Source organism: Amblyomma americanum, chromosome 7 (assembly GCF_052857255.1).
Source record: "Amblyomma americanum isolate KBUSLIRL-KWMA chromosome 7, ASM5285725v1, whole genome shotgun sequence".
Lineage (NCBI taxonomy): Eukaryota > Metazoa > Arthropoda > Arachnida > Ixodida > Ixodidae > Amblyomma > Amblyomma americanum.
Window position 1 is genome coordinate 32,321,850 of NC_135503.1, and position 230,904 is coordinate 32,552,753.

The 230,904-nt window shown below is 47.4% G+C and overlaps 4 protein-coding genes and 1 pseudogene across 18 annotated transcripts in view; 2 read left to right on the forward strand and 3 right to left on the reverse strand.

Moving 5' to 3' along the window:
• LOC144098811 (uncharacterized) overlaps positions 1 to 8,052 on the forward strand; it is a 114,782-nt gene extending 106,730 nt beyond the window's left edge. For 8 of the 11 annotated variants that reach the window (XR_013307249.1, XR_013307250.1, XM_077631691.1 and 5 more), the window contains one exon: positions 7,616 to 8,052. Coding sequence is in view for 9 of the 11 variants with exons in the window: in XM_077631691.1 (XP_077487817.1) it covers positions 7,616 to 7,841 (226 nt within the window). In the remaining 2 variants the exon portion in view is untranslated. The remainder of the gene's footprint in view (positions 1 to 7,615) is intronic. The other 3 variants (XM_077631698.1, XM_077631690.1, XM_077631689.1) reach the window with 1 other exon arrangement.
• Positions 8,053 to 64,499: 56,447 nt separating this feature from the next.
• LOC144098813 (uncharacterized) lies at positions 64,500 to 95,615 on the reverse strand. 3 transcript variants are annotated; one of them, XM_077631700.1, is made up of 7 exons: positions 95,459 to 95,606; positions 93,649 to 93,815; positions 82,675 to 85,236; positions 74,692 to 74,787; positions 70,475 to 70,579; positions 66,278 to 66,412; positions 64,500 to 65,082 (listed from the first exon to the last, which is right to left on the reverse strand). In XM_077631700.1, exons 3-7 carry the CDS (start codon positions 85,134 to 85,136, stop codon positions 65,079 to 65,081), a joined length of 2,802 nt encoding a protein of 933 aa, XP_077487826.1. In that variant the 5' UTR covers positions 85,137 to 85,236; positions 93,649 to 93,815; positions 95,459 to 95,606; the 3' UTR covers positions 64,500 to 65,078. The 3 variants fall into 3 exon arrangements, with proteins under 3 accessions (XP_077487826.1, XP_077487825.1, XP_077487827.1); XM_077631699.1 differs by lacking the exon at positions 93,649 to 93,815 and having other exon boundaries at positions 95,459 to 95,615; XM_077631701.1 differs by lacking the exons at positions 82,675 to 85,236; positions 93,649 to 93,815 and having other exon boundaries at positions 95,459 to 95,600.
• A 2,329-nt stretch (positions 95,616 to 97,944) lies between these two features.
• Positions 97,945 to 128,235, reverse strand: LOC144098815 (transketolase). Of its 2 annotated transcripts, none has more exons than XM_077631703.1 (11): positions 128,080 to 128,235; positions 116,918 to 117,035; positions 116,040 to 116,251; positions 114,691 to 114,882; positions 109,147 to 109,274; positions 107,885 to 108,084; positions 105,222 to 105,386; positions 104,221 to 104,377; positions 103,612 to 103,826; positions 99,571 to 99,787; positions 97,945 to 98,287 (listed from the first exon to the last, which is right to left on the reverse strand). In XM_077631703.1, exons 1-11 carry the CDS (start codon positions 128,184 to 128,186, stop codon positions 98,115 to 98,117), a joined length of 1,884 nt encoding a protein of 627 aa, XP_077487829.1. In that variant the 5' UTR covers positions 128,187 to 128,235; the 3' UTR covers positions 97,945 to 98,114. The 2 variants fall into 2 exon arrangements, with proteins under 2 accessions (XP_077487829.1, XP_077487828.1); XM_077631702.1 differs by lacking the exon at positions 128,080 to 128,235 and adding an exon at positions 118,059 to 118,512.
• Positions 128,236 to 137,218: 8,983 nt separating this feature from the next.
• On the forward strand, positions 137,219 to 182,824 carry LOC144097041 (uncharacterized). Its single transcript, XM_077629829.1, has 2 exons — positions 137,219 to 138,045; positions 182,656 to 182,824. The coding sequence occupies exons 1-2, from the start codon at positions 137,770 to 137,772 to the stop codon at positions 182,725 to 182,727; spliced, it is 348 nt and encodes a 115-aa protein (XP_077485955.1). The 5' UTR covers positions 137,219 to 137,769; the 3' UTR covers positions 182,728 to 182,824.
• A 37,804-nt stretch (positions 182,825 to 220,628) lies between these two features.
• LOC144097636 (transketolase-like) overlaps positions 220,629 to 230,904 on the reverse strand; it is a 28,169-nt pseudogene continuing 17,893 nt past the window's right edge. The window contains exons 5-6 of the transcript XR_013307089.1: positions 225,310 to 225,325; positions 220,629 to 220,769 (exon numbers count right to left, since the gene is read on the reverse strand). The product of XR_013307089.1 is annotated as a transketolase-like (transcript). The remainder of the gene's footprint in view (positions 220,770 to 225,309; positions 225,326 to 230,904) is intronic.

Sequence of the window (230,904 nt, forward strand, 5' to 3'; positions counted from 1 at the left end):
CTCGGCATTAGCGATCGCGGGCTGGCATCCACAGACGTCTCTTCGGGGCCCAGTCACGGTCGCCCTTGGGAGAGGATTATTGTCGCGACCAAATTTGTCATTGCTGCTGCAGCCGCAAAAAGCAAATCAGATGCAGCTCCTCGCGGCCGAAGGCAAGAGAGAGAGGGGCAGGGAGACGAAAAAAAATCAATTGCTTTCTTCGCAAGGGCGCTTCGCCTGTTACGATGAATGTTCGTTTTAGTTATAAGCTCTTATCACTGCGCTGTCGTAATACCCAAGCAGTGGTCATTTGATGTCATGTGTTATGACTGTGATGAAAGAGAGTCCTATCGCTTTCCCCAGGACAAGAAAGTAATACTGATAGCTACACTGCCCCCCCCCCCCCCCCCTATGACCATTAGAGCGCCTACTCATTTATGACCCTTGCTGAGTTCCTGGTTATCGTTACCACATCTTGAACGATGCAGCTTTCAGTTACCACACTTGGGAACGACAATGCCATTTACTCGGATAATGTGCAAGTTATCCTGGAAAAGACGACGCTGCCACTCGTACGAGCAAGATGGAATGCTGCATTTTTCTGCTTTCACAACTTATCGCTTATCCGAAATCATCGCTCAGTTACTTTATTTAACAGCAAATTAGACACCTCAATATTTCCTCGTGCTTTTTGCTTTTTTCGAACATTGTTGGCTTATGTCAGCCCTGTGAATTTAGCACCAGAGCACCAGGAAGTTTTTATGACTCTCACTAGCGTTTTTTTTTTTTTTAGCCTGAGAGCGGAAAACCAACCCAAGTCCACGCCTGAGACCGAATTAATAGAGCACTTCGCGTAGTACGCGGTCTTGTAATCTGCACGACATTCGGGGCATGGCTACGATTACGTAAAATGCCTCGGAGAGAAGCAACTCTTTCACTTTTACCAGGGCTGTGGAGGCCTTGGAGGCAGTGAAATAATCCCGCAGCGCGTGGCTTCGCAACGTTCGGTTGTTCGGTGCTTACATTACAGCAAGGCCTGTAGATCTGCGCTGTACATATATTTGAATCGCTCCTCACCACTACAAACAAGCATTACGTAAATGAACACCCTTGGCCGAAAGGAACGGCAAAGAAGGGACAGGCCACAACTGGCGGCACTACTTGTGTTTTTTTCCTCTCCTTTGCCATGCTTTCTTGAAACCAATCCAAACCTGCTCACCAGCGACAAAGCCATATCCCTCCGGATTACTCACGGTGGAAACGGTGATAACGACTGCGAGCATTATGCAATGACAATAATGGTGACGTTGATGAAGATGACACGGTGGCTTTCCCCATCTCTTGAACGCCAATTGTCTCGGTCGAATCATCTTGCTGCAACTTTATTCTGCGCTAGCGGCGGTGGAACTTGTTTATTTTTCTTTCACCTGGATGGTTAGTAATCCTGGCAGGTAGCCCACATAAAGTAGACAGCCGCTCGCTCCTGACTAAAAACTAACTCCAAATGATGCACCCTTAGCTTCCCCGTGCCGTACATCGACTTCCTCGATGTCTGTTTCATGGAAGCATCACCGGTACACATACGCAGCTTTCACTTAACTCTGGCCTTTGGAAAGAGTGGCGTTTAAACGGCTACCTGAGTTTGTATCGGCACAAATTACTGACTACCGGCTAGGCGGAAAAAAAAGAAAAAAATCTTTGCAGGCGATTTCTTTCTGCTGAACCACACGCAAGACTGACGATTGGGGAAGGTCTGCCATTCTCGCGATTGGCGTTTTCGTGAACCTGAGCGCTGCGATTGGGGATTATTTGGCACCACTGATTGACCACTAATGTTTTTACTCCTGACTGTACAACTGGACAACTTCAGCAAACACCTCGGCTGGTGTGTGTGTATTGAATAAATGAGTAATCTTCTATCATAAATAAAGCACTATCGGGTTAATAGAAATGCAAACGCAAAATTAAGAATTTGGTTGAAGTATACGTTCAATTATAGCGCCGTATTTTTTCCTTCTTGTTTGGTGACAATATAGCCGTCGCAGCCAGGAATCGAACCCACAACCTTGTGCTCAGTATCAGAACGCCATAGCCTTTCAGCCAGTGCGGCAGATGTGTTCTCATTTGCGCTGTCATGTCTGTGTTCCGGCTGCTCGCAATAGCATGCTGCTTACAGCCAAAATGTTCGTTAGCCGCATTTTAGTCGCATTTATTCGCAAGGAAAAAATATATAACGAAAACGCTGAAGCTGATTTCGCATGTGACGTGAGTTGCAGAACACGAAGTTTAAGGCAGAATAACAACATTCGTCTGTGCTGCGGCGTTCGCATGATTATAAGCTCTGAAATACAGAAAAGTCTCACTGACGCTGTAGACGCTAGAGTAACTGTTTGTGTCACGTAATACCTTGTGTGATTTACCGCTCCATAAATAACCAATCAGATGTTGCCGTCCTACAGAACGACCTCGTTAAAGTGCAAGAGTGGTGCGATACCTGGCTCATGAAACTAAATGTCAATAAAACCTTTTTAGTCTCTTTTCACCGCCGACGTAGCTACTCACCTCCCAACTACCTCCTTTACGGTTGTCCCATAACTCAAACCGACAATATTAAGTACCTAGGTGTCCATATCTCCAGTGACCTATCCTGGCACAGTCATGTTACTAATATAGCTAACTCAGCCAATCGCGTCCTTGGCTACTTACGGCGTAACTTTTCCTTAGCACCCCCTTCCGTCAAACTAATTGCCTATATATCACTTGTCCGACCTAAACTAGAGTACGCCAGTTCTGTATTCGATCCTCACCAAACCAACCTGTCGAATTTACTGGAATCTATTCAAAATCGCGCTTCGCGATTTATTCTTTCAGAGTACTCATATCGCGCTAGTGTAACTGGACTAAAATCTCGACTTGAACTTCGTACCCTAGCATCCCGTCGTCAACTAGCTCGCCTTTCTCTTTATCATACATTTTTCACAGCTTGCCACCGAACAACGCACTCATCCGCCCAGCCCATCGTTTATCCCGTCACAGCCATCTCAAAGCAGTCTACCTCCAGCGCGCCCATACCACAACGTTCCAAAAATCATTTTTCCTCCGTACTGCTCTGGACTGGAACGACCTTCCCGGCCATATCGCTTCCCTTGAAGATCTTCAACAATTCAAGACTGCCATCGAAAATCATTTTTTTTGTCATAACTGCCGTACTCCCCGCCCACCCCTCATGTAATACCCCTTAAATGGGGCCTTTGAGGACTTAATAAATGAATAAATGAATGAATGAACGGTATGTAATCACCTTGGCTCGAGTATGCCGACATAACAGCCAACGCATGAAAAAAATGTGGCAGCCTGTGGACTTTTCTCTGCGAAACTCAAACAGGTCTCATCGACCATGTTTAGACAGTTTATAGATTTAGGGCTGTAAACATTGGGGCAATTTCAAATGAGATCATGCAATGAGTGGTTGCGCGACGTCTCGGATTTACCTAATAGTTTTATAAGTGATTGTCTGGTGACTGAAAAGAAGGGATTTGCGATTATTTTTCTCCAGAAAAAATCTAAGCACAAAGATTATCGGTCACGAAGAGATAGACTCCAACGCTTGCGCTCACTGCTGTTTCTGCCAACTTTGGTTACGAGTAAATAGAAATTTATAGCCGGGACATGCCTGAAAATTTATAAATGATGAGTATATAGTACGCTCATTTACATTCATGAATTTAGTTATAACTGTTACTAGTTATAGTTAGTTTGTTTCTTTTCTTAGATAAAGACTTCCGAAGTTCGCAAAAAAAAAAAAGCTTCGTGTGCACCAAATTATCGAAATTTAAGAAAAGAATTTTAGAACTAGGCTTACCATCTTAACACATGAATCAGCTAAAGATGTTGTAGCTTTGGCTTAGCCTACAGCCTTGCATTTTACCGTGGAACAACCCTCAGGTTGCGCATTTTTCCGCTCTTGTCAAAACCACGTATCTTCCCTCTCCCTCCACCTGCCCACGGCGGCAGGTAGCCGTCGCCTGCCAGAGTTGGGTTGGCAGACGAGAAATTCAGTTCACTCGAAAGGCGGCACTCAAATGGAGCCTAGTTGAACTAAAGAATGTATATTAAAACAAACTGCATTATTTAAATTAGTTCACTAAGTAAATAAGGACTTCAGGCTGACGCTGTAGATTCCACGGCTAAACCAAAGCTATAACGATTTTCTCTCTAAAATAATAAAGTTGACAAAATCACAAGAATAACTGGATGCTCTCTACTCCTCTGAAGAAATGTCCGCAAAAAAGTTTCAGGCATTTCTTTGCAACTGAATTCATATTCCTATTTAAAGTTGGTAAACAGCGCAATGTAAGTAAAAATGGTCTCTTCAGTGGTGCTGTATCTACAGCACGACTAATATTATGCAACATGTCTTTGATGATTATGAATATTCATATAGTGCACAGTATTTGGATTGAGAATAAAAATTATCGGGAATTTTTTTTATCATTAATCGCCATCCAAAAGTTCTTGATCTTCGATTTTTTGAAGTTCGCGCATTATTATTTTCTTATCAGCGAACGATGTGTCAGTAAATGTTATATTACTTTGTAGGTAAGTTTGTGTAGTATGCTGCAAAAATATCTCATACGTCATTTTTACTAAACTTGAGAGAAAAAGAAACTAGAAATGGCCCATCATTACTGGGCGCCAGCTGTAGCAGTTATAGACAACTTGCAAAAATTTAAGGGGTCTTCTCGTAACTTATTTACAGTTATTTGTAATCATATTTCGAAAAACAGCAGTGCACGTAAGCTCACCGCATGTCATTAACAATCACCACGCAATGACATTAAAAATAATAAATAGATCTAAGACGTCGATCAGCTACCTATTGCATGATGGATCTGAAATCGCGCAGTAAGATTTTTTCAATGGCGTACTTGAAGCAACCCCCATATATAAACGGTCCTTACAAAAAATTCAGTTGCCTTCTATTGCGAATCTGTTGGACTGAACCAGTATAACAACTATTGCACAGCTATTATGCTTTTTATTGATACTCAAAATAATGTTTAGCAAAAACATATTGAGGCTTTGTTGAACTCTATGAAATATTGTCAGTTGTGTTTTATGAACAGACTATTAAGTTCTCATTGCACTGCCGCTCTTTTGATTATCTATTGAAACACACAGAAAAACAATACATCCATGCGCATTCCACTTTGTGCTGCATCATTAGAAAAATATCAGTGCATGCCAGATACCAGTGTGTATGTTTTATTCCAAAAGTCATTCATATGTTAACACAGAAACGCGAAGGTAATACTTTCTTGAATGTTCACAGAACCAACAACCCATGCCCAACTAATGCTCGAGCGTTTTTAAGAAATACCTTATTAACAGTTTCCCAGAAATTCTGGCCGAGCGAATTTTTTCAACGGGAAGCTGATTACGGACACAATGATTTCGCATATAGTAAGATTGCACCATGACAATCTATATATCCGAAGGTCCGAAGTTTTCTGATGTTTATCCAGCATTCCATTGGTTTTCTGTGGCAGCAAAGGACAAACTTTAAAAGGAAGATTTTGCTGCGCGTAGGAAGACTAGAATGTTACCATCAGTATGTTCATAATCATAACAGATCTTAAGATATTCGACAGTTGCCTCAGTGTCCACGAAAGCTGGACTTGGCACAGCTATGATCTCTGTCAGCACTCTAGAAGGAGCAACTAACAACAGGTGTTGTTGAGGGCATTATAGCGCAAAAATAGTTGCATAAATCACCGTCCAAAGACAGTCTATAAAGTCACGTCCTTTACATCGTCAGCATCAGCACGTCTTTTACATCATCAGCAGCAAAATGTCGCCCATAGAAATTTTGTCAGCAATTTTATCGACAGTTTATGTACAGAGTGTAGAGTTTTGTGTATTGGCTGTATAAAGGCATGTCCGTCTGTAAACAGTCTTGTATACGCTATTTCTCGACCAGAAGGAAATTACAAGAAAACGGCGTAGCATAAATGCAGCTCCTGAAGACTGGGCTGGATAGTGGGCTCATAGTTGGGTATAATAATAATAATAATAATAATAATAATAATAATAATAATAATAATAATAATAATAATAATAATAATAATATAATAATAATAATAATAATAATAATAATAATAATAATTGGTTTTGGGGGGAAAGGAAATGACGCAGTATCTGTCTCATATATCGTTGGACACCTGAACCGCGCCGTAAGGGAAGGGATAGAGGAGGGAGTGAAAGAAGAAAGGAAGAAGAGGTGCCGTAGTGGAGAGCTCCGGAATAATTTCGACCACCTGGGGATCTTTAACGTGCACTGACATCGCACAGCACACGGGCGCCTTAGCGTTTTTCCTCCATAAAAACGCAGCCGCCGCGGTCGATAGTTGGGTATGCCGAGCGCTGTTTCGCGAAACGAATATATGGAACGTGCAGCAGAAACAACATGAAGTCGCTTTGCACCTACACACGTCCGATAAGCTGCATGTTTTTGCGAATTTCAAATCACGAACGCCGCGCTAACAAACTGCTGTAACCCTCGTTGGCAACTATATCTGGACCGGAATGCAAAGCACTACAGGCAACTTCAACAACCTCGTGCACGCCACGATTGAAGAGGAGCGGAGATGAAAATAGGTTTTCACACCGCACGTGATGTGGTCATCGGGCACGCCTTTGTCCCAGACTTTCCTCTTTCACGCAAATGCGCCTGCGTAAGAGCGAAGCCTGGCGACGTTAAGTGACACAATGTTGCCGCCTGCACTTTGCGTCCGCTTTCCCACACTATGCGCGCGAACTTTTGGCTTTCCTCCACGTACGGCGTTCTCACAGTCGTCATCATCCAACATGATCGTATTTATTTTTTCGCGTGCGGCGCGATTTGGCGTGCTGGCAACAGCTACTGGAAAGATCCGCTTACAGCGCAGTTTGCGCTAGGCTTACCACCCGTGTGCTCACCACGGAGACGAACACGTCACAGCAAACGCATTTTGAAAAAAATTACGGGCATAATAAAGTACTTCATACTCTCTACTTAGTCTTTATATAGTTACGGGCAATTTTTTACAGTGGCATAACGAGAATTCGAACCGTCTCGCCTATCAACGAATGCAGCTGGTGCTTCGTGTGTGTGTGTGTGTGGGGGGGGGGGGGGGGGGGGGGTGTAGGTGCATGTGCGTGTGTACTATAGGTCACATGTCGTCGCCATCAATGCTTGAGAAGGAGAATATCCATATATCCATAGTGTATGGCTTTCCATCGTGTTGCTTTCGCATAGAGCGTCGTACGTAACTTTCTATAAAGCGAACAAAAACAATAACACAGCCAGCGACTGTTTGTCACAAAAAAAATGCTTCAAGGTGGCAAGTCTTAATAATACTTGCAGTATGTGTGCTTAGCGAGAAATCTCGTTGCGTGCAGCGAGTCATCCCGCAAGCTTTATGTGTTCGTTGCGCGGGTTTACGTGTTAATTACGTATGCGCACGTATGCGCTACGCAGCTCTGTCAGCTAACCCGAAATGTAAAAGTGATTTTTATTACTCGATTTAGTACGTGTCAGCCGCTCCCTAATTACCGCTCCTGAACGGCACCGAGTGCCTCCTCCTCTTCATTACAGGATTAGACGGGGGAGACATTCCACAATGGTTTCCTGCGCCCAGGCCGGCCTGCAGCTCGGCAATAACCGGCGCCACTGTGACGGGCCGCAGGTTGACGTCAACGTGTCGGACCAGCGGAGGTGGTGCGAGGTGTTGCATGGCGACGACCCCGAATCCGTGGAAGCCTGGTGTCACGCGCAGCTCGCCAGTGAACGTGCAGTCGACCACGTGACTCGGCAACTTTAAGCCAGCTTGGTGGTACCATCAAGACAGTGCGTAGGATAGAGTGATTGGTGGCCAGCTCCAGGGGCGAGGGGGAAACACTGAATAGGAACATAATGCTCCGCCCCAGGGCGTGTACCTAGATGTTATTGGCGCGCACTGTTTGAATTCCTGTTTAATAAACTGTTTTGGGTAATGAAGAGAGGTTCGTCCAATAAAGGAAGTTGAATAACTGCTCACGGACTCCCAGTTTTTCTTCAAGGTGCCAGCAGGCACGTCCCAACGTACCACTGGTTCCTCTCATGAACACGGCATTTGAGGGCAAAGAACGTCGCCGAACTCGAGCGGCTCAGCAGACCGTCGCCCCACAAAGTCGAGCACGGCTGGTGAGAGCCGGGCAGCGACTATCGAAGTCGACTACTGTTGTGAAGCATTGTTTTACAGTGCCTCAAATCTAGCGCAGCAATACCCCCCGTTTCCATCATCTTTCAAAACTAGTAGCACTCCCCGTCGTCCTTGGAGCGATACCCGAAAATCATTCCAAAGAAACTATTTAAAAATGACGCTGCTTATGACGTCAGCGAAGCCCAATCGTCATCACACCACTCGTGCTGACGTAACCGTTTCGTGGTACACCAGCCTCGTAGGGGAGATAATAGACAAATGCCGTTGCGTCTATAAGCTGTCTAAATAGCCTAAGTAAAATCTACCCCACGCAATTCAGCTGCAAATGCCCGTGATGTGGAGAAAAACCCACGTTAATGCACATAACGTGGGTCTGTCAGAAAACAAGGATCTAGCTGCAATAAACAAAAACCCGAGTGCGGAACAGTGGGAGGGGATGCTCTCCAGCGAAGAACCGGCCATCCAGCGCGGATTGGTGCGGAGAGCCTACCTGACGGCATACCTCAGTGGAGCCCTGGACCAGGGGCCCCAACCCTGTTAAGACGGACTGAAGCAACTCATCGGAAGATGAAGAGGCCAGCCCAAGACCGCATCTTACTAAATATCAATAAAGTTTTTCCTCCTCCTCCTGTCGACAGAGAACCCTTCAAATGCGTTCTTATCATGTGTGCGTGCGTGTGTATTTGACTGAGTGAAAACATCTTTCCGATGCTTCTATGGTACAGCTGTGGCTTGAAAGGGTGAAGATGCGAGGCCTACGACATGCTTGCGTTCAGCGTAGAGTTCTGCGTTTCGTAGGCGGGGCAAAAGGAAGTCGCAATTACTTCGGACAGCGGCGCAAACATGTATCTCAGCGTCCCCCTATAAACGTCCGTTCCGCAGTGAAAATATAAATGGGGCAGAAAAGATGCGTTCGGACTTTGCTTGGGCCGCAGCTTTCACAAACAGCGATTAATCGCAAACCATGCACACGAGGTGTGTGGCTGCTGATCGCTAGTTCCCAAATTAAGCATCGCCTCACTTAGTAGAGAAAGCAGAAAAGGACCTATAGGGACCATTAGTGGGTGAGTTACGCACAAATCATGGACCTGGCGGCGTCCTTAACAATTACGGAGCGGTCTCTTTGATTCAGGGTCGTTCGGGACACAACACCAGCATCGAAGGTAATCAATGAGTGGCTGCACCTTCCGCCTGTCACAGAGGACAATCACCAAGGCCGCGCTCCCCGTCAGAAAAAAAAAAAACAACTTGGAACGTAACTCGTGAGATGGCGCTGGCCCAAAACTCGGCCCCGTAATTGCAGCCTCCTCATAATGCCTCAATGATCAATTGAGCTGCGCACAGAGACCGGCTCTCTCGGTAGAATTGATTCCTGTAATTGAGACGCACCCATGCTCCCACGAGAAACTGCCCAGTCACGCCACTGAGAGCAGGAAAGCAGCGAGAAGCGGTAGTAAAAGTCAAGTCTAGCATCTGTAAGCAGAATAACGGCGTGAACTTTAAGATATAAAGGAATAAGTGCAATAGGGTTAGTTCTTAGGGGCTTAAATGCGTTGCCACTACTATTAGTCCCTGAAAAGGTAACCATTAGTCCCTTAGAGACAACCTGTCACGTGCAGCCTTTCCACGGACAAACTGTTGGTCGCAAGGATCAATAAGTAGTTAATCTCGTAATTAGCGATTACTGTCTTGGACTGAAATTTGCTTCTTGAAAAAAATTTTAACTCCAAACAAAATGGTACGACACTATTATAGATTACAAACCTGCATGAAAATGTTCCAGCGTATGTCACTCCTTATCCCACCTGCTCCTCACTGCGAACCAATTATATAGGTATCTCATGCTGGGTAACACTCTTCCCAGATTATTGAGCTCATATCTCGCACAAGACACAAATGTTATTAGTCTTAAGCTTGCCGACTTTAAGAAACTCTTGAAATCTTGCGCCCAATTCACACATTTTCCTTTAATTCTGTTCCTTGTTATGTATTTTCTTCTGCGTGTACATGCAGATTGTTTTTTTTTTTGCATAGGTGCTTATAACATGCTGGTCGAAATCAAGAGGAAGAAATAGGCTTGGGCAGGGCATTTAATGCGAAGGCAAGATAACTGCTGGTCCTTAACGGTAACGGAGTGGATTCCAAGGGAAGGCAAGCGTAGCAGGGGACGGCAGAAAGTTATAGGTGAACGGATGAGATTAAGAAGTTTGCGAGGAATTGGTGGCCGCAGCTGGCAAAGGACAGGGTAAAATGGAGAGACATGGGAGAGGCCTTTTTCCTGCAGTGGGCGTAGTCAGGCTTATGAAGATCATGATAAATATGTATGTATGCTCTTCCTTGCTGTCTTTGTAATGTTGTTGAGGGCCTTCAAGCTGCTTGATGCAGCTTTTACCTCTGCTTCCACCGTTTTTCTAAATGTAACTAAAATAAAAACACAAATAGACTATACATTCAGGCGGGCTCGATCAGTTAACTGATGCGCATTGTAGAAAACAACGCTTAAAACGGCAAAAATGTGTTGTACCGCAGAAAAAAAAAGTTAACATTAACACATAGTTATTTTGTGCCGGCAAAATCAGGCGCTATTTCACAGCTACTGCGTTTTAAGTTATCGCTGCCGCACTATTACTATTTTACCGAGCCTGCAAGGAACTATGAACGCACGTGCTGCAAGTACGTGCCTAGCGCTAGACAGTAGCAGTATACGGTAAAGCTATAATAATATGCTCTCATTTAGCCTTACTATATATAGCGTCAAGCATGCACGGGACCCGCCGCGGTGGCTGAGAGGTTAGGGCGCTCGGCTACTGAACCAGAGTTACCGGATTCTAACCCGACCGCGGCGGCCGCGTTTCGATGGAGGCGAAACGCAAAGGCGCCCGTGTGCTGTGCAACGTCAGTGCACGTTAAAGCTCCCCAGGTGGTCGAAATTATTCCGGAGCCCTCCACTACGGCACCTCTTCCTTTCTTCTTTCACTCCCTCCTTTATCCCTTCCCTTACGGCGCGGTTCAGGTGTCCAACGATGTATGAGACAGATACTGCGCCGTTTCCCTTCCCCCAAACCAATTATTATTATCATTATTATTATTATTATTATTATTATTATTATTATTATTATTATTATTATTAATAATAATATTATTATTATTATTAATTTTTCATGCAGAGGTTGCGCGTTTTCTCAGTTTGCCAACGCTATATTCGAGGTGTTTCATATGGCTGTGCACTCGGTAATTGCGCGGTCAATGTGCTGTCTTCACGGCTGGAAAGGCATGCTTAGTCAGTTTGCATCCGCCGTGTATGTAGAGGCGCCGCTTCGACCGGACAGCCGCGAGAGCTTACTTAGCGCACGGTTGAAGCCGCACAAAACAAAATACAGGGTGGCTCTGTAACCGCATCGAGGCAGAGCTCTTCTTACACGTAGTTTTTTTTTTTTCGCGATGGGCGCGGACACGTCCAACGACACGTCGATGAAAGCTTGACTGCCTCATTACCGATGCAACATCACATAGGAGTAGCAGTATAGGGCTGGCTCGAGACGTCACGAGAGTTCGTAGACAAAACTGACAACGAAGGTTATCGGGCGAGAAGAACCTACCACAGAGGAACTTTCAGGCGCTGAAGGCTTTCAGACCTTGCATACGGCTCTTTCCGTCACGACTGGTTTCACATATTGCATCAGAACGTGTTTCTGTGTGGGAGCTCCCATTCTTAGACGTATAGTTTCGCTTGATCCGTTCCATCTGTTCAGTCATCGATCGAAACGAGAGCTGGGAGCATCGGAGTAATATTAGAGAGTTTTAGTTTCACGTACGTAGAGGCTTCACGTACGTAGAGCTCTTACGGGTGACCAGTGCGCATGCGCAGAACGCAAAGGGTATGCGCGAGTCTCACGTACGTACTAGAGATTCGGATTTTTACGTTGCGGTCTTTGCGTTGCATGCGTACGTAGCGTTGACAAACACGGTAGCGCCCTGCCCGCCGCTTCACAGCGATAACAGCTTCGTCGCTAAACCCTCGACACGATATCGTGTTCTAAACTATTGTATTCGCCTTCGATTTGCCCATTCTTGCCCTAGCTTAAGGTTTCAAGCGACAAATAGCTTCTGTTTTCCAGACAGAGGCGATATTTCAGCTGTTAAGCCTGACGAAGTAGCGTTGGTCGTCGTCATAACAACGGTCTCACGACATCTCGAACTGAGAGAGCCCCAAACCAGCCAAGCATAGCCAAACCGCCAAACACGAGGACAGACCGAATGGATTGGCTTAAAGGCTTGTCTCGGATGATTAAGGCTACAACCAGTCGCTGTGTTTCTTAGTAGATGGCGCTAGGAGTAACGCGTGGCGTGCGTCGCGTACGTGTAACTATAAGGGTTTCAAACGACCTGCGTACAGGCTACGTAGACTTCTCACGTTGCGTACGTGAACCCTCTACGTACGTGAAACTAAAACTCTGCATTCATGCTCTTCCGAACGTTAACGCTCACGTTGAAGGTTTCTTCCACATATTCAGCTCAAGGACGATTCATAACGGAATCATTTAGAATGCTATCGGGGCATGCCGACGACAGAGCCGTCTTTTTAATGCAGAAATACATCCCGGAGCTGGTACAAGCCACATTTTCTTACACTCACCCTTGAACCCGCATTGCAGAGCTCAGATGCATTGCGAACTATGTCCAGATTCATCTGGGTAGCAGTAAAGGCTCCCCATTTCTTCAAAAGCATCACTGCGTGCATGGCAAGTAAAAGGGTAGGTTATTCACGCTGTCCAGGTGAGCTTAGAAGAAGAGAAAGATGGAGAAGTTATAGAGCTGGAAAAAAGAAGACGGTAGCCTCGACAGAGGACACGCGCTTCTACGGGCAAAAGGTGCAAATGCTGTTCTGCAGAGCTGCGCCCAGCATTTGGCACATGCACCGGCAATTTGTTTTTCAAGCACCTTTGCTTGAGCCTTGCTAAGTTCTATCGGTCAGCAGCTAGCTCATTATCCACGGTGTCCGCCCTTCCGTGACGTCATCACGCGAGTGGCCACACCTCAAAAGCCCGCTGCCGCTTATCTGTCGCCCGAACCTCTTTCCACCTCAAATTCGCGGTGTATAGCGTACAGGTACGATTTGAAGGCCTCGCATTCCAGGGAACGGGTCCGCGAGCCATTGCCTCGCCCGACGAGTGAAGCACCCACGGTCAGTACAAAAAGACCGGTTTATTCCCGACTAGGGTGCCTCGATGCGCGCCCGCTCTCCGCTGAGGGTGGAGCCACTCTTTGAAGGGGTCGCCGCCGCCAAAACCGGTTCTCGGGAGGCGCCGCTGCCATTTTCTTGCATTCCGCTCCCGCGTCCCGTCGACTGCCCACGCTAGACACGGAAAGCGGCATTCTTCACAGTCTTTTTGCAGAATGCCTGGGTGCTGCGTTCCCCAGTGCACTAACAGCGCTAAAAATGGCTGGAGAATGTTTTCGTTTCCTAGAGACAAAAAACGACGTCTTCTATGGACTGTGAAAGTGAAGCGGGACAAGTGGCAGCCGACGAACTACTCTTGCATATGCAGCGTAAGTACCCGACTTCTCAGCAGTGCTAAATTTATTTCGAGGCTCGTGTCAGCTTGTCTTTGAGTCTGTTTCTGATGACCATATTTACGATTTCGTGTTCCTGTCGGAGGCGTCATGTCATGCTTTTGCAGGTTTCTGATATTTGATCGCTGCAAACGGTCGTAGTCTCTTAGAGCTTGGGGGGCGGTATGGAACCTCTGGCGCATTTACGTTTCCGTTCATTTCACGTGGCAATAAGGCTCAGCCTTCTAAAATTATTACGATCTTTGTCAGCCACGAATCTTGAGCAGCAGTGCATCACGCTTACTTCACAAAAAGCCCTCGCTGCCCGCTTAATTTTGGCAGGCGCATACCTGTATAGCAGTATGAAAAGGGAATCCCGGAGTGCAGAATAGCATGGGACGCGTTTTAGGCTTGTGTTTGTCCACATTGCATCAAATTCAGATCTTTTATACTTTTGTTCAGTGCGAAAATTGTTATTCATGACATTTATTCTAGCTTATATGTCATGGAAGTAGCGCATGGAAATAAAAAAAAACGGAGTAGTGTGAAGTACATCTCTATTTTGTAAATGTGTGCGGATGTGAGCCCATATGCGTGCCGGCGTGCGTTTGTTTGATTTTCTTGATTTATCGTAATTTAATCTTATTTTTCGGGGAATAAGGCATTTATATTAGCAAAAAAAAATTTTTCATGCAGGCTCACTTTGAAGAATCATGTTTTGAGCAAAACCGGGCAGATGGATGGAAAAAGCTGAAACCTAATGCTGTACCAACGGTTTTCTCATTCAGGGGTAGGTATTTCCCGTTTGATTCGCTGCCTGATTCTGTATAAGTGCATACATTCGTTACTAAAAAAAGTGGTGGCATTTGAGCCGCTTGCCCGGTATGGGTCACTTATTTCGCCTTTAACAGGTTATGTGTGCATGCATGCATGTCTTCTCGCACGCTCATCAAGAAGCCTCCCACTTATTCAATTCTACTGTCGATCGGCTCACGCAGCAGCCTTCATCTCAAACGCCCACTTAACCCATTCTTACTTGAAAAGGCAGAATCGGTCGCCTTCTCTAATTAATACAAATGGAATTAACCAAGACGGCATTGTAATTAATACAGGGAGCGGGGAACAAGTGAAGTACTTATGTGCACCTTTTGGCCCCTACCCTTAGAATTTTTTGTGCAAAACTAAAGACTGAAAAATAAAATGCCGAGACGCTGGTCATGCCTTGTTTTCGCTTTGCTCTTTATCTTGATTTTCCATATCCCGTGATTCCCGCATTTTTCCTTTACATAGTGCTCTGTTTGATCATTGGTTTGTACATCCTCCTGCTTCCAGTTGCTCCAAGGAACCGAAAGCCACCTAGAGACAGAACGCAGCTTGTGCCCATATCCGCCAATGAAGAGGTGAACAACCCCGCTGAAGGACTTCACATCGCATCAGAGGCAGATTTGCTCCCCGATTCAACCGAAATGGTGTCCCGAGATACGTCATCGGTCAATCTCCAAGTCGACAGCTTAGATGTAGAATCTTCGAACGTCGGAAGTCCAAGCTCGACAGATGAAACACCTACAGCTAGTGGGACACAAACGGATTGTGCTGAGTTGAGAAAGCAGTTGGTAGACATGGAAAGGAAATACGCCACGCTTCAAGAACATCACACAATTGCTAACAAGACAATCCAAAAGCTCAAAAAGCAAGTTCAAAAGCATGAAAGCATGGCTGATAATTTCGCAAAAAATACACGGTTCTTGAATGCAGACCAAATTTCCGCTATTTCTAAAAATAGCACTCAGGGTCACACGTGGTCTGCGGAGACGGTTAAGCAAGGGTTGCAAATTAAGTTTGCTTGCGGAACGACAGGATATGAGACATTGAGGAAGTTGGGTTACCCTCTTCCGTCCAGCAGGACGTTGGCACGGAGGATCCAGGGACTGAGGTTCCTTCCAGGCATTCTTCAAGAAGTTTTTGATGTCATGAAGTGCAAGACTGACACAATGGAAAACGTGGAAAAAGACTGTGTGCTGTTTCTAGACGAGATGGAAATTGCTACAGCATTTGAACTGGATCGAGGTGAAGACGTTCTCCTTGGAAGTATAACACTTCCTTCGAAGCCAGAGGAGCCCGCCAATCACGCTTTGGTGTTCATGCTGGGAGGAATCAATCAGCGGTGGAAGCAGGTCATCGGCTATGAATTCACTGGCCAACACGTGGAAGGTGCCGTGCTTAAAGACTATGTACTCGACATCATTCGGCGCTGTGGCCAGATTTCCCTCAGAGTCCGTGCTGTCACATGTGACATGGGATCAGCAAATCGAGCGATGTGGCGAGAATTAGGATTTTCAAGCCACAGAAATTCTACCACAGTGTGCTCAATACCGCATCCATGCTTGGACGGGAAAGAGCTTTTTTTCACTGCTGATGCAGCACATGTGTTGAAGAACCTACGAGGGCAACTTTTAAGCTCGAAAGTGTTTGCACTGAGCGATGCCACCGTGCTCGACAACAACCTCCCGTCACCAAACGTGAAACTGGAGCACGTCCAGGCAGTGGTGGACTACGACGCAGAGAGGGAACTTAAAGTAGCCCCTGCCCTATCGGAAGTTCATGTCAGCTCCGGCCACTTTACAAAAATGAAGGTAGGAGTAGCTCTTCAATTCTTCAGAGAGGCGGCACCGGCTATCCGATTTTTGGTGAAAGAAGGGCTGCTTGACCCATCTGCCGAAACGACAGCATGGTTCTTCGATCTGGTGTCAAAGTGGTATGCCCTGATGTCATCACGCCATCCCACTTTAGCTTTAAGCCACCGAAATATGGAGAAATATTACGCTGCTCTGAAAACCTTGCGCCTTGCAGCAGAAACTATACAAGGGATGAATATGGGCGCCACCTCTCAGTGGAAACCATCCCAAGCTGGGCTGCTTATTTCCACGACAGTTGTCCTTCGCCTCCAAGAAGTTTTTCTGGGCAATGAACGCTACGAGTTTTTCTTAACAAGCAGGCTACTTCAAGACTGCCTCGAAAATCTTTTTTCAGTAGTACGCCTAAGGAAGCCAGTGCCGACGGCATATGATTTAAAATGTGCTCTGAGGCTTGTTAGTGTGAGCCAATTTCTACACACGCCACGAACAACAAGCTATGAGCTTGATGATCGAGAGTACCTCGTCGATCTCCTTTCTCAAGCAAAGAAGCAGCACTCAGAAAATTTGCCTGAAGAAATAGATGACTCTGAGATTTTGTTCATCGAAGAACTGACGTCAACGGAATGTTCCATTTTGTACTACCTGGGAGGGTTCATCCTGAAAAGCGTCTTAAAGTCTGTGTCTTGCTCCCAGTGCAAAGATGCTCTCATCGGAACAGCTTGTAATGAATATGCCTCTTTGACAATTCTGAAGGAGTATGTGAGGGATGGAGGAAACTTGATTTATCCTAGCAGTGAAGTGATGCGCACTCTCAAGAACTACGAGGAGTACTTCACAGGCGCTGCCGCGTGGTGCACTAACAAAATACACACGATGAAGTCCCCGCTGAAATCGCTCACTGAATACTTTGCAAAGATAGACCGACCATGCCTGAACACATGTGCAGATCACAAGGAAGCAATAGGAAAAATGCTGATAGCCGCCTACACAAGACTGCGGCTACGTATACATCTACGTCAGTACCCAGCCACACGTGCTGGTGGTCACGGAAGTAAAACTTGTGCTGGTGTTTCTCTTCCTTGAAGACGCTGTAATAAGTGTGAACTTTTCGTGTGCATGCACATAAGCGTGAGAAAAATTAAAGCGTAAGACACACAAGTTGCATTACGCTTGCATTGAATCGTCTTTTGTAATCATTTTGTAGATATTGTACTTGTGCATTAAGGCATTAAATGATTGTTCTTGCGTGCGCCTAGGTTTTTATGTTTTGACTGCAAAATGTTTTTGCCACCATTGCATAATAGTGTAAGTTAACGTAAGTATGTCATGCGTTCGTACTTGAATATGCAGCTGTTCACTTGGCGCACTTCACCCTCTTTCCGCTATATCCACAAGTAAGCGCAATGATAGCAACTCCGTGGCGCCGGTATTCCAACGACGACGATCAGCTGCCCGCCGTGATCACCTATAGCAAAACAAAGAAAGATATCCGCTATACTTTCGCTAATCGTCTCGAAATAGCGAATGCATCACCGAATCTTTACTCTTACTTTTCATCTAAACTATAAAATGAATGATTTTCAAAAGTAAAGTCAAATTCAAGCTCCCAATGCAAGCGGGGCCACCTCTATCTAGGCGCGCCACGCAGCAAACGAGCGTCTCGCGACCAGCGGAAGCAAGAAAATGGCGGTCGCGCTAGCAGACGACGCGGTTGTCCTCACCCTAAGCGGAGAGTGGGCGCGCATCGAGGCACCCTATTCCCGACCAAAGCAACGCTTCAAAAGAAAGAAAACAGGCGCTAAACCTGGGCAGCGCAGAACAAATAAAAAGTGCCCAAAATGCCGAAAAAGCTACATGAAACCTGGATGCTTGCGTAGCAGGCACTCACGCCAAAGGGCTGTTCCATCCTTGCAGATGTCACTTCCATCTGCGCTCTTCATCTCGGTACGGTGCCGCACCGCCGCCCGCAGTTGATCTCGCTAAGCGAGGCCATTCAACCTCGAACATTCAACTACTACATCAAACATATATTAACAGACCGCTCGGCCTATATACCCATACAGGAAACCGAGTACGGCCCGTTTGAGATGGGAACGCGGGGCACACCACAAGGCGCTGTGTTGTCCCCGCTACTCTTTAATACTGCCATGGTGCACCTCTCGCCCCAGCTGGAAGGTGTCGGCGGTATTCAGCATGCACTGTACGCCGATGACATCACCATCTGGGTTGCAACGGGAAACATAGGAGAGATGGAGGAATGCCTGCAAGCAGCGGCGAGCATAATAGACCACTGTGCTACGCACTGCGGCCTTCAGTGCTCCCCGTCCAAGTCTGAATTTGTGCATATTCGACATTCTCCGAAATGCGAAATCTCCGTCCAGCTTTCTCTCGCCAGCGGCGCCATCCGTGAAGCGCAGGAGCTTCGAATACTCGGTCTCTTCATTAATCAGCATCGCAAGGCAGACACAACCCTTGCGAAACTCCGCAAAGTCGGTGACCAGGTGGGCCGAATGGTTCGCCGCGTTTCCAACAAGCGAGGATGGTTGCGAAGTAAGGATGCGGTGCGGCTCGCCCATGCCTTCGTAACTAGTCGAGTACTGTACTCGAGTCCTTAGCTCCGCTTACGGAAACATGACGAAGACTGCTTGGAGGTTGTACTCCGCAAAATTTTCAAGACAGCCCTCGACCTCCCGATCTCCACTTCCAACGCGCGACTACTCGCGTTGGGGATGGTGAACACCTATCGGGAAGTGTTCATTTTCGCTCTCAGCGCAACACGAACGGGAGACAAGGCGAAGGACTAGCACATACAGGCGCTAGTCCTTCGTCTTGTGTCCCGTTCGTGTTGCGCTGAGAGTGAAAATGAACACTTACCAACTCGCCGAAATTTCCGCCTTGCTGAACCTATCGGAACTTCGCGAAGCGCGTCTCGTTAACCAATACACGCGTCTCTCCCAGACCGTGTCCGGTCGCCGCCTCTTGGACCGGTCACATATCAAACATGACCACCATACGATGGAACGGGTTCAAGTGCCCTAACTGTGGAGGCGCGCCCTCTACGTTCGACCCCTTCCAACTAAGATGAACAAGGAGGAACATAATGGCCGGTGCTAGGCACGGGTGGATGCCCTGCACCGCCACTATGGCTCAAAGAAACACGTCTTCTACGTCGACTTTGCAGGCCCCTACCACTACAGGGGGGGAATGGTACACGGCTGCAGTCATACACGAGGGAAAACAGGTGGACGGCCTCTCGTTCACAGCGCCGACCTCAACTCATGCGGAGGAGGTAGCGATCGCCATCGCAGCCTCCCACCCCGACTCTAAATTCATCCTCACAGACTCTCGCGGAGCCTGTCGTAATTTTGAGTTCGGTTGGATCACTCCACTTGCTCACCAAATTCTTCACCACAGTACTCGAGACTGCGATCCAACTCCGCTCAATCATATGGGTCCCCAGACACCAAGGCATGCCAGGTAACGAAGCCGCCAATGAGGCAGCCCGGGCACTCACTCACCGGGCACCAGGCGAACTTTCCTTAGCCGCCGCAGTGGCTGAGTGGTTATGGCGCATGGCTGCTGACCCGAAAGACGCGGGGTCGATCCCGGCCGTGGCGGTCGAATTTCGATGGTGGCGAAATTCTTTGACCCGCCGCGGTGACTCAGTGGTTAGGGCGCTCGGCTACTGATCCAGAGTTTCCGGGTTCGAACCCGACCGCGGCGCCCGTGTGCTGTGCGATGTCAGTGCACGTTAAAGATCCCCAGGTGGTCGAAATTATTCCGGAGCCCTCCACTACGGCACCTAACTTCCTTTCTTCTTTCACTCCCTCCTTTCTCCCTTCCCTTACGGTTCAGGTGTCCAACAATATATGAGACAGATACTGCGCCATTTCCTTTCCCCAAAAACCAATTATTAATTATTAAATTCTAGAGGCCCGTGTACTGTGCGATGTCAGTGCACGTTAAAGAACCCCAGGTGGTCTACATTTCCGGAGCCCTTCACTACGGCGTCCTGCATAGCCTGAGTCGCTTTGGGACGTTAAACACCCATAAACCAAACCAAATCAAACCAAACTCTCCTTAGGCTCTTTCCAAACACCCTGCTGTGCCCGGCGGTTCTCAAGCACTCTGATTCTTCTTTTGACGGCCACTACTCATTCTGTGGGGAGGTGGCCTACACCTTTCACATGGTTTGGGCATGCAAGCAAAATCCTTCTCCCCCCCCCCCCCCCCCATCACCCCTTCCCCTCACGAGAGGACTGGGAGGCGGCTCTGCTCGGCTGCCAGGAACTATCGGCCCAACAGGCCCTGGTTCGATCGGCGGATCTTCACAGCGGTCAGGACCAACGGGATCCCGGATTGAGGGACTCCGCCTTGTATTGTAAGGGGCGAGACCCACTAGGGGCCTCTCCCTCCCCGAGCACCTCTCTTTATATATAGATAAATAAATGCTTTTCACCCCCACCACCGTCCGTGTGCATCTTGCTGGCTCGTGCTGACCGCCGAAACCGAGGCCACGCTCTCGCTCCCGCAGGAATCCCCTCGCACTCTGCTTCGCTGGCATTATCAAGGATTCCTCGCAGCGACCGCCACATCTGACTATCAAATGTTCAGTCATGCGCAGTTGCGTTGTCTGCGCGCGCATCTAGATGACTGGAAGGGAGCGCGCGCATTTCAAATGGCTAAGAAAGGAGCCGTACAGCCCTACAGTTTAAACCCGCTCGATTGGGCCTCTACTTGCACGCTAGGCCCGTGTCGTACGTAGCTCTCGTCACGCTCATTACGTCGCCTCGCGACGTTTATGACTGGGCAAAATTTTAGAGGAAACATTTCGGAGACGTCGAATCTGGAGGTGCTCGAGAAGCAGTGGCTTCTCTTTTAGTGCGAAAGCTCTGCTTCACGGGGTCAAACTCGGCCAATAATCTTGTGGCTTGCACGAACTTGAGGGTGCAGAAATAAAATAAATATTGCCGTGACTGAGCTTCGAACCCGAAGCGGCGCGAACAGATCAGCTTCGCTGGCCATTGCACGAGAGCACTATGCTATCAGCACAGCCGATTACGCCTCGTGTTAACCTGCAATACATTCTCACACTATGCATTGCTCATCGTTGTCTTCATCAACTTCCATCTGTGGCGCAAACAGACCAGATCAGCTTAACCTCCATCAGAGCTTAGCCTGAGTCTAATACCTAGGTTTTCTGTATATTTGCTCGATTTTCAGGTAATAAAGTCAGTTGAAGTTAGCGCTTGTCCTACGTCGTTCTTCTGCTGTGTGTGTGTTTTTCGGCGCTACTGTTTTCCTTTCTCGAGTACAGTCAACCATCTAGCCCAAATAGAAGTTCTTCTAAACCGTCGCCAGACGTTCCGATGACCCAGACGAGCAAAACCATGAGCCAACCAGGCTAAACGCATGCTTTCGCACAAATACTCGGCTTAACTACATTAAAACCCTACCACTTTTTCTTTTTTTTTCTTAGATGAAATTCTCCCCTGTACCCTGCTTTCTGTGCTGTTCCTGCCTGAGAGATGGGTTAAGCACAACGGCTTGTTAGCGTACATTTCCGATACCTGAAAATTTTCATGTCTTGTGTAGCCATGGTTTAAAACCTAAGTGTGCAGCTGCTGTTCAGATACTCCGCTGCGCTTCTTCAGTAGACCGTAACACGAAGCCCGAGCTCAGCGCGCGGATCATGCTCGCTTCATCAATCCGTAGCCTTCTACTGCGGGTCTCTAAGTTCATGTACCGCTTCGGGACGTCGAACCTTAGATGTCCTGCTGTCACGCCATATATCATGTCCTGTACCATTCATAAACGTATACCATACCACGCCACCGCGCCATACCATACCATACCATACCATACCATACCATACCATAATATGTCATACTATTCTTGACACAACGCTGGGCTCGTTCAAATCACAACTATAATTTCCTCGTTGCCTTTCAAAAACCCTGGCCTCTGCGGGGTGATTTATTGTATTTTCGAGTAAAAGGCCGGCAACTCGTAGGTAAAATCTCCACCGCTGGCGCGTTCCGCGCTTTCATGCTGTGCTGTGGTCCCTTCGTTTGGTTCTCCTAGTGGAGTCTGTATGTTCAAACACTTCCTCCTGGTGGGATCAAGAAAAGAAAAAGGACCTGCGGCTGCACAAGTCTCAGGAGTTTATCCCGCCCGAAAATAAATTATGTAAGTACACGTATGAGGCTTTCGCTTCAGGTCAGCCATGACAACAGGGAGTCGCGTTCCTGTAGCCACGGAGTAATAACGTCCCTCTTGAATACCTTTGGGAAAACTTCAAAAATGCTTCGGAAAGAACGAGGCTGAGGCTTTGCTGGAGCATGTACGATGCTAGTCTTGCTCAGTGTCCTTTTACAGCCGTCATAAGGCTGGAAATTCAAGGGTCGATGCACTCAAATACAAGACAACTCTGTGCAACGCAACTACAAGAAATATAAAATAGAGCGTCTTATCAGTGTGTGCTGCGGGGCACCGCCCAACCATCTCAACCGAGAATGCAGGAGACGGAAAAGGAACGGGGAAAAGGGATCGACCCATAAAACCCTGTGCTGTTGTTGTTGGCGGGTCTGATGGCCTCTATGGCCCATGTAGTAATCAGAGCCTCAATGATTCATCTTCTTAATCGTATTCTTCCAGTTCCACTTGTATAACGCTCCGTTCTACCGAGGTTACTTGTACAAGGGTGTCAGGAGAGCCTGTAAATACTGAGAATTAATGCTTTTTTCTCGTGTTGGATGCAGATGTAAAAAATAAACTTTATTGTTGAGTATTAAGTTTTCCTTTTGACATTGTTTGCGGCTGCGTGTCATCGCCTTCAGATCTTTGGTGTATACCGTCTCGGCGCTCCTTCTACAACTCTTAAGTAATTAACACTTCCACAACTCTTAAGTAATTAACAAACCTGCCCATTCCGTATTTGCTCAGTGTTGTCGCTTTATGCTTTCAAATTGTTCGGTACACACAGGTCGAAAGTGCAGAACAAACGACCGATCGTTCTGAGTGTCAAGCAGTAAATGCGTACTCCATATGCAGACTGGTCATAGACCAGTTAAAACGTGTAGTAGAGTTATAAACGCGGCCTTCGATGCGTAGTGCAGTTTCATGTCCTCTGCAACAGCCAGAGGCGACGCTTTCCGCTTCTCTGGCATACGGGTAATCGAACGGGGCGTCTAAAGCATTAAGTGCCGACCTTCATCAAACATGTCGAACCGACCGCAATAAGAGACGAATGCAGGTCAACAACTCCGCACAGCAGGAAGCCGTTTCGATTAGTTTCCTGGCAAAAATACACTTAGCGTAAAATTAGCGTACGATTACTAATATCTGAATGGCAAGCGTCCAATAAGCGTACGCCTCAAGCAAGAGCCGAAACAGCACGTTGTCCCCGGGCGATTCGCATATATGTAGTGTACGAGCACGTCGAATTACCTCGGTGCCTGGTGAATTTCCGAGCGCTACGCCCTCAATGACCGTTTCGTGAGGGAGGTCGAACGACTCTTGAAGAAAGCATAACTGTGGGCCGCGTATGTGTAAGGTTCACCGGCCCATTAGGGCATGTACTCTGGCCCCTTTTCACGGGCCCCATAAGAGTACACCGCTAACGCCCTCCTGTGCGAGACCTTGGACTAGACAAACAAGGCACCCAGCTCATTTGGAGCTGGGCGCTGGATGACCCCAACTAATTAGGGCTATCTGACAAAGGAGCGTGCATCCCGACCGATGGGCATCGCAGATGATTACACGGTGCAGTCCTGAGAATAAAAGCGGTTTTGACGTCACAGGTTTTAATGCTTATGTGTAGCGACGTAATTATCGCAGGCACACGTATAGCCAGCTCGGAAGGAGTGCCCCTGACGCACACAAAACGTGACCGACTAATGGGGACACGTGGTGGAGTCCTTAAGTGTGCGCAACTACTTTGATTCAGGTGTCCATTTGTCCCTTGTATACATTTACGTTATTTTTTCACGCGCGCCTGTATGGTGCGAGAATAGTTCCCGACTGTGCACGACAAGCGGTAACTGGAAAAATTAAGCAAACACATGTGACAGTGCTGTAGCGCCGATTAAAGATTTCAAGTCGTTTCACCTGCGATATTTTATTACACGCATTGCAGTTCTAATGGGAAAAAAAAAATCTCAATATCTGTTAATGCGACTGAGTACGTTTCCGCGACATTGCTTTACAATATTTTATTGTTACTGTTAGTAAAAAGTCCATAAAATAAAATACAAAAAGGAAGGACAAGATTTTTGCTGGCCGCGGCATTAGCTATCCTATCCTGAAGCACCTGAGCTGCGGCCAGCAGAAATTAAAGGGACAGGGAGGGGCAAATAAAGGGGGGGGGGGGGGGGGGGGGGGGGGGGGGGGGTAACAGCAAGAAAGGACAGGGGGTAACGTATAGTATAAAATCTGTAGAGCGGAGCACCACGCCCACCGCCATTGTCTGTTCCGAACAGAAGAACACAGCCGGCGGTCGTGCGCATTCTCACTGTTCCCGCGCGCCTGTCCACAATAGAGATTTCATAAGAGCTGAAATCGAGAGCACGGATGAACGTGACGTCTCACTTCAATGACTTCCAGCTCACAAACTGAAAGAGTTAATTCACTGATGTATATTTTCCCGTTGAGGTAAATGCCATTAGTTGAGGCTCATGACGTCAGCGACACAGAACTATAGGCATGGTACATTACTCAAGGTTCTTGTTTATCTATACGCTACACTCCGATAAACTATGGCGATGATGTCTTTGCGAGAATACACATGAAAACTATATATGCCCACATTAAGAAGGAACCACCGCTGCTACCGCGTGTGGTATACTCCCCTATCAAGGCTTTGCATCCACAAAGTCATAATTACTTCCCCTGACGCAACGTTTTATTATGTAATCCCTTTGGAGGGCTCAGTACAAGACATTTTCTGAGCACTAAACCCCACACATCAAGGCTTTTAACTTCATCCTTTGTATAAGCCTGTTCAAAATAGGAACACTCTTGGGTGGAGCGAACATTCGGCCAAGTCGTAGCAATCACATATGGGCGAGGCAGCGAGGAAGTTGTAAAACGAGAGAGAGAGAGAGAGAGAGAGAGAGAGAGAGAGAGAGAGAGATGAGAGAGCGGGAGAGATGTGATTTTGTTTTTCCGCGTGCGCCCGTCATGTCGCGGGACGCGATAAGATGGGAAACGTGATGAGAGGCAGATCTTTCCCCGGCAGATGGCATGGCAGAACCCGTCGACTCTTACACTGTCGGCGGAGGAGGCCGCGACCTACGTGGCCAGGTCGAGCGTGCGCTTGTAGGCAGTTGCGCAAGAAGGTTCTATTAGCCAGGCCGGTCTGTCACCGCTGGAGAGGGTTCCTCAAATAGGCCTACACCGCACCGAAGGATTCTTTTCCGACCAAAGTTCGGAATCACACGCACCGCTGGGCGTTTATCAGGAACTTCAGGAGGGCGTGCTGTAGGGATAGTTGGTGTCGCATAACCGGGAGAAATTAGCGCGAAAATAGAGACACAGGCCAATGGAGGAAATACTTACGACGATTAACAAGCGCTACTGCCAACTGTTTTATTGAGGTATAAAGCAGAGAATATAAAGGAAAATATGAGCATGCACAAAACAGCGGGTAGTACATGCATACACACATCACGCAACCGCAGCTTGAAACAGCAAAAAGCAATTGAGAAATGCACCGTTCAGCATCATAAATCTGCAAAAGAGTGTAGCTCGCTCAGCGATCAGATATCTTTTTGATATGGAAGGCTTCTAGAAGAAGCCGAGCATTTACATTGACGCTCCTGCCCAGAGTATTGGTGTTCTCAAACCGGGCCCTAAGCGCGAGTGACACTTATTTGCAGATTTAAGACTCTGAATATGCTTTTCTCAATTACTTTTTGCCGTATCAAACTGTCGTTGCGTGATGTGTGTGCCTGTACTACCCGCTGTTTTTTTGCATGTTCATATTTTTCTCTCATATTCTCTGCTTTATGCCACAATGAAAACAGTTGGTAGTATCGCGCTTGTTAATTGTCTTATGTGTCTCCTCTCTTGTCCTTTGCCTCTGTTTTTGCGCTAATTTCTTTACACTATTCAGAAACTTCAGTGGCGGTGCGAGTTTATTTCACGCGTAAGCAGAACGCGACGTCTACAACAGTATACAGTGGACGAAACCTTACTGCGATCCCGAGGCCAGAATTCATTAAAATGATGATTGTCATTTTTAAGGCGCCAAGGGCAGAATTGGCCAAAGACAGCCGTGGAACAAGATGACTTACACTGTTCAAGGTGGGATCAGAGACCGATTTCCCCAAGCATTTCATCCCCGAAAAACCCAGCAGCAGGCCAGGGGAAAGCATGCGAGGCGGATGCTCAGACCACTAGGTCATCGCAGCGGTTTCCTGCTGGCAGAATTGGGGACAAGCGTGGAATTAGGGAACAAACTCGAGTTTATGGTGTCTAGTTGAGCTTAAGGATGGACTTCGAGAGGTCGTGTACTGCGCTCAAGAAGGTTCAGGGTAGCAGACTGGACAACAAAGCAAATGCATGAAAACGTAGCTGTAAGCGGCATTGGAGCACAGGCAGCACTAATTGGGGATCAATGGGCGAAGTCTGTCTTGCACAAGGCTTAACCGCTGGTTGGTATTGCTGACGATGATGATAATGACGATGATGGTGATGTCGATGGTCGTGGTAGAAGAGGGAACCGAGCATCACATGTCTATAAATAGCCGCAAGCATCAGTACCGATTGGTAACGATCCATTTCATGGTCGACGTCGTCGCCCTCTAACCTTCCTCGCCACGATTACTCGAGAACTTTCTTTACATTTCGACAGACGATGCGGGCTCGACAGTATATGCCAGCGCAAGCAGATGCTTGTGCTGACAGGAACGTGGCCCAATATGAGAAGCGCTGGTTGTGGACTAGACAAAGCAAAAGTTCGCTCCTGGACTCGACGAAGGCATTTTCGGCTTCCGGCTTCATTACCTAATAACCGGAGACGGAACGTGTTACGGTGACACTTCGGAATACAGAGAGACGGCGAGGGGAATTTTGGCAAAACTCTTAAGAGAACTTGACTGAAGTTTTGCCTATAGGGAAGAGTTTGACAAAACGCGACACATATTCGCAAATCGTCGCCATTATTTCTATTCATAGGAGTCAAAAACAAATAGTGCCGAATTATTCCCTATCGTTCTGGCATCACACACACCAAACATGAAAAAGCCAGCTGAATAGGAGGAACACAGTAAAATTTTAGTCAACTTTGACCCACGCCATGGGGCAAATGAAACACTGCACTGGTAAAGATGCGACGCCCTTCAAAAATGACCATATTAATCACCATATTAACCATGTTACTCATGAATGCACACGAAGTTGACTCCATGGATATCTAACCAATCTTTGCGAGTTTATTCGAATGGCAGATACTACTGAGGCCAATCTCGGCACTGTGATTTTTTTTTTTTTCATGAGCCACTACAGTCTATGCAGTTCAACCGCAATGCTTCAAGTGCAGCCTGCACGCTATGCAATATTTTTGAATTTCCTGTTTTCATCGCAACTTTTTTTCTATTTTAGTGTCACATTTAATGTTCTCTGACTCGGCACTGTTGAATGGACGTACGATTTAGTGTGATTCCTTGAGCGTGAACGCGAGGTCTTTAATGGGATTGTAGGTCAGACCTAACTAGAGTTTGTTTCAGTGTCAGAATGCGTTGTACAAATAGCTTTCATCCTCTGCAGAAGCTGAGGTTTGAAAGACGTTTTATACAGTTTCTGTTTTTCGTATCCTCTCATTCTCTTACTATTCTTTTTCTGTACTGTTGAGCCGCGAATTTCGCTCAACAGGTGAATTAACGACACAGCCACCGGGAACCCACGAAGAGGAAACGTTAAGTATCGAAATTCGAGACCTATCAAATATTCGGAGGTTAGCTCTCACGCTTTTCGCAGTAATAAGACGAATGCAGCGGGGCTGCTCAAAACCAAAAAGAGAGGGAAACGTTGAGAAAGAGAAGTTCGAGCGGCCAATATCAAAATCATCTGAGCCCATATCACAGGAAACTGATCTCAAAAAGCTGCCTGTTACTATTTCTGAATATTTACTCACTAACTTCGACTTCAAGCCGCCGCCGTGGCCGGCTGGGCTGCTGGCCCGAAAGACGCGGGTTCGATCCCAGCCGCGGCGGTCGACTTTCGATGGAGGCGAAATTCTAGAGGCCCGTGTACTGTGCGATGTCAGTGCACGTTAAAGAACCCCAGGTGGTCGAAATTTCCGGAGCCCTTCACTACAGCGTCTCCCATAGCCTGAGTCGCTTTCGGACGTTAAACCCCCATATACCATAAACTAACTTCTATTTCGTAACTCCGGAAACAGGCCGCAGGCCCAGCGCGGATTTTAATGTGGAGATTCGGAACTGTTTAGATTAAAGAAACACTGGCAGACAGCCCGTCTACAGGAGCGGGAAGGTTTCTCCCCCCCCCCCCCCCCCCCCCCCCCCCCCCCCTGTTCGCGAGCAAAGTGATTGCGAATTCCACGCGACCGGAAATGGCGCCGACTCCCTGCTCCACATCGCGGACGCATCGGCGGCGGCGCGAGCGGGAGCACCAACGCGTGCCTGCGAAATGGAGCGACCTACCGTCGTCCGCGCCGAAAAAAAGCGAGCCGTTGTGGTTACGCAAGTCGGTGCGTTCGTGCGTACGTGTGTAAACGACGACCGTCGATAGCTGAGATGCAGCTATCTGCACGGCCTCCAGCTGCGGCCGCAGTAGGTGGCGATATCTGCCACCATGAACGTGATAGCCCTCTGCAGCACTGGGCTGGAAGCAGGCCGCTCCTTTGAAACCCGGAAAGGTCGACTCTCGGACGGCGCGGCCCCTGGCGATACTCCGGTCACCGATGAAGTGCGCGAGATCTCTGAGCTCCGTGCGCTGCTGCTGCTGCCGAGAATACTACTGCGCGCGGCCAGCCAAAGAGGCGTGCTTTGGTTACAAAGTTTGAGCTGTTGAGGTGTGTGCGCGCGCGCCTGTGTGTGTGTGTTTGTTTGTGTGTGTGTTTGTTTGTTTGTTCGTGTTGTGCGCGCGCTGCGCGTGTGTGTGTGTGTGTTTGTATGTATGAGTGTATGTTTGCTTTATGTGTTTGTGTGTATGTGTGTTTGTGTGTATATGTTTGTATGTATGCATGTGTGTGTTTGTATGTGCGTGCATAGGTGTGTGTGAGTGTTTGTGTGCGTGCGTGTGTTTGTGAGTGTGTGTGTGTTTGTGAGTGTGTGTGTGTGTGTGTGTGTGTGTGTGTGTGGGTTTGTATGTATGTATGTATGTATGCATATATATATATATATATATATATATATATATATATATATATATATATATATATATATATATATATATATATATATATATATATATATATATACACCTTTTATAACTCCTAGTGTATATCCCAGGCAATCATACCTCTCCTTACTTACACTATCCTGCCTCGTGCAGTATTGATAAGTTTTTGACGTTCTTTCCTTACATTTTCCGACAATCTGAAATCTTTGCACACAGCTAGCCCAGCCCTCCTCCCCTACAAACAAGTATTCCCGGCGAGGTCGGTTCAACGACCTACTCACGGAGAGGGGTGCACCGTTCAGTGAAACCCAGACCCCCGTGAGTAAGTGCTCGTTAACGTAGCCCACTCCTTCCTTAACGTTCTAGCCCTCGGCTCACCGGAAATTAGTGAGACCCCCAAAAGGCGCCTGGTTTGGCCTGTTCGTCACTGCCAGTGTCATTTGCGCAGCGGCTCCTCTTTGGCCACGCATCTGCAGCGGCGCCCTTTGTGTTTGTGCATTTTGTTTGTGTGTTTTGTTTCCGTGCTGCCCATGTCCCCGCACCGTCTTCCTCTCCCTTTCTCTCGTTTCGCCATCTCCTTTTGTACCCCACCCTTCCTTACTGTACTAGTTTTCCCCCCCTTTTTTTTCTTTTATTTCTATTTTTTTTGCTTCCTCCCCCAATATTGTCCCGGTCTGCTCCCCGCACCCCCATCTTTATTTTTTTATTTTTTTTTTCAATTTTTTGAACCGTTGTTGCTATTTGCGTGTTACACTCCTTTCTCCCTCCTCTTGAGCTCACAAACTTAAAACGTCCATCTGACGCGAGACCACTACAGTCCTGAAGAAGACCGCACCGCGGTCGAAACGTTGATAAATAAAAGTGTCTTTGTAGAAGTGCCCACTTCTCTTAAATATATATATATATATATATATATATATATATATATATATATATATATATATATATATATATATATATATATATATATATATATATATATATATATATATATATATATATATATATATATATATATATATATATATATATATATATATATATATCTGTGTGCGCGCGCGCGCGCGCGCGCGCGTGTGTGTGTGTGTGTGTGTGTGTGTGTGTGTGTGTGTGCGCAAAGATGCTCAACCTTTAGTGCTGGCGATCATGTACAGCGCAAGTATTAGTGTATTTCCCTTCTTTTTTTCCTTACATGCACACTAAAGGAGTGCTTGATGCCTGGCAGAGGAGCTGGCTGCCCCTTTTCACAAATTTAAAGCTACCTATGCTGACGATATACAGCTCGACAAAGAACTACTACAACACACACAACACACAACATGGAAAACACAGTACACGCGTCAGGAGAAACAACATTAGCAAGCAAGCATAATCACTGCAAATACAATACATAATAGGGGAGCATAACAGCAATAACAATAAGTAAGCACATAAGAGCGGTGCTTTAAGCAAGGGCAGAGAAATATAAAACTAGCAAAGATCGACAGACGGACGCAAGAATTACCGCCATTTTGCTAAAACTAATTGGATTAATTTTTCTTAAGTGTTTTACTCGTTTTAATACACAAACAGTTCCAATTCGTGGCTCAGAGAAAATCCAAAGCTATCGTGAATGGCGCTATTGCCACGCAGCTTTTTGGGGCAAGTGTTTTTCCCGCAATGAGGGAAGCGCGCGAAATTTGAACTGTCAGCTTGCGGAGGGAGTGACTTGAACGTGCCGCGCCTGCATACAGGAGCGCTGTCCAGCTGTACGTTGTCACGGCGCGCCCAGTGCAAGCATATTGTGCCGCAACCAGGACAAAGGCAGGAGACACAACACACACATGCACACTAACAATCATATATACGGTGTTCTTGTCTTGTCCTTGTCTAATTTACGCGTCGTAGTACCGAGCGAGGTCGCCACGTTCTCATCCACGGAGGAAGTGTCAAGTGAGCGCCACATTTAAAGAGCGCTCCTTAATAATGGCTGCCATTGTGAATCGCGCCGCTATTCTAAGCTCTGCCCTGCGACAGCAGGTAACCGCAGGCGTGGATGCGATTATGCCCGAGCCCAGCCCCCAGCTTGCTTTCTCTACGCTAGCGTCCTGAAGCGTCGTGCACGAAATGTTGAAGGGCGCACCGTGCATCAGTCCGCGTGTTTGTTTTTTTATTGCGCACGTGGAATAGGATAATTAAAAAGCGCTGGTGTTATTGTAGAGCGCTTTCTCAGAGATTATTCGTCGCCAGGGTCAATTGGGAGGCAGTTTCCAGCACATGCTATGCAAGGGCACAAATGCAGTCGTAGCTGAAAGTACCGTGTCCGCGCAAATTCAAGACGCTCGAGATTCCAACAGCCCCTTGCCTCTCGCGTACAGCACTACGCAGCATAGTACCATAGCCAAAGCACCAAGTGGCGTACTATGGTCAAAACACTTCCTGTCGTAGTACATAACCTGACGACTATAGCCAAAGAAACGCCTGGCGTCCTATGACCATAACACTGACTGGCATAATAGATAGCCTGGTGTACTTAGTGTTCCTATATATGCGGGAGCATATACAGGAACACTAAGTGTACTGCAGCCTAAGCGCCGCCTGGCGTACTATAGCCAAAGCACCGCCTGCCGTTCTACAGACACATCACTACCTGGCGCGCTGGAAAGCCTGGTCAAGGTCAGAACACCACCTGGCGCACTGTAGCCAAATAATTACCTAGCGCACTATAATGAGAGCACTACCTAGCGTACTATAGCCAAAACACTGCCTGACATTCTGTACCTAAAGCACTGCCTAGCGGACAGTAGCCAAAGCACTCCCTTGCGCAGTATGTATTTAAAGCAGCGGCCAACCGTGTCGTTCTAACACATTCAAGATTCAGTCCCTGCTTGGCAACGTCAGCTAAAGCCTCGAGTTCAGTGCCAGTAAATTGTATGTATGTATGTGTGCGTATATTCTCACCTTATTCTACCCCCCCCCCCCCCTCCCGACAGCACTTCCTACAAGGCTCGCATAGGCCAAGTCACTTTGGATCGCATACGAGTTCACAGGGTACGTACTAGAAAGCGTCCACTCGGTCGTATAACCTGTATAACATCTTTTTGATCACGGTATAATTACCCGTATAGCATTGTCAATTGACCTCAGGCGACCGCCGAAGTTTTTGATTGGGACAAACTACGCCGACAGAGAAGTTAAAAGCCGCGACGACCATTCCGCGTAACCTGTAAGGAGTCCGCTATACAATTATCCCTGTAAAAGAAAAGTAGAGAGTTAAACTCGCGGTGATGCGGTACCTCTTAAGGACACCTCTGTACGAGTATATATTACCAAGGTTTTCCTTTTGTTGCCGGTATGACAAGTTTCGCCTACTGGCGACGCCACACTTCCAAACACAGCGGGGTTCTATGTAGGAACGGGTACACGGGGTTGGTGAGAGGGGAGGTGTGTAGCCTTTCCGCAAACAGTCTTCCGTGTTTCTGTTGACTTCCTGGCTCGCATACACGAATGAGGGGCTGAACACGCTCAGAACGTGCGCGTGAAGGCTTTTCCCCGAAGCGCGCCACTCTTTTTCACACCTTGAGAAACGCGAGCTCCTGGTCACCAGCGCACAATACCGCTCGCGGAGGTATTCATTAGAGTGGAGGTCACTGAAGGGGCAAGGGAATCAGCATGCGGCCGTAAGCCGCTTCTTTTTATTTCTGGGTGCGGAGGCAAAGATACAGGAAAGAACGGCAGCACAAAGCAAAACACACAGAAAGCATTACCAAGATAGAATGAAACATGGCATCAGCTTTAAGGTGTGCCTGGGTGCGACGAGGTCGTTTAATTCTTAATGAACGCTGCAAAGGGAGAAAACAACACTCTCCTTTCGCCAAACGCCCAACATAAGAAGACAGGGAAAACCAGTTCGCTCAGGCGATTATGTTTCTGCGCTACTTCCTGTCCAACATACTCGGACAAAAAAAAAGTGAAAATTGGGAGACACAGCTATGGAAATAATGAAAGTAATGATCCATTCTTCTGATATGCAGCAAAATCTTTGTTTCTTTAGATGGCATCGAACATTTAAGACTGCAATAGAAATGCAATGGGGAACGCTGTTCACCATAGCAAAAACGTTAATAGAAAAAAATTACAAGACTGCCGTCGGGTTATCTGCGGATATAATGATTGTTATAGCGAAATCTTGCATTATATGAAAAAAATTTCGTTCATCAATGGTTTCCCGCTCAAAAATGCTTTTGTCCAGAACTGTTGAGTATATATATATATATATATTCTGTCGCAGGCTCAATACACGTGCACAGGATTTTCTAGTCGCATTTTTCGGACATTAATGCAAACAACCATCCTAACAATCATCAGTCAGCGCACAAGGAAGCAAGAAAGCCATGCAGCGGTGGTTAAGCCAGGAATACAACATTCTATCATTTGATTTCGCGAACAGCGCTCTACCAACAGAGCCGTCGGACATCTACTTCTTCTTACGTTGCCGAACAAGCAATAGAAACAACAAGAATTTCGCATAACGAACAGGATACTTGTGAGAAAAAAAAGTCTTCGTATACTAGGCAAAAGCACATCGGCTGTGATGACTGTAACTTCAACTAAACTGATTCATTCCCGAAAGTACGAGCTTGCAGGTCTTGAAGCTTCCCCTGCATGTCAAACAGCCATTCTAGATCGCCGGATGCTGAAGTCCAGTATGATCATATCTAGTGGCCCGCCATCATCATTTTCTACTAAAGAAAAAACTGATTCCATTAGTCTTTAGGAAGGTCTGTTTTTTTAAGTATTTGTTGAAAAATACCCCAAAAAGATTAAAGGTCATGCGCAGTGGTTTCTGGCTTCCGGCGAAGAAAACATTTCCTCCTGTCGTACGAAACAGCCCTTCTTATGAAGATGTGTCAGCACATATAATGTGTTGGTACGTACACAAATGAAAAACTTTGATCTCTTTTTACATCCTTGCTCTTGACTCCTTTCAATACGTTGTGCCCTAGCCCCTCACAGCATACAGATATGTACAACGCGACCGACAGAACATCGTGCAGGTTTCAATTTGTTTTTTTTTTTGTCTTTTTCTGAGATGGAATGCAACGACATTCGAGTGAGGAAAGCGCTTCAACAAAACGACCGGTGATGTACGGTGCCTTGAAGTACTCAGAACCACTGCGTGGTATGCAATGCCGAGGCAACAAAAGGGGGTAAATATTTGCTCAGCTTACATAAAAAGAACACTGACGATAACTCCGTACAATATTTATTTCAATAAAAATTGATTCTATGGTACTTTCCGCCGCTTCATTGGCGTTTTTCTAGACAGAAATACTGGACAAGCGCATTTTTTCAATGGCCAGTTGTTTTTGAACGCATTTTTTTTCGCATATCGTAAGTTTATATGATAACAATCAATATAAACGCAGATCTCTCGTCGAGACGCTTGTGGATTTCTGTTATATATCGTCAAAAACGCAACCAAATGGTTTTTCTTTGGCAGTCTTAACTGCTCGGTGCGAGCGCAAAACGAACTTTAAAAGCAATATTTTGACGCGCGTTCGATCCCGGCCGTCGCGGTCGAATTTCGATGGAGGCGAAATTCTAGAGGCCCATGTACTGTGTGATGTCAGTGCACGTTAAAGAACCCCAGGTGGTCGAAATTTCCGGAGCCCTTCACTACGGCGTCCCTAACCTGAGACACTTTGGGACGATAAACCCCCATAAAATCATAAAACCAAAAAACAAGCAATATTTTGCTACGCGTCAGAGGGTTAGACCATTCCCATCAATATTAGCAAGGCGACAACTGGGGCTAGTAGGTATTCCATAGCTGTAGTATAAATGCGCAGAGTTTTACAATCACAACAGGAGACACGCGCTTCGCATTAGCGCTTAGTCCAGTCGTGTCTCGTGTTGTGGTTGTAAAACTTAGCGCATTTATACTACACTCATCAATATGTTCATAACAGTATCTAACAATACTCTATAGTTGCACCGAAGCAGATAGATGACAATAAACAAAAGATAATAGGGAAAAAAGTAACGCAACAAAAATTTGTAACAATATTCGCTGTTCTTTCGCACGTACAGCTCGGTACTGTTTTATCCTTCTAAGCGCACTCCAGTCGCCCGTCCGAGTACGTATGGTAGCAAGCTTTTCTGCATTACAAGAACGCACTGCGGTGAAGAGAAACTCAAAACGGGCCTGTGCCGGTAGGTTACGGTAAGCGGTCAGGTGGCGCCACCGCACGGTTTCTGTTGACAGTGAAAGCCACTATTTAGCGAATTTGCAACGCTGTGACCGGCTTGGCAAGTCTGAAAGGCTTACAGAAGCCGGCATAGCCAGCTGTTCGGCGCTAGCGGGGACATAACTCTTACGTTAAAGATAGGCTACTGCTTTGCCATGTATATTCTGTTCTATTTGAATCACCTGACGCTAATTTCACGTCAAACTTGTTATTCTTGTTATTTTTTTTATTTTTTTAATGCTTACATGCCTTTGTGTGACCGTTTCACATCACTGTCTTCCCCCCCCCCCCCCCCCTTATGTAATGTCCCTGACGGGATCTTTAAGGGTTCAATAAATGATGATGATGATTAAACACTACTAGAATTTCAGAAATACTGAAAAATGGGCTAGCAAAGTTATGTTAGTTCCACTAGCGGTAGGTTGTGCACAACCTTCATCGAGAGCGCAAATCAGTGTACCTGGGACCATACAGGGTAGCATAGTCAGGTGAGGTCAGTTACCACAGTGCCGGTGGCGTCCTTTCTTTTACTATCTCCCTTAATTACCCGTTCTCCCGCATAGATTATATTGGGGCTAAAAAAAAGAAACAAGAAAAATGTGTCCCGGCCCGCACCACTAAGTATAGTGGAAATTCAATCCCAGTTAACCTCCGTCCCTTTCCTTTTTTTTCTTTCTTTCTTCCTCACGTTATACAACTGGTTATGAAAAAAATGAAAATTGGTTTTTGGGGAAAGGAAATGGCGCAGTATCTGTCTCACATATCGGCGGTTATGAAAGCCGCCGAATACTATTTTTTGGGCCGGCCGTCACATAGATTTTAGACCGTTTTTGCTGCAGCCGAGTAAATTGATTGATTGATTGATTGATTGATTGATTGATTGATTGATTGATTGATTGATTGATTGATTGATTGATTGATTGATTGATTGATTGATTGATTTTCCAGTTCAGAATGCTTTTTGTTCCCATCCTCGGCATACTCAGGCGAACATCTTTGGAAACTGCAGCGAACCTGAGGCTGAACAAGAGGCCAAGCGTGAAGTCGAACGTGAAGCCGAACCTGCAAACGAACATGAAGCCGAAGTTTTCTGAAACATTCCGAAATTTTCTGTCCAAATGGTACTCAGCAGAAAAAAAAATGTCCTTACCATACATTATTTCCAAACTGGATTCAAACTACAGAACAAACTTATTCACAATAATGTTTACACCTACCACTATCTATGAACCGCGCTAAAATGTGCTGCACTTTTACTAACATGCGCTTCATGCTTATATATCCGCTGTCTACGAAGCGGTAGATTGCTTTATTTTCTCTCAATAATGTTTAAGCCTGGCGTTTTATTCTCCATGTCAGGTATTTAACCAATCGGTGCGATTCATTCCTCCAGTTGCATAGAGAGTCAATACTTCAGCAAATCGGAAGTTTCCAGGGTTTGCCCTATAATTACTCCCAGCTTAACGTTCTGACAAGTTCTTATAGACATGCAATGAATAGCAACAAAGAGATTTCGTCTCAATGCGTGGCACCCTTTCTAATTCATTTTTCCTGCTGAAGCACTTTGATGGAATTTACCAAGTTTATCGCTAACTATCATGACAGACCATGAAGCGCGAACGGATGCAGACCAATGGCGACTGTAACCAGAGTCCTGACGAGCAGGTATATTTTGTGCAAGGTTTGAGCCGCTTACTGGCTGACGCCTGCCCTAGGCTCCACAGTTAATACCGAAATTTCCGGCACACAGTCCTCATCCGGTGTACAGTCTGCAGGCTAAAAATTTTGACTAATTTTTTTTGTGTGTGTGGATTTCCCGCACCCGGTGCATACGAGTATAACCGCGTTGGGCATTTCATGCTATATTTTGCTATATTGAAAAAGAAAATGCTACATATTCAGCACATGCTGATAGTCGACAAACCCGATATTTTAAGTTTTAAACATGTATAGCCCGCGGGCTGTACGCAATAATTTACGGTACTTGCCTGAGCCATTCAGGCGACTGCTTTCGCTCCACGCTCGGTCCAAGCTTACGGCGCTCAAAGAACGGACGTCCCAGAGCAGCTCAAAACGAACCCGACCGGTCCGCGCAATTGACCCGAACGGATGGATTCGAGTTGTCCGGCTATAAGGCTGCGTATGGCTCTCGACTGACCGGTGCGCGTATTGGGGGGAGGGGGGCGGGGGGGGGGGGGGGGGGCTTTCTTGAAGACAGCGCGCCAACCACACACTTGGTCGCGCACCATCGACGATCTCTGCGCGCCACAATGAACGAGAAATAGAGCGTAGCACGTGTTGCACCGCGCGATGCCATGCGCGGATTTGAGGTGCGGCCGTGACAAGGTCAAACAAGAAAGCAATCTATAGGCTCACTGTAATACGTTGCCTTCTACTTCTGGAAGCTTTTATCTCGTGTTCTGGGCGCATTTGCGAGTGCGCGGCCCCTCGCGCCTTCTTATCATGACCAGCATACTTGGACGAAAAAGTCGGATATTGGAATATTGTTATGTAAATATTGAAGACAGTGATCCATTCTTCCCATGAATAGCAAAATCTTTCTTTAAAAGTTTTTCTTTTTTCTAAGACTGCAATAGGACTGCAACAGTTAAGACTGCAATAGGAAGCCAACGGGGACTGTTTTGAACAATAACAAAAACATTAATAGCAACAAAATGGAAGCCAGCCGAAGGGACATGTGCGGATATTGTTGTTGTTTTTTGCCTCACAAAATGGCACATACTCACAAGGAGGTTTTTTCATAACCAGGCGGTGACTACTTGCATTGCAAATTGCATGCGCAAAACATAGTATGACCTAAAAAATCGGGCAATTAACTCAGTGAAATCTTCCAACATATGTAAAAACTGCGTTTATAAGCTATTTCCTTTCGAAAAATGCATTTATCCAGAGTTTCTGGGTATAGCACGGCCACAACTGGAGCGATCTACGGAGTTCATTTATGTATTTGTTATTTGTGCCGTGCTCACTGTATTTGATTTCTAGATAAATTAGCTTAAAACTATAAAACTTAGTGGTCTCGATAACTATGTGTATTCCCTCGTTATTTTTAACTATATTATATATGTTTCAATATAAGTAATTAATCACGTGAAGCTCGAAACAGTAGCTCGCTAGTATTTGACATGAAGTTAGAAGACGTCTCTGTCTACTTTTCCTGGAGCGTTTTTTTTTTTCTTTCGCGCGAAACACGAGGGGTATAACTCCAAGTACGTGATTCGCAACTCGAATACTTGTAGCTAGCGCGGGATACAGCACAATGCGGTCGGCGCCTGTATGTATTACACAACAAAGATGTAACAGGTGCAAGACAGGATCTTCGAGGCGGGTGTTCAACAATAGACGAATCCTGAAGATTTCTAGCCGACAAGGCTCGTGCGAAACCTGCCCGAGCCCCGTGGAACACGTGAAGCTTTTGTCTATTGCTTCCCCCCCCCCCCCCCCCCCGGTGATGTTTTGCTCTTATCTTCCCGGTCTTTCTTTTTTCGCGTTTGTGTCCGTGTCTATAATGCAAGCGTGCCATCCGCGTATCGGTGAAGCGTGCAGAGGCGGTGCTATTTTGTTTTTTGCTCTTCATCCAATAACGAAAGGTGACCGAACTTTCTTGAGGGCAGAATTCATCCAATAACGAAAGGTGACCGAGCTTTCTTGAGGGCAGAACAATGAGAGTTGTCTCCGAGAAGACGGCAACTCGGGACCACGCCTCACTACGTACTGTCCTTGACCGGAGACTGACCCCAGGTACGATGGCACCGATGACGTCAGCGTTAATTATAGATTTTGGGCCTCGCGAAACTCGACGCCGAGCTGCCTTAGCACACCCGTGAGCGCCACCAAATGCTCTCAGCAATTAGCGCAAATTTCGCTCAGATGACGTCGTCGAATTGGTGGGCATTTTGGCGCCGTATTGGAATTCTCTTCTCCCGCACAATCGCAGAGCACGGCTCTCTTTCAAGCATTTCAGACACAAAACACTTTACGCGCTCTATTATTGGCGGCCCCAACGTCACACCAAACTGTCAGTGAAGTAGGCAAGTGTCTTCTGTAGGAAGCAAGGAGGAACAGGAGGGCTCGCCGCAGGCGGTGGAGAGAAGGATGGTGCTCAATCATCCAACCCCTGCCAATACGACCTTGGCGACTGCACTCAAGGCAGCAGCAAAAAGCTGGGTCTCGTGACCTGAGAGAGTTCACGGTGGTGGTAGAGCATACGACCTAAGCTCTCAGAGACCGGTCCAAGTACAGGACGACCCCGCCTATGGGCTGGACGCATCAGTCCTCATTAATTGTGCAATGCCGAATTGTATCGCATAGACTAAACACGCACATCGGTATGAAATATATCTCCACGACGGTTGGAGAGGGTTTGTATTCACTCCTCGTCTCTTTTAGGTGTCACAAGCAGCGTAATATTTATTTCAGAAGCCGACTAGTCTCGCCGAAGAGAAACCCAGGATCTTCGGATGAACTAATTACTGCATCTTGTTTATGTTGGCAGTTTGACATATAGGCCACGTCAAATGGGTGGATATGGTGACAGTCACGGCTGCATCTATCGGTCGTGAAACGGGAGCCTCATTAAGTCCGGTTTAAAATTGAGATACCTTTCTGGATGAGAGCGATTTACGGAACTTTTTTACAATGATTGTTAATTCCTATTTCAGGCGTCTCGATCACTCCGCACACCTACTTCTCTCCGAGCTTGCACGTAAAGACAAAGACTTGGAGGACACTTATAATAGTGGACTGTGATGGCGTTAGAGATCCCTATTGTTGCTACTTTTGTTTTTCTGTGTGCGGTTTCCGGCTCTAACCGGATTTTCCCGCCATTTTTTTCCTGCTCCTCTTTCTGCTTTCTCTTTCTTGCTTCGCTTTCTTCCGTAGGCAGGTTGTGAAGACGTCACAGGGCCACGTGACCTCCCTCTACCAATCAGTGAATTTTGTGACACGTACGTGGCGCCATTTTTGCGGAATGTGGCCTTTAATGCCGTCGCATTAAAACCATCGGCTGTGCACTTCAGCCGCCGTCACTGGCTGTCAGGCTAGACTCACCGTCGGGTGAAGCCATGAAGCCAAGCACATATCCGACTCCTCAGACCATCCTCAGCATAAGAGGGTTCTTGCACAGCTGCTCCCCTCACCGTTCGATCCCACTGCACGTGACACTTGCGGCACTGCAGGAGGCTCTGCGTCCCCCGCTGGGGACTCGGGTGGCGCTGGTGAAAACTCTCAAGGTTATGTTACACGTACCACGAATACAGCCGAAACTAGAAGGTTGGACAGCCGCCGCCAAGCTCAGTTGGTAGAGAATACCGTACGCGACATACGGGGGTCGTGGGTTCGGATCCCACTGGTGGCGTGTGCTTCTTTATTCTTCTGTTTTATAATCAATTATCTTCGAGATAAGAAATGTACACACTAAAAATTTTACCGTTGATCAAAAGAACAAATTAAAACACACACGTACCCCTATGCATTCCCTAGGTTTCGGTGGCTGTTGGCTTACTTCAAAAGCATATCCCGCAGTAGGTTATTAGCAAAAAATTGCTGACATTTTTTCCGGTGAGTTTTTGTCTGGAATTTGTTTTGGACTCGTAATTTCGGTTAGACGAGCAAAAGCTGCAGCATAGCTTCCAGCGCAGAGAGAAAGACGCGGTTGACCCATCTAAGCAAAGAAAGTGCATCTTCTTTTGTGATTTCAGAAAGTGGCCGTTCTCGCTCGCACTTCTACAGCTGTACCTGTTAATATTGTCGTCGAGTGCACGATAGAACACTGTCTGGTCAAAGTGATGCATATTGTCACGAAGTAGTGACTGCAGACCGGAGAGCAGAAAGGCTGCGAAAATGGTGTCTAAACAAAACTCCTTATTTCGGCTGACTTGCGCCCACAATGGACTGAATCACTCAGCGGCAGCGTAGCAACAAGCGTGCTCGGCGGTCGTCGAACAGAATGCCCGCCGCAGTCGGCCGTGCTCAATTTAAAGCTGACAGCGAACTTTCGAGATAAAGCGTGCACAGTCACTAGAACATTTTGGTGCAACGTAGAATCAGCACTGCCTGGATGCGATCAATCGAGATAAATATGGTCGCGTCTTACATCGCAAACAAATGCATAGAGCGAGGTGCCGGCAACTTTGAAGAATGAGCAAACAAACACTGCAAAGGTTCGCGGCAATATCGTGAAAAATTCATGTAACGGTCACAGACTAAGTTAAAACAAAAAAATTGACGTTTCGGATTCCATACAGAACCCTTGTCATCAATAGAACATTCTGGGCAAAGGCGGCTTAAGCACCTTTGAGAATTTGTCGCAGTGACCTGGCGGAGATCTGGTTAGGATTTCCACTATTTCGATTCAGGGTGTGGGCCCCGCTGGATGATTATAACCCCGAAACGAAGGCGTGCTCATGCATTGAGCTCTGTTGTGAATATATTGATGCATTTTGCCTATCTATTAGTGAGGAAGCGCTCATACGATCGTCAGATCCGAGCAAAAATCTTGCTTGTGCATCACACGTTGCCGTAGCAACTGTGACGCCAAGCGGCAAGAATTTGGCCCGGGCCGCCCCCGAAATTTCGCCTTTGCCGATTTGGACCAAAATCGATGTCTAACCATGCATAATTGAACGTGCCCTGCACGAAGGCGACCTCCAAATTAGACCCGGTTCAGTTCCAAAAATTTGGTCCGGGCCACCCTCGAAAAAGTTGTTCACAGCTTGGAGATTTCCGCCATTTCGTTGCTATGGTGCCGCTTGTGGGGTCACTATTTACGTCATCATGTTTTCGCATGTCACACATCGGTTTAATCGGCGTTAAACAGCGGCAAATTTTTTTTTTCATTTCGTGAGTTACTTGCACGTGCTCTGTAATCGCATTCGACGTTGTGTGGGAGCTCTTCGTATCATTCTGATTATCTTTAATTCGCCTAGTCGAATTGCCTGCTTCTCCTATGAAGACCGCTTCGCAGTAGTCGCACGGAATTTCGTAAACAACACCGAGGAACTTAGCGCGTGGGAGAGCGCCCTTGACCATGACCAGCTCTATCTGTAGCTTGCTTGCAGGCACGCGCGCAATATTCACATCATGGTTCCGGAAAACACGTGTCAAGGCCTCACTAATTCCAGGGAAGTACACAACCGTAACTCACTCCACCTTCGCTGTCCGTTCTGGTCGCTTATCCGGCTTGTGCCTACGTCAGCACTGCTTTCTCGGTGACCTTCTGGATAAACTTTTTGTTACCTATTTCGGTCAACATGATGCCTGACCGTTTGTGGTTCATTCTTGAGACTGGTGGCACTGGAGCCCGCGAAGTAAGTTTGGTTCACCAATGATTTCACCACATATCGTTTGCGCGCTATCGAAGGGATCCTGAAAAGTGTGTTAGTGACCCTTGCATTGCCTTAACAGAAGCAGAGATAGACATAATCAAGATCGAATAGAGTTGAGGTGACAAGCGCATCATCGTGACCAAAAACTGCACACATCATGCGCTAAAAAATGTACAAGTGTCACATGTGTAATAAACAGTCGTGAGTTCGCACCTCGTAGTAGTTGTCTGTTTCTTCGTCTGTCTCATCGTCAGTAGTGTTGTGTAATAGCGCGCAGTAAACCAAGACTACAGCGCGGTTGACGCCAGGTTTGCGTCATTCTCTACCGCCATGAAAGGAGACGGCGCTACTCTATTGGCTAAGGCTATTACGTGTCTCGTGCGCAAACGAGAACGCAGACATTAGCCGGCGTGTGCAGCAAAGGCGACCTTCACAGGCCCGTACGCGCATGCGCGGAAAGGCTAAAGACTACCGTTGGTTTCGCGCATCACGCCACAAGTTGTCATTTTATTGTCAAAACCAGCCACGATATCTGACTTTAGACCATGAGTCGTTATATCATAGGCACCAGTGCACGAGCAGCTTGTATCTAAATCTCAAGTAAAAATATGGACGCTTTACTTGAAATAAAATATTTCGTCGTAAGCAGTGACGTCACGCTGCAGTATAAAAGCGCAGTCGGAAATATTTTCGCAAGGGAAGGAGTCTTAAGATGGGTGTTCGGCTACCGGTTAAGTCGGCTGAGTGAGTAAGAGACCGTACCTTCCGTGCTGGGTAAACGCTTTTTGGTTACCCTTGAGACATGTCTCCACTATACTGTTAAGCGATTGTTCATTTCATTTATACTTTTTTACGTCGTTTAAACGGCATGCGATTGCCTGCGGGTCGCGATGCACACGTTTACAATCTCGAGTATTCGTTCTTACAATCTCGAGTTTGTAAAAGTCGAGTTTGTAAAACTCGAGATTGTAAACGTCGAACGTAAAAGCCGAAACGTCAATAACGAACCTTTCTTCACTGGTCTGCGTCTCTTATTTTTCAAATGTACGCTCCCGGCCAGACAGGATTCCGCCACACGCTCAACTTCATGGTTTGATAAAAGTGGCATCGTTATGCCGAGAGTGTTTGGCGCATCCCCGTTTTTTTTTTTACTTTGTTGAACTTTACATTCTGGTGCAGGCGACGCAGCCTTTTACAGAGATATCTATGTGAGGGATTTTTTCAGGGCAAATATCATTTGCGCTGCCGTGCCATCACCATCGTTATCCTCCCGGATATATATATACTGCAGGACAGACATCTCCCTGTCCTGTGCCAGCTGTGGCCAGCCTATTCCCGCAAACTTCCTAATCTCATGCGCCCACCTGACCACCTACCGACCCCAGCTAGGTTCCCTTCCCTTTGGAGTTATCCTGGGAAACTATTGGTTGCCTACTCTTCACATTACATGTCCGATCATGTTTACTTCCTCTTCTTCCATTTCCAACACCCTCGGTCCAAAATTCTCAAAATTGGAAAATTGTAATAAACTGTCACGGAAATATTGAAGGTAATGGTCCATTGTTCTGATATGTAGCAAAATCTTTCTTTTAAAGTGTTTCCAATGATCGCATATCGAACAGTTAAGACTGCCATAGAAAACCAATGGGGAACGCTTTTGACGATAGCGAAAAAGTTAATTAAAAAGATGTGCAAGACTGCCATCGGGTGATCTGCGAATATATTGATTGTTATAGTGAAATCTTCCATTACACGAAAAAATTGCGTTGATCAACGGTTTCCCGCTCAAAAATGCTGTTGTCCAGAATTGCTGGGTATCATGGCGCTATAGGCTATTATTAATTCGCATATCATCCCTTAATCACTGCACATTTGCTCAAATGTGCAGGAGCTTAACAATGTTATAGTGGCCTAGTTTCCTGTAGATTTACATGTGATGGCTTCTAACTCTGTGGCACATAGCGAAGCCATTTCTTCGCAAAGAAAGCATCGCTGAGCTCTACACAAGTTTACAGTAATTCTGAAAAATGTGATGTTCCCAAATGCTCGATGTGCTTCTAACAAAATAGACGTGCATATTGTGTAGCAATCAAGAAATGCTTAAATGTTATAGTTCCGGTAAATTATATTTGCGCACATAAACAATTCTTTTTTCATTGAACCTGTATAATTACCGCAATAAATGCGTTTATGTGAAGGTGTTCAAGGTCAGTTGGTCACTCAGGAATTCAATAACCAGAAAAGTAGCCGCAGTTGGATAGAGAGCAGAAAAATTTATTTTGAAAACAAAGTTGATCAACAGCGCTAGAGTATTGCGGCGACAACTTTCTAACTTCTGCAACTTGCTGTTGAATTTAAGCAACAGCTGCCTTCCAAAGCTGTCATCGGACAGCTTGCCTCACTTCTTAGTGAATACATCCTCACCTACGCTAAGTACGCGATCACGGACGCTCTGGATGGTAGTACTCCTGCAGGTATTCACATTCAGGAAGGGCTGGTGAACGCGTAGAAAGTTTTCCTTGAGCCCACTCGGCGCAAAGTTACGCGGCACCAAAAGGCACCGAGACAGCTCCTCATCTTCAGTTGGCGACGATATCGAGAACGTATTCCCCGAAGAAGTCATCACCCGTTGTGCTGGAGCTGAGGCGGGTCGTTGTACTCCGTGTCTGGATGCCCGCAAGCCCTGTAACCAGTAACGTGACACCTTGCGTTACCTAAAAATGTTAACGTAAGTACGATACCCGTTACAGTTCCGAAATGGTAACGAGTGCGCTGCTAAGTTACCGAAAAAAATAACGCGTTACCGGTAACGCCGTTACTTGTAACGCGTTACCGCCAACACTGCATCAGGGCAATGACATATAGTGCATCCTGGGCTGGTGCTTGAAAGGCCTCCGTCTAGCAAGCGTTAAGTGCTCGTCGTTTTTGTTAATTTTTACTTCGTCAGCCACTGCGGACTTCTGTTTTAAAGCTACGAAACGTTAAAGATGAAATATTTACCGCCAACTAACGCTTGCGCGCCCAATAGCCATTCTCCATAATGTTTGCTCGATTGCTGCGGCCTTCCCGCTTTAAAGATAAAGCCAGTTTTAAGTTCATTAGAAAGAGAAACGTATTTACTTTATAACGGTATGAGTTGTATATAGAAGTTTTTGGTGAGACAAGCGGAGTGAGCAAAAAATGGAGTGCATGAAACAATACTTTTTTTTCGACTTGCCTGCTACTGCGTCATCTATCGCACAATAACCAATATATCACATCAAGCAGCTCTTCAAAATGATCTTAATCACATTCATCGCTGGTGCGACCAATGACTCATGACGCTAAATGCGAACAAATATAAACTTGTCTCCTTCCACCCACCACCGCCAACATCCCCTCGTTTTTAACTACGCTGTCCTCAATTCTGCTATCGAACTTGTGCAATCTTAAAAATACCTTGACGTAATCTTAAGCATTGATCTTTCCTGGCGCACTCATATCACTAACGTCATGTCATCGGCAAACTGATCTCTTGGATTTCCGAAACGTCGACACCTAAGTCATGCTCCACCGCAAGCGAAACTACTCGCCTAATAGTCGCTCATCCGGTCTAGGCTAGAGTATGCATCTCCTATCTGGCATCCATCAAACTTCTTTCACTTTCTCCTTTATCCCTTACCTTACGGCGCGGTTCAGGTGTCCAACGATATATGAGACAGATACTGCGCCATTTCCTTTCCCCAAAAACCAATTATTATTATTATCAAACTTATCTAGCTAACGCGCTCGAAGGTTTGCACAATCGCGCTGTAAGATTCATTGACTCCGACTACTCTTTCAATAGCAGTGTAACAGCATTAAAACATCAGTCCGAACTTTTGAACCTAAGCACACGTCGTCACATAGCTAGCCTTTGCCTCTTCCTTAAGATATTTCAGTTCGCCTAATCATTCTACATTCCTAGCACCACCTTCACGCATATCCACTATGCATTCATTTTATGTTGTTCGACCGCTCACTAGCACCGCCACGTTTGCTGGCTCATATTTTTTTCCCGAACAGCTATCATCTGGATCGGCCTTTCCCACGCCATTTCTGCCATCACCTGCCCATCGACGTTTGCGACGAGTGTTCCTCCTCACATTTAAAAATTGTAATCTCCACCTGTGATATTTGTAGCCCACCCCTTATGTAATACCCCCAAAAGGGGTCTTTAAGGCAATAAAACGAAACGAATAACTACTGCATCAAAAAGAGGGCTGCTTTTCTTCTGCAATGTTTAGATAAAATGTTCATCTGAGTAAATGCCAAGCGGTTTTAGGCTACAGTGGATAGTTATCAAAACGACCATAAATGGCAAAAATGCCGCAAATTAGAGGTTCAGTAGCTTTCAGTCTATTTCACAAAACGCAAACATATTTGGCATAAATGTGCCAAATATGTCGTTTTGTGAATTTCTTCTCTAATGCGGTTTCGGTTTCATCAACCGAACAAGGGCTGTGACGTGTAGTTAAATGTAGTTTTACTCAATAAAGTGCTTAGACCAGCGTGCTTTAAGAGCTATAATTACAACAAACGACGTATCAGCAGCTATATTGCCGTTTTTTTTCGGACCTGACGTGACCTAAGTATGAACTACAGGTTACTGCCATCGTTCAGTTGATGAAACCGAAACAGTGTCCAGAAGAAATTGAATCACAAATTATTTAGTGGTCATATGCGAATACCACGGGTCGCTCCATGTATGCCAATATCTAACGCATCGTTTGAAAGCAGAAAGCATGCAAGCAAACATTTGATGTCTATAGTCCTTGAAGTAGGACGCTCACAGCGACCGAGTTAACATTGTGAAAAATGTCCAGTCACCGCACAAGCCCAACATCGTAAACATGTCAAGGCGCACATCTTGCCTCGCTGAAACAGCCCGCGAGTGCGTTTCTAATATTTTTCTGGACTGTCAGAGCTGCTTAGACACGTGTTGTTCACATAAAACCTAATAATTTGGCGCCGCTCGGAAAAGTAGAAATACTCTCGATGCATTGCGAAACATTTGCACACGTTTAATTCATACGATCTGGCGACATATCCAAACAAACTGCGTTAGAAGCCTGCACTCTTCCTGTCCTTGCTTTCATATCTACCAACCTCCTCTCTTTCGCGTTTCAACAGCCTACTCCAGCCTTAGGAACCAGCTCGCCCAGTTAGGGTTATCTTACTCATTAGGTAACTAACCTAATTGTTCCTTAAATAGCTCTATTGCAGGTCCCATCTTCCCAAGCAGCAATTAGCCACCAGTTCCTTTCCCATGGTGGATTAGATATTTATAAATGGCGCGTTCATCGATACCAAAGTGCGCATTTAAATCGGCAACAGCAGTCTTGATGCTCGTCTCGCGATCTCAAACATGTATATCCGTGGTCCGGCAAATGCTTCAGCGTGGTATCGTGTTGTTTTCCAATCGAAGCATCTTTGTCGGACTATACTTACACGCCAACAAAGAAAAATAATTGTATAATCGTCCATCTGGTTCGCACGCGCTATTCAGTTCCCACGAGATGTATTGCGTAATGCATGCGATGCGAAATGGCATCCCTCCAGACACAAAGAGAGACATGCTTACAATCTCTCGCCCTGCGTCGAGCAAAATGCATGATTGCCAGATGCGTCACCGACTTTACGATTGCGCAAGTATTCACGTTTTTGGATATGTTTTGACCCTCAGCATCCGCGAGGATGTCCGTTTGAACCAAGGACGATAGCTGAGCGGGACCGCTTCAGATAACGCTGCGTATTTAAATGTTTCCCACGCTCATTTACAAGGACAAGGACCGCACTGATAAGAAGAAATAAGATGGTTAAGCAACATCAAGTTGTCGAACAAACAACAGCACTTCGTGACCGGCGCCAGCGGTTTCTCACGCGTTGTGTACGTGGACTGTCGAACTACGTTTTCGACACTGAAATCTTTCCAATGAGAACCTTGCTGGCAGTTTCAAACAAACGAACTTGTCCAGGATTTGAATTCCACCGAGTAAAAACTGCGCGTTATTCTAGAAACCTTTTAGGGCTTTTGGGACCGATTTTGGGACTTCCGGCCGATTCCCCATCTCTTTCCTTGTCGGCGGCTAAATCTCCGGCCTAGGTACTAAAAGTACCGACCGTCTACAATACGTCTGAACTTTAGTTCAGTTTTTTCGGTTCGTGCAAGCACACTACGTCTGCAGGGAAGTCCAGACTTATATTAGGTTATAATAAGACGAGATTCGGATTTAAGTCCGGACTTAGAGGCTCGCGTTAGTGCAAGCGGGCCCAGATTTCTCGTTGCGACCGTCAGAACGGCGTTCGCCTTCTTGTGCAGTTCACGAAAGAAATCGATTGCTCGGTAATCAAAAGGCATCGTGTAGGGCTTTACGCAAAGAAACCAGAGGTATGAAACATTATCGGTCTAATCAGTGCAGCGCCTAGATTACCCCGCTGCAAGAATGCATGAGTGTTATTGAATGTTTTGATCTCATGCATACACAAGGAAGAACACAAGGAAGGCCACTGAAGAAACCTTTATGTACTATTTTCGTTACTTCAATTGTAGGCACTCATATATGCTAGCAGCAATGACGTAGCGTGTACGACGTGTCTGCCATAGAATCCTCGCCGGTTACCGGCGTCACGGCGTCAAGCATGTTTTAATTTTATTTACTCTCCAATAGTGCCACGCGTTCCAGGTGAGGTCTTCCTATAGCGAATGCAAGGAACGAGGGCGCTAGCCTTGACACAAGCATTTTTACAGACATTTTATGCACGCGACGAGCTAGCCAGACACGGCAAAACTAGCAGAGATGAAAAGAGCAAACGCGTCCGCTAGAGGAACATGCCAGCGCCGACTAGAGCACGCGCGAGGAAAGCTAGTCTGCAAGTTACTGCAAGGCGTACATTTTTCTCGGCTGTCCTCCCTAAAAAGCGACAGAAAGCGGACGTTCGTAGGAATGAGTCGTTTCCCCGAAAAAAAATACAGATATAGTCGTGTCTGGTTAATAGTAGTAGTAGTAGTAGTAGTAGTAGTAGTAGTAGTAGTAGTAGTAGTAGTAGTAGTAGTAGTAGTAGTAGTGGTGGTGGTGGTGGTGGTGGTTTATTAAAATAATAATACAAAAAGGCCGCCACCGTCTGGAAGACGGTGAAGTAACGATCGTTAGAGGAGCGATCGCCGCCTATCGCCATCTATCAGAGAAATTACGATGCACGTCTACCCGTTGTCGAGTTGCACCCCCTTAAGATACGTCCCAAACGGAATTTGCTTCGTTTCGGGGGTCAAGATGGACCTGGAATTCGGTTTGCGGTGCGATAGGGTAACGCTTCAATTAGTAATTGCATGTATACAATGTTTACCTATTATTTAATTGTGGTTTTATTTCTATACCACAACCCATAGCACTTTATTTGCCTACCAAATTCGGTGCACAACTGTCCCCGGAAGGGTGCCCCTTCTTGGCGGAGTATATATAGCGGAACGAATGTATAGATATGTATGTGTGTTTAATGTATATTAAACTTATTTTTGGAATGTGGCGGCGTGCTGAAGCGCTCCGGCACGGGTTGGCCCGGGATATAATAGCGCGCGCGGGTCTTTTCTTTCTGTCTTCGCCCTCCTATCTTTAAACTCTCCTACTTTCAGTACGAGGTAGGGTAGGGATCGTGGCTCAGCTTGAGCCAGTAGGCAGGCCCGTGCATTTTCCTTTTCATTCTTCCTGTCAGCAACAGCAGCAGCAGCGAATGTATACATACGGAGCGATCCCGTAAAGGGGCAGTTTTCCTGCCCGTAATAGGATATTTGTTTTTACGAACTTTAATGGCCGCCGTCTTGGATTCGAGAAACCGAAACTATGCCGCCATTTCGTCCCCTGTCGTCATACTCACATAGTTTCACCTCTATGCACCATATTGTACCGTGAAGTCATCATTGGCATGCGGCAGGTGGTTGTTTCTACAATGCTATTGTAGATGGCGCTACACGTCTCAGTGCGAGATGTGCTGTTTTCTAGTTGCTGCCACAGATGGCGCTGTGATCTCAGGGTGGTAGCAGACCGCACGAAATCAAGAAACGTAATGAGTATAAAAGCTAACGCTCTTAAAAAGTAAGGATAAGATTTTTGTTAGCCCCGGCATCTGCCATCGATACTGAAGCACCTGACCTGGGGCAGCGGAAATAAAGGATAGCAGGCAGAATGGAGAAATGAAATTAAAGAAGTGAGGGGACAGGAAGAGAGGAGTGGGGAGAGGCAATATACACAAACTATTTACACAATAAGAAATGTGCACAGGTTGCGCGCGTGATTAGTCTGGTTAATATGGACACTTTTGTTCTCGAGCAAAGGATTTTGTTCTCATCGCTGTCCATATTAACGGGACAGAAATGCATGGGCCACAATGGGCTCCTTCCATTTTCACCGTGTCCATTGTCCGGAGAGCGACTTCCCATATTAACGAGCCATAAATACAGTGAAGAAGTTTGGTTATGGCACTCGGCTGCTGACTTGAAGGATGCGGGTTCGATCCAGGCCGCGGCGGTCGAATTTCGATGGAGGCGAAATTCTAAAGGCCCGTGTGCTGTGCGATGTCAGTGCACCCTAAAGAATCCCAGGTGGTCGAAATTTCCGGAGCCCTTCAGTACGGCGTCCTTCATAGCTTGAGTCGATTTGGGACCTTAAATCCCCAGAAACCATAAAGCAGAGAAAAAGTTTCGTCCTCAGAAAAACTGTTCATAATTCGAGTCGTCCGTATTAACGGGCGTCGTATTAATGACCGCGACGCAGGACTGTGTAGCAAAACTCCCGTCCTAACTCATCCATAACCTCGGTGCAGTCGATGACAAATTGTCGGATAAATAATGAAAAAGAATCTGGACAGTGAGCGTGCCAAAGAACACACTCTGAGCCAAAACCGGTCGGTCTCTGGTGTGTTGAGGCATCGACGAGAACCGGAGAGAGAGAGAGAGAGAGAGAGAGAGAAACTTTATAGGTGGAGAGGAATCAATGGGTCCCCGCACGACCCCACTGCGCTCAAGTGTTTATGCCCCTATATAAGGTCCATAACACTGGCATCCCGTCCGGCAAAACACCCCCGCAGTAGCGGCGACCGCCGATAGGAATCTGAGCCTGGCAGCAGCAGCTCGTTATACACGGTGATAGGGATCAAGGAAAAAGCGCATATAATTGCCCGACGGGTGCCCGGCCGGCCCGCTGTTACCCATTACGCTAACCAGGTCTCGTTACAACCAAATGAGTCCCTTTATAGCGACGAGTTCACCCAACGTATGTGAGTCGCTATTAGACGTTTTTAGCACACCGGAGGCGTATACCGGTTTGCCGTACCCCTCTTGCGCACGCGCAGTGGCTCCCCCTCACCCCAACAACACCACTGCGCATGCGCAAGAGGGGTACGGTAAACAGGTATACGCCTCCGGTAGTACGTCTCCGGTATGCTAAAAACGTCTATTATATGCGTCTCTCCGGCGCCCCTCAACCACTGCTGCTGCATGCACGGAGTTGATTGCATACTACCATGGGAGAGTGCTGGCATGCTTTTGGCTCCTTTGGCCACATCTACAAAACGGGGCCAGTGCATCGCTTTGTTGTTACTGCTGTTCTTCTTCGTCCAGCGTATTAGCGCTAACTAATATCGTATTGACATAAATGGCGGAATCCAACGAAACCAAGGGGCATAGGCGACGTCTTTTCTTTTTTTCTCCGAATTTAGCGTCCTGTGCTCCAAATGAGCTACGGCGACGGCTATGCAATCTTCTGTGTTTCGGTGGTATTTAAATGTAGTGTAGGCGAACCTTTAGAGTGTTCACCAGCGCCTATTGATGTAAACTACAAATTAACAAAAAAGACATCCCCTATGCTCCTTGGTTTCGGTGACTGTTGGCTTCCGTCATGTATGTCATAACGAGCACCTCTTTCCATTCCCAATGTACTAGAAATGAAGTTCATCATAGTGTGTGTATGGGCGTGTTGGTGAGGCATGATAAACTTGAAGCGTAAAACAAGACGAGGACGGTGAAAGAGACGAGACACACGCGAACGCTAACTTTCAACAATTTATTGTGAACCGCGAAGCAGCATATAAAGGCTAATCGTTGAAGGTCATCACACATGCGCAGTCCGCAAGCAATCAATGACGAGGCAAGTATTCTAATTCCTTAGGGGATATAGCAATGGACGGCTCAGACAGGCAGTTTTCCCCTAAACTATCTATGATCTCTGCCTCGATGATTTCACGCGTTAGCGGTAGGTATTTCTGGTGACAATGGTACATTCTTTGTAGAAAGGCACGCAGATAGATTTCGCACAGGGTTCTACACTCTGGCCGGAACTGGGTACATCACTGGGGTCATCGCTTGATTCACGCTTTCTACAGTGCGCGTCCAGGAGCCCTCCGCCCTTTTCTTTCACATTTCTGCTATGCTCACGGAGGCGGTCGCTAACTCACCTCCCACTTTGTCCTACATATGTCTTGCCACATGAAATAGGTAGATTATGCACGACCGATTCCGCACATTTGACGAACTTATCCCTGTGCCGCTTCTTGCACCCAAGCTTGCGAGAGCCACCTGGGTTAGTCATTTTGCACAGTTCTTGAAGCTTGCGCGGAGCAGAAAAAACCACTCGGACGTTCAACTTTTGCCCAATCTTTTTTAGCCGATGGGACAAGCCGTGTATTATGTACGGAATCACCGCAGTCTTGTGCTTCCCAACAGACGCCTGGAAAGCGTCTGGTTGTATTGAACACTTCCGTTTAAGAATGCCTTCCGCGACGCTGACAAGTACATGAGTAGGATACCCAGAAGCAGACAGCCGGAGGATTTGTTCCTCCAAGCTGGCGGCCATAAGTTCTGGGCAGGACTTTTGCAAGACATTAGAAAGGCATATTTTTTGCGATGCCCCTCTTCACAAGCAGCGAGACGCGGCGAGACGCTCAAGGAGATGGTGTGAGGTGTCAGCACCTCCCAAGCGCCCAGTTCCATTTCGCCAGATCCATGACAGATGGCGACACCTTCCCAGCATCGCGTCCCTCGTGGTTCCCGCCGTTCCCGCTTTGAGCCAGTGGACCGACGCAACACACTGGCTGCGTTCCAATACTCCCAAGTAGACGGCTACTTAGACGTCTAGCCGGACAGCCGCCATCTTGGGACGCGTTCCATTTCTCGGCGAAGCAGTCTCATAAGACTGCTTCTCCGAAGTCCACATCGATGCAGGCTAACTTGCTGTCTAAAGATGGCGGAGCTGATGTACGCGGATGAGCGAGTCGTGCTCTAGCAGGCGTCGGACTGTACACGGAGTATAGGAAAGGAAAAATGTGAGTCATTCCATTATGTTATTTGGTAAGCAAACTAGTGGCTAATTAATCTTCGTGGACGTGCGATTCCTAGCAGTGAATCACGCAGGAGAAAATCGTGCAGTTGAGAGCTTTGCTACAGCAGCGGACGCTGTAGGTCTGTTTACGTGATCCGGCATCTGACGATGCCGGATCTTAATTAGCACCTTTATTTTAGAGATTAATGCTCGTCGCTGTCGTTGGTTTCCTCGACGGGCGTTAGGACGGCTGGCGTGACGGTTAACAAATGTGTTCTGTTGCTGTATTAGTTGCATCAACTCTTTCGCGTGCATTCTTTTTTATCTCTACACTCACAGAACAAATACATTGGCATGTTGCGAATTGATTTTAGACTTTGCAGGATTAAAGATTGCTGCTGTATTTAGGTCTCTCGCTGTCTCCGAGTTCCACGTACGGCAGACAGCAGGTTCAATGTCATGTATGTGTTTTCCTGTTGCAGTGTATATTAGCCGTATCGCATTTCGCGCATACTGATTACAGTCTTTCGTATTCTTTCTTATGCTTACAGGACCGTCTGGACGAGCACGTTCGAGGAGCATGTACAGTTTAGCATGAATAATAAAATAATAATCGCATCTCTTTAGCGTCGTCTTTGGAGAGCGGCCCCGTCTGCTACAAGTAGACTGACCGATAGGCACATCCACCAGTCCGGTTTACGCGCAAAGTAATTGCAGAAGAAATGTGTAAACTTGTTTAAAACACGTTTTTAATTATCGTTATTGCTCAGTTTGCGAAAAATAGTAGTACAACTGTTCATAAGCTTTAGTTACATTATTATGCCGCGAGGCGGCGCGAGCAGTAGACAAGTTCCAATACATGGACATGTAGACTGCTTCCTAGACGTCACACTAGACGTCTTGTTAGACGTCTAGAGTATTGGAACGCAGCCAGTTGTCCGTCATTGGTTACAGGCGCAAAAAAAAAACACAAAGCAGAAAGACGGGACGGAGCTCCACTCATCCGAGCATTGGTGGCAGTCATAACAAATAAGCAAATTCCGCACAGCTGGAAACAGAGTAAAATGAATTTGATTTATAAAGAGAAAGGCGATAAGACCAACATAAAATCCTTCCGATCTATTACGATAACATCAGTTGTATACAGGCTGGAGATGCATGCGGTGGAAATAAAAATGCGAAAATGGGTAGAAAGTAATAGAATACTCGGAGAACTTCTGAACGGGTTCAGAAGTGGTAGGCGCTTAGATGATAGCATATGTTCGTGCTTACCCAGTGCATAGAAATAGCTAAGGCGGAAAACAGACCTCTGTATATTCAGCCTTCCTGGACATAAGTGGTGCATACGACAACGTGAACAGGGAACTCCTGTGAAAGATATTAAAATATGAAGGTATCGGTCATGAGGTAATTGATTTTCTACAGGAAATATATCAAGAAAATAAAGTTGAAATAACATGGGAAGGAATTAAAAGTACAACAACTGTCCAGGTACACAAAGGAATAAGGCAAGGTTGTCCTCTACCACCGCTGCTGTTCATGCTTTATATGATAAGTATGGAAAGAAGGCTACAAGGAAGCAATCTGTAGGTTATAATCTGTCGTACAGATCAGGTGGAAGGTTTGTTGAGCAATGACTACCGGGTTTAATGTATGCGGACGATAGTGTACTGTTAGCAGATAGTCAGGAAGATATGCAAACTTTGGTTAATTGCTGTGGAGATGAAGGAGACAGTCTAGGTTTCAGTTTTAGCGCAACTAAGTCAGGTGTGATGATTTTCAACGATACAACTGATCAGGAGCTTACAATACGAGGCCATGAAATACCCCGAGTGGCCGAATACAGATATCTCGGCGTATGGGTAAACGAAGGGCAGATGTACACGGAAAAGCACGAACAGTCTCTCATAGTAAAAAGGCCAAAGAGATGCCGGGATAATTAAACATAGGGAACTGTGGGGGTAAAACAGGTATGGAGTACTGAGAGCTAGGTATTTGGAATATAATAATGGTGTCGGGGCTTACTTTCGGGAATGCGGTTCTGTGCTTAAGGGCAGAAATTCAGTCAAGGTTAGAAGTAAATCAGAGAGCTGTTGGAAGATTAGCACTAGGTGCCCACGGGAAAACCACAAACGAGGCAGTACAGGGGAATATGGGCTGGGGATAAAAGAACGCCTGAGGAAATTGGACGATAACATGTGGGCAGCTAAGGTATTTAAATACCTGTACAGAAAGAGCGTTGACTCACTCTGGCGGAAAAGAACTAGGAAGCTAACCAATAAGTATGCCAGACACGAGGCCGGAGAAATACAGAGCATTTAAACGACAGGTTAAAAACGCGGAAGGTAAAAATTGGATAAATTCAATGGAAAAAAGAAGCATAGCGTAGAACAATATCGATACTAGAAAAGGCAGATCAGGAAGGAAGCGTTTTATGATAACTCAACAGGCAGTGCCCTACTCTCTGAAGCTATAGGTCAGGGTGTCTTAGAACGCGCAGCTACAAAAAGAAATTTAACAAAGAAGATGACCCATGAGCTGTGTGTGGTAAACCTGTAGAAACAATAGAACACCTCATACTAAAATGTGATGGTATCCATCCCGATGTCGAAGCAGGCACATTCACTCTTCCTGAGGCCCTAGGGTTTAGAGATAACAATAGTCATGTAAATAAATCTGCGGTGGAAATAATCAAAAAGCGATTGGAAGGTCGGTGGCTCGAAAGCAGAGAGGTGACATAAAGTTAAAAGTGTAGGAAGACGTATTTTAAAGAAAGTGGCAAATTTTAATAACTTACAACACAGTTAAACAAAATAAAGGAAGAAAAACGAGCATGGTGGCAACTGCAACTGCCATCACCCCGTTTCAAAGGGGACGCTCCTACCTTCCATCCATCCACCCGTCTTGCGTGCGCACCTGCCGCGTCGGGACCAATGAGCGCGTAGCCCCGCGGAAGCGGATCACGGTAGCGGATCGCCGGGATAGCTGGAGCGCAGCTCGCGTGTGTCTGGCCGGCGAGGAGAGTGCGCTCACATGACAGGGCCGTTTCCCTCGTGGCTGCTGTCTCACGCGCGCGTAGAAAACTCGTTGCGGTTTGCTTATCTCGGCAAAGGGACATGGGACAGCTCGCGCCTTTCAAGCCTGGCCTCAAAGCTGCCGCTTCAAAATGCTCGTCTCAAGAAAGTTGTCTCAGGGATGCCGCTGTGAATAAGGTCGGCAAGCTGGTGTTTAAGTCACAAAGATGCGACAGGGGCGTCGAATTATCTCATGCTGCCACGTTTGGACAGATCGCATCTATGGCCAGAGTCTTCTTAGTTTGCCTAATAATAATAATAATAATTGTTTTTTGGGGAAAGGAAATGGCGCAGTATCTGTCTCATATATCGTTGGACACCTGAACAGCGCCGTAAGGGAAGGGATAAAGGAGGGAGTGAAAGAAGAAAGGAAGAGGTGCCGTAGTGGAGGGCTCCGGAATAATTTGATCTTTAACGTGCGCTGACATCGCACAGCACACGGGCGCCTTAGCGCGTTACTCCATAAAAACGCAGCCGCCGCGGTCGGGTTCGAGCCCGGGAACTCCGGATTAGTAGTCGAGCGCCCTAACCACTGATCCACCGCGGTGGGTCTTAGCTTGCCTAAAAAGCTAGTTTCTTATCCGACAAGACGCCACTTAGCACTTTTCGCTAATAACGAGACATTAAAGAGTAATTAGTCGGAATCGCTGCATCCACGCGTTCTCCTTGCTCAGGACACGCGCAGCTTTTATACCCCAACATTGGATCTCCAGAGCAGCGTGGACTAAGCAGGAAGGCGGACACTAACCTCTGAGAACACTCCGATGCGCACTGTCAGAGAATTAAGAAATGAAGAAGATGGTCTACGGATGTTTCACGTCTCAACGCGACTCAGGCTACGGGGGACGCCGTAGTGAAGGGCTCCGGAAATGTTGACCATCTGGGGTTGTGCACTACTGACATCGCGCAGCACACGAGCCTCTAGAGTTTCGCCTCCATCGAAATTCGACCGCCGCTGCCGGGATCGAACCCGCCTCTTTCAGGTCAGCAGTCGAACGCCATAACCACTGAGCCACTGCAGCGGCAGAGATGAAGAACCTGAACAACTATACCACCAGATTTGCAGAACCATTCGTTGTCCAACCTTTACAAACGCGACAAATCCGTGCTTGCTCTGCTTTTCCTAATCTTCATTTCTTTCAAGCGATAACTTTGAGACCAAACTCGAAAGGAGCACGAGCTGTCGCACGACATGTCGCTTTGCGGGGATAACCAAACCGCAAACGTGGTTTGTGTTTTCTGGGCACGCGTGAGACTGCAGTCACGGGCGAAATGGGACAGTCAATTGAGCGCACTCTCCCCGCCGGTCAGACACAAGCGAAATACGAGTGAAAGGGCTTGAAAGTCAAATCGAGCTGCGCTCCAGCTATATCATCTGCCACACACATACCGATACATTGTCTCGTCAAGAGCGGTCAGCGCTTCGCGGCGCTGGCGTCAGTTCAAGTCACGCTTTCGATCACCAGCCCCGAGTATGTCAGCCAGCGCGCGGCCTTGTTTTCCGCTGGCTTGAAACCATAGAAAACCTGTCTTGAAGGAATGATGTTTGTTTAGCTCCGTTTTCTGGGTGCCGAAGCCGATACGAGCCGCTACGAAAGAGGGCGTGCGGCGGCGATTTCCCCGCGAGTACTCGTTTCGTTTCTCGGCACAGCTCACGAGTACGCGGGCCACAACACCAAACCGAAGCCTTTGATGATGGTCGTTTTCTAATCTATAGAAATTATTTTATACATTTTCATTTTTCGCCGCTTGGCCCTGTGGAACCAGCGGCACCTCGATAACGTCGAACACACCAAGCGAACTGCCAATTAGTGGCTTTAACCACATGCACGCGACCGTACAGCTATGTTGAGAAAACGGAAACTAAACTGCACGTGGAACCAGAGAAATTTAAAACTGAGTTTTAAAAAAAAAATTTGGAGGACGCTTAAGCTTCGTCTTTAAGAGTGAGACACGACAGCACCGCCTTTTCTGCGACACGAACTCCTTAACGCTGTCGTGTTAAAAGAAATACGCAGTAACTGTCCCATTTTTTGGCGAACACCTCAAACCCGCCGTGAGGGTAGCTGTAAAAGAGAGTGAACCAGGGAAGAGAGAATGAGGCGCACCGTAGTGGTGGGTTTCGGTATAATTTTGGCCACCCGGGGCCGTATTCTATAAGCTGCACATTTTCTGTTGTCCACTTGGAGTCCATTTGGTCCCCTGTCAGTGATCACGAAGATAATAATAATTGGTTTTGGGGGAAAGGAAATGGCGCAGTATCTGTCTCATATATCGTTGGACACCTGAACCACGCCGTAAGGTAAGGGATAAAGGAGGGAGTGAAAGAAGAAAGGAAGAAGAGGTGCCGTAGTGGAGGGCTCCGGAATAATGTCGACCACCTGGGGATCTTTAACGTGCACTGACATCGCACAGCACACCGGCGCCTGAGCGTTTTTCCTCCATAAAAACGCAGCCGCTGCGGTCGGGTTCGAACCCGGGAACTCCGGATCAGTTCCGCGCGCTCGATCAGTAGTCGAGCGCCCTAACCACTGAGCCACCGCGGCGGGGCTGATCACTAAGATGTCCCCACGACTTTCAAGCGTCTGACGCAAGCAGCCCAGCCATTGGGCAGTTGTCGACCGGACTTTACCATTGGCTGAAATTCGACGCAATATGCCTCCAATGGTGAGGTACATCGCAGCGCTCTCAACAGCAGGCGACCGGACCTGACCACCGGCTGCCATTGGCTGTGATGTGCAGCCAATGGTGAGGCCCGGTCGCCAACTACCCAATGGCTGGGTCACTTGCCCTACAGGCTTGAAAGATGAGGGTATATCTGAGTGACCACTGGAAGAGGGCCGAATGGACGCGAAGTGGACAGCTTAAATACGGACCCTGGTTTTCTTCAACACGCATCGACATTCCACAACAAAGGGACGTCTTTGCGCTTCGCCTGTATAAAACGAGGCCGTCGCGGCGGGGTTTGAACTTCAGTTTTACGATGAACCAGAGAAGCAGAGTGCGCTCGAAGTGGGACGTGTGCAACGAGGAAGTTCGAGAACGGGCGCACCTTAAATTGGCCGCATCGAATCGATACGGAACTATTGGGCACCATTACAAATTGATACAACCGCGAAATGGCCAGTGGGGTTAACTGAAAGCGCCCCCGCCTTGCATGCCGGAGGCCCGGGTTCGGTTCCGAACTACACCACAATTTTAGTTTTTTTTTTATTGAGGTCACTTCAAGGTCGCATGTGCACCGTAATAGCTTTAAGGTTTGTACCCGAAACTGTGGCAATTAAGACAAATGGTCGAACCGGGACTGTAGCAGTTTCCCCTCAGCACATGAACTGAGCGTGCTAGCCGGCGACCACTGACGCACGCGCGTTTAACTTCCTCAAACAAAGCACTTCTGTCCCTTACAGTTAGCGTACAGCCAGGCTTCAAATGGCCCCGAGCGAGTGCGATTACACCAATCGCACCCAGTCCCCCGCATCGCAGCGTTCTTCTATCCGCGCGAACACTGCAGTCGCTGGGATTCGAACCAGTGTCTTCGCGAGTACGAGCCCGGCACGTTACCCGCTCGGCTACTATGTGGCACAGGTTCTTAACGCCGTCTGCGAGTGCCGATGTGAGGTTAAAAATTGACGAAAATTGAGCATGCGTCCTACCACTAACGCCCTCATGTTCTGAGATTACCGTTGCTGATGATGGGGGCCTGATGCGGTTTATTGCTCTCCGTGAATGGCGCCATATCAGATGACCGCATTACCTCCCTCCCCCCTACTGTGGCGGCCATGAGCTGTACCAACGTCCAAAGCGAAAGGGCGTAGACCCCGCCGCCCTTGTCTTCGGCTGGGACCGTGAACGTCCACGCGGAAGTGCCGTAACCGGTGCCGGTATACGTAAGGTATACGGCGTGGCCCCGCCGCGCGGCGGCGAGCTGGAACAGCACACACGCGGAATTGGCTCGGCCCGCGGCTGCTACGACCTGGACCCCGTTGTCGTGCTTACCACCGGCTGGATTCGCAATACTGCCGCCTCCACTGTTGCGGCGGCGGTGAGCTGCAACAGCGCCCACGCGAAAGTGGCCCAGCCCGTGCAGATGCGGTGCGGCGTGGAACCCGTTGTGCTTACCGGAGGATGAGACTAAAGGGGTTCTATAAAATAGACCGCGCATTACCGCCGCCCCGGCTGCTGCGGCGGCCGTGGCAACCACGTCCGCGCCGCCGCAACCCGTGCAGCTGCGGTACGGCATATGGGATCGTTGCGTTTACCGGAGACTGAGACCACGCATTACCGCAGCCCAGGCTGCTGCGCGGTGGCCGTGGCAACCACGTCCGTGAGCTGGAAGAGCGCCCAAGCGGAAGTGGCCCAGCTTGTGCCTGCTTGTGGCGCTGCTATACGGCCCAGACCCCGTCGTCGCGCTTACCGCCGGCTGGGTCTGCATTACTGCTGCCTCCGCTGTGCGGCGAGCTGGGACAGCGCCCACGCGGAAGTGGTTCAGCCAGAGGGTGTTGGTTCAGCCCGTGCCGCTACCCACGTAGCTTCCGCCGCAATGGGCATACGTCAACGCGAGGGTTCTCCGATCCCGGTCGCGGGACACCGTTCGCGATGGTACTGCCCTCTGCTGCATCCGCTGCTACTGAGTGGACATAGTCCTTCACCCATCCGCATCGTTTAAGACCTCTGGCTTGGACAGCGCCGAAGCGAAAGATTTTGCGTCTGCTACAATTGCTCCTGCTGAACACATAAACAAGTGCGTGGTCTCCGCGGCGCACACGACGGTTGGACATTGCTGCGAGGCCTCTGTTATCCCTTCGCCGCACGTACAAGAGGTTAGCCCGCGCGGCGCGCAGCACAAATTCCGGCAGGTGCCGAAATGGCTCCGATCCCTAGGAACATTTCCCTCGCCATCTCAGGCTTGGTTACGTAGTAATCTCGCGCAGTCGGCAACGACAGCGCAGACTTCCTAGTCATCTCCCTCCTCTGAGCACATCCTAAGCAATGGAGATTTTTCTCCTCTCCCACACACCTGCCCACCTACAGAGAAAACAATGTAGTGGTACTATATGTACAGCAGCCGTATCTGTGCACTTACTTTCCATGCAGACTATACCACACCCTTTGAAGGATGTGGTCAATCACAGGTTTACCCCATCACTCACCCAACTCTCGAATCCGGACACACACTATTCATTTTAGCTCGAACATGCACTGGCGGCACTGGCCACTCCACATGGCAAAGGTGGTGGCCGTTCAGTGCGGTTCTAGACAAAGGTTGTCACTCAGCGATAGGATGTACATGGCATTCTGATGAATAAAATTGTTCCATTCACTAACTGACCCCCTTCCACTCTCCACTCCCCGCCCTATGTCAGATGACCGCACAATCGAACCGTTCTGTGCATGCAGTTCCGTGTGTCAACATCCTTCCCCCCATCATACTTGTCATATCTGGTAACTGCCACCTCACTGGACTTCCTTTGCTGGTAAGCCAGCACATACTCACCCAGGCTAATCTCCAAGGTTCTGTCGAAGCTCACCATTAGACACGCTCTTTCCCATATCTTTCGCTATTCCCGGCTGCGTCGTCGACGTAACTTTGGCGCACTCCTCACCACCTTGATCCCTTACCTTTCACCAGCAATGACTTCATAGCATTCGCCGCTCCTGTCTACTTGCAGGTTGTCACCAGCAGACAGTGTCCTCTGTGGAACCTCCGTCATGTCACGGTGGTTCGGGCAGAGACGGTACAGTCCAGCCAGTAGCATGCTCTTTGTCACCCCATGGGGACATCGTGCAGTCACACCTGCCATCTGGTTGTCGGTGTCACCAGCAGTGTAAAGTTCAACTGAACGCTCATAAGCATTTTTATTGTTACAGTGCAAAAATATGTTCGATGTGCATGCTCACACGTCAATTAAGAAAACATTCCTGCAATATGGCATGTGCCTATCAAAACGACGTAGTCTGCAAACTCGTAATAACAGGGGCTCCTCCTGTGCCCAGATCTTCATCAGTGGACGTGATAGGACTATGTTTCATGAAGATTAGGCGGACACACTTTTCTGGTGACTTTGGGAACACCGGCAGCATGGTGCGTGGCGTGTATGGTCCCCGTTTTTGGAATAGCCATGAAAAAAAAATGAAGCAGGCCTTTTGTAGCGATAGCTACATCACAGTAGCATTCCGAACCTTCGGCGTGGCAGCGCCGCCATGCTATCACGTGGTTGGTCACGTGATGCGGAGCAGCTGCTGGCGGCATGGCGCCGTGGCTGATCACGTGGTTCGTCACGTGACCAAGTTCCACTGCCAGCTGTAGCTATTTTGTCACTCCAGATTTAACCAGAGCTAAACCACCGCCAATTTCTTTCTAGCTTCTTGTGAATTATTCGAAAAGTATTCGAACACCTGAGGACATATTCGATTCAGTGCAAACAATTTTGAACGCAGACCATTTGATTCATTCAAATAATCGAATAGGAGGATATTTTATTTGGTATTTGAAATTTCCGAATGGTCGCAGACCCCTAATGTAAACATGTTCCTACGATACTTTGCTCTGTTATGTTGCAGTCATGTGGCGCAATGCATACTTTAGTCACGCTCTAGCAACATTAGCAAGTAACAGTGCAGCAAACACTCCAGCAACAATTTAGGTAACAACTAGGGCAGTGCAGCACCTGCTTGCCCTTCTGTCCACCACATTGTCTGAAGTTGTTGTAGCACTACCAATGATACGATCAACTTCATCCATGAACAATTTTTTCTTGCAACATTTATTATTGTAAGAGCATAAAAAAAAATCTTAAAAAGTGACAATCTTGATGTTGAAATGAAAGGCAAGTAATACACAACAGAGGTGCACAATATAAGGATATCCCATTAGGCAAAGCATAAATGCAACAGCAAAAAAAGTTATAAATATAAATAAATAATTCACATTATTTTAGTATCAATTGCTTTTCAAGGAAACACTAAAATATACTTATAATTTAACATGTTTAAAATTTTAAGAGTGGTTTTAATGCCCATGCTGTAGGCCTTTGTCTAGTATACACTTGTATAGCAAGAAATGCAAAAAAAAAGCAACGGAGGAAAACATGCTCCTAAATTCTCCACAACGGCGCATACTCAAGTAGGCACAGCATAACACTGAAGTAACCCTCACAGCAGTGCCTGCTGTGGCCACCTAAAAGACAGTCACCGATCCAAATAGGAGCAGCATCGGTTGATAAACATGACAGCAGCCAGCCATTTTGCACACAAGCACGTCTCATAAGCAGAGGGGTGTCACGACTTGTTATGCATGTGTTGTAAATGCGACCAGTGTGGCATCACCTGCAAGAAAAGTGCCGAGGATTCATGTTAGAGAAACAAACAGACCATATGAAGGCGCATGAAGGAGGCAGCCTAGATGCCCTCCTCCTTATCATCATTAGTCCATTTACATCCTGCGCCAGCTGAAGCCAACCTGCAAACTTCCTTGGCCCATGTCCCTTGCGCCCACATCAGTAACGCAGTCTTTGACAAGCATGTAAATGTGGGAAATTTTCAGCTGCGACACTACGACAAAGCCACTGGACAGAGGCACTCATACAGATATTACAGAAAAAAAAGTTTAATGAGCAAAAGGAGGTAGGTTGTACCAGGCCTTGATAATTTGGCTATTTTTTCATTAACTATTATTACAAGCATACCTTGGCGTCCTCCATATACCTGATGATTTAGCCTGGTCATGTCACATAATAACACTGCTGACTCTGCTAATCAAATTCTATCGCAAACTTTTATTAGCTCCTAGAAGTAAAAATAAATTGTGGGGTTTAACTTCCCGAAGCGACACACGGGCTATAAGGGACTCCATAGTGGAGGGATGCGGATCAAGTGAGACTACCTGGGGGCTTTAATGCGCGCTAACATAGCGCACAGCATGTGCGACTTTAGTCTCTCTAGTTAGTGACCTTAGTGCTTGCATAATATCGCCCACTTTTCTTCATATTAAACTTTACCTTTCTTCCGTGCTAGTGTCCAGCCATGTTATAACTCATTTTAGTTTTGTTCACTCCCACCCCCTCATGTAGATGTCCACTGGGGTCTCAGAGGACAAAAACACCAAACAAAAGAGAACAACACACACTAAAGACTTAACACCATTGTTGGTCATGCAAATCCAAAAAATAATAAAAACAAATAAAACATTATGGCATTGGTATGCCAAAAGTGCACGTGGGCTATGAGAGACAACATAGTGGACGGTTCTAGATTAATTTTGACCACTTAGGGTTCTTCAGCGTGCATGATATTGCACAGCACACGGGCGCCTTTAAATTTCACCTCCACCGAAACACCGCCACTGCAGCTGGGGTTTGATCTCAGGTATTTGGGCTCAGCAGCCAATTACCATAGCCAAGAAGCCACCACTGTGGGTGCTTGAGATCAAACCATTTCATTTTCACAGTCACAAGTTCTCATTTTCTCCCTCCTCATGGACCTGCGCTTAATTAAGGGCTGCACAGTGAACAATCCTGCTCACCACTGCGAGGGATTCTTAGCTTTCCCAGCGAGAAGGGCATTGGGGGTGGGAGGAAAGAGGCGACGACATTGTTCGCGAGGCAGCAATTCCTCAGCCAGGGCCATGAGCTTCGTTGGGTCTGACGTGCCTAGGTACCTGCGGGTGCACAGTGAAAGAAGTCAGGCCATTCACTAACTTGTTATCCTTGGACAAACAGGTTTGTTAGCATTTGGTCAAGGAAAAAAAAATCTGAACTTGGTCGAAATTATTCCCGAGCCCTCCACTACCGCACCTCTTTCTTCTTTCACTCCCTTCTTTATCCCTTCCCTTACAGTGCCGTTCAGGTGTCCAATGATATGTTCAGGTGTCCAATGATATGCGAGACAGATACTGCACCATTTCCTTTCCCCAAAAACCAATTATTATTATTATTAACAGACAGAAGTTGAATTAGGTCAGTATAAAGCTTCAATCAGAAAATGGTGTTATATCCTCTTCAGCTCGAGGAAAAGCGGATTTTCAGTGTTTACCCTTTGTATCCCAGTGGCCACATGCGTAGTAACAACGTATGACCACATTACTGATCGTATATCAGAAGTGAAGCTGTGAGATAGCAATTAATATCACTGCCACGTCTGTTATATCACAGTTTCACTTTTTGTGTAACACATGCGGCAGAATGGACATTTATACAAAAATTGCACAGTAAAATCTCGTTAATTTGACCCCGTTAATTCGAAAATCCAGATAATTCAAATGCCGGCTCGGTCCCGGCCAATGCACCTCCCCAAATCGGGCGCTGCAGGTCTCGCACCAGTTAATTCGAACGGGCTCCCAAAGGGACTTTGTGTCCAGGAATGACCGATGCCGCAAGAGATAATCGAAATAGCCCTACTCAAAACCTGAATTGCATGCTCCATAGTCGCTCGTGCACCTCTGACGTGCATGCGACGGCAGGTGTGCCGGCGAACGGGCGGCCCCGTCTCCGAGAACATTGCCACCGCATAGTTTCGTTTTCGTTTTCTGAGCTTCCTGCCAACCCACAGCAACAGCGGTTCGACCAGACAGCCAACCTAATCCAGCTGAATACCGTTTCGAATGCTGGTTGGCATATTGCTAATATATTGCTTTTTTGGGGGAAAGAAAATGGCGCAGTATCTGTCTCATATATCATTGGACACCTGACCGCGCCGCCCTGTAAGGGAACGGTAAAGGAGGGAGTGAAAGAAGAAAGGAAGAGAGAGGTGCCGTAGTGGAGGGCTCCGGAATAATTTCGACCACCTGGGGATCTTCAACGTGCACTGACATTGCACAGCACACAGGCGCCTTAGCGTTTTTCCTCCATAAAAACGCAGCCCCTGTGGTCGGGTTCGAACCCAGGAACTACTGATCCGGCGCGGTTCAGGTGTCCAACGATATATGAGACAGATACTGCGCCATTTCCTTTCCCCAATAAAACCAATTATAAAACCTTCGCACTGTCACGTTAAAACAGCCATTGCCCCACTGTTCTCATCTCAAAATCAAGTACCCATTGCCCCGTCTTTCACCAAATAAATTTACCATGATGCAAGTAGTTCTTAACAGTTTTTTCAAGGTCACTCAATAATTCGAACTTCAGGATCCTTCAATAATTTTCCCCAGTCCCTTGAAGTTCAAATTAACGAGCTTTTACTGCAAGTCTCATTTCGAGGCAAGATAACTTGGGAGGTATTTGGCCACTGGGAATAGGCAGCAGATTTATCACTAGTGGTTTATTGTAGAATACAAAAAGGCAGCAAAAGAGAAAAGATTTCTTGCTAGCCGTGGCAACTGCCTTTGTAGCTAGAAGCACCCGAGCTGCGGCCAGAGGAAATAAATAGAGGCAGGGAGGGGGAAAGAAAGAAGGGAGCGACGGGAAGAAGGGACAGGGGTAGGGTGACACTATGCACAATATACAAAAAATACATAGGTTGAACAATAGGTTTTGTGGGGACTAACCCGCAGTTTCCCCTTATGGTTTGCTTTCCCACTATGCACCCTCCCACGGCTTCGCCTCGGGAGGGATGTGCCACATGACTTTCCCTGGTTAGTTACCTTAACTAACAAGGGAGAGCGCCATGGACGGCGTGACTGCTGCGTGCGCGGGAGAGCGCTCTCTCTTCGGCTGGGATCATCGGCGAAAGCAGATGTTTCGCACGCGGCTCTGCTCTTCACCAGGAAGGCGAGGAAGTGGCAAGGAGACATGCTCCTGTATCTCGCCCAGTCCGGCCTCGGAGTATCCCATGCCCCAGCGTGGGCAAACATTCGCTCGTAACCTTGCTGGTGAGTCGGACGACCTCGACTCATAAGCGTATTTTGTTGCTAGCTAGCGTTATTGTTGCTGTAGCAATAAATGCCTCGTCTGTGTCAGCCAGCGTGTCGTTCCTTTGTTCCCGGAGAGCAAGGCCCACCGTGGTCGGCGTGCGCTCGGTAGCATACGCGATCACGGGGTAGAGTCCGGCAGTTTTGAACTGTGTCAGCCGCGATTAAGCAGGGAGAACGTATTAATTTCCCCTATTTCAACCCTGCCAATTTAGACAAAGCAACATACTTAGAAGGATGCTCAGAGCAGCCCTATTGCTACACAATTCTCAAAAAGGCAATTACAAGGGAGCACAACGAGTTCTCTCTGACAACCAATGGCAGTAAGGTGGAAAGTTGGGCAGGCTGAATTTGATTCATGGTGAAAGATAGCGTGAAAAAAACAAGGACCAAAGGAAGAAACAAAACAAGACACGACGAAGCGCTCGTGTCTTGTCTTGCTTCTTCGTTTGGTCCTTGTTCTTTTCACGCTACCTTTCGCCATAAATCCAATGGCACTCAAGTTGCAGAACCGACGGCTGGGTTTGTTTTGTGAAGAAAGTCATAAAAGGCACGTGCAGTTGCCGTCTGGATATGATGGTAATGGCCCGGTGCACAGACTAATGTGCAGCACACTTTGGCACTTCAACACTTCCCTCGCATTGCACAGAGGTAGTATGATGATTTCTGTTGTGTATCGTGGCCGCTACTCACTGCAAACAGCATGCCCTGCTGCCGCTTCGAATATCGCTTCACATAATACCTCATGTCTGGCCCCAAGCATATCTCTTTCCATACCTCATCCCTGCTCTCCCTGCCACAGTGGACGCCTCAGTGTTCACGAAGCTACTTGAAGGCACTAAACTCTTTTTCCTTTCCTACGATTCTATCCGTAACCGTCCGTACCCCGATCTCATACACTTTTGCTTCAATACATGGTATTGTCTCTGACTCCTGCTGGAGAACACTTTAGTTCACTGCATATTTCTGCAAGCTCAGAGGTGACATTTAAGTGTAAAAGTATCAAACTCTGCTCAGTTTTCCTTGGGTAGCACATGTGAGGATTTTGATAGCCAAAGAGTGACCTGTACTATTCTAGCCACAACTGCACTGACCCACAGATGACCAAGGAGAATGTGGTCCCAGTTAGGCAGACATCCTTTCAGGTATAAAGCCAACATGTGAAATGCAGCAGAGAGCAATGCTCGGCCACCAGGCACCCTATTTTGTCACTGCAAGCGTCACCCATGAACTTCTGCCTTGAACAGTGCGTGAAACTTAGGCAGTGCTTTGTTCCCAAGTATAATATGGCTGTCCATGCCAGCCTCCCTTTGCAATCCTCTTCTCACCCCTTTTAAATAAAGCAGTGTCCTTCCGAGACACACAGTATTTAAATTGTGTCCCCGATTTCATTAGGACATTTAGGGCATAATTTAGGTTCCAGAACATACTTAAAAAATCTTAGTATTTCAACTTTGTGCTGTGTGCCAAGAAATGGCCAATTTCGAGACACTCTCAGTATTTCTGAAGCATACAGGTAAAGCAGAGTACCTTCTTCGCTTCATTGCGGATGCATGCATGTTGGTTACAAAGCTGTCAGTGCTATGAAGCACTTAAAAGTGCCTCCATGCCGGTGTAGACGGGCACAATGCCATCTGCTTTCTTTGACCATCTCCGTAAAATGCACTCACACCGCGCTCCTACCTCTTTGAGAGCTTGTGAAGAGGAGGGGAACAATGCCAATTTTGAGCCTTTTTCTCCCTTCCATGTCTGCCGTGCCCGAGACTGCACTGTCCAACACAATGAACAAATTTTCCACAGCCACGTCTCAGGAGAATACGCACAACTCCGAGACTAAAGCGATTTGTTGCGTAAGAAAGTAGAGTGCAAGTGGACCTCTGGATGAAGGTGATGATGTCCAGGTCCTCCACCCTCTGGCGGCCAGCATGCTTGGCCAGGGCCTCCACCGACTGCTGCATATGCTCCATCATCAACTCCTCACTGAAACAAAACCGGAAAAGAGATGCATGGTTTGCCCCAACAGCAACAAGTGAAAAAACTTGAGTCGGTACCAGTGAGAAAGAGTACAGAGAGATAAAAAAAAGTGCGCAAAACAAATGGCGACTGCCAACTAAAGATTTGCTTGAAAACACATGCACAAACACAGTAACCTGTCAATAAACCGAACACGGAAGAGGACCAAAAACTTCAGCTGTCTGGAGAGAGAAAATATTTATTTCTCAACCCTGGTGCGGGTCACAGTCTCCTCAAAGAATTTGAAAATAATGCGAGCCACAATAATAATAAGCTTAATTCTGATGGGATCAAAGCCTCAGTTCAACTAAACTGGCTGTTTGAATTAACAAAAGCACACTGCTATGTATGTTGTACGTATGACAGATGAGAAAAAAAATCACGAGCCTGAAGTTAAATATTTATACAGCGAACCAAAAATTCTGAGAAACAAACTGTGATTTACTAATGTCTACTAAGGAAATGGTAGCTTAGAAATGTTGATTTTCCACTCTATTGGTGATTTTCATGATCTATACTCTGCAACAGCTTTTTCTGTCGATGGAGTGGAAGCTGTGGAGCCGAAACACGCCCTCTCTTCTTAAAGGTGCACTAAAGAGGAGTGTGAACTCTTATTTTTACCACAGGAAATCGATCTACACATTCCGAGTATTCTTAGGAACTTCGAATTATTGTCCTGTGCGGCCGATTTAACTAATTTAAATCGAATTAAACGTTCCGGCTCGTGCCTTTTTTGGAACTCAACGCTGAAGGTAGGAGGAGTCAACCAACGAGTGGAGTGCCTTTCAGACAGTCCCGTGGTGGCTTCGCGTTCACTTTTATTTTGTTTTTTTAGGTTTTCTATGACTAAATAGTTTCAGTTGCGAATAAATAGTTTCAGTTGCAGACAACATAGACGCAAATTAGGCCCACAGAAATAAAAATACGCATGGACTCTTTGATATACGTATCACTCCGCCGAAGGCAGATCGGTAAGCCGCCATAGCACTGACCGAAAGGCAATCCACGCGTTGGTTGACTCTTTCTACCTTCAGCGCTGAGTTAAAAAAAAAAGGCAGGAGCCGGCACGTTTAATCCGATTTAAATTAGGGAAATCGGCCACATAGGACAATAATTTGAGGCTTTTAAGAATGCTCGAAACGTGTAAATCGAGTTCCCGCGAAAAAAAAAAAAACAAGTTCAGATCCCTCTTTAGTGCACCTTTAAGCAAGCGAGTTCACTCCATACTTGCAGTTTTTAGTTTTCTCTTAATGTATATTTTCAGTATTCATTATTGAAGGTGTACTTCTAACAACTGCCACCTTTTAGAAAGTCAAGGAAAAAAATGTTTCTCGATTACAACGAGTGTGCAAGGCACATCTTGTCACAAGCAGTGTCCATAGATGGCCAGTTACACCAGCGAGAGTGAAGCTGCTTAGGGGAGACAGAGCAACGTGCTCACAGCCAGGGGCACAATCGTTACGACCCCTTCCATTCATTGCAAGAAAAGCTGTCACCTAGTATTTCAAGTAATGCAATATGGTGTAGTTGCAGAGGACTCTACGGAGAGCCTACATAGAATCACACTTGTTTTAAAATTCTAGAACAAATCTGCTTGTTTCTGAGGGCGGCAGCCTCGTGGAAGACAGTCCTTCATTGCTCAAGGGTATAAAGGAATAAAATAATGCTGTCTTGCATTTGAAAACAACCGGCGTGAAAGCGGTGTGGTCCACGTGAGCCTTGGAGACTATTTAAAATCAACAACACTGACAATGAACACCCTTGTACGACGGGCAAGTGACAAAACTTGAAACAAAATTTTTTGCATTAGTTAAGTAACACTTAGCAACTGCCATGATGCTTCAAACACAAAACAAGCTATAAATGTTTTAAGCCATAAAGCTGTGCTCTTGCACGTCTTTCTCGGGCTCATAAATCGCCTTACCCACGTCATACTTCAAATATGGATCTCAAAGATTTTTAATCGTGAATACAGGTAGAAGGCAAAAACAATGAGGAGACTTTTTTTTTGAGCAGCTGACGGTGCTCACGGTTTGCTCTTAAGCAGTGGAAGGCACATAATGAATACAAGGCTGCTGTGATACAATTCTTTCTCTTTCCTGTCCGATTCTACTTTTTACCATCCATTGACCGATTCCAGTGCAATCGAGGGTACAGGGGCAATAATCAAGTGCAAAAAGAATCAGAGTGAAATGGAACTGGAAATCATTACATCAGCTGACCTCTACCCATTGATAACAGAGCACCATGCTTATCAGCATACTTGTATGCCGTAATAAGACCTGCCTTTTTGCAAAGGCAGCCAGCACAAAACTGTTCGCGCTTGAAATGCACCTATTACTTATGTGCACTCAGTGAAGTTTATAAATAGCATCTCGTACTTGCAAAGGGCCTTCTAGTCTAAGCAAATCCACTTTCAAGAAGTGTAGGCACAGTAAGAATAAGAAATGCGCTGTTGCAGTTGTGCAAGTGTTCCAGTGTAGCGTGGAAATTTCATCCCCATGGCCTCTCTCTCATGCTGGCACCAAAAAAATGACAGGTCATACTCTGCAAGAGCAAGGTTTGAATGCACTAGCAAGCAGTTAACCACACTAACGACTGCTTGGCTATTTTCCAAATCCTGCAAACACCTTTTGCTGGCCATTGCAAAGACCTTTTATTTTTCTTTCGTTGTGTTTTATTATTATTATTTCATTGTTTCCTTCTTTCTACTTATTTATCTTTATTTATTTTCCGATCCATGTTTGGCACGAGGCCAATGAGACTGGGCGACACACACAGGAAAAATGAGCGCGCGGTAGCTTTCCATGACATCAAAGGTGGCAGAGTTTGTGTGCATCATCCACCTTCTGCTCACTCATGCCACTTAGCATGATGTCATGGAAAATTCAGCTGCCACTGCTGCTGCCTTGCTGCACAGACTAAGTAACACAGCACTAGTCATGACTGTGAGGTTCCGCACTTGGTTCCCACGAAAAATTCCTGGGTTAGAATCCCACCCGTGGAACTAACCACACAGTTCCATGCGCACAGATTCCCCTTCTGCCCTGGTTCTCGGTGCTGCTGCAGCGGGATGTCAGGTTTGTGAAAATCTGTCACAATCATGCGATATGTACAGCCTTCCTCAAAGGTAAAGAGCCCAGGGTGGTTTCCTTCCAAGCTGTGTAGTGGGGCTCTTGTAGCATCCATGGGAGGTTCAAGGGGAGGACAAAGTCAAAATCATGCAATATTCAGGGAAAGGGGTACCGAGTTTTCTCCCAATTTCTGAAGTGGAAACTTCAAAACCCCATTGCTCAAGTTCCCTAATAGGCAGGATGATAATTTTACCCTTACTGCCCTCCATGACATCAAGACAAACCAACGGCATGCATTTCGCAAGTTCTCTGCAGCAATATTTCTTATAAACTCTCTTCAGAAGCCTTGCACAACAATTTAAAATCTGCAAACAAATTTACGTGCTCCCTGAAAATTACATAAGTGAGACTTCATTAATTGAAATTATTTCAACATTGGTGGTGCACAATGAGGCACGCAGCATGGCTCAGAAGGAAAGCCTTTGGGCTCAAAGCTTTTGACAAAGGCCGTACATTCATATACTTATTACAAAGCACAAATGAAACACTCACACATGCACACACAGTCAAAATGCTAGTTATGGAACACAGTGCAAGTGAAAAAGCGCGATTTTATCACTGCCTGTACATGGACTAGAATACTAGGTGCGTGCAGCCAAACTCCGAGCCGACGATATACACAGTGTGCCATTAACTTTTGAAGAATGCTTGCTTGGTGCAAATAAATGAAATTCCTTCTGCAAAATCACGTGCATAAGCTTTTGATGGCGGGTGTAAAACATCTACTACAAAGCACAAAGGGAACTGTCAGTCCGACATTGTGAAGAAAACAGACATCTAAAGGAAACTCAGACTACTGAGACATTCCACTGTAAGTGAATGTGCTTCACAAACTTATTTTTGCAATAACTAGAGAAGTCTGGCTGACGCAACAATCTGCTATGTCCATAGATTAAAAGTGCCTCTAAGCTTCCTGCAATCTCCCCCCAATCTTTCCTTACTTACCACTGCTCGAAGGCTTCAAACGCCCCTTTTGTCACTTTGATGCCCGACAGGAATTGCTGCACCCTCTTTCGAGTATCCTTGCGCCGACGTTCCAAGCTGTCGGGGGGAAGCCGTGCAAGTCAGTGTTCAAGTAACAGCGCAAAAAAGCAGACGGGACACATAGAGCAAGAACACACGAGCGCTGACGTCTGTGTTTTTTGCACTGTTACTTGAAGATGAATAACCAACAAGCTGCTGTTCTGGCAAGTCAGTGGTTTGGGGTGAGATTAAAAAAACCTCCAGGGTGCTTCTGCTATTCTACCTGAAAATAAGAAGTGGGCATGGGCAGAATATGCAATGCGGAGAACATAATATTGACGGACCATTTGGGTAGCAAAGTGAATTCTAATGGCATCTTTGATAAACTTGCATTCGAATTGCCCTGAGAACAGTGTGGTGCACAGGGGCCAACGATATAGTGGAGCCCTATGCACATTAGTGCAATTATCGAAGATAAAATTGTGCACCAGCGTCATTTATCAAAGATGATATTAAGAGAAAGGAAAACAGAGCAGGGTGCAACAGAGAATAAGGTGCGTGGGGAGACGATATTCAGAAATTCACAGGGACAGGGCAGGTGTAGCTGGCATAGGACAGGGCTGAGCTAATTGAATGTTCAGAGGCCTTTATCCAGCGTTGGATGTAACTGGGCTTACGATGATGACAACAGTGAAAACAGGTCTGCTTGCAATTAGAATGAAACTTCACCACACCACCACCCAGTAGAGAAGTGCTGTGACACGCGACAACACAGAAAGCATGGACTGCTTGCTCCAATTTAAGTCAAGCAACTATACGTTGAACTCGGTGCATGCAAAAATATTCAGAACACAGTGTCTGTGGCATTCATGTGATGTCATGGGCACCATTTTATGGTAGAACACGCAGCATCAGCAGTGCATATCGGAGCAGCTGGCGACAAGACAATGAGAAATGCTTGCGGCCTTTGGCAATGCTACATGCACCACAAGATGGCCACCACTGTGACATTGCTGCATACTCCCAACACAGTAAACTAAGCCAGCCCACCAACACTGAATTCACAGTGCAACACAACAACTGCTTGCAAACCTTGCATCCATGTATCAAATGAACTGTTATGCTTCCACACCTCTGGTCTGCAAAGTTCATGAGAGGGAGAATAAAGTTTATGCTGTTTGCTTGTTTGTGTTGGGTTTTATGGCACATAGGCAGCTAAGGCCATCATGCGCCAAGCTCAGGGTATAGAATTGGTTGTCTGTAGAATGTTTAGGAATATGAAAAATCGTCGATGGTGTAGATGGCCTAAAAATATTGAACTGCCTTGTAATAACAGAGAGGAAGAAATCTGGAAATAGCTAATGGTAAAAGCCGCAGAGAAGGTCGGGCAGCCTCAGTAGCTATCCTTGGCTGGGCAAGCATCCTGAGGTTCCCAACCAATGAAATAAAAAGCCTCAGCCGTCTTCTCAGGAATGAGAAAGTGGCTGAGGTGTATCATGTATTGAAGCAAACCAGTGGTTCAAGGTTTACAGTTTTGCAAGTACCCTTGCTTCTTTTAAAAAGCTAAAAACGGAATGTATGTTAACAATGGCATTATCATTTAAGAGCAGTGCTGGATGAAAAGGAATGCATTCATTATAAAATTGAGCAAAATACTTTTTTCTTAGTGTTTCCAGTTGCACACATGAAAATAAAATGTGATTAACATTAAGATCATCTCCGCATTCACAAATAGGTTTGTCTTGTTTTGTTAGCAGGAAGTTGTGTGTAAGGTGCGCGTGACCTATCCGGATATGGCATAAAATCACTTCCTTAAAATGCGCCTGGTGCACGATTTAAATTCACCGAAAACTGGCTTTACCAAGTGTAGTTTATTACTCACTTCGCCGTTCCATTCCGACTGCCATCTTTCTTTTAATTTCTGCTGTACTAAGTTTATGCCATCCTTAAAAGGTATATTTACTTTATTTCCTTGCCACGAGCTTTAGCAGCACAGAAATCTGCCCTCTCGTTGCCTCTTATTCCGACATGGCTGGGAACCCAGCAGAATTTTATGTTTTGTCCTCGAGCTGTGGCTGTTACTATTTTGTGTATGATGTCACCAAGAATCGGAGTGACGGCATTTCTAGAGTACAAAGCTGGAAGTATACTGAGGGAGTCTGTGTAAATAATACTGTTGGTAAGATTGTTTTCTATTTTTTCAACGGCCACACAGACTGCCTAACATTCTGCAGTGAAGATGGATGAGCACTAAAGAAGTCGTACTGTTTTCTCCGACTTCCCTCGGACCACTGCGTTCCCCATGCAAGCGTCTATTTTTGAACCATCTGTATAAAAATGCGTAAAACTACTGTATTTTTCTTCAAGTGCAAGGAATTGTTGTACTATATGTTGCTGTGTTTGTTCTTTATGGAACTGCGTAAGAGTGAGATCACAGATTGCAGAAGAATCGTACCATAGAGGCAGTGGATCTCGTCTCCGAGCAATGTCACGAAATGTATCTAGTACGCCGAAGTTCTGGCACATCTCTTCAAAACGCAGTAGGAGTGGGCTGATAGCGAGCGGTTTGTTGTTAAACAGTGTTCTAGATGGGCACTTTGTGAATGTTGGGTAACATAGGTGTTTGGGCGGTGAACGGATTTTTAAAATGTATGAGCATGTGAGCATGGTTCTTCTATCTGTAAGTGACAATTCGTTGATTTCTACATATAGACTATTTATGGGTGACATTCTGTAAGCACCAGAGGAAAGACGCAAACCTAAATTATGTATTGAACCTAGTCGTTTCAGGTACGAAGGTCTCGCTGACCCATAAACAATATATCCGTAGTCTAAGGTGGAGCGTACCAATGAGCGACAAATTTGTAAAAGACATGTCCTGTCAGCACCCCAACGTTTACGTGACAGTACTTTGAGTATATTTATGGATCCGGAGGCTTTCTTTTTCAGTGCGTTTATATGAGGCAGGAAATTGAGTTTTTTGTCAAAACTTATCTCTAGAAATTTATGCTCATTTTTGACGGGTATCTGTGTTCCATTCAGATGTGTAAATGGGTCAGCTTGTATGCCTCGTTTCAGCGAGAAAAGGATGGCGACTGTTTTCTGTGTGGAAAACTGGAAACCGTTCTGATCTGCCCATGTCACTAGTTTATTCATTGTCAACTGTATCTGTCTCTCGCATGTTGCTACGTTTGAGGATGTGCAGGCTATTTGAAGATCGCCAATGTACACTGAATACAGGATGGACATTGGGATTATTTTACTTATGGAATTCATTTTTATAATAAACAATGTCGTGCTTAAAATACACCCCTGAGGAACCCCGTTCTCTTGAACGAAGCTCCTGGACAGGGTTGATCCCAGGCGTAGTTGAAATGAACGGTCGGAAAGGAAGTCAGTGAGGCAGTTTAACATCCTACCGGGGTTACCTAGGTCGCCCAGGTTGCGGAGGATCCCAAACCTCCAGGTTGTATCATACGCTTTCTCCATATAGAAGAAAATGGCAAGACAGTGCTGTTTGTGTATAAAAGCTTCTCTTATCGTGTTTTCAAGGCGAACTAAATGCTCTGTTGTTGAGCATCCCTTTTTATAGCCGCATTGATGGACATCAAGGAGTTCACGGGATTCAAGGACAAATGTTAATCTTATATTAAGGACACTTTCGAAAGATTTCGCGAGACAGCTTGTGAGGGCTATTGGCCTATAGCTACTTGGGGAAGTTGGTGGTTTTCCAGGTTTCAGGAATGGCACTATGATGGCTTTCTTCCACTCTTTAGGTATTTTTCCTTCTGTGAATACTTTGTTAAAGAAATTCAAGAGTGCCTCTATGGCAGGCCGGGAAAGATGGGCAAGCATTTGATAGTGTATCTGGTCGGGTCCTGGAGCAGTTTTTTTGCCGTCAGACAGTACAGCATTGATTTCTTGGAGAGTGATTAAATTGTTGTATTGTTGGTTTGCACCTCCACTAGTTAGAAGTCTGTTTTTCGGCAATACTTTTGTATTTCAGGAAGGACTTCGTATAGTGAGATAAACTAGAAACTGCAGCGAAGTGTTCCCCCAAAAGCGCCTGTTCCCCTTTGCTTGTTTGTATGCCAGGTGTTGTCAAAAGAGGAATCGTGAATGGTGAGAAGTTGCCATTTAATTTCTGAACCTGTTCCCACATTTTCTTGGATGTTATTTGACAGCTTATAGATGAAATGTAACTTTGCCATGAAGCTCTCTCGGCACTGCGACGGATGTACCGAGCTTTCGCTCTTGCCTTTTTAAAACGTACGTGATTCTCTCGTGTAGGGTACCTGCGAAATTTGTCCAAGCTCTACTTTGTTGTTTTTTTGCTTCCTTGCATTCCTTTGTCCACCACACTTTGTGTTTTTGCCGCACCACTCCTGAAGACTGAGGAATAGCTAAGTGTGTGGCATTAATTATACAATTCGTGAACATTTCGTTTATCTCATCGATTCTGAGGTTTTCTAAAACTATATCTTCTAAATTGGCTTGTGCTCTAAAAATTTCCCAATCTGCTAAATGCAGCTTCCAACGTCGCGGTTTAGTTGGGATGATTTCTGGCGCAGATGTCAAGCTGATTAATACAGGAAGGTGATCGCTGCCATATGGGTTGTCGATAACGTCCCATTTAAAATTTTTAAAAACAGATGGAGAACTAAAAGACAAATCTAAACAGCTCATATTGCCCGAGGTTGGAGAGCAGTGTGTGGCCTTTTCCATGTTTAAAAGACATATATTGTTTGTGAGAATAAAATCTTCGATTGTTTGCCCCCTAGAGTCGCAGCACTCGCTTCCCCAAAAAGGAGAGTGAGTGTTAAAATCCCCAACTACCAGATATGGCTCTGGAAGTTCATCTATCAGTTCTTGTAGGCCATGGACTCTTAATGTAAAGTATGGAGGAATGTATACGGAGCAGATAGTTAGTGTTTCGTAGCTGACAATGCTGACTGCTACCGCCTCAAGTTTTGTTTTGAGCTTGATTTCTTGAGCAGGGACGATGCTTTGAACAACAATCGCGACGCCTCCTGAGAGTCGATTTGCCTGCTCTCGATCACGTCTATTTTATGTTTTAGGATACGCACATGTTGTGGACCAAGATTTTTCTTCTGAAGACAAAACTATGGTAACATTCACCCTAAAAAATGTGTTATGTCCCTGTAATTCCGCACAAGTCCTCTGCAATTCCACTGAATTAAAAAAGCCATGTTTATGTTTTTGAGCGCAAATGAAGGGGGGTTTACTTATGTGGTGGGCCCATTATGAGGGGCCTGTCTTTTTTCCGCTCAAGAGAGCTGTTCCGCCGCTGTAATGGAGGCGGAGTGGGTGTTGTATCCATCCCCTCAACAGAGGTGCTGGAGGACCGTGGAGGGGCCGCGGTTGTGTTAGTTTCAGGCCTCTCCCGACAGGGGGAGGTCCTGCGGGATGTCGACCTATGTACCGGCGCTCCCTGCTTTAAGGGTGGCAGAGCAGCCTTCGCTGTCCCTGCCTGGGGTGTGGAGGGCCCTGCCATCGGCTCGGTGGAAGCGGCCTCGGCATGTGCTGGAGTGCTGTGTGGTGCTATGCACCCAGCGCACCACATCAGTGAAATTGGGTTTTGCTGTGAAAGAGAATGTGTTGGTAAGCGCATTATGCCTGCTTGCTTCTTTGAATGAAATGTTTTCCTTTGTCTTTATGGTAATTATTTCTTTTTCTTTTTTCCATGACGGACATGCCCTGGAGTACGCAGCATGGTCTCCGCAGTTTGCGCAGCGCAGTGCTGTGTCACATATCTCAAAACGGTGGTCTCTCGAAGCGCATTTCGCGCAGGTTTTGCGGCCGCGGCAACTTTGTGAGCAGTGGCCAAAATTTTAACAACTGAAACATCGGCGGGGATTGGGTATATAATGTCTGACGTTGACTTTCAAGTATCCAACTTCGATCGTTTCGGGCAAAGTATTGGTGTTAAATGTGAGGACCATGCGTTTGGTATCTAATTCTTTGTTATCCCTGCGGATTTTGATTCGGTGAACGTCGATTACATTCTGGTCGGTGAGCCCTTGAAGCATTTCGGTTTTTGTGAGATGGATAAAGTCAGATTCAGAGATTGCACCTCGGACTGTGTTTAGAGATCGGTGGGGGGTTTACAGAGACAGAGATGTCCCCTATAGACGCAATGTTTGAGAGTTTGGAACACTGGATGCTGTCGCGCAGTTCAAGAAGCAAGTCCCGCTGGCCATTTTTGAGACCTTGTAGCCAGGGCCCAAGGTATCGGTTAAGCATTTTGACACAAGGAATGGGGATATTATTCTTGCTTGTTTTCAGTCACTTTCACTGTGGATTACGTGGAACTTTGAAAATGTTTGTCTCTTTTTTGAGAAAAAATCAGCTGCTTTGTTCCGCCCTCTTTTAAGAGAGAGATCAGGTTTGGATAAGGGGGGAGCCGTAAAATAATTTAGTTTTTCGGTCATGGTGCCAGCCACCCACCACGGAGTCCAACAATGGGACGGGACAGGAACTTGAAAGCAAGTCCTGCCCACGCCAGCTGTACACCTCAACTATAACCAAATATGACGCAACTCAGGGTAGTTGGTCCCACAAGGTTAACCCTCGCCGCCAGGAAAAAAGGAAAATCCAAGAAGTGAGTAGGATATAAGAGAGTTGTGAGACAGAGATAGGAAAGTGAAAGATGGAGGGGAGGATAGGAAAAGGCGACTGCCAATTCCCCCAGTTGGGTCAGGCCGGAGGTGCCGTCTACAGGAAGCTGGGGCCAAAGTGGTGTGTTGCCTCCGCCGAGGGGCCTTAAGGGTCCAAACGCTCAGTATCGGCTCAACCACCAGGATCCCCTTTTCCCCGGACACGGCGATGCCACGCACGGCTAGGTGCAAGTGCTCGGGTCCGTGGTGATGCACAGTTCACCATCATTCCCTTACGGGGATGTCCCTGCGGATGCTTGGGAACCCGTGGTGTCGCCACTCACCAACGTCTGCAAGTTGCAGACGCCCCCCTGCGGGGAAATAAAGTTTATGAAAACACAATCCGAATGTGGCCACAGGCATGCAAAGAACCAAGATAGATTTTTCCGACCGATGTGTAGAACTAAACATCGTTGGTGCGTTTTCAAGAGAAAAGAAGAGGTGCAATGCGAGATGGTAGATGGTACACACTGCTAGTGTCAGTCTGTCACACAGAAACCCTGACCGTGTCTATGGTTATGTGCTGCGCCTCGACTGGGGTGACGACCGAGCTACAGCCTATGCCGATTTTCCACCACCTGCCTGTCACTTCTTGCTACTCTATACCGTACAAGTAACGTACTACCAATGGTCTAATATTTCAGGGTCACTAAATATTTCAAAGGTATGGCATTTCCATATCAGAGCCTAATGCACTTGCGCTATTGCCTGGTTCGTACTGAGAAGCTCTCAAAGTGCGACATCTCCTAAACAACATCAGTATGTATGAGGGCATAGATAGTGCAGTTTATTTCCGGTTTCGCCAGCACGAGCCACCCCAATGAACAGCCTGCCACTGTGATTATGCTGTCACCATTCAGGGAAAGTAAAGACAAGCAACAGCGAGCACTGAGCCACCAGAGGCCAACCAATCAATGCGAGCTTCCCAAACCATTTGCAACATCCAATTCTCAGCTAGGTGCAGTTTGGTTCTCTCGTCCTGGTAGCTGCATCAGCATCCTCCTAATTTAACTTGAAGCTCAGACTCAAACTGCTCTGTGATTCATGCTGCTTTTCTGTTCTCTCCTTCCCTATCTCTCACAGTACTGTTACTGTGTGCACAGGGGGCTGATAGGAGACAGAACAAGGCCTTTGCCCAGCAACAAACACAGTTCAAGAACAATGATTATCGATGATTATCATGAGAATAAGTTTCGGAACAGTTACTGAACATCACCATTACTGGCATTAGTATCACTTCATACAGGAGTAGGCATAGATGAGAAAAAAAAAAAAAAAGCAGACTCACCGCTGTGCCTCTTCGTGCGACTGCCTACTGTGATCGGACTGCCTGACAAGCTTTGAAAATTTGTAATCGTTCTCAAATGCATTAAGCACATAATCGTCGCTTTCTATTGATAATTCCGATGAACTGTCACTGAAGCGACAAGATGGCTCTTCATAATCGACCTTCCAGTGCACAGACTCTACGTCATCATCTTCACTGGGCTCTTCGCTGAAGGCCGTGCGAGGTTCTCCTGTGCCACGCTTGCCAAACATCTGCTCGTACCATGGTGTGACTAAATCGCCAATGTCCCTTCCTCCATCGGCCACACTGGCGTCTGAAGCCGCAGGACCAGGTGGCACTGGGGAAACGCTTTCTCGCCGTTCCAAACTGGGTGCCCTGTTGCGACGAGAAGGTTCCTTTTCTCCTCCGTGAGTGGAGTCCAGAACGAGCCACTCTTCCCACATCGCAGGCAACTGGCGCTTCTGACGGTGGGGAGACGTGTTACTCTCTTTCCTTTTCTCCACCTGGTCACAAGGCGAACGTCCCGCACGTACCTGACTAATTCTGGTGCTTTCAAGGACAAGCGGATGCAAAGAACTTACGTCCTCCACGTCTACTGCCGTCGTTGCCAGCTGTGCCGATCGTGGGGACGAAAGCGGTGCCGATGCCCGAGTAAGTCTACTAAGTTCAAAGACAGGCAGATGTAAAGGGCTCATCCCATCCACATCTACAGGCACTGTCACTCGCCGTTTAGCCCCGAAAATGCCGGCAGCTCCAGCATCCCCTGAATGGCGCTGCTGTTTTGAAGAGTGACCAGATCGCTCAGCTTTCTCCACTCTGCTTGTGCTCTGCTTGTTTAGAGACGCTGAGAGTTCCTTGGTGACAGGGCGAGCGCTTGCATGTGGCGGCAACTTTGTGGTCACTGGAGCCTTCTTACCGTCAGATGTCCTTTTGGCCAGTTTTTGTGGGGAGCCTATCTCGACAGTCTCTCTCCAACTGGCAGGCATGGAATACGAACCTGTTGCCGTCTTCCTATGCCCACTGGTTTCAAGGACAGGATGTTGCAACTCCACATCTGCCACATTCTTCTGTTCTCTTATCATAAGGCCTTTGGATTGTGCATCATCGGACGGATGTCGCTGCTTTGAGGCATGCTCCTCAGCCTCCTCCGAAAAACAAATTCTCATGCTCTGCTCTTTCGGGGACCTCAAGTGTGCCTCGACGGTGGATTTGGCACCACCAGAAATAGCGGTTGCACAAGGGTGCTTGTCCCAAAAGCCCTTTTTCTTTGGCAAGCGGTGAGATGAGCTTGTTTCAGCCGTTCTTGCACGTGTAGCAGGCAAAGGGTACCACTCTTCTGATGATGGCTTCCTCTGTGTACTACCTTCAAGGTCAGCTTCTTTCACCTCGATATGTGCAGCCTTTGTGTGTCGTCCAGTTGCAGAAACGTCAGCAGGTGAGCCATGCGACAGGTGCTGGTGTTCAGAGGCATGACCAACCTTCCCAACATGCTCTTTAACGTGCCCAGGAACTGCATTCCTAGAGCTCTTGTCTTCCAATGATCTGGACAGTGCCCTGGTCATTTGTACAGCACTTGCAGATGGCAGAAGCTCAGAATGCACAGTAACCACCTTCTGCTTAGGAGTCTTTTTGCTTCGTCCTGGCTGGGGTGAATCTCTTTCGAATGTCTCTCTCGCCTCAGTGGTGGCCTTTTCACCTCTGCCTCTTTCGAGGGCAGGTTTGTCTGCCTCCACACCTGTTGCCTTTGTCCTATGCTTGGACTTTGCACTTTCAGCGGGCAAGTCATCCAACGGGCGTCGCCGTTTAGGGGCAGGGCTGGCTCTCAGCTCATCCTGCTGAGTTACCCCAGGAATGGCACTTCGCACGCTCTGCTCTTTCATTGACCTCAAGCGTATCTTGGTGGTTGGTCTACTATCAGTTGGCACAGCTTCAGAACCAGAGGTTGTGGGAAGTGGCTTCCCTTGAGACCCCACATATGCTAGGTACTGAGCTGCACTTTCCCTTGACCGAGTGGAAAGCGCAGCAGGGACCTGGCTTGGAGTATCTGCCTTTTCGTCTTTCCCTTTGGAAGCAGAGCTATCAATGGGTGCAGCAGAAGCGTCTGGCCTGCTGCTTTTCCGAGCCTTCTTTCTTTTATTCCGCTTGCGAACGAGAGGCGGTTTTCGAGCGGCAGGGTCAGGTACTTGCTCTTCAGTCTCTGCCAGGTGAGCAGGTTGATCGCCCGCTCCAAGACGCTCCTTTTCCACTGATGTGCGCGTAGACTTGGTTGCTTTTCTGTGACTCAGAATTGAGCTTGCTTTGTTGCCCGACGGCAGCCCGCTGGAGCGTGGTGAAAGCTGCGTAGGAGCAACCCTGAGACGTGCAGCACGGACAGAAAGTTTTGGAGGTGAAGGTTTGGGGGATCCTGGCCGCTCTTGTGTTTTGCCGACCTTCCTGGCCTTCTTTCTGGTTTTTGGTGGCATGGTTGTCTTTTTAACAGATGAAAGTACAGTTCCTCCCAGCCAGCAGAGTAGAACACAAAATCAGTGGTGCCCGAATAGCAACTCTCGTCAGGCCAGGAACCTGCAAGAAGAAAAAAAAAAATCTTCTGTTTCGTTTGTAGTACCATGACTCTGCTCAAGCCTTTAGTGCCGAAATAATGAAATCGAAATTGAAGATTACCTCCATATTATGCTAGCTAATGTACCCACATTCAAAGGCAAATAAATATAAGAAATTTGGTAGTACTGCTATAATTTGAGACATTGGTATGGCATGAATATGAAGCAATGAGCATTTGGTCCAATTTGTGCAGCTAATCCAAGCAACGTGAAAGACTAACTCGAAGGCCTTGAACCATCAGGAAGGCCCTGGACAGTACACAATTTTTATCAAAAACACTCTTCCCATTCTTCCTGCCAAAGCTGAAAAAAAATTAGAGAACAGTTGTTGAACAATGGTTTGAAGTATCAGTCTCGCATCTGTGTGCCCTTTTCTTTACACAGAATGACAGTAAATATTTTGATGGGAAAGTGTTGGCTACTGAGAAATGATATCAAATGTATACAAGCCCCATGCATAAACGAGTACAGGGCATGCAAGCCATATGTTCCAAATTCGTGCCACTGGGCATTAAAGGTTAAGCAGCAGCATATTTATGTGAAAAAAGTTTGACAGGCGATCATCAATGTCACACAGCATTCCTGTGGCAGCAGTATACTTTTAATATTCGCCTTTCTGGCTTGTATCCGTTTGATCCAGAAGCAATTTTGTGGACGAAATCCTTAGATCAGGATTCCGCTAGATTTGGCTGCCCCGGGTTTGAGCTGGACAGTTAGTTAGTTATATTGATTTTAATGGCGCAAAAGAAACTGAGGCTATGATGCGCCAAGCACACGGTTAGAGCTTTTGTTAAAGGTTACGCTTTTTATATCTAAAGTTTGTATAAAACATTGGCTTCTCTGAAAAATTTAAAAATGCTTGAAAAATCAACCAGTGCTTGATCTCCTAAAAGTAACATGGGGTGTAGTGGGATGTATTCATTGTACAATGTTGTGGAATATTTTTTCCTCAGTTGTTCCAGTTTTTTGCATACAATTAAAATGTGGTTTACCGTGAGTTCATCGCCACACATTTCGCAGAGAGGTTTGTCTTTTTTTGTCAGTAAGAAGTTGTGAGTAAGGTGTGTGTGTCCAACGCGTAGTCGACACAAAATAACTTCTATGAAACGCTCCTGATGTGTACATGATCTCCATTCTCCCAAAACAGGTTTTATAGAATGTAGTTTGTTGTTTGTTTGTTCGTCCCATGCAATCTGCCACTTATTCCTGAGTTTACTGTGCAGTAATTTAGAAAAATCCCTCTGTGGTATGTTAACTTGTTTTATATGGCCAATTCTAGCTTGTGCTGCGCAAGCGTCTGCTCTCTCATTACCTAAAATTCCAACATGACTAGGGACCCAGCAGAATATAATGTTATGTTTTTGCTTTGTAATTTTAACTATGTTATGTATGATTTTTCCTATTATGGGTTCAGCAGCGTTTGTAGAATGCAGCGCTTTTAGCATACTCAGTGAATCTGTGTAAATGATGCTATTTTTTATGTTTTGTTTTACTATTTGTTCTACAGCTACAAAGATGTCATAACCCTCCGCAGTAAATACCGATGCATACTGTGGCAATCGTATCATTTTTTCATTTGTTCCTTGAATTACTGCACTTCCGACATGACTCTGTTTTTGAGCCATCAGTGTAAAATTCAGTGTAAGTGTCATATTTTTCTTGTAGTGCAAAGAACTCTTGCAGTATGTGCTCGTGTGGTATTTTCTCTTTGTTTACGTGTGTCAATGTGAAGTCACACACCGAAGGAAGGCTGTACCATGGTGGTAGATATTCATGTCTTTGTGCAATATTAGGTAGGGCATCCAGCACTGCTAAGTCTTCACATTTATCTTCAAAGCGCATTATTAGTGGCCTGATAAAATGTGGTTTATTATTGAATAATCTCCTAGATGGGCACTTGGTAACAATGGGATAGCAGAGATGTTTAGGGAGAGAATGGGTGTGACTCTTCTATCCTCTAGTGTGGGCTCATTAGCTTCAACGTAAAGACTATTTACTGGGGATGTTCTATATGCTCCAGTTGATAGGCACAAACCAAGATTATGAACAGGGACCAGTCGTTTCAAGTAGGATGCTCTTGCCGAACCATATACCACACACCCGTAGTCCAGCTTGGAGCGCACCAAAGAGCGATATATTTGCAATAGGCATGCTCTATCGGACCCCCACCGTTTTCGCGAGAGTACCTTTAATACATTGAGGGCTTGGGATGCTTTCTTTTTCAGGTTGTTAACGTGTGACAGAAATGTAAGTTTCTTGTCAAAGGTGACGCCTAAAAATTTATGTTCCAGTTTGGCTGGCAGTGTGGTTTGATTCAAGCACAGATTGGGATCGACCTGTAGGCCTCGTCGTAATGAGAACAAAACAGCTACTGTTTTTTGAGGGGAGAACTTGAATCCATTTTTCTCTGCCCAAGCAGCCAGTTTCTTTTGTGTGATTTGTATTTGTCTCTCGCAAGACAGTATGTTGGAAGAAGTGTATGCTATCTGTATGTCATTTACATAAACTGAATACATTACGGACTTAGGTATTACTTTGGCCAAAGAATTCATTTTTACTATAAAGAGTGTCGTACTTAAAATGCATCCCTGGGGTACGCCATTCTCTTGGGTGAATGTCATTGATAGAGTTGCTCCCAGACGGACTCTGAATGTGCGGTTAGTCAGGAAGTCGTTCAAGCAGTTCAGCATCCTGCCGCGGATCCCTAGCTCTGCTAGGTCATGGAGGATGCCGAACTTCCACGCGGTATCATAGGCCTTCTCCAAATCGAAGAAGACCCCGATGCAGTGCTGTTTGTGGATGAACGCCTCCCGGATGGTGTTTTCTAGGCGGACAAGGTGATCAGTGGTCGAGCATGCTTTCTTAAATCCACATTGACGTAAATCTAAGAGTCGACGAGATTCAAGTGTGAAGGTCAGTCTAATGTTTATTACGCTTTCTAAAGATTTAGCGATGAAGCTGGTGAGGGCTATCTGTCTGTAATTGTTAGGACTTGTTGGTTGTTTTCCGGGTTTCAAAAAAGGTACTATTATTGCTTTCTTCCACTCCTCAGGTATATTCCCAGTTGTCCATATTTTGTTAAAGAATTTCAACAATGCCTGCACGGCAGCCTCAGAGAGATGGGCGAGCATAGCGTAATGCACATTATCTGGGCCTGTTGCTGTCTTTTTACCACAAGATAATGCCCTATTCAATTCCTGGAGTGTGATGGGTTGATTGTAGTCCTCGTGCATACCTGCTGCAAATGGAAGTTTTTGTTTTTCTGCTATTGCTTTGTACTTCTGGAACGTGTTTGTGTAATTGGACGAACTGGAAACTTCAGCAAAATGCTCACCTAGTATGTTGGCCTGTTCTTCTAATGATGTTTGTGTCCCGGGAGTAGTCAATAGAGGAAGTGTGAAAGGGGTATGGTCACTACTGAATCTTCAAACCTTTTCCCACATTTTTTCTGAGGTTATTGAGCTGTTTATTGAGGACACATATTTCTGCCACGAGGATTTCTCGGCATTTCTCCGAACGAATCGCGCTCTGGCCTTGGCCCTCTTAAAGGCAATCAAGTTCTCCGCTGTGAGATACCGACGCAGAAAGCCCCAAGCTTTATTTTGTTGTTTTTTTGCCAATGTGCATTCTTGTGTCCACCATACTTTATGTTTTTTGTGTAAGAGTCCTGTTGTTTGTGTTATGGCTAGTGGCCGATATTATGCATGTAGTAAACTTTCCATTAATTTCGTCTATGCTGAGATCTTCACAAAATTCTTTTTCTAGTGTGGCACTTGCTGTAAAAAGTGACCAGTCGGCGAGGTGAAGTTTCCAGCGCCGTGGTCTTGTGGGGATGACTGCAGTAGACGATGAGAGGCTGATGATAACAGGTAGGTGATCACTTCCCAGAGGGTCATTTAAAACATCCCATTTAAAATCGTTAAAAAGCGATGGTGATGCGAAAGCTAAATCGAGAAAGCTCATTTTTGCCGAGCTTGGGCAACAATAAGTTACTTTTCCTGTATTTAAAAGACAGATGTTATTTGAGAGGATAAAATCTTCGCTTGTTTGCCCCCTAGAGTCGCAGCGCTCGCTTCCCCAAAAAGGGGAGTGAGCGTTAAAATCCCCAACTACCAGATATGGCTCTGGAAGTTCCTCTATCAATTCTTCTAGATCATGGACTGTTAATGTAAAATGTGGAGGAATGTATACGGAACAGATTGTTAGTGTTTCGTAGCTGACGATGCTCACTGCTACCGCCTCAAGTTTTGTTTTGAGCTTGATTTCTTGAGCAGGGACGCTGCTTTGAACAACAATCGCGACGCCTCCTGAGAGTCGATTTGCCTGCTCGCGATCGCGTCTAAAAGTTTGATAATGTTTCAGGATATGTACATGTTGTGGACCAAGATTGGTCTCCTGAAGACATAAAACTATGGGTAACATTGACCCTAAAATATGTGTTATGTCACTATAATTCCGCATAAGTCCACTGCAATTCCATTGAATTAAAAAAGCCATGCTTGTGTTTTTGAGAGAAAATGAAGGGGGATTTACTTATGTGGTGGGCCCGTTATGAGGGGCCTGTCTTTTTTTCGCTCACGAGAGCTGTTCCGCCGCTGTAATGGAGGCGGAGTGGGTGTTGTAGCCATCACCTCAACAGAGGTGCTGGAGGACCGCGCAGTCGCGGTTGTGTTAGTTTCAGGTTTCTCCCGACGGAGGGAGGTCCTGCGGGATGCCGACCCATGGACCGGCGGTCCCTGCTTTGGCAATGACAGGGGAGCTTTCGCTGACCCTGCCTGGGGCGTGGATGGCCCTGCCATCGGCTCGGTGGGAGCGGCCTTGGCAGGTGCCGGAGTGCTGTGTGGTGCTATGCCCCTGCGAGCCACATCAGCGAAGTTTTGTTTTGCTGTGAAGGAGAATGTGTTTGTAAGTGCAAAATGCCTTCTCGCTTCTTTAAAAGAAATGTTTTCTTTTGTCTTTATGGTCATTATCTCTTTTTCTTTCTTCCAGGACGGACACGCCCTGGAGTATGCAGCATGTTCTCCTTCACAGTTTGCACAGCACAGGGCTGCGTCACATACATCAGACTGGTGATCGTTCGAGGCACATTTTGCGCACGTTTTGCGACCGCGGCAGCTCTGTGAGCCGTGGCCGAACCTTTGGCAGTTGAAACATCTGCGAGGGTTTGGTATGTATGGTCTTACATTGATTTTCAAATATCCCACGTCGATTGTGTCGGGCTTGGTGCTGGTGTTGAACGTCAGGATCATGTGTTTTGTGCCTATTTCCTTGTTGTCCTTCCGGATTTTGATTCGGCGGACATCTATGACGTCTTGGTCGATGAGCCCTTCGAGCATTTCTTTTTCAGTTATGTGAAGAAAATCATTTTCCGATATTACGCCTCGGACAGTGTTAAGTGAGCGATGAGGAGTCACGGAGACCGGGATTTCCCCTATGGACGTTAGGTTGGAGAGCTTAGATTGCTGGACATTGTCACACAGTTCGAGCAATAAGTCGCCGCTGGCCATTTTTGACAGCTTATAGCCAATGCCTAAGGTTTCAGTCAAGCACTTTGACACAAGGAAGGGGGATATTATTCTTGCCTGTTTATCTTGTTATTCACTGTGGATCACATGATATTTGGGAAAAGTTACTTTTCGTTTTTGAAAGAAGTTGTCTGCCTCGTTCCGCCCTCTTTTGAGAGAGCGATCAGGTTTTGAAAGTTGGGGAGTCATAAAAAAATTTTGTTTTTCGGTCATAGTGCCAGCCACCCACCACGGAGTCCAACAAGGGGACGGGACAGGAACTTGATAGCAAGTCCTGCCCACGCCAGCTGTACACCTCAACTATAACCAAATATGACGCAACTCAGGGTAGTTGGTCATACAAGGTTAACCCTCGCCGCCAGGAAAAAAGGAAAAACCAAGAAGCTAGTAGGATATAGGAGAGTTGTGAGACAGAGATAGGAAAGTGAAAGATGGAGAGGAGGATAGGAAAAGGGGAGACCACACAGACATCCGATGATCAAGCTTTGATGACGTCGACCACAGCAGCTGAACTAAAGGACTGCTTCTCCCTCGACATACCCGTGCTCCTCGGTGGTCACAGCATTAGCGCGTTGTTGGACACAGGAGCAGAGTTCTTAATTATCAGTGGCGAATTGGCAGCACTTCTAAAGAAAGTTACAACTCAAGCGATTACAAGCGATTAGAAGATTAAAAGCAGGGCGACAAAGATACAAGATCACATTCAAAACTGTGATTACATAAAAGTCTGCAGGATTTCTTTTCTGTCCACATCGAAAAATCTTAGCGCCTGTAAACTGGACAGATTGACGAGTATAATGCTGCACTAAGGATAATAAGGCTGAAAGTTTGGGGGACACTAAAACTCGACCTTAAGGGTATTCCACGATAGCTTTAATGGATCCCTTCAGCGGCCTGGGATCCTATTTGCACATCACTTAGCGAACACAAACGGTGTTCTTAATTTTAATTTGTTATAATATATATATAGTTCAATGACTGATCACTAGAGGTAGCTCAGGAAGAGCAACCTAGGCTTTACAAGCCCCACTGATGGCAGCACCTGCCATTGCAGGGACTGGCGCATCGCTTAACTGCTGCACTACTGTGACAGGAGTGGAACGCCCAGGGATCAATGAAAGTAAAATGGAAAATGAGCAATTCCACATATGTGTGCATTAAACCACTGTTGCTATCCAAACAACTTCCATCCGTAAACAGTGGATTCAACCACCAGAACCAAAGTAAAAACCAAAATGCTAGTGCATTAATTCGCATTTCGCCTAATTATACTCCGTTTCAAACATAGCAGGCAACGCTGCAGAGGCTGCAGAAGTAGTGCGCCCATGAAACCATATTACTCCGCCACGTATCATCCGTTCTTCTCGAAACTTCGATGAGTGTTTGGAAGAAAACTAAGTGCGGTATAAAATGAAGTGGTATCACTGAAAATCATGGTCGGAGGCGTTCAGTGTTCCGACCCTTGGCTATAGTTTCATTAAGTGCAAACTACTTTTAGGAGCGGATTGAGTAAGAGCGATTTGCCCTACCAGCCATGTATCATACTGCCACATGCGATTCTTATTTCTCGAAGTCTCCGAGTCGCAGGGTGAAAATCCGGCAAGCGGTAAAATGAAGTCCAGAAGGTGCCAGTCACGGCACTTAAGCTTTTCACGACGAAACATGCCTGTGTTCATTTCATTGCAAGGTGAAATACACTTTGGCTGAAAACTTAGCATGCATGAACAAGCGCGCTAGCTTTGCCATCATTGATTGCTATGTACGAAACTGGGTATATGCAAATCGACTGTGAATTTCTTTCTTTCATGCGAGTTTGTGACCTCCAGCTACAGTAACTTTCATTTTAGACTTTCCTGCTCACTAGCTGCTTTTTTGTTTGGTTTTTGGTTTGCCAAGAACAACCCATACTCTTAACTCACTAGATACACAGAAGCCATCAGCTTCAACAATATTAGCACAATGATGCGGCTGCTAAGGTTTTTTACTTCATTGCAGCTGGTTTACCAAGAAGCATGTCATAGCTCTGCCGTGTGTTCTGAATTAACTTGCTTGTTAACGTCGAAGCCATTTTTCTATTATGCTAAGGACAAACTGGAACATCCTCATACTTATACGAATGCATTTCTGGCAGTTCTTTTTCAGTAAGCATGAAAATTTGTCATGGTGCTGCTGCTACATGCATGTTCTCTGCCGATGTGCTTGAAGCTTTCCAACTGACCATTCTGAGCCGATTTACCCATTGTAGCAACATCAGTACTTTTTGGGAAGAATACGCACTCTCCTCAATGCAGATAATTCAAGGCAGGTCAGCTGAAAGTGCACTTTTCACAAGGCATGGCGTTAGAGCACGCACTACATGGTGTGAAGCATAAAACAAAATAGAGGTGTGATGCCACTTTGAATTGAACAGCACCACTGGTTCGGATTGAATTAATGTTTAAGGTTTTGCAAAAGTTGCCACAGGAAAACAGATCGAGGATCGAGGGATGGAGGGTGGGCTTTGAAATATCGGCAGATCCCGTCAAATTCACCTCACCAAAAATGTATTTTCGTGAGAGTGGTACTTGTTTTTGAGCTCTTCGTCCCCATGCAAAAATTTCCTTCAAGAGCTAGCTAGTTCAGTCAGACCCATACAAATTTCTCAAGGAATTTAAGGACTGAATCCAAATTTAACCAGTTCCAAAGGCCCTTAAAAATCTTTCTGAATAGCCCTTTTTCTCAAATGAACAGCCCTGGCTGCTAGACACTGCAGTCGAGGTTTGTGTATACATCATTCGTAGCTCACTAAACCTTCGATTGCTAGGTTCTACTCTTAGGTTCATCACGAAAATTAGTGAACCTAAGCTTACCGCATTAATCAGCGCAGGTTGACTGCCATTAGCGGCCGAGATGTCTGGAGCTGCAGGCACATTTTGACGCTTCACAGGCGACTGTCCAGCTGGGCGTCTCTCTCTACGCTCACTTGCATACTCGTCCTTCTCCCGCTTGCAGTCTCCACTCTGTTCGACTGCATTCCCTGCACACTTCACTGACTGGACAGCCCGCTTGCAGGCAGCAAATAAGACTGTACAGTTCCTACTCTTTCCTACTCTAACCTTATTCACAGTCCAGACCCTCTTTTGGTTTTGAGTAAAGGAAAGGCACATAACTGGCTCATTCTGTGGGCGGACACCTGAATCACACAGTGACAAAAAATGAGTAGATGCTAAGGTAGTGATCGAACTGAGTGTTAACACATCTAACATAGGCTGCCAGTTCGAATCCCTGCCGCGAGCTAGGCTCTAACTTTACTAGTAAGTTTATGCTGCACGGAACGCTGAATCGTATGACATCAGCCAGAATATTCTACGGCAAACGGTTGGCCCACTAATTTTACACGAATGTCGGGACTAAGTGACCAGACTTTGACGCGTGCCAGACAGGGATATATATGCGGGATCAACGTACATTAGTTTCGAGTTGTGGTGCTTGGCATCACGCTGCCGTCTATTATTTTATTCCATTATGTAACCACCTCGGTTAGCATAGCAACCACTTGGAGGCCGCCATATTAAATCCTATCCGTGGAATCAGCATAACTCGGAGGCTCGAAGCGCGAACAGTAGCGCAGCCCTAAGAAAGCGGAAGGTCGAAAGGCGGCTGCCGCGGCCGGGAAGGACGGGACTAGAAAGCGTTGTGCACCACAAGAGACGCACGCCCCGATTCAGCTAGAGCGTTGTTCTGCATCATGGCCTGCCCCCTGTCAATACTTCCCGGCATAGTATATAGTGATTATTTATTTAAAATAACAAAAAGGAAGGTAAAAGATGTTTGCTCACCCCGGCATCTGCCATCACTAAACGGCGGCACCTGAGCTGGGGTAGCGGAAATATAGGATAGCAGGCAGTTTGAAGAAGTGAAACAAAAGAGGTGAGGGGAGTTCCCGGCATAGTCCAGGGCCCGTTTGCTTGCAGCGAACCAGACACTATTCTTCGCAGTTTTTACCACGTTGTTAATAGTCTAGACCCTCCGCTGGATTTGAGGACGGGAAAGGCGCATAACTGGTTCACTTTGCCGGTGGACACCTCAACCGCACCGCGAGAGAAAAAACACGCTGGAATACACTGGAACACACTCGTGTTTCTCCCTCACGGCACGATTGAGGTGTCGACAGGCAAAGTGAGCCAGTTGGCGTCTTTCCTTTCGAATAAGGTTTGGTTTATGGAGGTTTAACATAAAGCGACTCAGGCTATGAGAGACGCCATAGTGAAAGACTCAGGAAATTTCGACCACCCGGGGTTCTTTAAACGTGCACTAACATCGCACAGTAGTACACAGGCCTCTAGAATTTCGCCTCCATCGAAATTCGACCGCCGCGACCGGGTTCGAGCCCGCGTCTTTCGGGTCAGCAGCCGAGCACAACCACTGAGCCATCGCGGCGGGGTAAAGACTGCGAATAAGGCTAGACAGAATCTTATTGGCGGTCTAAACATTCTCTTGGCTTTGAGAAAAGGTAAGACGCATTTCTGGCTCACTTTGTAGGTGGTCACTTGAACCGCGCAGTGAGAAAATACAAAAGCAGCCCGCGTAGCGTTACTGCTGACGTTGTCCCCCTACATGGCTTGTAACAAAGCTATTATGGCTTTCGCTGTGAAAGTTTTTGCAGTGAATTGGGCTCACCTTACGCAGTTGGAGAGAACTCCGGAACTAGGCAGCAAGAATAGTGTGCCCGTCATCGAAACGCTGGCTGGAAACGCCTTCGTTATCCTTCGTCCCTTGCTTCGTCTCTCTGTAAACCGCCTTCATGTAAGGCGCCAAACAGGACAACAATTGTTTCAATGTTGCCGCTAGCTTTTAAAGCAGCCGCTAAAAGTAGCAGAAAACATAAATTTAAAACAAAGAACATCTTGCACACGTCAACCTTACTTCCACATGTTTTTGCGCTTGTGATCGGAAATCTAAAATAAAATTTTGTTTTATTTTTATTTTAATTATTTTATCGCTTGTTCGTTTCGAACAGCTGTCAAGCGTGGCGGTCATGATTCGGCAACGGCTCGTGCGTGTGGGTATACTGTCATAAGGGTGTCTATTAACTGGAGGGAAAGCTGGCGACCCTGCACTACAGTGCCTAGTAGTAGTATAATATACTGGTATATTCGACGCCATGCCGGGAAGATAGAGGCTACGGACCGACTATTAAAGGGGGGGGGAGGGTACTGTAAGTTTACTGAGCTGCAGATCATACTGCGCATTGAATTTCTTGGTTGTTCGTTTTCATTAATATTTCATGCGCTTTATGGCGGTGAGTTAAAACACCACGTAGCACAGCTGCATAATTATGTTAACCGTGTGGATCGGGATCGGTCACGATGTGAAATTCCACAGGTAGGCTTATCAGCACACCACACTTGATGAAAACGATGGCCGGCGAAAAGGCACGTTTTTTGGAGCGAAAAGCTTCACTACGCTAGGTAAAGCAGTCGTCGCGTAGACCGGAGAATGACCTTGAAAGACCTTCAGCCCAACCACGTTAGACATGTATGAGCGTATGTGGTACAGTTATGGCGTCGAACCATGACCTTTGACGTTGGGTGACCTTTCGGTCGACCTTTGATCTTAAAAACAGCCGATGGGGTGATGTGAAGCCACGCGATGACATATCCGATGGGGGTGTTCCAAGACCATGTGCTACCATGTGCCACGTGGTTATATATAGAACGGCTGTCGCGAGCGTGTAGCGAAGCTGCCATGGACGAGCCTCAGACGCCTAGCAAGCGTGCTTACTTTTCGCTGAATTCGAGGGTTAGCCATGTTAAGTCACTGCCAATTTTCTTGTTTGATACTTCCATAAGGTGTCTTGTATATTATTATACTTGACGTCCACAGCCGTGACACTAATCATGTCGCCTACACAGCCATTCTCGCGTTAGCTCCGCCATCTTGTTCCGGTCAAAACCCAATTGCGGTTTCAGAAGTGGGTCGAGTCGAGGTGTCACTAGCAGGGCAAGCGACAGTAAATATTGAAGCCCGTGCACCTCTGAAGTGCGCATAACGGAAGACGTGATGGCCAGAAGGCACCTGCCGCTAGGCCAAAAAAAAATAGCGTGGCCACGTAGTTTCGTCTTCCGAGCTTCGTTGCAAACCGCGGCGATGAGCTATCGACCGCGCTTTTGCCTGCCGTCCGATCCCAACTGCACGGCGCTTGTTGTTGCCTGCCTCTGTTAAAATCACGCATACCTACGATGGGGCACAGACTTTACTGCTGCTCAGTTAGGTCCAAGGGCACTGGTTAGTTGACTGAGGTAGTTGGGAAGTATTGTAATATATAGATTACGCAGTAAAACTCAGTGGTTTCAGGCTTGCGGCATGCCTCTTGATGTTGGCACTGAAGGAGAGATCTAAACAGTAAGCAAGCCCTAATCGAGAAAAGGGAATCTCTAAATTAAACTGCCCTGAAACCAATGCGAGAGTTTTGACACTGACTGGCATGTGCCTGGTAATTTCATTTTCTTTTTAGATGCAGTCTTGCCGTCCCAACACATGTGTGTTCCGGTTGCTTACGTTTTACTAGCGGCAAGCCGAAACTGCAAGCTTCGCAGGGACTGTTGGTGCAATGGCGCATCCTGACAAAGCTTCAGAGCATATTCGGCAATTCTTTTCATGTGCCACGGGGCATTTGATAACTGGAATTCCAATTCCTTCGAGTCCAAATTAATGAGTTGCAAAGGTGACAAACTGTTACAGGTATCAAGCCATAAACATCTGTGCTCATTTTAAATGTTTTTTTTAGTTTCTGCTTCCGTTGCAGAGACCAAACAAGACTTTTGAAAGAAACAAAGAATGTTTGCCTATTTATCTTTCAAAAATTTGTTTCAGTTGGCACAGTTGCTTATGAATGTACCTTTTCTTTTTTCTAGCGGGATCTACAGCAAACCAAGCAGATTTAATTGCAGAGGGCATCAGGCTTGAAATGTCAATGGTACTTACATCAAAGTGCATCACGTAGAATTTAATAAGCATGCTGCACCTACAGGTGAGCATCTCTGTACCAACATACTGTGCTACCAGACACTAACAGCCCAGATGCCACCAGGTTTGCATGCCAGGTTTCCACTTACTTTTGATGCGATGTCTAGTAGGTCAGATTGCAAAATAATGTTACGCAATTGAAAAAATGAACAATTTTAATATAAAATGCACATTTTAGACGTAAACAAGCAAAGCTCCAATTAAAAATATATATTTGAAGACAGCAACAAACATGGGTTATTTTAATGCAACTGGAATATTCAACTTTGTGCCAAATGATCAATGTGCATGGAATTTACTCGACTGTTCAGAGCTTGAGAACTTCATGAACAGCCTTGACAATGTGCTCAGCATCGATTCCGAACATGCTCAGCAGTGCAGCTGACGGACCACTGCGAGGGATTCCACGCACTGCCAGGTGTTTCACCACTATGTTCCTCTCTTGGGCCACAGCCGAACTCACAGCATCCCCAATGCCACCTAGAAGAAAGATGCGAACTGGTGAGCTTCAGGTATGAAAGGTAACTGATAGGAAATGCAGTACAGCCCACTTATGGCAGCCGCAGTAATAACGAACACTCACACCTTATGAAAGAGGGCAGTGATACAATCGAAATATATGTATTAAAGCAATGGCACTATCTGATATGACGAACACCACTCTGGCAGAGTGGACGAGGAGGCACAGTAAACTTTTCCCGCTGTCTAAAATCTGTTCCCGAGAGCATGGATACCGAACAGCATCTGTTGGCCCCCATGGCAGCCTCCTCCTTTCCACTGGAAAGAACGTAGTACCCCAAAACAGCAATTAAAATAGGCAGGACGTGTACAGTGCCGAAAAACTGAACTGCTCCGCTGTCACCAGCAAGTCTCACAAGTCTCTGCTTTGGGAGCTATGTTCTCATATGCTAAAGGCATGGCAGAACTGCAGAAATGATGCACGACTTACTTCACTCGATGGGAATGCCAATAAGAGTAAATTTAGAAGACCAACAGCAATTACACAGGACTTGCTTGGCCGAGTAGCTAGTTGAGTTTGGACTCGACAGGGAAAAAAAAAATTGGTATGTCCTGCTTGTGCTTGGCAACTGTGAGACACGCCAGGTGCTGTTGTTACAGTCTGCGGTCGCCATGCTCTTTTGCTACTGAATGTGGTGTGCAAGATCTAACCATTGGATAGAGGCATCAAAGGCTCAAGGTGCCCATCCAGCGCATGCTGACAGCAGTTGATATACCATATGCTAGCATCCTGGTTCGTACTGCTGTTTGACACCTTGGAAATGATTAACATTGCATGGACTAGACTGAATGTGGACTGCATTACTAATTGATTCCATAAGGCAAAATTTGAGGCTGGAAATAACAGAAGCTTTCGAACAACCACTTAATCAGACTGTGCGAATTTGCAGCAGCAAGTCATTTGATGCACAGCTATCTAGACATCGTCGCCTGAAATGATTACACCGGTTCACTCGACGAAGAAATCTCCCGAGCCACTGCACACAAGTACAAGCACTACTGAACTGCCAGGCATACAGCGACTATGACAAAGGTTGGCCTACCACCAGTTGCTGTAAATTTCAACGTGATGCACATTTTGTTATTTGCTAGATATGAAAGCAGCGTTTTCAGTTAAGTAGCATCTTTGTCGTTTGAACGCAGCAGTCCGATAAGGCTAACTTCCATTTATTCTCAGCGTCCTTTTAAACAGAAAGCAAGCAAACTGAAGCATGCAACAGTTAAAAGCCTGCACCAATACCCACCTTCAGGATAATGATCCTCGACAACAACGATGCGGCCGCCGCACTCTTTAGCATTTGAGACAATGGTCTTCTGGTCAAGGGGCTTCAGGCAGAAGATGTCCAGCACCCTCACATTGATGTTGCTCTTCTTGAGGGTCTCTGCTGCACTCAGAGCTTCATGGAGGGTGATGCCAGCACCGATCAGCAGAGCCTTGTCATCACCACTTTTAAGCACCACCTGCAAGAACAACAGCTTTGTTGAGATTTCAGCGCTCTAAACGGGTTCACTGAAGCTCAAAATGGTAGCGCGACTCTTGGCATTGGCATCGGTGCCTAACGTCACACTAGACAAGCATTGAAGCTATTCCAACATGTTCCTTTAAAACAGTGTGTAAAGTTAGGCAATTGGAAAGAAAATCAAGCCCTGAAGCTTTCTGTATTGAGCAAAACCACAGTAGCCCTGGGTGGAATTAAGCACCACAGTAGCCTAGGGAACAGACTTTCTGTACAAAATTGGCAAATTTGTTAAGATGCCATCTGCCCTCTTCAAAGTCTTGAGTACTTGAATTATTGGCAGAACGCCAATATTTCAATATATTTGCTCTAACCCAACCACGGTGAATGCACTATAACAATGCCAAGAATCACTCATGCAACTTGTCCATTCAAATGTCTCATCCTCGCAGAAGTCCAAGCAGCAGCAAGCAGAAAAAGATTGACTATGTTAGTCAATCTTGGGGCAGGTAATTGTGAACAATTATGCAAGGCAATCAGCTCACTATTTGCGCAAACAGCAGGACAGTACAGCATCTATCAGCGAGATGCACCAATTACATAGGAACATGCGTAATACTTTAGTGATTTTAGCCACATTAGTGATTGATGTATATGCAAGCCTAGAAAAGGGGGTGGCAACAATGGGCTACTGCCTATGTGAAATGAACAAAATAGAGCACAGCAGTTACCACTGTGTTGATTGCTGCTGCTGTGCACAAGTTTCAGTTTGACCAAGGACTGATGCTACTAACTCAGCAGCCGAAATTCCTGCAATGAGGCTTTTGTAATAAAGGAAATGCAGATAATCAGAACTGCCACCTGCTGATCATTAAGTAAATACAGCTTTCATCCTGAAACACCGTGCACAAAAAAAAGGCTAAATACGAAAGGATAGAACTGGGCTAAACCTTTTTTGTTTGCGTGCCGTTTCACAATTCATACTAATTGGCCCAACGTTGGATGTCACTGAAGACAGCTTCAACCTTTGATATTTTAAACCTTGACACTCAACTGCTGCATAGGTACTCAATAAATGAGCACAAGTTTTCACGGGCCAAACATGCCACCGTCTTAACTAGCAACATTGTGCAGACATTAAAGGACCACTGACCACCCTCTGGTCGCGAGGCATCATCCCCAGGAAGGCGCAGGGACAAATGTTTTTTAAACGACTCATTAATAGCATAGTTACAGCCATCGCAATCAAGCTACTTCGCCATGCTCCTCTCCTTCCGTTCTCTCCCCGAGATTTTTCTCTCTTGCTTTGTCGAGTAGGCTCCGCAAGGGAAATTCCCACTTCCTCCTCAGATGTTAGCAGGAGGCATGGTGTCTGGTAGAGTATGTTACGTGTCTACATCACAGCCCCGCCTTGAAAAGAATTCTGTTCTTGCTTTTTGCTACCCAGGATATTTCATGGGGGCCGGGGGTCTCACAACAACCTAGCTTGCTCCATGGGTCTCCTTGCGGTGTTTGGTAGCAATTTTTTTTCTTTGTCCTTCCTCGCCCCAGCCTCCTTCAGATGCGGCTTCCAAGGAAGTAGCCTTGGATCGTGGACACAGTCTTCCAAAGTGAAGTGTCTTCCGTAAGCCACCACATTCTTGACCGTTACGTCTGGAAGGCCAATGCGTTGGGAGACAGACACGACTCGAGGCAGAATCTTCTCTCAATGTGTGCCAGATCGTGGTTCAACTCTAGAGCTGCATGGACATCCAACGATAAAACATCGTCGTTGCATTTTCCCCATACACTGAATGATTGAGTGACACGGTCGGTTGGACCACCTCAACTTGTTAGAGAGCGCATCTTTTCGTACATCTGTTTTTGTCAGCGACATGCCCAATCAACGAGCCTCCTTTTCATGCATGTATTTTTTTGTGAGGCCTCCCTACCGTTTTACGACCAGAGCGGCGGGAGTCGCTTTTGTTTGAAACGCACAGCGAAGTGTGGACCCGGGAACAGTCCGGCATTTCTTGGAAATGCAAGTTTGTGTTTGCGCTTCTCAGTGTGTGCTTAGGTGTTCAATGTGTTTGTGTCTTTTCTCTGCTCCCAAGTTCATGTCTTTCAACGGGGCCCAGAAAAACCAGGTCAATGGCAGTGTAGACAAGATGGACGAGTGAGAAGAAGTGTGTGTGCGGAGCGGTCGAGTGTGCGAGAGAACTGCTCTAAGACATACGACACGGCACATGCACAGAACACGTCGAAGCATATATGAACTGGCACGAGTAACTAAACATCGTTTTTGTGGGGGGGCTTGTATGCATGTGCGAAAACTGAAGGTGTTACGGAAAGCGTGCGCACAACGAGCAGACGGTGCGACGAACTGGCTACGCCGACCTGTCACCCGTCAGACAGAACGACGCAGCAATGGAATGCCTTTCACGAAGATTTTCAAGATGACGTCAACTTGAAGGCTCAGGAACCAGATTAGAAGATGAGGATGTTGGATTCTCGAAGGAAAGAGCATACGGGCTGAGATTTGAATTTTTGCTGCTTTTCGGGGCGCTCAAAACTAATATTTTGCAGAGGTTATCTCCAATGCCTCATCTATGCAGTGGGCTTGTTTGTCTAAAATGTCCAGACCCCCGGTCAGTGGCGCTTTAAGCGGGGGGGCACGGGTTTTGGAGCTAAAATTTATTTTTTTCGCATAGAGCAATGAAAATTTGCATGCTTACTGCAAACTCCACTGAATGCTTAAATAAAAATATTAACTGAAATACCTTCAGTACTTTTGACATTTTTATATGCTTCAATGCTAGAAAGCCTGGCATGAGAACAATACCTGGTAGGTGTTTTACCCAAAGGGATGGCAGATGCAGTGAAAGTATCCAAATATATTTAGTAGCCCGATATTTTTGTACACAATGTTACATCCATGCCTGCATAATGCCCTCAGTATTGCCATGCCAAGTTAGTGAGATTAAAAAAGAAAAAATATAGCAACATCATGCAAAAAGAATTTGCAAGGAACCCTTTCCAACAAGCTACATGAAAAGTTGAAGCCATTGTCGTGCTACCCTTTCTGCAAGCAGGGCAGTCGGATAAAAAAACACTTGGGAAAACCGACATTGCCAAGGAGATTTAAGCCAGTTTTTTTGCTACCTACGGTCAAACATTTATTAACTCACTTCTGGGCTGGTTTGAAAGTTTTTCGGGATATAATTAGAAAGATTTCATAGATACAAAATGTGTTTTCCAAAAATTTTTTTTCAGATTTTTGCAATTTAAGCCAGAGTGGAATGCCATAGCACGCAGACCTTTTAATTGCCTCACCTAAAAAGGTTGCAAGAATTTTTGCCTCTCTCCCAAGTAAAGAAGCGACAGCAATAGCAGTACTGTAACATATGATAAGTCCAAAGCTTGCACAAGTACTTCAATCCAAAAATAAAATGCAAGATTAGAACTAGACGCCAACCAAAATAGAATATTGGTTGGCAGCAGTTTTCTCTCAACTATTGTTTCAAGAACCCAACCAGGCGGATTTTCGTTGAAGATGTTTTCATAGAAATCAAGACAAGCCGTTTTTTTATTTTGATGTTGTACTTGAGATCTTGTAACTGGAATGGCTGTACTAGACTCCACAGAAGACAAAGTGAATATCGTTTACTAGAGTTCTGCAGTGAAGCAATTTCAGTCAATGCTAGTTGGAAGTATTGATGCAACTGGAATGCAAGACCAGATTCAAACACTTAAGGGTGGGATGGACCTGTAACAACCCAACAACCACTGCAGAGTGAAAAAAAGTATATAGACATATATATACACATATATATCTGCACAACTGATTACCTTGCTCATTCCAATCTCGAAATTTTCGTTGTTGGGGTAAATGACAGCAGTGTTGGGGCGCGATGTCCGGATGAACACTATGCCCTTGTAGTTGGCTGCCAGTTCACAGGCACGCTCGCAGGACACTGCATCGCTTGGGTAGAAGACCACGCAGCCGGGAATTGTCCTAAACATGGCAAGATCTTCCAATGCCATCTGGGATGGCCCATCTTCACCTGGTAAACAGCAGGAGGAAAAGGGAGAACAAACAAGTATCAGACATGTTGCACAGTGGCAATACGTTCATAAGAGCACCGGCTAGACCAGAACAATGAGCAATCTTACTGCCAAGCTTACAGCTGAATGCCTAAAAACATGTAGATTTCAAATCAAAATGTGAAGCCGGAATGCAACTCGTCACAATAACTTTACAGCAAGAGTGGCTCTGTTAGGTTAATTCCAAACGCTAGCTATTGTGCACTGCTCTCAAGTTTTCTTAATGCTACGACATCAGAGAGAGCAATTAAACAAAGTAAATTACTACTGTACACAAGTAAACGTTAACTGTTTTTGGGCAAACTGAGGCACCCACCTAATTACGAACCCCAATGCTCCAGTGGAAAAGCATACCAATAGAGATCCCAGCATGAGAACCGGCACACTTGATGTTGGCCTGAGAGATGGCACCCATTCGCAGTTGGTCGAAGGCACGAGTGAAGAATGCTGCAAAGGTGCTTGCAAAAGGGACAGTCCTTCCTCGGCATCCACAGCCAATGGCTACACCAACCTGTGGGCACAAAATTGGGGGAGCGTGTGAACACTGGCTAGACTTTTCCAACTCCCCAAAGTTTACTGAATAGGCAGAATTTTTGCACATATGCACACAGCAAAATGTGCAAGAGAGTATTCCAACCATCCAGGATAAGTGATACCCGACCACCATAACTTTAGTTGCACCTGCCAGTAATTTGGACCAAACTTGTTCCATGGAAGCCTCTCGTTACTTTCGGTGCCTTTGAGTTCCCCAAATAACTGAATTCCTGTTTTAACTCAAGCCAACCTTTCCTTTATCCATTATATTTTAGGGCTAATCAAACTGCAATTATAGCAGACTTTCTTTACAGCCAGTGATTAATTGAATTTGGGCATTTCTTTCAGGGGTGATTCTACCCCACTAGTTTCTTCCATTTCCTATTCAAACCTAGGATAATTAGAGATATCATCCTATGGCCACCACATCTCGCATCGCCTAGCACCTCCACAGCCTGCACGATGCCTACATGGGTGCACAATACTGTCTATTTCATTCATGCATCCGCATGCTCTTTCGCATGCATGCTAGGCAGGCAGTGATGGCAGTCAAGAAATGAGAGTTCTCAGCATCTATACAAACTTATTATGGTTTCCCCAAGGATAAGAAGATTGGGAACCGTAGAACTAGAAAGTGCTCAAATACTTTCAAAAGGTGGCCCAGCAGAAAAAAAAGCGAAAAAATAGTGAACAGAGCTTTTTTTTTTCTTTGCATATCTCAGCATTCAAAGACAGTTCGCACATCGATACCATGCAAGTTGTTGATATGTACTTCAATATTAGTTTTGTTTGAAGAAATCAAGAGAAGTCATGTCACTCACCAAGTTTTGCTCAGCAATGAAACACTCAATGAATCTGTCTGGGTGAGCCTTCTTGAACTTGTCTGAGAATGTAGAGTTCTTGGTGTCGCCATCCATTGCCACAACTCTGCTGTTGTTGGTGCCGAGCTTAGCCAGGGCAGTACCGTAAGCAAGACGAGTTGCAACCTGCAATACGAAGACAAAGACAAAGCGGTGCCTTGCAAATTAAATTTCAGATTACGGCTGCTACAGTTCACCGTCTAACCAGCAAAACTATCATAAAGTGAACACTAGTTAGGATTACTGTACCGAGCCATTCTCAAGAACGAAACGCCATAAAGGAGTACAGACACCAAGCTTTAGGGTGAGTTCTTGGAAATAACGCAGAGATGTTATGCACGAATACAGATGTGGTATGCTCCCAAACCCGGTAAACAATCGGGAATTTAATAGCTTCTCTCGTGCTGTTTCGGTCTTCACGGTCAAGTAATAGATGTGATGTCAACTCTGACTTCAGGTCGTAGGGGCATAAAAAAAAACAAGTTTTGCCTCATTTTAATTCACTTTAGCTTTTACACCAGCTTGCCCCCTAAGAGTGTGAATGATACATGAACAAGCAGCTATCATATTGAAGTTCTTATATGTCCCAAGGGACTTGAAATCCAAGTTGTCATAGCCACTGTTTGGCTGTCGAGAAGAAATTCAGCTACAAGTTATTAACCGGGCAAAGGCAAATTCCATGTAGAGAGATTTTTAATAATAGCCATTGTTGACTCGAACTGTCAAAACTTGAATTTTTATGAGACATGACAACTTGAGTATCATGTGTGTCACCGCACATCTCCAATGTTTTTAATGACAATGATCCGATATCTCGATCAAGGCAGTGAAATCTAAAAAAAGCGATCAGCCAGAGGTTTATGTGGGGCCCCCATTGGACCCGCCATGAACTAACAACGAGCAAGCATTAAATCCAGGGAGTCAGAATGTGCATCCCTTACTGCAGGCTTGTGCCACATCTTAGTTTCTGCAGTGCCAGTCCTAACCCGTGTACACTGCCTTTGTTCACAACTTCATGCTTGCCTTCTATCTCTGCCATGAATATTTCAGGCTCCCATGCTCGGAGTACACATACCAGCACAACAACAGCCATGTAAACTGAGCAGGAGCATGCAAGGTACAGGTGCTTCCAGCTCGCAAGCGCTGGCAGCTCACATACAAAGCAGCCTACCATATTTACACGATTGTAAGTCGACCTATTTTCCAAAATTTGAAAATCGCAATTGGAAGGGGGGGGGAAGGTCGACTTAGAATCGAAACGAAAACATGGCACTCTAAGTAAAGGACAGACAAACGAGATATGGGGCATGCTACAGCGTGTTTGCATTTTTGCTGTGCAGCTCTGTTGCATCGCTCTTGGTGTTGCTTGAGCAGCTGCTATGTCAGCGTGCAGAACTGGCATCCCCTCCCCCGGTGTGTGGAGGGCGGTGGTGGCTATCGATAAGCAGCAAACTGGCACCCCACACTGCCCACACGTGACTCCCCACGGCGGCCTGATAACAACGCAATCGCGTTATACGGGAAGCTCAAGAGTCTTAATGTTTTCTTTTTACTTTCAAATTCGTGTTCGGCACTCAAGGGAGCGTTGATAGAAGGGCCGCTGTTCTAATCGAGGCAGCGCCCCCACTCTGAACGGCAGCGGCGCCGGGGAGTGTCGGTAGCCTACGGAAGAGCCGACGCCATTCACATGTAGTTTCTATTTGGCTCTGATGCATTTCACTACTGCCGGCCCGATAACGCAATCGCGTGCTACGGGAAGCTCAAGCGTCTTAACACATTTTCTTTTTAGTTTCAAATGCGCGCTCGGAGCTCAAGGGAGCGTTGATAGTCGATGGAAGGGCCGCTATTCCAATCGAGGCGGCACCCCCACTCAGAACGGCAGCGGCGCTGGGGAGTGTCGGTAGGCGACGGAAGAACCAACACCATTCAAGCGCTGTTTCTCTTTGGCTCAGACACATTTGACTACTGCTGGCCGCGTTTCACACATTTTTAATGTAGTGCTTCATCTTTCGTCATTTGTGCTCCGGGTTCGGAAAGCGACCAGCGCTCATCCACGGTTACATTCAAGATGGCTGTCATTCTTTATGCCGAAGAAACGACCAACTGCACGCCGGGCCATAAGTTTGACGTTCGCAACGGGTGATACAGGTGCGGCAGCTGCAGTGAGGCAAAATTTTCAGCTGTTCCACACAATGTCGTGAAGTGGCTGTTTGCAAAGTGCGGGATTTCGCTGCACGACGATGTTAGAACGATGAGCTGTGGGACCGCAGCAGCAATCACGACGGCAGCGCTAATGAGGACGATGGCACAAGTGTGGACGAGTAATCTAGTGACTAACACATTTTCGTTTTGTTGATAAGCCAGCTTAAACAACCTCGAAGATTTTTTTTTGGGGGGGGTGTGTCTACTTACATGAGAGTAGACTTATAATCGTGTAAATACGGTAGTTTATTTCCATCAGTTAGCCTGCCATGTGGCCTTCCCCAACAGGCATGACTGAATAGAGCTGCATTTTTTTTCACTGCACGGCCACGCCATATATAAACGGCCCGTCATCATCTCCCCCTCATACTGCTCCGATTTAGTGTCAACCAAAGAGGGTGATTAAAACTAGGAGGCTTCACCTTGTCTCCAAGCTTGTAGTTGGGAGGTTCAGAGAGGCGGATGTTTGAGAGGTCAACCGGAGGGGCATCTTCCTTCTCTGGCCTCTGGGGTGCTAGCTTCCATGGTCCCTTGCTCACCATCTGCTTCTCCAGGGCTTCAATCGCAGCTGCTGCTTTGTCACCAAGAGGCTTGCCATGCCAGTTCTCAGCATCTTCAATGCCTGCAACAGAATGTGTTTTACATTACCATGTTCTACACTGTCAATTGAAGCAATACAAGGGTTACGACTGATGCCGCAGTGAAGGGTTCCGGATTAATGTAGACCACCTAGGGGTTTGCAACGTGCACTGACATAGTAAAACACTAGCATTTTTGCATTTAGCCTCCATCAAAATATGGCCGCAGCGGTTGAGATCAAACACCAACGCCTGAGCCACCGTGGCAGGTGGCTTTACACTTTCATGTGTCAATATATTGGTCATCAAAACCAAGCATATACACAGTGCCAAAAACTTCAACCTAGAAAGATGCCGATTCCACATTAATTATAGGTGACAGCTCACCCCAACATGAGTCTATGCCCATACCTAGAGTGATTAAATTTTTATTTAGTGACTACCCATACCTACTCTGTCAACCTGGTAACGAACAAGACGAGATTGTTCAAGGGTAGCAATCCGTTTACACAGCTGCAATTAAAGAAGCATAGATCCCGAATTTTGGGGGGAGAAGACTAGCGTAGTAGGGGGTGGCAGAAAGTTAGGGGGGCGGATGAGATTAAGAAGCTTGCTGGGATAGGGTGGCCGCAAGTGGCACAGGACAGGGTTAACTGAAGCGATATGGGAGAGGCCTTTGTCCTGCAGTGGGGGTAGTCAGGCTGGTGATGACTAAGGATATGCCAGACCAATGGCTACCACTGCCTTAATCATGGGCATCTCTTTTGTGCACTGTCAGAAATCAATATACTCAGTGAAATTACGAGTGATGCTCATTTGCCATTCATTACGTGCCTCCGAAGGAAAATTTTAAAAGGCATCAAATACACATGGTCTTCTACGGAAATTTCCAAAGGGAATAGCTATTCTTTTGATACCCATTATAAACAGTTTCATCATAGCGGGGATTGATTGTACAGCCCCACTATAATCTTTCAGTCTTGTGACCTGACCCCTCAAACCCAAAACCATCATTAACTGTAATGTTGGAACAGAATATCAAGCCTAGTAATAGATAGCTTTCAGCACCGAAGAATGGGCCTGCTGCATGACAAAACCCAACATACCTGCAAGGCCTTTGCCCTTGTAAGTCTTGCAAATGACAGCAGTGGGCTTGTTGCGAACATTGGCACCATCCGAGAAGGCCTTGCACAATGACTCAACATCATGTCCATCGATGACGTAGGTGTTAAAGCTGCACACCATTGAAGAGAATTAGAGGAAGCTGTAGAGGCGAAGCTGATGCAGCTAGGTACATTGTACCACTCCAGCAAGAAAAAGGGGGAGGGGGAAGCAGGCTCTTTCTCTTTAGCTCCTGAAGAACAAGATGCCCTTGCAGTGAGAAAATGAAGAGAACATGCTGCAGTTATATTTATCTTTACTGGTGGATGTGGGATGTGTGTGTGGGATGTGGTTTCTGCAGAAGGACGAATCCCAGCATGAAAACGTAACAAATGTTTATTCCATTGCCGATGGCAGCAGACGAGCATACCGATGCTACGCTAGTCTCGGAAGGCAGAAAGCGTTCTTGCCAGTCGGGCAACCTGTTTTTGTAGCCAGTCTGTGACGCATGTTTCGGGTGACGCAGCAGTGGCGCTGTGTTTTATCGAGAACGCAGTCCGGCGTGTGGCTGTGTTACGCTGGGCTGGATGATAACAAGGCGGAGGCTGCGCAGAAATATGCGAAGAGCGTGTCGCCACATCACCCGCCTGCGGAGTGGAGAGCCCTCAGGGATTGTAAAAATCTGTGCAGCGTATCCGGCGTCCATAGCGTGTAGTGACAGAAGCAGGCTGCAATGTAGGGGGTGCACTGGTATTTCCTGGTTCGGCGGAGTCGATGTAGGCTGGCTTCAGCCTGTCGATAGAGACGTGGACATCGTTCCCATTAACGCACAGGGTGAAGGTTTTGTTGTTGCGACGGAGAACTGGGTAGGGTCCGCTGTAAGGTGGCTCGAAAGGCCTGCGGATGGTGTCGTCGCGAAAAAAACTGTGCGCGCAACTTTGCCAGATCCTTGAAGACGAAAGGGGCAGTCTTGCAGTGGTGAGCTGGAGGTGACTGGCGGAGGGCAGCGATGGTGCGTCGGAGCCGGGCGATGAAATCGGTGGGATCTGACATCGCGGTGGTGGATGGCGGTGCAGCAAGAAATTCACCTGGGAGACGGAGTGGTTCCCCACAGACGAGCTCTGCAGGTGTAGCCTGAATGTCCGGCTTGAAGGTGGTGCGAAGACCCAGGGCGACGGCTGGGATGGCTGCCAGCCATCATGTCCAGGTGGCACATGGCTGCTCTGAACGGCTGGTGGAAACGCACGATCATCTCGTTGGCGCAGGAGTGGCAGCTGGTGGTCCTCGAGCGCCCGAAACCGATGGTCAGCCCGAGGAGCCTGAAAAGATGCGATTTGAACTGTCGTCCCTGGTCGGTGGCGATGCGGCGAGGGGGCCCGAAGCAAGCAATCCAGCCGGCGAAGAAGGCCGAGGAGACGTCTTTCGCGGCGATTCCCTCGAGGGGCCATGCCTCAGGCCATCGAGTATACCGATCGATGGCGGTGAGGCAGTAGCGATATGGTTCAGCTGGGGGAAAGGGCCCTATGATATTAAGGTGGACGTGTTGAAGCCGACCAGAGGGCTAGGGGAATGCTCCGAGCGGTGAAGTGACATGCCTGGCAAGTTTAGCACGCTGGCACTGAATGCAGGAGCGCGGTCAGGGGCGGCAATCCCACTTGCATGGAGGGCCAGACATAGCGGTCTGGCCACGAGGCATGTAGAGGAGCGTATGCCGGGATGGCTGAAATTATGCAGCTGGTTGAAGAGGCCACGGCGATGGGAAAGGGGCACGTAAGGCCTGCTTCGTGCTGTTGACATGTCGCAGGAGATAGTAGTTAGTCGTTCCGGGTATGGGGATTTACCGCAGCTGTAGTGAGGACCTGCACTTAAGAAGTTCTTGCAGTTCGACATCCGTAGTCTGAGCCTTGGCGAGGACGTCGGCTGTTATCTGCAAAGAGCTGATAGCTGCCACACGTGAAAGCACGTTGGCGACCACCGTCATTCCCGCTGACATGTTGGATGTCGGTGGTAAACTAGGCAATGAACGAGAGCTGGTTCTGCTGGACCGGCGGGAGTTTGTTGCAGCGTTGCGAGAAAGTGTAGGTCAGAGGTTTATGGTCTGTGTAGATAGTGCAGTGCTGTGCTTCGAGAACGTGGCGAAAGTGTTGAACTGCTTCGTATATCGCCAGAAGTTCTCTGAAGCTGGCGAACTCGGCGGGGCGGGGGTCAGGGTTTCGTCATTTTCCGAGCTGAGAGTTTCTTGTGGAGAAGAACACCAAGGGATGCCAGGTGTTGTCTACGCTTTGCATAAGGGCGACGCCGACGGCAAAGTTAGAGGAGTCTGTGAAGAGCCCCAAGGGAGCGTCTGGCATGGGATGGGAGAGAAGTGTGGCGTAGCAGAGAGCAGCTTTACATTCTGCGAAAAGTTGCGTTAAATCCTGTGTTCACGTGACGGGTTGGTTTCCTCGTAGTCCAGCCAAGGCATCATGGAGGGAACTGGAGTTGGCTGCATGTGGCAAGAAACGCCTGTAAAAGTTCAGCACGCAGAGGATACGGCGAAGGTGTTGAGAGGTGGTGGGTGGGGGGTAATTTTGCAGGTCTGAGATGCATTGAGGCAAAGGTCGAGTTCCCTCTGATGAAACTCCGTGGCAGAGGAATTTGTCGACTGAAGTGCCGAGCATGCTCTTTGAGACATTGATGAGTAGGCTGTGGTCAACGAGGCGTTGGAAAAGTAGATGAAGGTGCGTGTGGTGTTCGTCGGCGTTACGGGAGAAGACCAATATGTCGTCAAGATAGACGAAGCAGAAGTCAATGCCACAAACGACTTCGTTGATGAAGCGTTGAAAGGTTTGTCCAGCATTGCTCAGGCCAAAGCTCATGAAGGGAAACTCGAACAAGCCGAAAGGGGTGGTAATGATTGCAGTTTTCGGGACGTCGTGTGGACTGACTGGTATCTGCGTGTAGGCCTTCACCAAGTCTAGCACGGAGAAAACATGGCAGCCATAAATGCGATGGGCGAAGTCCTGTATGTGGTGAACAGGGTACCTGTCCGGAATGGTGCGGCCGTTGAGGGCACGGTAGTCCCCACAGGGCACCAGCCTTCGGTCTTCTTCGGGACAAGGTGAAGTGGCGAGGCCCATGGGCCGTCGGAGCGGCGGGCGATTCCCTCACGGAGCATGGCTTCGAACTCCAATTTTGGCTATGTGCATGCGGTTCGGGGCAAGGAGACGGGCGCGGCAAAAAACCAGGGTGCCTGGGGTGGTCCGGATGCAGTGCACAGTGGTGTGCTGCACATCAGGTGACAACCCGCTAGGGCGCGTGAAACCGGGAAGTTCAGCGAGGATAGCGTGGTGAATGATTTTCAACACCGAGTACTTTGATGCTCAGCTGGTGAGTAGTCATTCGCTGTCCTGGCGAAGAATGTCCCATTGTCGCGAAAATGAGGCGGTCGTGGCGGCAGTCCGGAAGGAGGTTGTAGTGCGCCAAAAGGTCTGAGCCGATGATTGGCTCGATGACGTCGGCGATGACAAAATTCCATTGAAGGCCACAGCGTACGTTTTTAAACGGGACGTGCAGGCGGAGAGCCACAAGTCTTGACTGTGGACCGGTTTGCCGCGCTGAGCTCTAAGGACTTAGCAGGACGGGTACCTTGAAGGTGGGCTCGTGGGTAGCAGCAGATGTCGGAACCGCTGTCGACAAGGAACCGCTGCTTTGCAATTTGGTCGGCGACGAAGACGCGACTGCCTCCAGGTTGGCAGCTCGCGGCTGTGTCTATGAGCTGCCGTTGCCGTTTCCCTTATGTCCAGCGGAGCAGGGTGGTTGACATTGTCGTGCTCCGTCGCCGAAGCGTCGATGGTAGTAGCACCGATCGTCGTCACCAGGCTGCTGCGACGGGATGGTGTTACGGTCATGGCTTTGCGGGTGGCGCGCCGGCAAGTGTTGTACCAGGCGTCGTTGAATGGAGCTGCGCTGTGGATTGATGTCGTTGATACGGCGTGCAAGCTCTGTGGTGTTCAGCGGTGTGGCGACAGCCTGGATGGTGGGCGACAACTGCGGCAAAGGGACCTCGATGACGCAATCAGCGATTCCGGCAAGTTGGCCGAGAGGTAGCACAAGCTGAGCCTGCAGAATTGCCTGGACATGCGGTGGAAGTCATTGAAGCCAAAGTGCTCGCAGAAAGGAATCCTGAACTACCATGTAGCCCACGAGAGCACGCATGTCGCGGAGGAGCTGCGAAGGCTTGCGCTCAGCAAGTTCTGCGGACTATAGCTGTCGCACCTTCTGGTCTTCAGAGAGACAGGCGGCGGTTGAGTTCAGTCTTGAGGCCTTCATTCGTAAAGGTTGGCCGTTGGTGGGTTGGCAAGGATATCCCGGACCTCGTTGGCGTAGCGGGCACCGAGGTGGGCGAGGACATAATCGTAGCGGGTCCGGTCTTGAGTGATGTGCGCGAGGGGGAGAACTGGGCCTCGACTTGGGCGAACCATCCCTTTGGCGAGTCGGCCCAAACCGGCGGAAGTATGGCAGCGACACGCCAGACGTAGTGAGGCGCAGCGTATGGGATGCCGTCTGCCGAGGTTCTCACGTCCTCGGCGGAGCAGGTAGGATGCTGCTGCACGGAATTATTTAGTTGGCTGTGCCGTTCCTGAAGCTTTTGCTTGTCCATGACGATGCGTTACTGTCTGTTGTACGGGTCACCAGATGTGGAATGTCATTTCTGCAGAAGGACGAATCTCAACATAAAAACGTTACAAATGTTTATTTGATTGCCGATGGCAGCAGACGAGCATACCGACGCTACACTCGTCTCGGTAGCGAAAGGTAGCAAACAGTCTTCCCAGTCGGGCAGCCTGTTTTTGTAGCCACCGTCGGTGACGCATGCCTCGGGTGACGCAGCGGTGGCACTGTTTTATTGGGAACACAGTCCGGCGTGTGGCAGTGTTACGCTGGGCCGGATGATAACAAGGCGAAGGCTGTGCTGAAATATGCGCAGAGTGTCGCCAGACCAGCATTTCATGAATGCTATGGTGGGCCCAAGTGCCTTTCACATGCGGATGAGTGAATCAGGCACATTCCTCAAAGACCACACAGTTTCTCTATCTAAACGGTCAGATTCTCAGCACAGATAATGAGAACCAGTCGCATAGATCTCAATTTGTAGTCTGTAGTGTGATTGCACTCTTTCTTGCAGAGTACTTATAGTGTATGAAAAGTGCAGGTAAAACCCTGCCACAGAAGTTCAGGCATATATTAACATGCTTTCATTAATCAAAACTTACAAAGTGCATGCAACTCCTAGCATGCTGCTAGTACATTAAACCAGGAGCACGCAACATGTTGAACTGCAGAAACCTAATATTTCACAACAGCAACACACCGGATGCTTCGATTAAGCAAAGCAAAGCCACAATACTAACGGGCACAATACTGTGCAATGAGTATAAAAAGGCTCCACAGTTCGAACAATGAAAAAGAGCCACAACTAGACAAAGTTGCATGACTAATACACAGAACGCTATGTGAAAAGAACTAAATGTAAGCCTTCAGAACATCTGAATACAGATAAGACATACCCAAAGGAGTCAAGTCTGGTCTTGTAAACGTCCATCTGGTGCTGGAAAGCAGTCGGCTCACTCTGGCCCAGCCGGTTGATGTCGAAGATAGCCACCAAGTTGTCCAATTTGTAATGGCCCGCAAAAGATAGGGCCTCCCAGATAGAGCCCTCAGCAGATTCACCATCACCGATGATGCAGAAGACACGGTAGCTGGACAGAGAGAGACTCAAAATGTTAAAAGTGTTCAATAAATACGAGGAAGACAGACAAGGGAATGGAAAACCGTACCAATTAAACACAGACATGAACAGATTAACAGTATGATTAAGGCACAACTGCCTTGTCTGCAAGAGCCACATTAAGTGGTGCAATCCTATGCATGAGTCGCGACAGGTTGCATCAGAATGCTTGGCCTGCCAGCATAGCGTTCATGCATCAAAATGCACTTTAGCAGCATTGGCCAACATAGGCTTAGATTTCTTTGTTACATTTACGTGCCGAAAAATATAAGGAAGCATTGTTTTAAGGCACTTCACATGCCAGCTTTTGGGTGCATTTTTAATGGCTACAGTAACACAAAAGTAAGGCGAATAACTTCTACACAACTTTAGTCATTCCTCACGGTAGCCCTAAACTAAGTGCAGTTGAAATCTCTGTGCTCGAGAACATAAAAAGAGTGGATAAAGACAGGTCACAGGTCAAGCAACTACACAACAGGATGCTACCTGGCCGCTTTGCCACATCTTTCTCCATCGTTTTATGGTCTTGAGCAACTATGCGTTAACTAGCCCAAACTGAGCACAACCTTGAAGCTCAAACTGCACAAAACTTTCAATGCAAAGGTGCATAATGCTGAAGGCCCAATTAAAGTGATTACATGCCAAAACACTTATTGTTGGTAAATGGCTAGAGTTCACAGGACCAAAAAATACAGCTGTGATTAAAACTGTGCAGGTGCTCTGTAGAGATTGATTTGTTGCGTCAAGTTGCAGCCTGCTTTATGCTTCCCTTCCCACTCATTCCAAGCCAGACACCCAGACGTGCTTTAGCACTGTAGGAAACGTGTGCAAAGTCAATTTAAAATGAAAGCACCAGGCAATACCGCAGAATAAAAAACCCAACCAATGCAGGTGACCACGCAGATGTTGAAGTAAAAGGAGTGTGCAAAAAAAAAAAGCTGATTGCACCTATACTCTTGTGGAGTAGGCGCCACTGTCTGCAGCCCTATTGACATTTTTTCAAAGTCATTTCAGAATTAAAGCTGTTGGAGCACGCAGAGGTCATGGTGATGTATGTTGTGCCCTTGAAAGCAGCAAGGAAAAGCCTGTCATTGCTTAAGCAGGAAGCACGCGCGCGCACGCACACACCTAGCCTTGTCGAAGTATTTGCCAGTGTAGGCCATGCCAGCAGCACAGCTCAGACCCTGGCCCAGGGAGCCCGTTGCTACATCCACAAAGTTCAGCCGGGGAGTTGGGTGGCCTTCAAGGTCGTTGTCGATCTTGCGGAGGTTCAGCAGCTCCTTTTCAGGAAACAGGCCAGCTGCTGCCCAGGCAGCATAAAGGATTGGTGCCGCATGGCCCTGCAAGCAAGCCGCACGTTTTCTGAAGGTCAGGTCAGAGCTCATACTTCAGTGTTGGAACGGCCAAGATAACCGAATATTGACATAACTGATGACCTTGCCAGTTGAAAGCCATCTCACAAAGCACAAAATAAAAGCACAAAAAATTACCTAGCACTGAGGTTTTGACTAGTAACTTTTTTTAAGTAAAGGAAGCATAGCACAACCAAACCTCTTCAGCAGAAGTAATATCTCTGGAGGCTGAAGCATTCTGTGTGCCTAAAAACCACCAGCTCTGCAACATTCCGCAAATCAAGCAGCAGAAGGCAGGCTAAGCCCAAGTTACAAAACAAAGAGCATAGCACCCTTTATACACAATTGTGTATTACTGTAATCTGAACAAAGTTTGTAGCAAGTTGAGAAGTAAGAATGACACAGGCATTTGTAAGCTCCAGCAATAAAAGTATTAGCTGCAGTTATGCCCATGTTTGGGAAAGAAAGCTTAGAAAGCTGGCTGCTGATACATAGTTACCAGCACACTCTGCTCGAAGTGCCAGCCAACATTCTCTGCTACATGCAGTGAAACTAACTGTTCGAACAAAACCTTGCTTAGGAAAAGAAAGTCAACGCACCCCAATACTGAGGCATTGAGAACAATCGCTGAAATAACTGCACACACTCGCACACCTTGGAAAGAATGAGGCGATCACTAGAGGGATCACGAGGAGCATCCAATCGGTAGCGCATGGTCTTGAAAAACAGCACGGACATGATCTCTGCCATAGAACAGCATGATGTTGGGTGTCTGCAAATAAAGAAACAACATTTGAAAGGTTTCAAATCTTGAAAATTTACTGAAATTACATCCAAAGTGTTACTGCAATAAAATATACTGCACTTGGAAAGGTTACATGAAAACGGGTAAAAGTTGCATGGGGGGCACGAGTTAACCAATGAGGCCAAAGTGAGGCAATAAAGGTCCCAAAAATGCTGTTGACAGATATCTATAACAGCAATGTTAGCCGCACTACTAACTTCTACTTGGAGAAGTTGCATTTTCAAGCTCCTTGCTCGGTTTTAGAAGTTTGAAAATTCTAAAACTTATGAACACACTGAAATGCTCGCACATTTGAGCAAAATAAAGACGTGGATTTACTGGCGCATGATAGGAGAGTCGCTCTTACAGCATGAAAAATACCTGCAGATAGTCCCCCTGTAGTTCAACAAGAAGCAGTCACTGTTTACCAAGAAAAGTGGGAGGGGCGTGAGAAGCAATATTGGCCGTGTCTAGACATTTTGCGGTGCGCCGCAAATCGGAACTATCATTAATAACGATACGGCAAACTTCGATCCTCAATCTGCAACAATTCATTCAAAGTCCCTCGCACCAGAGTGTCAAAGGCGGGAGTGGACGAAAACACAGCAATACCATTCGTCGAAGGAAACCGCACGGAAATACTGACACCTTTAGAAAGATAACGCTCACTTCGTACAAGAGCGCGGAATGTGCCTATACGTGCGAAGCGTCGTCCGGTCCAACCGACCGCTCGACCTACAGTTATAGCACTGTAATACAGTACACCGGGCGGCACGCCGCACAGCCGCGTTCTCCCCAGCATTTATCACGGACGAGCACGAAAGCAGACATCTAAGCCGGCGCCAATCTTGAAATCAAACCGAGTCAAATATCAGTGGAGACGAGCGCACCACAGCAACGGCTCAAGAAAATCGCTCGCCGCTCACGCCACCGCTACGGGCCGGCGAAAATAAAATAAAACGATGCAGAAGAAAGGGAAAGCGAAATTCTCAAGGCAAAAAGTTCACGAACCCGCTGTTCGAGGCATTAGTGGCCTGAATAGAGAGGATGCGAAGCTTGTGGGCGATATCCCGCAGTTCCTGGACGGTGTTCGCGTCCGGCATGTTTTCCTCCACGGATTGGCGACTGCTTCCTGAAGCGTGCTAGGGCACCTGTGAATTCGCTCGGTGGCCGCTCTCAAGGGCACGGAATCGAAAGCGGCGGCGGCAGGTGGGCAGAGTCGTGGAAAAACCGTCCGCAGACACCGGCGGCTTCGGTAGCTACTAAACCGGCGCTGTCGGAGAAGCAACGGGAAAAACGCGGTTTCAGCCGGGAGCGCCGCTTTATCACACGCCGTTGCCGACGTCACGTGGTGGTCGCGCCTCGTATGACGGCAAGCTAGGCGCCCAATGGCGGACAAGCGCTGGCCGGCTGGGCTCTACTGCCGCTCTAGCAGCTCTACACATGGAGTAGCTGTACAGCGGCTGGCTCGGGGGGGGACGCGCCCCGCCGGAACCGACCATCCGCTGACAATGACGGCGCAAAGAAAAGATCAAAAGAAGGAACGGAGAAGCGCCGGCGCCGTAAGGGGAAACAAAGAAATGAAAAGGGGGAAATTTCTTGCATTCCTGCCTATCTTGGCCGGCGGGTTGTCGACACGTGCGGTTTTTCCGTGCTATTTCACGTCAGCTAAAAAACTGATTACAAGGCGGGCGTGATGTCGATTAAGCTCGAAAATTGGAAGGCTTCTTTACATTCGATTTTTTTTCTTTATGCACGGCACATGCCCATTCTCTAACACCGACGGCTCTAGTACTTCCGACATCAAGAAGCGTTAAAAATAAATCCACTACGACGCGTATCACGCGTTTCCAATTTAAGGCAGGCCATAGAAACAGGTGAAGCATAGGGTTGTACATAACATCTGGCGGTTTAATTAATGGACGTACCATCAGCGCCAGTTGAAACGCGAAGAGGATACCTGTGACTCGAAAACATATGTCCAAAATCTTAACAACAAGAAGGGAGAAGTCCCTATTAGCATTTTTCCGTAGCATCAGTCTTCGCGCCGTCAAAGTGAAAGTCGAGTGCGCTATATATAGCGCCTGCGTCAACAAAAACAAACGTGTTTGGGTGTTCCCGTTTCAGTTGTGATCGCATTTCATTTTACACTGTACGCCCAAAATAAGTCATGAAGCAGATTCGGCAAGAAAAGATCAAAGCATCGCGAACAGACTGCACTGCTACCATTTTTCAGCGCTATAGGGCCACCCTGAGGAGCCGAAACCCAGACACTTTGCGAAGTTCTTGACGGCGCACGGAGGCTGTCCAACCCAGTACATAAGAGTGCAATTATTTTCTAGACCAGACATCTCGCCAGCCTCAATCAGTCGTCCGGCTCTCGAGGAAAATGTGCCCACCTAAGTATCTTATAGATAACGTCCACTGCTCACTCACGAGAGCCACAGCTATCTACACTGTCAACCTAATGCTTCGCTTTTCGGTGAATGCTTCGTTTCTGTCTCATCGTAAAAGTGCGCGCAAGCTGCACAGATGCAGCTATTCGACAGATAGACCTGCACATGTAGCCAGTCTAAGTATTACGCAAGCAGGTGCTTATTCAAAACAACACGGGGTACATTGAAATAACTTCTCGTTGTGGCAGTTCAGAAGTGCTCAGGTGCTGAGCATCATGCAAGGTCGCAGGCTCGACTCCCGGCCACGGCGGCCGAGTTTCGACGAAGGTGAAAAGCAAAAACGGCCGAGTACCGATATTTCGGCGCCACGACTGGTCGACACTGATCCGTAGTCCTCTAATCCGGCGTGCCTCAACCCGCGCGTGTCAATCAACTGAAATGGGAGTCGCTCTAATTCAAACACGCTTAATTCAAACTCCTGGTTTATTCGAACCGAGGCAGTACTGCAGTCGACGTTACGTGCACTAATTCGAACTGCATGTTTAATTCTAAATAACTTTCAGACTGAGTATTACCCTTCCGTGACACATGCGCAGCTTTTCATTTCTTAGCAATTTCTTCTTCGTCTAGCCCATAGATGACGAAGCAAATCCTCGCCCCCCCCCCCCCTTCCCCCCCCCCCCCCCGTATCCGTCACCGTTGCTCCAGCTAAGACCACACCGCACACGGGCAGCAGCGTCGAGGTTTGGGCCTTCACGCTGTTCGGTTCAAGCTAGTTTGCCAAACACGCAAGCGCCAACCCAACCGCAAAGCTTCATTGAAGGCGTTTCTTTCGAAAGTGCTCCAGCTGGCGCGGGGCTCCAAGGCCAGTTCACCGCACAGCCTCGTGCTCCGCTGGTCATTCGGGTTGACGATGCCTGGCCGACCGGCACTTCGAGGCGAACGAACGGACGAGGAACTGCGCCCTACACCGCCGCGGAAAGCGCTAACGACGCGAGGTGACGCTAAGCTGTCGCGGCTCGCACGATTTGCGCCAGCCTTTCAGAAGCAGCCGCGTTTTTATGGAGGAAAAACGCTAAGGCGCCCGTGTGCTGTGCGATGTCAGTGCACGTTAAAGATCCCCAGGTGGTCGAAATTATTCCGGAGCCCTCCACTACGGCACCTCTTCTTCCTTTCTTCTTTCACTCCCTCCTTTATCCCTTCCCTTACGGCGCGGTTCAGGTGTCCAACGACATATGAGACAGATACTGCGCCATTTCCTTTCCCCCCCAAAACCAATCATTATTATTATTTCAGAAGCAGCCGCTCACGAAGGCGTGAGCGGGTGGAAGCATGGCACGGTGAGAGCGCAAAGCTTGCATTTTCCGGCGCTTACCAGGCTTTGTGACTCATATCAATTGAGCGCATCGTGATGCAAAAGGCAGAAAAAATGCAACACCAGGACGTATTTATAACGCCATTTTCTATCTTAAAAAAAAAACGTAGTTTTTTTTCCCTCCTGCCTATTCCTCCATCAGGAACCCCATAACTGACCGTTTAACATGCTACAGTCGTGTTAATTCTGAATTATTTTTGGCTCAAAAACAGGCCGAAGGTAGAAAAACACATGATAAGGCGCCTCCCTCTGTCATGACAGAGGGGGTGAAATAACGCTGGAGGCGCAAGATTTACTACCCCTAAAAACGAAAAAAAAATTGCCAAATTTTTCACTTTTTTTCCGGAACCAAAATGTGACATCATTATTATTATTATATATACGCTGCAGAATACGCACGCAGCAGAATACACATTTAATAATAATAATAATTGGTTTTAGGGGAAAGGAAATGGCGCAATATCTGTCTCATATATCGTTGGACACCTGAACCGCGCCGTAAGGGAAGGGATAAGGGAGGGAGTGAAAGAAGAAAGGAAGAAGGAGGTGCCGTAGTGGAGGGCTCCGGAATAATTTCGACCACCGGGGGATCTTTAACGTGCACTGACATCGCACAGCACACGGGCGCCTTAGCGTTTTTCCTCCATAAAAACGCATCCGCCGCGGTCGGGTTCGAACCCGGGAACTCCGGATCAGTAGTCGAGCGCCCTAACCACTGAGCCACCGCGGCGGGTACACATTTAAGTCAAAATTACAAATAACAGCATGGTGAATGCCGAGAGACGGGAGCAGAAACAAAACAACCAAGCTGGGTATACGTAGGAGCTGACTACGTAGGAGTCCGGAGTTCCCGGGTTCGAACCCGACCGCGGCGGCTGCGTTTTTATGGAGGAGAAACGCTAAGGCGCCCGTGTGCTTTGAGATGTCAGTGCACGTTAAAGATCCCCAGGTGGTCGAAATTATTCCGGAGCCCTCCACTACGGCACCTCTTCTTCCTTCCTTCTTTCACTCCCTCCTTTATCCCTTCCCTTACGGCGCGGTTCAGGTGTCCACCGATAAGTGAGACAGATATTGCGCCATTTCCTTTCCCCCAAAAACCAATTATTATTAAGAAACGTCGTGAAACACATATGTGTATTACAATGAGCGCGGGGTTTGATGAGACTACATGAAAAAAGAAAAACAAAAGAACCGCTAATGGCGGCTCGAAGCATAGTGGCTCGCAGTTCTTTACAGTCGTACGTTCTGTCAAGAGCGCTTGCACATGTAAACAGAAAGAGCATGTATCACAGATGTCGCTCCAACGTCTGTCCCCTTGTCTACACGAGTCAGACGGAGCAATCACTGCCGAACGATAGCGGAGTACGAAAAACCTACAGCGCGTGAGAACAAACCCCAGGCTGTTTATACATATCTACGAGCTGAAAATGTCCGTCGCCTGCGATGGAAGCCTGTATGTACTTGAACGAGGAGCGGCGCGAAGATAAGGCGGAGACCACGATGTTTGCGACGATAACCGCAACGAGAAACTCTTCGAGGAGGCGCGCTCCAGATAGACGAGATACAGTGTGCACGCTTCTCTGAATAAGCCTGTGAGCTTCGGAAGAGCGGCCAATGCACGGGTCTTTTTCTTCTACTGGCCAAGGGCGCGGTTTCGGACCGACTTGCGACGGTCAGAGTTTGGAAGACGGCAAATCGCACGAAGTTCGAACAACACGCGAAACGGACGCAGGCGAAAAAAAAAAAATGGAGGGGACAGTTAAGCTCCGCCTTAAAGGTATAACGCGATAGCGTAATGGGCTAATTCCTCCGTATGCCGAAGGTCATTCTCTACTTTATAATTATAATTGGTTTTTTGGGGGGAAAGGAAATGGCGCAGTATCTGTCTCATATATCGTTGGACACCTGAACCGCGTCGTAAGGGAAGGGTAAAGGAGGGAGTGAAAGACATTCACAGATCCCTGGGAGTCATCACATCCCTCCTGGCGCCGTGATGCAGCGGTTAAGCGATGCGCCACTGCCATGCGATGGCAGGTGCTCCCAGCGGTGGGCACTGTGCGATCAAGGTTGCTCTTCCCGAGCGACCAATCGTTAATTTAACTGCCACCTGCCACGGTGGGCGTGCAGGTTGTGACGACGCCGCAAGGTCACGTGACCCAGGTGGCCCACCTGCCTCCTAGGCTGCTCTCTGGGCACCGCCTGCCAGAGCCATGCCCGTGATTTCTCGCTCACGACGCCGACAATGCCGACGCCGGATTTTCCGGTGAACGGGGCCTTTAACGCTATCGCATTGAAAGATATCTATGCTTACGGCAGTTTATTTCGGAAAAAAACAGGTAAGGCCAATTCATACAGCGGGCGAATCATACTGGGGTCACATGATCCCCCGAAATTACGCTAGAAATATGCGCCTTCCAGGATACGAACCAGCTACCTTACCGCATAACGCTGAGCCACCTGTCAGAATACCTGAGGTGCGCAGGGAGTCGCGTGTTATTTTCGGAATAGAAAAAAAATGTTAACGTACACGGAACACTTGACATTAAAATAATACAAAACACAAGTGCATGGACGCAATCTTTTTGGACGTGTTCTAACCCTGTGGAAAGATGTGAAGGGCGCAGGAGACTGCGATGTTCGCGTCCACAGGTCACATTTTCAGAGAAGGCCTTCAGCCAGCTTTGTCCTTCCGCTCCCGAGTTTCGATGTCTATGACACGTTTCTCCTGCATCAATATTCTTTTTACAAGGCCACTGTACACCAAATTCCACTAGGGTATCGTGTCGAATGGCTGTGTAAGATATGGCTATAGGCACCGAGTGATAAGCAAACATGTGTCCTTTTAAGGCATGGAAAAACGCATACGCGCCTGTCGAGAAAAAAAAAAGGAATTCTCTAATTCTCGCTGGCGACCCCCGCCACTATCATCATCATCATCATCGGGCTATGGCCACTGCAGGTCAAATGCCTCTCCCATATGTCTCCAAATAGCCCGGCCCCAGTTGTTCCATCTTACCCTCACAAACTTCCTAATCTCATACGCCCACCTGACTTTCTGCCGCCCCCTACAATGCCTGCCTTAATTCTCTCGGAAACCAGACCGTTATCGATTATCGTTGGTGATTTCCTTTAATTATTCCCAGCGCAGCACACGGACTTGGTTACATGCTATCACGCCTGGTACATTCCAAGAACCATTCCGCACGTGAAAAAAGTACTGGATCAGCACTTAGTCGTCCTGAACCAGGATCTCTCGGGAGCAACGAGTGCCGCGCTGGCTATACAAAAAAGAAAAAGAAAAATATAGACGCACACCATACGGGTTCGCGACCGGGTAAGAAGAAATGAAGACAAGCATATCATAAAAAAATCCCTCAAGCGTAACGCAGGAAACGTGAAACGATAGGCAGTCGAGTCGTTACAAGATGCGTCCAGATGTTTTGCAGTTCGCTGCTGAGCCAAAGGACGCAGGATCGAATCCCGGCCGCGGCAGCGGCATTTCGATGATTCCAAAATGCAAAAAAACGCCCGTGTGCCTTGAATGCATGCAAAAGTGGTACAAATCAATTACGAGTTGTGCACTGCGGCATTTTTCATAGCCCATGTGTAGCTTCGGGACGTCCAAAAGTTCTGAAAAAAAGCATTTTTGAACGGGAAAGGGTTTATGAACGCATTTTTATTTCATATATTGTAAGATTTCACCATAACAATAAATATACCCGCAGATCTCCCGTCCACAGGCTTGCGCTTTTCGCTATTAACGTTTCTGCGATCGTAACAAGCGTTCCCAATTTTCTACTGCGGCGTTAACTGTTCCATGCGAGCGATGGAAAAAAAAACTTTAAACGAAAGATTTTGCTACATATCGGAAGAATGGGCCATTCCCTTCAATATTTCCACGACGGTACCTTACAATTTCCCAATATTCAAAATATTGGTCCAGAAATGCTGGACATGCAAGGCTAGAGGCGCGCCATGTCGTTCGCAGTAGGAGCACGGTGGCGTCTGTCCTCTTTGCTCAACCCAGTCTCATCATACCAGCTTCTGAGTTCACACAGTGGAGCGAGGCAGACCTTGATAGCGATGACATCACGCAGATATGTTTCCCGATCCGGGTACATTCATCACGCAGGACGCATCTCGGCGTCAAAAAATAAAAAAAATTAACAAAGAAGGTCAGTTCCATAGGCTAAGGCCTATGGAAGAAATACTAGAAATCATGGGATGAAGTAGAGATATACACCATTTTGCCCGACAACAAGTTTTGTTAAACTTGCTTCACTCGGGTGGACCACGCGCGGACCACGGCGCAGGTCCGTGCGGCCACGATTGCAGGTCCGTGCGGCCACGACCAGGAGTTCCGCCCGCTGCTAGCCAAGCGCGTCCGCCCCGGCCGTCCGTGAGCGGAGCAGGTCTCGCGAGACGGATGTGAAAGGGCGCGCAGCTCTTATAAGCGCGGCCGCAACTTGCGCAAAAAAAGTAAACGTGCCAGCCCGCAGCAAGCGGCCTTCCGAAGGCATGCAGACACGCTAAAAGTGGCACAAACAGCGAGCGAGTGGAGTGTAGACAAAAAGAAAACCAAGAAGAAACTATCCAAGGCAACTAATTGTGCACGGGGCGACGCCTGCCTTTTCAGTCCCGCAACATTAGCAGATCTGATCGGCAGATTTCGTTACCTGTTTAGCGGCGGGTTATAAAGAGTGGATCACAGACCCGTCCCGCGACGCCTTCACCAATTCGCGCGCAAACGTAAACGCGCTTTGCGAAGAGCAAGGGCATCGAGAAGTGGATTTATAGGTAACTATTGAGGGAACGTTTACTAGAAGGGGGGGGGGGGGCACTCCTATTTGCACCATGTATTTCTTGAATATTTTCCTTGAAAAAAAAAGGGTGGGGGGGAGTCAACATGGTTTTCCAATGTAATATTCATCGCTTGGAAGGGGTGACTCCCCCACCCCCACCCCCCATTGTCTATAAATCCGCCCTTGAAGGGCATCAAAGGTAACGTATAGTGAGGCAAGGGATTTAATAAATGCGCGTACGAGCTGCAGGAATAAAATTGCAGCAGTACTGTTGGCGGGGTCGCCTGTAAGGACATATCTTTAAGCTCGCCGCAAGCTGATAAAATTTCTGAAAATTCATTATTCACATTTAAAACCGGCGCAGGTATGCTAAACGTTTCAGTTCAAAAAATGGCAAATCGTCAGGATAAACCACAAATGCTGTAAAATTGTCAAACGGACATCTGTTAAGAATATGATATTTTTTTCCTTGTACCCTGAACAAGATATGCAAAAGAAAAACACTGCAAGGCAGAACCGCCCGTTCCTCCCCACTCTTTCCCTCTCTCCCTCCTCCGTTCTCTCTGACGCGAGCACTAGTTCTTTGCGCACCCGCTACTGGCGCTACTGCTGCGTGCATCCTGACTAGGTGGCAATTACAACACTACGTCACATTGAACTTCGTTATAACGAAGTTATAACGGCGATTACTTCGTTATAGCCGTAGCTTCGTTATAGCCCGTGTTGACCGAGCTTCCAAGGGGAATCATCATTCCTTCGTTATATCCACTATTTCGTTATAAACAGTCTCGTTATAACGAGGTGCGACTGTAATTATTTATCTGTCAGTCTGTCTGTGCTCCTATTGCTGCGCTGTTAAGGCATGCTCAACTTTCAAAAAGTATAAAGCAAGAGGCCATTAGCGGGTTGGTGGGGGGCAAGAGAGCAGTTTAGATAGCGGAAGAAAAAAAACCGCAGTTAATTCGACGAAATTTAGCACGCTAAGAATTAATGGCTGGGTGACAATTATCACCACCCCGGCACAAATGGGATACTATTAATCATCTATCATTCTCTTCTTTCCCCTCGCACTCGAGCACAGCCATCTCGATCCTCTTCGACCTCTCGCCTTTTTCTCTCACACTCCCTCGACCTTCGCTCACACAGCCCTCCGGTCACAAAGCACACAACGAATTTTCAGCAAACGAGACCCATGTATGCTAACGCAGTAAAAAGCAAAGTTGCACGTAAGCATGTGTTAATAATATAAAGTCCCATTATTGGCGGTTTCTTTGATCTTATTACGACCGCCTAAAACCCTTCGAACAATTTCGGCAGTTTAAAAGTCAACTTTGTTATCTTATAATTTAGTCTGCATGGGGTAACCAGGTTTGCCGTTTAAATTTTTAACCATATTCCAGTTATATATGTATACATACTTATAAGCAGATAAAAACGGGCAGTGGTGTTGTTTGGGGCATGCCTGCTGCGCCGAAGGTTTGAAGATAAAAATTTTAAAAAAGCGAAAGAAAAGCCTACTGGGAAAACAGCCAGACCGCTGCAAAGACCCCTGCAGTAGGGCTGTATTCAACATTACAGAAACATTGATGCCTGCCAACATTAATCCTTGCCAATCCATTAGGACAGCGTGATAAAATAGGCAGGAATATGTTCACAAACATGTGCGAAGGTTTACAAGATTGACAATTTTTGTTTACAAATAAACAAAATGAAGGGCAACTAAGTGTTGATGAATGTTCGTAAAGAACAACATCGTAAAGTGCTGCATGCCTCCTGAATTGCACGTGCACTTCATGAATCAATGCCGTGACTTCAGAACAAAGAAAACACTGACAATGGTCATTCCATTACTGTTGCAATTAAAAGTACGGCGGACAACTAGCTGCCAGCAATAACCTAAGACGCACGTCAGAGGTTTCTTTAGAGGATGTAACACATTGGAAGCCGAACCAATATATTATTCGATATTTGAAGAGCCCGCTTACAACATGCTCCGTATATAGTTCCTGCTGAACTCCTCAGATGGCGACACCTGTTCGTCTGCACCGCAGGCGACGTCAAGTTTTTTTAGCGAAGGGAGCGGCACAAGGAAAAAAAAGAACTGAAACTTTCGCGCGGAACTTAACAGACCTGGACGACGCAACCCGTCGTCATGCTAAATATAGAGTACTACTAAAGGAGCACCTTCGTGAGGACTGGGAAATTTAAAACGGGACACGTGGGTCGATCACTGCTACCGGTAACGAGCAGACACGCAAACAGGCACATGGTGTGAGTGATCAAATGCACTAAGCGGTATAAATAGGTTTTACAGCGCTGCTGTGAACGAAGGACCGCAGCTGCGATAGGAATGGGAAAACTGGCTCTAACGGTCACGGTGACCTTATGCATGTCATCACTTATCACCATAGGAACACGCGGCAAGCGGCATAAATCGAGCATTCGAAACAGCGTCTTACCCCGAATTGCTGGCGTTCGTCGCTTGGATACTGAGAATTCGAAGCTTGTTGGCTATGTCCTTGAGCTCCTGCGACGTTTTAACATCAGGTCGGTGATAATTGGCCATGATATCCAAACTCCAAGGGCCTTTCGGACACACTCCAATTTGCAGCGGCCGGTGCCTTCCGCGTTTTTACGTTTGCACGTTTGTTTTTTTCTTCCTCATGACGTAGACATATGCGAGAGCTCTAATTCCCGCGTTGTGAATGACGTGCAGCGCCTCAAAAAGATAGAACAACAAATATTTGAAAAAAATAGTACTCCTCACTTATGAATGCAAACTATGAGAACGCGAGGTACATTCTGATAAGTTTCACATAATCAAGCCTTTGCATCGTTACACTGAAGTTGAGAATGTTGTTCCCAGATGGCGCCAGACGTCCTAAACCCCCATCTAACCGCGAAATTTGCGAGCGTCGCCAGCAGAGAAGCAGCTCTGACCAGCCTGGCTTAATAATAATTGATTTTTTCGGAAATGAAATGGCGCAGTATCTGTCTCTTATATCGTTGGACACCTGAACCGCGCCGTAAGGGAAGAGATAAAGGAGGGAGTGAAAGAAGAAAGGAAGAGAGAGGTACCGTAGTAGAGGGCTCCGGAATAATTTCGACCACCTGGGGATCTTTAACGTGCACTGACAACGCACAGCACACGGAGGTGTGTGGCTGAGATCAGGAAGTTTGCGGGGATAAGGTGGCCGCAGCTGGCACAAGACGGGGTTAATAAGTGAACTATGGGAGAGGCATTTGTTCTCCAGTGGGCGTCGTTAAGCTGATAATGATGATGTTAAAGTTCCAATACAAGGCTGGCATATTCCACAGCAGGAAGGCAGCCCTCCGATGACAGTTCGCATTGAATAAGTGCAGCCACGGTATGAAGCGACAAGAAGAGATTACGACTGAGCTTCCCGCCGGTTAGGCTGCTGCCTTGTCCCCCATGGCACAATTACCCCAACGCAGCCTTTGCACAGAGATTAGTGGGTGCCTGCTTTGTGGGGAAAAGACGAAAAAGGGCACTCGAACATCGGGACAGCTCTTTTGTGAGGCAAACAACAACAACAGCTCTCCTTGCTACAGCAGATTTGCAGCAATCGGCATTCCATTGGAGTGCCCGCTTATGATGTTCAATGCCATGCGAGATGTCCATGACCCTCTTGCGGTGCAGAATACCACGATTGAATCTTTAGTTCTCCAATGTGTTCTCTCGGTCGAAACTTTCTGAATCATGTGGCGAAATTGAATCACTTGATCACTTTCGCCCCTCCTGTCGGCAGTTTGCTTGACTGCCGAAAAGCTTATCTGCCGATTCCCCTCGACCCGCTGCGGTGGCTCAGTGGTTAGGGCACTCGGCTACTGATCCGGAGTTCCCGGGTTCGAACCGGACCGCGGCGGCTGCGTTTTTATGGAGGCAAAACGCTAAGGCACCCGTGTGCTGTGCGATGTCAGTGCACGTTAAAGATACCCAGGTGGTAGAAATTATTCCGGAGCCCTCCACTACGGCACTTCTTTCTTCCTTTCTTCTTTCACTCCCTCCTTTACCCCTTCCCTTACGGCGCGGTTCAGGTGTCCAACGATATATGAGACGGATACTGCGCCATTTCCTTGCCCAAAAAAAAACAAAAAATAATTAAAAATTCACAATTCACCTGGGTTCGGACCCGACCGCGGCGGCTGCGTTTTTATGGAGGCAAAACTCTAAGGCGCCCGTGTGCTGTGCGATGTCAGTGCACGTTAAAGATCCCCAGGTGGTAGAAATTATTCCGGAGCCCTCCACTACGGCACTTCTGTCTTCCTTTCTTCTTTCACTCCCTCCTTTACCCCTTCCCTTACGGCGCGGATCAGGTGTCCAACGATATATGAGACGGATACTGCGCCATTTCCTTTCCCCAAAGACCAATTATTATTATTATTATTATTATTATTATTATTATTATTATTATTATTATTATTATTATTATTATTATTATTATTATTATTATTATTATTATTATTATTATTCCCTCGCCTGATTAGAGCTTCCACTTTCTATTCTGGTTTTTCTCTAATTTGGAGGAAGCGCCACGGGATATGTTCTAAAACCACTGTGCGATATTCTTCATAGTTACGTCGCTGCGTAAGGGAGATTCCTTTGTTAGTTATAATTACCTGAATTCTTTCCATTACAACAAAATTCCACCTACGTTAGCCACCTTAGTTCCTAACGTTTGAATGTGCAAGGAATCCTGGCCAATTCCCCACCGTGGGTATGTGCCATTGCTCCAGAGGCCAACAACAGCTAGTGAGTGACGCAAGGAAGAAGACAGGGAAGACTGGAAAATGCCGGACGGCAGCCCTCGCTACAGAAACGCCGCTCCTGCTGGGACGGCGCCTTCCTCCCTCTTTACAGAGGTCCTAGGGCACCGCCTAGCCTTCGTTTGAATTCTGGCCGGCTTAGCTATGGGCGCTGCCGCAGCCATATCAACTGGTATCTACATGCGGAGACCCCAAGAAGGCAAGGACGTATCCCCATTCTGCTGCCCTGGTCTAGTGAGCGAATTAGCCTGGTACCTCAACCAAAGCATTGACCCGTGCAAGGATTTCTTCTCATACGTCTGTTCTAACGTCATTGGCGACAAAAAGAGGCATGAAGACCACCTGGACAACCTTCTTGTGCAGGTGATGACCGGAGCCACGCCCGAATCCATGCCGATGGGGGACGCCGGACGCTTCCTCATATCTTTCTACAGGTCATGCTTGAGAACCGTTCCACACCCCCAAAGCTCCTTCCGCACCCTCGCTAGCGCGCTGGTTCGTGACTCATGGGAACGTCAGGAACTGGTGGACACCAGAAAAGCCAATCTATACATCTTCAGAGCTTCTGCTAAGTAACAGTTGCCATCAGCTGTGAGCGTGTCTTTCAGCCGCAGCAAGACGACGTTGGTCACGAAGAACAAGGAAATTTGCGCGAATAGTAGCCATTATTATGACGCAATGACCGCAGTGGTAAACGCCTTAAACGAACGTGCTAATACAATGACCTTGTCATCGGAATCAGCCTTCCGTTTCCGGGGCCAACTGTGCGACGCACTTTCATCCTCTTTGCGAATGACAAGGCGCTACGCAACGCACAAGCAGAGCCCCCAGATACAAGCGGAACTATGGAGCAAAGAAGACCTCGATGCCGGCATTAGTGTCTACGGTTCCTCAGTGCGGAGCGTGAGATTCGTCACTGCCGTGGGCTTCCGCCAGATCCGACTTATTTATGACCAGTTTGCCTCGGAGAATACAAACAGTACAGCTGCAGCAAAGCGGGTTGCTTTCCTAGTGTGGCACAGCGTCGTACATAGAGCAGAAGATTTCTACGTGATGCTGAACTCCTCTCTACAGTTTGTATTCACTGTCTGCCGGACCAGAATTTCTTTATTACCTGTATTCTGGGAGACGTTGGCCGCCGAAATGCTAACAAGCCCAGACAAAGATACAGCTGCCCATGCACTGTTTACATCCGTGAAACGCTCAGTGTATGCGGATATTCGGGAGAGCCTGATCTTCGACGCTGACGATGTCGAGCGACTGCACAGCTTCTTCGAGAATCTCGTTCTCGTCACACCCACTGAGGCAAGTCGGATTTCGATAGCGGTTCCAAACACTAGTGACAGTCTTGGCGAGAACATCTTAAGGGGGAACTCTTGTGGGTTCTTAGTGCAAAAAGAGCGCGAGGAGAATTTGACAGACGCCCGCAAGGTCGAATACGAGGAAGTAAAATTCCTGGGCGGAAGACAGCTGTTGTTGTCTTCCACAATTTACGGTTACATTAGTGCGGGCTCAAGGGATTATGAGCTTTCCAACAATGCTCGAATGGCCCGACTGTTCGCGGAGTCCACTTGGCATATGGCGCTCGACGGGATGTAGTGGACATCCAAAAGTGCGGCTAATATCAAGCGGTTTAAAAAGTGCTTCCTCGAGAACTACTTGGGTGACACCAAAGCTGGTGTGACAAACAGCTTCATCGTGGTTGTTTTGGGCCTGTCTTCAGTCGTGAAAACTCTCGTCAAGTCGGACTGGGTAACGCTCAAGCATGCTTGGAGTCTGTGGCGCATTTCAAACGCACAGTTCTTCTTCATAGTGACCACCTACTCTAAATTCCCGTTGTTCTGGTGGTCGCATTATGCTCGCATGATCAACATGTCGCTGTCGTACAGCGAAGATTTCGCCGCAGCATTCCAGTGCCCTTACAGTGCGCCGATGGCAAAGACACGCCAGTGTTCTTTTAATCGATCGCGCGAGTTCGAGCAGCAGCTCGAGAAGAGAGAGTTGCTTTACTGAAGCTAATGCGCACTGTGTGTCGCGAACCGGTAACCTCCAATTTTTCTTCGGTCGTATAAGTTACCGTTGCTTTGCAGTCATTTTATTTTTCATGAATGAACATACATTGACGGCGGTGTAGTTGTCGCCTCGAATTTACACGAAATCTGATAGTTTGTAACAAGGCTGAAACGTGTGCTTTATTGGAAGAGACAAGATTGTGGTCAATTTTCGCGGCGTTTTTGTAGCCTAATAGCTGGATTGCTACATATATGTACTGCGCATAGGTACGTCGTAGCTGTGTTATTTGTTGTAACACGTGATTTGATGCAATCAAGTTCGTATTCGCGTGACCAATAAGAATTGCAAGTTCACCTACAATAATTAAATCCACTGAGGATTTCACTGGTTTCGACTCTGGTCACTGGATTACTATGCTTTCCATTATGCCTTACAAAAAGTGTCACATGCTACAACTCCTCAAATTTATCCACTTCCCACTCACAACGCTGGCGTGCAACGGGCATCTGTCCGATGTCGTATAAGGACAGACTGGTGTTACAAGATGATCCTGGAATCGCCCTGGGCAAGCCCCATGCACGTGAGTTTGTGTCCTACGAAGGTCCACGTGGTATGTCCTTCGGGATGTACAGGGTTCTCGGCTGGGATGTGAAGGCCATAAGTCATTTTGGTGCAGGAGAGGTATTTTAAACTATTTAAACTGCACAGGTGAAGGAAAAAATTGACAACCTGCTCAAGCAACTGCAATTTTATTGCATATCGATCATATCAGACCTGCACATGAGCCCTCAATTATATGATAAGTGTGTTTAAAGGCACGCAAAGATACCATCATCATCATCATCATCATCATCATCATCATCATCTATTTACCGTTAAGGGCCCCAGGGGGCATTACATAAGGGGGGGGGGCGAACAGTAATCATGTCACAAAGAACAAAGAACAAAGAAAAAAAAGAACCAAAGCATTTAGCACCATCAAATAGGTTCCAGCAAGAGCAACCAAGACTGACAAAAAAAAAGCGGGACAATGCGCGTCCTCTATTTGATTGTCCGCGTTAAATATAGTCGCTGCAAGAAATTCTCAGAAAAATGCACTCAACATGCTTGACTGGATAGCGCGGGTTTCTCAAATCTGCAGCGAACTGTGCGAGACAGCGTACATTAGGAGATATGAGAGAAAGAATGACGTTCATTCAAGGAGTAAAAAGGCCAAAAATATGTCCTCTGTACGAGGGTCTACTAGTCCAGCATCCCTCTGGAGGCAGCCTTGGACAGGGTCCGGAAAGCCAGTGTAATCTGGCTCTCGATGTCCACCGCCCGCAGGGCTTCCTGCCAAGAGGATGGGGTAGGGGAGGGAATGCGGAAGGGGGAGGGGCTGCCCTGGGTTCGGGGCACGTCCATACATAGCGATGCTGATCCGCTTTCGAATGGCGGCATTGGTTACATTCAACTGTGAATATGGGATGAAAAAAAAAAAAGGCCGCCACCATCTGGAAGACGTTGAAGTAACGAGCGTTAGCTGTTTAGTTTACTAGACGAAGAAAGCGAAGAAGAGCGCGCCGCTCGTTTCGAGAAACGGAATATAATACCTTTTGAAACGTGGTGGATTGCCACCATGCTCGGCTACGCGTGCATGCACGCCGCCTAGCGGAACGATCGCCGCCTACCGCCATCTATCAGAGAAATTACGATGCACGTCTACTCATTGTCGAGTTGCACCCCCTCATGATAGGTCCCAAAAGGAATTTGCTACGTTAGGGAGGTCAAGGTTGGCCTAGAATTCGGCTTGCGGTGCGATATCGTAACGCTTCAATTAGTAATTGCATGTATGCAATGTTTACCTGCTATTTAACTGTGGTTTTATTTCTATACCACAGGGTCTTATTTGCCTACCAAATTCGGTATAAAACTGTCCCCGGAAGGGTGCCCGTTGTTCTCGAGGTATATAAGCGGAACGAATGTATACATGTATAGCGGTCCCATAACGGGACAGTTTTCCTACCCTTTTTAGGATATTTTTTGATGAGGGGAGGGGGGAGAGATGTGAGGGCACAACACATTTTAATCACCGCCATCTTGGATTCGAGAAACCGAAACCATGCCGCCATTTCGTCCCCTGACGACATACTCACATAGTTCCACCTCTATCCACCATATTAGACCATGACGTCATCATTGGCAGGCGGCAGGTGGTTGTTTCTACAATGCTATCGTAGGTCGTGCTGCAAGTCTCAATGCGAGATGCGCTGTTTTCTAGTTACAGCCACAGGTGGCGCCTTGATCTCAGTGTGGTAGGAGAACTCACGAAACCTCGAAACGTGATGAGTAGAAGAACTGCAGATTGGGCTAGTTGGTGATGCACAGTGGTGGTTCTACAGCGCAAAAACACACACAGACCAAGTAGGAGACGAAACAAAGCGCTGGTTTGTGTGTCTCGTCTCCTACTTGCTCTGTGTGTGTTTTTGCGTTGTTGAATCACCACGTGATGAGTAGTTGCTGCCACAGATGGCGCTGTGATCAAGGGTGGTAGCAGACCCCACGAAATCTCGAAACGTCATGAGTAAGAGTTAACGCTCTTAAATGCTGACTAGTTTGGGCGAGATGAAGGAGTTAGTCTGGATTCGCCTTGAGATTTAGCTCTCCCAAGGCGTCGACCGTTTGTGAGGCAGCGCGTACTCCATCCTGGCTTGTCTATAATAGCTGATAATGTCACTCTATCCCATAGCCCACTCATTTAGCCCACCCCAATGGGGTAGGGTGAATATTCCACAGCTTCGCGGTCGATGCAGTCTCGCCTGCGCCTACTCGCTCCCGGGGATACCTTCATGCCCTGGCTCGTACACGACAGATATTTGATGAGGGAGGTGGGAGTTCATATTCCCAAAAGCAGGAACCTGTAGGTAGTTTGTGAGTCAGTTCATACTGTTGTGATGTTTTGACTGCGGCCAGCTATATCGAGTGCTAAGTCTACGGCGGTTCGTACCGCCGTGCCACGGTCAGATTTGCAGATTATCCCTTTAATGACTTTTTACGGTTCCATCGTCACGGCAGCGATCGCTGCTTCACTCGGTTCAGGATGTATGGCCCCATAGTTGTATATTACATCTTGCCTTTCGCCGAAGGTCCTGGTTAAGAATTTTGCTCTGGACTTCCTGCGCCGCATGTTGAGCTCAGGGTGCATTTTGCGTCGTAATCATATCAGCAGCCTGAATACGCCCAATGCAGGCAAAGGACTCTCCCATGTCTCTCCAATCGGCCCTGCTTGAGGTTCCTTACCGAAAAGTGCGTAGCCTAGGCCGCTCAGCAATTGAAGCCTTCATTTCATTGACCGTTGGATTCCTTTACATGTATGCTACAACGGTTCCCTCATGTTCTTTTTCTTGTCTGCTCACTACCCCATATACGTCCTTATGGCGCTTACAATGTGTTGAAACAACTGTTCAGCAGTCTACAAACACAACGCCGATTGTAAGAGAAGCGAATATGTAATAGCACATTGTGAAACCACGACATTTGCATGCAAGTCACTACATACGAGGTCACATAAAACGCTACAGGCCTAATGTAAAGTATACATGAGAACTCAGTCACCTTCCGAATGTGTACACGCTCAGTGACCTTTGTCTGAGGTTAAACTCGAGTGGAATACAGGCCGCCGGGCATTCAAATATTTGAGGAATATCTCTTACTCTAGGTGCCATTCAGCGCTGGATTAAAGGGGGGCTAAGGGGGCTGCAGCCCAGGACCTCACCTCGGACAGTAGGAGAAGGGGGGGGGGGGGCATTTATTCTAATCTGCTTAGTAGATGGAACCATGGGCAACGGAACTTCGAGCGACATGTATGAAGCGATAAAACCAGAACGAGCAGACGGGGCCCCCGCCTAATCTGACAGCATGCGTTTAGCCTGATAGCCTGATCGTTTGGGGAGAGCTTGTCGAGCTGCAAAAACAGGAAACCCCCGCCACCCCGGCGGGGCCTTCTTCCTTACGAAGCGAGGTGCGTTTACTTGGAAGAGTTTTCGTGGTTTCTTGTCAGTCCGTCGGTCCAGTGCTGTCTGGAGAGGAGGGGCAAGGGGGAAACACTTAAAGCATGTAATGTGGGATGAGGGCCTAAATCTCCCTTGCCCCTCGTCACCACCACGCCACCCTCCACCTCTCAAATAGTTCCGCCGCTGTCCTCATAGAAAGGATGTGCTGCAGTACCCAACAGTGCCTCCCGTTCGACTTTTCTGTACCGTGACGGTAATTTGGGCGGGGGAGGATGAGTCGGATAGCAGATGATGAGTCTGATGGCAGAGTCTAGGAAGGAAAGGAAAGAAGACGTCACACGTGCTTTTGTCCGCGTGCCGTGGGGCATGGAATGTTCACTGTTCGGGCTAGGGTTGGGGAAGAGTGAAAGGGGAAGTTGGAGAGCTGCACACTAAGGCCTGTCTCCAGGGCCCATTCCTGCCTGGTGGCTGCGCACCCTCGCGCGCGCTCGACGGAAAAAGTAGGTCAGACTGGCCGCCGAACTTTCCAGAAAGAGGTAGAAAAAGATGACTCAGAGGCGACGGAGGGCGCGTAACTTCGCCCGCGCTAGGAATCGCCCTCTCCCTTTCGTTCTCGCGCTCGGCGTCGACGGGGCGAAAGAAAAATCGAGAACCTCCCAGAACAGACGATTGCTCCCAGCCAATAGGAAGACGAGACCGGAACGGAAGGAGTGAGTTTGTACGGAGGAGAGAATTTGTACAGGGAACTCTATGCGTATGTGAACGCCTGTGTTGGCGGAAGTAACAGACAGGCGCGGCGCTCGTCTATGAAAGGAAGTTGATCGCGGGCTGCGATTCAGCGGCGAGCCGCCGGTTAAGCTTGCATAAGCCCGCCCGCTGAGGAGCTCCCGGGGGACGCACCACTCTCGGCCAGCCACGGACCATCCAGGCAGCGTGCACCAGTCATCGGCACGGCCACCGTTGGACACCTGCGGTCGCGTCGGGCTGACGAAGTGCCCGGTGCGGTGAACAATTAGCATCCATTCATGCGAAAATGCTCGGTCGGGAGCATCAAAGTGGTGCGTCTAAACGAAAGGCGAAATTAGAGAAGAGCGTGAAAAGAAGCTACCAAAGATGACAAAGTACCTTCTGAATGCAGCTTCCGCGTAGCAGTATGATCGCTCTACCCAGAGTCCGTGTCAAATTCCCAATAGTACCGACTGTGCATCTGTGGAGGACTTGCCAACTGGCAAGAACCAAGGTTTGGCTCATCTTGGTTGTCTGGATCCTGTGAAAACGGTGCCAACCTCGGTCGTCCTTATTTCTGACCAATCGACGCTAACCGAGCCCTATCCTGTTCCTGAGTCAGCAACGTCTATGCTACTCGGCCGGGCTCCTGCCACAGAGCTCCAGGTGTCCGGCCCACCTCGCTCGATTTCTACTACTGCTGATCAACAGGTGCCAAACCTCCCCGATGAGCCTCCTTCTATTGACGAGCGCCAGGAAGCAACACTCCAAAAACCGACTCACTTGTTTCCTGTTAGTTTGGCTTCAAATAATCATGCTCCCACCCACAAAGTGTGCCTCGAGAGGACGAATGAGACGGCTTCTCGTTGCGGCAACAGAGAAGTACAGACATCCCCGCAGCAAGAGGTACGTTGCGAGATTCTCCGAAGTGACCCTGCTAACTGGCCCGACGTTATTACTGACAGATTTCGGAGTGTATGCCTTGAGAAAGGGCCACTGTACTTTCAAAATCGGGCAGAAAATTTTCCGTCTTCCGAAAGGCAATACAAAACTCAGAAACGCTATATGTCACCTCATCTTTTCGTGCGAAAGTCTGAAAATGGAGAGGCGTACGAGCGACACTGGTTAATGTACTCAGAGTCCAAAGGTTCCGTTTGCTGTTTCATGTGAAAACTATTTTCGATTTCAAGCAACCCCAGTGCATTCACCACGCACGGCTTTTCTGATTGGAAAAGAGCAGAAGAAAAGGTTTGCGCACATGAAAATAGCGTCGAGCACAGGAACTGTGTGGCAGCATGGCTCGCCTGCTCTAACTCGAGCAGCATAATTGACAAGAAGCTGGTTAAGCATCTTGTCACTGAGACCGCTTGCTGGACAGAGGTGTTGAAGCGCGTAGTCGTTGTAGTTAAGCTTCTTGCTGAGCGCAACCTAGCGTTTAGGGGCAGTGAGGAGATTTTTGGTTCACCGAGAAATGGCAATTATATGGGAGTGCTTGAGGCCATTGTCAAGCTTGATTCCTTTCTAGAGGAGCACATCAAACGCTACGGGAACAAAAGAAAAGGTTCCCCATTGTATCTGTCAAAAATCATTTGTTATGAATTTACGAGGATATGGCAAAGGCTGTCAAGGAACGTCTCGTTGACGAAGTGAAACGCGCAAAATACTTCTCTTAAATTGTTGATTCGACTCCAGACCTTACTCACGCTGATCAGCTGTCAGTTGTTTTACGATAATATTTAAATGGGAAACTGTGCGAACGCTTTCTTGGATTTGTTCCAATCGAATCGCTTACCGGCTTGCATCTTTTCGATACCGTGATGTCCCTCTTGACGACCACTGGCATCTCAATTGATGACTGTAGGGGCCAAGCTTATGATAATGCGAGTGATATGTCAGGAAAATACAAAGGACTGCAGCTCAAATCAAACACCTGAACGAATTGGCAGTCTACGGCCCGTGTGCTGGTAACTCACTGAACTTAGCTGGCGCGTGTAGCGTTGACAGTTGCCTTGAGGCAGTCAAATTTTTCACTGTAATTCAGAGACTATATGTGTTCTTTGCTGCCTCACCTAAGCGATGGAGGTGTCTTTTGGACAGCATGGGCGGACCTGGCCAGCAGCTTGTTTTGAAAAGTGTCTCTGATACCAGGTGGCCAAGACACGCTGAATCATGTAAGGCCATTCTGAAAATTTTCAATGCAGTCTTGTGTTGCCTTGAAGCTATATCAAAGAACGAGGAAGGAAACGGTGACACTAAGAACGAAGCGCATTCTCTCTTCAAGAAACTAGAGACTGCATTCATGGCGATTTCCTGGAGTGAAATCTTGGAGCGTTTTGACAAAACGAGCGTAGCACTTCAGAAACCAGGCCTAGACATTTCAACTGCTGTAGACCTGCTGAGCTTTCTAGAAGGATTTGTTAATTTTTAGCGACCTCTCTTTGATACCTTCGAAAAGAGAGCACGCACATTAAGTACGAATCAATGTTATCAGGATGAGGGCAAACACATCGTTTTGAGTAAGCATCCGGATGAAAAAAGCGATAGTGCGCTACAAGGTAGAAAAAAGTTTATCGTAGAGACCTACAATGTTGTACTTGACAGTCTAGGCTCTGCTTTGCGAGTGTGAAAGATTACCTACACTGAACTCTGTGAAAGGTTCGGATTCTTAAAATTGCTGACAGAAGTTGGGAGCGAGGCCTCTCTGGCACAGCAGGCTGAGAAGTTGGTGAAAACCTACAAAAATGATTTGGAGCCAGCATTTTCCGCTGAAATAGTTCAGTTTGTGAACTTTCTGCACAACTCTGTGTGCCGGGACACGAGTCCCCTGGGAATAATGAAGTTGCTGCACGAAAGAAAGCTTATTGATGTGTTTCCGAACCTTTCTAGTGCTTTGCGAATGTACTTAAGCATACTCGTGGCAAACGGTGAGACCGAACGATCGTTTTCCAAGTTGTCGCTGATAAAAAAATCGCCTTCGTTCGCGCCCCCTTGACGACAAGGTGAACTCCCTTGCTATCTTGTCCATTGAAAGTGACGTTCTCCGCGATCTATCCTTCGAACAGACTATATCTGATTTTGCCAAAGCGAAGGCGCGAAAGATGACATTTTAAAAGAGGACTGTTTGCGCTATACATGAATAGTTCCAATAAGTTCGTTGTGTCGCCTCCCAGCCTCCACGTTGCCAATGAAACGCTGAGTAGTGTAATTCAAGATACGCAAATCTTCGTTGTTCGTTTCTTGTTTGTTCTTCTTGTGATATTTAGCGTGCTTATAAAGAACTGTACTTTTGTTCTTTTTGATAGTGCCACGTTTATTTGGTGTGGTCCTTGCTTGTCTTACCTTTAACGAAACTATTTTCAAATATTGTTTTGTAATTACAGTTGGTAATTTTCATCTGTATTCTAGTGCATTTTTATGGTGTTTGTATTGCCTTAAGTATTGTATATATCTATTGCATATTTATAGAGTAACGTGTATAACGATTGCTGCACTCTGATGCTTGAATTTTAATAAAGAATGTTTTGAATACAACTATGCGTCTCCTCACGGGATTAAACTTAGTGATGCAAACAAAGCCTAGCTTCAGAAGGATCGACACCTGAACTGTGTTGTCTTTTCTACGCTCTTGTTCGTCTTGAGTGCACTAAACTTTTCCGTAAAGCCTAGCTTTTCCTGAAAACAGAATGCAGATTAATCACAAAGTGAACATATGTGTTGGTGTTTACAACAGCACGCGTCTCAAGCAAGTTTTAATGTTTTCCTTACAATAATAACAATAATATTAATCCCGTTGACGGCACTTCGTTCTTTTTAATTTGGTGGAATTAAAATGAAACATGGCATATTTCCAGTAGCGTAGCAAGCGACAGGGGGGGGGGGGTGTCAGTGGTGCCGTTCGGCATGATTATTATCCTTGAAACCAAAGCCGCAGCAGATCAGGTACGACTTTTATGCGCACCGAGTGTATGTAGTTAACAGAAACCTTGTTTCACTTCAAACGCAAGGTGCTCGTGTACAGTTGCACCGATCGGCGGTGGTCCTCACTTATGCGGTTTACAAAGGTGGAATCTATTCTAATGGCACGATTCTGCTCTGGGAAGCACATTCTCACAATCACAAAGCTGACCTCTGTCGTACACTTTGTGCAGCTGAGACGTTATGACAATTGAGAGCACAAGTGAACTGGCAGGGGCATCGCAAACTAGTGCAAGGATCGGCACAAGAACAGCATTGCCTTAAAAAAATAGACCGCCTTTTATTGTTCATCTAATGCTTAATGAACTACCATCCGCGGTGGCTCCCTGGTCAATGCGCTCGGCTGCTGAGCTCGATGACGCAGGTTCTATTCTGGACTCGTCGGTCTCATTTCGATGCAGGTGAAATGCAAGGCGCCCTGCGAGCGGTACGATGTCAGTCACATCGCATGTGAGGGTCGACTCGACCCGCTCGGTCCACTTCGGTTTGCTTCTCCGAGGTGTCCTTTCTAGTTACCTTAACTAACAAGAGAGGGCGCCGACGTCGTAGCGCCACGAGCGCCACAGACGGTATGACAGTGCTGCGCAAGGAAGACTGCTCTCTCTCTTCGGCTCGGGAACTGGGCGCGCGCTCAAGTTCCGCATGAGGCCTGTTTCACATGCAAGCGAACCGCTCGCGAATTCCGCCGCCGCGGAGAATGCACCCTCTCGGCGGCGAGAGCAAGCGGTTGAACTTTGACGTGCTGAGCGGATTACTCTAGGCTGATGCACGTGCTCATACAGTCGTTCACTGTTGAAGGCTGACTGGCTGAGAAGGCGGCGACTATGTGCTGTTCACGTAGGCCTCGAAGAAGATAGTCTATCTGTCCATCTGCGACCTTGACGGGGCAGCGCTATATACCCGTCGCAACTTTGCAAAGACCTCCTGGCGTAGTCTTTCACCAGCGTTTCATTTAACTTTAATTACACGCTCTTGTCACTCAATGAGTGAGAGCTCGGATGAGAAAGAGGCCTACAACACTCTGCTCCATTCTTTCCATGTGATGTAGTTATGACCGACGGCCAGGTGCCAGTTGTGAGCAGTGCCTTTCAGTTTGCTTGAAGCGATGAGGCGAGTGATGGCGTCATCCCACGAAGCTAGCTGCTGCACTTGATTTACTTCATCAACTCACGCGGCCACATCATGTTCCGACGAATCATCAAAGTAAGGGATTGACGTGGTAAGCTCTGTGTGGAGTTCGCTGACCTTTCCGCGAACTCGTTGGTCTTGTGTTCGCAAGGAAGGCCGCTCCAGTGGGGTCGGAAGTCCCCAACAAAGGAGCCCGTCCCGTCCCTGCCTCCCCTTCGTGCGGCGGACGTCCTCGTTTACGCCGCGCCGTCACGGGGATGACCCGCCGGGAAAAACGCTAACCAAGTACAGCTGTCGACATGTGGTTGTTAAGGGGCTGACGAGGTTTCGGGGGCGCACGAGATATGAGTATTAGCCGAGTGACCGGAAACCCACTATTCCCGTAACGACTGTGTTCGTCTCGTGCGGTGTATTCTGTAAACACTTTAGGGATCGTTTTGTAGCGTGTGCGAAAGAACCACGGCTGGGCCGTGGGTGCCGTGGGAGAGGGTGGTCGCGTTTGTGCTGTTTGTCTATTTGATTGCAACCTCTCCTTTCCCAAAAGTTTAATCAGCACTCTTTCCCCAATCTGTGATTAGTTGGCGGAAACCTTATTTTCCTTTCCGTGACCACTGATTGGTGAGGGGTGTCGTTTGTTATCTTATTGGTTGCTGTCCCCGCTAAGGGCGGAGACAGAGGGTTTAAAACCAAGCGCTCTGGGTTGAGCGGGGGCTGAATTCGTCTGATCCACGATTTAGTCATGTAAATAGTTTTCTCCTTGCTTTGTTTCTTCTCGTTTTTTACCTATGTTGTAAATAAATAGTTAACCTTCTCCTTTCCTTGAGTAAAGTGAATGTTTGCGAGTAGAACCACCGGGTCACCAAGAAACCCCGATTTCATCATCAAGTAGTTTCCTCTCATCGCCACTGGAAGTTGAAACTCAACTCTCTGGAAAAGTGGCGACAGCTGTCTAAGGCCTGGGCAAATGTAGGGGCCAAACCGCGAGAGCCTGAACTGTGGCTGGATCTAGTGAGAAATTTGTCGAAGAAGTTGTCAGATCCGGTGTTTGAATTGCTTCGCAACTTGCTTCGATGCCGGCGCTGTGTCGTTTAATGAGGTCTTCTTTTGGGCCTGATACGTCTAAGTGGCATCGCTCGAGTTCTTCTCGAAGGGGCTCAATACTAAAGCACCACACTGTTGCTGTGCCTAATGCGTGCTAATGAATTCCGGGCATTGCGATTTAGATGAATGAACGTACGAAGCGACGGGCTTGCTTGATCGACTCGAACGCTGTAGTAGGCTTTGCGATGTTCGAGAGAGAGAGAGAGAAACGTTTAATGGGTAGAATGTTTGGGTGGGCCCTCATTCCAGGAGCCCATTGGCTCCTGTCGCCCCTCTTGCCCGGTTCACCAGCGAAAGCTGGTCCTCCGAATGTGAGCTGGAAAGCGCCACCTGCCAGTCCTCAGTTGGGTTATTGATTCTTGGTGTAGCTGGGTTTTTCTGGAATGCCCATATACCATATGGTATAAGTCAGCCACTTCACCGCAGAAGGCGCAATGTGGATCGTACCAAATAAGAAACACACACCTGAATTTGACAAGATTTATGTAAGTATTTGATAGAAATTACCTTAAAATGACTCCTGGCTCCCTGTTAAGATTTTTGTGTGGTTCGGCGCATACTTTCCTCGTTAATCTCAAACGTTGGAGTAAATCCATGTAGCTTAATAGTGGTTGAGAACAATTATTTTCCTGCGAATGTTGGGGGACCCGGGGTAATAGCGCACGGGCAGCGGCGTGAGCGCCTTCATTTCCAACATCCCCACAGTGTCCTGGAGTCCGTTAGAGCGTGGATTTAAAGTCTGCATCTTCTTTAGTTCCAAGTATGGCCCAAACAACGTTGCAGGCTTAGCTTTACGGGGCACAGTTCGAACGACGCAATGGGCTTTGGTTATTCGAGCAAGGCGAACGGCGTAGAGGGCATTCGTAGCTCGCAAAGTTCGAGCGCCTTGGAAGGCTTGGTTCATTCTGGCGTCTTGTACAACGTCGGAGGCTCAGCTTGACGGCTTGTCAGTCGAATGCAGGCTGGCGGGCTCGTAGTTGAGCATCAGGCGGAAGCTCGTTGTCGACTGCTTCATATGTGAGGCTCATGTGCTGGGCGGCTTTTGGGCGAAGACACAAGGGCGACGACTAATTTGTAATAGTTGCATACCTAACGTTTCGCAACGTAGGTGCGACAGCGCGACGCGCACATCACTCATCGCACGCGGCTTCAGCAGAAGACAGCGTTAGCCATCGTTTGTGCTCATGGAGGAAAAAATACTCAGGAGGGCGCGAGCCGCCACGCAGCCAACCTTCGAAGCCGCTCCTCCCCCGCTTTTTGTTCTCTGAGTCAGTCCCTAATGTTTTGATGCTCGTATGTTTTAATTAGTTCGCGCGTCTGCGCCGGCCATGGCGCGGGAGTCTACAGCAAGGAGGTTGATCTATAGTCAGTTTTCCGCTCTGGTCTGCGCATGCGCGTGCGCAGCGGGGATAGATGTCACCGCACGCTATCACGTGGTGTGATCACGGTGGGATCGACTCTCGCCTTTTTACTTTTCATGACTAGGGGTTGGTTCCAGTTACCCAGACGTCCGACAGGATGCCTAGTGTGACGTCTAGGAAGCCGTCTACATATCCACATATTGGAACTCGTATACTGCCGGAAAGGGATCCGGAAAGAGAGAGCGCAGGCGGGATCGCTTGCGCATCCCATACTGATGAACCGCATGTACCCTGCGGAACACGATATGCTGTGTCCTTTTCGCAAACTAGAAAAGGGCACCCTGCCGTACGTCTTGGCAGAGTGCACAAAACTCAAGACCCCCCTCCTCCTCTCCTTCCCGCCAACACCCCCAATTCCCAACCCCTTGAGCGACGGGAGGCCTTGTTATCCAGCCCCGCCCTACCGATTCAGCTTGCACTGACGGACTGGGGCCAGGAGCTGCTGGAAACATATGGGTGCCGTATCTAGGGAACCACCCCGTCTGGTGCCTGCGTGCACCACCGATTTATTTCGGGCTTAATAAATGTTGATTCATCATCACAGCGATGAATTTTAATTCTTAAAATCAAGGCCCTAAAGCCGTAACCGTCAGATTATAAACATATCATGTAAACACACATACAGCGTCCGCTGCAGTAGCAATACCCACAAAAGCTCTAAACTGCACGATTCTCTCCTGCGTTATTAACAAATATGCACTGCTATGAGTCGCACGTCCACAAAGATTGCTTAATTAGCCACGGGTTTGCATACTGATTACCAGAGGAACTCACATTCGAAGTACGACACATATCATACTACGGCCACACTCCGACGCCCGCGAAGGGAACGAGTTGCTCATCCGCGCACATCAGCTTTGCAATATTTGTACACGAAGTTAGCTTGCATCGATGTTCACTTCGGCAAAGCAATCTTCTTGGACAGCTCCGTAATAGGGTACCTGGATGCCTCGTAAGAAATGGAGCTGCCACCTGTTGTGCGGCGGGCGAAGCATGTGATATAGCTAACTGCTGGGTGCTTCCATCTGTCGGGAACTGCAGTAGATGGCTCATATATCGCACTGGATTCACTGGGAAACACCCATCCGATGACAGTTGGCATTGAATAAGCACAGCCCTAGCGTTCAGCAAGAAGCAGAGGTGACCACTGAGCTTCCCGCCGGTTGGACTGCTGCCTTGTCCACCATGGCACAATTACCCCGACGCAGTCTTTGCACAAAGGTTAGTTGGTGCCTGCTTTGTGGGGCCCCGCCGCGGTGGCTCAGTGGTTAGGGCGCTCGACTACTGATCCGGAGTTCCCGCGTTCGAACCCGACCGCGGCGGCTGCGTTTTTATGGAGGAAAAACGCTAAGGCGCCCGTGTGCTGTGCGATGTCAGTGCACGTTAAAGATCCCCTGGTGGTCGAAATTATTCCGGAGCCCTCCACTACGGTACCTCTCTCTTCCTTTCTTCTTTCACTCCCTCCTTTACCCTTCCCTTACGGCGCGGTTCAGGTGTCCAAAGATATATGAGACAGATACTGCGCCATTTCCTTTCCCTCCAAAAACCAATTATTATTATTATTATTATTATTATTATTATTTGTGGGGAAGAAGAAGAGGAAGGGCAGTTCGACCTAAGAGCAGCCACCGCGTGACGTAAAGAAGAAGCGACGGAAGACTGCAAACATGCAGGACAGCAGCCCTCGCAACAGAACTGCCGCCGCGGCTTGGACGGCGCCAAGCTTCCTCTTCACAAAGAACCCTGGGCACCGCCTAAGCTTCATCTGCGTTCTGTCCGGCGTACTTGTGGGCGCTGCCGCAGCCATATCAACCGGTATCTACGTCTGGAGCCCGCAGGAAGGCGAGGTAGACGTGTCCCCATTCTGCTGCCCTGATCTAGCGAGAGAATTAGCCTGGTACCTCAACCAAAGCATTGACCCGTGCAAGGATTTCTTCTCATACGTCTGTTCTAACGTCATTGGCGACAAAAAGAGGCGCGAAGACGACCTGCAAAAGCAGCTTGAGCAGTCATTGCTCACCGGCGCCACGTCTGAAGCCAAGCCAAGGGGTGTCGCGGGACGCTTCCTCACGTCTTTTTACAGGTCGTGCGTGACGACTCTTCCGTACCCCCAAAGCTTCTTCCGCTCCCTCGCTAGCGCGCTGGTTCGCGACTCATGGGAACGTCAGGAACTGGTGGACACCAGAAGTGCCATTCTGTACATCTTCAGAGCTTCTGTTAAGTACCAGTTGCCGTCAGCTGTGGACGTGTCTTTCAGCCGGATGAAGTCGACGGTGCTCCTGAAAAGCAGAGAGATTTGCACGCATAGCAGCCATTACTATGACGCAATGACCGCTGTGGTAGACGCCATGAACGAGCGTCCTAATGCGGTGACTTTGTCATCAGAATCAGCGTTTCGTTTCCGGGGCAAACTGTGCGACGCACTTTCATCCTCTTTGCGAATGAAAAGGCGCTACTCAACGCACAACGATAGCCACCAGATCCAAGCGGAACTATGGAGCAAAGAAGACCTCGATGCCGGCTTCAGTGTCTACGGTTCCTCAGTGCGGAGCGTGAGATTCGTCACTGCCGTGGGCTTCCGCCAGATCCGACTTATTTATGACCAGTTTGCCTCGGAGAATACAAACAGTACAGCTGCAGCAAAGCGGGTTGCTTTCCTAGTGTGGCACAGCGTCGTACATGGAGCAGAACACTTCTACGCGACGCTGAACGACTCTCACCGGTTTTTATTCACCGTTTGCCGGACCAGAATATATATAATGCGCGCATTCTGGGAGGCGTTCGCCGCCGAAATGCTAACAAGCCCAGACAAAGACGCAGTTGCCCATGCACTGTTTACATCCGTGAAACGCTCAGTGTACGTGGACATTCGGGAGAGCCTGATCTTCGACGCTGACGATGTCGAGCGACTGCACAGCTTCTTCGAGAATCTCGTTCTCGTCACACCCACTGAGGCAAGTCGGATTTCGATAGCGGTTCCAAACGCTAGTGACAGTCTTGGCGAGAACATCTTAAGGGGGAACTCTTATTTGTTCTTAGTGCAAAAAGAGCGCGAGGAGAACTTGACAGACGTGCGCAGGGTCGTATACGAGGAAGTAACCTTCCTGGGAGAAAGGCAGCTGTTGTTGTCTTCCACAATTTACGGCTACATTAGGGCGGGCTCAAGCGATTATGAGCTGCCCAACAATGCTCGAGTGGGCCGACTGTTAGCGGAGGCCATTTGGCACATGGCACTCGTCAAGATGAATTGGTCGTCCAAAAGTCGGGATAATATCAACCGGTTTAAAAAGTGCTTCCCCGAGAACAAATTGGGTGACATCAAAACTGATTTGACAAACAACTTGGTCGTGATCGTTTTGGGCCTGTCGTCAGTCGTGAAAACACTCAACAGGTCTGACTGGGAAATGCTCAAGCATGCTTGGAGTCTGTGGCGTATTTCAAACGCACAGTTCTTCTTCATGTTGAGCACCTACTATAGGTGCCCGTGGTTCTGGTGGTCGCATTATGGCCGCATGACCAACGTGTCGTTGTTGTACAACGAAGACTTCGCCACGGCATTCCAGTGCCATTATAGTGCGCCGATGGCAAGGACACGCCAGTGTTTTTTGAAAGGATCTCGCGCGCTCAAGCAGTAGCTCGAGAAGTGTGTGTGGCTTGTATAGTGAATCTCATACGCTGTTTGTCGCGAGATGGTGACCGCCATTTTTTCGTGATGTATAAATTGCCGTGGCTTTACATTCATTTTTCATTCATGAATGGTACACAAGGTGTGTGTGTGTGGGGGGGGGGGGGGTGCTGTATCGAATTTACACGAAAACTGAGCGTTTGTAACGAGGCTGAAACGTGCGTTTTATTGCAAGAGACAAGTATCGGGTCACTTTCGACGCGTGTTTATACCACAATTGCTATGGTTGCATGGGTTCTGCGCTGTTCACGGCACCGCCGTAGCAATGTTATTTGTCGTAACGAATAATTTGATCCAATCACATCTTCGTAATCACGCGACCAATAGGAATGAAATATCTACATGTTCATGCTCAGCCGCGATGAGTAAATGCACTGAAGGCGGAAACATGCGTTACTGGCTCGTTGTGATTTCCAGTTATTCCTTTGGAAAAGTGTCACATACAACAACTTCTCATATTTAGCGAGTTCCCAGTCACAACGCTGGTATCGAACAGGAATCCGTGCGATGCCGTGTGAGAATAGGCGGATATCCTAAGATGATCATGAAATCACCCGGGCCATGTCCCGTGCACGTGAGTTTGCTTCCCACGGAAGTCCGTGTTATGTCCTTGGCGATGAGTAGGTTGCCCAACAGAGAGTTGATGGCAAATGGTGATTTTGCTCTGGGACAGGTACTTCAAAGCGTATTAAAACTGCAGAGGAGAGGGCCAAAGTGGACAACATGCTAATGCAACTGAAATTTTATTGGACACCTTGCACACCACACCTTCCGACAAGCCCTCAATAATATAATAAGTGTATATAAAGGCATGCAGAGATGCCAAAGAATTTAGAAAGCGTGTAAAATTGTATATGCCAACTTTCTTTACCGTCATATAGGTTCCAGCTAGAACTAAAAAGACTGGCAAAAAAGTGCTGGACAATGCGGGTCCTGTACTTTCTTGTGATTCTTAAATTTAGTCGCTGCAAGAAATTATCGGAGAAATGCACTCACACGCCTAGATGCCTCAAGTTTCTCAAAGCTTCAGCCAAGTGCGCGAGACCGCGGTCACTAGGAGACATGAGAGAAAGAATAGCGTCCATTCAAGGAGTAAAAAGTACAAAAAAATATGTCCTCTGTACGAGGGTCTACTAGTCCAGCATCCCCCTGGAGGCAGCCTTGGACAGGGCCCGGAAAACCAGTGTAATCTGGTTCTCGATGTCCACCGCCCGCGGGGCTTCCTGCCAAGAGGAGCGAATGGGGAAGGGAATGGGGCAGGGGGGGGGTAGGCTACCCTTGGTGCTGGGCACGCCCACACATAGCGATGCAGATCCGCTTTCGAATGGTGGCATTGGTTACATTCTGCCGCGATAGTGGGATGAAAAATACATGCGAGTTTGGGCGAGATGTAGGTGATCGTCTCGATTCGCCTTGAGATTAAGCTCTCCTAAGATGCCGAGCGTTTGTGAGGCGGGGCTACTCCGTCCTGGCTGCTCTATAATATTCAAGAATCTCACTCTATCCCATACCCCTCTCACTTAGCCCGTCAGAGCGGCAGGGTGAAGATTCCATCGGTGCGCGTGCTCGTTCCCGGAGAAATCCTCATGCCCTCGTCCCCACACGACATATATTTGTAGATGGAGGCGGAGTTGCTGTTAGGAGGTTTAGATTCTCCACTAGTGCTTTCCCGCAAAGCAGAAACCTGTAGGCAGCTTGTGGATTGGTTCATACTGTTGCGATGTTTTGACTGTGGCCAGCTGTATCGAGTGCTAAGTCTACGGCGGCCCCTTCCGCCGTGCCAGGGCCAGATGTACAGGTTACCCTTGTAATGATTCGTTCGGATCCCATGGTCAGGGACTCATGGCAGCGACCCCTGCTATGCCTCGTTCAGGTTTTATGGCCGCATCGGTGTGTATTAAGTCTTGCTTCTCACCGAAGGTGTGGCTTAAGAATTTTCCTATCGCCTTTGTCCGTCCCATGTTGAGCTCAGGGTGCGTATTACGTGGTAGCAGTGTTACGTTGACCTGCTTGAGAATCCTTAACGGGATGGGCTGCGTCTCCGCGTGCCTGTTTCCGGACGCGAGTAGCCTAGGCTGCTCGGAAAGTGAAGAGTTCGCTTCATTCACCATGTACGTCATAACGATTCCCTCATTACCCTATTCTTGTTTTGTCACTACTACATATATGGCCTTAAGGTGCTTACAATGAGCTGAAGCAATTTCTCAACAGCCTGCAAACACCCCAAGTATTCTAGGAGAAGCGAATATTTTAATAGCACAATATAAACCCACGACGTTTACATGCAGGTCACCAAATAAAAGTCATAAAACGCTTCAGGCCTCATGTAAAGTAAAGTTATACAGAACTTGGTCGCCTTCCATCTGTCTACCTCGCTCAGTGACCTTGTTCGGTGGTTAAACTCGCGCGGAATACAGGTATCTAGGTCTTCAAATATCTGAGACATATCTCTTACGCGAGGTTTTTTTTTTAATTGGTTTTTGGGGAAAGGAAATGGCGCAGTATCTGTCTCATATATCGTTTGACACCTGAACCACGCCGTAAGGGAATGGATAAAGGAGGAAGTGAAAGAAGAAAGGAAGAGAGAGGTGTCGCAGTGGAGGGCTCAGGAATAATTTCGACCACCTGGGGCTCTTTAACGTGCACTGACATCGCACAGCACACGGGCGCCTTAGCGTTTTTCCTCCATAAAAACGCAGTCGCCGCGGTCGGGTTCGAACTCGGGAACTCCGGATCAGTAGTCGAGCGAGGAGCCATTCGCCCGAACAGAGCTGCCCAAACACACACTCATCCATTACCACTCGCGATACACCGTCCCACCCAACCTCGTCCACCTGCATCTCCAAGAGCGCCTACACCTGCGTTGCTTACAACCCTACCCTCTAGAAGTGCCAGCCATCACCAACCACACTAACTGCACCATCACGAGGCATCCACCCATTAGAAGCCCAGGCTGCACCGAACGAAAAAGTGGCGGTGAAGTCGAATTCAAAGACGCAGTTTGAAAGCCGGCTGCCTTCCAGAAGCACAACCCAACGCCACTCTAGACCCACCTCCATCCCCACCTTCACCCTCCAGAAGAATTGTCATGTATAAAAGCATTCAGTAGAGAAAAAAAACGCGAAAGAAACAAAGACGAATCGAACTGCTTTCGCAGAATTTCGCACCAGATGTCTGATCGTCTCATAATTTTTTTTTTTATTTTCACGACGGTTGTAGGCGCCCTGAATTAGCTGTGAATGGACAAGGCGACACGGCCAAACGCGACTGAAGTTGGCCAACTCTGCTGACTAAACAGGGCGGTTGCGCGCGCGCACCAGCGGCCGTGCGTCTTCCTTCTAATTGCCTTTTCAGCCCACAGATGGCGACACAAGTCCAATGAGCTGCAATAGTGCTGCGTTACGAAGGTTTTTTCGGCAGAGGCGCTCTGGCTCTTTGACGGGGAGCAGAAAGTTGCGTCCAACAGGGACTGACATGTGAGTTGACAATAAAGATTTTTTCTCTATATATAAATGTGCGCACCGATCCAATACCGCCGATTTTTGAAGAGCTTCTGTACAGCCATGACTCTCTCTCTCTCTTTTTTTTTTTTTATTGCGCCTTTTGAGAGTTTCCAACATCTTGGAGACCACTGAGTTAAGTGGATGAACTCGTGATCGCGAGCAGCAATCAGTAAAACTTTGAATGTATTCGCCGCCACTTCGAGTGTTGGCAGTGCTTTTAATTTTTGTCAAAACCGGAACTGAGATTGGTGCTGGCCTCGGAAACAAAAATTTGTTTTTTGAGAAAAGGAAAGGGCGAGCACTTGTCAGCGGCGTGCCATGGCAGGAGGAGAAATGTTTATTGGCACAAAAAGTGGGCGGTGTCTTTCTACTCCGGAATGCCGTTGGATTTAGCTCTTGCCCTAGCCCTCGGGATGTGCTATTCCCGGCCCTTGAGGCTTGAACTCGACCGAGCTGTCTCCCACCCCTCAATGGTTGGCTGATTGATTGGCTTGAGGTCGAGTCTCCTTGGCATGTCCCTATACCATATGGTATAGGTCTGCCACTTCTCCACAATACCTATATTCGGATTGGAAAGTTCCTTGATCTATGAGCAGTAGTTTTCTTGAAGTTGTTTACGTGTTTGTCTGTAGGTAAAAAAAAACAAAAACAAAATTCCGCGTGTCGATATTCGGATTGGAAAGTTCCTGGATCTATGAGCAGTAGTTTTCTTGAAGTTGTTTACGCGTTTGTCTGTAGGTAAAAAACAAAACAAAACAAAAACAAAATTCCGCGTGTCGATGGAATTGCATAAGCAGGCCTGGGGTGCGGCCTGATCTCGGTGACCAGAAGCGACAACGCACTCCCCTCACCAGAGCAGGACTTGGCCACCCTGGTGTAGTGCTTGGCCACAAACCAATTAACCCTTGTGCCTCAGTCCTTAGCGGCTGCGGAGCAATTCTGACCAAGGTGCGGCGGTCATACCCGTGACGCCGCGGGGGGCGCTAAGAATTGCCTTTTATTTTAGAGCGGAAGCTCTACTTTGCGACTAAAGCTGCAAAAGCCGATTCATCGCTGAGGCCTTGGCGTTGACCTTGGATAAATAAATATTGCCGCGACTGGGATTCGAACCTGCGACGCCGCAAACAGATCAGCTTCGCTGGCCGCTGCACGAGAGCACTGTGCTATCGACGCAGCCGATGATGCCTCGTCTTCTTCTTCTTCTTCTTCTTCTTCTTCTTCTTCTTCTTCTTCTTCTTCTTCTTATTATTATTATTATTATTATTATTATTATTATTATTATTATTATTATTATTATTATTATTATTATTATTTTCTTCTTCTTCTGCTGCTGCTTCTCCTCCTCCTCCTCCTCCTCCTCCTCCTCCTCCTCCTCCTCCTCCTCCTCCTCCTCCTCCTTCTTCTTCTTCTTCTTCCTCCTCCTTTTAAAACACGGCACATACCCACTAGGGGGTATTGGCCAAGGTGTAGTGGCATAAACAAGGAAATTTCCATAGGAGATTACGACTAAATATTAGCGCCAAACGTGAATTTTGAAAAAAATGTATCAATGAAAAATGACAGAAGAATATTTAAAGTAAAACTTAAACTGACTGCAACACACTCGCGCGCTGTGCATTATACGTCGTCGTCTTCATCAACCTCCATCTGCGGCGCGAACAGATCAGGCCAGCTTAACCTCGATTGGAGCTTAACGTGAGTCTAATATCGTCGCCAGACGTGCCGACGACCCAGCAAAGCAAAACCATGAAACAATCAGGTTAAACACCTGCTTTCGCACTTGTACTCGGTTAAACTACGTTCAAACCCTACCATTTTTTTTTTCAGGATCGCCTCCTGCGTTTTGTTCAGTCCCAGTTAGCGGGGGGTGAGTATGTCCTTCTTCAAGTCCATAATGTCGAAGCCTGTCTGTGGAGGTATAAGGAGCTTGCTTGAGTAGTCATTATCGAGCGGATGGGCGGAAGGGTGCCCGAAGGAGAAAAGCGCGGACAGCGGTGTGTGCACCTTCGTTCCTCTTTGATGCCCTGGTGGCCTGGTACCCAAATCAAGTGTTCAGTTTCTGCACTTCGCTTGCACCCTTCTATCCTTGCCGCCTTGGAATTAATTTTACCTTCGATGAAGTGCCTGCTGTAGGCTGCCCGAGAGTCCGTGAGTGTAAATTCTCCTCTCAACAACTGCCACCTCACTCATGAAATATCTGTCATGTGGGGACACCGGTGGAATCTTCACCCTATCCCACTGGCTGGCTAAGGCAGAGGACTATGGGATATTTGGACGTTATTAGTGGAAACGACTGCTCCGATGGGCAAACCCCGGGCAGGATCTTGCGATGCTTGTACGTTTTTGCCAAGTGAAATAAATAAATAAATGGATCGTCTTCTTCATTAACTAATACTAATATCAAACTAACATCCGCAATTTGAGCTATGTGGCCGTAGTGACAGAGAGATGTGGTCTACATTCGTTGCCGTGGGCAACGTTATGGCAGAAACACGGCGCTAGAGCAACACTAGTTCGTGTTAACAGCATTGCTGCAGAAACGAGGCACTGGAGCATAGGCCGCCGGCGTACATTGGGTAAATTGGCATTGATGATGAATAAAGATGAAGGCGCGTATTACTGGTTCCCTGGGTCCGTGGACGCCTCAATCGGGCTTTCAGGGACGTAGTGGCGGTATTCCCCTGCAAAAAAACTGCACCGATTTCGCATAGTATTTCGGGTTCAGCAATGATAATCCGCCAGCCATTTTTTCATTCATTTATTTATTTATGGTTCGGATCAGTTACACCGACGGCGGCTACGCGGCTCATCCCACAAACGGGTGCTCTAGCGTTGCGCTCTAAAATGCAGTACACTGTAGGTATGGGGGACTTCAGTGCCAAGGCAGGCAAGAAGCAGGCTGGAGACCAGTGGGCGAGCATGGCATATATAGGCTCTAGGAATAGCAGGGGGGGAGCAATTAGTACAGTTTGCGGAGAAAAATAATTTACGGATCATGCATACCTTCTTCCGCAAACGGGAGAACATGAAGTAGACTTTGAGGAGCCCTAACGACGATACTAAATATGAAATAGGCTTCGCACTGCGCGCTCATCGTGCAGGATGTGCAGGTCCTCGGAAAGGTGTGATGCAGCGACCATGTGTGTTATAAGGTATCGATTTCGCGTAGACTTGAGGAGGAAACGAAAGCAACTATTGAGGACATCGCATAGCACATGCGTCTTTTGCTTCTTGCCTCCATTGAAAAGCGGCCGCCGTTGGCAAGGGGTCGATCCCGTGCCCTCGGGTTCAACATTCGAGTGCTCTAACCACCAATAGTGTTTCCCACTGGTCAATCAGGAGGGAGTGCGAAGTCCCCCTCCAGAGCAACCAAAACTGTCACAGGGCGACGCAATCCTGAACGAGCAGCGAAACACGAACACAATCCCGGAAGGGAATAATAATAATAATAATAATAATAATAATAATAATAATAATAATAATAATAATAATAATAATAATAATAATAATAATAATAGTTGGTTTGGGGGGAAAGGAAATGGCGCAGTATCTGTCTCATATATCGTTGGACACCTGAACCGCGCCGTAAGGGAAGGGATAAGGGAGGGAGTGAAAGAAGAAAGGAAGAAAGGGGTGCCGTAGTGGAGGGTTCTGGAATAATTTCGACCACCGGGGGATCTTTAACGTGCACTGACATCGCACAGCACACGGGCGCCATAGCGTTTTTCCTCCATAAAAACGCGGGGAAAAAAATTGAAAATTGGTTTTTGGGGAAAGGAAATGGCGCAGTATCTGTCTCACATAATGGCGGACACCTGAACCGCGCCGTAAGGGAAGGGATAAACGAGGGACTGAGAGAACAAAGGAAGAAATAGGTGCCGTAGTGGAGGGCTCCGGAATAATTTCGACCACCTGGGGATCTTTAACGTCCACTGACATCGTACAGCACACGGGTGCCTTATGCATTTCGCCTCCATCGAAACGGGGCCGCCGCGGTCGGGTTCCAAACCGGGTACTCCGGATCAGTAGGCGAGCGCCCTAACCACTGAGCCACCGCGGCGGGCCCGAAGGATCCTTCTGAACGGAGCCGGCTGCGGACGTTGAGCCCGGCATCCATCTGAACAATTTTGCTTGACTGTGACTAGCAATGACTACGCAGTTCAGTTGTATCTTGCACTGAGGTGCTCTGCATTTTACCCTGGACAATGGTTAATGACAACCGAAGCTGAACACCGGAAAATAGTGGATATCCTGCGTATGTGTCCCCCATATACCGCTTCGTCTCATTAGTTGCGCTCAGGGACTTCAACGGGGCCGGTAATTTTTCGCACGTTTTCGAGTCGATTCTAAAAGAAAATTTTTCGCACGTTTTCGAGTCGATTCTAAAAGAAAATGTTCTAAAAAATACCTCTAAAGGAAAATACATTCCGTCATCGCCACTGCCGCTGGTCTTTAAGCTGTTTCAACCGCTCTGCGAACTAAATGGGGCGAGAATACGACGACGCCGCCAGGAATCAAGCAAACGCCCTGGGTTATCCGGAGAAGTCTCAAACTGCGCTAAAAACAAGCAAACGCAGCTTGCCCATTCCGGAAGTGATATCCCCACGCCTCAGTGGCTTGGCTTGTCGGTCGATCAAGAGAGACGCGGAGCAAGTTGTTCCGCGAATCACGTGATCTCATCGAGCACGCCGCCCATGCCGCGTGCAACCTTTCTCGTTATGAGGTAGGACGTGCGATCGTTAAACGCGCGGTACGTCTCGATTCGCCTCAAGAAAAAGAGTTCACATAATAGGTCATATTTGATCGCAGGTTTGGACCGCGCTTCGCGAATCGTCTTTGTTGCAAACTTCAACGTCACCGTCACTAAACGCAAAACATTCGTAGTGTACGTACCGTCAAAAGACTTCTCTTTTCAAACAAATCGAACGCAGTCGACAAGATCGCTGAACGCATGATTTGATCTGATGTTTGCAAGTAGTCCAGTGTAAAAGCGATTACGCCCGTATATGCCGGGCTGTTCTTTTTTAACGTTTACTGATTTTTTTTTAAACCTTCAAGAGATGCGGAGGTGTGGTATGTGCAGGTGGACATTACAACAAGGCGGACATTATGTACGTGAACGAGCTCAATAATTAGACCATTAATTACTTAGATAAACTAATACACTTTGTTTTAGTTTTTAGGGATTCAGATTATAGTGCGAAACTCAAGGACGTTGCCATCGAAGGTGAGCACAGTTTTCAAATTTTCAGTATCAGTTATGTGGTCCGAAATATCGAGCTTCAAAAATACGCATTTGAAAGCTCGTTGAGTTGGCTTTTTGGCATTGCTTATCTATAAAATGGCATCGCTGCGCGCAGTTTCGTCGGGGAAATTAAGTTAAATTGTTCTACATAATCAAATACACAAACGGCGTCTGTATTTTATGGATAAGAAATGCGAGCGGCGCTAATTTTTAATTATGGAAAAGCCAACTCAACTATCTTTCAAATGCGTGTTTTTCAGGCTCGATACTTGGCACCACATTGCCGATTAGGAAAACTTCAAAACATGGCTCATCTTCGATGTTGACCGCCTTCAATTTCACAATATGACGTTGCTACGTAAAATAAAAAAAAGTTGGTTAGTAAATTAAATAATTTAACATTTAAAGCTCTTCTCTATCGCTTGAAATGACATTAAAATTGGGTTTTTTATGGAAGGAAATGGCGCAGTAATTGTCTCACATATCTCGGCGGACACCCGAACCGCGCCGTAAGGGAAGGGATAAAGGAGGGAGCAAAAGAATAAAGAGATAAAGAGGTGTCGTAGTGGAGGGCTCCGGAATAATTGCGACCACCTGGGGATCTTTAGCGTGCACTGACATCGCACAGCACACGGGTGCCTTTTGCGTTTGTCTATCGCTTGGTCACCATTGTTAATGCTTGTTGAACAAATGGAGCCTCGCTTCATGCGTCTACACTGTAAGCGTTAAGGAGTCCGTGTCGCAGAAATGCTGGCGTCGTTGAGCGAGAGGGAAAAATTTAAGAGAAAATTCCCAGATAAGCAACCTTGGTGTACCACCTAGGTCACGTGACCTTGCGGCGTCATCACAACCTGCAAACCGGATGGTGAGTAAACTGCCCACAGTGGCAGGCCCAAGTTAAATTAATGACTTTTCGCGAGAGGTCGCTCGGGAAGAGTAACATGGGTTGCACAAACCCAACCGGTGGCGGCACCTGCCATCGCAGGGCAGTGGCGCATCGCTTAACCGCTGTACTACTGCTCTAGGGGTGGTATGAGGACTCCCAGCGATCTATGAATGTATAGAATAGAGAATGACCAATTCCGCATATATGGGGTATTAACTCATTAACGCTATGACGTCATACCCTTAAAGGCGGAACTTAAGTGTCCCCTCCAATGTTTAGCTAGCTATCCCAAACTCTGGTCCGACTTGTATCTCGGCGTAACATCTTTGGATTTATACGAGGTGCCATATCATTGAAGTAGTTTAAGGTGTCTTTTTCAACCCAAGGCGTTCATAATCGAAATCTTAAACTGCCAGCATCCAAGCGCCAAAATTAGTTTCTGTAACGACCGAGTGAAGAATGACCTAAACATGGCGTAATTTTGACTCTATATTAAATCAGATTTCATATTAAAATATCGCATAAGGAATAATGGAAAAATTTTAGCTCGCATCATCCAGGCCTGGAGAAACTACGTGACACCGCAAAGGTATTTACATTATGACGTGTTAATGTGAAAACAAGTTTTGAGTGTATTTTCCAAAATTCCGCCATTGTGCAGCTGAAATGCAACCACGGGCATTCGGTGTGAAATCTGGCTCATGTCTGTAACACTTTGGAGCAGACATTACCCAAGTAAGGCTGAGATGAGCAGAATACTGACTCCACTGAGTATTTCATGTTATGGTTTCGAACAACTTAACATAGCAAATTATCGTAAGCTTAAAATTAATAGGCACTGAGAGACATTCAAATAAAATTTTACGGAAATCGTCGATGATAGCTTTGATCGCAAATCTAAATATTCCCACTTCTTGAATTGTGGATTCAGGAATCTTTCGAGGCGGCTAAAACACAGTATTTTGTGTGAAGTTACAATTTTTACTTGAATGCAGATGACAAAAAAAAAACGTATAACGCAGAGGAGGAGGACAAAAATGCACAAGTTCCAGGTTCGAGCTCAACAGCTCCCTCGTTCAGTCCCCTGCTGACATCGCAAAGGCCTTAGAAGATATTGCGTGTGGCCTAGAGCTTCGCTTTACATCTGCTTTACCTTCTCCTACTATATTCACATGCACCTCAAGTGATTTCACTGAGGTCTCTATGCTTGAGCTGTCGCAAATTGTTCTGCGCTTATCCCCAGCGGCTCCTGGCCCCGATAAGGTCACTTCATCTATGATCAAAATTTTGTTCAATGAATCTCCTGCAGACCTGTTGGCTCTAATTAACCATTCTATTAAAGGTCCTTGGATACCGCATGAGTGGCGTCTTGCTGAAATAGTTCCATTGCTTAAAAAGTGTTACGTTTGGAGACGCCAACATGCCAAGAATATTAAAGCCACTGGGAATCATCAATCTACCGAGGCTTCAAAGGGCCGTCGATGTGGTTGCAGCGCTACGAGTGCAGGTGATGGCGTCTACAAGGGTCCTTCCCCCCCCCCCCCCCCCCCCCCCCCCCCTGCTGTTTGAGAAAGGCTTTGGTGAACTCGTCTTTTGTTCTCAACACCGGACCCACCCGGGACATTTTTCTCCCGGAGGGGACGGCGGGGGAGCGGCGGAACTGCAAATCAGCCGTGACAAATGCGGCCGGGTTTAACTAAGCCAACGTCTCTGGAATCCTCGTGCTTCGAAAACAACTTCGACTTGGACTGTGCTTTCCCACGCTACCCGTGAAAGCTTCTGCGAACTGCGGTGGGATCCATTCGCCCCCACGCTACCGCTGTGAAGTGCAGGTGACTGACCTTCGACGCTCTCAGTGGGACCCCCTTCGGGCTATTCATCACTGAAGCCTGGACAGCGCGGACCCCAATCTGCCAGAAGAGGCAAGAGTGTGTGGCTGGGGGCGGACCCGGAAGACTGGACACGTGATCTACATCACAGTGATTCGACGCATTTTTAATGAACTAGATTCCCCAACTAGGGACCTGGGGACAGCGGACCCTATTTAAGCAGCGATCTGGCGTGTGTTCGCCAGCTCCCGATTCACTCTTTCAATCTTTGTATAAATGTAAATAAACCCTTCAGTCTCTTCTTCACCTCGAAGACCCTCTCATCTCTTCGTCAACCCCACTACAGCAGTCTCCCGATCCGGAACCCGGGGACACCGACCTTGGCGAGAGACGGCACAGGCGAACCAGGGGCCCGCATCTAACAACTGGTGGCAGCGGTGGGATCGAAGCGCAATCCCCCAACACCGGTGGCCTGCTATGGAACTTGGAGCCCCGCATCTAACAAAAGCAAGGGGAGGGCTTAACTTTAGACAATATACGCCCTATTTCGTTAACATCGAACCTAGTGAAATTGGTGGAAAGGGTCCTTCTCGGCCGTGTCATGTCATTCATTTCAGAAAATGCTGTATTGAATCCATGTCAAATTGGTTTCAGGCCGGGTTGTTCAATTTGGTGTGCTCATACTGATCTTGAGAGTCGTATTAAATTAGCTCGCAATAGAAAACAGTTTGCTGCGCTTGTCACCTTGGATATCAGTAAAGCATACGACAGCGTGGAGCACTCGACTCTATTACTAAGATTACAGGAACTCAACTTCCCAAGCTATTTTGTAGCCTGGATTTCTGTCTTTTTAGAAAATAGAGAATTTTACTGCTGCCAAAATGGTATTTCCTCAAGGAGATTTCCACAGACAAGAGGTGTTCCGCAAGGATCAGTTCTCTCCCCTGTTCTTTTTAACATTTTTCTAAGCTCAATTCCATGCATTCAAAATGTGAAAACTTATGTGTACGCCGACGATATTGCATTTTTTGCATCAGCAGGTGACATTCACACTCTTTATCGCACCCTGCAAAATTACCTCAATGTTCTTGACAACTGGCTAGGAAGAATTCATCTGTCCCTTAATGTGAAGAAATGCGCATTGTTAGTATTTCCAGTTTCTGTTCCTGTAAACATCTGCCTGGTCTATAGAAATAACATAATACCTCAAGTTCAGACGGTGAAGTATCTCGGTGTAATATACGACTCTACTCTCTCCTGGCGGCCACACATTGAGCAAGTTTCTGCAAAAGGAGTTCGGGCCATTGGCATCCTGCGCAGGCTTTGTAGTGCTAGGTCAGGCATGAGAAGGCATACGCTTCTGATGATTTATAAAATGTACGTCCGCCCAATTTTGGAGTTCGGGTGTGTTTTATTCTCAGGAGCTCCTGCCTATAAACTTCGCCCTCTTGTGCTCTTGGAGCGTGAGGCGTTGCGCCTTTGTCTGGGGCTTCCAAAATATGTCGCCAATGCTGTTCTGCACCTTGAGGCGCGAATGCCTTCGTTATCAGCTAGGTTTCGCATTTTAACAGTTCAAACATTTTTAAAATTGTGCGACTCCCCTCTTCACGCTTCCAGTATAATATTTCTTAGTCAACCTTCCGCCTTTTTTAGTGCTGCCTGGTCTCGATTTCATACCCCGCAGATATGTTACGTGCAGTCCCTCCTTGATCGCATAAATATCCATTTCCCTGATGTCCGCCAAATATATAACAACTCCTCATCTGTCCAGATTGAATTCGATGACATTTTCCCATCGAATGCAAAGCTGCAGCCCTTCCCGCTTCTTCAGGGTCTATTGCAGGACCACCTAAGGTCCTTTCCCTCTCATGTTCTTATTGCTACCGATGCCTCGCAGGATCGCGAAAAGGCAGGTGTGGGAATTTTTTCACCTTCACTGGATTGGTCTTTTTCTCTCCGTCTTCCTGACTTCACTCCAATTTTTCTGGCTGAATTATTAGCAGTAATCTTAGCCTTACGAAAATTAGAATCTACCGTTTCCCAGGTCGTGGTTATGACAGACTCTCTGTCCATTTGCTCTTCCTTATCCTCGCCCACTGACTCTCGGCCATTACGCCTCTTTAGGTTCCTGATTCCGCTGCATCTAAATTCGGTAAGGTTGCTTTGGGTACCAGGTCACATGGGCTTTCACTTGCAGATTGCAGATTTCTTAGCAAGAGCCTCTCTCAGCGGCCCAATTGTTGCTGTCCTACCATCGTGTGCATATACAGCTGCGGAGAGGTTTCACAGCTACACAATATTTCAGGAATTTGCTGCCTCGGCTCTTACATCGTCTCCCGAATATCAGCATCTTCTGCATCCTTGGAGTAGCAAAGACTGGCGCTCACGCAGACTAGAGGTCTCTTTCACGCGCTTGCGTTGCCGGGTTCCCCTTCTAAATTTCTACCTTCACAGATCTGGCCTGGCAGGTTCCCCACTGTGCCCTTTTTGTGCCGAACCTGAGACAATAGATCACTTCCTGCTGTTCTGCCGCCGCTTTTCTCATTTGAGGAAGCGTCTTTTGCAAATTCCATTTCATCAACTGGGCTTGCCTGTGTCTTCCGCGGTTGTTCTTTCCATTGGCGCTTCTTTGCTTGGACGAAGCGACAGGAGTGTGCGCTCTGCTGTGCAAAATTTTCTTCAAGAAACGCAGCGACTCCCATTCTAATTTCTTTTTCCTGATCTCTGTCAGTAAGACATTGCAACATTACAGGCATTGTGTACTATTATGCACATTAAGCAATTGTCCCGTCTTCGATCTCCAAGTTAACTGGACCCCTTTCCTTCCCTCTTCCAATCTATCAGACTACATACTATTACCACTCGTTTTCCCGTCAAAAATTTCCTGTATCCAGTAATTAACCGCCTGTGTCTTGGCCACTCCCCCGTAGTGGGTATGTGCCAGCAACGTCTGAGGCCTTCCTTCCTTCCTTCCTCAACAGCGCGGCCTCCCACTGCTCAAAAGTACCGAGTGCCTGCTCCAGTTCAGGGAGATCAGTGACGCAAACCCATAGGACAGGGTCTTAAGTTTTAGCGCTCGGGCCTAACTGTGACTTGTCCTTTAACTGTATAATTTACAGTTTTGTGTTGAAAAGCGGGATTTTTTTAAACGAAGTGCTTTTTGAGCTGCGTTGGCGATATTTTTTTCTTTCTTTTTTTAGCAATTGTGGTCTATCTTCTGCAGTATTGTGGTTTATTAAAAAAATACATTACGTTCGGCACGGCTCCAAACCTGCAACAATGGGTAAGTGCTGGTGGTCTTCTGTACTAGGTGTGAGTTTTTTTTTTACAGAAGTAAGAGCGCCTAATTCAAAGCCAAAGTTCATTTATTTGTTTCTATACAAATATACCCACCATATGCAAAATATTTTATTTAAACAAGAAATAGTCATCAGGCCGCTAATAATAATAATTGGTTTTGGAGGGAAAGGAAATGGCGCAGTATATGCCTCATATATCGTTGGACACCTGAACCGCGCCGTAAGGGAAGGGATAAAGGAGGGAGTGAAAGAAGAAAGGAAGAGAGAGGTGCCGTAGTGGAGGGCTCCGGAATAATTTCGACCACCTGGGGATCTTTAACGTGCACTGACATCGCACAGCACACGGGCGCCTTAGCGTTTTTCCTCCATCGAAACGCAGCCGCCGCGGTCGGGTTCGAACCCGGGAACTCCGGATCAGTAGTCGAGCGCCCTAACCACTGAGCCACCGCGGCGGGGTCATCAGGCCGCTACGGCAGCCGTTTTCAGTAGTGAGTCTGAAATGTGCCATAATGAGGTGGCGCTTTAATTAATCACGTCGCTTGAATTATGTAGTTCATACCCATGCACAGAGTCTGTAGTCATAGATTCTCTAGGTCCAATGAATCGCTTGCCGTGAACTATAGATGACAAATGACGTGACCAAGAGCACAAGGAACAGAAGCTAAAAAGAAATGAGGGATGCGTGGTGGGCTGACGCTGCTAGATAGCTCAGCTACTCGTTCAAGTCACAAAAAACGATGCTTAATATGTGTGCTGGCAGCCGTGGCTACAGAGGACCGCACTCAATTCTGGAACTTTAATGAAGTAAGTGCGAAAGAATGCAGGTCATCCAAAGCGCACGAAATGAGAGCGCCTGTAAGCGTACGAAACAAAAAACTCTTAAATGAGCAAAACCTAACACAAGAGTCTTACTGTGCCGTGCCAAATGACGCACTCGAAGTGAGCGCAAGCCGCGCATAACTCTCGAACAAGTAGCAAGCCTTACGTAATCGCAAGTTTTTCCGCTAAAACAAGAATTACAAAAAAAAGAGAGAGATTCCAAACAAACACGGAACAAAATCGACAGCTTCCATTTCAGCATCGCCACCATGTGGCGCAAGGCAAGTGTGTATACGGGCGCGCATATTAAGAGGCAGCAGGACGGCATCAGCAGTCCAGATCGATCAATACGGGCCGCGTCGTTCGATGAGTAATGAACGAGCGGCGAACGCCATCTACCGGGCTCTCCACGGCAGCGCATCGGTGGACGCCTCATCGACTGCTCTCACACTCGGCAGTATACCCACACAAGGCGCACACACTCTACGTGGCTATACACATACACGAACGGCTTCCCGAAGCGCGTGCGCTCGCACTCGCAGGTTTTGCTGCAAATCTTCACGTTCGTTGGCCGCTCAAGCGAGCGCGTTGGAGCGTCGTGGGTGAGAGTTCCGCGCTAGGGCTCCGAGGGGGAGAGGGAAGGAGGAGAGCTAGGCACTCGGCGCACGTAATGGCAAATCGATGGCCTCTCTATAAATACGCTCTCGCGAGCTCAACTCCAATGAAAATCGAAGAAAAAAATGCGCACGCCCTATGCGTGCACTGTATACAGGACCGCGCTTCATTGGCGGAGCTGAGCGAGAGGCTTTGGGAAAGAGGGAGAGAGAGTGGTCGGGCGCGCTTCGCTCCGCAGAAATGTATGCATATAGAAGAGCGGAAAACAGGACGCAAACAAAAAAGTTCCTTATTATTGGTCGATCCGAGTTTTTCGGCGACCTCATTATGTGCTCGGAGCAGAAGCTGCACGCGAGACAGCGGCAGCTATAGTATATAGACCTATGCGGACTCGGCGTTGTCGGAAAAAACAAAACCGCTTCGAGATGAGAAGCGACTCTTGCGCGCCTCAAGCATCGACGCGAGCGAGTCGTCGATCGAACTCGCCGCCGCTGCCAAGCGATTGGTGTTTTGTCCGCGCTGGCCACGAGCGGTTCGCGGGTCTGGGAGAAGACGCCTCGGCCCGCCCGCCATTGATTTGCCTGCAGGCAGCGCGACCGCTGGCGCTCTCGTATGAGCTTCCTTATCGCGTAATTATGAAAGCAACTTTTTAAGGATGCGTGTGTGCTACTATACTCTCCGTTGGGTCGTACCCACGTGCGGGGGTCTCCTTCATGAAATAATTTTTAAAAAAGTAGAGATCCGCTGATGTGTGGGGAGATCAATAAAGAGTCCCGTGTACTGCATGTTCCAAAACGGTATCGTCAACTGTTACGCGAGCTGTATTGAACTGGGGAGAGCTTATTAGGAAGCACATGTGCGCGCTTGTACTAGACGTGCTATAAAAAATACACGCATTTAAAGTCCGTTCGTTTGCTTCGACTGCGTCATTTGATCTAGAGGGAGGATTTATTGGAGGAAAGCTGGAAGGTCGCGCTGATTAATGAAAGTTCCGCCCTCCTTTCGAACATACACGTTCTCCTTGATGATCTGATATCAGGCATTATGAAGCTCCAGGCGAACAATGCACGATGCGTGGTAACAGCTGATGACGCAAAAAACAGAACTAAAGACTATCTGCACAAAGACAGAATTACCTAGACGCGAGTGCGTTCGTCACTGAAAAACTGAAGTACCACGAGAAATGTTGTGCGTATAGAACAGAGCTGAATGGTTCCTGTACATCGAAGGTTAAAGATACGGAAGTATAAATGGTTGCTCCACCTCATTTGTCATACAGGCATAAAAATTCACTGTACTGAAACACGAAGTAGTTTCTAGTTGTTTTTTTCTTTTCCGTGACGGGGTTTATATTTGTGCTTGTAGTATCCAGCTCCAAAACGATGTCAATAAACTTATTTTTAAATCAGGCAGACAAACTTTTTCCAAACCTTGGACTTTGGGCCATGACCGAACAGTGTAGCGAAGGCCTGACGGCTATTGTCGAAAAACAGCGTTTGATTTTTTTTTTTAGCATGCGCTGAAATTTGAGCAACCACGCGTTTCTGCATTTGGTCTCAACCAAAACGCAGCAGGAGCCAATGCGGTCGGGTATCAAACTCCCTACCTACTGCTTAGCAGCTGATCGTTGCAGCCACTAAGCCACCTCAGCGTGTTCTCCAAGTTAGTTAAACACAGCCGCCACCTAGCAAGACAATGAAGTAACTTTTGGGCAAGAGCGCTTTCAGGTGGTAAGCCGTCTCAGTTGCCTGGGAGCCCTCAGGGATGCTTGCCTGCAGTTTCGTTCGCAGTACCTCGCAAATGGCATTCCTGCGCTCTCTTCGCTGTCAGTGAGCGTTAGAGAATCGCACAGCTCGGGCGTACAGTTCATCTTAGCGCATTATGAAGAAGCGTTGACCGGAAAATTTCGCCACGCTGCCACGCTCCGCAACGCTCCCGCTGGGGGTTGTATACCTATAACGCTTGCAGCCGTGAGCTAGGACATGGTTAACTTCGCCGACACTCTCGCGTCAAGTGCGTCACGCTTGCGGCGAAGTTAAGCTAATGGGAAAAAGAGCTGCGCCAAGTTTCGAAGTGGCGCCAAATTCTCCAGTTCGACAATTACGCAATATTTTTAATTCTCGCCCTTTTCTCTTTGGTCGCGCCTGAACAGTTAGGTCTCGGCACAACGCAGAGAGCGGTCGTTAAGTCGAACGCATTAATCATCGGAAGCGCCACGCTTGTGTGCGTGAACACTGGCCCCGGGGAATTGGGGTGCACTAGCTGTTGAGTAGAAATTTTGAAGGGGAGTGGAAGGCAAATTAAAAAAATAAGTAAACAGAAATGGTGCCCGTGCGCTTTCGAAGTTTTGTAAACGCGAAGGGTGCATGTGTTGCGTTATCACCGTTCAGCACGTACGCATTTTGAGAACCCCGTGAAAGAGCTCGGCCTGCCTCGACGTCTGGAACGAGGGTATGCATTTCAGTGGAACAAACCGAAATAGCATGGTGTGGTGCCTAACGTTTTTTAGTCGACTGGTTGTGAGTATAGCAATAGTGAAACTAACTGGCTCTGCGCACTCAATTATTTAAAACACGTATAATGCTGCTCTAAAGTAACGAATAGCAACGGAAGCGCGTTCTTACCAGCGCGAAAGTGTAACCGCCGCTCGAAGACAAGGGAGAGCTTTGCAGTGAAGGCTAGCGCCTTAAGACCGGACGTTGGCTTCACTGCATAAATATTAATGCGGAGAAGCTTGATTCTCGTCATGGGGAGTAGGCGTATCCGAAAAAAAAAAAAAACGCACAGTAAGGTTTTGCAAGTACTCAGTATTAGCTGTGAGATAGGCATGGTTTGCGTCCTAAATGATCCATATTCAAATTTCTGGCGAATGAGTGTGATGTAAGCTAGTGTCTTTCAGATACAGAGGAGCCTGTTTGAGCTTTTGCTTGAAAAGGCCGAGTGCGCGGTTAACGTATGCTAAAGTTTAAAAATTAATGTAATGATACCTTGTTAAGTATGATTGTAGGACAACACCGAGGTATCTATAAGTAGTGGCCAGTTCGACAGAATTGTGATTTAAGAAATAAGCTGTGGGCGAGTGAGACGAATAAAAATCTGACAAATTTCGGCTAATTCTTCGCATAACCGCGAACGCTATATATATCTTTATCTTGAGTCCGCCGAAACCAACACACACTCAGTGAAGGCGGCATCCACGTGACCATCAGCGTCATTTTTTTTTTGTTAAGCTGGAACCATTTTAAAAACATCGCCCTGTATATGTTATTAGCAGGGGTTGGAATTTGCGGCTTTTCTCCTATGAAAATTCATCGGTACGTCTGTAGGTAAATTTTTTTATCAGAACCTAGTTTACAGGGATTGTTCTTCGGCTAAAACTATTTCCTACGCAATTACTGTTTATTTTTTCCGCGTCATAACGATGATTATGTGAGGTGTAAAGTGGCTTATAGTTTATCTTGGCCTTTTGTATGCTAAAGTTTAAAAATTAATGTAATGATACCTTGTTAACTATGATTGTAGGACAACACCGAGGTATCTATAAGTAGTGGCCAGTTCGACAGAATTGTGATTTAAGAAATAAGCTGTGGGCGAGTGAGACGAATAAAAATCTGACAAATTTCGGCTAATTCTTCGCATAACCGCGAACGCTATATATATCTTTATCTTGAGTCCGCCGAAACCAACACACACTCAGTGAAGGCGGCATCCACGTGACCATCAGCGTCATTTTTTTTTTGTTAAGCTGGAACCATTTTAAAAACATCGCCCTGTATATGTTATTAGCAGGGGTTGGAATTTGCGGCTTTTCTCCTATGAAAATTCATCGGTACGTCTGTAGGTAAATTTTTTTATCAGAACCTAGTTTACAGGGATTGTTCTTCGGCTAAAATTATTTCCTACGCAATTACTGTTTATTTTTTCCGCGACATAACGATGATTATGTGAGGTGTAAAGCGGCTTATAGTTTATCTTGGCCTTTTGTCCGGCACGAGACGCAGATCTGCCAGAAATTAGTGCACAAATTGCCGTACTTAGAGCTGTTCTTGTACTAGGAAGTACTCTCGCCCTTAAAAAAAGGAAAGAATGGAATTAAGTTAAATGATGCAGCCGCCAGACAAAAAGGAATTTGGAAGTTTACTTCTAAAAACTGGGTTCTTGCGCTGGATAGAGGTAAAGTACAGGGTATAATGCGGTCTACGTATTGGTGGCAGCGATTGAACTGGCGCTGAGCCGTCGCGGTAGCCAGAACGTTACACTTTTTTTGTGACGCTTCTGCATGGTTTCGCGTCAGCAGAGGGACCTACATAACCAAGTAACTGCCATAAATGTGTGATGAGAGTGAACAAAAAGCGGTTAACTCCTACTCAATAGCCAGCTGCACGGGGCGTGCATACCAAGAACACTGACCTTTATTGGTTAAAACGAAATTTTGAAAATTAAACTTGGTGTACATTTATCTTTTTTTTCCCCTGTTTAAACCGATAAGTTCAACTCCTAGTTATTGGCTTGCGTATTAAGTTACAAGCAGCAAGCTCTTCACAGGTTAACAGAGGACTGGTTCAAAAAATCATATCAGTTCCTCAAGTAACCACGGAGATTTTTCAATTTTGAAAGTTCCGTCATGAGAAAGGGTAGTGGCGCCACTGTCTGGGACGTTTGGGACACTAAACTGATCGAAGTTTGGTTTCAGCTGCGAGTCGCATTTCGGAGCAGACGCGAAGCAACTTTCGGCCCAACTTTTGAACCAGGCTTCCAAAAATGACGCCAGCACCAAAAGCCCCGAAGCACTGTGCGCGTTTTCAAAAAAAAAAAAAATACAGCGCTAAGCAAAGAAAGCCTTTTCTCCGCGCCAACACCGAATCCCTTTCTTCTAGGACGCACATCTTAATGTGCCGACGTGAATTAACCTTAAGGTGCCACAGAAATTGGGGCAAGCTTGTTTGCTGTATCACCCAGATGCCTCGTGGAGTATAAAGTACTACGCGTTCTTTCGTTCGCTCGCCCTCCCGTCCCGCGAGCTGGTCGCGTTCTTTGGTTCTATAGTGTGTTGGAGAATAGGATGAAGCGCACGAAAGTGGGCTTGCCGCCGCCGCCGCCGCCGCCGCCGCGGGCAGAGGAACCCGGGAGAGTTTTGCGAGCCGCGGCTAGAATAACGGAGGAAGAGGGGAGGGGGAGAGAGGGCTGCCTCCCCCCCCCCCCGCAACCTCAGCCGTCGTCGCTGGGGAGTTCTCCTTATCTCGGCAGCCAGACGCCCGGCGGGCGCCGACGCCCGCCACAAAGGAAACGGCTTCGGCGGCCGCGCCGCCAACGCGTGCGACGCCGCCGTCCTGCCTGCCCTCGGTTTGCGACGCGTGCGCGTATTGTGCGCTGCAGCGAGTGTAGAGAGAGAGACACGGCGCACCAGCCCCGCTGTTTATACACTCGGTTCGCTCCCCTCGAACGGAAAGTTTTCGCGCTCTTCGTTTGTTATTGTTTCGTTTTAGGGCAAACAGTTTGAATTGGGAGCGGCTGCTCTCGCATGCTGCTACGAAGCGTGGTGGCGCACGGAGCCGACGATTTTTGCAAGGCGAGCGGGAAAGGTGCCAGCACCCCGCATACTCGCGCCTTGCCTCAATGGGTTGCGGCTCCGCCATGAGTGAGGGATTTTACAGCGCGGGCGATCTGAGGCGTTGTTTATCGTAGTTCTCTTCGAGGAGGCACCAACGTGTATACTACTATATCTGAGTATACGGTAGCGTGCTGCACGAAATGTCATTCCGGGAATTCCAAGCGCGATCTAAGGGTTCTGTTTTCCTTTCTTTTTTTTCGATCACGGCCAAACTTCAGTAGGCCGAGATGAAGTTCTGATGAAACGTGCTCCTCATTGGAATCATCTCGGAAACTTGGTACGACGGGGACTGAGGCCCGCTGGAGCCTCTGTTTCACGGTAAGGTGGAAACTTGGACGAGTCGAATCAAAGTCAGGGTAAAAGTAGCGCGAAAAACCAACACAACGGGAAGAAGTGCCGTCCTGGTCTTTCGCGCTCGGATGTAGACCATGGAGGCTAAGTTGTGATAAAAACTAATTTCATTAGCTCCATCTATCATCAAGTCTCGGCTGTGCAATGACTAATCAGAAAGAGAATGGAAAAGTTGCATGTCGGACGTCTCGATTCTTCATAAGCACAAGCTGCATTCTAAAGCAGACTTCGTGCGCTACGCACCGGTTTTGCAATGGCTGGTAATGAGTGCAACTCTCATGGCAGTGGGAATGCGTATGGCATTTGATTTTGTGTCGTGCAACTCCGTTGGTGTGGCGGCGTATAAAGAGACACGCTGATTCAATACCCTGCACATATGTGGCGGCGAAAATCAAGCTGATTCGCAAGACCTGAAAAGACACCCGGTGTGACTTCATCACTCGCAACACACAGTACTCGCGCCTAAGAAGGAAGTGCCGCGTGAGACACCAAATTGCGAAAGTTCGAATCTTGGACGACAGAGGATTCAAATCAATAATGTAATAATACGCGGACATGGTACACGCAAATGATGTGTGATACTTCGCGATAAATGCTTGAGACACTATCTAAAGCGTGGTCGCGACACCTTTGCAAACACACAGATGTTTCGCAATGTATTATGTACTGCATACATGCTAGTGTGCAACCTGTTCACGACATTTTTTTTTTTGCCATCAAAATCGATCACTGCTGTTACAAGGTTGTCGGATAATAGAACCAAGTGTAGAAGGCGACAACAAGCCCTAACTTCAAGCAGTTGTGCACTGCCGACCGTTGTTCAAGGTTTTCTGTACAATAGCACTGTGCACCTGTACTGATAACACCATGCGAAAATGCGGACGATAAAGCATTTAAGGCCTGTATGTTTCGTGTTGGCTTCTTTTTCCCTTTCTCTTCCACAGAGCAGCATCGAAAGGTCAAATAATTACCCCCAAGGCCGACCTCTATGTTTTTCTCTCTAAACAAGTATTAAAGCGAAAGCTTTACTGGCCGCGAACTTGCGATTTCGCCGTGGCCGCAATCCGTGGAGGCACATGACGTCACAACGCGCGCCTCGCCGCGGATATCTCTCTCTCTCGATCCCTAGTCACTACTGCGCATGCGCCACTATAGTATCACCGAACCACAGGTGTTCCGCCGCTGCGCAGCGCCGCGCCTTTCCTCAAAATCCAACTTTCAATTTTCTCTTTCTTCTCTCCCCCCCCCCCCCCCTCCTTCATCCCTTCCTTTACGGCGCGGTTCGGGTGTCCACCGAGATATGTGAGACGGTTACTGTGCCATTTCATTTCCTCAAAAACCAAACAGAACAAGTGAGCCGACGGCATTCATAGAGTTCATTGGCGTTAAGAACTTTGCAAAGGGCGTTCATTTTCACGAAAGGAAATGCGCACAACCTCCTCTGTGGGTCTGTGGAGATCTCAATCTCGCTTTCATGTACGTGGCGTTGGTGTCCAACTGCAAAAGCCTGCTTTGATTGCGTTCCGCACACTGGATAGGCAGCGCGCCTTCCCTGCCACCCTGGGAAGTGACGTGCAGTTAATGGTTGATCGCCAGATTGATCACCAAATGAACGCTGCGGCCTAGGTATTGCTGCAGTGCCACATGTCAGCCACAACGCTGTCAGCGGTAGTGCATTCAGGCCACATCTCTCTCTCACCACCGCCACATGTATCAAAGCACGAATGAGGCGTCCGCATATATGGTGGTGGTAGTGGTTTTATTAAAAATAATAGTAAAAAGGAAGGAAAGGTTTTTGCTAGCCCCGGCATCTGCCATCGATACTGAAGCACCTGAGCTGGGGCAGCGGAAATAAAGGACAGCAGGCAGAATGGAGAAATGAAATGAAAGAGGTGAGGGGATCCGCATATATCCAGGGAGCCAGTTATGCGCCCTTGCTTTGCTCAAAGCCATCGCCGTCTAGAACATTGTCAACGCCAGCGCCAATGAACGCAGTGAACGCCGAAATCTTTCGCTTTGTATATCCTGAATTAGCTGAGCTAATCCACATTAATTTCTTTTTCTATCTCAGAAGCCAGCGCTTCATGAATTGTGGGCGGGGTTGCCAACTACCTCCATTCTCAAGCCACCAATCACAGGCTGTATAGATCGACATGATTCTGCAGCGTATACGTTGTTACAGAATCGCTATAGTCGGGCTAGAGAGCCCGATTAGCCCGGCTACCAGCAATAACGAGTCTGGGACAGCACGGGGCAACCGACTGTTTATAATGTTTCACGCCATCTCAAAGTCACGTGGGCATCAAGGACACTAACTAGCCTCGCATGATTTGTTTGCGTGGATAGGAATGCTAACGCTGACGACGGCTATGCTTGAAGATCAGTTGCGAGAGCACTGCAAAACGTTTAGTCTTCTAAAACGATCTGCTTAAGCTACGCAATAAACTTTACACCTTAGAGTTGGTCGTGTATAAGAAAACTATCACACTTTCTTTGAGTATTAAGTTCAAGCTGATTCATTTTTTTTAGCTCATTTGCATGTTTAACGTCTGTTGAAAGCAACAGAAAACACCCTGTATGTAAAGGTCCTCAGTACGCAGTATTATTTAAATGACAAAAGTACACTGCACATGTCTCGCATGCGCAATTTCAACTGCCAGTCATTTCCAACCAGCCTAACAAAAAGTCTTTGCAAGCCGAGCCCTCCCCCCCCCCCCCTTTTTTTTTACCCCACGAATATTTTCTCCAAGGGCACCACTCCAGCTGACTTGGTTTGATTTATAGACACAGTTCAAGACACCAGTCTACTGAACGCCTTTAAAGGCTTCACCGTCACCAAGTACGGGCAGTCCGTTCACTGTTAAGGTGGTTATGACTGACTTTGAATTCGCCTTCGTCTGCATAATCCTGTGCATACGCGCGCTCTGTTTCCTGTCTCATCAGCATCCTAGATAACGTACTGTTTTAGTGCACATTAAAGTAGCCCAAGTGGTCAAACTTAATTCAGCTTTAAGTCGAGGCGAAGGTTCCAGAAATGACTCTTCAGCACATGAAAATTGATTAATTAAATCAAGCAGTTAGTATGCTACGACCAGATATATAAAGTATAGCCTATCTATCTTCCACCGTATGCTGTTTTAAAAGAAACTGCACTCAGAAATGTCTCGCGAAATGTCCAGTTTCAGTGTAAGTCGTATGGTCATGATGTGGTGCGTCTACATCGATTGCTTCCGCACAGCGGTAGATGGCGCCACGTCACGTATACTGTCCAGGCGAAAACGAGCGTTAACATAGATTGAAGGAGGAAGGATATCTGACCTACTTCTGTGTTTAGTCTTACTGCATATCAGATTCGGCCGATGTTTTAGGTTTTCACGGATGGGCGCAGTCATTTGTTGGAGAAGAGTTTAGTATAGTACACAAATAATACCCAATAAACTTTTACATGAAGTTTTCAATTTATCGGCTTTGTGTACGCATGCCAGTGGACGAATAGGCGATATAGGCTCAGCGCAATTTCTCCTTGCTTGCGTCTGCGTTCTCTTAATCCTTCCTTTAAGCTTTCCTCTCCCTTAAATTGTCTATTTTCTCACCGCTTATCCTTAAGTTCCAAAGTGCGAACACATGCTGTTATAAACGGAGGATGAAAAATTCAGTTCTATTATCCAGAAACCAGTTTTATTGCTAATTGTGCTTCGATCTGATCAGCCGCCATTTAATTTTCCTATTTTATTTCAGCACTAGTCGAAAATAAAGCAGTAGTTCTGACCGAGGATGTGCATATTCAATTCAATTCAACTTTATTCAGGAATGCATGTGAGAAATCGTTCAACTATCACGAGATCTATACCTCTATTCTCTGACAGCGTTCTAGTGTAGGTGTCTTGCAGACGGAATACGATCTGAAACGACTATCAACTGATAGCCCACGAATAATGCCTGGTTGAAAGGAGTTGATCTGTAGCCACATTTACTTGCTCAGCTATCAGATGACTGGTTGTGTCGTCAGTGAACCTTGCTAGAACGTCTTCAAAGATTAAGTGGCTTTTAATTGTAACATGTACGTGAAAAGATATGGTTCCTCAGTGGTTGTCAGTTTCAGATAATTGTTTTATGTGCCGCGGTAAACCATGTCCTCAGCTTTCGGAGCTTAAAAATGTAAGAATACACACTGATTTTTTTTTGTATTCACCAACAGACGCCGGCAGGTCTGTCTGTGCCTTTCAAAAAAAAAAAAACGCTCATCACTGGCAAGAGACCCACACCTAAATTAGAGAGATCACCGTGAGAAAAGACCGCTAAGGGACTTGAAAATGAACCGAAAAATTTCCTCCGTAAGTATCGGAAACAGCGTGGCGAGTCAATTAATTAAACTGATTACCGCAGAAGCAAACCACGATCTGGCATAAGCAGTAAACGAAAGGAAAGCGCCTCGTTATGCACGGCGCGGGACACAGAAACAGCAGAAGGGAGTAACACAGCTAGAAGTTCGAGCTCGACTCCTAATGACAGTCGCGCACTATAATTAGCATACAAAGTCAGGCCATTCCCGTCCGCTTTATCTTTGCGCATTATTCGGTGCTCAGAACCAGCTCGACGGGTTTGAGCAAAGGTGCAACGCACTGCTGGGACTGTAACTCAGATTTTACGCGATAGCTTAAGAAGCTCGTTCTGCTGAAGCCCGACGTCGGCCGTCGTACTGCGTCAGTCGGAAAAGATCCCCGAATATAGAAGTAATTCATCAAAACAGCCGCCATTGGTGTTCGAGCCCAGGCCCTCTGCGTGCGAGGCGGGCAAGCAACGCTAAGGCCACGAAGGGCCGTTGGTTGGAGCGTGTTAGAGGTGCACCTAGTGAACTCGTTGTGGTGTGCATGACTTAGTAACGTGTGTTTGGGATGTGTGCTGGTGTTATGGTAATGAAAAACATAAAACAAAATATAGATATGCTAATTAGGCATCAGAAATTGCGCGAAATGAAAAGGAGGTGTTATGGCGCTTCATTGTACTGAAACAAATGGTGTTTATGTGAATGAGTATGTAGCGGAGTAGTATGCCGTGCAGTGCAACCTAGATAACGATTGGTGACTGGGAATCGATAATTGTGATTGGTGACTCGTAATCGGTAACGCGACCGGTAATTGTGACTGTAACCGATGACCGTAATCGGTGATGCGATTGTGGATGTGACCGGCAGTTGTGATTGTAATCGATTACCGTAATGTGATCGTGGATTGATAATCAGCGCGAAATGAAAAGAAAAAGAATAAAAATACCGAAAAAAAGGGAGGAGAAGGTGCCATCGCGTCTACTCTTAAGGCGAAGCTTAAGCGTTCTCCTATTTTTTTGTTTATTTCGCAACAAACGCAGCGGCTCCCGGGCTCGTATATATGGTTTGGTTTGGTTTATTGGGTTTAACGTCTCAAAACGGCTCAGGCTATGAGGGACGCCTTAGTGAAGGGCTCCGGAAATTTCGACCACCTGGGGTTCTTTAACGTGCACTGACATCGCACAGTACACGGGCCTCTAGAATTTCGCCTCCATCGACATTCGACCGCCGCGGCCCGATCGAACCCGCGTCTTCCGGGGGCTCCTATATATAGTGTACAATATACGCATGCGTTCGCTGCCGACGCTTGTCAAACGGGGTTAAGCGCGATCGCAGGGAGGCGGAAATGCTCGTCCTTCCTTGCTCGCACAGGGGGCCATTATAAATTCAACGTATTTGAGGAAGAAGCAGAGAGAACGAACGCGAACGAAAGAACATGAAGAAGGAGGGCCACCCAAAAGCCACGGGCGGCGACCGCTCAACCGCCTCACAGAACGCTCGCGTGGTCGTGACCAGCATCCATTGGACGAGCCGCGCGATCGTTGCGTACATAACGAGCTGCAGCGCAGCTAAGCCTCGCACCCTTCCCTACGGGCTGCCCGCTTGCCGCCGCCTCTGCTGCCATCAGCATCGGCGATCAGAGCAGTCGCGGACGGCACAGACGGCGCACGCTGGCTTCGCCGGCGAAGGAGTCCCTTCGATATCCGTCGGCGATCGCATAGGCTACGACGGCGTCCGCGAGTGAACCTGCCAGCGCCGCGCGGCGGCGCTTTGGTGCATAAACGGTGGGGCGCCCTTGCCGCGTCGGGCCTGGAAACAAACGTCGAACGCTGCATGTGAGCGTGGTATTAACGACGCAGGGAACGACTGCGGCAGTAACAGCAGCAGCAATAATAGCAGGTGCGGCATTCCGCGGTGTGATCGGGTGGAGATCGACATCAGTATCTATATATATATACGCATAGTTCGTTTTTTTTTTCTTTTCGCTGAGCTTTTTAAGTTATGGCTCCTTTTAGGGTCGCCCATTAACGGGCTTCGTCCTCGAGAACTGCTGAGAAAGTTTGCTCGTGCAGTGCATGCATGCATGCATGCATGCAGGGTATGTGCGCGCTGTGCTTCCCTCAGAAGTCAATGGCCACTTTGAACGCGTTAATTTCCCTCGTCGCTTTTGTTGGTGGCTCCACTTGACAAGCCATTCATTACGCGAAAGCTCAATTGACGCGAGCCTCTTGGGTGTTTAGTGTTAGCCAAGTTCTTGGTGCCAGCGTGTGCTGTTTGTTACCTGACGGCTTGGTTCGTTTTGAATTCCGAAGCGACTTAAGTGCTGCCTTCGCAGAACTTTGGGAGAATGTATAGTTTCTCTGCTAGGAAACCTTAGCATATAGAAGAATGGTCGTTTGGGCTAACTTCATGACACTTCTAGAGTTACGGCACACAAGTGCATGCATTTGCTCCTGCACCCCTTATTCGCTCCTCTAACCAATCTGCAGAGATTGGTGAGAGAGATTTCTGAGATGGTCTAATGGCTTGCTGAGTGGCCATGAATGCACTATATATTTTGTAAGTAATGGAAAAATAAAGCGGAGAAAAGAATATGTTATTATTATGAGGCACACTTTGGTTCCTCCTTAGATTATCACGTGACGAAATTACTTGATGTCACGATCAGTGATAATTTTCATTTGCTCAGTGGATGAATGCCTTCAAAATTTCTTTAGTAATGCATTAACTCGACACCCGCATGAAAAGGACAATGAGTAGAATTCGCTATTCTTTCGTTCTTAGTAAAAATTGATCTTATGGTTCTTTCTGTGTATGTTGACGCTTGTCTGGTAGCAAAATACGCGTTTAATCTAATCTGAACGTTAACGTACGAACGTTAACGTACGAGAAACCGAAGCGTGGCCTTGTGGTAGAGCATCCGCCTCGCATTCCGAAGGTGCTGGGTTCGATCCCCAATGCCGCCGGGTACCCACCGGTTTTTAAATGGGTGCAAGATTTCCCCCGGCCTGGTGGTGCTCGGCTCATCTGGGGTGAGATGCTTGGGAAAAGGGTCTTGAACACAGTTGCCTTGACGGGTCAGAGATAAGTTCCGCCGTCAAGCAACCTTAAATCTGCCTCGTGCGGTAGAAGCCCATTTGTGGCCGCTTTTTTTTTTTCTCACAAAGTCGGACAGCCGGAAAAATCCGACTTGCCCAGGATCGCAGTGATACTCTGAATCGCTTCTGACGAAGGATCGCTCAGTGTTGAACTTGACGCTGGTTAGAGAGTACGAGCTTTGAGTCGAACTCTCCCCTTGGGAGTGAAACACAAACCACCTTTGCAGGCTGAGTGTTCGAAACTAGGTTTGCCACCGAAAGGGCGCAGCGGGGTTTGCGGAGCCTCCTCCAAGCACACAGCCCTGATGAAGCCGGGCGCCGGGACGGGGGTGGCTTGTACCCATTTTTACCGGTGGGTGTCCGGCGGTGGGTTTCGAACCATGCAACCACCTCCCGCAGCCGAAGCGGACGCCCATGCAGATCACTAGGCCACAACTACATAATTTTTCGGGACATTAACACAATACTTACCAAAAATCCCTTAACAACGCACTTTAAACTATAACTAATTGGTGCGCCGACTGTCAGATGCTCCTTAACGCAACTAATTTTGATCTAATGACAATACATAGGAAGAAGCATAAATCGGACTTTCAGTACACCATTAATGGCGTACCGCTCACAGCAGTCACTGAACATTAATAACTTAGCCCAGTAATAACCGATGACCTCAAACGGAATGCTCATATAGATAGGATTAGATCAACGGCAACGGCTCTAAAACAATTGGTTTTCATTGGACGACGCCGCAAATTAGCACCTTAACTATAACTATTGGCTTACAACGCTATGGTTAGATCTGTCCTCGAATATTCCAAAGACATTTGGTTTCCTCATACTAATTAGCATATAACCAAACTCGAAGCCGTTCAGAGAAGAGCAGTTGGGTTTATGTTTAACAAATACACTAACTGATTCGCAAACTTAAACAGAGAAGAAGTAAGTTCCCTACAGACACGCGCTAAACTCGGGTGGCTTAAACACATGTACAAGTTCAATCATCGCCTCCTAAAACCTAGAAATGGACACTACTAAATATATATCCGTTTCTAAAGCAATACCAACGCGTCAGAAAGGTTCACATACACTTAGCGCATAATGTTTCCAGACTGACTGCTTTAAAGACTAATATTTCCCATTAGCAACTAGCCTGAGTCCATCAATTACTAATAGTTCATTACTGAGAAAATTTGTTTCGGCAATTGACAGTCTCCCGTCTTAGTTGCAAAAGCTGCATGAGTGCTTCTCTTTCGCTGTTTTTGTGCCCTTGCATACGTTCCTTTATTGATGATTAAGCTTTTCCCTGCCTAAAAGCAGTGCTACACAAGCGACTGCCAATACTATGTACTATCGCGATCGAATGTTTACGAGACACGAGTGTTCGGAAAAAAAAAAGAAAAAACTTGTTTCGGAGCTGTCACGTAATCCAGCCTCAGGTAGCTTTTGCGAATAAGGCGGAAGACTGTCAATAGCAGTAACAAATTTTCTCAGTAATGAACTTCTAGTTATTGATGGACTCAGGCTAGTTGCTAATGGGAAATATGAGTGTTTAAAGCAGTATATATTATAAACAAAGATTTCTTGTATTTGCATTTTACTATTTGTTGCTGTTTCTTAACATAGCGAGCTAATGTTCTTCGTGATTTTGAACCGTTATCTTTAACCATATACTATGTCCTCTAGCAGCCGTCCCGAATGTAATTAGCAGTATGCATAGAAAACTGCACTGAACAGGAAAACGATTTTAGGAGTGCGAAATTACCTGCACAGCAAAAATGCAATACTCCTTCAATACAGAACTCTACAGCCGCCTCCCATTGACAAGACCAACTGCCATCGCATTTTTCGGGCTGATAATTTTTGGTGGTCATTTCTGGTCAAGAAAGGGACAGAAAAAATACTCCAGAAACTTTTATCTACACTCTATAAGTAGCATACGATTTTGAAAATATAACAGGGATGCCCTGTCATTAAATGATGGTGCGTTTGGGCCGAACATACTCTAATTTTGCCATCGCCAAAGCGTCGGCGGAAGCCATTGGGGTCTTGGACTGAGGACCCCACCCACAATCCGCTCCGGTCTCCTTTTTGCAAATAAATGTTTATTTTCTCTCCTATGCTGCAGGCTTTCGGAGACAAAATAATTTTCTTCAATTTTTTTACTATGGTCGGCTGATCTCCTGTCGGGAAGACTTAATTTTCATCACAATCTCTGCACGCTTGATTTTTTTTTCATCCCTCCAAGAAAGGCAAATATAAGCAATGTTTAAAGCATACCGGTATTAGTTAAACATAAAAACTGACAAGGTACTGCCACAAGCGGGTCCGTAATAAACCGAATGCACCGCCGCGCGGCGAAAGCTTCCGACGCAATTACGCTTCGCCAAGACTCCCTAATAGGGACAAGAATAAAAACGCCACTCGTCGTTACGGCGAGATGGCGAGTCCTTGGTGATCGCCCCCGTGAAGTGGGCAGACGGAGAGAGGTGGAATCAAAGGCGACGGCGCTGTTGCCACGACAACGGCATCGATTCCACGCTCCTGAAGACGGCTTGGCGCGGGTGCCGCTCGGCACGCTCGCAACGGTCTCGTCCTCGTTCGGAATTTTCGTTTACTTCGTGGAAGGAGTGGTTGCGGGAATTGTCTTTGGCATCGCTTTGAGAGCAGAGCTTGGGGTTCCTGAAAATGTGAACATCTCAGCTTTCTTTCACACTTTGTTAACACCTTGCAGAAGCAATACTTCTAGCGTCGGCGAAACAGGGACCGAACTTATCTCTCACAGAAGAACGATGCGTAGTTGACTCCTGCCCGCACGTATACGTCTTTTAGACGAGCAAGATACATTCCGACCTTAGATAGCTGATGTATTGAATGAATGAATGAACGAATGTTTATTTCAGGCAGACAGGTACAAGTGCGGCTGAAAGTGCACATCCTAAAGCGTGAACAACTTTGAGAATTCTCCATTATTCGCTTTCGCCAGACGGTTCTAACCAACAAATATTGAAAGGAAGTAGGGTCTTCTTAGCGTTACTAATGTGCTTGTTCGAAATTTATGAACGAGCCTCATGGAACAGAAGGCGATAAAATGAACAAAAATAAATAAGGACATGTGACAAAGCTTGTGTGCTGTAGTGATCGGTTTGGTCATATCGACTTTCATAAGGCGCAGCGTTTAGAGGAAGCCAATTTAGAAAATGCCATAGGGTTCCAATATTAAACAAGCAAATAAATAAGTCATACGGATCATGGAAACTCGTGAGCCGCAACTAGAGACCAGAACGACAAGGTATACATAGAAAGTTTATCGAGAAATTCCGTGCTGTACCCCGTACCTTTTAGCAAGGAATACTAGGGAAATAAAAGAAGGGAGGGTCAGAGAATGCAGGATTGGTATCACAAGATACTGCTGTTTATAAATCATGAATGATCTGTTCCATTTTACTGACCATTGAACTGTGCATGGCTATTGGCTGGGCAGCAATCACACCATGTTCCTACTCGATAGCGCTGAGCATTTCCACACTTCCGTATCAGACAAATAGTGGAGGTGTCTCAACAGAATAATATATAAGATATGAGTGACCACGTACTGAAAAAATACAGTTTCAGGGCTGTACTCGAACGCGTTACGTTTTGGAAACAGTGCCACGTCCCGCAGTTGTTTTTTTCTCTCTTCGAGTACCCTCTTGGCTTGTTCTTAACAGAGACGTATCTCGCTTTAAGGTGGAAGGAAACTTTAAGGAACGTGAAGTTTTCAGCTAAGTAGAGCAGGTCTTTATGCCAGCATTGCTGATTTGCTCTGCTAAGGTGGTTCAGTGGTAAAGGGCACAAAAAACCGAAAATTTGACACGGCGCGCATTAAACTACCAGCTGTAGGCGAGTTATTTCTTTCGTGCACATAAATTGTTTATGCCTACGAGTGATCGTGATTTGTGCCCAGAAAAAATTAATACGCACGGACATCTACTAATATGGGCTCTGCGAGAAGTAGGAATCCTAAATAGTTTTATTTTACAACTGAAACTCACAGTTACCGGTCCAGCCCTTCTACATTTTGTTCAAAATAAAAAAAAAACAATGGAAATCAATGACTAGTATCCTTACGGCCCACAGTAACGGACTACGGTTAAAATTTACTGACTTTCTAGCTTTATGTTAGAAAACCAGACAAAGCGAAGCAGCAGCACTGAAGCTTGAGCGTTTCATAAGATATGGAATGTAATCATAACAGATCTCGTCTCTCATGTATGTGGAGCCTAAATAAAGGGGAAATCACTTGAAATCATTCCGCGCACGAATTTGTTTCTCTTTAGTTATGAATACGGTCACTGCACGGCAAGCAAACGAGAAATTGTTTCAAGGACTCAATATTTCAATTCATCCATCACTGCGACAAGTTGTAATAAAACAAAAAAATAAATACACAACTGAAGAGATAAAAAAATTCGATATTTTGGGGCTTACGTGGAACGCATAGTTCGCTCTATCCGTGTTAGTAAGACGTGTGCACGTTGTTCGAGTGCAAGTGCACTCGGTGATGCTGCAGTTTTAGTCCTTTTTTCCGTCGGTGGCCATCTTCGCGTATTTGTTATTAATGTTTAACTCCCCTTTTCCCCGCAGGTGCAAGAGATCGAGAGTGCGCTGGTTGTCATGACAACAGCGACGCCGCCCTTTCGACCCAGGGGGCGCTGACGCAACTGCTACGGCCACGTCCAATGACGGGCTGCTATCGACCGCTGTCTGCTGTGACGTCAGCAGGAACTCCGCAGCCAATCGGGAGGCCGGCTGGACTCGTTACTTTTTTTTTCACAACGATTTCCTGCCTCCTTTCTTCCCCACCTCCTTCCTCAGTTCAGTTTTCTTTTTGCCATTGTTGTTGCCTTCTTGAACACGAAGCCAGAGCAGTTTTGAAGCCGATGACTTTGTTGCCTACCCCGCTGTACTTCTTGCCACTTTTTATACCTTACTTGCCGGCGATTGATCGAGAGCCTAGGAATGGTTGGGAAAGAGGCGGGAAAGTTAAATAACGGAAAGGGAGAACTTAGAAACAGGCAGATTGACTCTCGTCCTTCTCCAGCGAACGTCTCTGGAGCAGCACAGTTGTGCTCGTCTGTGCTCCTTTACTTTTGTGTTTTCCTTTTTTCCCCACCTCTGAGCGATCTCCTCCGAGTCGCCATATTGCTTTGTTTTTTGTACTTTCTTTTTCGGTGCTTCGAAGTGTTGCAACGGGCGTGGGAGCCGCGCAAACAAGTTATATACGCGGACGAGCGAGCAGACGTCCTCCCCAACTCCTCGATGGAAACATGGGGCCAACTTTGCGCAAGGAATCGCACAGCCCTCGTACGTATACAGGCACAAAGGAAGGATCGCGAAAGAGGGAAGAGAAAATTGCCCAAGAAGTTTGGAAAAATTGCCCGCAAAGAAACGAGGAAGAGACCATAAAAAAAAAAAAGAATGGACGCCAATGAAAACGAAGTTTCGCGTAGGTGGAGGGTATAAAAACGGGAAGTATTATAATATGGTTGCAAAAAAAACGGGAGTTGAGGGGGGGTGGGGGGAATTCGTGGAGAGAAATAAAAAGGTAATATTAAGAAAACGCCGCTACTCGAAGAGGTTAGAGGTGAGGAGGTGAGGAAGAGGGCAACGAGTGCCTTCACCGCTTCACCAGCGGCAACATCGTATAGAGAGGGAGAGAGAGCAGAAACTAATAATAATCTCAACTCGAGATTCTTGCTTTCTTGGAGCAAAACGGCTGACGCGCGCTGGGTGCATTTGCTGATTCTCTTCCCTTTTTTTTTTCCTTCTTTCTCTCATTTAACATCTCCTATAATGTTCTAGAACGGCGAGACTCCTGATAAGACTTGCGCTCGCGTTCCCGGGCTCGCGTTCACTTGTTTGCCTGCTTCTGTGCGCGCCGTTTCTGCTTGTCACGACCATTTTCTTTCCCTGCTCTATGGCTTTCTCCTACAACATCAACGTCTTGCTGTGAAGACGCTGCTTTTGCTTACCCAAGCTTTGCTTTCGTGGGTGTTTTTCGCGTTTTCGGCGCGCGAGCGGGCGGGCCTGTTTGCCGAATCTTCTCAGCTCTCGAGCGATGTGCGGTGATTCTTCGCCGAGGTGCGCTGCAATATACAAGCAAAGACAACTGCGTGCAGAGGCGGCAGGATGCAACCGCGGATCCTCGCTCTTGATCGCTTTCTCAAGTCCCGGAGGAAAGTCAAGCGAGCGTGGAAAAAAGATGCTGCCGGCTCTTATATCGCCTCCTCCAGTCTCGCTTGTCCATTCTTATCCTTTGCAATCTTTCTTTTTTTTTTGCTGCCGACGCTTAAGTTTGGGGCCATTCGTAATATTTTTGCGTTCACGTTATATCTATAGCTTCTCTTCGCTCGTTACAGCTCTTGAAAGCTCCAAGACAAAGAAGCAGGGGTGCGTGCTTTCTTCCGAGTATGAACTTGGCACAAATTTGTTATTTTTTCTGGGGGGGTAGGGGGGGGGGGGAAGGCTTTGATGGTCTCTAGGCTGAATAAAAAAAACAATCTTAGCCGAATATCCTCGCAGAAAGCGAATAGGGCTGATGCTCGGTGAATGTGGTAGGAGCCCCTTTAAAGGTGTGACCTCTGACGAGCCACTGAGCCCTGCAAAAAAATCGCCTTAGTTTCTGTAGGAGGTGCTACCTGCATGGTTAGGGCAATCACGCAGAGTGGTTAAATATACCTAGCATTAAACTGGGTAAGAGACAGCATTTTCGTGGCGCTGTGTTGCGTCTTAACGAAGGAAGTGAGCGCATCGCAGGTAGTAAAAAAAAGAATTTTGATATGCGTGCAGTAGGCCAGTGGAATATCATGCTTGACTATGGCGTTGACCTCAGATCAATTAATATTTAAGAAATAATATTGTCACGGGTCGTTCAGACGACGCGGGTCGAAGGCACAATGGGGGACCAGGATCACAGGAGCAGGCGCCAGAGACAGGCCAAGCGGTCGCGGCCGGGCTCACGAGCGAGTTCTGCCGAGCTTCCACCTCTTCACCATCTATCGGCACCCCGCTGGTTGAAGATGACGTTAAGTGCAAAATCATGGGAGAACAATAATACACACGACAATATAATCTATGTCTTGCCGACATCACATGAGTACCGCAGGCTTCCTAATAGAAATACTAAGTGAAAACGACTGAAACATAATCTTCCTTCGTGAGAAAAAAAAAAGTAATATTGCATATCGGACAAATATGTCCTATGAACGGTCTGCATCAAGGTAACAGACGAATTCTTAACTTCAATGTCTGCTGATTTTGAGTGCTGATTGCTTGCTTCCTGCGGAGTTAGAGAAAACGTAATGGGGGACACGGATCATACAATGCCCAATTGGATGAAACAATTTATCTTTTTTTTTTTTCGTAACCCCCGTGCCTTCATGTGTCTCGTGACAAAAAGTTGTAACGAAACAAGCTGCGTAAACTTAGAGAATTAAGCTTTTTTTATGTGTTGTCATCGAAAATTTTGTGCTAATCGCGCTTCTGATGGTCCGGGCGCATCGCGATTGCCACGGGTTTCCGGCGAAGGGACACCGCCATCATAGTATCGCAATGGAAAGGAGAGATTATAGCATCAAAGCTTCCGTCGGTTGTAAACTTGTAATACCACATTTCTTTGACCGAAATCAAAAGCATACGAGGCAGACGAGGCAAGTAACTCTAAGGTTGATTTTCTGAACTTCCACTTTTTTTCTTCGATTGCTATCACTAATCCCTTTGGCATTTCGTAACGAATTAATGTAGAATGATTCTGTTCTTCGTTCGTGTGTACCCGTGCAATGTTTTTGAAAGTTACTTTTATAAGAATTGTGTTTATATATAGATACGTATGCTGGAACTTTTATTTTCATGAGAAGTGGGTACCTATAAAAAGAATCAAATAGTTTCATTGCACAGAACCGGACTTTGTGAACATGCTGTCTGAAAAAATTTGCGCATTTTCTCCTCAATTATTTAACTCCCCAGGGATGACATTACTATGGTGTTAATTGCAATTACTCGACAATTGTGCCAGCAAGCTAAAAATGTAATGCTGATCTGAAATTAGCAGCAGAAGTTCCATATTTGTGCCAAATTTGGTTACACTGCATGCATGAATAAATGAAATAGTTATGGTTGTTGTAGCCTCGTTTAAGAAGCCGTTGTTCAGCGTTCTTCGCAGTGTTTCAATTACATCCTTTCTGCACGATAAGTCAATTTGCCAATATATATTTTCACATGTTGTTCTACATTGCAGAACGCTCTTCTTCAGAAGTCGAACCTTATTACTATAGTATAGTTTTTGCTATAGTAGGCAGTTTTTTTTTTTGCTAATCATGTATTTATTAGGAGAGAAAATGATTTTTTCACTTTTTTTCTTTCCTCACCTTGCTCCCATACATTTTCGAGGTGACATGGATCAGGTCCGAGCATTCAGAGATAGATTTCCTTTTTAATGATGGCCGAGCCACATACTATCTTTCACGCGGTGATAAATTTAATTTTTGGAATAATAATTTAATAATCTGTGCAGTAATTTCTCCAAGGAGGGCGGGCGCAAGCTTTGATGGAGGCAAGTTATCTCAGAGACACAGTGTCACAGGTTGCTCCAAAAAACCCTATCTTCTCTGGGTTACAAGAATTTGTCTCCAGCAGTTAGCCTCTGCGCCTTAAAGCCATGCGTATGGTGTATAAGCATCGTTTCTCTCTACAGCTTATTTCAGGGAGACGAGGTACTTAGTTTGATGTCACGTGTCGGCGCGTCATGTGGATAAAAGACGCGTAATCTTTTTCTTCTTGTAATCTAGTTCATTCCATAGCTTCGTCAAACACGAGTATACCTAAGGTTTGTTTCATGCAAGTTTATTTATTTATTTATTCATTTATTTATTTACAAAAACGCACTAACACGTGAAAAGCAGCGGCATTGAAGTTGGGTAACTTCGGTTATCTGGCAATGCGTGCCCCTCGTAAGCTACGTACATGTGAATATGCATTGCTTGCTTAGCTAACTCGTTCTAAATAGCTTTTTAATCCATTTGATGTAGCTATAATCTGTATTGAGTAAGATAAAACACCCTGTATATCCCCCAGAAAAAAAAATAAAAGACTTTCCGGCCTCCTCCAGCGCGGCGACGTGAGAGCCACGGCCGTACAGCTCCCCATCACCATTAGCACGTCATCTCCCAACTCACACCAGCACCAAGGGTACACAGGTGGTGCATTCTTGACGCAGCCTACGCAGCCCACGTATAGGCTCCCGGCTCATGTGCATTGCATGGGCCAGGCCAAGCTTGTCAGCATTGTCCTCGTGCAACAAATAATGAGCGTGGCACTTTCCGCTCACGACATAATTCGACTTCGATGCCTACGCAGACTGCGAAGCTGCTTTGGCCGGAGAGTCTCTCGTACAGATATCGCTTAAAAAAAAAAAGCCTCTCATTCTCTCGAGTCTTCCGAAGTCGAGGTCCTTTCGAGCAACTACTCAGTCGCCACATCCCTTCCAATGACGTCAACCTTTCCGTGTGCCGAGCTAAGCGGACTCCGAAATGCATCCTTCGCCACCCATAACAGGAAACGCCCGGGAATAACGGAAGAGGGCGGTTAACGGGAGAGGCGCGGACCAGGAAATGCGGACAGGAGTCGAGCGTTCGGTGCCGGGGGTGGCGAAGGGAAAGGGGGCCCGGGAATCGAAGACGCGTGAATCGCCATGGCTGGCTGTCGGAACCCGATAAGGGGAGAAGCCGGCCAAAGGCGGTGGCGGGTCGCCGACTGCACGCACGCGCCGCTGCAGCCACGTGGCGCGTCGGGGCCCCGGCAGACGCTTTTCGCCGTTGTTCGTTCGGGGCTATCCCGAGGAGACGTCCCTAAATGACTGCACGCGACCCGCTGACGCGCGCCCGCGCTCGCAGGGAAACGCGTTCGGGGTGCGCCAGCTCTGCCCCGGAGGCGATCGACCACCCCACCGCTCCCTGTAGCCAAGCCAAGCACCAAGCCCAGCAGCTCAGCAGAGCCACGTAAGGAGGAACGCAAGCACGTTGCCAAAGCTGCCTGGTGTACAGTCAAACTTCGCGATATGACGTCAAGAGGGGAGAATAGGGAGAGCCGGTGGGTGATGCGAATGTATACACTGTATTTATACGATGTGGGGGAAGGGAGGGGAGGTGACGAGCGGATCGCTCGCGGTTCATTTCCACCCGAGACACAATGGAGACGCGGCGACCCACGGCCGCAACGTCACCCCGCCGTTTGAGCGGGCGTCCCCAGGGGGAGTAGGGACTTTGGGGGAAGGTATAGGGGACCGTGAGGTTGGGGCTGTCTGAATCCCGGCGGGCGCCGAAGTGTCGATTTACGCCAGACCAGCGGCCAATTTCTGCTCGGGCGTGTGTATAACTCGACGTGAATGCACGCTGGGACGGTCCGTGATTCCGCGCACTTGGCCTCGTGCGATCACGGTTCTGCCCCCGGTTATGGCTCCGTAAAGGGAGGTTCAGCCGTTTGTGAATACGACTCTTGAAGGGGCGTACGTTTGCATATCGCTGCTGCAAACGGGAAAATGTTGAAGGCACATGTGGAATACAAGCTTTTACTTCTGGTCATGGCAACCATAAATGACTACAAATGGTGTTATGCCCAGACCATTATTTAGGTGTTCTGTCTGGGTTCCGCAGGCCAGTACCATGCCAAACATGAGCTATTTTTATTTCCTACCTCATCTCTCCCAGTTGGGCGGATGGGGGAATTAGGGGGTTTTAGACACGCGAGGGCCTTCGTTGTTATTTCTTTGTTCGGCATCGTCACTTTGCTGTGTTAATTACTTTTCTTTTTTTTCCTCTATTGCGTTCTTCGGCAACCCATGAAGTGTGTCGCCACCATCTGCATAGGGACAATAATGCCATCATTTCCCTTTTAGCGACAAAGAGGGAAGCGGAGCTCAAAGACGGTGGGTGTCCTTCTAAAACTTCCTGTGGAAGTTTTGACAATACGTTTCAAGTAATAACACCTTTCACATTGACACTCCTCGCTCTTGCATTTTTTTTTGTCTTCCTGTCTGTTCCTTCTCGCGCACGCAATTAAAAAGCGCTTTAGCAATAACACTTAGTCAAGTACCTCGGCAAACAATGGCGTTCCGCTCATGATTGTTCCAGAGTGAGTGAAAATTCACTGGCTTTCCTAGGAATGTGCATTACGCGATGTTGAAAAATCTTGAGCGTGAACGTTTAAGACGACGCTACATAAATAAAAGCAGCAGAAAAGTGTTCCTAGCTGAAGGAGATGATCATGATCTGCGTGTTATTTTAACAAACCGTTTAGAACTACGCTGGCAAAAACATAGGCTCGACTACTGAGAAGCTACATACTACACTCCTCTGACTATTTAAGCCTCAGGTGCTGATCTCAATTTACATTGCTTAGAGAGCGCAACAAGAAAAATAGAGATAGACCAGAAATACTGTCCGTGTTTTGCCTACAAGCACACAAGCCACATGGCTCATGCGGACTGGATTATGTGTATATATTTATCCTACTGAATGCTCAATAAATACATTGCCCTCATTCTAAAGAAAAAACAACCTTTTTCTACTCATCGTTCACAACCCGGTAATACAGAGCTATTTCTTTTACCTTTGGATTTCCATTTTAAGAGGCATGAAAGGTATGTCAATGTGGTATATGTACGTGGATTGTACAGCAATTCGGAAATTTAGTACGTGATAAAGCTGAACTAAAAGGCGATAATTAACTAAAATAATTAATAAACTTCGTAATTTTGCTTTAACTAAGGGAAATATTTTATTACTCAACTCAACTGAAAGTTGGCAATTACCTAAAATTAACTAAACAACTATTTTCTTTTTTAAGGCAATATATTATATTGCGAGATCGAATCTGTCCACATCGAAGGGCAGCCCGGCTTTTAAATGGTCTAAATCGGCTTATATTCGGTCGAAATACTGATACGCTTTTAAAACCTTGTTCCGCTGATTTTTACGGTTTACACATCTTTAAAATGGCGTTGCTGCGCGTGCTATATCACCGCCGAAATCAGTTTGCCTCGTTCTACATTATGAAATACATAAGCTGCATTTTTATTTACTGCATTAAGAATGTGAGCGGCCCCATTTTATTAATGTGCAACACGGATAAGACAACTTATCAACCTGTCTAAAAGGCGAATTTTTCATCTTAGTTATTCCCAACCAGAATTCCCACTCAGAAAATTTATAAACTGGGCTCGCTTTCTATGCTGACGCCTTCAATTTCTTAATATAATCTTGCGTCCTAAAACCAACAATTAAAACTTTGGTAAGGTAATTTTAGTTAATAAACTGGGCTCGCCTTCTGTATTGAAGCCCTCCATTTTTTTTTAAATATAACCTTGCGCCCTAGAAACTATTTTCGCCAAAATAAAGTTAATATTTAAAATGCAAATAAGAAAACAATACAATCATTCTTTCTCTCGCACATGTAATTTTTCTGGATTTCATGCAATGTGTTTCTCTTGTGTCTTTTGGATTTTTTTAGGGTTTGTTGCTTTGTACAATTGCTGTTATTCGCTGATCATGTTTGTCATTCATATTGTGCCTTTACCTTTAACAACAAAAGGACTAAACTAGTCGTAGTAAGAGCTAAAATGTCTGTCAATGTACTGGGATGTACTGCCTGAATTGTAAGTGCACGAAATGTTACTACCGACACCTCGCTGCTTTGCCATGTAATGGGGCCCGAGCGCCGTCAAGTGAATTAACGTTCACTTCTTGTCTCGGGTCCCTCCTTTCTTATTGAAATGAAAATAAACTTCAAACTTCAAACCAACAATTGAAACTTCGGTAAGTTAACTTTAGTTGATTGATCGCCTTTTCGTTGAGTATTACGGTGTTCGCAATATCCGCCTTGCTATAAAATGCACTAGCAGAGACCACATTGAGATATCTCTCACTGTTTCTAAAATAAAACCTCTTCGGGTTAACAAAGCTCGCCCGGTAGACCGTCAAATGAAAACCAAGTGTCTCGACGAGTGCAACAACTTGTCACTCTTCATCGGCGCAAAATGATAGCCCCACGAATCATAGTTCTTCCGAATGTCACAATGACCTTCTATACCAGAGCATGATAGTTTTTGCAGAACACGGTCATATGCATTTTCTCTACGCGAGAAAATGCGTGCGTGCATCATGACAGCATCGACATACCTCACTCCGAGTAATGCCCATACTGTCGTGATCAGTTAAGAACAGTGCGTGAGCGTATTTCCAGCCTGTTCACAAATAATAATAATAATAATAATAATAATAATAATAATAATAATAATAATAATAATAATAATAATAATAATAATAATAATAATAATAATAATAATAATAACGTTTAGCAGATCTGTCGTAGCTTTTCAGCAACATCGAAGCCTTAGCTAGCTTTTTGTTACCGGGATTTTTCAGCCTACTAACAGCAGTAATAGCTAATAAGAACAACGCGCAGTCTCAGAATCTCGCAGTACCAAAACAAAACAAAACAAAAAGAATCTATCCGTATTCATACGCATCGTAGAGAAATTGGATTGGATGGAACGTTAATCCTTTCGAGATACGTGCAAGCGTTTTGTGTGCCAGTGAGACATTCAAAGAATAAACGAAAAGAAAAAAAAGATAAACGCACGTTATCGATTTAACCTTTGATTCGCTGCGGACGCTTGCCTGCCACCGGCGATCGTGTGACAAAAAACGCCCTCACGTTCCCAGAGGTTCCCCTAAAAATTCACCGCTTGTTTCAGACACATGCTCAATGTTCACATAAACGAAAAAATAAAGGCGCACTCGAATGCATACGCGTCTCGACTGAGGACGGTTATGACGTGCAAAAAAAAAAAAAAAAAGACGGTGCTTCGACGTGTCGGTCCGACGCAGGGATGCGCCCTGGGTGTCCCCGTGAATCGAGTGGTGTCCCAGCGGGCAGCATCACCACCCCTCCCGCTGTGGGACACTCGAGTGTAGGCGTTCACACCGCGTGGCACGGATTAAGGGCACGCCGCTGCGTGCGCCACCTTGCGACGGAAAAAGCAGTGATGCGCGGCGGCGGGTTAGGTGGGGGAGATTTCCGGCCAGGATCCTCTTAAGCTGCTCGTTGTTAAACGCGCTGAAAAGCGGCAAGCATTACGATTAGTGGCCCCCGCTTATATGCGTTCTCCTCTCCCCGACCTGTAGTTTACTCAGCGGCATGGCTGCTTGAGGCAGAGGGGCAGGACCCGCGAGGGGCCTTAGGCAAACAATGTCGCGTGCCTGGATCGAAATCGCTTTGTGGGTGACACTGCGAACTATATGCCTTGTTCATGCAGCGTGTAAAGTATTCCGTGCTTGTATTGGGATGAAGAGCCGTGAGGGCGAAAGCGGAGGGGTTTTGAATTTTTTTCACTGTTCCTTGCTCTCTGTTACAGTTCCTCTTTTATTTTTCACAGGTCTGGTGACAGAATCCGAAATCTGTCTAAATACGCAGTTTAGAATATGAAACCTTGAGTCAGAAGTTAGAACGGAACATACAAATGCATTGCATTTTCTCCTCTCCGACATTAAAGCGTTCCATTCGCTATCGAGCGAGATGTGACAGGGGTCTCACGCCGTGCTCTGCTGAAAGCGATGATAGTAGCCAAGAAGACCCGCTACTATCGTATACGACTGTCAGATTATCCTGTCAGATATGGCTCTGCCGTATACTTTAACACTTGCGAAAATAAACGCTCACCGGATTGCGCTTCACGCCCGTCTTGTTGCCAAGCGTTCAAGTAAAAGACACACCGCTGCGCGATATTCTGAATGAAGCAGATCTTGCACGCGAGGGAGTCTGGTCCAAACGCCCCCGTTGGCTTGTTTCGCGCAATCCCTCAGGTTCTCTTCAAACATTTCGCCTATTGTTCTTACCAACAGCTCTGCGTTGGTTGACTACTATGAGCATCTCCTTCAGCTTTCTCAGAACCTTCAAAGTTGGAGACAAACTTTTCCTTGTCCGGCGCTCGCACCGGGCACCACCGCCACTTTGGGCAGTCGCTCCACCAAATTAGCTGATCAGCACGGCTGGCAGGTGACGGGATGAGACCCGACCCATCAGCCCCAACAAGGAAAGACACTAGTACTGTGGTTTGAGAATCTCCTCCAGTTGACAAAGGACTTCAGATAAAGGAGTAATATTGCAGGCGCACCCAATTCCACTCCTTTTTTTTTTCAAGCATTCCCTAAAACACGGGAACAAAGTGATCGTATCTTCCACGATGGCGCAGTGGCTATAGCGTTCGGCTACCGAGTCCAACGTCCCACGATCGATGTAAGCGAAACGCAAAAAACGGGCGTGTTTTGTGCGATGTCAGTGGCCATTAGAATCCCAGGCGGCCCAAATTAATACGGGGCCCTCTACTACAGTGTCCTTCGTGCGTAGCCACACCATGTCAGCGAAGTTACCCTAGGCGCTATGTGCACGACAAACCATTCAATTAAGGACGCTACTCAGCGCTCTAAGGTGAAGGCATCACGTGCGAAACCAAAATTTCTCCCATTTAACCAATTGCCCACTCACTTCAATGGGAACTTGTTTGGTTAAACAGGCCGTTCCTGTTCATCACAGGAAACGGAAGGTTAATCTCAAACCACGCACGCACGCACTCATCGGTGGCGCTAAGAAGTGCGCTACAGAGCAAAGGCAGAGAGCGGTGGACAGGAGATCGCACGCGGCGGCGACGGGCTGGCTGACAGGAAGGCTTCCCCCGTCGCATCGCGGCGCAGAAAACAGGAGGATCGAGTGTCGAGGCCGGACCCCCGAGGGCCAGCCGTCTTCGCCGGTGCCGGAAGTCGGGTGGACCTCAAAAGACGGGCAACCCGCGCGTTGTCGCCGAGGCGGGGCGACGAGGCGGCGAGACTTGGCGTCGCCGCGGCGACCCGCACCGCACGCGCCTTGGGTCCGTGCCGCGGACACACTCGCACAGAATGCGCGCCGCGCGACCACCGATACCGGCGACTGATAAGCGGTCGCGTACGCGGGCACCGTGCACGTGCTCCAAGCTCAGCCTCAGCGGTGGTGGTGCTTACGTCAGCTGCCCTGCTCTCCCTCCGCGCATGTTTTCTTCACCAACTGCGTCTCCACTACGACTGCGTTACGCCGCTCCGTCCGTCTGTTCTGTCTGTCGGCGATACGTTATGGGAATCCGGGAGCACATATTTCTTTTCTGCTCGCTCTCTCTGTCTTTCTCTCCGCCCTAATCGACGAATGTCCTGTTTTCTTGTTGTGTGCTTATAACGGTGTGTGGCTTTCCGGAGCAAGCTTCTTCTGACTAGTGTACGGCGCTCCTGGTGAACGGGAAGTGAATGACTGCGCTCCTGGCGTTCCCATGGGGGGCATCACCCGAGAGGAAGACTCCGCGGCGCCGCGCGGGGAGATTTGTAGGAGATTCCGAGCCCCGCCGTCGGCTACCGCTGACAAGCGAATTCGTCTCGCAACGGCCTCGCGAAGGGAAAAATACGAGCAAGGAAGGAACCCGTAGCTGATGCCTCTCCCTCTGTCGTGGCCTTCATCAGACACGTACGGCAGAAATTGCGTACGGGTAATTAGGAACGCGTAGATAACAGGAGTATGTAACGGTAGTTCGGAGTTTCAAATGTCAACGGAAAGTCAAGGAAGATCAAATGGCGATCTTTTCGGCCGGGTGAGTGCGCCAAGTATTAAAGAAACTACTTCGACATGCAAGCTGCGTTCGTTGTCCAAAAAAACCATTGACTATTTGATATCTGTGATTCACTCAATAACCATATACGTGAATACAAATTCCTAAATAAACCGAGGCATGTTTTCATATTTTACGAAAACTGAAATAGAGAAAACTATACTATATCCTGATGGCTCACAAGCATGCAACCGAAAATTCTATACATAAGTATAATGCTGGTCCGCCGGTCCCCAGAAGTTTGAAGCCCAATTAGGGACTGCAGCTCCATTCTATGCCTCGAGGTTAACACAAAAATCTGGAAAGTCATAAACCCCGCAAAGAGCCAGTTAAGAACTAAGCACGCTCTTATCACTAGTTAGAACGCTAACAAATCCGTACAAGAGAAAGATTGAGGTAAAGAAAGGCCCCTACAAGCCTGCCGGGGCCTGCGTGTACAAACGCACTGACTGACGCGCCAGTGCTGACGTCTGGCGGCAGGCGAGGGCACCGCCCTACATGTTTCGGGATAAGGGCGAGCAACCGCGAGACACACGGGGACCGATAGGCGGGCTGATAAGCGCGCCTCAGCTGCTCCCCGGCTGCGGCTCCGTTGGCGCCGCGGCTGCGGGGCCGGGCGTAGCTTGCAGCGCTCAGTGGCACTGGGAACCTCGGAAAACGTGTTGCAGGGCTTTCCGTGCACTGGGAAACAGTGTAACTAACCACTGAATAAAGTGTCATGTGGGCAATAAAGATTTTTTTATGCGTCCAAAACATTTCATAAGGGCATTTTAAATTCAATATCCCAGTTTCCATCCGTTTTCGCGACCACAGGTTACTCGTCACTTCTAGCGCTACTTTTCTAGCACGAGCGACGTCCATTTGGCTACTTAATAAAAGTGAAACCGCAATTTATTTTTCATTAGAAAAAAGAACAGCTTTTATAACTCAGAAATTTAAGTAAAAGTACAATAAGAATGTTTGAGAAAGAATATTTCGAGAACAAGGCCATGCTGATGCCAAGCACAATGGTTAAAAATGCAAGCACTTCACTGACAATGTAACCATTGACGTTCAAGATACTACTACACATAGCAGTACTATTTTACGTGGTGGTCGTTAGCGTCGCCAGATATCTTCATTTCCGCGTCATGTATGGAAAAATAGACTCTATAAAGCTGATATAAAATGTAGAATAGTGATCTGTGGGGCTTATTGCGCAGCATTTATGCAATGAGTTAAATTTGCTTTCGTTCGTCTGCAAGTTAACTGACATCAACACTTCAGGTATCGCTTCGCAGTGTGGGCATGTATAGCGGACAACTAACTTCGCGGACATGCGTTCAAAACAGAAAAAAAAATGCGTCTGTTACGGACGGCAGGTTCAACTACAGACGTTCCTGGAAGCAGAACTTCGCTCAAATTTAATAAATTACATGAAACACAATTGTCTCTAATCTACACCCGGGTCGTCTCTGTTCGTCATATATAATCGTTCTAACTTCGAAGTCTAGGCCTTTCCTTCATAATTTAATTATTCGTTGTGCTCCGTGGTGACTGTGAAACGTGTCCAATAACTTGCGCTGTGCAACATTCTGCCTTATAAATTAGCAAATGAAATTCGCGTTCTCGTTTTCAAAGCTCACTGCCAAAACAAAAAAAAACAATAAATCTCTTCATGCATGCTTCAAAAAACTATAAATCTATCCCTGCACTGATGCCTTCGGACATATTCGGCTGGCTGTGACGAACAGATCACCTGATTTTATCTCTGCACAAAACAAACATTACAACTACATCGAGGATAAAAGCTACAGGATGAAAACACTGATACATAGGGTCCTCATAAGGTCGACTATCGGAGCTTTCTTTTTCCTCTTCTTGATGATTTGTCTTAAGGTACTACTAAACTAAAAGGACAATATTTTCTGCAGAAAATACTAATTCGTTGCCTTTTTAATCTTGACCCGCCCTAAGATGAAAACGGTGAGAAAATCCACCGGAGACTTCTTCACACGTGACTGGCGCAGCCGTAACAAATCGCTGCCTTCAAGCGAAAGCGTGACGATCTGTTGAACAAACAGCCCATCAACCCATGTCCTTTCCGCAAACCGAACCTCCTTTCTCACAGAGCCTATAAAACGCTGCTAAAGAACCGCGACTGCGTGACGGACCTCCCACGTTGACCGAGTCAGTCCCGTGCCCACAGCGCGCGAGGAGAAGTCACATCGCGCCGCGAAACGCGTTAAGCGCGTCTAATTTTGTGTACCTCCCTACTCGGGCTCATAAGCCGGCCGGTCGACGCGCCTCCACGAGCCGTGGGGAATGGCACCGGCGCCACGTCTAGCCACCGTAACTGCGTACACGCATGATCGGCGTTTCATATATCGCCACACTCCCTTTTCTTCCCGCGTAGGGAAAGAGCTTCCCCCGTTTCCCACGCCGGCTATAGCTGTAAGGTCCGCGTCGCACCTCAAATAAAAGGCGGCGGGGAAAATCAACGAGTCCGCGTAGACTACATCCATATACGGGCGTCAGGGAGCGACCTGCAGCCACGCGCCCACCGCCGGGCTCCCGAATTCGGACGAAGGGAAAAACCATCCCGATTCCAAGCCGCGACCTGGTACAAGTGATTCGCACTGCATTGCCTGCCGACCTGGCTTCATTGCTCTTTTTTCGGCGCTTAACTACAGAGCAAGGCCTTGGGATACGTAGGAAACGGTGCCTGCGTGCGCACGTATATGTATATTTCGGTTTTTATACGCGTAGAGGGGCACACGCGCCATACCCATCCCTACTCCCCCCATAGTTTCCCTTTTTTTCCGGCCGACCGACCGCGCAGGCCCGTTTCCCGAGCTTCCTTCGCGCGATGGCAGCGGTGATGGTGCAGTCAGCTATAGAACCCGTCCCATGCTTACCCCCCCCCCCCCCCCCCCCCCCGCCCTGCTTTCCTGTCCTTTCAGCCGCCAAATTTCCCTAACCTAAGCCGCGTGCCTAACGCGGCGAGACCGCGCAGTTTTTCTGATTGCCTCGTGGCGCGGCCCGTTCCTCTGTTTTATACTCCGGCGGCCGCCGACGTCGCCGCCTCCACCGCGATACCATGCGCACACAATAACACAATAACGCGAGCACGGGCGCCCCCCTTCCCCCAGTTCCTTTCTCTACCCCTACCTTCCGAAGACCGACGTACGGACGAGGCGCGCGCTGCATGACAAAAAAGCGGCGACAACGCGGCGGTGATCGCGCCTTTCGCGGCGTTTTTCGGCGGCCAGGAAGTCGCAGGCCCACCAAAGGCACACGCTCGCACTGTTCAGTTGAAAGACGCGTGCGCGCGCGCCCGACGCCCGAGCCCCGTGCGGTTCGGGCGTCGGGCCGGATTACGGGACGGCGCGCCCGCGCACCTCGGTCGCTGGGATGGGTGGAAAGGAGAGGTGGGTAGGAGGAGAGAGAGTCCTTTGTGATGCAGTTCGCCGATAGCGGGCGATTCTCGGCACGATGCGGGGAGGATACGCCGATGGAGGGCGATTTCGTAGGGGAGCGTTGCAGCGTGCTCACCCTCTATCAGTGGAGGAACGAGTGGGTGCGTCGCTCCTCTGCGGTGCGTTGGTGCTGTGCAGAGAAGACAGCTTTGCGTTATTTCCTGTATGCGTTTTTTTTTTTCTGTGTGTGCAGTTTTTTTTGTATGTGTATTTTCCCCATAAGCTTCCTTTCCTATGTGCGTGATCCGGCGCTGGAGGCGAGGATACTTGGGTGCTTGTACCAACACCAGCCCGCGCTCGTTGGGGCAGGGATGTACGATCAGATTGGGTTTAATGGAGTACTGCAGGCAGTTGACTTAACTGGCCGGTCACTGGTCTCGACTTGCAACCCCTCCTGTGGCCTTGGGGGATTTTGAGCACAGTCGACGGTGTTAAAACGAATGCGGCCCCATTGGCAAACTGCTGACAGTTCGTTGCTTAAGCGCAATAATAAACTATCAGGATTGTAAATAATTGTGATGTGTGTTTATTCCTGACATCGTAACAACTGGCATTCAGTTACAGGGCACAATTAGCGTTAACTTTTTATTCAAGTGTTTTTAGACTAGACTAGCCACAGGCCAGTTACATCGATCAGAGCTAATGTTTAAGCTTTGTGCTCCAGTAGCTGCAGAACTGCATTATTTTTCTAGTGAACGTTTCTAGAATTTGTGACGATCGGCTGAAAACGAGAGAGCATGTTGGAACGAAAAGCGGTTCTAGAGGACAGCCTGATAAATTCTGATCTGAACAGATAAAGCTCATAGCACCGTGGCTCGGAGACTACCGCAAAAAAGTAAAAGAAAATGTTGACAACTAAACAAATTGCACGCACACGGAATATGTCGATGTTTATGTCTCAGTTCTCTTCATCATTCGGACTTCAGATCATACTGTATGAACCGCCATTAATTAAAAATGCGACAAGTGCCGTAGAAGTGGCTAAACTACAGAGGAAGGGTTTAGTCATTTCTTTCCGCTGGGAAAGAGCTAAACCGTGCGCCTTTGATTAACGAGGAATTAAGGACGCCGCAGAGCTAATGGAGCGGCTATTAAAGCGGCGGATTTCGCACACTCGCTCATGAAGTGTTCCCCCTCCTATATCAAAAACCGCGCGATTCGGGGTCGAGCAACGCGAGCTGCCCCCCCCCCCCCCCTTTTCACCCACTTCCCGACTTTTCAATTGTCGCTGTGGCCTCTCTCGCTAAATGCTATTCTGCCGTCTCACTGTACGCGGCTTTGAAATTCTGGCTTTCATGTGAGCAGGATTGAGTCCTACCCGACGCTCTGTGCGAACTCTCGTGGTCCGGGCGGACCCCGGACGTGGAGACGAGAGGTCGCTGTGTGTCCCTCTATATGACAGTATAATGAGTTCAGGCAGCGTGAATCGTGGTTGTGCGCGTGTATAGCTCGTGGCGCCCTCCACACGGGGGTTGAGCGGCTAATGAGCTGCGGGCCGGAATCTTGGGTTCAAACCCGCAACCGCCCGCCTCCGTGACCCCAGAACGACCGCTTCGCTCGGTTGGCGTGGGACCAGCGCAACGTCGAGGGGTGTCATTCAGGGCACCCACAGTTGTGTTTTCGCGCCGATAAACACGGCATTCGGGCCTGTATAGCGTTTGAAGCGTATGCCACGCAGAGCCCGCACACATGGGAGAATCGTTCGGAGAGTAGATAGCCTCTCAGCTGGCTCTGTGTGAGCGCAGTGTGATCAGTGATGAAAGGATGCCAAGATGGCGTCATCTTGGTGAAAGCAACGACGCCACGTATTAAGCGTCATTTTATGCGCAGCAGTATTCGAAGGATGTGCCTTGAATATTGCACTAGAGCTAAATTTAACGCTTTGCTAACGTTGGGAAGGATGCAGAAATATCCTGAGGAGTAAGTGCGACCGTCATGACCACAATTATTGTGTATTTATATCCTGATAGTTGTCAGCCTTGGATTTTTTTTTTCGTAGCCAGCCGTTTCACTGCAACTTTTTATAACTTACCTTTTCTTTAGTATAGAAGTAAACTAAACGGAGTAAACGGAGGCTCTCCTTAAAGGGAGGCTGATATGGTTTTTAGAATTCGAGTTTATTCACCAATTCGAATATATGAAGCTTCTATGTGAAGCATGCCAAGTAGTTTTGCGCTAGAATATAAAACGGTGACGTAATCGCCAATTAAAAGTACGTCGTTGTTCAGGCTTCTCCTCACTGCGTGAGAGAAGTGCGCGGAAACTCGTGATTTTGTCATTGTTGCCGAAATTTCAGGTGTCCGCCGCCTTCACCCACAAGCTGCCGTACTTCGTCCGATGCCACCAAACAATGCTTCGTGGGCTTCAAATTCTGTGGGGTTGGTTTTCTTCCTTGAAACAACCGTTCGTTGACTGGAAACGTAGCGCCCCCTAACGTGACGTCATCATTGCGGCCTCTGCCCATCGCTGTGCACTGCGAAGAAGCCTGAACGCCGACGCGTCTTTATTAGGCCATTACGCCACCACATCAAATACCAGTGCAGAAGTGACTTCGCATGCTTTAACTACTAGCTTTCCATATTTGGCCCCTTAAACTCGTCGAATACTAAACCCTGTCAACAGCACACTATTTCAAGCTCAGAGTAAACTGTGAGCGAAGCAGTCATTTCGAACGAAAACATTAAAGATGGAAGAGGATAGGATCAGTTGAGAAAGAAAAAGATGTATTTGATGTAGTTACGTTGGCTTTAAAGGAAGGATACAGCCGTGCACGTCTCATTAGGATGCTGCGGCGAATGTGAGTTGAACATCATATAGGCTGCCGTTAAGAGCTGTCCGCTTATGTGGCGAACACAGATCAGGCGAGGATAGAGAACATTGAAGTAAAACTTTTCACTCACGAAATTCGTGGCCAAAGACAAAACATTAACGGGATAAAAGGTGTTAGTAAAACGAGCTTTTGGGCAAGTTGGTTGCTTAGCTTGGACATAAATGCAGTGCAAAAAAAAGGTAATCACATAGAGAAGAGAACACTTATGTCCGTGTCCTGTCTTGAGTATTTTCTTCCCTATGTGATTGTCGATTTTTTTTTGCGCTGCAGTTATGTCCAAGCTAAGGAATAAAAGGGTATGCTTCCCTGAACTGTTATAGTCGTTCAGTGTTGGTAATTGCTAATTGGTTTTTTGGGGAAAGGAAATGGCACAGTATCTGTCTCATATATCGTTGGACACCTGAACCGCGCCGTAAGGGAAGGGATAAAGGAGGGCGTGAAAGAAGAAAGGAAGAAAGATGTGCCGTAGTGGAGGCTTTAAAGGAAGGATACAGCCGTGCACGTCTCATTAGGATGCTGCGGCGAATGTGAGTTGAACATCATATAGGCTGCCGTTAAGAGCTGTCCGCTTATGTGGCGAACACAGATCAGGCGAGGATAGAGAACATTGAAGTAAAACTTTTCACTCACGAAATTCGTGGCCAAAGACAAAACATTAACGGGATAAAAGGTGTTAGTAAAACGAGCTTTTGGGCAAGTTGGTTGCTTAGCTTGGACATAAATGCAGTGCAAAAAAAAAAGGTAATCACATAGAGAAGAGAACACTTATGTCCGTGTCCTGTCTTGAGTATTTTCTTCCCTATGTGATTGTCGATTTTTTTTTTTGCGCTGCAGTTATGTCCAAGCTAAGGAATAAAAGGGTATGCTTCCCTGAACTGTTATAGTCGTTCAGTGTTGGTAATTGCTAATTGGTTTTTTGGGGAAAGGAAATGGCGCAGTATCTGTCTCATATATCGTTGGAGACCTGAACCGCGCCGTAAGGGAAGGGATAAAGGAGGGCGTGAAAGAAGAAAGGAAGAAAGATGTGCCGTAGTGGAGGGCTCCGGCATAATTTCGACCACCTGGGGATCTTTAACGTGCACTGACATCGCACAGCACACGGGCGCCTTAGCCTTTCGCCTCCATCGAAACGCAGCCGCCGCGGTTGGGTTCGAACCCGGGAACTCCGGATCAGTAGCCGTTCACTGTTCAGTTTCCGGTTTGGCACACCCATGGTGCTTTCCTAAACCCGTTACACTCTGGGTAATTTATAACACACGTGGCGAAAGTCTCGCGCCAGACGGCTGCTCCAGGATACCGTGCAGGTTATTTGAAACGTCTCATTCGGTTAATGATGCCACTGCTCGCAGGACGCCCGCAGACGTGATTATATAAGGCTAAGAAAAGGACTCGACGCGATTAATTTTACTTGTTTTGTCGGCACCTCCGTACGCATCGCGCGCGCACGTACACACTCACACACACACACACACACACACACACACACACACACACACACACACACACACACACACACACACACACACACACACACACACACACACACACACACACACACACACACACACACACACACACACACACCGAGTAAGCTGGCAACGACCTTTGGCCACGGTCTGGATGCGCTTCAGGTGCTTGAGGGCAGACCGCGCCGCTGCCGGGGCACCGTGTCCCGCCAACTGCGGCAGCTGCCGGAGCAGCAACACGCGGCGCCGACTGCCGCCATGAATGCACGCCTCCTCAGAAGCAGCAGCAGCAGCCATGCTGGCACAGCGATGCAATCGGCTTGCTAGCTCGACGTCGGGCTGAATCAGTCATCTGTTGGGCGCTCAGAAGCCGGGCCTCCCTTGGCAACGTGCCCGCCACTCGCAGAGCATCACTTTCTCCCTTGCTTGCCGCGCAGACGACGAATGCGCCTTCTCTGTACACACGCGCACAGGGCGAGGCCATCCCGCGTGGTGCGCAGTGCGCGTTTGAGAGCGAACAACCTCTGAGCGCCTTTCAGAAACCGAGTGTGTGAGTCCTGCTGCGTGGTGTGCACTTCTTATTGAGGCAGCGGGCTCAACGAGCGACTGGACTCTGCGCAGAAAAAAACGCGGCGCCGTGTGGGATCTTCGTATCATCCCTTTCGAGCCAGCCAAGCCAAGCCATCCAGTCGCTGTGTGGCGCGCCAGGCGTTTTGCCACTCCATCAAGTGTTAAGTGCTGAGTGCGTGGTTACGTCAATGCTGCCGTTACGGTGAGCGAGGTCTCGGCGTGTGGCATGCTTCGAGTGAGTGATTGCGGACCGACAGTGATGCGGGCTCCTGTATGGTAACGCAAAAGTGCTTCAGGATAAGAGCTGGGTTTTGGCTCGTTATTCATTGGTCCTCTGCCTCGAAAACGACGGCCATATACTGAGTGATTTCAGAATATTCGTGGGATGATAAGATATTTCTTCGCAAGCGGTTTTGAGTGAGTCCGCAACCTGTTTCACTAGTGTGCAGCGTCGATTTGCTGAGGGGTGCGGTCGAATTCAGCGTCCCAAGTCACCCTATAACCAATCCGAAATAGATGACCGGAACAAGGTCCCTATTCTAAGCGTTGCACACCATAGAACGAGATACTTGATGAACGTTGGAGTGACTAAATATGCACGTAGGTAAAATGAAATCGGGACTGGTCCATACGCGCCATTGTTTCGTACTACACTTTCCTCGAGGACAAAGTCTGCAGCGTTGTGCATGGAAATAGCTTTGTTGTTGTGAGTGCCTCCGTCGCATAATATCTGCACACGGTCAAGTGCATTGAAAACCGCGAAATACCTGCAATATCAAGCTAGGTGCATCAATGCACGTGCTTAGCGCGCTCGTTTCCTTAACACGTGGGAGCAGCAAATAGCGTTGCAAGAGTGTGTAACACGTCACGGCAGCACTGCCGCTGGAATCTCGCCTGGTCACGCCTCGGCGCTTCCTCCGGAGTAGTTACAGACAAAGCCTTTATCCTGACACAAGATGGAGTACTCCTCTCCGCGTCGCTTGGAATGGACTCCACGGCACACCGACTGGAATGCTCAGTGGGCACACCGTTGGCAGCGCTCCTACGCGCCCGTCGCCAGACACTGCAGCTTCGTGGTAAGTGCGCATGCGCACGCCTTGCCTGTGTAGCGTACGACCGCATAATTAAGTGGCGGCCCTGCAGAAAACCTGCCCTAAGATGTGGCTGCAAGGGTGGTGAATCCAATGAGCGCGCAAATTTGATTTTGCGATCAAACCCATACGCGGTTCGAAGGGACGTTTGAAGTGTGCAGGCACGTCGCAGACGCTGGCAAACATTTATTTAAATGTACGACCGTGAACAGTATAAAAGGGAACAAACGTTTTTCACAGAAACAGAACTGTAAATTTTTCAGTTATTTCTCCACTAAATTTGAGAATGACTCTTTGGATATTTAAATGCGCCGAGATTAGAAAAAAAAAAGAACTGTGATTGTCACACCGCATAATTACGGAGAAATTAATCAATTAATGCTCAAAATTTGTTCCCTGTCATATCGCTCACGACTATAGGAGCTTCGAAGGTGAAACACGCAGAACCGGTCCGCGATCAGCCCATTTAAAACAAAAACATCTGACCTTGCTTTTGAGGTTTTATGCATGCGCGCTACTTCATTTCTGCTTACGAATCATAATTTTAATTGCGCCTTTTCAGAACCTTCAGATAACAGTGGAAACTTTAGTCGACAATGATAAGAGCTGCATAATTCAGCTCAGTTGGGTTTATCCAAATTTAGCGCTCGCATGCTATACTGAAGCACTGCGCATGTTCAGCGATCGAAAAAAAGCTTTATTTTCAGCAGTTATTTCTCGAGCCATCGGGTGAAAAGCTTCGAGCATGTTCATCTGTAAATTTAGACGCCGCAATACTTGTAGGACTTTTCATTTTCCCGCGAAATTACTTGTACGCCCAAGAGACACAACAGTGGTCGTTCGCGGCGCCTCATTCGCGTGATGAATGCGCACTTTTGAGCCACGTACCGCCCACAAGCAGACCCCGCGGTATACAGGGCATTTTGAATGACGTTCCAAAAAAAGAACATTTTTCAATTCATTTTAGCTTGTGGTGTCGTACTGGTGTTTGTAATCATCTTTACGCACTCTCCACCATGAGGGCAGTGGACAAGACGCGCAAAGCCGATTACAAAAGCGATGACAACAATAAATGATAGTGAGATGCGAATGCCTTCATTAACAATGTCACGTGTGCGCAGAGACAGAAACAAATATTTATTTTTCAATACGATGTTGACAACACGAATATATATATATATATATATATATATATATATATATATATATATATATATATATATATATATATATATATATATATATATATATATATATATATATATATATATATATATATATATATATGTGTGTGTGTGTGTGTGTGTGTGTGTGTGTGTGTGTGTGTGTGTGTGTGTGTGTGTGTGTGTGTGTGTGTGTGTGTGTGTGTGTGTGTGTGTGTGTGTGTGTGTGTGTGTGTGTACAGGCGCTTGTCTCGTGTAGTTCTTTTCTCTTGTCCCGTCCTTTTTGCACAGTTATTCATTGTTCCCATAATGTCGTACCAACTAGCCCCTCACCGCACTCTTCTACAAATCCGAACTGTTAGTGGTAAACTATACAGGCCACAGTGTTCTTCAGTTAGTTTTCACAGAGCGCACTGAATCATTTTAAGCATCTAAAACACGCCCTGAACGTTACATCTTCGTGTGCTCACTGCGCACTTCACAGCTCACCCATGCATGTATGCCGCTTAATTGCGGATATATGGAGCAATAATTCTGCAGTGATTTCACGTTCCTGAAGCTACAGTTATTTGTCCGTCACAAAAAAAAAGGTGGCACGATATACTGCCCGATTTGTAACGTACTATACTGTATATCAAAATGCCAGCGATGAAAAAGAAACTAATTCCGAACAGATTTTACTCAACGCAAACCGATAGGAAAAAGTTTGTACCAGCCTCTACCAGAACGCACAACTGTTCCCAAGGATTACAAACAGCCCTTTGTTGACGGTGATTACCATGAAAGTTCTGGTTGTACATTTATCTTTTTTTTTGCACAAAAGGAAATGAAATCGAAAGTTAGAATATGATGTAATGAAGGAACTTATCCGTCCAAAACTTCTATATGACTTGTTACTTTACGAGGTCATTGATGCTGATTAGCGGACTACTGATGCTTCAAAGCACGATGACGATCTTTCTGCAGAATAGTAACTGCGGGACTACGTTTCTCTGATATAGCCAAAGTGTTCAGAAACATCCTGTAAACGCTGCCTCGGGGCTGTTTTTAACCTTAAAACTACAAAATCCCTTTGAAAATCCACAACTTCAATATTCCCTTCTTCTTTCTGGAAAATCAACAGATGGTCCTCCCTCCGATAGTCAAAACTTCCCAAAGCTAGGTTAACCGCGATCGCTTCGTCAAGTTACCCCCAAGAGGCAAAGCGATATACAGCACCTCTGAAACACGTCTCCGGAAAAATGTATGACACATGACTTTCGCCCGTGTACAGCCTGACCCGTGGTGAAGCATACGTAACGGGAGCCATTAAACCATCTGGCCGGCAGTTCACCGGAAGGGGTCACAGCCTACGGGCTGAGCCGTTTAACCCGTGGGCACAATTGATTCGGGTTGCGCAACAATGTGCGGTCAAAACGGTCGAGTTGGGAAGGGCGCCGTTAAACAGCGGGCGCTCTCCCCCATCGTCGCCGATAGTCGGGCATCCTGTGCAGAGACATTGTCTCGAACCTGCTCTTTAATGTCGCCAGATAAATTATTCTTCCACAGAATTTGCTCCCCCGCGGCCGAAGCTGTGGAACCACATGGTCTGCGCTGTCTATACGTGCTACGTAGTTTACGCGACGAACAGCTGAATTGTCTAAACTATCGGCCTGAAGTATAAATTACGTAGACGTCCGCGCAAGAGTGCACGCGCAAGCACATCAGATAAAGCTGTAGACTCAAATATCGCTTGGCCTTTACTAAATCGAAACCACTTAAACATTATTTCCCTGCAAAATGTTTGTCATTTCTGCTGACTTACATCAGGCGCTTAGCTGGAATTTTGTGGTATTTTTTGGTTTACTGATCTCTAATGACGCCTTTAATGACGTTTTTCTTTAATGATACGCCACCGTGGTGGCTCAGTGGTTATGGCGCTCGGCTGCTGACCCAAAAGACGCGGGTTCGATCCCGGCCGCCGCGGTCGAATTTCGATGGAGGCGAAATTCCAGAGGCCCGTGTGCTGTGCGATGTCAGTTCACGTTAAAGAAACCCAGTAGGTCGAAACTTCCGGAGCCCTTCACTACGGCGTCCTACATAGCCTGAGTCGCTTTTGGACGTTAAACCCCATAAACGAAACTAAACTTTAATGGCACGTTAGTGACGGCGCGTCCGCATTAGACGAGAGGATGCGTACGCTGCTACGGGCATGATACGAAGAGTTCAGTTAAACTTCGCTCATTGGGATGGAGCGTCTGAATTTGTAGTGGATGAACTGCCTATGTGTGTATAGTGCTTGAACTGGAGCGTCTGAGTTGAAAGCGTATGAGTGACGTGTGCGGTGGGCGTACGCGTCGCTCATCCACTAGAAACTGGGAAGCGCCGTCCCAAGCATCTAAGTTTAACTAAACTAAGTACAGCAAGTTCGGACACAAATTTTGGAAATTGAAAAATTGTCAGATACTTTTATGGTAATATTGAAGCTAATGGTGCCTTATTCTGATATGTAGTATAGCCTTTCCTATAACGCGTTTTCACGGGTCGTGTCGAACAGTTAAGACTGTCATAGAAAACCAAAGGGGAACGCTTTTGGCGATAGCAAAAACGCTAATAGAAAAAAACTGCCGTCGGGCGATCTGTATATATGTTTGTTGTTATAGTGAAATCTTACAATATATGAAAAAATTGCGTTCATAAACGGTTTCCCGCTCAAAAATGCTTTTGTCCAGAATTGCTGGGTATGGCTGCACATCACGCACACAGCGCCGCACGCATATTTCCATCTATCCCAGATATTCAAGTGACGTCAAGGGCGCCATTTTGTGGTACAGCGTAGAAGCTTCCGCGGTGCAAACCTAATAAGGAGGCAATATGTCGATTAGATATGTGTGCAGCCTTTCGCCATTTTACACGCACCAAAAAATAAGGTGCACTGTGACGTCGCGGCATATATTGCAGACGCACCATCGCCGAATCATCCGTTATGTCCTCACAATGCGATACTTAAAGGTAGACGAAAAAATCTTTTTAATGCCAGCCAAGCCTTGCAGCTGGTCTCTTGCGGAATGCTAATCGCATAAAGCCTGGCACTAAACGAGTCAAGCTTATTATTCAGGGAACGTGCATAAGTAACAAGTAGCAGTCAAGTTGGGAAGGTTAATTGACGCTCATGCTGTCTGGCGCTCGCAATGAAAGCATATTTTTTTATTGGGGTGCCACAATCTTTTGTAGTGAGTCGTTTGAAGCGTTGATATGCCAGCGTTGAGTGCAGCATGCAGCTTCGGGTGCACTTTGACAAATGGCGCCAAATGATCGCTCGATACTTTGCGCTATATCAAAGAAGGGTCAGCTTCACTGCGTCGCCCATTTGCGCTGTGGCTGTATTTCGCCCAATCAAGCAGACGTTAGATTGAGCTTATCCTATAACTGTCTTTATATGCGCGTGGTCTCTACTTAAACTTAAGTGAGCAGCAAATAGACGTCGGATCAAAAATGAAATGTAGGTTAACGGTACGGTTTAAAAAGGGGAAAAAATGATAAGAACATGCGGTTTCAACGAATACATGCACCATTGTTTTCTTGCCGCCAAACTTTCCTTCAGTCGCGACTGATTCTTGTATCACCACTTATTTGGACGAATGTCAAATGACAGTGCCGCATGCAGAGAACAATGAGAAGCGCGTCACCCAATTTTCACGCGCCATTCCATTGGTGGCGAAATTAAAGGCAGGGACTCGAAAAGGTTCTTCCTTTCAGACTTGCCTATAGTACTATGATGCAGGTTACGCATTTTTAGCTAAGATTGCGTGGTCTCCCGGGTATCCAACGATAATCATGACGAAGAAAGTCGGTACACATTTGAGGAAAGTGTGATGGGAAGGGGGGGGGGGGGGGGTTAGTGGTACAACATTTTTTTAACATAAAAGCTGCGTGACGGACGGGACGCAGAAAAGAAGCACAAGAGACGAGAGCTCGTCCGCGTGATTCTTTTTGGGACGAGCGCTTTCTCTCTCCCTCTATATTCGCACGACCCCTCATGAGCGAGCTCTCGGTCACGAAGCTATGTAGACGGTTGTATTCGGCGTTCAGAATGCACGCTGCAGCACAGTTTCTCACGGGCGTCAGCCCGTATGAGGCGTTGAAAAAAAGAGAGCACGAAAAGCCAGCTCAGTGTCCCAGTTCTTCAGAACGCTGCATGTTGTCCCCAGCGAAGTTGGCAACCCCAGCGGAATCCTGCTCTAAAAGTGTCCTGTATCTCCGGCTGCCATCTCCGAGTTCAAAGAAACGACCGCCATGCCCAGGGTGCATATATATAGGTCCATAAAAACCCCGCCATAACTAAGGCGCAATACATAGAGAGAGAGAGGGAGAGTGGATTGAACGACATCTTTCTTTTTGTGACTGCTTTAGCCTTTCTGTGCTTGTAATCCGCCAGAAAGGTGCGCCGTTGCATATATTGTACGCTTGCAGTTTTGTTTTCATCAATCCGCAAAATATTACAGCCGCTTAGATTTGCTTGATTTGGCACTGAGTTTTAGTCGCCGACAGAATAAATGAAAGGTAAAAAAAGGCATGTGGCACTGCGGACAAGATTGCGTCAGATGGTCTCAAATTTCACGCTGCTATGAAATATTTGAGTACAGCGCTCATCTAAATAATTGTATATCACATCATTGCAATGCATAGTTAAACTCTAACGTCAGTGAACAAAAAGATAACGTATCTTATATAAGCAGTAACGTCCATGATAATTATATCCAGGAGAGACGTCTCGTCTATAGGTAAATAACGCAGCTGCAAGGTGAGATTAGAAGGCACCACCCGCAAGTTCTTATAATAAATCGGTTTTGTCTAAAAATAAATCATTCCGTGCACTGGCAGAGAACGAGTATTGTGCCGAAAAACACACGCTCAAGAAAAAAAGCAAAAAGAGTTCACATAACAAGTGAGCTACCTTCGCATATATATAAAGACGTGTCTTCGCTCGACAAAAAATGTATCTAGACCGAGTTTACGAAAGCAACGTGTAAGTTTTGGCCGGTATGGCAAAAACTATAAAAAGTTGTCCACGCGTTAAACTTTGAATTTTTTTCTATTGCGATATCGCTCCATTTACAAGTCTGGGGATGGTGGCATACTTTTAAAACCGGCTTGTCAACTCGTCCGCTATGTAACAGAGCCCGCCACGACATTGCCCGCTTATACCCATGGGTAAGTATACGCGGTGATCGAGTTTGGAAAATTATTACAGCAGCCGCAGAAAACATACTCCCGAGAGCCACTCAGTGACAGAAGCGTGTGGTCACGCCTGTTTCATTTCACTTCTTTTTTGTCTGTTTAATCCTTAGAAGCCATTGATGTAAATCCCCAAATGATTTATGTAAATCCCCAAATGATACAGAGATGAAGACGGGCCGTGAACCTCAATTACAATAAAATCATGAAAAGGATCTACAGTAAAATCAAGGACAGATTAATAAAACACAAGCATAAAATGTTGGGGCAGTGGCGTACATTGCGAGGAGGAGGAGGAGGAGGAGGAGGAGGAGGAGGAGGAGGAGGAGGAGGAGGAGGAGAGATTTTTCGCTCACGGCCGACGCCGACGACACCAGCTTTTCTGCGACACGAGCTCCTTAACGCTTTCGCGTTAATAACATAAAGTGAATGCTTTTTAGTACGCGTAACTCAAAAACAATGACCAGTTGAAGTTAGAGTTTAGCAGAGTTTTTACACTTTGTGGAAAAGACTGGTAAGCTTTGTGTTTCCCGTCTCATTTTCGCTGCCGTATCACTCTAATCTAAACGGCTCTCTAGATCTTTTGTTTGCCTTCTTTTTTTTAGAATGAATGAATATACTATACCCCTTTCCTGCCTTCTTTCTTTTTTTAAAATAAACTTGAGAACAGTTTTGTTTGCAAAATTAATTTAGTAAAGAAAAACGTCCTCACATATAGCACCGCGTTTGTCTCTTTTCTTTGCTTTGTCTTCTGTTTCATCATCATCATAATTTATTAACCCTTAAGGGTCCCGTAGGGGCATTACATAAGAGGGGGGATACATAGTGTCCGACGGTCATACATATGAAAAGGCAAACAAAATTGAGAAAACTAGGCAAAGTAAAAGAGACAAATTAATATAGCCAATCAAAGAAAATGTGAAGAAGAAGCTTACAGTAATACACACTACAGTAATAGAACGTGTTCAACAAACTGTTTGGTCGATTTACAATGCATCGTAGCTGGCACCGGGCATAGGAAATTTTTATTATTCTTGGAAATGTTCGATGAGTAGCTGCCTAAAGTTGGAAGGATTAGTCTCAACAACAACGTTTCCGGGTAGGTTATTCCAGAATTCAATCGCACAAGGAAGAAACGATTTGTTGAATGCATTGGTGGAGCCGTGCAAGCGTTGTATACTACAGGAATTAAATAGGCGGCGAGATGATCGTATCGGAGTGCGCAGGAGGTATTCCCGAAGTGCTGGAAAGTTAAAGTACAGTATGTGGAAGAGGCACCGAATTGAAATTTTTCGGCGAAACGCTAAAGATTTCAGACCGAGAGATGATTTTATGACAACAACACTGAGCCGAGGTTTGTACTGCGAGGTGATGAAACGTGCTGCCCGGTTTTGGATGGCCTCTTGTAAGTCAATCAGGTAGGCCTGGTGAGGGTTCCATATTGTTGAGCCGTATTCTAGTTTTCTGCGAATATATGTTACATATGCTAGTTCTCTGATGGCTGGGGGAGGCAGGGCAAGTGGTCTCCTGATGAATCCGAGTGTCCTGGAAGCACTAGCGCATAATTTCGTTATGTGATCTGCCCATGATAGACTGGTCGTTATCTCAATGCCGAGGTACCTGTATGAATTAGTTTGAGACAAGGCTATGGAGTTCAAGGTGTATGGAAAATAGAGATTGGGGCGCTTGCGTGAAATGTGCATGAATTTGCATTTTGAAACATTGAGCTGCATTAGCCAGTCGGAGCACCACTTTCGGATTCTGCTGCACATTCAGGAAGCTTTGCTGCCGTAGACGTTACTTACAAACATGGTTTACAAACTACGCCAAAACAATGGCGTTCTCCTACAATAACCTTGAGAAGAGCTGACATGATTTTTCCCGCTTCTTAGCAGTCGCTTACTTGTGCTCTCGCCCTTTTCTTTTGTCTGCTTTTTGCTCTCCATCTAATGGAAGTTGTGATTCATTCATTCATTCATTCATACTGTCAGCCTTTCGCAGGCTATTACAGGAGGGGAAAATCTAATAAATACACATTCAAAATAAAGTACATTTCACAACTACGACATCTACACAATATGCTAGAGTGCACAGGACATAGAAGAAAAATGAAACTGTAAATAAGAAAACGCATGTGCTGAGGCAGAACTGTTATATTGGCGAATTACGGTCGAGGCATGATTTCACGCATTCCAGAAAGGCATCGAGGCAATTATTATTTACAATGGAATCAGGCAGCATGTTTCATTTTTTAATAACTCGAGGAAAAAAGCTGTACTTAAGACAATCATCATAAGAACGCGGCACAGGAATATACATGCTAACGGCGATGTCTTGATGTCCCATTAGGGTGTATTGCAAAATAGTGTGATGTGTCGATACTAAAGTGGCCATGAATTGAAAGGTAAAGAAACTTAGCCTACGTTGTGGACTATAGCGAAAGGCTAATAAAAGAATGCTCCCCTGTTGCGGTATCGCCTGTGTGCGAGCTTCCCCTCCGCACCTCGTAGCCATGCGTCGAGCCAGACTCTATGGGGAAGCGCGGCTCTGCCTTGTTTTGATCAAGCTTCCTCTTTCGAGCTTCAAGCTTCCCGCTTGACGGATGAGCCGCGCCGCCCCGCAATGTGTTATCAGCTATGACATCAACTACGTTTGGAACGTGAATAACTGCCAAGTAGAAAGCTTCGCCTCCACAGAGCCTATTTTTGAGCGAGAGGATCTTTGATAAAGACTTAGAGAGAAACGTTATTTTGTTTTTGTTTTCGAGCAAATCATTTCTCCCCTGCGCTGTGCTGCACTCCGGAATTTCATGTCTTAGTCGTGTACTCTATGTTATTACTCAACTGCGTGGGTGTTATTTTCTGATCTTCTTCCCTTTCCTGTCGTGCATTGAGGAAAAGGGCAGTTTGTGAGTTGGAGCGAGAGTATATATATAGAAAGGTGGTATCTAAACGCATTCTGTTGCAAATTCAGTTTTTTACTTTACTCAACTTCCAGCGTGGCATTAAGTCTTCCGTTCGCAAATGAATGCCCCCCGAATACAACATCGCGCTCGCTCTAAGAAGAAATCTGACCACCGCCTTCTGTAGCGATGTCCTTGAACCAAGATGCAAAAGTTCTCTGTTGTGCCCAAGAACGGAACTTCTTAATTTGGGCTCGTAATGTTTCTTTCAGAGACGATTAATAGATTTCGTGTGGCATATTTTTGCAAACTGCATAGCCAAGAACTTGACACATTAACCCGAGAAGATGACGTTGTTACTTCATCATCTCGTGTTTATCTATCATACGATCCTGTTAAAAGCACGAGAAGATGAAGCTACGGAAGCCAGCAGTTCTATACCCTCAAAAACTAAAGTCGGCCACCACTCCCGTCAAAGGGCATGCCGTATGGATAATAAGTGCGGCCACAAAAACCAGGCGAACTCCGAGACACACAGCACACTTTAAATATAAAGGAGTAGAAAAGCAGTCAGCTGTCGTCTAGCTGGAGTACTCCAGAGCACAGCTTATTCCCTTTTTACTCCCATATTGACGTATTCGTGTATAAAGTGCAACTGCCGGTACAGCCGCAACGGGCGCTTAGACGAGCTGCTGAATGCTTGGACACGTGCAGCAAGTTCATGTCTTTGGTTCAGCGGTAGTATTAAGATGCACTCAAAGGGCACGTGTCCTCCTCTGTGTATGCCACACGGCCGCACTCGGCTTCTCAGCCCGGCTCGCCCACTGTATACGTGTTTGTACCGGGTGTACGGGGGGGTCCAGAGCGTCGGCAGGTCCCGCGGGTGGCCCATAGCGTCCGGTAGGCGCCTCGGTGTCGGGCGCAGCGGTGTTCCCCAGCGGGTGGCCCGGACCCCGGGTGGACGCTTCTGGCACCACGCTGGCTCACCTCAGCGGGAGTCCGCGCTGGGGAGGCGCCGGGCTTTGCGCGCCGGGGTTGGCGGCCTGGCGACGGCGGCAGCAGCAGATGCGCAGCGCTGAATGAGATGTGGATGTGCGCGCTAATAATATACGCACTGTGAGAGCGGGCAACCATGGGCACGCATTGCTTATACCGCAGAACTCGGAAGTGACCACGAGGACGGTACAACTTCCGACGGGATTTGGCTCTATCAAATCCCGATAAATGATTACTTGCGAGTTCCGATGGGTGTATTGCGAGGAAACTCTGCCGAACTCTGCAGGGGACAGGACACCGGTGGTCGTTATTTATTTTTGTTTATTTCCTTCCTTCCTTCCTTCCTTCCTTCCTTCCTTCCTTCCTTCCTTCCTTCCTTCCTTCCTTCCTTCCTTCTTTGCTTCCTTTTGTTCACTCTTTTGTTTTATTCGTTCCTTCTATTGCTTTCTGACAGTTGAAGACGGATGGAGGGCATGGTTCATGGTGGATATCATTAGTTAAAAATATTGAACGAAATTGGGTGACCATTTAGCATTAATTATTATGTTTAGTGTTCTAATAGTGCGCTTCGTTCAGTGCTTACTTAAGGCTATTGTTTAGTGCTCTCTGCAAAGTGTTAGGCGAGCTTCTCTACATGGCTTCATGCCAACAAAAAGGAAGTCCAGTTTTACTGTAGTGCTTAGCATGAGCCAGACTCGACTGTATTTGTACTTTCTTTCTTCCTTTTTTATCTTTTAACAACCGGACACCGACGTGGTTCTGCAACGACATCACGGGCCATAAGCCAAAAACAAGATCGGACGTTCAGCACTCATACTGATCCGGAGTTCCCGGGTTCGAACCCGACCGCGGCGGCTGCGTTTTTGTCGAGGAAAAACGCTAAGGCGCCCGTGCGCTGTGCGATGTCAGTGCACGTTAAAGATCCCCAGGTGGTCAAAATTATTCCGGAGGCCTCCACTACCGCACCTCTTTCTTCCCTTCTTCTCTCACCCTCTACTTTATCCCTTCCCTTACGGCGCGGTTCAGGTGTCCAACGATATATGAGACAAATACTGCGCCATTTCCTTTCCCCAAAAAACCAATTATTATTATGTTCAGCACTCACTCGCAAGAGCTGCGCAGCTGTGGTGGAAAAGTGGGAAAACTAACTTAACGTTGCGTAAAAAATTCTGGTGCCTATAATTCTGCACTGAATCCTTTTTTAACAGTTAATTTCTTTGGAGAAGGTGGTGACGGACCCTTCTAGCACTTGAACTTCGACCAATGTAATAAATCAGGAATGAAAACTCAAGGCAATAACTGCGGCTCCACAGTCATCCAACGCCAGATTCCATCACGCCGTGACACTCGGAGTCGTCGTCCTGGAAGCCCTTCTTATCGACAGTCTTCCCGAACATCCGTGTCGGAAAGAATATTTTTCCCGGTTCTGGACGAATACCTTGGCAGGTTATGGCTCGTCCGATAAATTCTTGCTCTTCACAGACGAAGTGACATTCTTTCAGATTTCCAAACGGATCCCACTACGGATGCCTCGCGAAAGACAAAATATTCGGAAAATGTGCTCCCACTTACACATTCGTTGCTGAACGCTGACATCGCGTAAATCATGTAAGATTAACGAGCACAGTGCAAGAGAAATGTAGATTTGAAGCTTCGGATACTATAGGTAGTCTCCAGAGGACTCACTGCAGACAGGTGGATACTTTTCGATCGAGGGGCGCGATCTATGAATAAATAAAGGGCAAAATGTCTCAACAGCATCGGCGCAGCGATGCGAAGGAAGGTGAATAACGCAGACATTCAATGTCAGGATCAAGCATTTTTCTTAGACTTGTGTTGTTTTTTTTTAACGCAGTTGCTTCGGCGGGCGGAAGGTGGAATGATTTGTAACTTGTAGGGTCGTTCTTTGAAAATGTATTTTCGCGTGTGCACCATGAATACCTCTGCGGCTCAATCTTACAGCTTGTTCATAAATCAGAGCGCCATGCCAGCTCTTCTGTGTATTCCCTGCATACCGCAGGATCACATCAAACTGACAGAACAGGTCCACCAGTCACTGACCTGCATGGTCGCTCGAATAAAATACAACTAGCGTGCTCTTGCGTTCAGAGTCCTTACAAAAGTCTATAGACAACTTGCTATATAGTTGTTACAGTCAGATGTGATGACTGTGATGCCTGTAGAAGAGGCATGCTCATGCCGAATGAGAAAAAAGTCAAGCTGTGCGCATGTTGCTAGTGACCTCGGTCACTCTTGCATTCGTCAGTTCAGTCACATGCGCTTTTTGGGCGTCATTATTGACTCCCGTCTACAGTGGCGACGAGCTGTGGACTCGATTGTCTCGTTTCTATCTTCGCGTCTGAATGTGACCCGTAGAATCGCAAGTGAGTAATGGGGAAACCACCCTACCTCAATGGTTAGACTTCACGAAGCATTGGTGATTAGTCGCATAATGTATACACACTACCTTTAATTTCCCCTACGGTATCACAGGTTGACCGTCTTGAAATTTTGCACAGAAAGAGTCTAAGAAGAGCCCTTGGACTCCCGCAGGTGGCAGCGAACAATGCAGTTCTTGTTGAGTCACTATCAAAACCTCTTAGCCTTATCGCGTCACAAAGACTACTAATGCAACTTGACCACCTCAGAGAGACGGCAGCTTTGAGTGCCGAGCCTACTTGGCACTTGATACTCTTCGAAGACAAAGCAAGCGGTTGAAACGTCCTGGTCATCGTCCTGGTCATTTGCGAGCCTTCACTGTATACGGTCTCTATTCCGAACATGCGCTCTAAGCGCAGTTCTCCTTTGGCGGCAACGCGTTCTCTCATACTCGAACATTTAGAAACAGAATATATATGCCCGTCATCAATTTTTCACTGATGGTTATGTGGATAAGGGCAGAGGAGCTAGACAGTAGCTTTACGCATTCCTTCTTTGAATACTGCCTGGTCTGCACACTTTATCGAAGTCGTGCCCTCGTCACCGGCCGAAAGCGTTGCAATTGAGGCATCTTTACGCAAGCTGGGCCTTGTCCGGCGCAACCTGTTGTGATCCTGACGGATTCAAAATCTGCCCTTCAAAGGTTGGAGTGCGGGTTCCCTACTGATGCCTTGTCTCTTAGCTCTCTACACATGGTGCATAATCTGTGCAGCAGAGTCTCCTCCACACGATTCAAGCTGGGCCTTGTCCGGCGCAACCTGTTGTGATCCTGACGGATTCAAAATCTGCCCTTCAAAGGTTGGAGTGCGGGTTCCCTACTGATGCCTTGTCTCTTAGCTCTCTACACATGGTGCATAATCTGTGCAGCAGAGTCTCCTCCACACGATTCCAATGGGTGCCCTCACACATAGGTGTCATAGGCAACGAGGTGGCTCACTGTCTCGCCCATACAGCGCTGTCAGGTAAGCCATCAAGAAAGGTCCCTCAAGATGCCAAGAGACCCTTCAGAGAAACGGGGCTCGGCCATTTGAGAACCCTGTGGAGTGCGCCTCACAAGCCATGTGTGACCAAGGGACTAAAAAGATCTTAGGCCACATTACTACATAGCATTCGCACGGAGTGTGCTCGTACTCCTGCGTGGATGTATAAGACGGGTCTGGCATCGTCTCCGCTGTGTTCCGCATGTGGTGTGTTAGGTGATATACAACATTATCTTATGTGCTGTCCAGTGTACAACGCGGAAAAGTGTGTGTTGTTCACTTCCATCAAGAATACAAGAGCCTCTCAGTGTTCCCTCAGGACATTGTCTACCCGCGCGGAAAACAGTCATGCAGAAAGGAGACTTCATGCCTTCTTTTAAAGTTCCTTCAGGACCTGGATTTGGACTCCAAATGTTGACAGCAGGAGTTGACTATTGACTGTTAAATGTGATTGTGTTTAGAGCCATATAGATCAGCCAGGTGTCAGGTATGCGCCTTATTTGTGGGCAATATTCGGCATTTAAGTGTCTCTACGATGGAGCAATTGCCGGCAGAATACGCGAGACTAACCCCACTAGTAGCTACAATAACCTCTGTATATATGTACCGGCCGGATCAGTACTGAAATTCTAAGATGTCTACTTGTCTATCGTAGAGAAAGTGCAGAAAGGCACAAAAATCTGCATTCCATTTAAATTAGCCCGAATATAGCTGCTGCTGTATCCCGGCTAATTTTAATCTGCATGATTTGAAATAGTGGTGAAACCTCAGTTTTGTTTTTGTTGCTCTTATGAGAAAAAAAAATGAAAGGAGAGAACGTGAATAGTTTCAGCTTTAATGGCAATTATACTTCTATCATTACCACCTGATGGTTATGCTCAGTCCGTTTCGCGCAGTATCAATTGATCCTTGAAAACGAAACAGGAGAGTAGCCGTATATTTTTGGAGTTACGACCAAAAGGAATGAATGGGGAATGCAGCAATAATTCAATGACAGACCAAATCATATATATACGACTGCACACGGCTAGTGAACTCTCGGCGACGTCTATAAAGACGCGTATGTTATGTTCAAATTTACGAAACATAAATGAGCAATTAATAGCCTTCATATATCCTAAGAGGAACGTGGGAGCCGCTGCTCATACAGAGCCTAAACGTGTGGTTATACCTTCGTCTGTCGCCATATATAGTTAAACTCAAGCCCTCAGCCACACACATGGGCATAACACATCAGTAGAGTTAAACAGGCGCGTAGGTGCTGATTCACGAGGAATCTAATATTCAAGATGAAAAACAATGAAGCTGCACCCTATACAAGCAAGTTTACTGAGACAAAACAACAGCAAGATGGGTCGAGCCTTCACGACATTGTCATTTCAGACAACGGAGCTTTGCGTGGGCACGAAAAGCTAGGAGAGAAAGTAAAAATAACACTTGTGTATGTTTTCTTACGTACTCAAAGAGATGTCAGCGTGTTCGCTGTTATTATGTTTTATTTTTTCTGACGGAAGTAAGGATTGTGCCGGACTTTCGAGCTCCCCAAAAGAAATATAAGCAGTTACTTTGCCCTCCGAGTCCTGCCATAAGGTTTTTGCGTCGCAGCAAGCGCAGTCCAGGCCGCCTTAGAGGTATATAGAGTCCCAGGAGGGATGATGAGATGTCCGTCCGTCCCTCCCCCGCCTCCCCTGAGCCCGGCGACGAGACCATCCCGAAATGGGATGATCGAGACCAGAAAACCGCCCCCTCCGGTGTTCTTCTCTCGCGGGTCCAGGCAAAGCACAGGACCCGCACACAGACACACGCCCAACTCCCGCCTACTTTTTCCTTCGCCATTACACAGATAGACACATACATTTCCCCCCGCGCAGCTACGCAGAGACGCGCGGGGCGCACGACAATCCCGCGTTCCTCTCTGGCTGGTTCTTCGCTTTCTTTCTGTTCGTTCTTTCGCTCTCTTTCAGAGCGCGGCATTTGCCTCGGCGCAGAAGAAGAAAAAAAGAAGAGAGGAGTCGGCCCGGCCCCGATGCGAGCAGAGAGCGCGTGCGTCGTCCCCGTCGTCTTGACTCCGGCTGCCGGCGCTATTCGCGGATGACATCGGGAATGAGGAAAACACACCGATCCAAATGATACCAAGCAAAGAAACAGACGCGATAAAATGAATTGCGCGCGGCCCAGAGGAAAAGGAACGAAATGAAGAAGGCGGCGGCAGGGACCGAGCGAGCGAGAGAAGAAAAAAAAAAAGAAAGGAAGGAACGAAACCGGGTTGCCGCAGAGGGACGGAGAGCCATCAGGAGAGACGGCGGCAGAAGTTCTTTCTCTCCTCGTGCTCCCAACGCGCGCCACCAAAGAAAATAAAAAGATAAAGAAAAAGCAGCAGTAAACAGAGAGAGGCACACAAACGGCGAAGAAAGCGTATATAGGAGGCTCGACGAGCGGGGAAGCTGGGGTGGCGGTAGGAGGCAGTGCTCGCTTTGTGCGCCCCGTCTAATCTGGGCAGCCATAACTCAGCCGGGGGGACACCCGCGATCTCTCCTCGATGACAACGCGGAGTCATCCGTTCTCCGCGGATGCCGTCGCCGCTGTCCCCCTCCTCCTCCTCTCTTCTAGATGAGGAAGAGAGAGCGAGCGGACGGGGCGGGGTGGGGTGGAAAGCGAAGCGACGACTCCAGCGCTGGCGTTGCCGCTGTCTCCTCTAGCGGCGGCGACGATGTCCTGCTGCTGCTGCTTCTGCCCAGCTCTTTTGCCGTCCGTGTTGCCTGGCTCAGCCGGGGGACTCCTCGTTGCAGGGATGCTGTGGAGGACGGCGGGGCACCGTGCTCGAACTGCGGCCGGCTTTTTCCTCCTCCTCATCTTCCTCCTCATCCTCTGCCGTCGCATGGCGCTCGCGGTCTCTGTGCTTCATCTGAGCGTAGTTGGGTGCAGGGCACACTGATTTAGAGTGTCGATCGAGGCTTGTACGCTCTTGGCAGCGAAGGAGTTGACGCTTCAAGGAAAACGTGTTCGAGTCGGCTTATACGTAACGCAACCTCATATGTTGGTCTCGAATCACGCATTCGCTTTCAAGCTACGAAGCGTCATTTTGAAAAACAAAGGTGCTGGGATGGGATGCGCGTTTGTTCCAACCAAATCTGCAGCTTTTTTCATCGACGTGTTATTAAGTTAATAAGTCGTGTTCTAATTTTCGCAGCCAAGGCACGCAGTACAGCTTAAACGGCGTGCGACACACTGGTTGTTACTAACTTACAGATAAAGTTTGCGAACTTTCGCTAGGCTTGTGTCGCTAATGTTCGTGGCTTGCCCGTCTAATGACAAAATCTGTGCTCCAAGTGCAGCTGATTCGTAATCACGATCAGTCCTTGAGAGCTGTCGCGGCTGCAACCATTAGCACGCCATAATCAATTTTTATTAATTTCCATCAGTTTCCGCATCACATCTGCTCTGTTCCAGTACTGACTATAAGGAACTAAATCTGTCGTATTGGTAAGCTTATATGCACATCGATTCAAGTGCTTGAACGAAAAGCCACGTCTGATGACGATTTTTCTCGTTCAGTGTTTTCGCCTCTTGCCGACGGTCACACCTCTCTGTACACCAGAGCCATCCGTTGGTGTTATTTGCTTGGTCTGGTAGCTGGTTCACAACATTGCTATGATGTCATCTCTCACGTCACCGGCTCCAGCTGTCAATAATGAAGCAAAATAATTAATCAGAAAATTGATCTTCAGAAAAGATTTCACCTGCATGGCCTATACGGACAGCCATACCATATTAGCAGTAGTGTTGTTATTCATCGCACAGAATAGCACAGTCATGCTCCGGCATGCGGTAGTCAGATGTTTCATGAAGCAAGCGTCTGATGAACAATCGCCTTACAAAACAGCCTTATACAGCTGAACCTCGCTGTAACGAAGTTGAAGGGACCCGGTGATTACTAAGTTAGAGCTTAGCTTCGGGAAACCCTATGTACAGTGAGCTTCCAAGTGGAATAGTCATTCCTTCGTTATATCCATTATTTAATTACAAACCGTTTCGTTATAGCGAGGTTCGACTGTATTCGAAAGCTTGTGTATGCTGTCGGGAGTATTGGCTATACCACGCACGGATGTTGGCCGAGAGACCAAGTCTCAGCCGCGCTGCACTCAACTGACACACGCGCGGCCATCAATAAGAGAGGAGTCGGAGGAAGGAGGTTCAAGCCCCGAGAACAGCGGCGGCAGGGCTCGAGTCCCCGTTTTGCAACGCACCGCTGCCAAGGGGGAGGGGTCGCGCGACGAGTGCAAGATAACGCACGTCAGACCGTGTATGCGCTCGCCAAGCAGCCAAGGAAGGGGCGAAAGGAGGGGCTTACGCCGGCGCGCGCGTGTTACTATACGCATGCGGAGCCAGAAAAGCTCGCCAAGCCGGAGAGAGCGCGAGAGGTGAATGAGAGAGAGGGAGGGGGGAGCTAGCTACAACGGGATCCGAGCTCTCCTCGCGCTGCAGCCGCGAGGGGACGGGCTTCGGCTCGTTGCGCGACTTGTGATGCGTTGTTCGTGCCGTGTGGCGCGCTGCTATAGCCCTCCTGCTGATGCTGCTTTAGTTCTCTTTCTACGTCTCGCGCACACGCGTAGCGATAGTTCGTTCTGCGCTTGATTCCTCTCGCTATTGGCGGGGGTCGCAGCAGTCGAAGTCGCCGCCGTGTTCGGATCCCGGGGTGAAATGAGAATCGGCGCGACTTGCCCTCGTTTCGATAGCTCTTTTGCGAAGCAACGATTGTTTTTCTTTTTCTTTTCCTTTTCTTCGGTGCGCTCTGTCTCGAACTGCAAGTCTCAACAGAAAAAAACAAACAAACGACAAAGCCTCGAAGAAAAGAGCGCCTCTAATGAGAGTGGTATAAACGCTGCCATGGGATCTGGAACGACTTTGTCAGTGAGAGTGGAAAGGGCGAGGAAAGCAGAAAGCCGCGCAGCAACTTCGGGACGAAAGCACGGCTCGGAGATTGGGCAACTGCTGCTGCTGCTGTATCCGCTGGCTGCGGCTTTGTTCTCAACGCTGCTCATCTTGACGGATGAGCGAATTGAGCCCACGGCAGACGCTTTGCCTCGGGGACACATAAAACCAGCCGGATTCGCTGGTCACATGGTTCCCTCTCGGTGCCAATTTCGCAACGGACGCATTTCCTTTCTTTCTTTCTTTCTTTTTTTCTATCTATCTTTCTTTCTTTCCGCCAATGTTGTGGAAGAAGAAGCAGAGAGACAAAAGGTTATCTAGCTGCCGACAACCTACCGTGCCGGAAAGGCGAAGCGGCCCGACAGGCCCGTCACCAGACAGGATATTCATGCAAAAACAAGCAAGGCTCGTAAATCAATCCCCGCGCGCAGCTGTTCATTTCCTATTCCAACATCCGAGCCAACGTGATGACGGCATCTCACGTTCATTTCCTCACCGAGGCTGCGGCTAAGCACGCCTCCAAAAAGAAGCTGGCTGCATCCCCTATATACCTCCAAAGAAGGAGCGCCCTTGCTCGACGCCTTACCAGAAGTCGGCGCCTTTCTCTTTCCATCTACTTCACGTAGCGTGCTCGCTCACGCCTTCCGGTCGCTTGTTCCCAAATGCTTCCGCACGCCTACAGTTCACCCCGACACGTCGTCGCAATTGCCCAGAACGGTGGTAGGCCCCCACACGCTTTCGGACGTTGCGTTCCTATCGCAAGCGTGTTCATCTCGGAAAGCACTTCTTACGGGCAGGTGATAGGTGATGACGGGGCTCTCAGTTCGTCTTCGTGGGCTCCAAGCTCGCACACCGGGCGGACGCACAGGAGCCCACCAGATGCATCCAAAGCCAAGAGGGACCCTCCGCCGCTAACGACCCTGGACAAGACTCTGCTGCCCTCCCGGATCGTGGCAAGGAAACCATAGACTTTCTTCGCCGGCTGCAAGCTAGAGGCGTTTGTTTCGAGCGTCGTTTTCCCAGTGCCTCGGCGGCAGCAGGGACAGGTGTGTCCGAGAGATGGCGTTGATAGCGGTGTCAAGTGACCCGCGGGAAGGTGCGTCGCGGAGGCCAAACGGCAGCACGGCACGGTGGAGGAGGCGCGGTGTGGGATGCTTTCGAGGCAGCGGAGGGAGCGTTTCGCGCAGCCTCGCAGATCATTAGGGCACATACTATACTGCTTGAATGGCGGCTGCGGCGCTCTCGGCTTTTACCGAGCCGGGGAGGTCCACGGAGAGATTCCGAAAGCAGATTGACAGCCTCGCTTTTCGATGAGCTCTGCACGCATCGAGTAGCACGGACAAGGGGACGCGGCTTTTGCCTTTCAGTTTTGTTTTTCAGTATCGCTTGAACCTGGGCTCTCCCTTGCCATGCAGCGACGATGGCCTATGGTAACAGCGTGCAATTCCAAGTGTGTTTCCTTAGACAATGTGCAGCCGTGAGCGCTTTAGGGCGGGAACTCTGCACAGCATCTGCCATTTTCAGGCTATCTGCCCGGACTACGCAGAATAGCAATTTTTGGCGACATGTGTGCCCTGCAAACCTTTGCCGCCACGTATACATAACGCACAAGCGCGACTTGAATGACTGCCATTTACCTGACGTGTAGTTCGCAACGTTCCCCGGAGCCCGCCACAACAATCGCGGGATTACGCATTGAATTTCTTGATATCTCTCGTATGTTCCAATGCAGCATTCATAGAGTGTAAACGTGCTCGTAGACGTGATATATATAGTGCAATTTTCGAAACGAATGCAGTGTTTTTTGAGGAAAGTTGCTCCAGAGATGTAAGCATAGAGGACATCACTCAAACGTTAGTCGAGGAGTATCTCAACAATATAGCAGTACCTTAAAAAGCGCAGCAAAGCAAAAACAAGAACTGCATGATTCGCATGCCGTTGAGTAAGAGTGAGCGTATACGTCCGAGTTATCAGTGAATACCACAAACTTCATGTGAGCTTTTTATCTCCCGGCTACAGGTAATCAACACCGTGATTTTCTTAAAACGTCTAATTGATTTCATTAGAAAGATGCGGACAGTCCACGGTCTTATCACTGGCCGCCACAAAACCTCATTTCGCATCATCGTTTAGAGGCGTGGTTGTTCCCTTTAATGAAACCCTGTCTCGCACGGGCGCCCGCATGCAGGAGCTACTGCGCATGCAAGCAAGGGACCACAGAGCGTGACGGCGGCTTCTTTTGTCGTCTCCGGTTGGCCAATCGCAAACAGAGGAGCAGCTGCCTGCATATACCGCGGCATCCATCGATGCTAGCTGCGCCGAATTCCCGCAGAGACACACAGCCTAGACTATATAGAGTGCATACTGCTGCCGAGGCAAGGGAGGGGCCCACCACAGCGGCAGGCAGGGAGTAGTCCTTGATGAACTGGGAGCATTGTGTCCGGGCCCGTGCGAGGCATCCGAGTGGCTTCCATGAATAGCGTTGCGCTATAAGAGCGACAGAGAGGGCGCACAATGGCCGCATAGACACTGGAATGAATGGAGAAATAACACAAATGGGAAACGAGGACGCCCGGCACTGCAGCGCCAACGGCGGCGAATAGGAAGAACGCAAATCAGCCTACCTACCGCCCAGCAGCAGCGAACGTATACGCACACACACTGGGAGGCATGCGGTGCACGACAGGCTTGGCTGCTCGCGAGGCAGGCTCCGCGCCATAAAGACGCAGCCAAGGACGCCGATGGAGCGAGCCCAATGACTTGTGCATGTGCGCGCGTGCTTCGCGGCGCTCTGACTTTGCCACGGCCTGAATCGACGCATTGGCGAGCTGCGGCGACATGCCGCGGTTGCCGAGAGTGCGCGTGTGTTTCTCTGCGCCGTACGATCTCGCGCGATCTCGCGATAGCTGTGGGGGATGATTGCTGATATATAGCATCCGCGAGGAGCATCTGGAAGCGAGCGGCTGTTTCTGAGGCCCTCTGGTGGCTTTCCTTCTATAAGTCACTGTACTTGGTTACTCGAAATTATGTACCAGCAAGCACAAAACAAAGCTGCTGAATACTGCTTGTTGTGTTCGTTAAAGCGACGGTTAAAATAGCTAGAGCAGCTCAGTGGTTCGCAATACCTAATTCAGGCTGAGCGTATTTATTGTTTTAACTGCAGTCATCAACTACGCATTTTTTTTTATTGTTAGCAACAGCAGCTAGAGAGAGCGAGTGTGTAAAATGCCCTTTCTTAACGGGCCCAAAAAGGCGAGAAGCGAAGCTAGCCTGTAGCTTCTCTCCAAAAGTGACTAGTTGTATGTCTCCGCAAAAGATTACACGCTGATGGAAAGGAACGCACCACACATGGGTATACCGACATATCCGATTCAGACCGGTGGGGTATACCGCGATAACTTGACAGCCGCATTTAATAATAATAATAATTGGTTTTTGAGGAAAGAAAATGGCGCAGTATCTGTCTCATATCTCGTTGGACACCTGAACCACGCCGTAGGGGAAGGGATAAAGGAGGGATTGAAAGAAGAAATGAAGAGAGAGGTGCCGTAGTGGAGGGCTCCGGAATAATTTCGACCACCTGGGGATCTTTAACGTGCACTGACATCGCACAGCACACGGGCGCCTTAGCGTTTTTCCTCCATAAAAACGCAGCCGCCGCGGTCGGGTTCGAACCCGGGAACTCCGGATCAGTAGTCGAGCGCCCTAACCACTGAGCCACCGCGGCGGGTAGGCGCATTTACATGAAAGTATATTTAGGTATACCGACAGGCCTGACACTTTTCTGTTGCTCACAAAAGACAAAAAAAAAGGAAATTCACGGGAAGGCCTAATTACCTGATATGTGAGAAACTGGTGATGATTTTACCCGAAGCGACGTCACTTCCGGTTTGGTGACAGCACTTCTTTTGATCGACGACTCATTTTGGTCACATGAGGCTTCTAATGCTCTCATATTATAAGTGACGATAGCCACTTACGGAAGCTTGCTGCGCTCCCACAAGAAACAACGCGTCTGTTGCACGTATATTTACCACGCATTTACTAGACGCAGTCAGACGCAATCTCTGCTATGCGTTTAACCACTACCCGCCGCGGTGGCTCAGTGGTTAGGGCGCTCGACTACTGATCCGGAGTTCCCGGGTTCGAACCCGACCGCGGCGGCTGCGTTTTTATGGAGGAAAAACGCTAAGGCGCCCGTGTGCTGTGCGACGTCAGTGCACGTTAAAGATCCCCAGGTGGTCGAACTTATTCCGGAGCCCTCCCCTACGGCACCTCTTTCTTCCTTTCTTCTTTCACTCCCTCCCTTATCCCTTCCCATACGGCGCGGTTCAGGTGTCCAACGATATATGAGACAGATACTGCGCAATTTCCTTTCCCCAAAAAACCAATTACTATTATTTAACCACTCGTTACATGCAGAACCCTGCCGCCGATTAAAAACCTATAGCGAAAGCGGCCGGGTACACATACAGGTAGCACGCTCACGGCAAGAAAGCTCTTTCTTTCGTTTCCTAAGACGTATAACCCGATGTGCGCCTTCAGCGCATAAACAGAAGGTGCTCAACTGCCGTCGCGCGAAAAGTCTGTTTGCATCTATCTGATTGATACGCATGCCTCGGGGGGTCTTACGGGAAGCCCGTCCTGGGGGCAGCGCTCAATCAAAAGGTCCATCCTCTCACTATACAACTCAAATCGCATGATACGCGGGCCTCGTACGACGTCGCGCTAATCTAAAACGACCCTGCTCAACGAGCAGTTCACACGTGTGGAGCCGTGGCGGTATCAGCCGCGCCACAGGTTCGACACTCGACGGCTCGACGGCGCCGCCGCCCCTCGCAAGCGGCCGTGGCGGGAGAGACGCCCGAGAGATGTCGGGGTCCGATGAGGGCTTATCTGGACACGGCGCGTCCGCCTCGCTTTTTGCGGCCGGGCATACGCGCGCAGCCAATGAGACTGTTGGCGCCGGGAATGCCTCGGCCAGATTAGCGACCGGCGGAGACCACTTAGCGGGAGGACACCTATTCGCGCGGTCGCCCGTGTTTCTCTACGGCTGCTCGCAGGGAAACACGATACCCTGAACAGTGAACGGCGAGTAGCTAGCTGCTAGCCCGGCGCGATTACGGTCGTGTTTGCTGTGCCCGACAGGGTACGACAAAAGAGAGAAAAAAAATATAAAAAAATGAACCTGAGTGGAAATGCTGGAAACCGTGTTGACGACGCGACAACGTTGTTCCGCGCTGTCTCTTCGCAGAATCTGAGCCGCGCGTTTCCTCTCGTCTGCGTTTTTGCGTTTAGCGTCGACGGAAACAGTGACAAAAAAGTGATTGAAACGTGGAGCAGATTTGCTGAGGAGCTTTTGGTTTGGCAGCAACATATTTTGTGCTATCTTCGATGCTGGCGCTTTGCGAAGGCGTCATATAAATAAATAAATAAATGCGCTGGCTTGTTTTGTCTTGGCTTGATTTTTTGTTACGACTGATCCCTTTCCTCCTAATCGCACATGTGCTGTTTTATTTTATTTTTTGCTGTCAGTAACAACAAAGCCCGTTATACTTAGTGGCGCGGGCAGGCACACTTTATTGTTCATTCTTTTTACAGTCCCACCCCGCCGCGGTGGCTCAGTGGTTAGGGCGCTCGACTACTGATCCGGAGTTCCCGGGTTCGAACCCGACCGCGGCGGCTGCGTTTTTATGGAGGAAAAACGCTATGGCACCCGTGTGCTGTGCGATGTCAGTGCACGTTAAAGATACCCAGGTGGTCGAAATTATTCCGGAGCCCTCCACTACGGCACCTCTTTCTTCCTTCCTTCTTTTACTCCCTCCTTTATCCCTTCCCTTACGGCGTGGTTCAGGTGTCCAACGATATATGAGACAGATACTGCGCCATTTCCTTTCCCCCAAAAAACCAATTATTATTTACAGTCCCACAATAATGTTTGTCAATAACACCAAAAGATGTCAGTCTGTATCCTCGTTGTGCATATTTTTCAGGCGCCTCCTTCGAGAGGCATGTGCGATCTATTTCAGTCCTGTTGCCGGACAAACAAACGCGGTAGTCGACAGCGTAATAGCAGTAGCGATATCCAAAGCACGGAACCGGCGATACAGGCCCGTAATCCATCACTATACGCGTTTTTCGTTATTCCTGGCCAAGTTTCTTTGCGGTGAACATGATAAAAGCTAAAGCAGCTAAGATGACTTCAGCTTCGTTACTTTCTGCACATTCACGCGCATTTGCGAATACATCTGCGGATTTTCAGAATGAGTGTACAAATTTGTTTTTACTACGCATCACGACGCAATGTAGACACACGACGCGATGCAGATCGCCAATCGAAGCGCGGCAGACGCCGCAGTGATGTTGCGACGTGCACAGCATAGATGCGTCATTAAAGTTATTCCTTCACTGAAGCCGCAGGTGAGACATGCAAGATGTAAAGGGGTGCCGGTCCCATGCAAGCACATGGACTCGCCCCGATTCCAAGACAAAGAGACGTTTAGCGAGTTCGCGCAGCGCTTATTCTGCATTGTTTATTTGTTTGTATCTACTGCACGAGCTCAAAGCACAAGCGTCGGTCATACATTACCGAAGCCAGTACAAGAGCCCCAAAACCGAACGGGGCGCGGATTTCCCCAACCGTCGATACGCATACGTGCCTGGAGCTTCGCGCTTTTAAATCACGCACAGTTGGCGCGGCCAATTACTGTCAAGCAGGGGGCCGCCTCTGGCAGAGTCCGAATAGCGCCTTTATCTGGGCTGATCAAACGCCTTTAGTCATCATTAGTCTCCCTGCAGAAGAAGAGAGAGGCGAAGCGCTATCAGATTCCACAGATTGTGCCCATGCCCTGCAAGAACAGAGGGAGAGGGGGACCTCAGCGAGAGGTCGCACCGCCATCAACGCCGCAACACAGCAGACGAGACCGACCTCGCCTGCCTCCCTCGCCTCTTCTCTTTATTTTCCGTCCTTTTCTGCATCGTCTGCAGTTCGCATGCAGTTTGAGCGCGCAGGGCGGCGGAGCTTCGCAGCCGTCGATCCGAGCTGTCCACACGCGCACGTCGCATTCGCGATGCGAGTCCCGTGGGAGAGAAATGTCTTCGGGCTGCGCGCTCGTTCGCCCTATTGGAGCCGCGCGGCCTGCAGGGCTCGTTACTAGCTGGGCCGTGATGGAGTGCGGTTCGTCCGGTGTGCCCCTCCGCCTGTCCGCACGCCGTCGGTTCGCGCAGGTGGACTTTGCAGGACGTGCGTCATTTATGCCTGAAAACCCCGGCTCCTTCTCCTCCTCCTGCCTTCTTCAACAGCCGATACACGAACATACGCCGGCCTGACCTGTCCCTTCCTCTCAAAATCTTGCCCTGTGATGGCGGTGGTCGACGGTTGGTGGTACTTGGTGGTAACAGCGCGACAGCTATAGCTCACAGGCCCGACAAAGGACGCACCGCTCTACTGCCGGAGTGGTGCCAACACCGATCGCGATTGGGAGCCGTGATCAACGGCCTTTATTTTCTTCTTGAAGGGGACGCCGCTCTCGTTGCTTCCTCTTAGCATACTTTACAATTTGGACTGATGTTGCTAAGTTGCGCACGCACGCACGCACGCGCACGCACGCACGCGCGCACACACACACACACACACACACACGCACACGCGCACACACACACACACACACACACACACACACACACACACACACACACACACACACACACACATTTTTATCAAAAGCCCCGACACACATCGGTATGGACGCATGGTGCACTATATAAGCAACAACCGGTTACATAAAAACATATAACGGAAGTACAAAGGGGCCAAAAAAACAATTGGGTAAAGAGCACGAGGACTGTGTTTATTTTTTCAGAGAAGCTGTTTCTACGAGGTGAGTTCAGTAAGATTGGCGAGTTGAATAAGATTTCTACCGCAGTATGTTCTGTTATCGTTAGGAAGCTGAGCTCGTCTGTGCAGGATTACACATGTCTGGACAGGCAGTACACATGGCAGTATAATGTGGGTCTGCTAAGAGAGTAAGGGATGTGATCGTTTGTAAATTAAATTACTTAGAGAAGAAAAAATAAACCTAAAGAAATTCGCCAAGGGAAGATTGCTG

Excerpts from the sequence above, each read along its gene's own strand:
- LOC144098813 (XM_077631699.1), bottom strand. The coding sequence starts at position 85,136 with ATGCCACCAAAAACCAGAAAGAAGGCCAGGAAGGTCGGCAAAACACAA. Across the intron at positions 74,788-82,674 it reads TCGCACGAAGAGGCACAGCG|CTTGGAACGTCGGCGCAAGG; the intron begins GTGAGTCTGCTT and ends TCCCCCCGACAG. Across the intron at positions 66,413-70,474 it reads ATCATCACCTTCATCCAGAG|GTACCTAGGCACGTCAGACC; the intron begins GTCCACTTGCAC and ends GTGCACCCGCAG.
- LOC144098815 (XM_077631703.1), bottom strand. The coding sequence starts at position 128,186 with ATGGCCAATTATCACCGACCTGATGTTAAAACGTCGCAGGAGCTCAAG. Across the intron at positions 114,883-116,039 it reads AAATACTTCGACAAGGCTAG|CTACCGTGTCTTCTGCATCA; the intron begins GTGTGTGCGTGC and ends CTCTCTGTCCAG. Across the intron at positions 104,378-105,221 it reads TCATTGCTGAGCAAAACTTG|GTTGGTGTAGCCATTGGCTG; the intron begins GTGAGTGACATG and ends TTGTGCCCACAG.
- LOC144097041 (XM_077629829.1), top strand. The coding sequence starts at position 137,770 with ATGCTACTCGGCCGGGCTCCTGCCACAGAGCTCCAGGTGTCCGGCCCA. Across the intron at positions 138,046-182,655 it reads AGACATCCCCGCAGCAAGAG|GTGCAAGAGATCGAGAGTGC; the intron begins GTACGTTGCGAG and ends TTTTCCCCGCAG.